This window comes from Oncorhynchus kisutch, linkage group LG3 (genome assembly GCF_002021735.2).
Source record: "Oncorhynchus kisutch isolate 150728-3 linkage group LG3, Okis_V2, whole genome shotgun sequence".
Classification (NCBI taxonomy): domain Eukaryota; kingdom Metazoa; phylum Chordata; class Actinopteri; order Salmoniformes; family Salmonidae; genus Oncorhynchus; species Oncorhynchus kisutch.
In genome coordinates this window covers 55,116,734-55,389,263 of record NC_034176.2, presented here as the reverse complement: position 1 = coordinate 55,389,263, position 272,530 = coordinate 55,116,734, and the positions used below count along the sequence as shown (strand labels likewise).

General features: G+C 41.9%; 5 protein-coding genes and 1 pseudogene across 42 annotated transcripts; 4 read left to right on the top strand and 2 right to left on the bottom strand.

Moving 5' to 3' along the window:
- Nucleotides 1–52,411: 52,411 nt before the first annotated feature.
- LOC109885105 (fin bud initiation factor-like) lies at nt 52,412–54,357 on the top strand. Its single transcript, XM_020476962.2, has one exon. The coding sequence runs from the start codon at nt 52,828–52,830 to the stop codon at nt 53,455–53,457; it is 630 nt and encodes a 209-aa protein (XP_020332551.1). The 5' UTR covers nt 52,412–52,827; the 3' UTR covers nt 53,458–54,357.
- Nucleotides 54,358–62,778: 8,421 nt separating this feature from the next.
- Nucleotides 62,779–84,448, top strand: LOC109885080 (gamma-butyrobetaine dioxygenase). 3 transcript variants are annotated; one of them, XM_020476952.2, is made up of 8 exons: nt 62,779–62,897; nt 64,292–64,751; nt 66,539–66,653; nt 77,963–78,161; nt 80,948–81,053; nt 81,286–81,482; nt 83,167–83,333; nt 83,620–84,448. In XM_020476952.2, the coding sequence occupies exons 2-8, from the start codon at nt 64,317–64,319 to the stop codon at nt 83,778–83,780; spliced, it is 1,380 nt and encodes a 459-aa protein (XP_020332541.1). In that variant the 5' UTR covers nt 62,779–62,897; nt 64,292–64,316; the 3' UTR covers nt 83,781–84,448. The 3 variants fall into 3 exon arrangements, with proteins under 3 accessions (XP_020332541.1, XP_020332536.1, XP_020332546.1); XM_020476947.2 differs by having other exon boundaries at nt 64,289–64,751; XM_020476957.2 differs by having other exon boundaries at nt 62,789–62,897; nt 64,286–64,751.
- Nucleotides 84,449–89,339: 4,891 nt separating this feature from the next.
- On the bottom strand, nt 89,340–176,169 carry LOC109885065 (MAP kinase-activating death domain protein). 24 transcript variants are annotated; one of them, XM_031808487.1, is made up of 38 exons: nt 175,835–176,169; nt 149,230–149,446; nt 148,431–149,069; nt 146,027–146,330; nt 139,720–139,851; nt 139,148–139,261; nt 138,447–138,527; nt 134,320–134,376; nt 133,197–133,369; nt 131,903–132,138; nt 129,181–129,340; nt 128,543–128,646; nt 127,970–128,187; nt 127,492–127,745; nt 127,104–127,243; nt 126,643–126,756; nt 124,169–124,228; nt 122,263–122,377; nt 120,747–120,933; nt 120,479–120,629; nt 118,478–118,687; nt 116,916–116,972; nt 115,142–115,245; nt 114,718–114,801; nt 113,995–114,153; nt 113,635–113,767; nt 111,470–111,532; nt 110,809–110,929; nt 110,599–110,704; nt 110,346–110,456; nt 109,009–109,116; nt 108,619–108,783; nt 108,362–108,434; nt 107,540–107,646; nt 104,872–104,880; nt 104,210–104,279; nt 93,018–93,064; nt 89,340–92,713 (listed from the first exon to the last, which is right to left on the bottom strand). In XM_031808487.1, the coding sequence occupies exons 2-38, from the start codon at nt 149,286–149,288 to the stop codon at nt 92,600–92,602; spliced, it is 5,139 nt and encodes a 1,712-aa protein (XP_031664347.1). In that variant the 5' UTR covers nt 149,289–149,446; nt 175,835–176,169; the 3' UTR covers nt 89,340–92,599. The 24 variants fall into 24 exon arrangements, 23 of the variants coding, with proteins under 23 accessions (XP_031664347.1, XP_031664362.1, XP_031664353.1 ...); XM_031808502.1 differs by lacking the exon at nt 134,320–134,376 and adding an exon at nt 138,060–138,068 and having other exon boundaries at nt 175,835–176,143; XM_031808493.1 differs by having other exon boundaries at nt 114,721–114,801; nt 175,835–176,143.
- Nucleotides 176,170–180,298: 4,129 nt separating this feature from the next.
- On the bottom strand, nt 180,299–211,258 carry LOC109885055 (oxysterols receptor LXR-alpha-like). Of its 13 annotated transcripts, none has more exons than XM_031808429.1 (11): nt 211,162–211,258; nt 198,794–199,013; nt 195,449–195,532; nt 194,328–194,567; nt 191,126–191,392; nt 190,599–190,864; nt 190,069–190,248; nt 189,673–189,772; nt 186,691–186,819; nt 185,369–185,463; nt 180,299–183,141 (listed from the first exon to the last, which is right to left on the bottom strand). In XM_031808429.1, the coding sequence occupies exons 3-11, from the start codon at nt 195,489–195,491 to the stop codon at nt 182,995–182,997; spliced, it is 1,467 nt and encodes a 488-aa protein (XP_031664289.1). In that variant the 5' UTR covers nt 195,492–195,532; nt 198,794–199,013; nt 211,162–211,258; the 3' UTR covers nt 180,299–182,994. The 13 variants fall into 13 exon arrangements, with proteins under 13 accessions (XP_031664289.1, XP_031664307.1, XP_031664316.1 ...); XM_031808447.1 differs by lacking the exon at nt 211,162–211,258 and adding an exon at nt 210,217–210,523 and having other exon boundaries at nt 190,662–190,864; XM_031808456.1 differs by lacking the exon at nt 211,162–211,258 and adding an exon at nt 210,194–210,521 and having other exon boundaries at nt 186,706–186,819; nt 190,662–190,864.
- Nucleotides 211,259–211,584: 326 nt separating this feature from the next.
- LOC109885045 (ARL14 effector protein-like) lies at nt 211,585–216,075 on the top strand (annotated as a pseudogene).
- Nucleotides 216,076–240,696: 24,621 nt separating this feature from the next.
- On the top strand, nt 240,697–272,223 carry LOC109872714 (potassium voltage-gated channel subfamily A member 1-like). Its single transcript, XM_031808420.1, has 2 exons — nt 240,697–244,366; nt 266,076–272,223. The coding sequence occupies exon 1, from the start codon at nt 241,243–241,245 to the stop codon at nt 243,199–243,201; it is 1,959 nt and encodes a 652-aa protein (XP_031664280.1). The 5' UTR covers nt 240,697–241,242; the 3' UTR covers nt 243,202–244,366; nt 266,076–272,223.
- The last annotated feature ends 307 nt before the right edge of the window (nt 272,224–272,530 follow it).

Here is a 272,530-nt window from a genome sequence, read left to right as displayed (position 1 = left end):
GCAAAAATAAGCAGGCCACATGGCTGGGTTTCAAAAGACACTCAACAACTCCATTGTGTGTCTGAATTGCACTTTTAAAGGACACGGTTTGGTCTGCAATTACAACCTATTTGCAGGTGTTGGGATTCAAGGATCATGGAGGGATGGCTACCACAGGGCGAGTATCCTAACTTGCAAACCTATTGAAGAATAAAACAGTAACAGAATGTGAAATGGCTCTTCTTTTATGTGACTTGAAATGATTAACATATGAATTCAGTTGTCATTCACCAAGCCTTTAACATTAGTCTATTTGTGGAAAGACATGACTGCTTTCATCCGATTGCATGCCACATGATTGGCATTGCAATTTCCTGAGGGTTGTCATGAAATTGGGAACAGCACAGTAAAATTAGAGGACAATGTGTGTCGTATGTTACATTCTGTAGATGCAATAACTGTTTCAAGGATTGTTTGTATTTAGGTGCTATTATCAATAAGTGCCACTATCAGTGTGTGCCATCTCCCATCCTTAAACTGAGACTCTACAATATGACGATGCCAACAGAGCAGCAGGATATTGCAGATGAGAGTGATGCAAGACGTTGCACTTGCAAAACAAATATACTGTATGTGCATGTGTACAGATGTTCACACTGCTGCAATGTGATAGCTATGGGACCAAAACGGCAGAGAAGTTTAGTCACGTGACTCATACTCTTAGTTATTGTGGAAATCGGCCCAATGGAGGAACTGCATTTCACTCTCAATTTGATGCTTGTTTGTAATGTGATGCTTTCTGTGCCTTAGATTCAACATTGTTAACAATAGGACACCCATTGATACCCATTGACCATAAATTCCTTAGGTTTTTGAAAGGAGTTGTTAACACTGTTCTTTTTTTTTAATAGCAAATCCCTATAGCGTCAAAAAAATATATATGTTTATTTAACTAGGCAAGTCAGTTAAGAACAAATTCTTATTTACAATGACAGGCTACACTGGCCACACCCAGACAACGCTGTGCCAATTGTGCACCGCCCTATGGGACTCCCAATCACGGCCGGTTGTGATATAATGTAGCCTAGATTTGAACCAGGGTGTCTGTAGTGATGCCTCTAGCACTGAGATGCAATGCCTTAGAGCTCTGCACCACACGGGAGCTCGAGTCATTCACACCTGATGTTTACAATGAATCTCCCTCAACCACCTGGACATACATTCTGATCTAGAAACATCTACTTCAAACCTAATACCAAGAGGAGGTAAATTGCAAAACTGACCTTAGGTCAGTTCACAAGGGCAACAATCCTCAACACACGGTGTCCTACATCAAGCTGTAACAGTATGACTTGAAAAATAGCACCGCCTGTTTTTTGGAACAGACATGCACCATCTGCGACCGTTTCCCAAGGCGGAGTGTTCTCATGTAATTACACGTTGTGGACCTCTCTGCCACAGCAATAAAAGCATAAGTTTCATTAAAGGCAGTCATGGGTCTTTCGAGGACTTTCAACACTGACTTCATTTCTTGTTTTCCTTCCTTCCCGCTAGTTTTGCCCAGTCTCCCTTGACTGAATCCAAAGTGGCACACACTTTACACCCATTTAATCCCCACTCTAACAAATGCTATGTAACATGAGTTACTCCACTGAGTTCACAAATCTGCCAGGTCCAATAATAAAAAAATATTACTTAACCTTTATTTCACTAGGCAAGTCAGTTAAGAACAAGAACTAATTCTTATTTACAACCAAGACAATGCTGGACCAATTGTGCGCCGCCTTACGGGACTCCCAATCACAGCCTGGTTGTGATACAGCCTGGAATTTCAAACCAGGGTTTGTAGTGACACCTCTAGCATTGCCTTAGACCACTGCGCCACTTAGGAGCCCCAATATGCCATGGAAAGTAGAGATGTCACAAATGTAAAAAATAAAAAAAAGTAGACATTGGTGGAGACACGTGTTCAGTTTGAGGCTGAGTTACATTTGCTAGAATTCCTCTGATTCATTCCTTAGCTTGTTCCATGATTGAATTCATCACCCTACTTGTCTGTCTGATTCTGTGGGTTACCTTGATCTATCCCTCACCTTGTCAGACTGATTCTTGAGGGCGAATGTTCGATTCGCTCCACAGTTTTGTCTGATTGTCAACCGTATCTGATTCAGCCCTTTATCTGTGATCCTGGCAGTCATCTGGGTCTCACCTGACTGTTTGGCTTACTTGGTTCCTGGTGAAGGGGAATCAGACTGGCTCATGTTGTTACCCCAATCTTTTAAAATCTGGAATTCTTAATTGTGAATCAACCACATCCGTTTGCAATATTACAACTATAAAAAAAAGTTACTGCAAACAATGAACACAGTTTTTTCACTCTTGAACATCATTGCATGCGTGATAGAAGAGCAGTTTTGTTTTACCATGATGTGCGATGCTCCTCAGCTCAGCAACAAAAACAATGGTCAGTGGCACTGTTTCCCCCTTCTGTGAATTCCATCTATACATTAAGCTTGGGATCATCCTGTCTTTTCCTTTTTTTCTCTTTAGTTCATTCTCTTGGTTATTGGTGCATTGGGGGGGGGGGGGGGGGGGGGGGGGTTCTGTGGGAGGCATCTCGAATGGTTGAGGGACAGCTATTGGGGAACTGTGGGGGATCTTGGAGAGTTCGGGTTTCACAAGATTGTGATCATGAGAAAGGAAACTATGACATACAGTATATTTTATATCACTATCATGCACACGCACCCTCACACATAAGGTTGGCTTTGTTGCAGAAAGACGGATACATGTTTGATAGTGTCTTGATGCTGTATTGTTTGTCCTTCATGTTCTAATACTTTAATGTTACCCCTTCCTTGTGTTTTTTTGTAATAAATAATTATTAAAATAAATAAATAAATAAATATAAGCTTGTGATCATCCTCAATGTTTGTTTCTTTACAAATGTATGTAGCTTTTCGGGGGGCAATAAGACATCAACCGAGATTACATTCTACCCATGTTTTACTAGATGAATACCATTACACTGTTATGTTCCGTTAGTCGATTGGAAACATCTCTAACCTCTGTTCTCCATTAGTCATCCCTTTGTGCCAGCAGGCAACTGGTTTGATTTACAACTTTCAATATGAAAGCAAAGCAGAACATCCAAGTTCTCCTTACAACATCCCCGGGGATTAGTCATCTATTCGTTTTGTTCCATAGACTTGGGGCAAGTAGTGGTCGTTTCAACCTGGTTTGTTGAAGTCTTTCGTATTGTGACTTTCTTAAGTTGGTTTCGAAAACAGCTGCTCCTGCCAATGGCAGCAATGCTCAGCAGAAGGGTAGGATGTGCAGAAGGATTTCTGTGTACCTCTATATTGTACAATATGGATCATTTAAAAATTATTGAAGCAAACATGATGGGATTTTTGGGGGGGACATTTCCTAATATACACTGAAATGATTGTCACCCTTGATAAAGGTGAGCAAAAATGACAGTATAAAAGAGTTTTATTCTCATGTCATCTAACAGATTACATGAAGATAGAGCTCTTTGGCCAAGCACACCATTGGTGGGTTTGGCGTCGAATTTAGAATGCATAAACAGAAAAGAACCCCATACCTACTGTAAAATATAGTGGTGGATATTTAATGTTATGGGGATATTTTTCTTCCACTGGTCTTGGGGCCCTTGTTAAAGTCAACGGTATCATGAACTTTACCCAGTACCAGGAAATTTAAGCCAAAAACCTTGTTGCCTCTGCTAAGAGGCTGAATCTTGGCCACAAGTGGATCTTCCAGCAAGACAATAGCCCCAAGCACACATCAACATCCACAAATTAATGGTTAATTGGCTACAAAATCAACATTTTGTAATGCCCATCTTGGTCTCCGGGCTTGAAACCCATTGTAAGTATGTGGTTTGATGAACAGACGAACAATATCAAGTATCTGGAAGGATTTTGTTTGGAGGAATGGTCTAAGATCCCTTACAATGTGTTCTCCAAAGGCGAGGTATTGAAAGGTATTGAAAACAGGGCTGTCAATAACTTTGACCCCTACCTTTTTAAGAAAAAAAGCATTACTTGTAAAAAAACAAATCTCTTTCTCTGAGCAATTGTATTAGTATAAAATAGAATTTCCCAATTCTTTTGGTTACAATATATCTCAGTATTTGAATTATTTATTTTATACAGTCATTTTCGTTCATCTTTATCAAGGGGGTCAATAATTTCAGACCCCACTGTATTGATCATCACATGCACTCATTTAGTTCTCATTCATCAATTGGGACTTTTAAGGAAAGGGTATTGATGTTGCTGTAGAATAAGTGTTTAAACATGCTATAAGTTAAACATGTCAAATTCTATGTCCTTAGGGAGCTTAAGTAGAAATATGTCCCTCTTGATCATGGGAGAGACAAAGTCATTAATAGCTTTTTTATAGCGTTGTTGATTTCCACTTGATGTCTGCTTTCATTTAAATGAAAGATCAGAAGAAGGGAAATCAGGTGCACCATTGAGCCAGTATCCACAAGTCAGAACAAATTGTTCTCGTGATTAATCCGTCCCCTCGGTTAACTAGTGATGAATGGGCAAGAAAGATTCTTCTCAGCCTCAGTCGGGATGTAAAATGTGCTTCTTCTAAGGAGATCATATTCTGCTTCTCTAGCTACTCCAACAATTCAGTTCATAAAAAAAGATGGATGCCTTGTTTTTCTGGTTGCTCTTTCCATTCTGAAATGTGCTGGCTCCCTGTCTGCTGTGTCTAGAGTCATTATAAACATCAATCGGCGTCTGATAATTCACTCTCTCCCTCTCTAGCCACATTGTGTGGTTGGTGGTGCTCGTCCAAAGGAAACGCTCCTTGTTAAAGGGTCTGACAATCTTTTCTGAAGTCAGTTTTTCCTCTCTTTACCTCTCAAAGAGGGAGATATGGCGTCTCCCCTAAATATTGAATGGCATGTTGGAGGCTAAAACTGGATATTGGGCTCGGGTTCTCGCCATGGCAGCCCCAGAGGTTCATAAAACACCAACAGGCTGTTAAAAGGAACTCTTAAAAGCATGTGGATACTTGTTGGAGGACATTCAATAGAAACGTGAACTGGTATGACCCATTCATTCACTGCTATTATATAATATTACGTTGTGTACGGGGAACGGTTGTCTTTTCATCGACAGACAGATGTCCTAGTAGTATCTGTAGTTGATATGGGCTAATAAAAGAGTGGACTTTGTGCACAGATTTGAACACATCAGTGACCAGTCAACCTTTTCTGTGAATTACTCAAAAGCAAATGCACTAATACTTTAGTTTGGCACAACAACAACACCTGGCTGCACGATTAATGTCTCTAATCTCAAGAGATCTATGTAAAAAATATATATAATAGACTATAAAAGATTCATAAAAATACCATCAAATGTTCTCCTTTTCTCCTGCTGTGAATGAATGAAGTCATTGTGTCTTTATTAGCTTTTTAACTCCTTTGCAACAAACGCTTGTTCGCTTGTCATCGTCATCGAAGGACTGTGAAAAGGTCACATCGCAGAGCGATGCCATCATTTAATGACAGCCATATGCAAACCATTATATTTTTATGATTATGGCTCTCCTAAAGAAACAGCATGTTTACTAGTCTCACTAATGAGGTAATCTTTTGGGGGCAAAGTGGTAAAACTAAGGTTCTCCATTTCTCTCCGTCTCTCTCGTCCTCTCAGCAATGTCAAACTCACTTTCAAACTTTCAAAGAGTAAGAGAGGTAATCATACTCCCTCCACGTCCATTTAGGATAATGATATTGTAATTGTGTTGTGCCCTTTCTGTTCCTGCAGTGTAATGGTAGTGTAATTGCTTCAGTACTGCTTTGCTTGAAAGTGGCCCTACATGAGAAACATTCTGTTCAGCTTGAAATGTAAAACTTTCTTCCTATGTTTCCATAATGGCAGTGAGTCATATTTCCCGAAGCAGAATTCTTAGATCTGTGCAACCAGTGACAAACCCAAGTCATGCATACAGTATGTCACTGTAAATGTGTGTGTGTGTGTGTGTGTGTGTGTGTGTGTGTGTGTGTGTGTGTGTGTGTGTGTGTGTGTGTGTGTGTGTGTGTGTGTGTGTGTGTGTGTGTGTGTGTGTGTGTGTGTGTGTGTGTGTGTGTGTGTGTGTGTGTGTGTGTGTAAGGAAGGAGTTCAAGTAGATAAGGCAAAGATGAAGGTGGGTCCTTGTATTTACTAAAGTGATTGCTAAGCAAGAAAAAGGAGCAACCCTTTCTCAACCCAATCTTTCATTTGTTCTATTGTAGCTGTTCCCCAGCTACCAATTAATCTTTGTGACGCCTAAGTAAAATAACGATGTGCACTTGGTGCTGATCTGAGGATACTTCAAAAACCAGGGATGGGACACTAATACATAAGTCTTGTGTGGAATTGGAGCAAGTCACCTAAACCAAACAATGGACAGAGGTAAAAGAAAATGTTCAAAGAATTACAATTATCGAGAACAAACAGCATAATTCATCGACAGAACAAAACAAGAAAAAGAATGCCTGGACTACCATTTGTAATGAATTCAACTCAAATTAAAAAGTAAACAAAAGGACGCTACAACAACTGGCGGCAGGGTAGCCTAGTGGTTAGAGCGTTGGACTAGTAACCGGAAGGTTGCAAGTTCAAACCCCCGAGCTGACAAGGTACAAATCTGTCGTTCTGCCCCCGAACAGGCAGTTAACCCACTGTTCCTAGGCCGTCATTGAAAATAAGAATTTGTTCTTAACTGACTTGCCTGGTTAAATAAAGGTAAAATAAAAAAAAATAAAAAAAGGTAAGATACTGTATTTATTGTTAGCCCACATTTACAAATCAGAGTCACTTTGAAATGTTTGTTTTCTTGTATAACACTACACAGTGGGGCCTAAATGTATTTGTGTAACAGAAATGTAACACAAACAATATAATTCCTATATTGTCTTGTTTTTCTAAGGTCCTGTGGAAAAACATGCAAATCTACTTAACCTTTAGGATCCACCCCTTTTTCAAATTTCCACCTAAAATGACATACCCAAATGTAACTGTCTGTAGCTCAGGCCCTGAAGCAAGGATATGCATATTATTGGTACCATTTGAAAGGAAACACTTTGATGTTTGTGGAAATGTGAAAGGAATGTAGGAGAATATAACACAATAGATCTGGTAAAAGATAATCCAAAGAAAAAAATGTAAAGTAAATGTATTTTTTTTGTACCATCATCTTTGAAATGCAAGAGAAAGGCCATAATGTATTAATCCAGCCCAGGTGCAACTTAGATTTTGGCCACTTGATGGCAGCAGTGTATGTGCAAAGTTTTAGACTGATCAAATGAACCATTGTATTTCTATTTAAAATTTTGCATCAAGACTGCCCAAATGTGCCTTATTTGTTCAAAATTGTGCAATCTCCTCAAACAATAGCATGATATTATTTCACTGTAATAGCTACTGTAATTGGACAGTGCAGTTAGATTAACAAGAATTTAAGCTTTCTGCCAATATCAGATATGTCTACATCCTGGGAAATGTTATTTTTACTAACAACCTCATGCTAATCGCATAAGCCTACATTAGCTCAACTATCCCGTGGACGGGACATCGATCTCGAACAAGTTAAAGAAGACAAATGCTGTTGCACACAGGGAGTTTTTCAAGACTGGTGGTGGACCCCCAGTAAGACCAGAGACAGATGAGCGGGGAGACTTGTTGATTGGGATCATTGATAGCCAGAAACTCCTGGAAGGTATCCTCGATGATGATCATTTGGACAGTTCATATGAGGCACCATTCCAATCCTCATTTGGTAGGACACATACATTCAACATGTGCCATCCCCGGACTGCCGGGAATATGTAATGTTGTCAGTCATCTCTTGCACTCCCATAATATACATTTCGTAATGAACTCAACTCTTGAAGAAACAATGTTCTCTAATGCAGCAATGTCATCATTTTCTAGAGACAGATGATCACCGTGGCTCGGAGGGCATAAGACAGGATGAAGGTCAGCCCGCTACATCTGCAGCAGCCAGGAGGGAAGATTGTGTCACTAAGAGGCTGAGCAGGCATGAGAAACTAACCATTGGAATTTTATGAGCACCAACTAATGTATTTACAAGAGGAGCATGATATGAAGATGCACATCCTTCGTGTTGAGTTGAAGGAGGAGGAGAGCAACATGAAGCAACAGCAGTACCAACGTTCTCAAACCAGCACTATTTCTGGGTACCGATATTTCCATTTGTGAATTAAAAACCTTTCATTCATGGCTGTTGTTTGCTTCAACCACTTGAGCTCTCTCTGTTGTGAGAAGTGGTGCCTAGTAAAAGCATCTCTGCAGGCTAGTCCATTACTGTCATTGTCTGCCTCAACCATGGGAACATCTGGGTCATCCTCATCTTCAATGAGAGGACCTGGGCAGCCATGCTGTTTGAGGTAATTGTGAAGCACTGCTGTTGGAATTATGACAATGCAGCATCTTCTTGGTTGAAAGTGCAATGTGTTTCTGAGACACTGGAAACAATTCTTCCATACACCTAACATGCACTCCACAACACCTCTGGTGCAGATATGAGATTGGTTATGCCATTGTTGCTCAGGTCTTATTGCATGAAGATAGGGGGTGAACAAGTAGTTGGTCTGTGCATAACTACTGTCACCAAGTATGATTCCACTATGTTGTCGTCCTTCAAGCTGGGCATACAAAGAGGAGTTTTGGAAAATCCTTGAGTCACGAGTTGCACCTTCCCAGCATGCATCAATGTTAGAGAACGGAAAATTGGGAGCGCACACACTTTGTACATTTATTGAGAACCAGTTTTACGGTTCCTGTATTCCTCAGCATCTGCTGTAGAGGGACAGTTGATGGGAAAACGACATCCGTCTATATAGCCAATGACTCCAGGGAAGTTCCCATATTCATAGAAATCTACCTTGTAGGTGGCTTGGGCAGCTGCATCTGAGAAGTTGATGTAATTGTCTTTCAGTTCACATATAGCATTTCAGACTTTGTGGACTATTCTGCATACAGTCAGTTCACTTACATCACACAAATCTCCTGTTTCGCAATGGAAGCTTCCAGATGCCAAAAACCTCAAGGGATCACTACTTGCAGGGAAGAAGGGATGGGCCTTCCCCTAAGAGAGTCAGATAGCCTTGGCTCATGCAAACAAATGATGTCAGCTGAATTTTCTTTGTACATACGGAAACAGTCATTCAGTGGGTTGGTCCTGTTTATAACCACCCTTCTGTCTGGCCTTGGTGGTGCTCTTTGATCATCATTTAAATAGTCCAGGTAATCCATTTTCCTCTATTGCAAAGATCAACCTGGGGGCCAACATCCATTAATCTCAACATCCATTAATTAGAGTTCATCTAGATCTAAGTGAAGGCTTAAATTAAACCTGGCCAGAGGCCTGTCCTTCTGGAAAACATACTTTTTAAATCTAGACTAGGGCAAGTCTGAGACTATTATAAACCATGTCTGAGATTTCAATTAGTCCAGTTTAAAAGTACATTTTAGTCTAGGATGAGGTGTAATCTGACAGCGAAACCGCCCCTATGAGGTTGGAATAATACTGTGAAATAATGATAATGCCCTTTTAGTGTAAGAGCTGTTTGAAAATAGACTGAAAAATCTGCCTATTTTGGTGGGATTAAAGTTTTGGCCTGTCTGGTGACATCACCAGCGCAGTAAATGAGTTAACAGACAAATAAGAAACAGTTCCAAACCACTCTGACAAAAACAATAGAAGCTAGTTTTGGGTTTTCCCCTCACCACTCAGACCACTCCCAGGCAGTCCTAGCAAAATTCTTGCTTGAGAAATTGCTCTTGCTAAGAAGCTATTTTTGTTTCTTTTTGACTATTTTATTTGAAAATAATCACAGTAAAGTACTTAATTGTTGCCCAGAAATGATTTGATATTGAGATAAAAATGGCTACATTGAACTTTTTTAAGTTTATATCCCATCCAATAATAAAATTGAGATCACATTTTTTGATGCTGGTGTCAACAACGAGCATCTAATGATCCATCAACAGCCGTTTCTGATTTCTGTACAGTCTGACTCTAGACAAGGAGACATCTCACAACAATTTAAGGTGAATGGATGTTTATCTGTCTGTTTGAGATCCTTGACCTACAGTCTGTATCATAAGTAAAAGCACTACAATACTCTTCCTAATAACTCAAGGTATTCCTGGTGGATGGCTGTCAGCAGAACATACTGTACATGTTATACTAACTATAGAGGAGACAGAAACATGCCAATCTTTCCAGAATTAACAGGGGTGTTCTATACCTTATCTTCTTTTGCGATAGTAGTTCTGACTCCAACCTAAATAACTCACATATCGAATGTGTAAATGTTTCTGAAGGTGACTGTATTACAAACAACAGTTATGTTGTATTGTCATGACAAAATGAATGAATCACTTCTGCATTCTGATAGCCGCAAAATGGCTGCCGTTGCACCACTTAGGTGGGCGCTTCAAATTACAGGTTGATGAGGGGAATACCCCCTACCTGTATAAATCGTTTTAAGGCCTATGGTAGTGACACACACCATATAAATGCAATCCCTTAAGACTAGCACACTCCTAAATAATAACAAAAACATCACTTCATTTTCATGGAGGAATATATATATACACAGTTGAAGTCGGAAGTTTACATATACTTAGGTTGGAGTCATTAAAACTCGTTTTTACCACTCCACAAACTTCTTGTTAACAAACTATAGTTTTGGAAAGTCGGTTAGGACATCTACTTAGTGCATGACACAACTAATATTTCCAACAAATGTTTACAGACAGATTATTTCACTTATCATTCACTGTATCACAATTCCAGTTGGTCAGAAGTTTACGTACACTAAGTTGACTGTGCTTTTACACAGCTTGAAAAATGTCATGGCTTTAGAAGCTTCTGATAGGCTAATTGACTGATAGGCTAATTGACATAATTTGAGTCAATTGGAGGTGTACCTGTGGATGTATTTCAAGGCCTACCTTCAAACTCTTTGCTTTGAGGACAATACAGTGCCAGTGACACGGCCCGCAACCAAAACCTGCGGACTCTCCTTCACTGCAGCCGACGTGAGTAAAACATTTAAACGTGTTAACCCTCGCAAGGCTGCAGGCCCAGACGGCATCCCCAGCCGCGCCCTCAGAGCATGCGCAGACCAGCTGGCTGGTGTTTACGGACATAATCAATCAATCCTTATCCCAGTCTGCTGTTCCCACATGCTTCAAGATGGCCACCATTGTCCCTGTTCCCAAGAAAGCTAAGGTAACTAGCTAAACGACTACCGCCCCGTAGCACTCACTTCCGTCATCATGAAGTGCTTTGAGAGACTAGTCAAGGACCATATCACCCCCACCCTACCTGACACCCTAGACCCACTCCAATTTGCTTACCACCCAAATAGGGCCACAGACGATGCAATCTCGACAACACTGCACACTGCCCTAACCCATCTGGACAAGAGGAAAACCTAAGTGAGAATGCTGTTCATCAACTACAGCTCAGTATTTAACACCATAGTACCCTCCAAAGTCGTCATCAAGCTCGAGACCCTGGGTCTCGACCCCGCCCTGTGCAACTGGGTACTGGACTTCCTAACGGGTCGCCCCCAGGTGGTGAGGGTAGGTAACAACATCTCCACCCCGCTGATCCTCAACACTGGGGCCCCACAAGGGTGCGTTCTGAGCCTTCTCCTGTACTCCATGTTCACCCACGACTGCGTGGCCATGCACGCCTCCAACTCAATCATCAAGTTTGAGGACGACACTACAGTGGTAGGCTTGATTACCAACAACAACGAGATGGCCTACAGGGAGGAGGTGAGGGCCCTCGAAGTGTGGTGTCGGGAAAATAACCTCACACTCAACGTCAACAAAACAAAGGAGATGATTGTGGACTTCAGGAAACAGCAGAGGGAGCACCCCCCTATCCACATTGATGGGACAGTAGTGGAGAGGGTAGTACGTTTTAAGTTCCTCGGCGTACACATCACGGACAAACTGAATTGGTCCACCCACACAGACAGTGTCGTGAAGAAGGCGCAGCAGGGCCTCTTCAACCTCAGGAGTCTGAAGAAATTCGGCTTGTCACCAAAAGCACTCACAAACTTCTACAGATGCACAATCGAGAGCATCCTGTCGGGTTGTATCACCGCCTGGTACGGCAACTGCTCCGCCCACAACTGTAAGGCTCTCCAGAGGGCAGTGAGGTCTGCACAACGCATCACAGGGGGCAAACAACCTGCCCTCCAGGACACCTACACCACCCGATGTCACAGGAAGGCCATAAAGATCATCAAGGACAACAACCACCCGAGCCACTGCCTGTTCACCCCGCTATCATCCAGAAGGCGAGGATGATAGGTGCATCAAAGCAGGGACCGAGAGACTGAAAAACAGCTTCTATCTCAGACTGTTAAACAGCCACCACTAACATTGAGTGGCTGCTGCCAACATACTGACTCAACTCCAGCCACTTTAATAATGGGAATTGATGGATAATATATCACTAGCCACTTTAAACAATGCTACTTAATATAATGTTTACATACCCTACATTACTCATCTCATCTCATATGTATATGTATATACTGTACTCTATATCATCTACTGCATCTTTATGTAATACATATCACTAGCCACTTTAAACCATGCCACTTTTATTTACATACCCTACATTACTCATCTCATATGTATATACTGTACTCGATACCATCTACTGCATCTTGCCTATGCCATTCTGTACCATCACTCATTCATATATCTTTATGTACATATTCTTTATCCCTTTACACTTGTGTGTATAAGGTAGTAGTTTTGGAATTGTTAGGTTAGATTACTCGTTGGTTAATACTGCATTGTCGGAACTAGAAGCACAAGCATTTCGCTACACTCGCATTAACATCTGCTAACCATGTGTATGTGACAAATACATTTGATTTGATTTGGACATCATGGGAAAATCAAAAGAAATCAGCCAAGACCTCAGAAAACTTTTTTGTAGACCTCCACAAGTCTGGTTGATCCTTGGGAGCAATTTCCAAACGCCTGAAGGTACCACGTTCATCTGTACAAACAATAGTACGCAAGTATAAACACCATGGGACCAAACAGCCGTCATATCGCTCAGGAAGGAGACGGGTTCTGTCTTTTAGAGATTAACGTACTTTGGTGCAAAAAGTGCAATTCAATTCCAGAAAAACAGCAAAGGACCTTGTGAAGATGCTGGAGGAAACAGGAACAAAAGTATCTATATCCACAGTAAAACGAGTCCTATATCGACATAACCTGAAAGGCTGCTCAGCAAGGAAGAAGCTACTGCTAAAAAAACGCCATAAAAAAGCCAGACTATGGTTTGCAACTGCACACGGGGACAAAGATCGTACTTTTTGGGAAATGTCCTCTGGTCTGATGAAACAAAAATAGAACTGTTTGGCCATAATGACCATTGTTATGTTTGGAGGGAAAAGGGGGAGGCTGCAAGCTGACGAACACCATCCCAACTGTGAAGCACGGGGGTGGCAGCATCATGTTGTGGGGATGCTTTGCTGCAGGAGAGACTGGTGCACTTCACAAAATAGATGGCATCATGAGGCAGGACAATTATGTGGATATATTGAAGCAACATCTCAAGACATCAGTCAGGAAGTTAAAGCTTGGTCGCAAATGGGTCTTCCAAATGGACAATGACCCCAAGCATACTTCCAAAGTTGTGGCAAAATGGCTTAAGGTATTGGAGTGGCCATCACAAAGCCCTGATCACAATCCTATAGAAGATTTGTGGGCAGAACTGAAAAAAAAGGCGAGCAAGGAGGCCTACAAATCTGACTCAGTTACACCAGCTCTGTCAAGAGGAATGAGCCAAAATTTGCCCAACTTATTGTGGGAAGTTTGTGGAAGGCTACCCGAATAAATCATTCTCTCTACTATTATTCTGACATTTCACATTCTTAAATTAAAGTGGTGATCCTAACTGACCTAAAACAGGGAATTTTTACCAGGATTAAATGTCAGTAATTGTAAAAAGTAAAAATAAATTTTAAATGTAGTTTAAATGTATTTGGCTAAGGTGTATATAAACTTCCAACTTCAACTGTACCTTAAAAAAAGGCAGAAAACTAGTCCGTATTTCTGTGCGTTCATATTGCCATCGATAAAATGCAATCGTGTTCATTTTCCATAGCTTTTGCCTGCCCATACCATAACTCCACCACCACCATAGGGCACTCTGTAGGCAAAACGCTCGCCCAAATGACACCATACACACTATCTGCCATCTACCCGGTACAGTTGAAAGCAGAATTCATCCGTGAAGAGCACACTTCTCTAGCGAGCCAGTGGACATCGAAGGTGAGCATGTGCTCACTGAAGTCGGTTACGATGCTTAACTGCAGTCAGACCCTAGACCCGGTTGGCTGGTCTCAGATGATCCCGCAGGTGAAGAAGCTGGATGTGGAGATCCTGGGCTGGCATGGTAACATGTGGTCTGCGGTAGTGAGACCGGTTGGACGTTCTGCCAAAATCTCTAAAACGATGATGGAGGTGGCTTATGGTAGATAAATGAAACATTAAATTCTCTGGCAACAGGTCTGGTAGACATTCCTGCAGTCAGCATGCCAATCGCACACTCCCTCAAAACTTGAGACGTGGCATTGTGTTGTATGACAAAACTGCACATTTATTGTCCCCAGCACAAGGTGCACCTGTGCAATTACCATGCTGTTTAACCAGCTTCTTGATATGCCACACCTGTCAGTTGGCAAAGGAGAAATGCTCAGGGATGTAAACTAATTTGTGCCAAACATTTTTGATAAATAAGCTTTTTGTGTGTGTGTATTTCTGGGATCTTTTATTTCAGCTCATGAAAAATGGGACCAACACTTTACATGTTGCATTTTATATTTTTTTGTTCAGTGTAAACTTAAGTTTACAAAAAACTAATTTGGTTCTGCAATGTTGTCTGCAATGTTGACAATCCAATGTCAATTTGTGGGGAATTTCTATTTGAATTTGTTTTAGGAGAAATAGGGAATTATTCAAGAAAAGTGCAAGGGTGCCAATATATATTAAAACATTAAAACATCTAAATGTATTGTGGTATGGTGTAATAAATGTACTGTATAATAAGAATTAAGGGTGTGTCCCGCTGTGTGCCACTGTAAGGTAATGGCAAAACCCCTTATAAGCCTGGAGAAGAACAACAACTTCCACCCAAAAGGCTTAGTCTGACAAAGGAATTCCAGTCTGGTGTCTGTCAAGATGAAATCCTGACAGGAAAATGAGAAAAGTGAGTCATAAGGGTGTGTCTGCTTAATTTCGTTAGAACCATGTTGTGGCACACAACATATTGTACATGACGCATTCAGGATTGACTCCTCCACCTACAATAGTTGCGTAAGATAATCAGTCTCATAAAAATCCTACAAAGTGGCTCATGACCTCACTGTCATTATACTGCAGAGACTGGAAAAGAGGTTTGGTGTGTATATGTGTTGTCCGTGATTAGTTCTGCAGTCAGCCAGAGTGGCCTCCTCCAGAGACTCTTTGAACTTTTATGACAGAGCTAAACACAAGATACCCCTTGGCCTCTTTACATCCCTTTAGGTCCAGGTCCCTCCTGAGATGTCCCTGTATCTGTTTAAAGAGGAGGTCCTGGCCACACTTTACATTATATAGGCCCTAGACCAGAGTAACCACCAAGTTAGAGCGTTCATGCAGGTAAGGAATACTTAAAAAAATATAACACAAATATAACATTACTGTAGTCTGTAATTGCCTGTAGGCCCTACTGCCTGTACATACCTTACCTTTCTTGGGTAAATACATTTTGAGAACCGTCAACATATCCTAAATTCTTGACTATAGTTACAGTACTGGATGAAGGGACATTTCCAATGTTTCTACTTCTCCAAGCGTTCTTCTCAGAAAAATGTCACTGACTGATGATTTATAAAATTCTGTCATGCATTGATATCTCTTTTCAGAGCCCTCTGTGAGGTGTGTGGTGAGGCTGTAAAGCCAGCCTTATGCAACATCAATGTGAAAGGAACCAACTTTGATTTCCTTCCCTTGCAGATTGCCATGAAGCTCTATTTTGGCATTAATCTACTGCCCCTAGTCTCAAGCTCACCTCACCACATCCTTGTTTGTCACCTCCTCTATAAAATATTAAAGACCATACAACTAATTAAACTTTGTTCAATGCATCAGAGGCTGGACTAATCTCACACAAGTTACAACATAGCATCCCAGGAGAAGTAGGCAACAATTCATAAACCCACGAACCTCACGTGAACCTGTACCTATGCCAGTTGAACTGATCTGGACTACATTTATTGTGCGGTTGTTGTTTCATCGTTATTATTGTGGAACCCGATAAAACATTGCTGTTTTGGGCTCGCAGCATTTTCGGTGAAATAAAAGTTTCATTATTTGCAGCTCCCTTTTTAAGCACCATGGCATTAGACAGCAATGAACTCCTTACAGCCTCTCTGGCATCTCACTGGAAATAAAAGGCCAATGAAACACAGCAGGACCTCTTTGGACTTTATTTACTTTGCCTTTACAAGATATGATGTAGATTAAAGTAGTAGTAGGTTTTATTGGTTTCTCGTAGTCATAAACCAATTTCAATTACAATTCTTGCAATTGTACACCAATTTACAATCATAAATAATGATCAAATAGTAAAAACCTAAACTACCAAAACACTTTTAATATAATACAATGCTAATATATATATATATATGCAATAATAAAAAACAACAATACGAGGTGGCAGCTTTAGACAAGACAAGACAAGGTTTGGGGTGGCAGCTTTAGAAAATACATCTTTAGAGTTCTTAGGAAGGCATTCTAAGGCCCCTGGGCTATATGGTGTGCTCATTGATCAGTTTACTGAAGAATGGAATGGGAGAGTTTGTCACACCCTGATCTGTTTCACCTGTCTTTGTGCTTGTCTCCACCCCCCTCCAGGTGTCGCCCAACTTCCCATTATCTCCAGGGAATTTATACCTGTAATCTCTGTTTGTCAGTTGCCAGTTTGGCAAGCCTACCAGGGATTTTCCCGTACTCCTGTATTTTCCTAGTTCCTGATTTTCCATTTTTTCCTGCTTTTCTGTACCTTTTGGATTACTGCCTGCCCTTGACCTGTCATTTGCCTGCCCCCCCCCCCTGTTTCTGTAATAAACTGTTGTTACTTTGAAACTGTCTGCATCTGGGTCTTCTCCTGAGTTGTGACAGCGTTCTGATAGTGGCCTGTGTGTGTCATGGGAGTGTTCCGTTTGTGACTGTTGCGGATTGCCCGTCCAGGAATAGCCAGTCTGCAAACTGGGAGTTCTGCAGGGATTTAGCAAATGTCAGGCAGATCTGTTCCCGTCTGCTCTCCAAGGATATGATTCTGAGGGTTTCGATTGCTTCCTGGTAGCTAGTGTACAACCCGCCCATAATATTTTATTTTTTTACCTTTATTTAACTAGGCAAGTCAGTTAAGAACAAATTCTTATTTTCAATGACGGCCTAGGAACAGTGGGTTAACTGCCTGTTCAGGGGCAGAATGACAGATTTGTACCTTGTCAGCTCGGGGGTTTGAACTTGCAACCTTCCGGTTACTAGTCCAACGTTCTAACCACTAGGCTACCCTGCCGCCCCAAAGACCATTATTCTGCAGGCTCTCTTCTGCACACCTCCAGTTGAGCAGTCAGGGTTTGAGTGAAGCCATAGTGTCAGGCATTGGCAGCATACTCCAGAACTCGTCTTACCTATCCAATGTACACTGAGTATACAAAACATCTTTCAATTTCCAAGGGCTGACCATGTGAATCCAGGAGAAAGCTATGATCCCATATTTATGTCACTTGTTAAATCCACTTCAATCAGTGTAGATGAAGGGGAGGAGACAGGTTAAATAAGGATTTTTAAGCCTTGAGACAATTGAGACATGGATTGTGTATGTGTGCCATTCAGAGGATGAAGGGACAAGACAAACATAAGTGCCTTTGAACGGGGTATGGTAGTAGATGCCAGGCGCACCGGTATGTGTCAAGAACTGCAACGCTGCTGAGTTTTTCCATGCTCAACAGTTTCCCCTGATGATCAAGAATGGTCCAGCACCCAAAGGACATCCAGCCAACTTGACACAACTGTGGGAAGGATTGGAGTCAACATGGGCCAGCATCCCTGTGGAACGCTTTTGACACCTTGTAGAGGCCATGCCCTAACGAATTGAGGCTGTTCTGAGGGCAAAGGGTGGGGGTGCAACTCAATATTAGGTAGGTGTTCCTAATGTTTGTTATGCTCAGTGTAGATGGACAGTAGGTCTGCTGTGGTTACAGAGAAGCACTTAATGCGCTTGAGGAGGAACAGCTTCCTGCTGGTACTTGTGTTCATGGTGTCAACCTGGCTGCTCTGGCGCAGGTCCTGCTGAACAGTGAGACCCAGCACCCTGACCTTTGATGTCTCTGGCAGGGGGACACCATTGATGAAGAGGGTTGATGCAGAGGGCGGGATTTTATAGATGGTGATATGCATCACTAAACAATTATTTTCATTGACGAGCATGTCATTGGTAGCAGTCCAGGTGCTGAGCTCGTCCATACTTCTGCATTGATGATGGTGGTTACAGTTTCCTGGTTTCAAGCAGATTCATGTCATCACACAGGGTTGGCAGCTGCGTGTGCAGCATCATTGATGGGGGGTTAAAAAGGGCAGGTCCAAGGAGGGTCCCCTGAGCCACCCCACATGTGAGGGACTCTCGTTTAGATAGGGCACCACTATTGCGCACCCACCCATTGCCTCCTGTCAGAGATAAAGTCACAAATCCATGGACTATTTCAGGCCTCACCCCATTGATAGGATATTTTCTATGACAGTAGGCTAGATACACATTTACATATTAAACACACGCTTAGACACACACACACACACAGGCTACACGACATGCACACATTCAACAGCCATACAAGCAGACATGCATGTACACATGGATAAATGCAAACCAATTTTACAAATCACATGGTAGAAACATAATTGCTATGTCTGAGCAATTAGAAAGTGGAGACCATTAAAGGGGTTAAGTCAGACAGTGAGCTTGTACAAAACAAGTTATAGTAGTTTGTTTGCTTGCCTATCCGTTGGTTACCTGGAAGATTCAGACAGGCAGCCATTATGAGTGCAAATGTGTTGATGTACAAAGAGAAGAAGCATGATCCATCCCTACTGTACCTGTTCCCTTTTGCAAAGAATGCATAGCACCAATATTAATGTCTGCAAAAAAAAATCGAAATTGTGTATGCTTAAAATGTCAGGATACTTTTTTCTTCATGCACTCTATTCCACATTTCAGCAAGCAAACATTGGTTCACAGTGAAAGTGTGTCATAAACTGTACATGGGGACAGATGTGCACAGAGACTATGGGATCAATATCATGTCAAATGAATTTGCAAATGTAAATCACCAATCCACAAATATAAATCACTTTCCACAAATGTAAATCAGTTTCCACAAATGTAAATCACCAATCAATCCATATTTGGAAGCGCTTAGGTCACCTGACTTTTGGCATGGATTTGACGACAAGAAAAAGACAAGAAGTTCTCACACATTGAAAAAAAGTTATCACGGCAGAAAGTGATTTGTAGTCGTAGAAAAAAATAGTTTGTACCCATAGAAAGCGATTTCTATAAATCGCTGGCAGGCTCTCGTTCGGCCATGTTGATGCCTGCCTTTCAAGGCTGCAGAAAGTATAGTATGGTAACCATAATATATTAACCATATGTGTAACCATAGTATGTCCAACGTAAATAATCGAAACCCTAGCCCTAGATTCATTTATGTTTGCAACACTATGGCGCTGTACACCCGTTCATCACCCAAATAGTTGAATTAGCTGGCCAGTGTGATAGCGTAAGTAAGTGATTATAATCCGTCCGCTGTCTCATGTTACACAAACAATGAGCATTAAGGAGGCATAAGTATTCCTGAGGCCTCTAACCGTTTTCCCAGGAGAGGCATGCAAAATTTATAGGGGAGGTGTAGGATATGTGATCAGACTTTGTAACAGTACTACTTCTGTCTCTATCCTCACTCCATTCTGGGCTTGAACCAAGGACCCTCTGCACACATCGACAAGTCACCCTCGATGCATCGTCGCTCCACAAAAGCCGCGGTCTTTGCAGCGCAAGGGAAACACCTACTTCAAGGTCTCAGAGAGAGTGACGTCACCGATTGAAACGCTATTAGCGCACACCGCTAATAGCATCCTGGTCAACAGCATCAATGGGATCAACTTTTTTTTCTACAACTACAACTCGCTTTCTACCGTGATAACTTTTTTTCTGTGTGAGAACTTCTTGTCTACTCGTAAGAACTTGTCTTTTTCTTGTTGTGAAATCCCTGTCAAAAGTCAGGTGAACTTAAACGCTTCTTAAACGCTTTACTGAAGACCCTCGATTTACAAATACAAATCAAAAAGGTGTTTGTTTGTGGATAGTGAATTACATTTGTGGTTAGCGATTTACATTTATGGAAAGTGATTTACATTTGTGGATTGGTGATTTATGTAGCAATATTGATGTTACATATTGGAACATGGTGGCAGTGGTACTCAAAAGAACCTGGATCTCATCGATGTAAATGAAGAATGCATCCCAGGCGGCAGTTTGAGAAAGTGACGCATTTACAGGCCAGTCATCGCGCCGATGACGTCTAAGTTAGCTGGCTATCGCGAGTGACTCTATGCTAAAAGATAGCTGGCTATTGTATACAAGCAGATTTGAGAGTGGCTAACATTCCATTTTACAAATAAATCGCCATGGAAAACACACTGAAACCTCTGGGAAAAATAGACTTTGGTGATTGTAATTTAGCACTGACCTGGAAAAGATGGAAAGATGAATTCAATTTGTACATGGCTCTTACAATGAGAGAATAACCTGAGGACTACAAAGTGAAGCTACTGTATTATCTCATTGGGGGGAAAGGCAGAGAGATTTGTGAGACCCTATGAGTGAGCAGTACAAAAGACAATCTCTGTTGAGGAAGTAATTGCAGTACTGGATGCATTTTGTGATCCAAAGAAAAATGGAACAATTGAGAGATATATTTTTTTCATGTGAAGTCAGGGCCAAGATGAGAGTTTAGAGAAATATCTCACTGAATTGAGGACTCTAGTGGCCACCTGCAACTTGAGTAATCACAGACTCTTATCAGGGACAGGATTATGTGTGGCACGTGTGACCCACACTTAAGAGAGCGCTTACTCAGAGAGACTGATTTCAGTTTAGAGAAATGCATACAGATTGGAAGAGCTGCAGAACTGTCCAGACAGAGAGCTAAAGTCATAAATGTACAGGGCCCTGTAGCAGTGCATGCAGTAACATAGAAAGAGAGACCGAGAGGGAGAGGAGACCCTACAGAGGGACAGAGCATTATACAATGCAGATACTATGGACGGACACATGAGAGAATAAAGGAAAAATGCCCTGCATATGGACAAAAATGTCAATCCTGTGGAAAAAACAATCACTTTTCTACGGTTTGCAAACATGCAGGGACCAGCAAGAGAAACAGAGTTCTGGCAATGGAAAATGCGTCAGTGGACTCAGAGAGCAGTAAGGATGTTCTGTGCATCACACTAGGGCCAAAGTCAGAAAGCATCAACGTGGTGCAGGAGAAATCCACAGACCCCAATGCAGCTCTCTTTGTAAACATGCTGGTCAACAAAAAGTCAGTCAGATTTCAGCTAGATTGTGGTGCTAGATGTAATGTTAACCCTGCAAACCTCATAAAAGCCAGTCACCTAGAGCCCTGCAGTCAGGTATTGGTGATGTATAACAAGAGTACTCTGACGGCACTGGGGAAGTGCACACTTCAAGTGTGCAATTAAATCCGAGCAATAAGAAAACCTACCGAGTTGAGGTCCTCGTAGCCAACAAGAATGTGCACAGGTCCATTCTAGGCAGTAAGACATCACAACATCCTGGCCATTGAGAAAACAACAGGATCCTGGACTAAAGAGCAAATTAAACCAGAGTACTCTGATGTATTCCAGGGAGATGGATGCTTACCTGGCAAACTGAAGCTGGAAGTGGATGAGCAAGTGGAGCCCGTCCAGCTGCCAGAGAAGAGTGCCAGTAGCACTATATAAACCACTCAAATAGGAGCTCAGTGGTCTAAAGAAAAGAAGGATGATAAAAGCAGTTGAAAAAAAGCACAGATTGGATTAGCAGCCTGATCGTAGTGAAGAAACCGTCTGGAAAACTAAGAGTGTGTATTTATTCGAAACCTCTCAACAAGGCGCTCAAGAGGAGCCATTACCCACTTCCCACTATTGAAGACGTTCTGCCAGATCTTAACAGAGCACGCATGTTCTCTGTTTGTGATGTAAAAAATGTATTTTGGCATGTGGAACTGGAGGAGGAATCCAGCTATCTCACCACGTTCTCTACTCCCATGGGACGCTACAGGTGGCTGCTCATGCCAATGGGAATCAGTCCAGCCCCAGAGGTCTTTCAGAGGAAATTGAACCAGGCAATGGATGGTCCAGGAGTCAAATTGTGGGAGAAGGAAACAATGATGAAGCGGTGACTCTGGACCATGACAAAAACCTGAAAATGCTCCTGGACAGATGCAGGAAGCTCAATATCAAGCTGAATCCGGAGAAGAGATGATGCAGAGAATCCATTCCTCACACATAGGACCAGAGGGATGTCTGAGAAGAGCTCGCGATTGTGTCTACTGGCCAGGCATGAATGCACAGCTGAGAACATACATGGCACAATGTAGCACCTGCACTGCATTGGGGTATGAAGCAGCAGAAAGAAACGTTGAGGCCACACGAAGCACCAAAGTGTCCCTGGGTAAAAAATAGGGACTGACCGGTTCCAGTTCAACGACAGAGACTACATGGTCACAGTAGATTATCTCTCCAACCTCTGGGAAGTGGACAATTTGGAGAACACACAGTCGAAAACCGTCATTCAAAAAACTGAAGACACACTTTGCACGCTACGAGATACCTGACATCCTTTACTCAAGACAATGGTCCCTCGTACTCTTCAGACAAGTTCCCGAAGTTTCAGCAAGGCTTGAGACTTTACACACAAAACATCATCTCCAGGATACCCGCACAGTAATGGGAAAGTGGAATTGGCAGTGAAAACAGCCAAAGTCTGATGGCAAAAGCAAAGAGAGCAGGTGCTGACCCATACCTGGCTAAGCTGGATCACAGAAATACCCCGTCACAAGGAGCAGACAGCAGCCCTGCAATGCTGCTCATGGGAAGACTTACAAAGACATTACTTATAATGAGTAGAAAATCTTCTGAGACCGGGGATGGCAAACTGTCAGCTGGAGAAGTTCAAAGAAAGACAGCAGAAACAGGCAAAGTACTATGACACCTCTGATAAGGACCTCACAGAGCTGCAACGAGATGACAGCGTGAGAGTTCAGCCACTCACAGGACAGAAACAGTGGTGGCAGAGGGCTACAGTAGTCCGACCTGTGGAGCAAAGGTCCTATGAGGTGAAGATAGAACAGGGACAAGTCTTCAGGAGGACACCCGAGGAAGAGCAGAAAGATAGAGGAGGATTTCCCCACTGTTGAGGAGCCTGGCACAGAGCCAGTAAACAGAGGACCAGCTGATGCCCAGCAGGGTGGTGAACACAACCTAGAGGTGAACGCTGCACCTCAACAAGAAGATCCAAACATCTCAAGTCAAGCACCTCCTGATGTAATCAACACTCCCCACACAAGGTCTGGTAAGGCCATCCGAAAACATATACACCTGAAAGAATTTGTGCGAAGATATAAAATTATAATAATTAATGGACAGTCAGAGACAGTAAACAAACATTCAGTTCACATTCCAGTTTATTGCAGACATGGACTTCAAGCCAAAGTTAGGTGGAGTCTGCCTTTGTTGTGGAAAAAAAAAAAATGAAAAAAAAAAGAGAGAGAACATGTAGCAATATTGATGTTACTCATATTGTTGTTACACAGGAAACAGAAACCAATTGTTATTTACTTTATTATTTTGCTGGTTGACAACATGCCTTGTAAAGTTTGCTTAACTTTATATATTTGTCTGTCATGACAACAACACAAAGCATATTGAAACAATATACAAAGTGATACAAAGTGATTTATATATGTGGATTGGGGATTTACATTTGCGAATACATTTGGCATTTGGCATCCCATAAGACACAGCAGGATTGTGCCAAAAAAAAGGAGCACATTTATTACAGGACAAAAAAATGCCTTTTCGTTGGGGGAGTTGAACAGAAAATGGAAGCCGGGTGATTACTCTGGTCAAATTTGGCGAGAAAAGCTGTCAGACAGCATGCCAATCTCTTATATAAATTGATCCATGGCGCACAGAACGCAGGCATTACTGCAAACGAGGCACGACAAAAACCTCTTTATGGGAGCTTCTAAGAAGCCTGGTACAAGTTAAATGAAGTCTACGTCACCCTGCCGTTGTTTTCTTTGAATGATCAGACACATGTGCTCCCTTTTTTAATATGCGTGAGAACTATTTATCGCCTTCTACCGTGAGAACTTTTTTCTATGTGTGAGAACTTCTTGTCTACTCGTAAGAACTTGTCTTTTTCTTGTCGTTCATCCCTGCCAAAAGTCATGTGACCTTAAAGCGCTTCCAAATATGGAGTTGCAGCGTTTTCCGCATCTGTCATGTTTGCGCATATCGCTCCAATGTGCATATCTTTATGGCAGTCATTTTACTTAAGACCCTCAATTTACAAATACAAATCAAAAGGTGTTTGTTTGTGGATAGCGATTTACATTTGTGGATTGGTGATTTACATTTGTGGATTGGTGATTTACATTTGTGGATTGGTGATTTACATTTGTGGAAAGGGATTTATATTTGTGGAAAGTGATCTACATTTGTGGATTGGTGATCTACATTTGTGGATTGGTGATTTACATTTGTGGATTGGTGATTTACATTTGTGGATTGGTGATTTACATTTGTGGATTGGTGATTTACATTTGTGGATTGGTGATTTACATTTGTGGAAAGTGATTTACATTTGTGGATTGGTGATTTACATTAGTGGAAAGTGATTTACATTTGTAGAAAGGGATTTACATTTGTAGAAAGGGATTTATATTTGTGGAAAGTGATTTACATTTGTAGAAAGGGATTTACATTTGTAGAAAGGGATTTATATTTGTGGAAAGTGATTTACATTTGTAGAAAGTGATCTACATTTGTGGATTGGTGATCTACATTTGTGGAAAGTGATTTACATTTGTAGAAAGGGATTTACATTTGTGGAAAGTGATTTACATTTGTAGAAAGTGATCTACATTTGTGGATTGGTGATCTACATTTGTGGATTGGTGATTTACATTTGTGGAAAGTGATTTACATTTTTTGAAAGGGATTTACATTTGTAGAAAGTGATCTACATTTGTGGATTGGTGATTTACATTTGTGGAAAGGGATTTATATTTGTTGAAAGTGATCTACATTTGTGGATTGGTGATTTACATTTGTGGATTGGTGATTTACATTTGTGGATTGGTGATTTACATTTGTGGTTTGGTGATTTACATTTGTGGAAAGTGATTTACATTTGTGGATTGGTGATTTACATTTGTGGATTGGGGATTTACATTTGTAGAAAGGGATTTACATTTGTAGAAAGGGATTTATATTTGTAGAAAGGGATTTATATTTGTGGAAAGGGATTTATATTTGTGGAAAGGGATTTCAATTTGTAGAAAGGGATTTACATTTGTAGAAAGGGATTTACATTTGTAGAAAGGGATTTACATTTGTGGAAAGGGATTTACATTTGTAGGAAGTGATCTACATTTGTGGATTGGTGATCTACATTTGTGGAAAGTGATTTACATTTGTAGAAAGGGATTTACATTTGTGGAAAGTGATTTACATTTGTAGAAAGTGATCTACATTTGTGGATTGGTGATCTACATTTGTGGAAAGTGATTTACATTTGTAGAAATGGATTTATATTTGTGGAAAGTGATTTACATTTGTAGAAAGTGATCTACATTTGTGGATTGGTGATCTACATTTGTGGAAAGTGATTTACATTTGTAGAAAGGGATTTACATTTGTGGAAAGTGATTTACATTTGTAGAAAGTGATCTACATTTGTGGATTGGTGATCTACATTTGTGGAAAGTGATTTACATTTGTGGATTGGTGATTTACATTTGTGGAAAGTGATTTACATTTGTAGAAAGGGATTTACATTTGTAGAAATGGATTTATATTTGTAGAAAGGGATTTACATTTGTGGAAAGTGATTTACATTTGTAGAAAGTGATCTACATTTGTGGATTGGTGATCTACATTTGTGGAAAGTGATTTACATTTGTAGAAATGGATTTATATTTGTGGAAAGTGATTTACATTTGTAGAAAGTGATCTACATTTGTGGATTGGTGATCTACATTTGTGGAAAGTGATTTACATTTGTAGAAAGGGATTTACATTTGTGGAAAGTGATTTACATTTGTAGAAAGTGATCTACATTTGTGGATTGGTGATCTACATTTGTGGAAAGTGATTTACATTTGTGGATTGGTGATTTACATTTGTGGATTGGTGATTTACATTTGTGGAAAGTGATTTACATTTGTAGAAAGGGATTTACATTTGTGGAAAGTGATTTACATTTGTAGAAAGTGATCTACATTTGTGGATTGGTGATCTACATTTGTGGAAAGTGATTTACATTTGTGGATTGGTGATTTACATTTGTGGATTGGTGATTTACATTTGTGGAAAGTGATTTACATTTGTAGAAAGGGATTTACATTTGTAGAAATGGATTTATATGTGTGGAAAGTGATTTACATTTGTAGAAAGTGATCTACATTTGTGGATTGGTGATCTACATTTGTGGAAAGTTATTTACATTTGTGGATTGGTGATTTACATTTGTGGATTGGTGATTTACATTTGTGGATTGGGGATTTACATTTGTAGAAAGGGATTTACATTTGTTGAAAGGGATTTACATTTGTAGAAAGGGATTTACATTTGTGGAAAGGGAATTTACATTTGTAGGAAGTGATCTACATTTGTGGATTGGTGATTTACATTTGCGAATACATTTGGCATGATACTGATCCCATATGAGACAGCATGAGCGTGGCAAAAAAAAGGAGCACATTTATTACAGGACAATAAAAAGCCTTTTTGTTGGGGGAGTTGAATGGAAAATGGAAGCCGGGTGATTACTCTGATAACATTTGGCTGGAAAAGCTGTCAGACAGCATGCCAAGCTGTAAATTTTATAAATATGTGTTTTTTAACAGTGCCAGATCTCTTATATAAATTGATCCATGGCACAGAACGCAGGCATTACGGCAAAAGAAGCCCGACAAAACACTCTTTATGGGAGCTTCTAAGAAGCTTGGTACAAGTTAAATTAAGTCTACGTCACCCTGCCGTTGGTTTCTTCTAATGATCAGACACGTGCTCCATATGCACTGTCCATGCACTGACCTCAGCAGTCTTTGCTATCAGATATGACGGCCATTATAAAACGTTACCAGATGGACTTTTACTAGAAACACATTGTTAGATAGTGCAATGACTTTGGGATTAAACGGAGGTGTTTTTATATACAATTGAAGTCAGAAGTTTACATACACCTTAGCCAAGTACATTTAAACTCAGTTTTTCACAATTCGTGACATTTAATCCTTGTAAAAATTCCCTGTCTTAGGTCAGTTAGGATCACCACTTCATTTAAAAAATGTGAAATGTCAGAATAATAGTAGAGAATGATTTATTTCAGCTTTTATTTCCTTCATAACATTCCCAGTGGGTCAGAAGTTTTCATGCACTCAATTAGTATTTAGTAGCATTGCCTTTAAATTGCTTAACTTGGGTCAAACGTTTCGGGTAGCCTTCCACAAGCTTCCCACAATAAATTGGGCAAATTTTGGCCCATTCCTGCTGTCAGAGTTGGTGTAACTGAGTCAAGTTTGTTGGCCTCCTTGCTCGCACATGCTTTTTCTGTTCTGCCCACAGATTTTCTATAGGATTGAGGTCAGGGTTTTGTGATGCCACTCCAATACCTTGACTTTCTTGTCCTTAAGCCATTTTGCCACAACTTTGGAAGTATGCTTGGGGTCATTATTCATTTGGAAGACCCATTTGCGACCAAGCTTTAACTTCCTGACTGATGTCTTGAGATGTTGCTTCAATATATCCACATAATTGTCCTACCTCATGATGCCATCTATTTTGTGAAGTGCACCAGTTCCTCCTGCAGCAAAGCATCCCCATAACATGATGCTGGCACCCCCGTGCTTCATGGTTGGGATGGTGTTTTGTCAGCTTGCAAGCATCCTCTTTTTCGTCCAAACATAACGATGGTCATTATGGCCAAACAGTTCAATTTTGTTTCATCAGACCAGAGGACATTTCTCCAAAAAGTACAATCTTTGGGGCGGCAGGGTAGCCTAGTGGTTAGAGCGTTGGACTAGTAACCGGAAGGTTGCGAGTTCAAACCCCCGAGCTGACAAGGTACAAATCTGTCGTTCTGCCCCTGAACAGGCAGTTAACCCACTGTTCCTAGGCCGTCATTGAAAATAAGAATTTGTTCTTAACTGACTTGCCTGGTAAAATAAAAATGTGCAGTTGCAAACTGTAGTCTGGCTTTTTTTATGGCGGTTTTGGAGCTTCCTTGCTGAGCGGCCTTTCAGGTTATGTTGATATAGGACTCGTTTTACTGTGGATATAGATACTTTTGTACTTGTTTCCTCCAGCATCTTCACAATGTCCTTTGCTGTTGTTCTGGGATTTATTTGCACTTTTCGCACCAAAGTATGTTAATCTTTAGGAGACAGAACACCGTGGTCCCATGGTGTTTATACTTGCGTACTAATGTTTGTACAGATGAACGTGGTATCTTCGGGCGTTTTGAAATTGCTCCCAACGATGAACCAGACTTGTGGAGGTCAAAAAAAAAATATTCTGAGGTCTTAGTTGATTTCTTTAGATTTTCCCCTGATGTCAAGCAAAAAGGCACTGAGTTTGAAGGTAGGACTTGAAATACATCCACAGGTACACCTCCAATTGACTCAAATTATGTCAATTAGCCTATCAGAAGCTTCTAAAGCCATGACATCATTTTCTGGAGTTTTCCAAGCTGTTTAAAGGCACAGTTAACTTAGTGTATGTTAATTTCTGACCCACTGGAATTGTGATACAGCGAATGATAAGTGAAATAATCTGTCTGAAAACAATTGTTGGAAAAATTACTTGTGTCATGCACAAAGTAAATGTCCTAACCGACTTGCCAAAACTATGGTTTGTTAACAAGAAATTTGTGGAGTGGTTGAAAAACTAGTTTTAATGACTCCAACCTAGGTGTATGTAAACTTCCGACTTCAACTGTATCTGTGACCAACAGATCCATGACTGTGTTCCCAGTCATGTGAAATCCATAGATTAGGGTTTAATGAATGTATGTCAATTGACTGATTTCCTTATATGAACTGTGTCTTAGTAAAATCTTTGTAATTGTTGCATGATGCGCTTATATCTTTGTTAAGTATATACATTTTAACAAGAAACTTGCATTGTTGATGGTAGCCTACATGCAGGTATACAGCACAGTACAAGAAAAAGTAATGATTTGTGATTTGATGGTGACGACATCTGCAGAAGGGGTTATGGAAAAACTGAGTAAAATCCATGTATTGTCGAATAAAATGTTCACAGCCAATACCAGTTTATGGTTTCTGACAAACTGGGGAAAGTATTTCTGTTGATAAGTTTTCTTCAAGAAAATAAGAAATGCCAAAAGTGCCTGTAATTTCAAAATCACCCATAAACTATGTTCGTCAGAAAGTTTTAATATAAATACCCATTTGTGTGAGAATAATACATCTGCCTCTATCATTGTGCAGCAGTGGCAGCCTCAAACACCTTTTAAAGTCCGTGATTTGGACAGGAGACAAACTTCACGCTAAACAGTATTTGCTGGAATATATGACTTCACTTTTTTGGCGACCCCATCCTAGTTGATTTATTGAACATTTTTCTTGTGGAGGATGTAAAGTGAGAGGCCATAGCAAAGACGTGGTGATGTAAATGCAGGATCAGGGTCTGTTCAGACTCAGTTCCTGGGGGTCATGACCTCCAAGTCATCACTCAACAGGCCTGTCTAGAATATCATCAGGTGGAGGGTTTGGACTGCACAGGGATATAAACGTTTAAAACAGAAGGACTTCTTCAGTATAAAGGGATGGGGTTGAACAGAAAATGGTGGTATGTCTGATGTTTCCATTGCAGAACTGTGCACATATTCAGGACAGGAGACGCATGGGAGTTAGGTAGCACTAAATACTATGGGACCCTATTCAATCAAATCAAAATCAAATCAAATGGTCACATACTGTACACATGGTTAGCAGATGTTATTGTGAATGTAGCAAAATGCTTGTGCTTCCATTTCTGTCAATGCAGCAATATCTAACATGTAATCTAACATTTCCACAACAACTACCTAACACACACACACATCTAAGTAAAGGAATGGAATAAGAATATATACATATAAATATATGGATGAGCAATGACAAAGCAGCATAGGCAAGATGCAATAAATTATATAAAATACAGTATATACATATGAGATGAGTAACACAAGATATTATGCAAAATATTATGCAAGTGGCATTGTTTAAAGTGACTAGTGATCCATTTATTAAAGTTGCCAATGATTTCAAGTCTGTATGTAGGCAGCAGCCTCTCTGTGTTAGTGATGACTGTTTAACAGTCTGATGGTCTTAAGATAGAAGCTATTTTTCACTCTCTCAGTCCCAGCTTTGATGCACCTGTACTGACCTCGCCTTCTGGATGGTAGCGGGGTGAACAGGCAGTGGCTCGGGTGGTTGTGTCCACCCGAGCTTTTTGGCCTTCCTGTGACATCGGATGCTGTAGGTGTCCTGGAGGGCAGGTAGTTTGCCCCTGGTGATGCGTTGTGCAGACCTCACTACCCTCTGGAGAGCCTTGCGTGCAGGTGCCGTACCAGGCGGTGGTACAGCCCGACAGGATGCTCTCAATGGTGCACCGATAAAAGACGGTGAGGGTTTTAGGTGATACGCCAAATTTCTCCAGCCTCCTGAGGTTGAAGAGGCGTTGTTGCGCCTTCTTCACCATATGGTCTGTGTGGGTGGACTATTTCAGTTTGTCCATAATGTGTATGCCGAGGAACTTAAAAATGGCCACCTTCACTGCTGTCCCGTCAATGTGGATAGGGGGGTGCTCCCTCTGCTGTTTCCTGAAGTCCAAGATCATCTCCTTTGTTTTGTTGACGTTGAGTGAGAGGTTGTTTTCCTGACACCACACTCCGAGTGCCCTGTAGGCTGTCTCGTTGTTGTTGGTAATCAAGCCTACTACTGTTGTGTCATCTGCAAACGTGATAATTGAGTTGGAGGCATGCATGGCCACCCAGTCATGGGTGAACAGGGAGTACAGGAGGGGGCTGAGCACACACCCTTGTGGGGCCCCAGTGTTGAGGATCAGTGAAATGGAGATGTTGTTTCCTACCTTCAGCACCTGGGGGCGGCACATCAGAAAGTCCAGGACCCAGTTGCACAGGGCGGGGTTGAGACCCCGGGCTTCAAGCCTAATGATGAGCTTGGAGGGTACTATGGTGTTGAATGCTGAGCTATAGTCAATGAACAACATTCTTACATAGGTATTCCTCTTGTCCAGATGGGATAGGGCAGTGAGCAGGGAGATGGCGATTGCGTCTGTGGACCTATTTGGGCGGTAAGCAAATTGAAGTGAGTCTAGGGTGACAGGTAAGGTGGAGGTGATTTGATCCTATTTTTATTTTTTTATTTTGTAATTTAAAAAAAATATTGTTTTTAATTCATATGTTTTTTGGGTTTATTTATTATATTTTTTTTCTCCGCAATTTCGTGGTATCCAAAGGTACAGTAGTTACAGTCTTGTCCCATTGCTGCAACTCAATATGGACACGAAGGAGATGCTAAGGTCGAGAGCCGTGCGTCCCCCGATACACAACCCAGCCAAGCCGCACTGCTTCTTGACACAATGTCCACTTAACCCGGAAGCCAGCTGCACCAATGTGTCAGAGGAAACGCAGTACACCTGGCGACCGTGTTTAGTGTGCATTGCGCCCGGCCCGCCACAGGAGTCGTTAGAGGGCGATGGGACAAGAACATCCCTGCCGGCCAAACTCTCCACTACCCCGGATGACGCTGGGCCAATTGTGCGCCACCCAATGGGTCTCCCGGTCGGCCGGCTGCGACAGAGCCTGGACTCTGAACTAGGATCTATAGTGGCACAGCGGTGATATGATCATTGACTAGTCTCTCAAAGATCTTCATGATGACAGAAGTGAGTGCTATGGTGCGATAGTCATTTGCCTTCTTGGGTACAGGAATAATCGTGGCCATCTTGAAGCATGTGGGGAAAGCAGACTGGGATAGGGAGAGATTGAATATGTCCGTAACCACACCAGCCAGCTGGTCTGCGCATGCTCTGAGGACGCGGCTAGGGATGCCGTCTTGGCCGGCAGCCTTGCGAGGGTTAACACGTTTAAATGTCTTACTCACGTCAGCCACCAAGAAGGAGAGTCCACAGTCCTTGGTAGCGGGCCACGTCTTTGGCACTGTATAATCCTCAAAGCAGGCAAGGAAGGTGTTTAGTTTGTCTGGAAGCAAGATGTCGGTGTCCGTGATGTGGCTGGTTTTCCTTTTGTAGTCCGTGATTGTCTGTAGACCCTGCCACATACACCTCGTGTCTGAGCAGTTGATTGCGACTCCACTTTGTCTCTAACCTGACATTTTGCTTGTTTGATGGCCTTGCGGAAGGAATAACTACACTGTTTGTGTTCGGCAATATTCCCAGTCACCTTTTCATTGTTAAATACGGTGGTTCGTGCTTTCAGTTTTGCGCGAATGCCGCCATCTATCCACGGTTTCTGGTTAGGGTAGGTTTTAATAGTCACAGTGGGTACAACATCTCCTATACATTTCCTTAGAAACTCACTCACCGAATCAGCATATACGTCGATATTATTCTCTAAGGCTACCCGGAACATATCCCAGTCCACGTGATCAAAACAATCTTGAAGTGTGGATTCCAATTGGTCAGACCAGCATTGCATAGTCCTTACCACAGGTACATCCTGTTTGAGTTTCTGCCTATAGGAAGGGAGGAGCAAAATTGAGTCATGGTCAGATTCTCCGAAAGGAGGGCGGGGGAGGACCTTGTATGCATCGTGAAAGTTAAGACCATTCACTAAGTTTAGCACCACCTCTTGGATTCCTTTTGGGGCCCAAATGGTGCTACATGTACAGTTGAAGTCGGAAGTTTACATACACCTAGGTTTGAGTCATTAAAACTCATTTTTCAACCACTCCACACACTTCTTATTAACAAACTATGGTTTTGGCAAGTCAGTTAGGACATCTACTTTGTGCATGACACAAGTCATTTTTCCAACAATTGTTTTCAGATTATTTCACTTTATTCACTGTATCACAATTCCAGTACGTCAAAAGTTTACATACACTACGTTGACTGTGCCTTTAAACAGCTTGGAAAATTCCAGATAATGATGTCATGGCTTTAGAAGCTTCCAATAGGCTAATTGACATCATTTGAGTCAATTGGAGGTGTACCTATGGAAGAATTTCAAGGCCTACCTTCAAACGCAGTGCCTATTTGCTTGACATTATGGGAAAATCAAAACAAATCAGCCAAGACCTCAGAAAAAACATTGTAGACCTCCACAAGTCTGGTTCATCCTTGGGAGCAATTTCCAAAAGCCCGAAGATACCACGTTCATCTGTACAAACAATAGTACGCAAGTATAAACACCATGGGACCGTGCAGCCATCATACCGCTCAGGAAGGAGACGCGTTCTGTCGCCTAAAGATGAACGTACTTTGGTGTGAAAAGTGCAAATCAATCCCAGAACAACAGCAAAGGACCCTGTGAAGATGCTGGAGGAAACGGGAACAAAAGTATCTATATCCACAGTAAAACGAGTCCTATATCGACATAACCTGAAAGGCCGCTCATCAAGGAAGAAGCCACTGCTCCAAAACAGCCATAAAAAAGCCAGACTACGGTTTGCAACTGCACACGGGACAAAGATCGTACTTTTTGGAGAAATGTCCTCTGGTCTGATGAAACAGAAATATAACTGTTTGGCCATAATGACCATTGTTATGTTTGGAGGAAAAAGGGGGAGACTTGCAAGCCGACGAGCACCATCCCAACCGTGAAGCACAGGGCTGGCAGCATCATGTTGTGGAGATGCTTTGCTGCAGGACAGACTGGTGCACTTCACAAAATAGATGGCATCATGCGGAAGGAAAATGATGTGGATATATTGAAGCAACATCTCAAGACATCAGTCAAGTTAAAGCTTGGTCGCAAATGGGTCTTCCAAATGGACAATGACCCCAAGCATACTTCCAAAGTTGTGGCAAAATGGCTTATGGACAACAAAGTCAAGGTATTGGAGTGGCCATCACAAAGCCCTGACCTCAATCCTATAGAAAATGTGTGGGCAGAACAGAAAAAGTGTGTGCAAGCAAGGAGGCCTACAAACCTGACTCAGTTACACCAGCTCTGTCAGGAGGAATGGCCAAAATTTGGAAGGCTACCCGAAACGTTTGACCCAAGTTAAACAATTTAAAGGCAACTCTACCAAATACTAATTGAGTGTATGTAAACTTCTGACCCACTGGGAATGTGATGAAAGAAATAAAAGCTGAAATAAATCATTCTCTCTAATATTATTCTGCCATTTCATATTCTTAAAACGATGTGGTGATGCTAACTGACCTAAAACAGGAAAACTTTACTTGGATTAAATGTCAGGAATTGTGAAAAACTGAGATTAAATGTATTTGGCTAAGGAGTATGTAAACTTCTGACTTCAACTGTATAGTAATTTCCTGCTTTATAAAAGCAATAAGCAGTCATCATTTCCTTAAATACCATGTCTCCATGTGTTGGACATATGGGTTCAAGTTCCGTGACCAACTTTAGCCATTGTTCAAGGTTTTATAGCCATCTCGACAATGCTACTTTCAGGGAATGACACCGTGGTACAAAAATGTTGAATGAAAATGTTCCAATTTTTTTTTTTATGTGGTTCACCACTTTTCTACTGGACATTACTGACTAGAATCTGCACAGTCTAATATGGTACATATTTATCGTAAAAAATTGTATCAATATAATATCGACATAAGAAGAAAATAAAGCCATGCTGCAATCGGTCTGTTCACCCTCTGTAGAAATGTAACTAAAACAATACTACCATAAATACGAAATTGATAGAAGTACAGTATATTGTTGACGATAACTGTCTTCAATATAGATTAGTTGCCATCAAATGTTGAGCTGTGTGGCGACAAAAACTTTTCATATACTACTCAACGTTCAAAATGTTCACAATTATTTTCAGATGTACTCTTTATGTAACACATGTATTAGAGACATAAGCTAAACTGTTTTGTCTTATTTCACTCACTCAAAAATAGGAACCAGTCATGCCCATTTTAGGCTCCATGTGCAGTACTGACAGGGGATGGAAATGACAGGTGGCATGTAGTTCTTGGGAATTACTTTTGGCGAGGGTGGGCTTTGTAAATGTGGATACTTGAGTCTAAGCTTACTAGTGCTGAGCGATTAACCAACAGTTTGGGTAATTCATCAATTATGCTACTGATTACAATTTTGGGCAGGTAACTAGTAACTAATGGATTACATTTAGAAAGTAACCTACATATCTCTGGGGCCAAACATGGAGAGGGAATGGAGAGACTGCACAGTCGAGAGGGATAGAGAGCAGCTGCTTAGCTCGGTATCGCTACCTGATTGATTGATGGTTGGTATTCAGCAGTTATAAAAGTAGGCCTTATTTACTTTGAAGAACTCATAAAATAGTGATTTTGTCAGACAGCATAGACAGCAGCTCTATAGAGATGAGATGAGAGGATGACTTGGAATGAAATAATAGTCATCAAATAAAGCATGTAATATGTACAACAACTGAAATATTTCATTAAAGTAAATGTAAATAAATTATGGTTAATAATTGATAAGAGTTAATGAGTAGTCACTACCATCATGGGACTTGTATTAATTGTTTTTTTTCTCTTGTTACAGCATTCAACCCACATAATACATAGTGCATCTAATGTTGTAAAAAAATATAATTGAAATCGAAAACTGTGACTATCCGAAACTGAACCATCATCAAAAAGCACTAATCGCTCAGCACTAAAGCTTACATTTGTGTAAAAGTTTTAATGTAAGCCTATTTATTATTTAACTTTGTGTGGTATAACACTATTATATTATTGTTGCCATTTCAGTCTATCCCTCATAAAAATTACACCCAAGCCTATTTGTTTTCAAATTAGACTGGAACAATCAATGTTCCACTTCAAGATACACACATTGCGAAATAGTTCCCAACAAAATCATGTAGGCTAAAATAGTCTGAAACACAACCAAAACAAACATCAAATGCATCCAAACAAGTTTGTAGAGTCACAAGCTTGATGTAATCATTGTGTGCTAGGAATATGGGACCAAATACTAAACGTGTGACTACTTTAATACACATATAAGTGAATTTGTCTGAATAATTTTGGTCCCCTAAAATGGCGGGACTATCTACAAAAAGTGCAGTCATTTCTAAACCGTTCACTCGATATGGATAAAAAATATCCTCAGATTAAAGCTGACAGTCTGCACTTTAACCTCATAGTTATTGTATTATTTCAAAGTACTGGAGCCAAAACAACAAAAAATGTGTCACTGTCACAATACTTTGAGCTCACTGTATATAATGGGGAATTTATATTAAAAAAAAACAAAGGGCAAACAACTCACACAATAAAACAATTAATGTACAAGAATTGGCGGGAGGCAGCTGAACACATTCTGAAAAGCTGAGTGCATTCTGGAGAGAGATATTCCAAAGACACATTATCTTCACACGTATTTATTTTTTCACTGAAAAGCAACTCAATAATCAACTAGGCCTATTGCCACATGTGCTGCCCAAACTGTGGACTTCCCAACTAGGCATAGGCCTACTCGCTTGTGATTTGACACAATCCATACCTATTTTCTAATGATCCTCTGTGGCTGTCATGCTTTGTGTTGGGGGTATTTTGAATAATTTCATTTACCTCTGTAAAGACAGGAGTAATTATATAACTTTGGCAAATTTATTTAAATTTACTTTGGTGACAGATCGAAATTTACTGAAGAGGCCAAACTTTTGGGTGTATAATTTTTGGGAGGGAACAGGGGAGGGTACTGCATTTTTTCCCTGGTTTACATTTGCTCTTCTGCTTGTATTTTCCCTATAAACAATGGCTGGACTTACTTTTGATATCACCATAATAAAGTTTATAAATATTTGTGAAGGTTTGGTATGGTGTGGCTGTAGCTATGGTGTGGCTAAGCTTTAGCTACTGCAGGCCTATGATATGAAGACAGTGCACCCTGGCGCTCCAACTGACTCTGACAATTGAACTTGAGATGAGGAAGACTGTTTCAGGCATACCATAGTTGCTTTCCCAACTTCTGCCGAAGTCGTTGCCTCTCCTTGTTCGGGCGGTGGTCAATGTCACCGGTCTTCTAGCCATCATTGATCCATTTTTTATTTTCCATTGGTTTTTGTCTTGTCTTCCCACACACCTGTTTTCAATCCCATTCATTACCTGTTGTGTATTTAACCCTCTGTTTCCCCTCATGTCTTTGTCAGAGATTGTTTATTGTCAGTGTTGTGTTTGTTGTATAGGTGCGCGACGGGTCCTTGTACCCATGTTTGTTTATATTCTGTTCTTATTAGTTATGGAGCATGTTACGTGGACATTCATTAAAAGATTCCATTTTACACTGCGTTTGACTCTCCTGCGCCTGACTTCCCTGCCACCAATACACACGATTCTGACAGCTACTCCTATAATCTAACAATATAATGCTTATCTTTATACAAAATATTCAGATTGAATATTTACAAATTACCCTCCTTATGCACTCTATATCTGTACAGCAGACGCAGTAGCCATCTGACATAAAGAAATGCATGTTGGTGTCGTAGCATGGCACCGGCACATCTCTATCTCTCTGGGGTTACGCCTAAGCTTCACTTACTTTATACATACACTACCATTCAAAGGTTTGGGGTCACTTAGAAATGTCCTTGTTTTTGAAAGATAAGCACATTTTTGTCCATTAAACTGACATCAAATTGATCAGAAATACAGTGTAGACATTGTTCATGTTGTAAATGACTTTTGTTGCTGGAAACGGCTGATTTTTATGGAATATCTACATAGGCGTACAGAGGCCCATTATCAGCAACCATCACTCCTGTGTTCCAATGGCCCGTTGTGTTAGCTAATTGATATTTAGAAAACCCATTTGCAATTATGTTAGCACAGCTGAAAACTGTTGTTCCGATTAAAGAAGCAATAAAACTGGCCTCCTTTAGACTTGTTGAGTATCTGGAGCGTCAACATTGGTGGGTTTGATTACAGGATCAAAATGGCCAGAAACAAAGTACTTTCTTCTGAAACTTGTTCATCTATTCTTGTTCTGAGAAATGAAGGCTATTCCATGCGAGAAATTGCCAAGAAACTAAAGATCTCGTACAATGCTGTGTACTACTCCCTTCACAGAACAGCGCAAACTGGCTCTAACAAGAATAGAAAGAGGAGTGGGAGGCTCCAGTGCACAACTGAGCAAGAGGACAAGTACATTAGAGTGTCTGGTTTGAGAAACAGACACCTCACAAGTTCTCAACTGTCAGCTTCTTTAAATAGTACCCGCAAAACAACGTCAATAGTGAAGAGGCGACTCCGGGATGCTGGCCTTATAGGCAGAGTTGCAAAGAAAAAGCCATATCTCAGACTGGCCGATTAAAAAGATAAGATTAAGATGGGCCAAAGAACACAGAAACTGGAGAGAGGAGTGGCCAGCACATTCATCAGATCTCAAGCCTATTGAGCTGTTATGGAAGCAGTTTGACCGTAAGAAGTGCCCATCACGTCAATCCAACTTGTGGGAGGTCCTTCAGGAAGCATTGGGTGAAATCTCTTCAGATTACCTCAACAAATTGACAACTAGAATGCCAAAGGTCTGCGAGGCTGTAATTGCTGCAAATGGAGGATTCTTTGACGAAAGCAAAAGTTTGATAGGACACAATTATTATTTCAATAACAAATCATTATTTATAACCTTGTCCACATCTAGACTATATTTCCTATTCATTTTGCAACTATTTCCATGTATGTTTTCATGAAAAACAAGGATATTTCTAAGTGACCCCAAACTTTTGAACGGTAGTATACACACACTAGATTATCAAAAGTATGTGGACACCTGCTCATCAAACATCTCATTCCTAAATCAAGGGCATTATTATGGAGTTGGTCCCCCCTTTGCTGTTATAACAGCCTCCACTCTTCTGGGAATGCTGTCCACTAGGTGTTGGAACATTGCTGCGGGGACTTGCTTCCATTCAGCCACGAGAGGCATTAGTGAGGTCGGGCACTGATGTTGGGCGATTAGGCCTGGCTCGCAGTCAGCATTCCAATTCATCCTAAAGGTGTTCGATGGGGTTGAGGTCAGGGCTCTGTGCAGGCCAGTCAAGTTCATCCACACTCATCTTAAAGCGAGGTCCAAACCATTTCTGTATGGACCTCGTTTTGTGCACGGGGGCATTGTCACACTGAAACAGGAAAGGGCCTTCTCCAAACGGTTGCCATAAAGTTGGAAGCCCAGAATCATCTAGAATGCTATTGTATGTTGCAGTGTTAAGATTTCCCTTCACTGGAACTAAGGGGCCTAGCCCAAACCATGAAAAACAGCCCTAGACCATTATTCCTCCTCTACCAAACTTTACAGTTGGCACTACGCATTCGCACAAGTAGAGGTTTCCTGGTATCCACCAAAAATTTGATTTGCCCATCGAACTGCCAGATGGTGAAGTGTGATTCATCACTCCAGAGAACACATTTCCACTGCTCCAGAGTCCAATGGCAGCAAGCTATCAATCATTCCAGCTGATGCTTGCCATTGCACATGGTGATCTTAGGCTTGTGTGCGGATGCTTGGCTATGGAAACCCATTTCATAAAGCTCTCGACGAACAGTTATTGTGCTGACGTTGCTTCCAGAGACAGTTTGGAACTTGGTAGTGAGTGTTGACACCAAGGACGGACGATTTTTACGAGCTATGTGCTTCAGCACTCGGCGGTCCCGTTCTGTGAGCTTGTGTGGCCTACCACTTCGCAGCTGAGCCGTTGTTGCTCCTAGACATTTACACTTCACAATAACAGCATTTATAGTTGACCAGGGAAGCTCTAGCAGGGCAGATATTTGGTGAATTGACTTGTTGGAAAGGTGGCACCTATGACGGTGCCACGTTGAAAATCGCTGAGCTTTTCAGTAAGGCAATTCTACTGCCAATGTTTGTCTTTGGAGATTGCATGGCTGTGTGTTTCAAAGAAATTCCACAAATTAACTTTTAACAAGGCACACCTGTTAATTGAAATGCAGTCCAGGTGACAACCTCATGAAGCTGGTTGAGGGAATGCCAAGAGTGTGCAAAGCTGCCATCAAGGCAAAGGGTGGCTACTTTGAAGAATCTCAAATATCAAATATATTTTGATTTGTTTAACACTTTTGTGGTTACTACATGATTCCATATGTGTTATTTCATAGTTTTGATGTCTTCACTATTATTCTACAATGTAGAAAATACAAAAAATATACAGCCAGAAAGGTATATACATATTTTGTTTTGTTATGTTTTGACATCTCCTTTTGTCTCAGTATTCAGCCCAACTAAGAAGCTTCAATTGCTGGAGAAAACAAATACCTATTTGAGTATCAACCATTCATCAATTCTTGAGTAAGAAATATCCTCACTATATAATGATGAATAGTATTGTTGATCCATTTCAATGTTAAACTAATTACTTTTAACATTAACACTACAATTAAAATGGCTGCTGTAGTTGTGGCTATTTCCAGCGATGCAAAGACATGGAGACCTGGAACAAGGTTGTGAGACGAAATGTCCCGAAAGGACACTGTTTTACCAATTTTTATCATGGATTTAGTCATTCTGACAAAGGAGGAGGCCATAGCCAACCTCATTGAGGAGGAGCTCTACCACAGTCTCATACATAAAAATCATCCAAACCACTTGAGGTCAGTACAGAGTACGTACACTCTGGCATATATATCTTCTTAGTAAGGAAGCAAGGGCAAAGCTTCTGATCAGAGGAAAACATGTTCAAAGAGAATAATGCTTTCAGTTTGAAGTCACGCATGGCTGACCCGAACTCAATTCACATTATAATTAAAGAACTACCTGAATCAACAGATGATAGTGTTGTGACTGAGTTTCTGGCAAAAGCTGTATGTAAGGTGGTGGCGAGTGTGAGACACAATCTCACGCTAGAGGGGGTTAGGGGATGGTAGAGTACAGTCGTACTACACTGGGCAATGTAAGGTGCATAGACAACTTTTTCACACTATATAGGACAACAATCCTTTCCCCATGAAAGACTATCACATATCTCAGCTGAAATGACAGAAAGTGAGACAGGTTGAAGAGCATAATTTCTCAGCTCCCAAGGACAAAGACAGAGTGAATGAAACATTGGAGTTGGTACCTGGTGAGCCAGAGTCTACAACAATGACTTCTCATTCCAAGAAGAATAAGAGGAAACATGCTAAAAATGAAGCTGGGAAAGTGGCTACTGAGACCAGTGACAATTATAATCCAATAGAAAACTCTGAGGATAGTAAAGGACCCCAAAGGCGGTGCAACTCTCTGCGGAACACAAAACAAGGCAGCCAAACATAAATGGTGGCCTTCATTAAAACAATCCGCATTCAACAAACACCCAAGCAGCCCAGGGTTCCAAGCTCCCCATTAGAGTCTGTAATTAGGTCACCTGCAGAAAAAAAGGCTGATATGGAGGATGTAATTCTGGGAGAAGTGGAGAAAAGTCCCCCTAATTAGCCATCCAGACCGAAATCATTGATGAATGGTGGAAATTATATATATTTTGGTTTATTATTCATTATTTGTATGTTTTTTAATCTATTTTTTATTTTAATATATATATATATATATATATATAATATATATTTTAACTAGGCAAGTTGGTTAAGAACAAATTCTTATTTACAATGACGACCTACCAAAAGCCCTCCTGCGGGGACGGGGGCTGGGAATAAAAAAATAATAATAATACAGTATATATATATTTATAGGACAAAACACACATCACGACAAGAGACACCACAACACTACATAAAGAAAGACCTAAGACAGCAACATAGCATGGCAGCAACACATGAAAACACAGCATGGTAGCAACACAACATGACAACAACATGGTAGCAGCACAACATGGTAGCAGCACAAAACATGGTACAAACATTATTGGGCACAGACAACAGCAAGAAGGTAGAGACAACAATACATCACGCAAAGCAGTGAGTGTCCATGATTGAGTCTTTGAATGAAGAGATGGAATAAATGGTCCAGTTTGAGTGTTTTTTGCAGCTCATGCCAGGCGCTAGCTGCAGCGTACTGAAAAGAGGAGCGACCCAGGGATGTGTGTGCTTTGGGGAACTTTAACAGAATGTGACTGGCAGAATGGGTGCTGTATGTGGAGGATGAGGGATGCAGTAGGTATCTCAGATGGAGGGGTGGGGGTGAGGCCTACAGAGATAACCCGTTTGCAGAGTAATATAGAGTGCAGGGATGTGTCCTATAAGGAGCATTGGTGGCAAATCTGATGGTCGAATGGAAAATAACATCGAGCCGTTCGAGAGCACCCTAACCTGCCAGCCAATCTGTAAATTACATCTCTGTAATCTAGCATGGGTAGGATGGTAATCTGAATCAGGGTTAGTTTGGCAGCTGGGGTGAAAGAGGAACAATTACGATAGAGGAAACCAAGTCTAGATTTATCCTTAGCTTGCAGCTTTGATACGTGCTGAGAGAAGGACAGTGTACCGTCTAGCCATACTCCCAAGTACTTGTATGAGGTGACTACCTCAAGCTCTAAACCCTTAAGAGGTAGTATTCACACCTTAAAGAAGAAAGGGTCTAAACCATCTGACCCAGATGTTTTTGGGGGGTCAAGATTAAGGAGCTCCATTAACACCTCGGACTCAGTGATCGCCTGCAGGGAGAAACTTTGTAGCGGGGCAGGGGAAAAAAAGAGGGTGGTGCATCGGGGATAGTCGCATTAGAAAGGGTGAGAGATGAGGAAATATGCCATGTGCTCCTTATCAGTAACAACCACATCATCAACATTAAGGGACATGGGCAGCTGTGAGGAGGAGGGTTTATTCTTTAACTGTTTTCCAGAACTTCTTGGGGTTAGACCCACAGAGAGAGAACTACTTCTTAAAGTAACTAACTTTGGCCTTCCAAACTTTGACCTTTCACTTTATTCTTAAAAGGATGTGGAACTCAAAGTATGCTGCGCCTTGGTCCGATCATTATTACGAACGACGTGACAGAATATCCCATCACAACGGGACCAAGCAGCGTGCTAGGGAGGAGATGGCATCCTGGTTTTTGGAGGAGATCAGGGAGAGAATATCCTGGACTTGGGAAGAAATAATGGCAGGCGACAAGAGCCTGCCCTGGAAGCAGGCGGAAGCAGCGAAGGAGGGACAGCGACGAGGTCGGGGAGGAAGGCCACAGAAACCCCAATATTTGGGGGGGAGGCACATGGAGCAGTCGGCAGAGCCGAGGAGTGAACCAGAGCCAGTCTGGGAGAAGAGGGAGAATTTGGAGGAGAGAGAAATGGGAGAGTTGTTGAGTTGGTGGAGGATGCACGGTATTTGCCCTAAGGAACGTGTTGTCAGTTTGGTGCTACCTGAGTCAGCTCCCCGTACTAGTCCTGAGAAGTGTGTTAAAGTTCCTGAACAATTGATGCTGGCTATACACACCAGGTCTCCAGTGCACCTTCACCACCCAGTACGTCCTGTGCCAGCTCCTCGCACTCTCTCTCAAGTGTGCTTTCCCAGTCAGGTACGTCCTGTGTCTGCTCCTCGCACTCTCCCTCAAGTGCGTCTTCCCAGTCAGGTACGTCCTGTGCCTGCTCCTTGCACTTTCCCTGAAGTGCGTGCCCCCAGTCCAGTACGTCCTGTGCCTCCTCCCTGCTTTCACCCTGAAGTGCGCTTTCCCTGTCAGGTGCGTCCTGTTCCTGCTCCTCGCACTATCCCTCAAGTGCGTCTTCCCAGTCAAGTACGTCCTGTGCCTGCTCCTTGTGCTCGCTCTGAGGTGCGTGCCACCAGCCCGGTACCACTAGTGCCGCCCCCACGCACCAGGCTTCCTGCGACGATCCCCAGTCCAGAGCTTCCGGCGACAGTTCCCAGTCCAGAGCTTCCTGCGACAGTTCCCAGTCCAGAGCTTCCAACGACAGTTCCCAGTCCAGAGCTTCCGGCGACAGTTCCCAGTCCAGAGCTTCCGGCGACGGTCCACAGTCCGGAACCTCTAACGACAGTCCACAGTTCGGAACCTCCTGATACAGTCTACAGTCTGAAACCTCCTGAGACGGTCCGCGGCCCGGAACCTCCTGAGATGGTCCGGAGTCCCCGGCGACGATCTGCGGTCTGGTTCCTCCGGCGATCCCCGCACCAGAGCCGCTATTGAGGATGACATATCCACGAGCGGAGTGGGTACTTCGCCCCACACCGCAGCTGCCCCCAACGGTAGATGCCCACCCAGACCCTCCCGTATTGAGCCAGGTTTTGCGGTCAGAGTCCGGACCTTTGGGGGAGGTACTGTCACGCCCTGACCATAGAGAGCTTTTTATTCTCTATGTTGGTTAGGTCGGGGTGTGACTAAGGTGGGACATCTAGGTGATTATATTTCTATGTTGGCCTTGTATGGTTCTCAATCAGAGGCAGCTGTTTATCGTTGTCTCTGATTGGGGATCATATTTAGGCTGCCATTTCCCCTTTGTGCTTTGTGGGATCTTGACTATGTATAGTTGCCTGAGAGCACTATAGCAGCTTCACCTTTCGCTTTGCATTTATTGTTTTCTTTGAGTTTCACTTCAAAGTAAAGAGGAGGGAACCATACTACGCTGCATCTTGGTCCACTCATTGTAACGATCGTGACACTTATTTCTAATTTGCCTGAACAAGACCCAGTCAGCCTGAGTATGCATGTGCAGAGCGATTGGCCAATGAATTCTTGAGGAGTAACTCTGCCAGATCACTGTCGAACCAGTGGTTGAACCTGTATTTAATTCACATTTTCTTTGTGGGCTCGTATTTGTTACTGATACCACTGAAATTATTAAAAAGAAGGTCCAAGCGTTTTCGACAGAGGGGATCAAGCTGATTCTATTCCAATTTACAGAGGCCAGATCATTAAAGTTTTTTAGCAAGTGTCTATGACAAATCAGGACAGGTCGTTTCACTATATATATCCTAAGGAGATGGCAGATGGGGTGGACTGCTTAAGTAAATGAAAGAAAGCTTTAAATGCAATTGTATTATCATCTGGAAACATGCCAATGACCTTGAATGTATGGGGCTGAATCTCTTCCTCTCCCCTCATGTGTCTCACTGTTATTGGATTATATCGACCACCAACATCTATCTCATTTTATGACCATCTAAATGCTATGCTTAAAGAATGTGAACATAAGTAGATCATCTTCATGGGCGATTTCAATATAAACTAGGAAAACAAAACTTGCAGACCCCAGACCATACAAGGACCAACCAGCGCAACACAGACATCCCAGACTCAAATTGATCTGGTGTTTACTAACAGACCTGATCAAATAACTAAGTCCATTACCTTACCAACTGGCATATCTGACCACAATGTTACATTGGTGATTAGAAAGCTAACTAAAAAGAGATTTAAGAACCATATTAATGTGCAACAGTGCAATAAAAAAAATCCAGAAAGGTGAGCAGAGTAACTACGATGTAGCTATAAGTCAAATTGACTGGTCTGATCTGTTAAAACCTCTACAGGATCGGTGTCCCTCCCGGCGGGACGGTTGAGCTAATCTAGGCTGATGTGATTAGCATGAGGTTGCAAGTAACAAGAACATTTCCCAGGACATAGACATATCTGATATGGGCAAAACGCATTAATTATTGTTAATCTAACTGTACTGTCCAATTTACAGTAGCTATTACAGTGAAAGAATACCATGCTATTGTTTGAGGAGAGTGCACAGTTATGAACTTGAAAATGTATCAATAAACCAATTAGGTACATTTGGGCAGTCTTGAGACAACATTTTGAACAGAAATGCAATGGTTCATTGGATCAGTCTACAACTTTGCACACACACACACTGTTGCCATCTAGTGGACAAAATCAAAATGGTGCCTAACCTGGAATAATACATTGTGACTTTTCTCTTGCATTTCAAAGATGGAGAAAAAAACACGTTTTTTTCTTTGTATTATCTTTCACCAGATCTAATGTGTTATTTCTCCTACATTAATTTCACATTTCCACAAACTTCAAAGTGTTTCCTTTCAAATGGTATCAAGAATATACATATCCTTGCTTCAGGTCCTGAGCTACAGGCAGTTAGTTAGATTTGACTTTGGGCTTTTTTCAAGGAAAGATCCCATTCTCTCATCTACCTCCAGAGGTCCTCGTTGAGCCATGGTAGAGAGGTTGTCCGTCTTGGCTTACATTGAAATGTCCTGGTAAAAGAGGCATCCACTTTGTCAATAGCTGATAGCAATGTTCTGTATCCAGACTGGGTCTTCATTGCTTAAATCTAAACTGGACATAGGTGGTGAAGTCAGCGCAGTCTTTTTGGATCTTAAAAAGGCCTTTAATACTGTGAATCATGAGGTTCTCCTATCCAAACTATCCTCCCTTAATCTGTCCACCGAAGCCACTTATTCCTATCTGATGAACAGAAGTCAAAGGGTTCGTCTGGGGGACACTCAGTCGGATTCTCTTTACTGTAACATTGGGGTCCCATAAGGGTCAATATTAGGCCCCCTTCTGTTTACCATCTATATAAATGATCTTCCACTTGTTTGCCCACAAATTAACATACAGATGAATGCAGACGATACAGTCCTGTATGTACACTCAAAAAATAGACAAGTTGTTAACTAGTTAACTGAAGCTATGGTATACGTTTCTAAATGGATGACTGATTCTTGCCTGCATTTAAATATCAACAACACTGTTTGTATGTACTTCTCTAAGAAATTAATAGATTTTTCCCAACAAGCTGTTCTTGATAATGGGAAGAATCTGAACGTTCAAATCAAATCAAATCAAATGTTATTTGTCACATACACATGGTTAGCAGATGTTAATGCGAGTGTAGCGAAATGCTTGTGCTTCTAGTTCCGACAATGCAGTAATAACCAACAAGTAATCTAACCTAACAATTCCACAACTACTACCTAATACACACAAGTGTAAAGGGATAAAGAATATGTATATAAAGATATATGAATGAGTGATGGTACAGAATGGCATAGGCAAGATGCAGTAGATGGTATAGAGTACAGTATATACATATGAGATGAGTAATGTAGGGTATATAAACATAAAGTGGCATAGCTTAAAGTGGCTAGTGATACATGTATTACATAAAGATGGCAAGATGCAGTAGATGATATAGAGTACAGTATATACATATACATATGAGATGAGTAATGTAGGGTATGTAAACATTATATTAAGTGGCATTGTTTAAAGTGGCTAGTGATAAAAAAAATTACATCAATTTTTCCATTATTAAAGTGGCTGGAGTTGAGTCAGTATGTTGGCAGCAGCCACTCAATATTAGTGGTGGCAGTTTAACAGTCTGATGGCCTTGAGATAGAAGCTGTTTTTCAGTCTCTCTGTCCCTGCTTTGATGCACCTGTACTGTCCTCGCCTTCTGGATGATAGCGGGGTGAACAGGCAGTGGCTCGGGTGGTTGTTGTCCTTGATGATCATTATGGCCTTCCTGTGACATCGGGTGGTGTAGGTGTCCTGGAGGGCAGGTTGTTTGCCCCCTGTGATGCGTTGTGAAGACCTCACTACCCTCTGGAGAGCCTTACGCTTGTGGGCGGAGCAGTTGCCGTCCCAGGCGGTGATACAGCCCGACAGGATGCTCTCGATTGTGCATCTGTAGAAGTTTGTGAGTGCTTTTGGTGACAAGCCGAATTTCTTCAGCCTCCTGAGGTTAAAGGCGCTGCTGCGCCTTCTTCACAACGCTGTCTGTGTGGGTGGACCAATTCAGTTTGTCCGTGATGTGTACACCGAGGAACTTAAAACTTACTACCCTTGTAGTAGTGGATGTAGTGGATGTTGGTAATCAAGCCTACCACTGTAGTGTCGTCCCCAAACTTGATGATTAAGTTGGAGGCGTGCATGGCCACGCAGTCGTGGGTGAACAGGGAGTACAGGAGAGGGCTCAGAACGCACCCTTGTGGGGCCCCAGTGTTGAGGATCAGCGGGGTGGAGATGTTGTTACCTACCCTCACCACCTGGGGGAGGCCCGTCAGGAAGTTCAGTACCCAGTTGCACAGGGCGGGGTTGAGACCCAGGATCTCGAGCTAGATGACGAGTTTGGAGGGTACTATGGTGTTAAATACTGAGCTGTAGTCGATGAACAGCATTCTCACATAGCTATTCCTCTTGTCCAGATGGGTTAGGGCAGTGTGCAGTGTGGTTGCGATTGCGTCGTCTGTGGACCTATTGGGTGGTAAGCAAATTGGAGTGGGTCTAGGGTGTCAGGTAGGGTGGAGGTGATATGGTCCTTGACTAGTCTCTCAAAGCACTTCATGATGACGGAAGTGAGTGCTACGGGGCGGTAGTCGTTTAGCTCAGTTACCTTAGCTTTCTTGGGAACAGGAACAATGGTGACCCTCTTGAAGCATGTGGGAACAGCAGACTGGGATAAGGATTATTGAATATGTCCGTAAACACACCAGCCAGCTGGTCTGCGCATGCTGGGGATGCCGTCTGGGCCTGCAGCCTTGAGAGGGTTAACACGTTTAAATGTTTCACTCACTTCGGCTGCAGTGAAGGAGAGCCAGCAGATTTTGGTAGCGGGCCGTGTCAGTGGCACTGTATTGTCCTCAAAGCGAGCAAAAAAGTTATTTATTCTGTCTGGGAGCAAGACATCCTGGTCCGTGACGGGGCTGGTTTTCTTTTTGTAATCTGTGATTGACTGTAGACCCTGCCACATACCTCTTGTGTCTGAGCCGTTGAATTGCGACTCTACTTTGTCTCTATACGGACACTTAGCTTGTTTGATTGCCTTGCGGAGGGAATAGCTACACTGTTTGTATTCAGTCATGTTTCCGGTCACCTTGCCCTGGTTAAAAGCAGTGGTTCTCACTTTCAGTTTTGCGTGAATGCTGCCATCAATCCACGGTTTCTGGTTTGGGAATGTTTTAATCGTTGCTGTGGGTATAACATCGCCGATACACTTTCTAATGAACTCGCTCACCGAATCAGCGTATTCGTCAATGTTGTTGTTGGACGCAATGCGGAACATATCCCAATCCACGTGATTGAAGCAGTCTTGAAGCGTGGAATCAGATGGAACTAAATGGAGTCGTGGTCAGCTTTTCCGAAAGGAGGGCGGGGGAGGGCCTTATATGCGTTGTGGGAGTTAGAATAACAATGATCCAGGGTTTTACCAGCCCTGGTAGCACAATCGATATGCTGATAGAATTTAGGGAGTCTTGTGAATGCAGCCTCAATGAATGCAGCCTCAGGATATGTGGTTTCCAGTTTACATAGAGTAAAATAAAGTTAGTTCAGGGCCATCGATGTGTCTGCTTGGGGGGGAATATATATGGCTGTGATTATAATCGAAGAGAATTCACTTGGTAGATAATGCGGTCGACATTTGATTGTGAGGAATTCTAAGTCAGGTGAACAGAAAGACTTGAGTTCCTGTATGTTGTTATGATCACACCACGTCTCGTTAATCATAAGGCATACCCCCCCGCCCCTCTTCTTACCAGAAAGATGCTTGTTTCTGTCGGCGGATGTGTGAAGAAACCAGCTGGCTGCACCGACTCCGTTAGCGTCTCTCGAGTGAGCTATGTATCCGTGAAGCAAAGAACGTTACAGTCTCTGATGTCTCTCTGGAATACCACCCTTGCTCGGATTTCATCCACCTTGTTGTCAAGAGACTGGACATTGGCGAGTAGTATGCTAGGGAGTGGTGCGCGATGTGCCTGTCTCCGGCGCCTGACTAGAAGACCGCTTTGTTTGCCCCTTTTACGGCATGTTTTTTTGGGTCGCCGGCTGGGATCCGATCCATTGTCCTGGGTGGAAGGTAAAACACAGGATCTGCTTCGGGAGAGTCATATTCCTGGTCGTAATGATGGTGAGTTGACGTTGGTCTTATATTCAGTAGTTCCTCCCGACTGTATGTAATGAAACCTAAGATTACCTGGGGTACCAATGTAAGAAATAACACGTAAAAAAAAAATACTGCATAGTTTCCTAGGAACGCGAAGCGAGGCGACCATCTCTGTCGGCGCCAGCTCTGTTGGACTCCAACTTGACATTTAAGAAACATGTGAAGAAGGTGCTTAACACGGTCAAGTTTGGATTATCCAACATTAGGTTTATAAGACCTTACCTTCCTCTGGAGGCCACCAAACGATATATGCATGCTATGATCTTCACATCTGCAATATTGCCTCACATGCTGGTCACAATCTGGAGCTACTTTTCTGAAACCAATTGAATCTACAAATAAACACTTAAGATTTCTGATAACCAAACAGTTACCACCATTGTCACATCATTCACAAACATATTTTCTTTCAGTCTGGATAGCTTTAAGCAGATGCAAGCTTTGTCTTTAAGTTCCTGCATGGTCTTGCCCCTCCACCCCCTTTAATTTGAAATTAAAATCTAAAACATGGCTCAAATCTATCCAAACTTGTACACATGAGTTATTTATGGTTCCTCATACACTACCGGTCAAAAGTTTTAGAACACCTACTTATTCAAGGGTTTTTCTTTATTTTTACTATTTTCTACATTGTAAAATTATAGTGAATACATCAAAACTATGAAATAACACATGGAATCATGTAGTAACCAAAAAAGTGTTAAACAAATCAAAATATATTTTATATTTGAGATTCTTCAAATAGCCACCCTCCTGGAATGCTTTTCCAACAGTCTTGAATGAGTTCCCACATATGCTGAGCACGTGCTGGCTGCTTTTCTCTGCAGTCCGACTCATCCCAAACCATCTCAATTTGGTTGAGGTCAGGGGATTGTGGAGGCCAGGTCATCTGATGCAGCACTCCATCACTCTCCTTCTTGGTAAAATAGCCCTTACACAGCCTGGAGGTGTGTTGGGTCATTGTCCTGTTGAACAATAAATTATAGTCCCACTAAGCCCAAACCAGAAGGGAGGGCGTATCGCTGCAGAATGCTGTGGTAGCCATGTTGGTTAAGTGCGCCTTGAATTCTAAATAAATCAGTGTCCCACCGTGAGCATTTTTCCTTTGCCAAGATAATTCATCGACCTGACAGGTGTGGCATATCAAGAAGTTCATTAAACAGCCTGGTCATTACACAGGTGCACCTTGTGCTGGTGATAAGAAAAGCCCACTCTAGTGCAGTTTTGTCACAACACAATGTCAGAGATGCCTCAAGTTCTGAGGGAGTGTGCAATTGGCATGCTGACTGCAGGAATATCCAACAGAACTGTTGCCAGAGAATGTAATGTTCTTTTCTCTACTATAAGCTACTAATGTCATTTTATAGAATTTGGCAGTACATCCAAGTGGCCTAACAACCGCAGACTACGTGTAACCACACCAGCCCATGATCTCAGCATCTGGCTTCTTCACCTGCGGGATAATCTGAGGAGGGGAGGAGGGGGGGTTTGTTGAATAGTATTTCTGCCTGTAATTAAATCCCTTTGTAGGGACAAACTGATTCTGATTCGGTGCCCCTGCCCAGTAATGTGAAAGGGCCTAATGAATTTATCAAATGACTGATTTCCTTCTATAAACTGTAACTCAGTAAAATCTTTGAAATTGTTGCATGTTGCATTTCATTTTTGTTCAGTATAATTAGTCTCGAGTCTGTCAGGTATCACAACTATAAAGCCAATGTATAACTGCCTGTTTTACAAAAGTAGGCTACCACATGGATATGCGTTCATTAAACTTTAATGTGTATTGTGGGCCGAGACTGTATTCTATTTATCGGCATATAGGCCAGGACCGGGCCTGCAGTCAAATGAGACTGCGCTTCCTTTTAAGTGACGGAGCGGGGATGTAATTTGAGAGTTGAGAGGGGGTAGGCTATCATCAGTCAAAACCAAGCGCGGTGCTTGAGAAATCCAGATGTTGAGCTTGAAATTGAGGCACAAACCTACGTCGGGCACTCTCACATTTATTTCAGTTGGATGCGTTTGGTATATTACTCCTGCGTGACGTCTTTGGGGTTTCTCTTTGTAAAGTTTAGGGAAAGTATTCCAAACTTTCACCTGACTGTTTGTGGCTGAACCAACAGCTACTTTCCTTGAAAAATAGTTGGCAACACTTGCTGCATAGGCTACACGAGGAGCGACCTTAAAGAAGACTTACAAATATCACCTAGCTACTTTCGGTCTTTTAACTCTTGGATACCACATGCACTGCACGTTTGGAAATGTTGTGATTGGTGAGGGAATTAAATAAAAAAATTCTTGCGCTATAAAGGAAAGCCTCTTCTATTTCTCACGTATTGCCAGAAGTGGATAGGATGGCTTTTCTCCACTTACTCGCTATTGGGATGTTTTCATTGCCGCTCTGCGATGCGTTTTTTAATGGACCTCTGTATCCCGAGATGTCTAACGGCACGTTCCATCACTACTTTGTGCCAGACGGCGACTATGAGAATAACGATGATCCGGAAAAATGTCAAATGCTTTTTAAAATGACAGACGACCGAAAATGCGTTCTTGACGAGGACCAAGATTCGGTCATCCGAGACGATTTCACGATCATCAAGAGACACATCGAAGACGCGGCCAGAATGCTGGAGGGGATCGGGAAAAGTATTTATTTTGATTTGGACGGAGAGGACAGCTATGGAAAATATTTGAGAAGGGAGACGACTCAGATTGGCGAGGCTTTTACAAACTCTGAAAAGGCTCTGTTAGAACTGGAGGTGAAATTCAAACAGAGTCAGCAAAACGAGCTGAAGGAGGAGCACCGCATAAACGACGACTTTCTGAACATGGTTGTCCACACAAGGGACGTGCTAAAGGGAACACTGGACATATCTGTGGGGTTGAAGGATAAACACGAGCTTCTCTCTCTCATAATTCGAAGTCACGGGACCAGATTAGGCCGACTGAAAAATGAATACATGAAGGTTAAACTTGGGTAAATCGGTTAAACCTAGTTGTAAAAGTAGACTATGAGGAAAATAATATTGGCATGTCGAATTTCATTGCATATTTATATTAACGTAGAGATAAAACATGCAGAGACAGATATGATACCAGTGTTTTATTTATTCAAAAAATACAATAGACCTAGTAAAATGTAATCAATTGACAATGTTGTCAGTTCATTTTGTGTAGATAGGTTTACTTGTGGCAACATTATCTGGGCATTTGCAATATGGCGTTGCGTTAAAATGCCTTTGCAATTGATAATTGTCGATGCCTTGCTCTGATGGAGATTTCAAAGATGACTATTCATTCATAGCGGTGACGTTGTCTAACAGTTGCAACAGGTGTTATTTATACAGTATGTGACATAGGCCAACAGAATCTACTTGGCAGCATATTTCTCTCATAAATCTTGCCTTCAATTGAGTGAATTTTTCAGGAAAATATTGAAATGTTTACAATGCATCACAATTTGCATTTTTCTTTTTACAGTAAGGCCAATTAACAGGAGCTTTAAATAATACTTTGAACAATTCTTGACTTTGTTAAACATATAAGGTTGTGACTTATTATTTGTATATCCCTTTGCCATTTTGTGAATGCAATATAATTTGGGGAAATGTTCAGAGCATGTTATTGGAATAAATGCTGTGTGTGTCAATATCTATGTGACGGAAGAGCTTAATTGTATTCTTTATTTTGGGCTAATATGTTTCAATATCTGCAATATATATTGTTTTTCTTTAAAAAATTATATATATGGCAACAAGTATGATAAATACTTAAGACTGCAGGCAGCACTCATGGACTTCAAATACTGATGTCTGTGGCAACATTCCTAAAAGGTTTTGTGTGTTCCGTTATTAATTAAAGATTTTGTGTTTGAAGTTCTACTCAGGTGTTGGGACAACTCGTTATTATAGACAAGACTGAACTACAGCTGGTGAAACCAATGATTTGCACAGCTTTCTAGGTCAATTGGTAGTTAGCCTCTTTACAGGTTCATCTCTTGTATGACCTAAATTGATATTGTTGTATGATGAAACCATCTATTTTTTAATATTTGTGCAAATCTTTCTAAAACAGAAAATGGACATCAATCAACAAACAGGTAAGAATATGTACTGAATACTATGAGAATATGTTGAAGGCTAGCTGTATTGGGTGCAGATGACTGAACTGCTCACTTTTGTGTCTGTGTCTGCAGGTATCTGAACAAAATCCAAGGTATGAATACTGTCATGTGCTATTTTGTGGATTCACAGACTTCACCCTCGTACATCTCTGATGAATATAACAGGAAACCTGTTTGATCACCATGCACTGCAAAATCATTCTGGCTATGGATACTGAGAACATCAACGCATTAACATCAACACATCAGAGGATATACCCATTGGACTTGGGGCTCTGCTGGGAGTTTAACTCATATTTGGATATTTTTATTCTGCTTTGCCATTTAAATCATAATAAATACTGACAACTAAAATAGCACTCTTCATGACATTGTTCATATCCTTCTTGTTGGTGGAAAGAATTTATCATTACTAAAGCAAATATTCTTGCAATTCTATACATTTGATATTATTTGAGTGACCAAAAATTACAACAGAATCTGTGCTAAAAAAACGAAATAAAAACGTTAGTTGGCTTGGGCTAGTTGATCTGTATATTTCTGACAAGTTATAAATAGCTCTAAGGTATGCAATGACTAACATGACAAAAGGAACTGATGATGCACTACCCAATTTCAAAATTGCACCTTGTGAATTCTACTGTTACAACTTTCAAGAGTAAGTTTAAAGTCGGACTGAGTTCCTTAAAAACATTTTATTTGCGTATAATTTTTTGGGGAAGCACTGCTCTAGACTTATGGTGACACAATAAAAAGTAGATATGTAACGCTCAATGTGTTACATAAAGTAGGCTACGTGTAGACATCTAAATGTCACATCTTGATTGACAAGATTTGAAAAACCCTGATTCGTGGCTTGATGTGTAATAATGCAGTTGATTTCCAACTCAATACATTTCTTTTTTTTCATTTCCTGAAATGACTGAGTTAAAATGGAATTTATCCCAACCCTGGTGGTAGCCTGACAGAAGTCAAGGGCTGTGCGTGCAATAGCGATATGAGCAATTAGGCCAGTGAGAACACAATGTTCAAAGATTTACTCTTGGCATTGCTCTAGTTGATTTATTAGAAACAGTATGTACTTTATTGTTTATTATGCTGGTATTTATGATCCCTCTGTATTTATGATCATGGAAACAGAATAAAAATCTCTTGCTGTTTCTACACCTTGAAAGATTCCAATGCATGTACTTCAGATGCAGGCCAGTATCCTGTTATAGGAAGGATACATGTTTTAAACAGAGCACAGACAACTTGTTTGTCATATGATTTAAAGTATCTGATAAAGTTAATTGTTGAACATCCTGGGCTAACTTACCATCACCAATGGAACTGCACGACATTTAAAAAATATTGTGGAGTTCATGTAGGCTACTATTTATGCAGGCTACATTAAATTGTTTGTACCTTCATCACATTGTTTGCGTTCAACACTATAATGCCCACAAAGGTCATCACTAAGCTAAGGACCCTGGGACTAAACACCGCCCTCTGCAACTGGATCCTGGACTGGGCGCCCATAGGTGGTAAGGGTAGGCAACAACACATCTACCACGCTGATCTTCGACACAAGGGCCCCTCAGGGGTGAGTTCTTAGTCCCCTCCTGTACTCCCTGTTCACCCACGACTGTGTAGCCAAGCACGACTCCAACACCATCATTAAGTTTGCTGACGACACAACAGTCGTAGACAACGCCTGATCACAGACAAAGATGAAACAGCCTATAGGGAGGTCAGAGATATGGCAGTGTGGTGCCAGGACAACCTCTCCCTCAATGTGAGCAAGACAAAAGAGCTGATTGTGGACTACAGGAAAAGGAGGACCAAACACGCTCCCATTCACATCGATGGGGATGTAGTGGAGTGGGTCGAGAGTTTCAAGTTCCTTGGTGTCCACATCACCGTCCAAACACACCAATGCAGTCGTGAAGGGGGCACAACAACACCTCAGGAGACTGAAAAAATTTAGCATGGGTCCCCAGATCCTCAAAAAGTTCTACAGCTGCACCATCGAGAGCATCCTGACCAGTTGCATCCCCGCCTGATATGGCAACTGCTCGGCATACAACTAAGAAACTACAGAGGGTAGTGCGTACGGCTCAGTACATCACTGGGGCCAAGCTTCCTGCCATCCAGGACCTACAGTGCCTTCAGAAAGTAGTCAGACCCCTTGACTTTGTCCACATTTTGTTACATTACAGCCTTAGTCTAAAATGGATCAAATACAAATCCTCAGCAATCTACACACAATACCCCCATAATGACAAAGCAAAAACAGCTTTTTTATATTTTTTGCAAATTAAAAACAAAACAAAAAAACAGATACCTTATTTACGTAAGTATTTGAACTGTTTGCTATGAGACTCGAAATTGAGCTCAGGTGCATCCTCTTTCCATTGATCATCCTTGCTGTTTCTACAACTTGATTGGAGTCCACCTGTGGTAAATTCAATTGTTTGGACATGATTTGGAAAGGCACACACTTGTTTATATAAGGTCCCACAGTTCACAGTGCGTGTCAGAGCAAAAACCAAGCCATGAGGTCGAAGGAATTGTCCGTAGAGCTCCGAGACAGGATAAAATAAAAAATAAAAAATGTATTTTACCTTTATTTAACTAGGCAAGTCAGTTAAGAACAAATTCTTATTTTCAATGACGGCCTAGGAACAGTGGGTTAACTGCCTGTTCAGGGGCAGAAGGACAGATTTGTACCTTGTCAGCTTGGGGATTTGAACTTGCAACCTTCCGGTTACTAGTCCAACGCCCTAACCACTATGCTCCCCATCCATCCTGATAGAACTTGAGAGAATCTGCAAAAAAGAATGGGAGAAACTCCCCAAATACAGGTGTGCCAAAGTTGTAGTGTCATAACCAAGAAGACTCGATGCTGTAATCGCGACTAGGGTTGCAAAGGGTCGGGAAACTTTCCGGTAAATTTCTGTAAATTTTCCATGGGAAGTTAAGCCCTGGAATTTGGGTAATTTTTGCTTAAATTCATCAAAATGCTAGCTTATAACAGTTAACCTTTTTGTGGGATACACATAAGAAAATTCTAGGTCTTGTGGCATATTTTGGTTAAACTATCCCCAATTTAATGGAATTGCAACCCTCTGTATGCACAGTGTATTCTTCCATCACATCTTCCATTCTGTGCAGCTGAATCTCAAGATCTTGCACACTAATGAGATGCTATTGAGCCCACACTGCTACACTGTCTGAGCCAAGGATTACATGCTTTCTGGTAAGTTTTGATTACAACAACTGGGTAGGGTGAATATATTTCATACGACATACATTATTTTTTGTTAACTAGTAAATAGTAGCCTACAGCCAAATGTGTTTAAATCATTTCTAACTTGTTAACAATTTCTGCTAGTTAGTTTTTGCTACTATGTGGGTTTTAGCTAGCTTGAGCCTGCTAACTGAGTGTTAATTCACCTGTTTCCATACATGTTTAATTTTAAAACATGTATCTTACAAAGGATTTGTTTAATCTAACTGCTTAACTATTTATCTGTATATGGAATTGTATTTGAGTTTTTTTTACTCATTTTCTTTCAAATCTTTACAGGAAATTGCCAGGGGCACTATCTGATGTGTGGAGACATTTTACTGCAGCTAATGTAGAAGGAAAAGCTATGTACATTTGTAAATACAGTGCCAAATCATATGTGAAGAATGGAATAAAGAATCATCTGGCCAAGTGCATAAAGTTCCCTCAGTGCTCACAACAAGCAACCTCTGACAAAAGTCCCTCTACTTCTATTCGAGGTGAAAATAATGAACCGGACACCTTATCGAAAGCAACAGTTCATGGTCCTCCTGGAATCAGAAGTTTTTTTGCCTCAATGGAGGAACATAGTCAGAGAAATGCTGATGAATGTCTTGCTCGAGCTGTGTCTGCAACTGGTTCACCTCTGATTTTCACAGGCAATGTGTATTGGAAGAGATTTCTGAATGTTCTTCGCCCAGCATACACCCCTTCAACCAGACATGCTTTATCTACTCATTTGCTGGATGCAGTGTTCCACAGAGTTCAAGTGAAGGTCAAGCAAATCATAGAGAAAGTAGACTGTATTGCAATCATCTCTGATGGGTGGTCGATTGTTCGTGGGCAAGGAATAATTAACTACTTCTCCACTCTTCAACCAGTATTCTACAAGAGCACAGACACAAGGATCAACAGACACAACGGTCTCTACATTGCAGATGAGCTGAAAGCAGTCATCAATGACCTTGGACCACAGAAGGTATTCTCACTGGTGACAGACAATGCTGCAAACATGAAGGCTGCTTGGTCTAAAGTGGAGGAGTCCTAAACTCACATCACACCCATTGGCTGTGCTGCTCATGCATTGAATCTGCTTTTCAAGGACATCATGGCACTGAAAACAATGGATACACTCTACAAGAGAGCCAAGGAAATGGTTAGGTATGTAAAGGGTCATCAAGTTATAGCAGCAATCTACATCACCAAGCAAAGTGAGAAGAATAAGAGCACCACATTGAAGCTGCCCAGTAACACCTGTTCGGGTAGTGTTGTCATCATGTTTGACAGTCTCCTGGAGGGGAAGGAGTTTCTCCACGAAATGGCCATATCACAGTCTGCCGATATGGACAGCCCCATCAAGAGGATCCTCCTGGATGATGTATTTTGGGAGAGAGTGGTAAGCAGCCTGAAAACTATAGCAGTAGCCATTGCATAGATTGAGGAAGACAATGCCATCCGGTCTGATGCTCAGACTCTGCTTTCAGATGTAAGAAAATAAATCCGTACTGCCCTGCCCACTTCACTGTTGCTCCAAGCAGAGGAAACTGCAGTTGTGAAATACATCAAAAAGAGTGAAGACTTCAGTCTGAAGCCCATTCATGCCGCAGCGTACATGTTGGACCCCAAGTATGCTGTCAAGAGCATTCTGTCTGGTGCAGAGATCAACAAGGCCTATGTTGTCGTCACTACCGTGTCTCGCCACCTTGGCCTGGATGAGGGCAAGGTTCTCGGCAGTCTGGCAAAGAACACTTCCAAGCAAGGGCTTTGGGATGGAGATGCAATATGACAGTCGTGCCAACATATCTCATCAGCCACCTGGTGGAAGGGACTTTGTGGATCTGAGGCTCTTACCCCTGTTGCCTCCATCATCCTCCAAATCCCACCAACATCAGCTGCCTCAGAGCGTAACTGGTCCTTGTTTGGGAACACACACACCAAAGCACGCAACAGGCTGACCAATACAAGTGTTGAAAAATTGGTGGCCATCCAGGAAAATTTGAGGCTTTTTGAGCCTGACAACGAGCCATCCTCAACAAGGTTGGAAAGTGACAGTGAAGATGAGGCCTCAGAGTCTGATGTTCAAGAGGTTGACATTGAGGAGGTCCAGGGAGAAGCTTTCGTTTCTAGACTATCATTGTACAGATGTATGTTGAAAACATTTTAGGGAGATGCGATGGATCATTGGAGATCATTCAATATTCCCTTTCTTTTGTTGTTCAGTGAAATCATCCCATGTGAAGAGTCAACTCATTTATTTAAAGTTTTTATTTCTATTGGAATCATTTGCAAATATGTCTACTTATGATAAGGTAAAAGGTTTGTTTCTGTCTCCATATGATATGGTAAATATATCCAATGCAAAAAACATCTACATTTAAATGGTATTAATATTAATTTGCATATATTTGAGTTCATTCCCACAGAAAGTGTCCACCTCTGAATATTCCCCAAAATGTGCAACCCTAATTGCTGCCGAAGGTGCTTCAACCAAGTACTGAGTACTTATGTAAATGGGATTTAATTATTTTTTATTATAAAGTTAAAAAAAAAAAAAAAATTGCTTTGTCATTATGTGGTATTGTGCGTAGATTGATGAGGGGAAAAATGTAATACATTTTAGAATAAGGCTTTAACGTAACAAAATGTGGGGAAAGTAAAGGGGTCTGAATACTTTCTGAAGGCACTGTATATACTAGACGGTGTCAGAGGAAGGCCCAAAAAATGGTCAAGACTCCAGTCACCCAAGTCATAGACTGTTATCTCTGCTACCACAGGGCAAGTGGTACCACAGTGCCAAGGCTCCTTAACAGATTCTACCCCCAAGCTTAAGACTGCTGAACAATTAATCAAATGGCCACTCGGACTATCTACATTGACCAGCTGCTACTCGCTGTTTATTATAGTGGGGTGTATAGTGCTGGGTACAGGTTAGTTGGTCAAAAGTTTTAGAACACCGACTCATTCAAGGGTTTTTCTTTATTTGTACTATTTTCCACATTGTAGAATAATAGTGAAGAATGAAATAACACATATGGAATCATGTGGTAACCAAAAGTGTTAAACAAATCAAAATATATTTTATATTTGAGATTCTTCAAATAGCCACCCTTTGTCTTGATGACAGCTTTTTACACTCTTGGCATTCTCTCAACCAGCTTCACCTGGAATGCTTTTTCAACAGTCTTGATGGCGTTCCCACGTATGCTGAGCACTTGTTGGCTGCTTTTCCTTCACTCTGCGGTCCGACTCATCCTAAACCATCTCAATTTGGTTGAGGTCGGGGGATTGTGGAGGCCAGGTCATCTGATGCAGCAATCCATCACTGTCCTTCTTGGTAAAATAGCCCTTACACAGCCAGGAGGTGTGTTGGGTAATTGTCTTGTTGAAAAACAAATGATAGTCCCACTAAGCCCAAAGTAGATGGGATGGCGTATCGCTGCAGAATGCTGTGGTAGCCATGCTGGTTAGGTATGCCTTGAATTCTAAATAAATCCATTGCTCGTGTTTCTGGGTCCAAGCAAGTCTCTTCTTCTTATTGGTGTCCTTTAGTAGTGGTTTCTTTGCAGCAATTCGACCATGAAGGTCTGTCTCCTCTAAACAGATGATGTTTCTGTACTTGCTTCTCGTCTCCCAGAGTCTGGCCTCATAGAATCACATTGTCTCCTCTGAAAGTTGATGTTAAGATGTGTCTGTTACTTGAACTCTGTGAAGCATTTATTTGGGCTGCAATCTGAGGCTGGTAACTCAAATGAACTTATCCTCTGCAGCAGAGGTAACTCTGGGTCTTCCATTCCTGTGGCGTTCCTCATGAGAGCCAGTTTCATCATAGCGCTTGATGGTTTTTGTGACTGCACTTGAAGTAACTTTCAAAGTTCTTGAAATGTTCCGTATTGACTGGCCTTCATGTCTTAAAGTAATGATGGACTGTCATTTCTCTTTGCTTATTTGAGCTGTTCTTGCCATAATATGGACATGGTCTTTTACCATTATAGGGCTATCTTCGGTATACCTCTTACCTTGTCACAACACAATTGATTGGCTCAAACACATTAAGGAAATAAATTCCATAAATTAATTTTTAAGAAGGCACACCTGTTAATTGAAATGCATACCAGGTGCCTCGTGAATCTGGTTGAGAGAATGCCAAGTGTGCAAAGCTGTTATCAAGGCAAAGGGTGGCTATTTGAAGAATCACAAATATATTTTGATTTGTTTAACACTTTTGGTTACTACATGATTACATGTGTTATTTCATAGTTTTGATGTCTTCACTATTATTCTACAATGTAAAAAATTAAGAAAAACCCTTGAATGAGTAAGTGTTCTAAAACTTTTGACCAACTAACCTGTACCTCAGCACATTGACTCAGTACCGTTACCCCCTGTATATAGCCTAGTTATTTTGTAAATGTTCTTATTAACTATATTTTCTTAACTGCATTGTTGGTTAAGGACTTGTAAGTAAGAATTTCACGGTAATGTCTACACCTGCTGTATTCGGCGCATTTGACAAATAAAATGTGATTTTACCTTATTAGGATATCATTTGAACACTGTAACTCTCCACTAACAGGGTTCTGAGTGATGTAAATATAGTTTTAAGCAGTTTTTGTACCCAGGCTGGTTTAATTCAACCTGTTACTGACAAACTACACTGGACAAGTCCAAACTGTCTCACTGACACAACTGAAGAGCTGAGAGGTAAGAGATTGCTCTGCCATATTCTGTAATATGGAAACCAATTGGGAGAATGATATGGATTTTCTTTAATGATTAATTAAGCTATTCTAATTGTAATCGACTTCCTGAGTTCCCAACCTTGATATTGGGACACTATAACACTGGTCTGTGGCTATCAATAAATGTGCATTGGCCTTGATGTCATCTAAGCAAAATCCACTGACTCACCATCTCTGATGCCACGACAGTGGTTGTCACTCACTTACGTGCTCACCTAACCTGCGCTGTTGATAGACGCTTCCTTGACAAAACACATTCAAAAGTTAAAAAGCCTACCAAAATAACAGGTAAATCCATTTTTCATACTTTTTTAGGTACTACATATTGTAATGTTGCGGGTAAATATAGCATGTGTTGTCACTGGAATGTCTTGTTGCGTAGTGAAAGCTAGGTAAATAATTTGTTACCTGTCTCCACATAAATGAATGGGATATTTGCTAACGATAGCTAATACTAGCTAGCTCGCTACAAACACTGTTTTTTTGTAAATCCTCCAATTAATGTCAGCAAGCGAGCGTCTAATGGCAACTATTTTGTCATTGGAGGCTAAATTAAATGGTAATACTAGTAGGTAACTATTAGAAGCTAGCCTAGCAGTTCAGATTCGCATAAGTACACATAGTTAAAAATATATAGTTTGTAAGGTTTCAAAATAATACAATTTGGCTATCTATTACATATACATATATACATATATATTAGCACATTTTGTAAATCTCTAGCGCGAGCTGCTTTCGACGCTTGCTCATTGTTTTGACCTTTCATCATTGTTTTGACCTTTCACCTAGATTCCAAAGCGGAAACATCCGCAAATAAAATACTTTGATAAAAATGTTCTATTATATCGCGAGATATTGTGGTTTCCACTAGATAGTCAATTTTGACCTGGCTGTGCTATAGTTTTTGTTGTCGCTTTTATCTTAATTTAAGATTCGGGTTAGCAGTGTGTTTAAGGTTAGGATTATGTGTAAAATCAGATTTAGAAGATACATTTAAAAAAATAGGCGGGGTTTATGACTTTGTGGCTGTGGTAACTAGTGACGACCCAATGTTTTCGCGCTTGTAATAACAAGTGAAAGCAATTTTGGATACCAAAAGTTGCAAGGTCCTATTTTCATCAGTGTGGTAGCAAGGTGCATTTAGTATTATAACACATTTTGCCTATATATCTAGCTTATTTTAAATCAAAACTATTTCAATGAAAGTGCATTTTTAAAACATCTCAGTTCCATTTATGGTGAGATATGCCTAGATAATACAAAACATTAAAACAATCATTCTAAATAAATTCTAAATAAAAGTAAAAAACAAGAAATACAGGTCTACATGTGTCCTGACCTGTAACCTTATTAACCTTTGGAATATTTATGTTGACTTTATGTTGACAGAACCCAGAGTGTACTGTTCTGGTGCGTGTCGTGGCATAAAAAAGTATTTAGTCTTCGGAACATCAGATAAACCTAATGATGTGTCTTAGTTTCCATGGCTGTGACTGTGAAGCACACATGCACTTGCCTGGCTGTATTCTTTCCTCATGTTTTATTAGGCCATTTATAAGAAGGTGGCGTAAGGTCTAATAAACCAATGCAGCAATAATCACCCTTTGAAACTTTAAACCCTTCCATAAACTCCTTCTTATTCCCCCACTTCTTCTGACACCCCTTCTCTTCTGGAGAAGCAGCTCATCCGGAGGTCCTGGTTCGAGGATGTGGACGACCGCTATAGCACGATGCACCCTGCCGAGCATGCGCAAGCGAAGCTCTGTTTTGGCCTGCCATGCCTTGAGGGCTGAGGGTAGGCCTAGATGGGCAGTTGCCACAGCTGCCACCTCTCCATCTCCTTCTCTTCACCTGATCTGGAGGCAGCTCCGTGGGTATGGGACCCAGGCACCCACCCCGCTCCCCTCCACTGCTCTGGGGAACAGCCCTGGGGTGAGGCAGGTCCGTGCCCTGGAGCAGGAAAGGCAACTGGAGGTAGAGTGGGAGGACAGCAGGCAAAGCATGTACCCGTACACCTGGCTGAGAGACAACTGTCAATGCCCGCTGTGTACCCTGCAGTCAGCCCAGGCCCGCAGCCTGCTGCTCTCCCAACTGGACATCCACACTGGGGTCGACCGGGTCCAAGTCACTGACAACAACAAGGTAACAGATCTTGGATCAACTTATCTTTCCCCAATTCTAAATGTAACCATAAGGAGGAAAATGTAAAACTTACCTTAAATCAAGTGTCAATCTAATGGCACTCATCTTACTCCACTTAAGTTAATTTTGTACAGAACAAAAATATAAACACAACATGCAACAATTTCCTTAGATTTACAGTTCATATAAGGAAATCAGTCAATTGAAATACATGTATTAGGCCTTAATCTATGGATTTTACATGACTGGGAATACAGATATGCATCTGTTGGTTACAGATACCCGAAAAAATAAAGCAGGGGTGTGGATCAGAAAACTAGTCAGTATCTGGCCACCATTTGCCTCATTTAGCGCTACACATCTCCTTAACATAGAGTTGATATAGGCTGTTGATTGTGGCCTGTGGAATATTGTCCCACTCCTCTTCAATGGCTGTGCTGAAAACCGCTGTCATAACATGTCGATCCAGAGCATCCCAAACATGCTCAATGGGTGACATGTCTGTTGAATATGCAGGCCATGAAAGAACTGGGACATTTTCAGCTTCCAGGAATTGTGTACAGATCCTTGCGACATGGGGCAGTGCATTATCATGCTGAAACGAGGTGATGGCGGCAGATGAATGACACAACAATGGGCCTCAGGGTCTTGTCACGGTATCTCTGTGCATTCAAATTGCCATTGATAAAATGCAATCGGGTTCATTATCCATAGCTTATCCCTGCCCATACCATAACCCCACCGCCACCATGGGGCACATGGTTCACAACGTTGACATCAGCAAACCGCTCGCCCACATGGCGCCATACAACTTGTCTACATTTGAGAGGCCGGTTAGACATACTGCCAAATTCTCTAAAATGACATTGGAGGTGGCTTATGATAGAGAAATTAACATTCACTTCTCTGGCAACAGCTCTGGTGGACATTCCTGCAGTCAGCATACCAATTGCATGTTCCCTCAACTTGATACATCTGTGACATTGTGTTGTGTGACAAAACTGCACATTTTAGAGTGTCCTTTTATGGTCCCAAGCACAAGATGCACCTGTGTAATGATCATGCTGTTTAATCAGCTTCTTGATATGCCACACCTGTCAGGTGGATGGATTATCTTGGCAAAGGAGAAATGCTCACTAAAGGCATGAAAACAAATTTGTGTACAACATTTGAGAGAAATACGTTTTTTGTGCGCATGGAAAATTTTGGGGCACTTTTTATTTCAGTTCATGAAAAGTGGGACCAAAACTTTACCGGTTGCGTTTATATTTTTGTTCAGTGTAGATGGCAATATTGTTGCTAGTGTAAAGGATTTCATGCTGCTTACCAGTTGGTGCAACACGAGAAGCTAGCTATTCACTGGCGCAAGTGGGGACACTTTAGGCTGAGGAGAAAGTTTCACACATCCACATGTGCTACATTCACTCCTCAAACTTACTCAACACCGACCCCAGTGTTGAGCTGAGCGCAACTGTAGATCAGTCACTAGGCACCACTGAGTCACTAGGCACCACTGTAAAGGACATCACGCTGCTTGCATAGCGAGTACCACTTCCTCGGCTCATACCCGGTGCGAACCTCATACCCGGTGGGACCTCTGCCTTGCTAGCACACGTGACCGCCTTCTTGACGCGTCTCACCAGTTGGCACCACACAAAAAGCTAGCTATGCGCTGGTGCAAATGGGGACAATTCAGGCTGAGGAGCAAGTTTTACACATCCCCATGTGCTACACTAGTGTGAGCTGCCTTTAAGGAAGGCTTAACCAACCTCTGTGGTTGTCCTCAGGTGTCCATAGTGTGGCCGGACCAGCACACCAGCGAGTTTGACCCAGAATGGCTGAGGAAACGGTGCTTCTCTCCTGCTGCCAGACAAGCTCTACAAGAGGAGCTCTTCCTCAACAGTAAGACTATTACGCCTAGGGACTGCTATATGGCAATTTCCCCACTGTTGCTGAAAGTAGATATTCTGGAATAAATCAGGATACATCTTTTGTTTATTTCATTATTGATTGTGGTCCAATCCCAAACTGGTAGGGCCTATATAGTTTCATAGCTGTTAGTTTGGGTTTAGCATGTGTCTCTGTCTATTGAAATTCACTGCTACAGTACAGTACATGCATACACACATTGCCAATTCAGTCATGCTGACAGTGTCCGTTCTAGTCTGGTGTAGCAGTAGCTGACTCCTGCGTAACTTTGAAGACCCATGAGATAAAGGATTTTCGTTTTTGAAAATATCCCTGAAGAGTTTCTCTGAAAAAGATAATAAGGGTCTGTGCCCTCATACAGTACTTAAAGCAAGAATCCTGCAAATTCCAATGTTACTTTTTGATTGGCATTTTCTTTGTGCAATACAAACTGAATTTTCAGTTGTTTAAAAAACATATGCTACAAGTAATTTAGAAAACCATTATTGATATTAAGGGTTTTTACTGTTTTTAGGGTTTTTACAAGTTATCTAAATGGTCAGCTGGTTAGCTAAGGGTTGAGCACAGACTGTTAATCTTGAATATGTGTAACATCCAAGATAAAATTTCTGTAATATCTGTTGCATATCCAATAGGTTTCATGCCCCCCCCCCCCACACACACACACACACAGTTCTAAACTAAGTTTAACATCATTGACCTTATTAACATTGTTGATAATCTGTTCTCTCTAAAACTGAGCAGGATGAATCTAATCACACGCCGTAAAAAAAAACGTAAATACACTTCAATGCACCCGAGTGTACAAAACATTAGAAACACCTTGCTATTATTGAGTTGCACCCACCAGGCTCACTTCGTCAGGGCATGGACTCTACAAGATGTCGAAAGCATTCCACGGGGATGCTGACCCATGTGGACTCCAATGGTTCCCACAGGTGTGTCAAGTTGGCTGGATGTCCTTTGGGTGGTGGGCCAGGAAACCTTTGAGCGTGAAAAACCCAGCAGCATTGCAGTTCTTGAGCACTCAAACCGGTGCGCCTGGCACCTACTACCATACCCTGTTCAAAGGCACTTAAATATTTTGTTGTCCATTCACCCTTTGAGTGGCACACATAGACAATCCATGTTTTAATTGTCTCAAGCTTAAAAATCCTTCTTTAAACTGTCTCCTCCCCTTCATCTACATTGATTGAAATGGATGTAACAAGTGACATCAATAAGGGATCATAGTTTTCACCTGGATTCACCTGGTCAGTCTGTAAAAAAATTTAAAAGCTGTGTAAAAGTGAAATGAAAGCTGTAGCTGCATTTCAAATGAGGAGAGACTATGGTATGTCCACACGTGGTCCTGAAGGACCCACAGGTTTGAGTGGCTCCTGCTTTGTCTCCACTCGAGTGATTTAAAGGCAGTGTGTCGATAGCAACCCCCCCCTTCTCCACTCTCTCCTTTAGTACAAGTGTAAGAGGTCCCCTTCCCCACACACACACACACACACTTACACGCACACTTTGTCAGTGCAGGGTTTCTGTTCTTCCACGGTTGCTAGCTCGACACCAGGAGTGCTCCTACCAGACAGAGTTTAGCTCATGTTCTGTCTGGCTCTGTGCGCTTTCTTTTTCTCTCTTTCTCTCACACATGCACCCTCACACACCCTCACAAACACACACACACACACCAGCCCCCCTGTCTCTGGGTTTAATTATATCCTCCTGAGGTCTGGTCTGAAATTCCTCCTGCCGAAAAACCCTGGAAAAGTTTACATTTTTAGATGGATGGATGGTGAAATAATGTTCACATGTGGAAGTTTTGTTACTCAAGTTTAGTTCACATCCCTACCTAGCTCCCTATAGCTCTCTCTCTCTCTCTCTTTCTCTTTCCACGCACATATATGGGCCTAGTTTTGAACATCTGTATGTTTTCCCAGAAGACGGGTAAGATTGTGAAAGTGTAGCACCCGCCGAGGTCAATATGTTAATATGAGGTGTTTCTCAGACTGAATCACAACTCACTTGTTTTTTGTCATTTAGTGTCAGTAGGAATTAGGAGTTTCCCCCTAACCATTTACTTAAATTAAACATATCTATATTTAGACAGCATAGAAATTAGATTTGGAGAATGGACAGTATAGAAGCTGGATTTGAACCCCCACAGTTGGGGGAACATGTAGTCCGGAGGCGGCTGTGTTGACCAACCTCCGGGTCCACATGCCCCAATCATTTCCAAGGATATGGTGTTCCGCAGACACGGCTGCTTCTGTCAAAGTGTGCAGCCTGTCAATCTCTAGCCCAGAGGATGCCGCTTTCACACGTAGACCAGACTACATCGCTGAGGTATGCAGCGGCTGTATGTGAAATAGCTTAATAACCTGAGACCTTCGGCAAGGGATAAAGTCTGTGTGCAGTCCTGTTCAACTCCCCTCTTCTGCCTCTGCCATATGGAATACTGATTATAGGGAGGCTTAGTGGAAGTGGATGCTTAGAGACACCATTTTGAAAGCCAAACTCAACTCTCTCTGCAACTGAGGGGACCTTGTTCTGACCAGTCTAGCTATTCAAATAGTAGGCTATTTGGCATTTTTGAGCTTGCCTGGAGTGCCAGGCGAGTGGGGTTTGCACTTTTGAGACTATTCCATTGGTTATATTATGCAATGCAAGCTCAGTCGAGCACAGCATTAGTATTTTAATTATTTCAAGTAATATTTTAAACCCAGGTCTGGTTCTGACCTCACTCAATCATCTAGGCTAGAGCTTGAAGCCATAGTGTGTGTATAGTATACAAACAAACACTCAAAGACTTTGTGCACAGGGAGATTGGAATCTACAAGCGGTGTTTGTCATCATTATATTTGTTAGTGTTTACACTTCCTGTTTATTTTACCGAGGGCCTTAGCAACCGCACGTTGTTTTGCCTTCTTATTCCAAAGGCATTCTAGGAATGGTACCATAGTCATTTTCGGTTTCCGAAACCCTTGTCTTGGAGATGTGGCTTTGGGGGCTGTGGATCTGATTCAATCATTTTATGGATCTGTTTTAATCACCCCTCCATGGGAAATATTGGATAGCGCTCTTATATTGAAGTACAGTGGTAAGAAAAAGTATGTGAACCCTTTGGAATTACCTGGATTTCTGCATAAATTGGTCGTAAGTCAAAACAGACAGTCTGCTTAAGCTAATAACACACAAACAAAATGTTTTCATGTCTTTATTGAACACACCGTGTAAACATTGTGAACCCTTGGATTTAATAACTGGTTGACCCTCCTTTGGCAGCAACAACCTCAACCAAACGTTTTCTGTAGTTGCGTATCAGACCTGCACAACGGTCAGGAGGAATTTTGGACCACTGTTTCAGTTCAGCAATATTCTTGGGATGTCTGGTGTGAACTGCTCTCTTGAGGTCATGCCACAGCATCTCAATCGGGTTGAGGTCTGGAATTTGACTGGGCCACTCAGTATTTTCTTATGCTGAAGCCATTCTGTTTGTGTTTTGGGTCGTTGTCCTGTTGCATCACCTTACTTCTGTTGGGCTTCAATTGGCGGACAGATAGCCTTACATTCTCCCGCAAAATGTCTTGATAAACTTGCAAATTCATTTTTCCGTAGTTGATAGCAAGCTGTCCAGGCCCTGAGGTAGCAAAACAGCCCCAAACCATGACGCTCCCTCCACCATACTTTACAGTTGGGATGAGGTTTTGATGTTGGTGTGCTGTGCTTTTTTTCTCCACACAGTGTTGTGTGTTCCTTCCAAACAACTCAACTGTAGTTTCATCTGTCCACAGAATATTTTGAACTTCAGACGTGCAGAAAAGTTTTTTTTTGGACAGCAGTGGCTTCTTCCGTGGTGTCCTCCCATGAACACCATTCTTGTTTAGTGTTTTACGTATCGTAGACTGTTAGCATGTTCCAGAGATTTATGTAAGTCTTTAGTTGATTTTTCTCAACCTCATTGAGCATTCTGCGCTGTGCTCTTGCAGTCATTTTGCAGGACAGCCACTCCTAAGGAGAGTAGCAACAGTGCTGAACTTGATCCATTTATAGACAATTTGTCTTACCGTGGACTTTTAGAGATACTTTTGTAACCCCTTCCAGCTTTATGCAAGTCAACAATTCTTAATCTTAGGTCTTCTGAGATCTCGTTTGTTGGAGGCATGGTTCACATCAGGCAATACTTCTTGTGAATAGCATACTTACATTTTGTGAGTTTTTATAGGGCAAGGCAGCTCTAACCAACATCTCCAATCTCGTCTCATTCATTGGACTCCAGGTTAGCTGACTCCTGACTCCAGTTAGCTTTTGGTGAAGTCATTAGCCTTAAGGGTTCATATACTTTTTTTTTGTGTTATTAGATGAAGCAGACGGTGTTTGTCTATTGCTGTGACTTAAAATATGATCTGATCTTCATCTATGACCAATTTATGCAAAAGTCTAGGTATTTCCAAAGGGTTCACATACTTTTTCTTGACACTGCAGTTCCAACAGTAGTGTAGTTATTATTACCATTATTATTAGGCATTATCTATCTAGGCTGACAGAGATGGCTGCCTCGCTTCGCGTTCCTAGGAAACTATGCAGTTTTTTGTTTTTTTTATGTGTTATTTCTTACATTGGTACCCCAGGTCATCTTAGGTTTCATTACATACAGTCGAGAAGAACTACTGAACATAAGAGCAGCGTCAACTCACCATCAGTACGACCAAGAATAGGTCCACAGACGATGCAATCTCAACCACACTGCACACTGCCCTAACCCATCTGGACAAGAGGAATACCTATGTGAGAATGCTGTTCATCGACTACAGCTCGGCATTTAACACCATAGTGCCCTCCAAGCTCGTCATCAAGCTCGAGACTCTGGGTGTCGACCCCGCCCTGTGCAATTGGGTACTGGACTTCCTGACCGGCCACCCCCAGGTGGTGAGGGTAGGCAACAACATCTCCACCCCGCTGATCCTCAACACTGGGGCCCCACAAGGGTGCGTTCTGAGCCCTCTCCTGTACTCCCTGTTCACCCACGACTGCGTGGCCACGCACGCCTCCAACTCAATCATCAAGTTTGCGGACGACACAACAGTGGTAGGCTTGATTACCAACAACGACGAGCCGGCCTAGAGGGAGGAGGTGAGGGCCCTCGGAGTGTGGTGTCAGGAAAATAACCTCACACTCAACGTCAACAAAACTAAGGAGATGATTGTGGACTTCAGGAAACAGCAGAGTGAACACCCCCCTATCCACATCGATGGAACAGTAGTGGAGAGTGTAGTAAGTTTAAAGTTCCTCGGCGTACACATCACAGACAAACTAATGGTTACATACCCTACATTATTCATCTCATATGTATATGTATATACTGTACTCTATATCATCTACTGCATCTTTATGCAATACATGTATCACTCGCCACTTTAACTATGCCACTTTGTTTACATACTCATCTCATATGTATATACTGCACTCAATACCATCTACTGTATCTTGCCTATGCCGCTCTGTACCATCACTCATTCATATATCTTTATGTACATATTCTTTATCCCCTTAAACTTGTGTCTATAAGGTAGTAGTTTTGGAATTGTTAGCTAGATTACTTGTTGGTTATTACTGCATTGTCGGAACTAGAAGCACAAGCATTTCGCTACACTCGCATTAACATCTGCTAACCATGTGTATGTGACAAATACAATTTGATTTGATTTGATAACATTATCAGTACACTCTTAGAAAAAAGGGTTCCAAAAGGGTACTTTGGCTGTCCCCATAGGATAACCCTTTTTGGTTCCAGGGAGAACCCTTTTTTAGTTCCACGCAGAACCTTTTGGGTTCCATGTAGAAACCTCCAGGGAAAGGGTCCTACATGGAACCCAGAAGGGTTCAACCTGGTACCAAAAATGGTTTTTCAAAGGGTTTTCTAATGGGGACAGCCGAAAACCCCTTTTAGGTTCCAGATAGCACCTTTTATTTTGAGAGTGTAGTAGTCATTACCTTCTGTGTGTTTATCAAATGTTCCATCTTGCCGCCTCCTGTGAACAGTAATAAAGCCTGTAAACTGGCACTATTGTGTCCTTAAGGCCTCTTTGAACGCTTAAGGAGGATAATGATTATCCTCGGTGAGTGATGTGGTGTTCTCTCACTTTCTGGCTAGTGTACTTTGAGCATTTTACCTACCGTGAGGTGACGAAGCAGTGTTGGCTGGCTTACCCAAGAGGCCACAGTCTTTTCTCACACATCTTCCTCTGGACTCTTCTCCACCGACTGCTGCCAGTAAATGTGTCAACACCTTTACTCACTGTCTGCTTGGTCACGACCATAGTGCCTACTGAGTCACTCTCTTCCCTGCAGTGCAGATTTTGGAGTGCATCTGTTTAAAGCATCCCTTCATGAGATAAACAGGCCTAATCTGACTCTGGGCCAGTTGTTAGTGGTATAACGAGAGATCCTTAAGACTGTCCTTAAAAAACTCCTTGTTTGGCCACCAAGAAATGGAACATTCTGCTCTGATGTAGTTTTAGCAAGCAAGCCATGTTTGTAAATGGTAATAAAATAGAATAGAATTGTTTATCACTTTTTAATGAGACAGTGATAACTAGCTTGGCTTAGAGATGAACACAAGTATGATTTTTTTTTAAATAGTTACTTAACGGCATACATATTGCATTCACTGGGTTCACTGTCTACAGTGGCTTGCGAAAGTGTTCACCCCCTTGGCAATTTTTCCTATTTTGTTGCCTTACAACCTGGAATTAAAATAGATTTTTGGGGGGATTTGTATCATTTGATTTACACAACATGCCTACCTTTTTGAAGATGCAAAATATTTTTTTATTGTGAAACAAACAAGAAATAATAAGAAAACTGTCTTGGTCCGTGAGTTTTGGTGGGTGGCCATCTCTTGGCAGGTTTGTTGTGGTGCCATATTCTTTCCATTTTTTAATAATGGATTTAATGGTGCTCCGTGGGATGTTCAAAGTTTCTGATATTTATTTATAACTCAATCCTGATCTGTACTTCTCCACAACTTTGTCCCTGACCTGTTTGGAGAGCTCCTTGGTCTTCATGGTGCCGCTTGCTTGGTAGTGCCCCTTGCTTAGTGGGGCCTTTCAGAACAGGTGTGTATATATACTGAGGTCATGTGACACTTAGATTGCACACAGGTGGATCTTAACTAATTATGTGACTTCTGAAGGTAATTGGTTCCACCAGATCTTATTTAGGGTCTTCATAGCAAAGGGGGTGAATACATATGTAGCACCACTTTTCAGTTTTGAATTTCTTTTAACAAGTCATTTTTTTCATTTCACTTTCACTACTTTGTGTATGTCCATTACATGAAATACAAATACAAATCAATTTAAATTACAGGTTGTAATGCAACAAATTAGGAAAAATACCAAGGGGGATGAATACTTTTGCAAGGCACTGTATAATACTCTCATCAGCTCTAATAGCAAACTGTCTGAATGTGATGATAATCTGCACGACTGGTCCTCAGTTAGTCCTAATGGAACTTGATTGGTTCGTCCTCATCCAAACAGCAGCTGATATGTCTTTCCTTTGACTTAATGGGAGTCTGGCTCTTCCTTGACTCATGAATGTAGAATCCATCTGGACCTATGTGCTCTTGTGGCGATGCGTGAGAACACATCAGTTTTTAAAAAACAAGGCCCCTGAAAACATAGCTGTAGTGGTGCATCAATGGAAAAACACGCATCTTTCCCCAAACCTCACCATTTCCATATACACACACACTGATTGTCTATCAAGAAGATGAATCTCCCCGCTGAGCACATGCGCGCGCACACACACACACACACACACAGTTGGATGCGTGTGGTATCCTAAAGTGGATGTGTAACCAGGCCAGCGCAGCACAGTACAGCTCAGCTCAGTTCAGCTTTACTGCTCAGGAGATTGAAAATGATATTAAAGATCTGGAAGGACTGAATAGGTGTAAGCAACATGGGGAAATTCCATCCAGCCCACCTGAGGGCTAGGTCAAGCTATAATCAGAGGGGCAAGCTATTATTGCTGACTCCTATCCAAGTCTTCCAGATCTATAAAAAGTACCATGGGGCAGAGGTAGGAATTAGGGGTTGGTTTGGATTTGGTCATCAGAGTCCTTGAGCATTCCAGTAAGAACACTGTATACACTGTGTTATTAAAGCTGAGAAGGCAGAGGTGGCACTGTGGTGCAGGTCTCTCCATTAAACAGAGAAAGGTTAGTTTGTTGTATTGGACGGAGGGTGGGAAGCGTTCTCCAGAGAAGGACTAGCTGTGCCACGTCAGTTTAAGACAGACTCTTTGTAAATAGGACCATAACAGCTACAATGTGATACACTGCAGGTGACGTGTGTGTGTGTGTGTGTGTGTGTGTGTGTGTGTGTGTGTGTGTGTGTGTGTGTGTGTGTGTGTGTGTGTGTGTGTGTGTGTGTGTGTGTGTGTGTGTGTGTGTGTGTGTGTGTGTGTGTGTGTGTGTGTGTGTGTGTGTGTGTGTGTGTGTGTGTGACTGTGTGTTTATGTGACTTCACTTCTCATATGATTGGATGCAGGATTGTAGTTGTTTTGAGGAAACCTCCATATTCCACTAGATGTTAACATTCCTCTGGCTGATATACCACACAATTCCATTCATCTAAAATGTCAGTACAGCTGCAAGCTTGTCCTGATAATTATAGTGGGCACACTCACTGGCCTCAGCCCCCTTTGCAATGAAAGCACTGATGAATGCCACCATGTTTGTGAAGTCCTTTACAACACATACAATACGGCGTCTAATTCCTCCAGTCGAAACCAAGGGGCGTCAGAAGGACTGAACTCCACAATTTGACCCTCTGAGGAAGTTGATCTAGTGGATTAGAATTGTGAAAGACCCTGCTTACACACAAAACAGCCTTTTGGAGAACCACGACTCAAGTAGAACGTTGAGAGAACTTCCAGCTCGAGAGGAGAGCAGACAGAGAGAGGGCGGGGGATGGAGGAGAGAGAGCGGGTGGTGGGGGAGATGGGGAGAGAGAGAAAATAAGAGGGAGAGAGACTGCCGTCAGCAACAGGAACCGCAGCTTCAGGTTTCCTCGTCTGGAAAAGCCACAGCAGCAGACCAAGACCAACGGAAGGGAGGAAAGGCATTATGCACACATGAATACACTCACATAAATGTGTGTCCATACACACACTTCCGTCAAACAGAAAGATAACACATAATACGTACACAAGCATAATAGTGTCACATAAAAACTCCTGGGTTCTAATACACATACATACTAGGACCGACACAGGAACTAGCTCTCTCAAAACACACAATCTCAGGCTTTGTGTGTGTGTATCTCAGCTAACCCTGGCTGGAAACTATGCAAGAGTCAGGGAGACTAATCGCTAATTGGCTTGGTGGACCAACGCTACACGTTCCAGGAAATCAGAGCAGCGATTTTGCGCTTGGTGAGAATTTGAGTGTCAAGCATTACACGGCAATAACCGGGCAGAACGCTCTGGGCCCTGCACCATCTGAACCCTCCCAGCCCGGGCCCACTGCCCAGCCAGCCGCTCTCTTACCCCATCCATCATCCACTAAAGGGCCTACCTGGGTTTAGCTCTCTCTGCTCCTTTCCACTCTCCACTTTCTCTCGCTCTCTTCCCTCTCCATTTGTCTCTCTCTTCCTCTCATTTCCTCTCTCCTTCCTCTCTTCTCTTCATTTTTCTTGTCTCTTAAGAATTGAAAATCGATTTGTTCAAAACGTAACAGTGAAGGTAGTGAGTACTGGTCTTGAGTCAAATCAGGAGATAACCAGTGATGTTAGCCACGTTTACCAGACAAGAAAATGTCCACTTACAGGGGGGGAAGGCAAGTTCAGCCAAAACTCCTAATTCGATATGACATGCTTTTACCTCCGCTGTTATGGCTTACTCCGTCATGTGTGATATCCAAAACCTCAGGGCTGTCCCTGAATCACCGTTCTGCCTCTAGCCAAGAACTTTATGTCCTCCTTTGTGTGGATACATACTAGCTGGTCAAATGGTATCTATGGGCTAGTCTGATTTCATGGGAGTACTTGTAACATTTTATATAATATTGGAAGGAACTAGCCTATATTCTAGAAGTCCCCCATACTTCAACCTTCTCTTCATCGGTGACCCTCAACATCAGCCAGCCTTTAATAAAGAGTTATTTTACTTTTTGACCTATGCTACAGTTTTTTTGGGAGATGACAGCGTGAAGGGAGATGTAAAAACCTGCTGTGGGTTAAGTCATCAGTATCAGTGAAGGGTATCATTGTATCTCGATGACTCATTGTTTCAGCTGAAAAGGGTCAGGATCATTTCCCAGGGGTGGCAATCAAGCTGCAGCTTCTTCCTGCATAAGCCCCTACACACACAGAGACTCCATGCGTTACCGTAGCTGTACTCACGGAGCAAAATCCATTGACTACGCCACACAAATATTTACGTCAACTGAGTTGATGCAAAGTCAAGCTTTCTAACATCTGACTTGGATTTGTACTCCACTTAATCGAGATTAATTGCCACTGAAGAGGTTTGTTGTACCCCCTTGGTTTGTTTTTGAATAATTAATTAACACTAACTTTGTACCCCCCCCCCCACACACACACACACACACTAAATGTGCTCGGCAGCTGTGTCTGCAATGCAGGAGCCACTGGAGAGAGCCTCTATGGAAAAAGGGCTGAAGCCAGCTGGGTGCGAAGCGAAGCAGTGGGAGGCTTTTTCCACTGCTGTCAGTTGAGACATGCAGACTCTTCTCACCCCTCTCTCCCCTTCCCCTTCTTCCTCACAGAGTATTCCAACCATAGCGAGCTGGCTTCCCTCCCTCCCTCCTATCCCTTGGAGGAAACGTTTCATGGACACAGACACATTATGTACAGACAGTACAGACTGTGTCCAGGAGCATTACACATATTGCCGTTAGAGTCCATGGTCCATTGACATGCTGTGGTTTCTGTTCATGTGTCCATATGGTTGTGACAACCTGAGCTGTCCTATACCAAGGCAAACAAGCATTGGTAGAAAATGGCCAAAATGTTGTATTGCAAAATGCTGACGTTGAAAAAGGTTTTCTGAAATCCTGCTTCAAGGATTTTCAGTTGAAGGATTCCCTCCCTACTCATTCCCTCCTGATTCTGGGGAACCTCCAACTGGAATTTCTGAAAAACCTGGGAACTTTGACAAACAATGATACGATACAGGACGGTATAATACAGACTATACGATACAGACTATACAGGATGACACAATACTTTAATGAAGTGCATCTATCTCCTTGGCTCACTCAGAGCATATGTACTGGGACTCAGAGCTACAGATCCCCACGGCCAACTTCGAAGAGGTCCTCCACGATGACAAGGCCGCCCTGGCCTGGCTGCTGGCTCTACGCCGCGTGGGAATCGTCTACCTGAAGGGGGCGCCGGTGGAGCAGGGTCAGGTGGCCCGCCTCAGCCAGAGGATCGGATATCTAAGACTGACGTTCTATGGGTGAGAAACCATGCCCTCTGACTGTATTAGCTTCATACAATCTTAAGCCAAACCACGGGCATACAATTTCTAAAAGCTCTGCATTTTCCACACAGCTTTATATTTCCACTGCAGCAGATTCACTAGGGTGCGTTTGAACTTTGCCATCATGTCTCATTTTCCTAAATATCCTAATTCTAGAAACCCATTGCTACTCTCAACTATCCGCTCCTTTTGTATACTGAGGATAACATGGACAGCGTGGTTAAACCAGACTGAACGCTACGCTCACTATTGTTGCCGTCAGTCTGGATTATCCAGAAGTTTTATGGACATGCAACCTAATTGAGTTTTGGTAGGTAGGCCTCAGTCCAAAATTCATCCAGGGGATGTTAAGCCCGGGGTATTACCCAATACATTCAATCAAATCAAATAAAAAAAATCACATGCGCCGAATACAACCTTACCGTGAAATGTTTCTTTACAAGCCCTTAACCAACAATGCAGTTCAAGAAATAAAGTTAAGAAAATATTTACTAAATAAACAAAAGTTTAAAAAAAATCTAATCAAATGAAAAAAGAATGACATAACAATAACAAGGCTATGTACAGGAGGTACCGGTACCAAGTCAATGTGCAGGGGTACAGGTTAGTTGAGGTAGTTTGTAAATTGACTATACATTTATAATAAACAGCGAGTAGCTAAAAATAAAGGGGGGCGGTCAATGTAAATTGTCCGGGTAGCCATTTGATTCATTGTTCAGCAGTCTTATTGTTTGGGGGTAGAAGCTGTTAATGAGCCTTTTGGTCCTAGACGTGGCGCTCCAGTACCACTTGCCGTGCGGTAGCACGGAGAGAACAGTCTATGACTTGGGTGACTGGTGTCTTTGGCAATTCTTTGGACCTTCCTCTGACACCGCCTAGTATATAGGTCCTGGATGTCAGGAAGCTTGGCCCCAGTGATGTACTGGGCCGTACACACTACCCTCTGTAGCGCCTTACTGTCAGATGCCAAGCAGTTGCCGCTGATGCAACCGGTCGCGATGCTCTCATTGGTGCAGTTGTAGAACTTTTTGAGGATTTTGATGACCCATGCCAAATCTTTTCAGTCTCCTGAGGGGGAAAAGCTGTTGTCATGCCCTATTCTGACTTACAGGGCGGTAATCATTTAGGGAGATAACCTTCACTTTCTTGGGCACAGGGACTATGGTGGTCTGTTTGAAACATGTACGTATAACAGACTTGGTCAGGGAGAGTTTGAAAATGTCAGCAAAGACACTTACCAGTTGGTCCGCGCATGCTTTGAGTACACGTCCTGGTAATTCGTCTGGCCCCGCAGCTTTGTGAATGTTGACTTGTTTAAAGGTCTTGTTGATCTGTGATCACACAGTCGTCCGGAACAGCTGGTGCTCTCATGCATGCTTCAGTGTTGCTTGCCTTGAAGCGAGCATAACAGGCATTTAACTCGTCTGGTAGGCTCGCGTCACTGGGCAGCTCGTGGCTTGGTTTCCCTTTGTAGTCTGTAATATTTTTCGAGCCCTGCCACATCCGACGAGCGTCAGAGCCGGTGTAGTAAGAGCGGTTACTGAAGTGGTATATCCCTCAATACCATTGGATGAATCCCGGACATATTCCAGTCTGTGCTAGCAAAACAGTCCTGTAGCGTAGCATCCACATCATCTGACCACTTACGTATTGATCTACTCACTGGTATTTCCTGCTTTAGTTTTTGCTTATAAGCAGGAATCAGGAGAATAGAATTATGGTCAGATTTGTAAAATGGATGGCTAAGGAGAGCTTTGTATGCGTCTCTGTGTGTGGAGTAAAGGTGGTCTAGAGTTTATTTTTCCATCCATCATGTGACATGCTGGTAGAACGGATTTAAGGTTGCCTGCATTGAAGTCCCCAGCCACTAGGAGCACCGCTTCTGGATGAGCGTTTTCTTGTTTGCTTATGGCCTTATACAGCTCATGAGTGCGGTCTTAGTGCCAACATCAGTTTGTGGTGGTAAATAGATGGCTACGAATAATATAGATGGTGTGGTCTACAGCTTATCATAAGGTATTCTACCTCAGATGAGCAATACCTCAAGACTTCTTTAATATTAGACATTGTGCACTAGCAGTTATTGACAAATAGGCACACACTCCCCTCCTCGTCTTACCAGATGTAGCTGCTCTGTCCTACCCATACACAGAGAAGCCAGCCAGCTCTATATTATCCGTGTCATCGTTCAGCCACGTCTCGGTGAAACATAAGAGATTACAGTTTATAATGTCCCGTTGGTAGGATAGTCTTACTCGTAAATCATCCAGTTTGTTTGCCAATGATTGCACGTGGGCCAATAAAGCTGAGGTTGGAACAACAAGCATCCCATAGCCAGCAGTTTATCCCAGGTCAGAGGAAGCTAACAGCTGCGAACCAAAGCAAGAGACATGTCATTAAAGAAGCTGCAGTTTTTATTTATTGTAAAGAAAAAAAAAGAATTATTCCGCAATCAACAACCCAAGAGACACAACATAAAACCAGGGCACATATTTGCATATATTTGAGCACAGCGACTCCATGCCAAGAGCAAAGAAGACACCTAGTATAATTGGCATACTATTTTAACAGCATCCATTTAACAAATGCTAGAAATGTAGGACGACGAATAACTTTTTCCACGTCCTGTTGCTCTTGAACCTTTTTAATGTTTCCAAAGACAATTCCTTGGTCCTTAGTTCTCAACACCTTTTGTGATTAGATAATTAGTTAATAATCATTAATAATAGACCTTTCTTAAATTTTTCTCATTCCTTCCTCAGGCACACATGGCAGGTGCAGGACAAATCCCAGGCTAACAACGTGGCCTACACAGCTGGCAAACTCAGTCTCCACACTGACTATCCAGCACTGCACTATCCACCTGGAGTGAGTAGACAGGATCCACCGTCATCTTTGTGAAATCTACATTAATCCTCTACTTTCCCACTATCAGTCAGACAGCTGAGTCACATCTGGATAAAACACTCTTGCGCACGCACACGCATATATTTAAGCCGTTTACTGCACACAGTCCCCACCCCCCATATTTTAAGATGTATGTATCCTGTATGGGATGGCTGTTAGCAACAGTACTAATATCCTGTATGGCTGGTTGCAGGTGCAGTTCCTGCATTGCCTGAGCCAGGCTGGTGAGGGTGGGGAGAGTGAAGCGGTGGACGGCTTCCACATGGCAGAAAAACTGAGAAGAGAAGACCCAGAGGCTTTCAGGACCCTCACCTCCCTGCAGGTGGACTTCACCGACACAGGGTCCGACTACTGTGACTTCATGGTGCAGTCCAAGAACCACATCATAGAGTGAGTGAGCGCCACACCATTAAAATACATAAGACATGGATGCATTGGCCTGTTTTTTGCACACATAAGAGCCATCATTCAGCTTACATATTAATGTGACTTGACAGGAGGTCAGTCTAGAACTGCTCCAGGTTGCACACCGACCAAAATACACACGGATATGGACACTCACTCACTTACATTCTCAAGATTATCTCAAAGCTACATGGATGTGATTTAGGAGCATGATGGATATGTGTCGCCATCTGCTGCTCAGAATGTAAACCGCAGAATCAATGTATAATACACAACCTGCAACCAATGTTCACTCTAAGGAGCTGTGCGCAGAATAAATATCAGCCCGTGCAGAGAAGCATGAGACTAAAATTCACACAACTTTCTAGAGTTTTCCCCTTTAGTTAAAACTAACAACATTTCACTCTACTGTGGAAATTGTGCTCGAATCAACCAATATTAGCCACTTTCAATGTAACATACAGAAACAAAACGAACTATGCAAGACTTAATATGCTAAACTAACTGTGCAAGAGATGTTCTTGTAGGAAGAGCGCATTGGAGTAGGATTCAATTGCATTGACAGGCACGACTCAGGCCCATACTCTAGATAGACCAGTGCACCATAAACAATCAGAGCTGCAGTAGGCCTATATGCAAAAACATTGCCATATGGATCTGTGCCATTTACTTTGAACTGGACTGTGTTTACAGCGTGAGCAGTCGTGAGTAGATGCGCTTGTTTTTACATCAAAGTGAGAGTTTATGTAGCCACTTGTGCACATTTGTTCATATTCTTTGCTAGTTAGTGAGTTATTATCCCAGTTATAGCAACTTTTTTGTCAGCAATGGGGGACTGGTTGCTTCATACAAGAACACAAAATGTGCGCATTTCTAGACATCTTTGAAAAGCAAGTCAAGTAAAGAGCTTGTTTATGTCTTAAAGGGGCAGTGTTATATTTTGAGATGGTCTTGAATAAGCCAAGTAGCCAATAGGTAGAGGGTAGCATACTTTTTCTGGTTATCTGTAAAGTGGAATGGGAATAATAATACATTTTATTTTTGGTTTCTTGCATCAAACCACACAACATTTTCAGTCACCTCCTTGTCTGAAGAACAAGTGGATAAACAGGTTAATGTCAAGTCTTGCATGTTTTTTTTTCTCCAAAAGTCTCATGGAATGTAGACCTACTTTGTACACCACACATTTGCTGCTACTGTAGGCTGAATGATAGACCAACTATTTACATATTAAAATGTTATGGGATAAAAAAAATTCTCCATGGTTTTTGATGGTAGGCCACTCTAATAGGCCTACATTATGATCAAATACCCACAGTAACCAACTTGGCCACTGTTAAAACTGTAACTTAAAGCGTTAAAGCCTCAGTGTTCACAGTAAACGTGCCCCGGAAGTTGCACAGAATTTTGCTCAGTGCCCAATTTTTTTTGAGGGAACATTGCCTTCAACTGAGAAGGTGATTTTAAGTGAGCAAGCAAGGTCACTGTGGGAATTTCTAATTATGGACACTGATCATTCTTATATGATTGTATCAGATATGAGCATCTGACACTTTTCAACTTATTATGCAACAAGACCTAGATGTCTATCATGCAGTCATTTTCATAGTTTCTAAAGGTTGACACACACCCACACATTAACATTGGCACCCCTCCTCTCTCTGAGCAGTGTTGACAGTGATGGGCGGGTGGTACGGATCAACTACAACAATGCCACCAGGGACTCTGTGCTGGACCTCCCCCTGCACCAGGTCCAGGCCTTCTACAGCTCCCTCAAGGCCTACATCCAGCTGATGACGCGACCAGAAAACATGCTCACCTACAAGATGGAGCCTGGTTAGTGTGTGTGTGCATGAGTGTGCCCCTTCAAGATTAGCAGTTCAATTGAAGCTTCCCTGGATAAAAGTTGGCAATAGGAATTGTATTGTAAGATTTTGCATGAATTGTAGTTACAAATGTTGTAGAGGTGGTAGACTTACCGTCTATGATGATTGGTTATCTTTTATATGGCATACTGAAGAGGCACTTGAGAGGTAGCCTATTCGTTTTAACTTTCATCTTGAAATATCTGTATATCATGGGTGAGTACTGAGTGGGCATATCCCTCCACCTCCTCCTGCAGGCGACCTGGTCACCTTTGACAACTGGCGCCTGCTCCATGGGCGGAAGAGCTATCTGAGCCACCCAGACCAGGTGAGACACCTGGAGGGAGCCTACCTGGACTGGGACGAAGTCATGTCTCGCCTGCGAATACTCTGCAAGTCTGTCAACGGAGAGAGCTAGACCCACCAAGCACCCAGAGTGAAGCCTCCTCCAACTATATAGAACAGCATTGATCTACAGCAGGGCTCTCCAACCCTGTTCCGGGAGAGTTACTGTACTGTAGGTTTTCACTCCAACCCTAATCTAGTGCACCTGATTCTAATAATTAGTTGGGGTTGGAATTAAAACCTTACAGGAGGGTATCTCTCCAGGAACAGGTTTGGAGAGTCCTGATCTACAGGATTTCTGAGCGTGGAAAAGAGGCTAATATTCTAGTAGGCTACGGCTACCCCTCTGTGGGTCAAGATGGCTGCCAGTCTTTTGAACAGAGTGACAAGTGGGCAAAGTGCAAGAAGATGGGGAAAAATTTGAGGGAAAAGGGTTTAGCACTTCCGTAAATGATAAACACTCCTCTTCATAAGTGCTAACAGATGCATAGAAACTGTATATGTAGCATACTTATGAAAAATCTGTAATTTACTGTATGAAGCAGGTAGACAATAATGCCTTTGCTCCTAGGGTCGCTTTGCTCTAATCTATTTTTCTATTGGCCTGTGTTCTGCTGGTCAAAATTTGGTAGCACTTTACTACATCTACTTCTCAATGTCTTAAGTTTGTGACATGTTCTACCTCTCTGCTTCCTGTGCTTGGCCCTCCTATGTTGAACATAATAAACGGCTCTCTATCCACCGGATGTGTACCAAACTCACTAAAAGTGGCAGTAATAAAGCCTCTCTTGAAAAAGCCAAACCTTGATTCAGAAAATATAAAAAACTATCGGCCTATATCGAATCTTCCATTCCTCCCCAAAAAATTTGAAAAGGCTGTTGCGCAGCAACTTACTGCCTTCCTGAAGACAAACAATGCATACGAAATGCTTCAGTCTGGTTTTAGACCCCATCATAGCACTGAGACGGCACTTGTGAAGGTGGTAAATGACATTTTAATGGCATCGGACCGAGGCTCTGCATATGTCCTCGTGCTCCTAGACCTTAGTGCTGCTTTTGATACCATCGATCACCACATTCTTTTGGAGATTGGAAACCCAAATTGGTCTACACGGACAAGTTCTGGCCTGGTTTAGATCTTATCTGTCGGAAAGATATCAGTTTGTCTCTGTGAATGGTTTGTCCTCTGACAAATCAACTGTAAATTTCGGGGTTCCTCAAGGTTCCGTTTTAGGACCACTATTGTTTTCACTATATATTTTACCTCTTGGGGATGTTATTCGAAAACATAATGTTAACTTTCACTGCTATGCGGATGACACACAGCTGTACATTTCAATGAAACATGGTGAAGCCCCAAAATTGTGTGTTTCAGACATAAGGAAGTGGATGGCTGCAAACTTTCTACTTTTAAACTCGGACAAAACAGAGATGCTTGTTCTAGGTCCCAAGAAACAAAGAGATCTTCTGTTGAATCTGACAATTAATCTTAATGGTTGTACAGTCGTCTCAAATAAAACTGTGAAGGACCTCGGCATTACTCTGGACCCTGATCTCTCTTTTGAAGAACATATCAAGACCATTTCAAGGACAGCTTTTTTCCATCTACGTAACATTGCAAAAATCAGAAACTTTCTGTCCAAAAATGATGCAGAAAAATGAATCCATGCTTTTGTCACTTCTAGATTAGACTACTGCAATGCTCTACTTTCCGGCTACCCGGATAAAGCACTAAATAAACTTCAGTTGGTGCTAAATACGGCTGCTAGAATCCTGACTAGAACCAAAAAATTTGATCATATTACTCCAGTGCTAGCCTCTCTACACTGGCTTCCTGTCAAAGCAAGGGCTGATTTCAAGGTTTTACTGCTAACCTACAAAGCATTACATGGGCTTGCTCCTACCTATCTCTCTGATTTGGTCCTGCCGTACATACCTGTCCTCCTAATTGTCCCTAGAATTTCTAAGCAAACAGCTGGAGGCAGGGCTTTCTCCTATAGAGCTCCATTTTTATGGAACGGTCTGCCTACCCATGTCAGAGACGCAAACTCGGTCTCAACCTTTAAGTCTTTACTGAAGACTCATCTCTTCAGTGGGTCATATGATTGAGTGTAGTCTGGCCCAGGAGTGGGAAGGTGAACGGAAAGGCTCTGGAGCAACGAACCGCCCTTGCTGTCTCTGCCTGGCCGGTTCCCCTCTTTCCACTGGGATTCTCTGCCTCTAACCCTATTACAGGGGCTGAGTCACAGGCTTACTGGGGCTCTCTCATGCCGTCCCTGGAAGGGGTGCGTCACCTGAGTGGGTTGATTCACTGATGTGGTCATCCTGTCTGGGTTGGCGCCCCCCTTGGGTTGTGCCATGGCGGAGATCTTTGTGGGCTTTACTCGGCCCTGTCTCAGGATGGTAAGTTGGTGGTTGAAGATATCCCTCTAGTGGTGTGGGGGCTGTGCTTTGGCAAAGTGGGTGGGGTTATATCCTTCCTGTTTGGCCCTGTCCGGGGGTGTCCTCGGATGGGTCCACAGTGTCTCCTGACCCCTCCTGTCTCAGCCTCCAGTATTTATGCTGCAGTAGTTTATGTGTCTGGGGGCTAGGGTCAGTTTGTTATATCTGGAGTACTTCTCCTGTCCTATTCGGTGTCCTGTGTGAATCTAAGTGTGCGTTCTCTAATTCTCTCCTCTCTTTCTTTCTCTCTCTCGGAGGACCTGAGCCCTAGGACCATGCCCCAGGATTACCTGACATGATGACTCCTTGCTGTCCCCAGTCCACCTGGCCGTGCTGCTGCTCCAGTTTCAACTGTTCTGCCTTATTATACGACCATGCTGGTCATTTATGAACATTTGAACATCTTGGCCATGTTCTGTTATAATCTCCACCCGGCACAGCCAGAAGAGGACTGGCCACCCCACATATGCTCTCTCTAATTCTCTCTTTTTTTCTCTCTCTCGGAGGACCTGAGCCCTAGGACCATGCCCCAGGACTACCTGACATGATGACTCCTTGCTGTCCCCAGTCCATCTGACCGTGCTGCTGCTCCAGTTTCAACTGTTCTGCCTTATTATTATACGACCATGCTGGTCATTTATGAACATTTTAACATCTTGGCCATGTTCTGTTATAATCTCCACCCGGCACAGCCAGAAGAGGACTGGCCACCCCACATAGCCTGGTTCCTCTCTAGGTTTCTTCCTAGGTTTTGACCTTTCTAGGGAGTTTTTCCTAGCCACCGTGCTTCTACACCTGCATTGCTTGCTGTTTGGGGTTTTAGGCTGGGTTTCTGTACAGCACTTTGAGATATCAGCTGAAGGGCTATATAAATACATTTGATTTAATTTGTCACAATATAATATTGTGTCTAGTTCAGTTCCAGCCATCTAACCTTAAGAAAAAAGTGCATAGCAATAGTATTAGCCCCCCAAATCAATACGTTTTTAATAACTCTCTATACGTAAAATGTATGCACACGCAAAGTTTGGATAAAAGCATCTGCTAAGGGATTAATCAAAATGTACAGAATGGTTGGTTACCTGGAGGAAATTGAGGGAGGGTCATGCTTTTTCAATTTCAGTCAAGGGGAGGGTTTAGTATATTTTTTTTGTAATCTAGTCCAGGAGAGGGTCATGTAATTGATAAAATGTCAATATTTATCAATGTTTTAGAATTAGTTGCTTATTAGGCAAGATATCGATATGTGCCTGATGCCGCTCCTCATCTCTGATTCTCCGCTGGATGCGGAATACCAAGTGGCATATAGACTATTAAGTGTGGTCTCAATCAAATGATCCATAACCTATAGGCTACGAAGTGCATGCTCGGAGAAGCACAGAGCAAAGTGGTATTTCTAAGATGGCTGCTGATGATGTAAATACAACTAGGCTCCATTACACACTGCAATGGATATTCCAAACCGGAGCTCCTGCCTGCTCTGCTCTTGCTGATCAAAAACTTTGTTTTTTGTGTGCTGTCTAACCAATGGCTGTGCTGTGTAGGTCTACAGTGGCAGTTCAGGAGAGTCAAAGGCTTCTACAAATGTTTTTTTATTTATTAGGCCTAGTTCAAAAAATCTTGCTCATGGACTAGCCTATGTTCTGTTCAGTTTGAGGAGAGCGCGACGATGAGGAGGACCCGAGGTCAGCTTTGATAGCTTGCTACTAATATAATTGATTTAATTAAAAACAATGGTTTCTTGACCATTTATGTATTTATCAGAGTTATTGACCTCACAAGAATCCAGATTCATGGAGGTGGGCTATTTAAAGAGTGGGTAGAAACATGACAGCTGGATGGACAGCTCATGTTGCTTAAAGTAGGCATAATTAACTTCAGTAGTCTTCATTTGAATGAGACTTTGCTAACAACAAGAAGGTTGTGTTGGAAACCGATTTCTTCCTGTTTAAGAAATAAGAGGTGGACCTACCTGTTTGACAGATGAAATTAGGTTATAGAATGCTATAGCCATAGATGTGTCGCTCAATTCCTCTACCCACTCTTTAAATAGCCCACCTCCATGTCACTGAAGGGCTGTTAAGTTACAATCAAGACTCGAATTGTGGGGGTACGTTTTATTAAAGAATTTTATTAAAGAAAATGGCAAAAAGCAGACCTACCTCTAGTTCGCATAAGATATGGAAGAAAATAAAACTGATCCGATTATATAAAGTGATCGAAAGCAGCGCCTTGACCTGCGATGTTTTATGCTAGAAACAAGGTGTAAAATACACAAGGTGTAAAATACCCGGGAAAGACATTACTTAATGCATATGGGAATACCATTGTTTCATTTCTTTGACATTCAGAGGCTGAGATAATCTCAGAAACCTTCTATATAGCTGAGAAGACATAAAATAACTTAGTTTGGGAAGAAATCTAATTCCGTCACTATAAATTGATTACGCTATTCACTTTCTGTTGGCTAAAAATATGTTTAAACAGCTTGTAGGGAAACACTTTTGGAAGTACCATGTTTAGATTCCTAATGACGTCTCAGATTGAATTACTTGCAAACAAGACACTGATTTGGCATTGGATAAATATAGGATGTACTCTCTGTCAATGTTTAGAATGTTGAATATTGATATGTGAAATGACGTAGAATTGAATGACATTTTTAAAGACTTTTTAAAAACCTGCAAATATGAATTTCGACCCCTAGGTTACTCTTGTCCGTGGTTGAAAATTCATGGACAATATATTTTGCTGAAGGAAGGGCCCTCCATTTTCATTTCAAAGGTGCTTGATTTTCTCCATGTAACCCGTATTGTAATTAACATTCACTCCCTAAATGGCATATATTATTTACATTGTTTTGTCAATGAATAGATCTGCCATTTGTCTTCAATGGAGGACAACTTGTCCTCTACAGTACATGTGCATGTTGAAAGTCACAAATATTGTGCAACTTGGCATTGTTCCAGTAGCAACAAATATTTGTTATTGTTCTTTACAATCATCGGTGTCAATTGTCTATTCTATATTACATATATAGTTCATGCTAACAGCGCTCATTGTAATAATTTGTGATGTGTTAATTAAAAAAAAGGGTATTGCATTAAATCTTCACAAATGTTACTCTAGATTTCATTCTTGATATGTTTTCCAAATATATGTATGCACATAATAATGACTTGAGACAAAATGGAGGGCTTTAGTTTTGACAACTTTTATTTTGATATTGCCAAAGCTGTACATGTTCTATAAATACTTTTTTTCACACCCATTTCAATTATTCCATCACTTTCACCACAGCAGCAGGCTAGCTACCACAATAATAGGGTTGGTTGGTTTCAAATACTCCCATTTCTTAAGGTTCTCATATGTAACTAGTCTAAGAAACTATACTGAGTCTTCAAACTGTTTTGAGACCCTCATATTTACACCAGTGTTTTTATTGTCAATAATGAAATGCCTTAAATAATTGCCTCATGGAATTTGTAACTATGTTCCTTACACAAGCATTTCCTCTCTAAAAAATAAAAGCCACTTAAACATTAAAAACAAAATCCTGATCACATAGCTGTATTATTCATATATTGCTGATCTGGCAAAACAATACACTGCATGTACACACTCAAACTGTGGGATTTACAGTTGGGCTGAAATGGGGCTAGAATGTATTTATTTCCCTTACCACAGTACTGACACAACATGAAGACTTAACGGACAAAACCATAACAGCAGGGCTTGATAGCGCAGCAGTAGGTTTAGAATCTCCAAATAGTGATTTTGCACTTATAAACAAGAGGTCATCATTTATTCACTTCAATAAATATGTAAGACAATGAAGTCCTTTTTTTTTCTTTTACATTCTTTGCACTTTGAAAGCCAGAATAGCCGAGATGTTTTATCAGAACAATGATCTGGCTCTGGCTAACTATGTAAAGTATTGCACATCTAGTGAATAAACCACACATTGTAAAACATTTTATGGTGAAATGTACAGCATTCTGCTTCTCTTCAAATATTTTTTTCTCCATAGTAACATGCAATTCAATAAAGAGGACCACCGACCAGAAATTTGACAGTAGAACTACAGTAGTTTAGCCTCACTGGGCAAGCTAAAGAGATACGCGCATCTTGGACCACACAATATATTTTGTGATCAAAAGGAATGAAACCTTTAAAAAGCTTTTACATGCAGTGTTTGATGCACCATACAGTAGTAGTATTTAACAGTAGTAGTATTTAACAAAGTGACACCCGTCAGTACTAGAGTGCTTTTTAAACATTTCACTGGTTTGGACTTGGGACAGACTGGAGTTTTACAGTAATACCACGTAGCACATAGAATATTCATCACACAGTCGCAGAGTGAACAGGGAGGTTTGGTTGCTTTCTTATCGACTTGCAGGGCTGTGCCTCACATATGCCTCCCCCTCTCTGTCTCATCCCATTAAAAACAACCAATGAGACCTTGGCAGCAGGCCAGGATGAGAGGACAGTCACAAAGAGGGGACAGAGATGGGGGACGGACGGACCAAGTCTCCCCTTGAAGAACAAGCACGTTTATGGCCAAGGCCTCAGGCTGGGCCTGTATGGGAGGAGTCTAGAGGACGTGACCTGGGTTGGGAAATTTTACGCACGATGCCACAGACCAGGGTTCACATATACATACATACATACATGCATATATAAACTCAGCAAAAAGAGAAACGTTCCTTTTTCAGGACCCTGTCTTTCAAAGATAATTCGTAAAAATCCAAATAACTTCACAGATCTTCATTGTAAAGGGCTTAACACTGTTTCCCATGCTTGTTCAATGAACCATAAACAATGAACATGCACCTGTGGAACGGTTGTTAAGACACTAACAGCTTACAAACGGTGGGCAATTAAGGTCCCAGTTCTGAAAACTTAGGACACGAAAGAGGCCTTTCTACGGACTCTGAAAAACACCAAAAGAAAGATGCCCAGAGTCTCTGCTTATCTGAGTGAATGTGCCTTAGGCATGCTGCAAGGAGGCATGAGGACTGCAGATGTGGCCAGGGCAATAAATTGCAATGTCTGTACTGTGAGACGCCTAAGACAGCGCTACAGGGAGTGAAGACACACAGCTGATTGTCCTTGCAGTGGCAGACCACGTGTAACACCTACACAGGCTCGGTACATCTGAACATCACACCTGCGGGACAGGTACAGCATGGCAACAACTGCCCGAGTTACACCAGGAACGCACAATCCCTCCATCAGTGCTCAGACTGTCCGCAATAGGCTGAGAGAGGCTGGACTGAGGGCTTGTAGGCCTGTTGTAAGGCTGGTCCTCACCACACATCACCGGCAACAACGTCGCCTATGGGCACAAACCCACCGTCGCTGGACCAGACAGGACTGGCAAAAAGTGCTCTTCACTGAGGAGTCGCGGTTTTGTCTCACCAGGGGTGATGGTCGGATTCGCATTTATCGTCGAAGGATTGAGCGTTACACCGAGGCCTGTACTCTGGAGCAGGATCGATTTGGAGGTGGAGGGTCCGTCATGGTCTGGGGCGGTGTGTCACAGCATCATCGGACTGAGCTTGTCATTGCAGGCAATCTCAACGCTGTGCGTTACAGGGAAGACATCCTTCTCCCTCATGTGGTACCCCCTTCCAGCAGGCTCATCCTGACATGACCCTCCAGCATGACAATGCCACCAGCCATACTGCTCATTCTGTGTGGGATTTCCTGCAAGACAGGAATGTCGGTGTTCTGCCAAAGCCAGCGAAGAGCCAGGATCTCAATCCCATTGAGCACGTCTAGGACCTGTTTGGATCGGAGGGTGAGGGCTAGGGCCATTCCCCCTAGAAATGTCCGGGAACTTGCAGGTGCCTTGGTGGAAGAGTGGGGTAACATCTCACAGCAAGAACTGGCAAATCTGGCTCAGTACATGAGGAGGAGATGCACTGCAGTACTTAATGCAGCTGGGGACCACACCAGATACTGACTGTTACTTTTGATTTTGACCCCCCCTTTGTGCAGGGACACTTCACTTCCACTTCTGTTATTCAAATGTCTGTGAAACTTGTTCAGTTTATGTCTCAGTTGATGAATCTTGTTAAGTTCATACAAATATTTACACGTTAAGTTTGCTGAAAATAAACGCAGTTGACAGTGAGAGGACGTTTCTTTTTTTGCTTAGTTTATGCACACACACACAGGATTTTACTTACAGGGCCATGCACAAAGAGTAGAGGGTATTTCTTGTAGATGTACTTACAGGGTGCAAAGAGGAGTAGAGGCGTGTGCTTAAGTAGGTCAAGGATTGTCAGAACTCAATGTCATAGTAGGACCGAGATTCCACTTTGTTGCAGAGTGAGAGGCACAGGGGGTTTTGTGTGTGTGTGTGTGTGTGTGTGTGTGTGTGTGTGTGTGTGTGTGTGTGTGTGGGGGGGGGGGGGGGGGGTAGATTGGATGGGTAGTAGACTAGCTGGGCAGGGGTCTTGGAGATAGGAGCTTGGACTTGCCTTCTGCTTCCTTCCCCTTCACCGCAGCCACGTAGGAGAAAAGGCAAAGGACGGAGTAACAGATCTGGTGTGCCTGTTTGAGAGCAAGAAAAAAAAGAGCGAGAGCATGAGGGAAGCGTAGTCATACTACTTGTGCCTCCTTACTCTTTATTATTTGGTTTCATGGCTCTGTAGAACTTACACTAATCGTTTTATGAACAAAAAGAGGATTATATTATAAAAAAATATATAGTACATGCATTTTAGAAATTAAAAAGGTATTACTCTTCAAAATTGTGTCAGGACATATATGCTATGCAGTACTGTTAAAACAGATCTGGTGGCTATTGAATGGCAAGAGTATGGCGTTAGCTACGACAGCGGAAAGTTCAACTCACCATGGGTGTCTTGTACTTGTGGATCACCACTTCTTTAGTTTCAGGAACTACAAGTGCAGGTGCAAGAGACAAAACAAAGGATTCAAGAGGTTGAAACCTCCTTTTAAGAAAAAGTGAGAGCTGGGGGTAGCAGGGGGTGTAGCATGTGACCAATGTTTTCAGACTATGAGAGGGTGCGCAAAAGAGGCTGTGGGCCAAGAGAGTCCACAAGTACTGAACAGGTTCAGAGTTGACACTTATCTCAAAAATGATGCTACCCGATTTGCTTTGGGTATATGCTAGATTGGACCAAATCAAAACACCGACACGTTTTATTTGGGCATGATAAAAACCTGAAGTCCAAGACGGTGGATACTTTCATATACTATCTGAAAAAGTGTGGTATTGTCAACATTACATTTCTGCTACTGCTAGGTCTAGCAAATATATTTTATATTTAAGGGGGAGGGACAGTAGAATCGAATTTCAACTTTGGGTGGTTCTTGCAGACATAAAATATGTTCTTCATAAACCCTCTCAAATTATAGTGTTTGCGAAGCGAAGTTCAATAATGCACTAAGAAAGCCACTGTAGGTAGCTAGCCAGCTAATAACTAGCTAGCTAGGTGAAGAATCCCCTTCTACCTCAGTGACGTGCAGGGTTGGATAGGTTACTTTGTAAATGTAATCCGCTACAATTACTACCAGTCCAAAATTGTCATCAGTAACGTAACTTTTGGATTACCCAAACTCAGTAACATAATCTGATTACTTTCAGTTACTTTTGGATTACTTACCCCTTACGGGGCATTTGAAGCAGTGGTGTGTATTCATGGATGCCAAGGTAAGCCAGGCTTCCCTGAAAAATTGACCAAAAATATATCTATCTTTAGTCTTTTCATAATTTTCCATCAATTTGCAAGAGGCTGAATGTAGAAAGCACCCGAGAGAGCAACACAGTGCCCCTCTGTCTCTGTATGTGTAGGACATCTACAGTGGAGAGAACAAGTATTTGATACACTGCCGATTTTGCAGGTTTTCCTACTTACAAAGCATGTAGAGGTCTGTAATTTTTATCATAGGTACAACTTCAAATTACAGAAAATCACATTGTATGATTTAAGTAATTCATTTGCATTTTTTTTTCTTTATTAAATTCAAGATGACGGTCAATCACCCTCGGTCTGGGGCTACATGCAAGATTTCACCTCGTGGGGCATTAATGATCACGAGGAAGGTGTGGGATCAGCCCAGAACTACACGGCAGGACCTGGTCAATGACCTGAAGAGAGCTGCGACCACAGTCTCAAAGAAAACCATTAGTAACACACTACGCCGTCATGGATTAAAATCCTGCAGCTCACGCAAGGTCCCCCTGGTCAAGCCAGCGCATGTCCAGGCCCGTCTGAAGTTTGCCAATGACCATCTGGATGATCCAGAGGAGGAATGGGAGAAGGTCATGTGGTCTGATGAGACAAAAATAGAGCTTTTTGGTCTAAACTCCACATATTAAGTTCTGCTTTTCTGATGTATCAAATACTTATGTCATGCAATAAAATGCAAATTATTTACTTAAAAATCATACAATGTGATTTTCTGGATTGTTGTTTTAGATTCCATCTCTCACAGTTGAAGTGTACCTATGATAAAAATTACAGATCTCTACATGCTTTGTAAGTAGGAAAACCTGAAAAATCGGTAGTGTATCAAATACTTGTTCTCCCCACTGTATCTGATGCTGTCTGGTCTTAGAGTATGACATTGTTGCCACCCGTAGCATTGAATGCAAGGGAAGCCAGCGAGCATTTGACCTCCCTTGATATTTTGTAAATAAAATAATAGCCAATCAGTGTGGCGCTGAACTGAGTGAGCTCAACTTTGAAAGCTCCTGGGCGAATCAAGAAAATTACGTAATTGATAGAAACAACTTGAATTGATGTAGAGATGGCGCCGGAGGAGATGGCTGCCGTTTTTACGGGATCCTAATCAATTGTGTGTTTTTTTGCGTTATTTGTAACTTATTTTGTACATAATGTTTCTGCCACTGTCTCTTATGATGGAAAAGAGCTTCTGGATATCAGGACTGCGATTACTCACCTCGTACTGGATGAAGATTTTTTCTTTAACTAGTCGGACGCAAAGGATTTTCTTCAGACACCCGACAAGGCTCAAATCCCCGGAATTTGCATGAAGAAGAGACAGAGATATCGGGGACGTAGGTCGGGGTGCCTTGTTAGGATCCGACTGCGAGTGAGTAATCCCCCTCTACCATACTATTAGCCAACGTGCATGGATGAGCCCAGATCAAGACTATCCTAACAACGGGACATTAAAAACTGTAATATCTTATGTTTCACCGAGTCGTGGCTGAAAGACGACATGGATAACATACAGCTGGCGGGGATTTCAGTCCATCGGCAAAATAGAACAGCTGCCTCTGGCAAGACAAGGGGTGGCAGTCTGTGTCTATTTGTAAATAACAACTAATGCACAAAATCTAATATTAAGGCAGTCTCAAGGTTTTGCTTGCCTGAGGTAGAGCATCTCATGATAAGCTGTAGACAAGACTATTTGAGTGTTAATCATCTATATTTTTCGTAGCTGTCTATTTACCACCACAAACCGATGCTGGCACTAAGGCAGCACTCAAAGAGCTGCATAAGGACATAAGCAAACAAGAAAATGATAATCCAGAGGCGGCGCTTCTAGTGGCCAGGGACTTTAATGCAGGTAAACTTAAATCCGTTTTACATAATTTCTACCAGCATATTAAATGTGCAACCAGAGAGAAAAAAAACAACCCTAGACCACTTTTACTCCACACACAGAGACGTGTACAAGCTCTCCCTCACCCTCCATTTGGCAAATATGACCATTACTCTATCCTCCTGATTCCTGCTTATAAGAAAAAACTAAAGCAGGAAGTACAAGTGACTCACTCAATAAGGAAGTGGTCAGATGATGCAGATGCTAAGCTACAGGACTATTTTGCTAGCACAGACTGGAATATGTTCCGGGATTCTTCCGATGGCATTGAGTACACCACATCAGTCACTAGCTTCATCAATAAGTGCATCGATGACGTCGTCCCCACAGTGACTCTACATACATACCCCAACCAGAAGCCATGGATTACAGGCAACATCCGCACTGAGCTAAATGGTAGAGCTGCCACTTTCAAGGAGAGTGACTCTAACCTGGACGCTTGTAGGAAAACAATCTATGCCCTCCGACGAAACATCAAACAGGCAAAGCATCAATAGAGGACTAAGATTGAATCGTACTAAACCCGCTCCGTCGCTCGTTGGATGTAGCAGGGCTTGTAAACTATTACAGACTACAAAGGGGAGCACAGCCGCGAACTGCCCAGTGACAGAAGCCTACCAGACGAGCTAAATAACTTCCATGCTCACTACGAGACAAGCAACACTGAAGCATGCATGAGAGCTTCAGCTGTTCCGGACGACTGTGTAATCACACTCTCCATAGCCTTAAACCTCTTGAAGCTAGGGGGCACTATTTTTATGTTTGGAAAAATAACGTTCCCAAAGTAAACGGCCTATTTCTCAGGACCAGATGCAAGAATATGCATATAATTAACATATTAGGATAGAAAACACTAAAGTTTCCAAAACTATCAAAATATTGTCTGTGAGTATAACAGAACTGATATTGCAGGCGAAACCCTGAGAAAAATCAAACCAGGAAGTGGCTTCTATTTTGAAAACTCAGTGTTCCATAGCCTTCCATTGCTCCATTTAAAGGGATATATCAACTAGATTCCTTTTCCTATCGCTTCCTCAAGGTGTCAACAGTCTTCAGACATAGTTTCAGGCTTCTATTTAGAAAAATTAGCCAGAATGATAACATCGCGCCAAGTGGTCACATGAGTTTTGCTCGCTCAACAGAATTTGGACAGCTATTGTTTTTTCCTCTCCTACTGTGAAAGACATTTGCGGTTGATATTTTATCGATTATATATTTTTAAAACAACCTGAGGATTTATTATAAAAAACGTTTGACATGTTTCTGTGGACATTACGGATATTATTTGGAATTTGTCTGCGATGTCGTGACCGCTCTTTCCTGTGGATTTCTGAACATAATGCGCCAAACAAACTGAGGTATTTTGGATATAAAAATAATCTTTATGGAACAAAAGGAACATTTGTTGTATAACCTGATGCTAAGTGTACTTAATGTTTTGTCATGCGATCGATAAACTTAAACGCTTGGATTGCTTTCCCTGTAAAAGCATAATTTCAAAATCTGAGACGACAGATCGATTAACAAAAGGCTAAACTGTGTTTTGCAATATTGCACTTGTGATTTCATGAATATGAATATTTTCAGTAATATTATTTGACTGAGGCGCTATGCTATTCAGCGGTTGCTGATGACAATTATCCCGCTTAAGGGATGGGTAGCGTTAAGAAGTTTTAAACAGGTGAACATTCACAAGGCCACAGGGCCAGACGGATTACCAGGCCGTGTACTCCGAGCATGCGCTGACCAACTGGCAAGTGTCTTCACTGACATTTTAAACCTCTCCCTGACATGTTTCAAGCAGACCACCATAATCCCTGTGCCCAAGAACACCAAGGTAACCTGCCTAAATGACTACCGACCCATAGCACTCACATCTGTAGCCATGTAGTGCTTTCAAAGGCTCACATCAACACCATTATCCCAGAAACCCTAGACCCACTCCAATTTGCATACCGCCCCAACAGATCCACAGATGATGCAATCTCTATTACACTCCACACTGCCCTTTCCCACCTGGAGAAAAGGAACACCTATGTGAGAATGCTATTCATTGACTACAGCTCAGCATTCAACACCATAGTGCACTCAAACCTCATCACTAAGCTAAGGACCCTGGGACTCAACAACTCCCTCTGCAACTGGATCCTGGATTTCCTGATGGGCCACCCCCAGGTGGTAAGGGTAGGTAACACCACATCCATCACGCTGATCCTCAACACGGGGGCCCCCCAGGGGTGCGTGCTCAGTCCCCTCCTGTACTACCTGTTCACCCATGACTGCACGGCCAAGCACGACTCCAACACCATCATTAAGTTTGCCGACGACACAACAGTGGTAGGCCTGATCACCGACAACGATGAGACAGCCTATAGGGAGGAGGTCAGAAACCTGGCAGTGTGGTGCCAGGATAACAACCTCTCCCTAAACATGATCAAGACAAAGGAGATGTTTGTGGACAACAGAAAAAAGGAGGACCGAAAACACCCCCATTCTCATCGACAGGGCTGTAGTGGAGCAGGTTGAGTTCCTTGGCGTCCACATCAACAAACTATCATGGTCCAAACACACCAAGACAGTTGTGAAGGGGGCACGACAACACCTATTCCCCCTCAGGAGACTGAAAAGATTTGGCATGGGTCCTCAGGAAAAAAAAAGAGAAGAAAAAGAGTTCTACAGCTGCACCATCGAGAGCATCCTGAATGGTTGCGTCACTGCCTGGTATGGCAACTGCTCGGCCTCCAACCGCAAGGCACTAGAGGGTAGTGTGTACGGCCCAGTACATCACTGGCGCCAACCTTCCTGCCATCCAGGACCTCTATACTAAGCGGTATCAGAGGAAGGCCCAACAAATTGCCAAAGACACCGGAGAGACAAGTCCAGGTCCAAAATGCTTCTTAACAGCTTCTATCCCCAAGCCATAAGACTCCTGAACAGCTAATCAAATGGCTACCCAGACTATTTGCATTGTCCCCACCCCCCATTTTAACACTGCTGCTACTCTCTGTATTATCCACGCATAGCCACTTTACCTCTACCTACATTCCTCAATTACCCCGCACATCAACTCTGTACCGGTACCCCCTGTATATAGCCTCACTGTTATTTTATTGTTGCTCCTTAATTATTTGTTATTTTTTAAATTCAGTTTATTTTAGTCAATACTTCAACACTTTTTTTTCCTAACTGCATTTTTGGTTAAGGGCTTGTAAATAAGCATTTCACTGTATTCACCTGTTGTATTCGTGACAAATAAAATGTGATGATTTGAATTGTTGCATCTCGAGTTGTTGTCCTCCAGTGGCTAGCTTGCTAAAATTAGCCCTTTCCTTGTCATGGATGGAGATAGGGATTTGGACTTTGTTTTTTATTTAATTCTCCGTACTAGGCAATAATTATAAAGGCAATTCTGATCCAACCATAAATTCATACATTGTTACCCTGGACTGAGAGGATGATAGTTCAAGAGCTATGTAGCTATACGGAGAAGGCTAATGTTAACTAGCTAACGTTTCCCACGAAAGGAAGTTAGGCTAGCGAGCAAGCATTTTAGCTAGGTAGCCTAGGATAAGAACAAATAAAAGCTGTTTTTTCAACATGAGAGGATGTCATTGACGTTTCAAATTTTATTGGTCACATACACATATTTAGCAGATGTTATTGCGGGTGTAGTGAAATGCTTGTAGTAGGTTGAGTCAACATGTTTTTTCTGCATTCTCACACACACAAATAAAACCATGGACAGCCACATATTTAGCTTACGTTGATTGGACTAAATTGTTTTTGGTATCTTTTAGTTGTCACTGTATTAGACTAAGCATAGTAAATTTAGTAAACATCAACTTGCTTGACCATGCTGTAGGTCATGTGACTGTTTGTTACATGCAGTATGCTTTGTGGACTTCAACAGACAGAGGTTACTCTCCGGTTTTGTGATGAAACAAAAGTGGTTGAATTCAGGGGCACAACTTTTAGAAGTGAAGGGGACACATTTTTAATCATTTCGGATAAATAATCCAAACAGCCTACCCGACCGTTCGGAGGCATCCACATGGTTCTAAAGCACCCCGTTGCCTCGTTTTGTTTCACATTCCAATGATAAAAGTGGGTGGGACAAAAATGCTATTTCAGAATGTGTGTGTGTGTGTGTGTGTGTGGGGGGGGGGTGGGGGTGGGGGGGTTACAGAGCAAACAATGCAAATATCACAACACATAGGTTGTAATATGGCTTTTTTTCCTGGCTTGGCTTCCCCAGTGATATTACCCATGCACCGCTACAGAGTAGAAGACAAAAAGTATCCAAACGCATTTGGTGCATCATTATAGTGGTCTCTGACTTGTGGTCAGACTCACTCAGGTGGAACAAACTTAAACGCGTCTTTTGTCCAATGCTGAATTGAATGTGATTGAGAAAACAAAGTGGTGTTAAACATTTTTTATTTTTTATCGCTATGCCTGTAATCTGATTAGATTTTTTTTGCTATGCCTGTTGTACAATCACCACAGATAAACCAAGTTATAACTCCTGAAACATTCTACTGCATCATTGCTATCTTGCCTTGCTAACTTATGCTGGTTAGCCTATGTTAGTTCCCAGTTAATGTAGCCTTGCTACTCATTTTTATATATTGTCTATTACAAATTAATATATCAGTATTGGGTTACGACGTATAGTTCACGTTCCTTGTTAAGCTGTATATTATGTAGGCTTCCAATTAAGGTTCCTCTAACTGGTCTATTCACTGTTGCGGTAAGCCGTGGTCAGACAACAGTATCTTGTACAGGTTTATATTCCATATAATATTACTTCTATCCCTTTTGCTACTTCTATCCATTTTACCATGTATGCATGTTATTTGTACCTGTAAATTCCTATTCTACAGTGTTGTATGTAACTGCAGGCCATTTAGGCAGTTCGCCATTTATGCCTGTTATTCTCTATGGGGAAATACGGCACCCACTAGGCTGCAGTCCAAACACGTTATTTTTTACCCACTCAGCCCTTGGTCTAGCAATTTTCCCTCTGGGAATCCCCAGTGAAACTGGATGCAGTTTGACTGCCATCTGAGTGAGTGAAGAACTTTGGTCACTTGCAGGGTATCAGGATATCACCCACAATTCAATCTGTAGTCACATGTCAAACTCTGGTGGCCACAAAGTTTTACATTTAAATCAACAAGACTGCATTTTCAGCATGTTAGAAAACATGATGAACCTAGCTTGCTAAAAAATATATAAACGACATTGATTTTAGCATTGGAAAATTGGCGTAGTCTCGTAGTGAGGAGCCTATAAAACGTAGCTAGACTCATAAACATATGTTTTGGAATTCAGAAATGCATTAGAGTAAGTTACCAAACTATAAAACTAGCTAGCCAGCTATGGGTAAACGCAGCCGTTAAGAGTTGTCGTTCTCTAGCGCCGCCCTTTCCGGAATCTTCCCGGATGTCAGTCAGCCTTTGCAATTAGAGCTATTACAGGGCTCGTCTGCAGCCTAGTGGCACAGTTTATTATTGCAACCAATATATGCATATTGTTTACGTGTATCACCTATTATGTAATACATCACAGCCACTTATTATGTATGTCTATTTCTTACGTATTATTGCCATTATGTTTATGTATACATTCCTTTTGACTATTTATGCATATTATTTTCTGTTTATGCATATTACCTATTCTATACTTATGTCAATGTCTTTTCTAGTGAATGCATATACATTACTAATATTGTATTATTATGAATTTTCTCTAGTAGAAACCACACACATCTTTACTACTATATATATATTCACCATTATTCTGGTTGCTGTGGAATTGAGGTGTTCACAGTGAATCAACGGCTTGCATGTCTTTTTGACCAAAGACACAGGAGCTAGCGTCGCACTATCCCAGGGCAAAAAACATCGTTTTCTACAAGCTATGCTGACTGGCAAACAGCCACAGCTAAGTTACGTAGCTAGCTATCATCTTTAAAGCTAACTATGGAAAACTGCTTGTGTGTGAATAAAACTTGGGGACAGTTTGGTTATGTTTCCACCATGTCTGCATACCGGACTACCATCTTCATGACTGTCTGCATAGTTCACCAGAGATGAGTTCACAAAGTTAGAGAATTTCATCTGCCCAGTCCACAGCGAGTGGCAAACAGCTCTGACAAAAAGCTGGCTAGTTAGTTTATTTTGCTTCGTTTGCGAGAACCACCCAAACTTCAACCTCGCTTCTAGCTTGCCGCCAGCTTTATCCTTGTGGTACATGTCAAACAGTATACCTGTATGAGTTGGCTCAGTTTCTCACCTGATAAAAAAAATATACAGTTTGGTTGTTTCCTAAAAAAGTGTTTTTTTCCTGCCCCCCTTACTTACTGTTCCTAGATTTGTTTTGGTGAATAGATTAAACTGTTTGTAGTAGCAAACCATTTGAATACAGGCATCAAAATTATTGTGTAAAGAAGGACATACATGGCCCACGGAAAAAGGAAAGAACTCACACGAATGGCTTGAAAATACCAAAAATCTGAGACTGTGCATGAGTCACAGTGCGAACAAATGTGTACAGCAACAACAATAACAATGTAAAACAATGTGGAGAATGGAAAAGAAACTAAGCAGGACATTATAGGGGAAAAACAAAGTGTGTTAACCAAGAAACTGAACACTTAAAGATGTCACAAACACATAAACTGTTAAAGGGATACTTTGGCATTTTGGCATTGAGGCCCTTTATCTACTTCCCCATTGTCAGATTAACTCATGGATACTATTTTAATGTCTCTGCATGCAGTTTGAAGGAAGTTGCTAAAACAATTGCTAAATAGCGTTAGCGTAATGACAGCGTTTATGGGCTCACGAAACTACATCTAACTTCCTTTATACTAGACATAGAGACATAAAAATGGTATCCACGAGTTTATCTGACTGGGGAAGTAGATTGCTAAAGTCCCGAAGTGTCCTTTTAATGAGGCCCAACTCCCTAGACCAAGTTCAAAGCCAGTGTCGGAGGACAGACTTTTCATTAGTAACTGAACCTACGAAAGAGATGTAGGGGTCGGAAAAAATGGGGAGGGGAAGGGGGCAGTTCAAAACCCTCAGCTCCCCACATTGTCAAGTCGCCAGGTTTCTTCGTCTCAAAACATTGAGGGAAAAACAATGCTAGAGGGGTTTGCTTTTTTTCAAGTGATGGGAGAGGAGCAGAAAGTTTCATAAACTGTCAGAAGGACAGGCAGAAACTCAGGCAAGGGTACAAGAAAGGAATGAGGGGGATTCTGCATAAAGAATGAGCGGCATGAGAGAAGGTGGGAACGGAGAGGAGGAATGCTCTTAAGTGAGGAAAGGAGAAGAGAAATTTGACAGCACTTTACCTGCTGGAGAATGAAGGTTTTCATAGCGGCAAAGATGAGGGTAACGTATTACAAAAGCAGCACAGAGACACGGCAGTAACCCAGTCCAGCGCTGATATTAATGGGGGCTATAACCTCACAGATCTAGGCCTCTCCTAACAATCTAACTGGTTATCGATTTCAAATATGGCAGTATAATAAGCCATGACAAACCATCAAGAAGGAAATGCTCTAAATATATAAATAGTAGCCCTGGTCTCAGGAAAGGAATCACTAATCGCATTTAGTAGGCACCATTGAGCAAAAAGGTTTTGAAATGGCTGAGATACTACCTGAACATGCCTAAGAAAGCACATTTTCCTTTTCTTAATGTTTTTTTTTTGTGCCGACTCAACGCAACCCAGATGTGGCCATTTCCAACAAGTTAGCATCCTTCTATCCTGAAGATCAAGCAAGCAGATCAAGTAACCCCTAGGAATCTAAATTGAAACAATTTTTCAAGATAATTCAGCTTCAACTGAGAGCTGAGAATATAAAATCAACGTATGTGTCCTTTATTCTTAATGAGCGTTTTTTTTTTTACCGTTAAAACAAGATCTGTGGCTCTGCTTCCCTTTGCTCTGGGCTTTGAGGAATTTTCCTCTCATGCACATACCATCTTATTTGGTCGAGTGAACCCTAAAACGATTTCCTTACGAAAGTCTGATGCAGAAACAAGCTGTGCATCAAGTCTTCCGTCATAATACGACAGATCTGACTCCTAAGATCTCATGGTTAAAAACAAAAAATAGTTTGACAAAATGAAATGACAGTAAATAAAAACAGAAATCTCACAAATAGGGTTGTTTTGTCTTATTTTATAAATCAGCAATAAATATGAAATTAGCAAACATTCCTATTTGTGAGGGCTGGACTTCTCAATTGACAAATGAAACTAGCTAATTCTAACACGGACTATATTTGCCCCGAGGTAAGCAAGAGCTGTTGTGAATCCACTGAACCCCGAGTCGTTACAGTTGCTATCTCTCTGTGTCAGCATTGCGTTTGTCGTGAAGCTGAGTTACTGCCGTGTCGAGTACAGACCTAGAATCAATAGATGGGGTAATTACCAAATTCCTCCAGGACAAAGACTCCCTTCACAGTATTGCACTTTTTAATGTGATTCAGCTCTATGAAAACCTAAAACAAAAAACAAACAAAAACAGCAAGACAGAACATTAGCAACTCAATGACAACAGGCTGAAATTAAACATTTCAGATAGAAAATGAACAACGTTAAATTCTCATCTAGTCAATACTAAAAGGGAAAAATGGATGGTATTTGCAAGCTTTTAAACGCTACCAAAAAGAAATAGGAAAGCACAAAACAGAAGTTTCCATGATTGAATGCTTACATGGGCTGGGGATAGGTGAGTAGAAATGCATTGTGGGAAGGTCTATGATGAAGTGAGTGCTATTAATGATTACTTGCTGAATGAAACTATAATATTGCAATTTGTTCGCACTATAGTGCCTTAGTGTGCATCAGCAAAGCTATTGTGAAGCAACAGTGAAGCAATGGTGACTGCTATTAAATCCGGTTTTCCCGACTAATGCAAATGCACTGTGGCCCATGTAATGCTTAGAATACATGGAAATTCCATATGAAAACAGAGATGAGAACACATAAAATAAAGTTTGCCAAAACACAGCTAAAACAATTGTGGAAAAATAACCCAACCAAAAAAAATGGCATAACCGCTAACAAATAAACACAGCAGAGGTTGTGTACCTTCCGCTCCTTGCAGGGGGAGAGAGCATGGAAGAGAAACGGATTGAATTATTATCGGACAGAAGAGCACAAACACTGGACGGCGCTCAAAGAGGGCGCTGCACTATCCCCCAAAAAACAATCAACCTAATGGACAGGACTTGGACGTATTAACAGCTATCAATGCCAATATAATATACCCATCACAGACATTTCTACTGGAATGATAAAGTGCTAAACTACGAAAGGTGGAAAAATAATAACTACTGAAAGTTGGTCGAGTCTATACTTTTAACAGCTGGTCTTTTTTTGGTTTGTTCCTGGGCCTAACCCAGAAAATGACAGTTACTACCAGCTTAAAAAACCAATAATAATACACAATGTAATTACATTATTTCAACCCGTTTTGACTGCTGGGAACACACTCCCACCCCCAATGCCCTCCATGCCCCCTCCTCCAGCAACAAGGGCTGGCACCAACAGCTCAGTAGCACAGGTACAAGAGGGCACTCTGCCACATCGCCTCCCCAACAAAACAGGCTGTCACCTATAACAACCTCACCCCTCTGTAACATGCCAACGTATTTAACCCTACGTTGATCCATGTCTGACACTGGAAGCTTGGGTGGGCCTGCACTGGGAAAATGTAATGGGTTGGTGTTAACTATTATATGAAAAAGTTCTTTACAACAAGATTGTTAAGTGTTTGTTATTGCGTGAATGATGTCTATGAATATGACATTTACTACTGGTGCTTAAGCTCCTGCAGAGCTGACGGTGGAAAAAGAGGTGGTTTGAATTTGCCAAGCAGCATCTCAATGAGAGCCATGACCATTATCGTACAATTAGGTTGCACAAACTGGGTGTGCACAAATGTGTTGTTCCTTAAAAGGCAAGTTAGGTGTCTGTAGTAGGGAAAGGGTTTTTACAAACTTATGACTCTTGTAGCCTTGTTAAATTCTAAATGATGATGACAATGATGTAACTGTTCTTCAACCATAGCAACGTGTTCTAACCTGTTAGGTGGCTCAAATTAGACCAACGTGTTGAAGTGTTGCATCAAAAAGAAGGCACAATCAAATACACTCTCGATTGGCCGCTGCAATGTCTAGCCTCAACTTTCAATTAGGTGCGCTGTGTGATCTAAAGAAATCAAGAAGGCAGTTCAAAGAGATAGGACCTTTCATAAAGAATGTAGTGGTCAGAAACATTATTTTCTATTCTACTACAATTGAGTATTACCTTATGAGTAGGCATTCTGTGTTGATTCAATGCGTTTTTGCCCCAATCCTACAGTGTGATATGTCCAGTGTGTTTCGTCACTTTGCTTATATTAAATGAGTGCCCACTCCTATGACCCTCAATCATTGGCGGAGCAATTGTATAATTGTTATTTCAGATCCAAGCATTTCCTTTCAGTCCAAAAATATCTACTTGTGACAGTGGTGAGGACTGAGGTCAATTATATTCTTACTCAAGTTGATTAAGGAAATGGAATTGCCCCACCCCCAAAAGATGTGAATACTTGAAGATGTATTTTTCATCCAACTTTCATATGCAGGTCAAGGGAATTTAAGGGGACAAAACTTTAAAAGAACAGTAAAATAAAATGGCAATTATTAATGAAAAGTCTTTGCACAAGGTCATCCGTCTTATCTCTGACCTCTGAAATCTCTCTAACACAAACAGAACACTCGCCTTCCCCCACACACACGAACAGACGACAAGGTTTGGGCACCACAAGTAAGAATGCTAAGTATTTACATAATATTTTTGTATTTTATATATATTTTTGAAATGTCCAATTATTATATTTTTTAACCCCTTTTTTCCTCCCCAATTTCGTGATATCCAATTGGTATTGGTTACAGTCTTGTCCCATCACTGCAACTCTCGTACGGACTCGAAAGAGGCGAAGGTCGAGAGCCATGCATCTTCGAAAACACGACCTGCCAAGCCGCACTGCTTCTTGACACACTGCTCGCTTAACCCGGAAGCCAGCCGCACCTGTGTCATACAGCTGGCAACCTGAAGTCAGCGTGCATGCCCCCGGACGCCACAAGGAGTCGCTAGGGCGCGATGGGGACAAGGACATTCCAGCCGGTCAAACTCTCCCCTAACCCGGACGACGCTGGGCCAATTGTGCGCCGTCTCATGGGTCTCCCGGTTACAGCCAGCTGCGACACAGCCCGGGATTGAACCAGAATCTGTAGTGACGCCTCTAGCACTGCGCCACTCGGGAGGCCTTTAACAGAAATGTTTAAGTGGATATGCGTTTTCTTCTTGAAACACACATCTTAGTGACTGCACAAATAAAACATAACATCTTTTTTCATAAATCATAGGAAGACAAAGCACAAAAATTGTTCTTCCTCTAAGGTCATGATCAAAACAGTGACTGAAAGTACCTTCAAAATGTACTCTGCTTTTGCACTCAATTCAGTAGGCTATAAAATATTTATCAATGTCAACCATAAACAACCCTAAATGCCGTCTATTCTCTCTCTTTTTTTAAAGGGACCTTAGAGGAAGTGAGCCACAGTTGTGTGTGTGTGAGAGAGAGAGAGAAAGAAATAAAATAGAAAAAGAGAACAATTGAGGTGGGTGGAAAGAGGTTAAGTGGTTTTGCGTGTGTGTATGTGTGTGTATATATTGTATATGTGTGTATGTGGTAATACAGGCCTCCTACCTGGCTGTGCATGAATTTGAGGTTGATGCCTTCCAGGGTGACTTGCAGCAGTCCTCCCTCGCCCGTCTTCATGTCCTGCACAGGGAACTCTCCACCCAGCTCTGGACCTATGGAGAGAGGGGCAGATCGCTTAAACCAAAGGATCCCTCCCCTATCCATTCTGCTGTACATCTCTTTTGAAAAGTGTTAGTGATGACAGATAGTAAACTCTTTACTTGGCCAACTGAGCTGCTTGACTCAAAAGGTTATAGAATTTATTGGATGATAAAGCAGTAACCTAGAGCTCACCTTTACTCAGAGTTATTCCTACACCCTAAAGTTATACTTTTCCATAGACTATGAACTATTACTAACTGCTATTAGCCCTTAGGGCAGTGGTATACAAACCGTTTCATTGGGGACCCCATTTGTTTGCCAGCATTTCTGGGGACACCATTTTTTTGGGACAAATGCAATGACCCAATCTTAAAACTGGAAAATGTCAATTTTTACATTAACAAATAACCTTCAATTCATTACATTTTCATCTCTCTTATCAAAATGAAAAGAATCCAATACATTCATTTTTAAAATGATCTTTCTCATAAACGTTTGTATATTGTCCCATACAATAATCTGTACTCTCAAAAAAAAAATCTCCAAATGTTTTATATATTTAAAAAAATATATATTTAGGCAATCCCACTGCTATTCCTCTGCAACTCCACTAGGGGTCCCGACCCAGACTTTGAATACCATTGCCCTAGGGCTATACATTTTCAAAACGCAGAGCAATCATACATTGGTGCTGCCTCAAAGGGTCTAGCCAACATGCACACATACCTGGTTTAATGCTCTGCTGTCGTGCAGCAGCCCTTTCCATGCTGTCCTTCACACAGTAATACAACTCACGACACTAGACAAGAAAACATTTGAATTCAGATTATGCACTATGGAATAGGAAAAGTGTCTATACAAAGTCTGACATGAAAGTCACCACATTTACAGTCACCTTAATCAGAGGTTCCACTAACACGGATATCATGGTGTTCATAATTGCTAGCCGCATTTCAGTATGCGAGCGGACAGTAGAGGCTCACCTTTTTGGTGTAGAACTTGTTGAGTTGAGTTTCCTGGCCATTGCGTCTCCACAGACACAGCACCTTGGTCTTGGGACAGTAGGTCATGTTAATGAGCTTCTCGTACCACCAGCGCTCATACACTGTGCCGATGTTGCTGCGCAGGACTATGCAGTCGTCACACACCTGAATGGGGGAAAAGGACGCAATTATTTGATATCTACTGGTAGAGCTAAACGCTTGATCTACTGAAACTACAAATTGCAGCATTTTGACAGTTCTTGACAATGATTGGTAAATTTGATCTATTCAGATACTCTTGTCTGGCTTTCATGCATCTCTTGGGCACAATAAAAAAAAACATGAACAAGGCCTAAGTACAAGGAAGGTCCGGGAAAGTGAATCTCATACCTCCATGAAGAAGATGTCCCCCGTGGTGTCTGTCCCAGCATGCACCACGAAGGTCTGCTTCTTGATGTGACGGCTTCCGCTAGGTCTGATGGACAGCTCGCGGCCATTCTGAAATGTGAGTGAACAAGACTAACCCTTCTCCTACAATTTTTGAGGCCCCATGGAAATATAATTAACACAAATAAATCTGAGTCAAAATACATCTGTTTAAGCTAGAGATATGTTTTTTGTTGTTGCATGGGCTGCATCTCAATCTACCGCATCCGCCGAGATCGCCCTACCACATCTGTGGTGAAAGGTGGCAGAATTAGAAGAACGGTGTTTGTCAGACTACGAGATACCCAGAAAACTGGCCTTCTCACAAAAACGTTTGTAGCGTCTGAACAGTTTAGCCTATAAGACTATTATGACCCCTCTGTGGAAATATGACTCTCACAAACCAAAGTTGTAACAGACCCATCAGCCAACTTCTGTCTGTAGCATCCAAACAGTTTGAGCTACACAGTAATATGACCCCTCTGTAGAAAGGTGAGTCTCTCACGAACACATCAAAAGTTTGGACACACCTTCCAGGGTTTTTCTTTATTTTTGAAAAAGAGAAGGGAATGCCAAGTGTGCAAAGCTGTCATCAAGGCAAAGGGTGGCTACTTAGAAGAATCTCAAATATAAAATATATTTAGATTTTTTTAACACATTTTTGGTTACTACATGATTCCATATGTGTTATTTAATAGTTCTGATGTCTTCACTATTATTCTACAATGTAGAAAATAGTACAAATAAAGAAAATCCTTGAATGAGTATGTGTGTCCAAAGTTGACTGGTACTGTACATGTCGGTTGTTTTGCTCTAGGAAGCCCACAAGCCTCATCTGAAGGTCCCAAGTACCAGTTTTAAAATAATCTATGGAAGTATATATGGAGACTGTTTAGTGAGTAAAATGAGGGGTTAAATACATGTCAAATTATAATACACATTTCCTGATCTTTCTTATATCTCTCAGATATAAGAAAAAACTTCCTTTAGATTTTTCTAGGGGATTGTTGTTCCATGTAGTGAATCTGTTATTCAATGCTTTTCTATGAGTAATAAAATGAATGCCAAATCAAATGTTTCATTCCTGGCTTAGACAGGGCTTAGACTCTAGCGGGTTAAACAGAGATACTGTATCAGCAACACTGATAATCTCACATACACTAAAAACATGTGTTGCATAAAATTATCTGGCTTGAAGGACCATATAAAACTTTTAATCTATATGCCACTTGGTAGAACAGTTGACCCGCCTTAGTGGCTCCTATTTTATTGAAGAGAGAGAACCCTTGGTTCGTTCTTACCAAATTAGCCAGTTTGTCCAGACACTCATTGATCTCCTGGCTGTGGCTGAGGCCGATGTGAGACTTCCCCATCAGACGCCTCACCTTCTTCCTGATGTCATTCTTGCTCACCTGGACAGACAGAAACAGACAGACAAACAAATTTAGCAAGACACATTGGGAAATATATGATGCCTACCTATCTTAACATTTGTAGTTGCTGCAGTTGACATACGGGGGTTACGGAGTCAAACATTGTGTGTGATAGACCCACCTTAACCATTAGCATGTAGGCGATCATATTGTGCAGTAGAGTAGCTAGCAGCCTGTCCTCGTCGTCCTCCAGACGCTTACGGTCGTGGTCCCCGAGTGACAAGTATCTGTGTAAACAGTGGTAACCATCAGACTCGAAACAGGAAACACAGCTATAGAAGGATGGCTGACATTTCAAAAATACAGATCCACTCTAATAGGCAACCTGTACCTGTCAATCATCTCTTGAGGTCCCTGGTCCATACCCATCCCCTCCCTCTCCAACATGACAGCATCCAAGTAAGCATCCTCCCAGAACTGGACCTGGTCCCACAGTGTAGAGCGCTCCTTACCTACACAAATATAACACACATTGGCTTATCTGTGTCCAAAGGTCACACACATCATGACCACAATCACAAGGACACACAAAAACACAAAACTAGTGTTACTGTACAAAATCATCACTAGGTCAAAATCACCTTCACACTGACAACGACATGTCACCCCACACTCGCCAGTAGACATGCATTAACAGACACATGATCCCACAGAACCTTACATAACTGCACACACACACACACACAAACGAACGAACGAACAAACACCCATACAAACACACATCCATATGAACACAACACACCTGACCATGTGATTGTTGAAAAGTTTGTTTTTCAACCAAGAGACATTTCCTCTTGTTTACTTATTCATAGGAGCCTTGCGACATTGTTTACAATACAAACCCCTCAGTGTGATGGGCAATCCAGTGGCGGTAAAGATCAAAGCACCACATCAAAGCACCAGACAATACACAAGTGAGCACCAGAACCCAGGTGGGCATTGCATCCAAGCATAAACATAGAAGGTCAAAAGATGAAAGATGTCAGCCCTACTCAGAGAGAAGGTTTCCATGGCAGCATCCTCCAGCTGGTCCCACACGGAGCTCTTGTCACGCCCTGCAAGGTGTTCCCGGGACACGCAGCAGGGAGGAAGAGGAGCAGCAGAGCAAAGAGGGTTAAGCTCAGAGCTGAGTGGGTTAATGGCAAGCCAAAAGCAGAGAGAGAAGGGGTGAAAGGACAAATAAATTGACCCAACCTCATTCACTTCAGACCTACCTTCACGCATTATAGTACAGTTCATGCAGTGTTAGTCAAATAGTGAGAAAGAGTTTTAGGTAAAGAGTTTGACAAATCACACACACACATACATATACATGTAGCTGGAAACGGCAGATTTATGGAATATCTACATATCCGTACAGAGGCCCATTATCAGCAAACATCACTCCTGTGTTCCAATGGCACGTTGTGTTAGCTAATCCATGTTTATCATTTTAAAAGGCTAATTGATCATTAGAAAACCCTTTTGCAATTATGTTAGCACAGCAGAAAACTGTTGTCCTGATTAAAGAAGCAATAACACTGGCCTTCTTTAGACTAGTTGAGTATCTGGAGCAACAGCATTTGTGGGTTCGATTACAGGCTTAAAATGGCCAGAAACAAATACCTTTCTTCTGAAACTCGTCAGTCTATTCTTGTTCTGAGAAATGAAGGCTATTCCATGCGAGAAATTGCCAAGAAACTGAAGATCTCATACAACTCTGTGTAATACTCCCTTCACAGAACAGGACAAAATGGCTCCAAACCAGAATAGAAAGAGTGGGAGGCCCCCGGTGCACAACTGAGCAAGAGGACAAGTACATTAGAGTGTCTACAGTAGTTTGAGAAACAGACTCCTCACAAGTCTCTCAACTGGCAGCTTCATTAAATAGTACCCACAAAACACCAGTCTCAACGTCAACAGCGAATATGTGACTCCGGGATGCTGGCTGAGTTCCTCTGTCCAGTGTCTGTATTCTTTTGCCCATCTTAATATTTAAATTCTATTGGCCAATCTGAGATATGGCTTTTTCTTTGCAACTCTGCCTAGAAGGCCAGCATCCCGGAGTCCCCTCTTCACTGTTGACGTTAAGACTGGTGTTTTCCATTTAAAATGATAAACTTGGATTAGCTAACACAACGTGCCATTGGTACACAGGAGTGATGGTTGCTGATAATGGGCCTCTGTACGCCTATGTAGATATTCCATAAAAAATCAGCCGTTTCCAGTTACAATAGTAATTTATAACATAAAATGTATAAAAAATACAGTGTATGTTAATTTAAAAAATCGACAAAATGTGGTTTTATTTAAAAAACAAGAACATTTCTAAGTGACCCCCAACCTTTGAAAGGTAGTGTATACGCGCACACGCACACACACACACTACCAGTCAAAAAGTTTGGACACACCTACTCATTCAAATTGTATTAGTCACATACGCCGAATATAACAGGTGTTGCAGCGAAATGCTTAAAAATACCGCTAATAAGAAATAAAAGGTAACAAGTAATTCTTCTTTATTTTTACTATTTTCTACATTGTAGAATAATAGTGAAGACATCAACACTATAAAATAACACATATGGAATCACGTACCAACCAAAAAAAAGTGTTAAACAAATCAAAATATATTTCACTTTTAACAAGACACAACTGTTAATTGAAATGCATTAATTGAAAAGCTGGTTGAGAATGCCAAGAGTATTTTGATTTGTTTAACACCTTTTTGGTTACTACATGATTCCATGTGTTACTTCATAGTTTTGATGTCTTCACTATTATTCTACAATGTATAAAATAGTAAAAATAAAGAAAAATCCTGGAATGAGTAGGCGTGTCCAAACTTTTGACTGGTTGTGTATATCTGTTTTGCCTTATAGGAAGGATTCACTTTTAACAAAGGTAGACTTCGCGAGATGACGTTAGAACGAGCAGCACCGCAGATATGAGATGAGCACGATGCAAGACAGCAGAGACGTTTAGCCTCGCGCTTCAACGCTCTTAGATGTGGAAATTGACCTAATATTTTGTTTCTTTGTGCATGCAACATCTTGCTGAGTCTACTACATATTTACTGTAACTTTTTACCACAAAGTTGAACAGAGGGAGACTAAAGAAGACACGAGTAGATATTAAACCACAGCCTTTCTAAAACATCAGCCATCTTGGAACATACCCAGCAGGCCATCACACAGGTAAATCCTCATGCTTATGTCCTCCAAGGGCTGGGCGGGAGGCCCCTTAGCCTGGACAGGCACAAGTTTAGCGTTCGCCTCCTTCACACCAGGCTTCATCTTTTGGGTCTTACCCTGAGCAAACACCACGAAACATATATCATGGGGTAATTTCATCTTGCCAAAGACATTCAAAAATTGGAATCACCCCTCAATCCTGCATTTACAAGTTTGACATCCACAGGCAGACTTCATGTCCTGCAGGGAATGCATTTGCACATCTAGAAAACGCCCCAAAAAACAAAACAATTGCACTAATATTAACTGGTGAATCAAGCAGCCAGGTAGGATTTTCCACTCACAAACACTGAGCTGGTGGCCGGGTTGGTCTCAATCTCGCTGTCGGACAGTGTTCCCCTGGAAAGGTTGAGGTGGGGGGCTTGCCTGCCACCCAAGCCCTCTCCAGCGGTGCTACTCAAGTCACTGTCAGCTCCCAGCGTCTCCCCTGAGCTGTTACTTATCTGGAAGGGTCAGGGGTCAAAGTGTCAGGAGACTAGTCAATATCAGGCATACTGAGACAGAGAACTCACACTGAGTAAGGCTAAGGCTAAAAGACACACAGGATGTGTTCGACTGAGGCCAAAAGAGACTAGAGTTAGATCAGTACTCCTCAACCCTGCTCTTGGAGAGCTGCAGTACTACAGGTTTTTTTTGAGGATCACTGAGTTACACTAAGGCTAAGAAACACTGGGGATGAGGTAGATTAGTATGACACGTACAGTTTTGGCAAGAGCCATTGTGCCAGGCTGAGACAAAGCAAGACAAGAGATGAGTAGGACCAAAGTTAGCAAAGACTAGAAATGAATCAAGCTCAGAATATAGTAAGATTGGGAAGCAACCTGGTTTGCGATGAGTGTTACTGGGGATGTATGGCTTGAGCTTGAGTGTAAACCTTGTAAGACTAGACTAAGGATAAAAATCACATTTTGGGAGTAAGCGGTCCTTGGGATGAGTTACAAGGAGGTAAGGTTGAGAGGGGTTTAAGATTGGGGTGAGATTGCTTATCTGTGTTGGCTATGCCCTACCACTGTGCTGGCCTCTGAGTCCTGGCTGGTGCTTCGGGTAAGGACTGGCGGTTCAGTGCTGGTCACAGACTCTGTGTCACTCTTCTGCAAAGCAAGACCGAGAAAGACTGAGAAAGAGAGAGGTGAGCAGACAGAGGCATATAGAAACATTGGAAATGAACTTCTTCTCAAGGGCCGTAGTGACTCCTGTTTTTTGTCATCTCCTTAATACTAATTCATGAGTCCATGTCATCAAAATCAAAACACTCAGTCTACAACCCTGGTTGCCCATGTCTATATCAGACTCAGATTAAAAGTCAAGAATGAGAACCAGCAGACATTGTGGCCCCCAAGCGCCAGAGTTGGGAGATAACCGATGTGAAAAATGTCAGATTCCACTTGTGGTTTGCTTAGTTACAAGAGCTGGATTTGGATAAGAACAGACCTGGGATCCGGAGGTGATGCTGAGGCCACTGTCAGCACTGATCTGGGACTTCTTCTCCTCCATGTCGGTCAGCTCAGGGTGCTGTTTCTTAGCCCCCTCCGCTCCTGCAGGATACATGTTGAGGTCAGCACGGGTGCCATGCGCACTTCCACACTGCCCCCTTACTAAGTGTCACATGATTGGCAACTGGCAGAGAGGTGGGGGGGATGGTGACCTAACTGCTATTGAAAGGCTCGCACACGTCGCACTGAATGTGGATTTAGTGTTCGTCTTCCGATCTGACTGACGACACTTTTCACACGATTCTCCATGTGAAATTGGTGCGAAATCGGTTTGCAAATTACATTCAGAGGTGCAAGGTACTCTCTGCCAGCAAATGCTATTGGTGTGTGTCTGACCTCGAACACCATAACTTTGGGATTGACCGGAAATACTGGCACTAAAATAGGGACACTTCCATTCAGCCGGAGGATCTTGTCTTTCTTTTTTTGTTGTGGAATTCAATGAACAACAGCAACAACAGCTATGTTGTTTTTTTTATATTCAGGAAGCATTAAAAAAATATCAATAAAATAAATAAGTAACAATAGCTCATGTTCAGTAGGTCAAAACAGAAGTAAATAGCCCAAAACAGAGAGATACTATCTCATTTGTTTTCGGTTACAAAACATTGGTACGTGTGCCCTAATGAACATGATCCAGTGGTCAGCTTTCAAAGGACCAAGCATGTGACTATTTAGAGGCAAGTGGAGAGTGCAAAATTAGTAGGAATATTGATTGAAGTAGATCAAACTGTAATTGACAAAGTCAGATACCAATATAAAAGAGGTCAAAGTTGACATACAGACTCAGGCAGTTAGGCATGCAGACAAACTGAGGGACAGTCAAAATAGAGGACCATTTTCTGCACGAGTTTGCTTTTAGACAAGCATTGAACAACAGCGCTGTTGTTAATATATCAGTCAGTTGTTGCAGAAACACCTTGTTATGACTCACATAATGCACCTCTAGGAACATTTTACTACAATGAAACAAATGCTGGCCTGCAATCTGTACATTTCGAAGTCCAGGATATCAAACCTTGACATTGGAAGAAAGTACAGTCAATTACAATAGTTCAATGCAAATGTAACCATGACTTCTGTGATACATTTGGTCATGCAGCCAACAAACCTGCAAGCAATGTTTGTATTCTATTGTGTATTCATTCATGGCTCAGTTATCAGATTTTTTTTTTTTTAAGTACTACGGTATGTACAATTTACCTTCTGGCCGCATAGTGATTTTCCAGAAAAGGACATTTGCTAAATGAAATGCCACAACTGTCTTAACCTTGATAGAACCTCAAGAGCCCAGGAAAAACAGGGAACGATTGGGTATGTGTCCAATGACTTCTTCACAACTCAGGAAATAGGAATGGAACAAGTTGTTGGCAAACGTATGACAGAGTATCTCTATGGAGAGTAAGAGACTCACTATGTTCTGACTCCTGATTTGAGATATGCAAGCATAACTCGGTTATTCCACCGATATCAAAACTTGATTCACCCAAAATGTACACAAAAAAAACATTACGAACACACCTCATATCAAGATTATAGACCTAGTCCTAGAATCATTATCCATGTCAACATGATCACTTATATTAACTATTTAAATAATTTGTGACTAATAAACATAAGTTGGGGAAAGGTGGAGAGAAGGGCGTGGAAATGTTAAGAGCTGGCAGTTATGCAATACCCCAGTCTGTTTTGTGTGTGAAAAAATATCTTACGCTGTTGTTTTTCCATAGATTTTTGCTTATCCTTTTCATGGTGCCTGCTCCACAATTCTACCCAAGATGCATTGCAAGCAAGGAGAGAAAGACAGAGAGAGTGTCAGAGAGCTGGTTGAGTAGGCAGGTATGGAGGATGAGCATTAGATAAACCATAACATAAAACAAAATTAGGCATTAAAAAAATTCTGTTATTTTAACAATAGAGGGTGTTTTGTAATGTCTGAGAGTAGTCACATTTCAGCTTGGCAATATGGAACACTATGACATAAGTTTGATCAAAGTTTGATCCATTGCCAGATACTGCTACTGAGGTGTAACATTACAACACACCCAACACTCCTGGACCATGGTCCTGGAGAACCACACAAGGTGGAATACTGGGGTTCCTTTAAAATGTTCTGTGACCGAGGCGCTAACTTATTGGCTAGCAATGTGTGGCTCTCCAGAACCAGGGTGACAGAGGCAGCAGGGCTTTGTGAAGGGCATGGGATGGGGGTGGAGTGGCCAGCCAGCTAGCCAGCAGGTTGAATGGAGCTGTTGCAGAAGCAGGGGTGCAAGTCTCAAAAAGACATTCCGTAGAATTGAAGCTGCATCTTCCCAAAGAGAAAAAAGGGGCTGGTGAAGTGAGCTTAGGTTGGGAGATTGAGGGAGTTGGGTGAATCTGTCCCCTGTATACAGACCCAAAGTAACATTTGAGGTAGAAAGGTGGTCGAAAGGAGACGCAATGCGGCGCTCCTTTTCCACGATGTTCAGTGTTAATTAGCCCTATCCCTAAGCTAAACTCCAACCGTGGCTTGCTAACGGTGAGCATGAAATTAGTCTCTTCCTTGGGCCTGTTTACTGGGGAGTGACGCTCCACCCTCCATGCTAGAGCTGAGAGAGCTGCTACTTGTACAGAGGGCTTTAAGGAAACCTGCAGTAAAGGCAGAGACAGGTCTTCAGACTCCTTAGCACAGTACTGCAGATTTGGAGTTTCGAGAAGACAACGGAAAACGAAGACATGCAGTCAAGGTGCTAGAAGGCAAACAAAGGAGGACTCCACGAGAGGTGGCAGCAAACAGGGGCACTCAACATTCAGAGAAGGGTGGGGGGGGACACAACACATCCAGGCCGTGGGTGGTGGGCTCAATGCAATATTTCACACACACCTACACCGCTCAAGGCTGTTCCAATCTCGCACACATAGCAACATATTATCCAAGGCCAGATCTGGAATTCAAATGTGGTTATTTGTCAAATTGAATTAGAGTTGCATGATGTGCAAATATGCAACCTGTGTCCAAATATTATGGCAAACCAGCATACCGTATTTACGTTCTAAATATATTTCAGAGTTTTACAGCTTTAAATGCTGACCATTGGGCGCACATCACTGGTGTGGGTCAAAGTGAATGGAATATCATAAGGAGCTCTTTTTCTAAGGAAGGGGACAACATGCCCCTTGTTGCCTGGTTGGAGAGAGGTGGGTCAAGGGGTAGGGCAGGGTTTAGACTGGTGAGCAGGGGGGCAAGGGGTGCTCTCAGAGTGCATGCAAGGGGGGATGGGGTGGGTTTACACACCAATGGAGGCAATAAAATTCTCCTCGTTCAGACTCCGGGTGTCAAAGTGGCGGGTGCCTTTGCCCCCGGAGGTGGGGTGCGGCAGTTGGATACGGGGAACCGGAAGGAGCCCCGGGGGCTTGGTGCCCTCCATGCGGGGAGACGGGCTCCCCTTGCTGCCCGGGCTGCTTGCAGAGTCACTGGGGCTCCGCTTGCGCTTCTCTGGGTCTACTGGGGCCACCAAGAAGGAAAAAGGGAGAAGAATAGGGAAGAAGGGGAAGAGATAGTAACGAGAGAAGAAAAAGTATAGAGTTGCAGTGGGAGGTTTGAAGGTTAGAATAGACAGTTGTTTGTAGGGGTGTGAACGTTTAAACGCTAAAATGAAATTGGGTTCCTTAACATTAAAAAAAATCCCAAACCGAAATAAAATAGCAGTGCAGTGATCACAAAACATATTATTTTCCGTGTTATAGCCTAACTAGAAAAGTTGTGTAATTTAATTTAAATATAACTTTAGTCTACATTGGTGAATTTGCGAGGCATGCAAAACAGATTACCAAGACATATAGATGGGTTAGCTGACACGAAAACGATGCGCATATGTCCGTGAGTTGTGACAAGAAACTGCCATGTGGGGAATTGTAAGTAACTCATTTCAGCTAGTTCTTGTTCGAGGTATTTTGACTGATTTCATGTCAATGCAAATATGGCAAAAAAAATGCACTAGCTAGCTAATCGTCAACTGCAAAGATGTATTTGAGAGACACCAAGTGCTCATTGTGCAAATGTATTTATATTTTCAATAAACATTGGATACTATAGTTTACAAGTCAACAATCTAAGCCAACCCAGTCTGTTTTGCCCCATAGTTGCACACATTTGTTTTTCTGCCTGCCCCCTCCTCGCTCTCCATCACGCTGGCTCGCCTGTAACTATTTGGACTAATGATTACACACGCCTTTGCGGTTTCTCTTCGCTAGTGATGCGAGTGTGTTCAGTCTTCGGTCTGTTGCGTGTAGAATATCCTAGCTTATTTATTGTTGATAAACCCTGCTTTACTCAAGTTGCGAGACTTTGTAAGCCAAGAAATACAGCTTTTGATTGCTGATGGCACTAGACCTATCTGCCTAGTGACCGACCTGCCTATACTGTGCCCCTCCCCTCTCTCTCCATCCCTTGCTAGCTATCTATGAAAGATGCAAGGATTTGTGTTCTCGGAAGTACGGCAACTAATCAGTTACTTCCATTCCAAAAATACTGAATCTTAGGAGTCGAATCTTAACACTAAGAAATGTGACTCGACATGCATGGAGTCGAGGAATCAATTATTTTGTATTCGACTCCACCACTACTCCATCGTTGTTAACAGTTGGAAAAAAGGCAGAGAAAGGCAAGGAACAGCAGCGAAGTCCTGTATTGCAATACTTTAAGAAGTTAGATGAGGAAGGAAATGTAAAATTTGCAAGGTGGGAGGTACAGTAATGGTGGAAGAGGTGCAATGCTTAAACATATGAAAGGGACGCACTGAGACCCAACCCGTTGCTGGCAGCAGCGAAGCTGCACTGTGAACTTGAGTGGAATTTTATTAAATGTTATCGTTTGTCATATCCCTAGTTGTTTTGTCTTCTGCTCTCATGAGCCAAATTTGCTCTGTGAATGCTTAAACAAACTGCAAAAGTCACCTAAAAATGAGGCATGCATTGGCGGTACTGACTCAGAGAGATTAAACCAGAACTCACTGCTGTAGAAACATATTGCTTACTTTTCAAATGAGTTGCTAGAAGAAATTCTCCAGATTGTACTCCTTTTCCTATCCAATACTTACGTTGCCTTTAAATAAGTGGAGTATATGAAACGCTGACAAGCACTTTCAAACAAGAATCAAGCATCAGTACCTTTCATTTTTTTCAGAGAAAATAGTTACGTCATAGTTTTGGGAGGGGGCATGACATGCTGACTGAATGTGTCCTTTGAGAGAAAATGTTCACACTTTCAGTCGAGTATAGGTTTTCTGAACGTTACCTTTGGTTTGGTAGTGGGTGCGTGCTATTTCCAGTAGAACGAAGACGCTGGCCATGCCTCCAAGCCCGGCATTGGTGTACGAGTGTTCCAGACTAGAAACGGTGCACTTCAGTATGTCTAACATGCCCTTGTACACCTTCCTGCTAATCTCCTGAAGAGTAGAACACACACACAGTTTAATTGTAAGGTATTATTTAATTAAAATGTTCTTTCTCCCCCTCTCTTGCCCCATTCCTTTCTCCCCACCTGGGTGGGTGGAGCCACTCACCACATCACGGATGACCTCCTGCCTGACATCCTCCTCTGACTGGACGGCCCGGTTCAGCTTGCTCAGCACGAAGACACGTAGCTGCTCGTTCTCCAGCAGGCGGCGCACCTTCTTCATGTTGAGCCAGCCCACACCTTGGCCCTCCAACACGCTCTGCACCACCTCCTTCAGGAACTGCTGGTTCTCACTGGGACACACATAGCTCTGGTTCAGTCACTCTGTTCACACTCCCCCTTTTTGTACGTCACCATTGGCTCTTAACTCTTGAAACTAGGGGGCAGTATTTTTATTTTTAGAAAAATAACGTTCCCAGAGTAAACCACCTATTTCTCAGGACCAGATGCTAGAATATGCATATAATTGACAGCTTAGGATAGAAACACTCCAAAGTTTCCAAAACTGTAAAACTATTGTCTGTGAGTATAACAGAACTGATATTGCAGGCGAAAATGAGGAAAATCCAATCAGGAAGTGCCTCTTATTTTGAAACCGTTGTGTTCCTATGCACCCCTATTGGTCATTGAAAGGGATATCAACCAGATTCCTTTTTCTACGTATTCCCTAAGGTGTCTACGGCATTTTGACCTAGTTTTGCGCCTTTATGTTGAAGAATGAGCGTAAACGACTACATTGCGTCAGTGGCCAGCTGCGGGCTCTCAGAGTGATTCTTGCGTAAAAGACAGAGGTAGTCATTTTTCCTCTCGCTCTGACTGAAAAGCCAATTGTCCCAGTTGATATATTATCGAATAGATATTTGAAAAACACCTTGAGGATTGATTATAAAAAACGTTTGCCATGTTTCTGTCGATATTATGGACATAATTTGGAATTCTTTTCAGCGTTGTCATGACCGCGATTTCCGGTGGATTTCTCAACATAACGTGACCAACAAACGGGGGTATTTTGGGTATAAAAATTATCTTTATGGAACAAAAGTAACATTTGCTGTCTAACTGGGAGTTTTGTCAGTGAAAACATCTGAAGCTCATCAAAGGTAAACAAATAATTTGATTGCTTTTCTGATTTGTGTGACCAAGCTTCCTGCTGCTAGCTGGACATAATGCTATGCTAGGCTATCGATAAACTTACACAAACGCTTGTCTTGCTTTGGCTGTACAGCATCATTTCAAAATCTGAGATGACAGGGTGATTAACAAAAGGCTAAGCTGTGTTTCACTATATTTCACTTGTGAGTTCATGAATATCAATATTTTCTAGTAATATTTTTTAGCCATTGCGCTTTGCTAATTAGTGTAGTTGACAACAATTCTCCCGGATCCGGGATGGGTAGTTCCAAGAGTTAAGTTAGACAACCCTTCTCCTAAAGGGGATTGATATATTACCTATCCAGGTCTGTAATTTGACATTATATGACAACCAGCTTTTGTTTTTGATGGCCAACATTATACCATGAAGACTTTATGCCATGAAGGTGGTAAACTAATTTAAATAAATGTCAGTCAGCATTAGTCAGTCAGCAATGTCCTGGTAGTACAGTCTCATAGTGGTCTGTTACCTGGTATTGTTGGCACGACCCTGGGGAGAGGGGGACTCTCTCTTGACCGTGGGACTGTGCTTAATGACCGACGACTTCTGGTCAACGAGGGCCCTGGGGGGACCGCGGGCGCCTCCTGCGGGAGCCATATAGAACAGTGAGGTATCTAGTAAATACCATGGAAAGCACAAAGCCATAACAAACGACAAGTCAGAGACATACAAACAGAAATACTAGCTGTCTTGATACAGGATGAGCTTATACACTTCACTACAAAGCCCCCAAATCACACTACGATGTACTAATTAGATAACCACATCAAAGACTAATAGACAAAGAAGATGGGACACATCCTGCATATATGAAAGGACACACACATTTTCAGGGGCAGGGACACTAGCTAATGACTAGCTGAGCTACAGGTTTCATATTCAAACACTAAAAGGTGAGGGACAGATCAAGGAGGAGTCAAAATGGCGCCGTGTTTGGGCATCACACATTAGCAGATGTCAGATTGGAGCGGAATCTGCATGGCAACAAGACCGACAAGTTGTGTCATGCAGAAAAATAACTAAAAATAAAGATGGGTCGACAATCACACACAGGGCTAACGGGAAGATACATATTGTAGTGTTCACACTGTTAGTCACCTTGTACAGTTAGACAGACACACACTCACATGAACGCACAGTGCCATGTTATACAAAGGTATGGTGGATCACTTGCAGAGATTGGGCCTGTGAACAATATTATTATCAAACTGATTATAATATTGTTGCGCCTACATAGCTTACCCACTAGGCAGACCTCAGTTCAACGTCTTTTTTTGGTTTACATTTGGTTGAGTTGTCACATTTTGATTCCCTTACGTTGATGAATTTTTGCAAATCCAATCAGTTTTCCACGTTGATTCAACATCACACTTTTTTTTTTTTATGACTTGGAAACAATGTTTTCGCCCAGGGAGGGGTGTCACCTGTTTGACACTTAACATTTAGGCTAAAGGTAATGCCTTGAAAGTGAGGATAGAAATAAAAAACACCCACCAAAAATGTATTGGTTCCTTGTCATAACGAGACGTCATCTGTTACCGGTATATCCGATTTTGTCATGGCATTACTTACGCATTATTGTAGGCTTTATGACCGCATGTTACCAAAGACCTCACCTGACAATGATGACATTTTGCCCCACATTTTCCGAAGTATCGTCCATAAGTTGTACAACATGCATCACAGGACTTCAAATAATTCCATTCCATTTGATCACTGTGGTACTTGTACAGATGCTCATTAACCACAAAGCCAACTAAGTGTCCAATGACAACTCCAATCAAAACCGGTGACTCTGAGTTCAGGAAGTAAGACAGAACAGCACTCTTGGTGCTGCGAAACTGCACCGCTTAATTAAATTATCAATTAAAACACTGAATAAAACTAACTCACAGCATTGGAAGAATGATGTCATGCCTTACCTACAGGGTGGCAGTTTTGATTGGCTAAGGCCTGCCTCCACTGGCAAGGTGATGGGAGGTCTAGGTGTGTATGTGAGAGACCAAAGAGGTGGCCAAACATGCAAATATAACTTCTTGTTTGGCTTGGAGAATAATGGGAAAGCTGATGTTGACCAACTCGAATCAACATCTTGTCAGGTCCCATACAATACTGTGGAATGCAGACTTAGATTGGCACAAAGACGTGTAGATGGGTGGAGTGACTCTGCAAAGGTTAGTGATTGGGGCAACAGTCACTGTGGATGGTGAAAGACAACAGAACAGACTCGATGATGTATGACGATGAATGATCTCTCGATGGTGCATGTCAGGTGACAGAGGATTGAGGGGGTGGGTGAGGAGGATGCTGGGAGACGTAGTTGACTGGCTAGGAGAAGCATGCAGCCCACACAGTTTTTAAAGGGCGGAACCCACCTTCTCCGCTCCCCGGGCCGGCCTCTGTAATTATCTCCATTAGAGAATTTAGTCCAAATACTGGACACAAAACCCAGAATTAGTGCAGAGAAGTGGAAAGAGGGACAGAGAGGGACACCGGACCGGACCAGTCTGAACATCAACCCACAACACACATGCACCGCAACACACTGACAGAGTACACAAAGAAAGCAGGAAAGAGGGAGAAAAAGAAAGTGCGAGGGAGACAGACCAAGGAAGGGGGCAGCACATTTTTAACAAAAAATAAATAAATAAATGCGTGACATAACCTAAAAAGGTTATAGCCATTAAATTTCATGACCAATCAGATTTAGGTTACTTCTGTTAGGATCCCAACATATTTAGGGGTGGGAGAAAGCATTTGCCAATTTTAAGGGTCTATGTCCAGAGGAGCGCGAGTTTATGGACTCTCTGACCATAGAGAACTCAGACGGAGAACACACAAGAATGATGGAGAGCCACTGAACAGGCCAGCAAGCAAGGCAACAGACTGCAAGGAGATCATGTCAGTTTAATTTCAATTCCAGTCCACTTGGGTAATCAATTGTACTTCAATGGATGAAATGAAAATTGCTCATCGAAAGCGATGGGTAATTTGCCATTCAGGAACTGAATTCATCTTCAAATATTGAGTGGAGGGAAACCAAGAGAAAAACACAAACTTCCAGTGAAAATGCCACATAAAGGGGATAATATGTATGCAAATTAAGAGATCTGTCATCTATAAAATGTGTGCATCATCGCGCATCAGACTCCCACCAAACAGAGAGGAATAACAAGGAAACAGAGGGAAGGATATGGATATACATGAATGAAAATACAGGTATATCTCCTAGTATGCAACCTGAGTAATATGGACTCCGGTAGGTAGGATCGAATAAGGGTCAAAGATGGAGCTAGTTGTAGGGCAAAACAAACTACCACACCAGACAATAACATACCCGGACTGTCTGGGCTACTAGTCGGGCTGTCATCTGAACAGTCAATTCAAAACAAATCACCATCAAAGGAAAAAAGAAACAAACGTTGGTTTGCTATGGCAGCTGTCAAACACAGTGTGGGGCTATTGTGTTTAACACATGCATTTCTTTTTTATCTCTCACAAATTGGGAACATAGAAAACGGGGTGCTTGAGAGAAAATTTGAACTTTTGTCACGTCCTCAATATCCACCTAATGCCATACATCAACATGGCAGTCCAGAGGGGGACAAATACAAATGTAGAATGAAAGTCTTCATTCAAAAAAAAGATACAAATATATAATAAAAATAAAGATTTCTACAAACCTTCCTCAATGTCGACCTCTACGTCAAAATTAAAATATTCTATATTTTTGTAAAATAAAAATTTAAGAATTAGAGGGGAAAGGCAAATGGAAAGAAGGTAAAAATCTACAATATAAAGTTGCATAAATGCCATACTGTGTAGCCTAAACTGGCTTAACAGACATTTCAGCATGAGCACTGAATGCTTACTTGACATACTGTCAATACTACTCCTGGCTACTCTACTTAGTGCAAACAAAGCAGCAGCTTCTGAAGAAGAAATTAACGAAGTTCAACATGTCAGTCAGAGTTACACATTATGGTCATCTCTACTCTCCTTCCTTCTCCACACCATTGAAAGTAGGCCTAAACGTCAAGAGAAAATCTTACTTTTAAAATAAAATATATGTTGTTAACTCATAAGCAAATAATATTAACTCATCCCATACTTGTATTTGTGGCCAAAGCATAAATTGGAGAAAAAAACACTTCGTTTTTCAAAAATGCTTGCCATTTCCTCATAGAATATGACATCATGTTGGCTCATAGGCTGAGCTGGCCAATCAGCGGTTTTAAATGACTGGTATATGCTGACACCATTCTGTTGTTGGGGTATGCCCACATAATTCAAACACAGAAAAGCTACTTTTGAACATACTTAAATAGAAAATTAGAATTAAAAATATTATAATTAATTATAGGTAATATTTCAAAGAAATCTGGAAACACTGGACAGTTACTTTAAATGATTAAGATGACTTCACATGGGAATAGCTTATGCTCAATGTGTCTTGTCATGATACGGTGTATACAATATTGTAGAAATGTGCACTCTGGTGATATTTGCACTCCAAATATTATTATTTTTAATGCCCATGACAAAACAAAAACATTTATACTTTGTAACCACTGCAAGAGCTGTATGAAAATCATTTGAACTTAGAAAGGGCAAGGTTTTAGTAGACAGCCTGCCTCTACTGCCTTCAACTGACAAACCTGACCGCAATCTGCTGTAGGGCACAACAATTGTACAGAAAACAGATAAGAGGGGAACACAGCCACAGAGAGTGAAATTGAGAAGGAGATGAGATGGATAAAAGGTCAAAAAAAGGGAAAAAAAGAAGGGTGAGTGAAGATAACATGAAAGGTGGACAAAACAGGGAAACGGGCTCCATTTAGTAATGTACCTTTGAGATTGGGGAAGGGCCCAGCCCCAGCGGCCTTCTCCCTCAGCCCCCCCTTATTGGGTACAGACAGGTTGGAGAGGCTGAAGCTGGTGCCGTGGTTCTTGTACAGATTACCTGCAGTGATGGAGAGAGAGTCGCTGATGACCGATGAAGTCTCACAAAGAAACCAACATTTGACCATGTCTCACCATCCTATAGTATACCCATGATGACTTGCAGCCTAACGTCAAGTTCCATTTCAATCCCTACCTAGCAAATATTGTAAATTTCTGGTTGTAAACTGTACATTTCTGGTTGTCTTCCTGGTTGAGAAGACCAGCAACCAGTATTACCCGCTGAGTAACCCTTACACATGTCCCCCTTCAGTGTTTTGGAGGACAAAGTGTATCTGTCACCAATCCAGCCCTTTCAGGTCTGTGATTATCATACAACTAAAATAGGCCCTGGTTGAGGAGACTCACTAGCAAAGGACATGAGGCCCCCAAAGCCATCGCTGCTGTTGTTGGAGATTGTGGAATTTGGAGAACTGTTGCGGGAGTCGCCCTCTCCGTCCGACTCTCCGGGCAGCTTTAGGCTGCTGGGCCTCAGGAGGCGTTGGGCTCTGTGGAGCAGAACATGTGTTAGAGGTCCGGAGGGAGTGTCATGTTTTGTTAGCGTAGTTTTTCGACTGCTATACCAGAGGCATATCATAGATGCAGAATTTTGAAGCGGAGAGACTTAATTAGGTGTGTATGTTTAAGAGATGTATACATCACTGTTTTGTTTTTTTAAACTACGGTTTTCAGAATGTGTGGCTTATGATGCTTGTTTGTGTGTACAGTGTTATGGCGTAGGGGTGTTGTAACATACTTGTTGCCGTTGAGGTTCTGGTTGAACCGGGGCGTGTACATCTCCTCTTGGTCTTCTGCCTCAGGGTCCTCCTCAGCAGGGAAGCCATACTGAGGCTCAAAGTAGGGGTTGTCGTACTCTCCCTTCTTATTGGCTGGTCCCACAGGGGCAGCGTCTGGAGGAGGTCTGGAGAAGGGCGGAACGCCCAATCCCGGGACAGGGTTCTGTAGAGCTGCACTGGCCAACGCCTCCATTTCCACTGGTTCTGCCTGCTCCTGGACACAATGAACATCAAATGGTTACTAAAGGTTGATACTAAATACACTTAAATTGCCACTTTATAAAGGAAGGAAAACAACTCAAGAAAATATATAATTATTGTGTTCTCATGGTCAAGAGTTATGAACGATTTCAAACGTCACTCGCCAAAAATGTCAGTTGTTAAAAACAGTGTTAACTGCATCATTTTATACTGGTGTAAATTGAGCGGTTCACTGACATTGTTGACTCCCTGGATGATTGTGCTGGGGCTGGAGCTGGCGGTTGTGCTGGAGCTCGAGCGGAGGGCTTGTCCATCAGAAGGTTCAGGAGGTCCATCGCCCCCCTCGGGCAGTGCCTTCTCTTGAGGGAGGGGACCCTCTCCCTTGAACTCCTGGAAGTCCTGGAACTCCACTTCGCTGGCATCTCCCAGTGCAGCGTGGGTAGGGGGATCCAGGTCTACGACACCAGAAGACAGATATTAGTTGCTATTGATGGCCAAAGGGTCACAAAATAAAATGTTTAGCTAGTGACTATCTGAAAGGAATTGATCATTTTAGGTTGCCATTTTTCCAAGATGAAAACAACTGTCAGTTATTATAATAAGGGGGAATTGACCGTTTATTTTGTCATAACAGTAAGTATGTGTAAGATGGGTGGTTCTTGGGCTGCAATTACACAGGCAGATCAATTCTGATCTTTTGTTCATGAATTTCACTGATTCAGATCAGCTCTTCTGCCAATAATTAGGCAAAATATTTGAATTTGGTTTCCTATGTAAATGCAGCCTTGGTGAAATAGCACAGAAACTTACTTGGCGTGTCCCCTTGGATGTCACATTTGATCATTTCGTTCACCAAGTCTCCAAGTGACGAGTAGGAAGAGCTGGAGTCGTCGTAGCCAGCCTCGCTGTCGCTGCCACAGAAACAAAACAGAGTGGCATTACCCTGGACGCCATCTTGGTGACACCTTACACGTCTACAGAAGGCTAACCAAAAAACGCTAGCTAAACCTTTATCTCAGACTCAAATGAACCTCAACTGATATTATACATCATGTCTAGCAAGACTAGCAAGCTAACTATTGAGCCAACTAGAGAATCTACCAGTTAATGTTTAGAGTTTGCCATCTAGTGGCTAATGTGTTGTCTATCAACATTCTATAGCCTGCCATGCCGCTGCTTCTGCATTGTCTCCGTCGGCCGCACTTGCACACACACACACAGAGAACTCACAGATCAGACACAGGAAAGGACCTCCCTTCAGATCTAGTTTTTATATGCTAAATGGCTCACTAACATGCTTTCCACATTGCAAAATTGCTTTTAGACCTTTGGCAGTACCTGGCACTGAAACAATCATTTCATTTAACATTTTGTCAATTATGTTATCACAGTAGTAATCAAATAATCGTTATGCCTTCCAAACGTGGAGGGGTCAGTGTTTTTTTTACCTGTCGTCTGTGGGGTCCGAGTCATTAGCCTCATCCTCTAGGGGTCCGCTCATGGCCTCGGCCAGCTGGGAGCTGCCGTCGTACACGCGGTAGAACACCGGCTGCAGCTGGTGGGCGTACCACTTGCCCTTGTCTCCGATCAAAGATGGGTCATACACGTCTGCAGAACACAGAGGTACGCTCAGAAACACTACGAAATCTTCAAACTTCCTGTATTGCTCAGAGAAATATACCAGAGTGCACAAAACATTAGGAACACCTGTTCTTTCCATGACAGACTGACCAGTTGAATCCAGGTGAAAGCTATGATCCCTTATAGATGTCACCTGTTACATCCACTTCAAATCAGTGCAGATGAAGTGGAGGAGACAGGTTAATTAAAGAAGGATTTTTAAGCCTTGAGACAATTGAGACATGGATTGTGTATGTGCGCCATTCAGAGAGCGAGCGGACAAGACAAAATATTTAAGTGCCTTTGAACGGGGCATGGTAGTAGGTGGCAGGCACACCGGTTTGTGGCAACAACTGCAAAGCTGCTGGGTTTTTGATGCTCAATAGTTTCCTGTGTGTATCAAGGATGGTCCACCACCCAACAACTGTGGGAAGCATTCGAGTCAACATGGGCCAGCATCCCTGTGGAACGCTTGAACACCTTGTAGAGTCCATGCCCCGACGAATTGAGGTTGTTCTGAGGGCAAAAGGGAGTGCAACTCAATATTAGGCAGGTGTTCCTAATATTTTGTACAACTGAGTGTATATTCCCATTTGACCTAAGGAAAGTGCAATAATTGATAGCATAATTAACTTTTTACGTAACCCTTTACACATGTGGAAATTGGCCTATATGGATAGGGCTAAATTGAAATGTTTCTTAGAGAAGAAATATGAAATGGATATACATAACAGGCGAATAATTACAATTTTGCAGATTAACACTGGAGTGATACATGATCAGATGGTCATGTACAGGTAGAGATATTGGTGTGCAAAAGAGCAGAAAAGTAAATAAATAAAAACAGTATGGGGATGAGGTAGGTAAAAATGGGTGGGCTATTTACCAAGACTATGTACAGCTGCAGCGATCGGTTAGCTGCTCAGATAGCAGATGTTTGAAGTTGGTGAGGGAGATAAAAGTCTCCAACTTCAGCGATTTTTGCAATTCGTTCCAGTCACAGGCAGCAGAGTACTGGAACGAAAGGCGTCCAAATGAGGTGTTGGCTTTAGGGATGATCAGTGAGATACACCTGCTGGAGCGCGTGCTACGGATGGGTGTTGCCATCGTGACCAGTGAACTGAGATAAGGCGGAGCTTTACCTAGCATGGACTTGTAGATGACCTGGAGCCAGTGGGTCTGGCGACGAATATGTAGCGAAGGTGCTTTAGTGACAAAACGGATGGCACTGTGATAAACTGCATCCAGTTTGCTGAGTAGAGTGTTGGAAGCAATTTTGTAGATGACATCGCCAAAGTCAAGGATCAGTAGGATAGTCAGTTTTACTAGGGTAAGTTTGGCGGCGTGAGTGAAGGAGGCTTTGTTGCGGAATAGAAAGCCGACTCTTGATTTGATTTTCGATTGGAGATGTTTGATATGAGTCTGGAAGGAGAGTTTACAGTCTAGCCAGACACCTAGGTACTTATAGATGTCCACATATTCAAGGTCGGAACCATCCAGGGTGGTGATGCTGGTCAGGCGTGCGGGTGCAGGCAGCGAACGGTTGAAAAGCATGCATTTGGTTTTACTAGCGTTTAAGAGCAGTTGGAGGCCACGGAAGGAGTGTTGTATGGCATTGAAGCTCGTTTGGAGGTTAGATAGCACAGTGTCCAAGGACGGGCCGGAAGTATATAGAATGGTGTCGTCTGCGTAGAGGTGGATCAGGGAATCGCCCGCAGCAAGAGCAACATCATTGATATATACAGAGAAAAGAGTCGGCCCGAGAATTGAACCCTGTGGCACCCCCATAGAGACTGCCAGAGGACCGGACAGCATGCCCTCCGATTTGACACACTGAACTCTGTCTGCAAAGTAATTGGTGAACCAGGCAAGGCAGTCATCTGAAAAACCTGAACAGTAGCCCTTTACACAATACACAATAAACAAACATAGGCTCATTCTGATCAGAAACAACCCAGGGTATGACGCCATGTAATCGTGTAACTGTCCATCAAACATAGTGACCATAAACATTGACACCGTAGATGATAAGTTTTAGAATTTGGAAATGTTAAGTGCACATTTGGACTGTTTGGCTTACTTTTATGACATCAAAGCGGGATTTATTATAATCCTCAATGTCTCATCTTCCAAAATACATCGAGTCATCTTAAAGTTACACCATCTCCCTCACTCAGACAACAAAAAATGTGCTAAAGTTGCCCAATTACCAGGAGGGATGGGGGCAACTTCTAGTCGCTTGGTGCTCAAGTTCAGAACGTCTGTCAGTCAAAACCCATACAACGCTGTGAAGTGCAGAGCCAGAGCTTCATGTATAGCATGTTACTGCACAGCCACTATGTTCCAATTTAGACAATTAGTGCACAAATCTGCCGTTTTCAACTCGTATATTGGTACGAGTGTAAAGGGCTACACTTCACTTCACACTATAAATATCCCAAGCTAGCAGGAGTATGGTTCGTGTCAGCTCCAAACACAAACACACCAATTGTCAGTCAGTGCAGGGTATATGCAGTACAGCAGGTGTGTAGGCTAGGGTAAGGGACTTACTGTTGTGGATCCTCTGAAAGGCCAGGTTGGTGGGGTTGAGAGCCCACTCGCCGTAGTACTCCACAGCCTGGGTGTGCGACAGCTTCTCAGCGAAGCCTGAGCGGCGGGGCCGCGAGGCCAGGAAGGACGTGGCCTGGAAAGCCACCACAGGCCGGGGAAAAAGGCGCAGCGTGCGTGTGTGCATCTGGAAACCCTGGAGCACGTTGGGGGAGTTGAAGAACCGCACCATGGCAACCCTGTTGGAGAAAGAAGGAAAGTTGGGTGTGTTAACGCTTCAAATAGTTGTGTTTAAATTCAAAAAGCTTTCTTGTTTGTCAAATTTACGTACGAGAGACATTGGTTATTGGTATGCGGCTCAAATGAAACATTGTTTCACATGACATTATGACTGTTGAGTCATATACAACATTGATACAACAGTTGCTCGGATCGGGAGAATAAAGCGCTGCTTTGCATTCTTAACAGCACTATCAAAAGGCACCTGGCCTACTGTTCAGTCATGTGGTCAGGTGCCACAAAGAGGTACTTAGGAAAATTGCAATTGGCTCAGAACAGGGCAGCACGGCTGGCCCTTGGATGTATACAGAGAGCTAACAATAATATGCATGTCAATCTTTCCTGGGTCAAAGTGGAGGAGAGATTGGCTTCATCACTATGTTCAACACATGTTGAATGCACCGAGCTGTCTGTTTGAACTACTGGCACACAGCTCAGACATCCATACATACCCCACAAGACATGCCACCAGAGGTCTCTTCCCAGTCCCCATGTCCAGAACAGACTATGGGAGGCAACCAGGACTACATGGAACTCTAATCCACATCAAGTAACTCATGGAAGCAGTAAAATTTGATTTAAAAAACGATAAAATACACCTTATGGAACAGAGGGGACTGTGAAGCAACACAAACATAGACACACGCATAGGCACTATACACACATGTACACATTGATTTTGTGTTATAGATATGGGGTAGTGGAGTAGAGGCCTGAGGGCACACAATGTTATGAAATCGGTTATGAATATACTGGAACGTTTTTCAAATGTATAACTGCCTTAATTTTGCAGGACCCCGCACGCACTTCAGATTTTAAGAATTCAAGTGGGAACAGGGGTCAATCCATAAATTGCGCATATGCAAATAGCTCTTCATATCTATAAAATATCTACAGTATTCAGGGACTAAATCAAATGGAGTGTAAGAATTGAAATTCAACCAACCCCACACATTGCCTTGCATGGATAATATGAGATCTACTTAAAAAAGGATAGAGAAACTTTGTTAAGCCTTGCCTGGTGGCCACATCCACAGAGTCCACGTCGTTGCCGTAGATGAGGGGGTTGAACTCGGTGGAGGAGGGCGACGCCTTGTTCTGGCCGGGTGGGAGCAGGGGTAACTCCTGGCCCTCCTGGAACTTCTCCAGGTTCAGAATGGGTTGGGTGTTGAGACTCATGCTGGCCAGGGCCTGGAGCGGGTAGGGGTGAGGAAGGTTTTAATCAACACACTGTCGTGGAGAGATGACGGGGTCACTCGGCCCCACTAGGGTGCACTCTCACCTCAGGCATCAGCTGAAGGGTGGGGCAACAGAATGGTCTCACTAGGACCAGTGTGGAAAAGTCTGTTTGGGGTTCAAAACGGTGCAAGAGAGGAGTACAGGGGTCCGGCGACCTCAAAATTGGATAAAAATGAGTCCCAACTATTATAATTGATTATTTTTGGTTACCCCTTTTTTTGTTAATACTTTTTAATTTAGTATTTCGTTTATTTTTTTATGTAGTGCTGCTTCATAATTTTTTGTCTGATTGATGTAAATTCTCATTTGAGAATAAAACATTCATAAAACACAAGGACTAAGCTAGGAGGACTCACAATGTGACCGTTATAAGCTGACAGGTGAGAGTGCGGGACAAAATGAGGAAGCCCGTTTCCCAGCAAATGAATCTGAAGAGTGCATGTTTCTGCAGATGCCTGAAATGGGAGCGTCATTTGGGAGAGGTCGGGGGAAGAAGTAACAGCAGGGGGAATTCACTAGCACTCTGGGATTTCTGCAGACTCATTCAGGGTTTTGCACGATGTTAGCACAGTGGATCGTTTGATGGCTAGGTCAGTCCTGGACGCAACCTATGTGTTAGAGCAAAAATACTGCGTTTGCTTACAGGAACACTCACTGATGAAAAGATAGATGTGCATACATTCCAGCATGCTCAAGCCAAAACTAAGCAGCCAGTAGTGGGTCTTCAAAAATGACCCATTACGAAATCTCTCTATGCCACCAGTCTGTTACAACATCTCAACTATAGTGTATGACACTTCAGAAAAAATAATAACAAGCAACAACAAAAATATTGAAGTTTGGTGAGGAAGAATATCCGTGCAAGGAGCATGGCACATTCCGCAGAAGGAGAAATTAGGAACCTTATTGTCAGAGGAGAAGATCTGCTTTTGGGTGATCACGGTCAACCTAACCAGACACTAGGGAAGGGAAAGGGAGGAGGGAGGGGGACAAGAGAGATGCCAGGAAGAGGATCACATGAAAAGGCTGAGCTGACCAATTGCTGAGCAGAATTTAAACGACACATGACAAAAAAAGGTCAAGATTGGAGGCTGTGTGTCCAATTCCCTTTAAATGGATTCCTTTCCTAATCTCCTCTCAAGCCTGACTACAAAACTGCTGAAAGGACGGGGTGCTGGAAAGCAACGTGGAAACCTGGACTAGCCAATAAGTGGGCTAGTGGGGAGAAGGAGATGCCTCCATGTTGCTTTCACATACAGTCCTTTCAGCTAAATGGTTGCCAAAGAAGGGAGAAAAGGAAAGGTGCCGATTTAAAGAATTGGGACATAGCCAAAGAACAAGAAAAAAAAATGAAGTAGAAAAGTAGAGAGAGAAGAGGTGGTGCATGAGTGAAAGAGAACAAACACATTTACAGAGATCAAACCATGACAGAGACACACAAACAAACATGAGTGAGACAAAACAACACACAAAAAGGAATAGTAATGCACCATACCACACCCAACACAAGTTAGCCACGGTTAGCCTGAAGAGGCTATCAATGGTTACCAACTGGGAGGATAACCGGTGGCTACAATGGAGAGGTGATACTTAGACACAGAAGGGAGCAGATCTCTTGACAATAACGAAAAATAATTAAAAACCTTTTGGCTCTTTGTTTACTGTCCATACACCCCCCAACTCAAATGATCCCCTCTCTTAACCTGTGAGATGCTGACATACAATGAGTGTAAAAAATATTACAAACACCTGCTCTTTCCATGACATACAGTCGAAGTCAGAAGTTTACATACACCTTAGCCAACTACATTTAAACTCAGTTTCACAATTCCTGACATTTAATCATAGTAAAAACTCCCTGTCTTAGGTCAGTTAGGATCACCACTTTATTTTAAGAACTTGAAATGTCAGAATAATAGCAGAGAGAATTATTTATTTAAGCTTTTATGTCTTTCATCACATTCCCAGTGGTTCAGAAGCTTACATACACTCAATTAGTATTTGGTAGCATTGCCTTTAAATTGTTTAACTTGGGTCAAACGTTTTGGGTAGCCTTCCACAAGCTTCCTACAAAAAGTTGGGTAAATGTTGGCCCATTCCTCCTGACAGAGCTGGTGTAACTAAGTCAGCTTTGTAGGCCTCCTTGCTCGCATATGCTTTTTCAGTTCTGCCCACAAACTTTCTATAGGATTGAGGTCAGAGCTTTGTGAGTCCAATACCTTGACTTTGTTGTCCTTAAGCCATTTTGCCACAACTTTCGAAGTATGCTTGCTTGAGATCATTGTCCATTTGGTAGACCCATTTGCAACCAAGCTTTAACTTCCTGACTGATGTCTTGAGATGTTGCTTCAATATATCCAATATATCCACATTATGAAGCCATCTACTTTGTGAAGTGCACCAGTCCCTCCTGCAGCAAAGCGCCCCGATAACATGATACGGCCACCCCTGTGCTTCACGGTTGGGATGGTGTTCGTCGGCTTGCAAGCCTCCCCCTTTTTCCTCCAAGAAAACCATGGTTATTATGGCCAAACAGTTCTATTTTTGTTTCATCAGACCAGAGGACATTTTGCACATGGGGACAATGGTGGTTTTGGAGCAGTGTCTTCTTCCTTGCTTAGCATCCTTTCAGGTTATGTCGATATAGAACTTGTTTTACTGTGGACATAGATACTTTTGTACCGGTTTCGTCCAGCATCTTCACAAGGTCCTTTGCTGTTGTTCTAGGATTGATTTGCACTTATCGCACTAAAGTACGTTCATCACTAGGAGACAGAACGCCTCCTTCCTGAGCGGTATGACTGCTGCGCGGTCCCATGGTGTTTATACTTGCGTACTATTGTTTGTACAGATGAACGTGGTACCCTCAGGCATTTGGAAATTGCTCACAAGGATGAACCAGACTTGTGGAGGTCTACAATTTTTTTCTGAGGTCTTGGCTGATTTCTTTTGATTTCCCTGTGATGTCAAGCAAAGAGGAACTGAGTTTGAAGGTAGGCCTTGAAATACATCCAAAGGTACACCTCCAATTGACTCAAATGATGTCAATTATCCTGTCAGAAGCCATGGCATCATTTTCCAATCTGTTTAAAGGCACAGTCAACATAATGTATGTAAACTTCTGACCCACTGGAATTGTGACACAGTGAATGTGAAATAAAAGGTCAGTAAATAATTGTTAGAAAAAATACTTGTGTCATGCACAAAATAGATGTCCTAACCGACTTGCCAAAACTATAGTTTGTTAACAAGAAATTTGTGGAGTGGTTGAAAAACGAGTTTTAATGACACCAACCTAAGTGTATGTAAACTTCCAACTTCAACTGTGGACTGACCAGGTGAATCCAGGTGAAAACTATGATCCTTTATTGATGTCACTTGTTAAATCCACTTGAAATCAGTGTAGATGAAGGGGAGGAGACAGGTTAAAGAATCATTTTTAAGCATTGAGACAATTGAGACATGGATTGTGTATGTGTGCCATTCAGAGGGTGAATGGGCGAGATAAAAGATTTAAGAGTCTTTGAACAGGGTATGGTAGTAGGTGCCAGGCGCACAGGTTTGTGTGTCAAGAGCTGTAAAGCTACTAGGTTTTTCCACAAATGGTCCACCACCCAAACGACAACCAGCCAACCTGACACAACTGTGGGAAGCATTGGAGTCAACATGGCCCAGCATCCCTGTGGAACGCTTTCGACACCTTGTAGAGTCCATGCCCCAATGAATCGAAGCTGTTCTGAGGGCAAAAGAGGGTGCAACTCAATATTAGAATGTTGATGTTCTATACACTCAGTGCATACTAACCCATTCTCTGTGCGGGACTGCAAGGACCTACCAGCTACCACTTGTTTGTTACTGTTTTGGAGAGCTGAGGACTGCTTTAATCCTCAAATCAATAGAACCTATGAAAACTCACCTTTACCCATATCTTTTCACTCAAATGGCATGTTGCCATATCCGATTTTTGGCTCTGCCAACACACAGGTCTATCTTAAATCAATCGCACGCACACTCTGGGATAGGGCCAAGTGTATCACACACAAATACTGCACTGATTCTGATTCAAAGCATATCAACAAACTATGATATGCAGGGATTTTCAACATGATGAGGTATGATTAGGGATTCAAATTGGGGTTAGTGGGTTTGGATGTTGAAAAACAACAACTGAATGACATTTGGTGACGAGTTGTGATGCATTTTAACGGTGATGATGAATTATGCCTCGAACGTTCAAATGTGACATTTGGCGGATTTTATACATTTTGTTTTTCTTTTCATTGAACTTTTCTTCATAAAGCATCTTGTGCTTAATATGCTCTTTAAAATCAAATAAACTCGAAAAACAGACGATGACAATGTTGGGTAGGAATAGTTACTGGCAAAATATGCTAATGATAGGCGGGGGTTACTAGATGTTCACTGATAATTCAAGGTGGTTTTAGTTACAATGCTACTAAACTGATGTGGTACTACAGTGGAATGTTTGATTGGCATTTCACAACATGTGAAAGAGAGGTTTATGAATCAGAACCAGCTTCTAATCTACATATTGTTATTTGGGCTTAGAGGATTTGGTTAGTTCTACTGCTACAGCTGTTACTGAGGTCTCAGGGAGTAAGACCTCAGTATCTGCTTTTACCTCCAAGAGCTAGCGCATGCAAAGAAAAGAGAGAGAAAAACAACAAAAACTTGTTTTCATTAGGACATTGCAACGCTTAACTCAACAATGCTCCCACGCTATATGCATAGTTAGTACATACAACACGGTGAGAGAACAAGGACACCGATGTGCCTGGAGCAATTCATCAAACCTCTTTTGAAACATATCTAAAACTGAAAGAAGAGAAGTTGATCACTTGAAAACAAATAGTTAACACATATGGTAATATTGCAGGTTTTCTTATGTTATGTAATAAAACAAGGGTTGATATAAACAGAGTTAACTGTCGGCAGTGCTAACATACATGCGTCGTGAACGACCACTGAAAATAGTGCTATCGGGTATGTTGCGACAGGCTATATTTACCTGTTTCAGGTGTTTCTTGAGTTCTGTGGATTCTGGCTCGGGAAGAGGGGGTAGGTGCTCTGCATTGGTGGGTGCTTTGACCTGATGAGCAACAAAGCATGCTTCAATTGTAACATTTTTGCAAAACAACCATGTACACTACACACAAGTACACTACTTCACAAGTGTACACAAATACCCCTTCAAATGTTCAAAGCATACATCAGTCACCATTACCTACTAAAGAGTAGATGAAAGGGAAGGAGTTTGCCCCTAGAAATACAGTCTGGGCTGTGGGTGTGTGTTTTAGCACTGGATGCTCTCTGTCTCACAGAGTGGGAGGACTTTTATGTTGAAGTCAGTTTCTGCACAGGTTTGAAATGAGGATGACAAGAGCTAGGTTTTTCCCTCCTGCATAAAGTCAATATCTAGCCTAACACAATAACGGTCGCAATGAGAGAACTGAACCCCAAATGGGATTTAGCAGTGAAAATAAATACATCTCAAGCAAGTGTCTAGACTCGTCTCCCAATCAGAGAGAATGCCGTATGGAACTCAAATAGACCTGCAAACGAATAGCATAGACCTGCGAACGAATAGCATAGACCTGCGAACGAATAGCATAGACCTGCGAACGAATAGCATAGACCTGCGAACGAATAGCATAGATCTGCAGACCGTGGCAGGGATACTGAAGCGCACCTCCATTTTGGGGCACTTACCTTGTTACAGTCCAGGTCCACGAGCCAAATGTCGTCGGGCATTTTGAAATCGGATTTGTAGAGGAAGAAGCTGGCAGGCACACCTATGATGTAAGGGGTGGGGGCAAGGAGAAGCTACAAAGGAGAGTAGAAAGAACATTGTATGACGTCACGATCAGACAAAATCAAAATCAGCACACAAGCAAGAATAGCTCCAATAGGAGGAGCCTCACACCATAGACTAAAGCTAGTGGGCTAGAACTCCACTAGGCATGCATTCAAATCCCAGGTACAACTCCCAACATAATACAGGGACTAATCTCTTCTTCAACAGCAACAATCACAAATCACAAAAAAAGCAATGGATGATAAAATTGGCAAATCGAATCATATAAAAATTGTGAAACGTTCAAAGGCAATCAATTAGGGTGCAGGAATTCCCCCCCAAAATACAACATTGTGCAGAAGTGTATCCCTTAAAAATATATATATTTTTTTTAAACTCTGGTTCCAGCTATTAAAAAGCCCTCTATTTGTTCTCCCTAATAGTACTACAATTACCAGTACTGCAGTCATTGGTTTGATTGACGTACCTGTTCAGCGGAGGCCATACAGGTGGGCAGTAGGGGAATGACAGGGAACATGTACTCCAGGGGGTAGATCATGGCTACAAACGCCATGACACTCATGGTCAGGGCATTGTAGTCCCGCGACTGGAGGACCACCTGGAAGACACAAATCAAAACAAACTATTTGAAGTGCATTTAAACATCTCAATTGTAAATTGATACTTCATAAGACTGTTGGCCATAGGTGATCACGTGCAGCTTGTTCCATACAAGATACTCAATTACATTCAATGACCATCCTAGTTTTATTCCTTCACAATAAGAGATGTTGCATTGACTAGTTGATTCAACAGCCACATACAGACCAAAATATGCTGTTTTCAATATACAACAGTGACATGTTAAAGCTTGAACAGCGAAAGGAGGTGCTTCAAGGGTAACCTGACACAGTTTAGAGTATAGAGTAGTATACAATATATCCTGGACCTCTGGACCTGGAAGCCAGTTCCACTGCTTTCCCCCCCCCCCATTGTTCCCCTCTAATCAGACACTGATTTAGACCTGGGACACCAGGTCGGTGCAATTAAATATCAGGTAGAACAGAAAAAACAGCAGGCTCCGCACCTTGTAGGTTAAGAGTTGAATCCGAGCTGACAAGGTACAAATCTGTCGTTCTGCCCCTGAACAGGCAGTTAACCTACTGTTCCTAGGCCGTCATTGAAAATAAGAATTTGTTCTTAACTGACTTGCCTAGTTAAAGGTAAAAAAATATATATATATATATATATATTATAGAATTAAATACACCTGCTATATATAAAATCAGTATATGGGTAGTGTGGGACTATGTCTTCAATAATCCAGTGAGATTGTGAACAACATTTTTGAGTTGGCCATTTAAATCAATATCAAGAGTTGGACATATAATAGGGGTGAGAACGTTTAAATATTTAAACAATATTGGGATCCTTAACGTAAAGAAAAAACCCTAACGGCAATATAATTATTTATATTTTTCTTGATTTTTTCTACAAAATTAAAATCACAGTGCAGCTGGCTCGCCTGGTATTTTGTTAATGATGCGAGTGTGTGTTCAGTCTGTTGCATGTAGAATATCCTAGCCTATTCATTAATGATAGGCCCTGCTTTACTGAAGTTGCGAGACATTGCAAGCTAAGAAATTACGAAATACAGCGTTCCATAGCGAGATACAGCGTTGACTGCTGATAGACAGGCCTAGTGCACAGATCTGACAGTCTGGTTGGTAGCCGACCTGCCAATACTGTGCCCCTCCTCTCCCTCTCTGTCCCTCTCTAGCTAACTATGAAAGATGCGAGTGTTTGTGTTCTTGAAACTATGCCAACTAATCAGCCTCCTTCGTTCCAAGGATACTGGATCTTAGGAGTCGATTCCTAGATGAAAATGTGTTCTCTTTCTACTAAATGTCTTGGCAATTCACATTATTTAACAACCTATAAAAGTACTTTTTTAGGAGAGTGGTTTGCGCACAGATTGCAGGCAGGCAGGCTGCACACAGGCAGTTTAAGATTATTTGATTGACAGTTCCATAGTGTACCCTTACAGACAAACAAACATGCCGTAGCCGAGACGCTTTCAAGGGTATTTGACTGCGGTCCGTTGGGAAAATATTCCGCCGGACAAGTGACCCTGAAGATTCAAATTTGAGCACTAAATGCACCAGGGCCTTGCATGAATAGGCCAAGGCGTCCACTGTATGATATTTATACATACATACATACAGTTTAAGTCAGAAGTTTACAGAAGCTTCTAATAGGCTAATTGACATCATTTGAGTCAATTGGAGGTGAACCTGTGGATGTACTTTAAGGCCTACCTTCAAACTCAGTGCCTCTTTGCTTGACATCACGGGAAAACAAAATAAATCAAGACCTCAGAAAAAAATTGTGGACCTCCACAAGTCTGGTTCATCCTTGGGAGCAATTTACAAAACGCCTGAAGGTACCACGATCATCTGTACAAACAATAGTACGCAAGTATAAACACCATGGGACCACACAGCCGCAATACCGCTCAGGAAGGAGACTTTCTGTCTCCTAGAGATGAATGTACTTTAGTGCGATAAGTGCAAATCAATCCCAGAACAACAGTAAAGGACCTTGTGAAGATGCTGGACGAAACCGGTACAAAAGTATCTATATCAACTGTAAAACGAGTCCTATATCGACTTAACCTGAAAGGCCGCTCAGCAAGGAAGAAGCCACTGCTCCAAAACCGCCATAAAAAGCCAGACTACGGTTTGCAACTGCATATGGAGACAAAGATCATACTTTTTGGAGAAATGTCCTCTGGTCTGATGAAACAAAAATAGAACTGTTTGGCCATAATGACCATCGTTATGTTTGGAGGAAAAAGGGGGAGGCTTGCAAGCTGAAGAACACCATCCCAACCGTGAAGCATGGGGGTGGCAGCATCACGTTGTGTGGGTGCTTTGCTGCAGGAGGGGCTTGGTGCACTTCACAAAATAGATGGCATCATGAGCTAGGAAAATTATGTGGATATATTGAAGCAACATCTTAAGACATCTGTCAGGAAGTTAAAACTTGTTCTCAAATGGATCTTCCAAATGGACAATGACCCCAAGCATACTTGTGGAAAAATGGCTTAAGGACAACAAAGTCAAGGTATTGGCCATCACAAAGCCCTGACCTCAATCCCATAGAAAATGTGTGGGCAGAACTGAAAAAGTGTGCGCGAGCAAGGAGGCCTACAAACCTGACTTAGTTACACCAGCTCTGTCAGGAGGAATGGGCCAAAATTCACCCAACTTATTGTGGGAAACTTGTGGAAGGTTACCCGAAACGTTTGACCCAAGATAAACAATTTAAAGGCAATGCTACCAAATACTAATTGAGCGTATCTAAACTTCTGACCCACTGGGAATGTGATGCAAGCAATAAAAGCTGAAATAAATCATTCTCTCTACTATTATGCTGACATTTCACATTCTTAAAATAAAGTGGTGATCCTAACTGACCGAAGACAATTTTTACTAGGATCAAATGTCAAGAATTGTGAAAAACTGAGTTTAAATGTATTTGGCTAAGGTGTATGTAAACTTCCGACATCAACTGTACATATGGAATCACATAGTAACCAAAAGTGATAAATCAATATATATATTACTTATCAAGACACACCTGTTAATTGAAATGCATTCCAGGTGACTACCTCATGAAGCTGGTTGAGAATGCCAAGAGTTTTTTTTATTTGTTAAACAGTTTTTTGGTTACTACATGATTCCATGTGTGTTGTTTCATAGTTTTGATGTCTCCACTATTATTCTACAAAGTAGAAAATAGTAAAAATAAAGAAAAACCCTGGAATGAGTTGGTGTGTCCAAACGTTTGACTGGTACTGTAGATCTGTGTTTTGCCTAATAGGAAGGATTCACTTTAAGGGAGACTTAGCGAGATTACCTTACAATAAGCAGATGAGATGAGCACGATGCAAGACAGCAGAGACGTTTAGCCTCGCGCTTCAACGCGTTGCGGAAATTGACCCAAATAAATGCTTCACAGAGTTCAAGTAACAGACATCTGAACATCAACTGTTCAGAGGAGAGTGGAATCAGGCCGTCATGGTCGAATTGCTGCAAAGAAACCACTACTAAAAGGTCACCAATAAGAAGAAGAGATGCAGAGTACGTGAACGGGTGATCTCCACATGTGTAGTTCCCACAGTGAAGCATGTGATGTGAGGGTGCTTTGCTGGTGACACTGTCAATGATTTATTTAGAAATCAAGGCACTCTTAACCAGCATGGCTACCACAGCATTCTGAAGAAATACGCCTAGTGGGACTATCATTTGTTTTTCAACAGGACAACAATCCAATACATCTCCAGGCTGTGTAAGGGCTATTTAACCAAGAAGGAGTGTGAAGAGTGCTGCATCAGATGACCTGGCCTCCACAATCACCCGACCTCAACCCAACTGAGATGGTTTGGGATGAGTTGGACCGCAGAGTGAAGGAAAAGCAGCAAACAAGTGCTCAGTATTTGTGGGAACTCCTTCAAGACATTTGGAAAAGCATTCCAAGTGAAGCTGGTTCAAAATAATTTCATAGTTGTGATGTCTTCACTATTATTCTACAATGTGATTCCATGTGTTATTTCATAGTTTATGACCACTATTATTCTACAATGTAGAAAATAGCTAAAATAAAAACCCTTGACTGAGTAGGTGTCCAAACTTTGGATTTTATAACAAAGTAAGAGAAGCTTAGGCCTATCCCCAGCGAGAGATCGAGATTAAAGAAATTGTAAACAAGAGGGCGTGCTAAACAGCTTTTTTTGCACGGCTGTGCTGCGGCCATACATATGAGGCGGATCAGAGTACCGTAGATCAGCACAGCCATGCTAAAAAAAGAGTCATTTTGCACAACCTCGAGTGCACAATTGCTTCTCTATATAACAGGTTACTGATTAAATAAAAAAAAATGTAAATGTATTTTGATAAATGTATTCATAGGCTACTATTTCATCCCTCAGTGAAAATATAGGCCTAGTATCGACATCTACGGCCAGCTGGCCTTTCAATCTATCGGTTAGGTTATCCGAGACACGACCCAGTCGCTAAGTCTTTTTGTTCTATATCTATGGACACGACCCAGTCACTCATTCTAAATGATGCGCTCTTAGTCCTTGCTTGTAGCTGCATTTGCCTAAGAGATTCAGTTGAGTAAAATCACAACGTTGCTAAAACTATCCTAAAACTACCCAGACCAGAACACTTCAAACGGCAGGCCTATCCCTACCAAAACTGTGATTCAGCAGGCCTATCTCTACCAAAAATGTGATTCAGAAGGCCTATCCCTACCACAAATGTGATTCAGCAGGGCTATCCCTACCAAAAATGTGATTCAGCAGGCCTATCCCTACCAAAAATGTGATTCAGCAGGCCTTATCCCTACCACAAATGTGATTCAAAAGGTATGTGGCTAATTCGTTAATTTTCTATTACATTTTTTTTTTATAAAGATAAGCATTGTATTGTATGATTATAGGAGTAACTCTGGTAGGCCTAAAACATTCTTCCTCACAAATTCAACTGTTGGAGTCAATTAGAGCATCGGTGCGCACTGCCTTCATATCATTGGCCTGCAGTATAGCAGGCTAATAGCCACAACAAACCTTCACAAAAGTTCCTAAACTTCATTAGTGCAATACAGTATCAAAAGTAAGTTAAACTTTTATATGGAAAATACGAGCAGGATAGTATATTGGAGCAAACATTACAGTTGGAATTTAAATTTGGCCAAAATAATTACTCAGAATGAAAGTTTTGAACAGCCTGTATTGCTGCATTCACCAAGAAAGGCTAGTGCCTACCGTACCCAACTAATGACAGCAATAGGCTAACTATATTTATTTTACAATAGGCCTACTTTGAACGCATCTTAAACGAAATACAGAGCACACAATTAAAAAGACAGATCGAACTTAATTCAGCCAATGAAAATGTCTCAACAGTATAAAATAAAAAATAAAAACGTTTTGCATATTTAAAGAACTAGTTTAGATAAATATGCATTACAATAACAATGATATACAGTAATGATAATGCTAAAAAAAGTATTATAAATACAAAAAATAAAAAAAACGTACATAATTGCATCCTACCTGAATAGAGTTGAACAGTAGCTTGCATTTGGCCGCGCCAACTTTCTTCCCATACTTGTCTACTACTACATACGTAATGGGAATATTATTCTGCATTGTGAATTGACATCGAACTTTATGATTTAAAAAAAGATAGTTAACGGGGAAAAAATGGCAGTTTAAACATTAAGCAAAATTGTCCATCGTTCACATCCCTAACATATAGCTGTTGAGGGCAGGAACACACAACAGTACTCATTCCACTGACACACCTAGAAGGCAATGGGTTGATTTGTGACTGGGCAATAGCCATATTTAAAGGCAGAGGCCGTGTTCAAGAGTATCAAAACCTTGATATATCATGGGTTAATTGTGACTGACTTATTCACAAATAATATTGAGTACTTATTTATGATGCAAGGTCATTTGTAGATCAGTCAGTCTTGACTTGCCTTTAAAGTCGGCTGCAATGTTGAACACGCCCAAAGCTGTTTGAGAAAATAAATGATTCTGAGTCTCTGATCACCGACTACACCAACTGACTGATCGACAAATCACTTTGTATCCTAAATAACTACTTATTATGATTTGTAGATCAGTCTGCTCAGTTGCAGATTTGAAGCTCTCAAACACAGCTACAAAGTAGTTCTCAGGGTAAACTCCTTTCAAAACGTCAGCCCTTTCCCCTAACCTTGTGCTCCAGCAGGATGCAGCTGAGCACCATGAGGCAGGCATCCACACCCAGCAACTCCAGGGGCAGGTGCAGGGGAAAGTCCACCATGGAGAAGCGAGAGTTGTCGGGCAGGGCAAAGGTGAGTGACGGCTGCATCTCGTGGGGCAGCACTTCCACATCTACGCGCCGTTGGCCCGCCACGGGCACCGGGGAGCGCAGGAGGCGGTAGACCCAGGACTCGATCTCCCGCAGGTCAGCCAGCAGCTGGCTGCCCTTCTCCTCAACCAACAGGGCCCCCGTGAACACGCGCCACATGGTGTCCCTGAAGGGAGAATGACAAGTCAGTCAACAAACTAACAACAGACAGTTTAGATACAGATGGAGAGGGAAATGGTGTCCCTGACAGGAGACAGTCAACAAATCATATCACAATCATATTTCTCAACAGGTGATAAAAGTAAGCACATCCTGGGAGATAATTCACCCAATCAAACCGTACCACAACTCCACCTGTTTACATAAATTATTCTAATATTGGGCAAGCGCTACATCATCAAAACCTTATAACTACATTTACAGACAAAGCACCATTCCCTGTGCATTCTACTGTAAGTTGTCATTGTGTAATGAGCAAACATGCCGATATAGGCCGCCGATATGTCGACAGCCCTCCAACTCTGAACGTACACACCCTTACACACAACCTGGCGGCATTAAACCCTCTTTGCAGTTGCCTGGCATCTGTTGGCGAAGGAGGGAGATTAATCATTAGCTCGTCAGAGCTCGCCCTGGGCCACCGCCCATTGCAGCTACTCCCTGAAGGCAGTCAGAGACCTCAATCTGTCAGCCGAGCACTGTGTGTGTGTGTGTGTGTGTATGTGTGTGTGTGTGTGGGGGGGGGGGGGGGGTGTATTGGTGCATGTCATAGACTTAAAGGAGTGTGGAAGTGTGACTGTGTGAGCGTTTGTATGTGCGTGTGTGTCTGTGCGCCTGTGTGTATGTGTGTGTGTGTGTGTTGCAGCAGCAACCTGCAACGCAGTAGACTGACACAGTGTCATGTAAGCCAGCACAGCCAGGGCTCTAAAGTGCTCACCAATTTGGACGCATATACGACTTAATATTTTGCAGTACTACCTGGGGTTTTATTATGGGAGCACCAGTGGATCTAAAATAAATAAATGTCTAATAGTGTTTCACCGCAACGCTCTTCTCCACACTGCTCAAACAAGACAGGCTGCCTAGAGCAAATAAATAAGTTAAAATTATTAAAATAATAAGTTCCAATTGCAGCCTTATTTTCAATATAATCTCTAAGGAAACATAATAGAACTTGTGTTCTATAATAACATTAACATTTTGCTTATTGAATGTAAACCGAAATGCTTTTGCATGGGAATGTCTCATATCCTGTGTGCGTAAAGGTGCACGCACACAATGTTCTCGGATTTTCATCAATTGCCTTGCATGAACACCAGCTGATAGCAGCATGATAGGCCATGTGCCAGTGTGTATGTGTGTCTTCGAGAGCAGGGGAAGCATGCATTTCCTACAGCTTTTGTTAGGAGACCCCACAATAGGGGACAAGGCAAGGCCATGCTGACTCACTGACACTCCATCCAAGAATTGAAGGGAGACCATAGTGTTGTTTAAAAATGTAATGAGTGAGGCTATTCCATCAAATGTCATGAGTGGGGGTTGAAAGGCCATAAGAAATTGGTACATTGTCAATTACCGTATTTTCAATAGGTTTTTATTCCCAATTCATTAACTCAATTTCAACTAATTCCTGGATTTCAAAACAATAACTTTTATTTAAAAAAAACAAGTAGTTGCGTATTGGAATGTATTTGAAAAAACACAAATACATTCCCACGCATAATAATTGTTTTAATGAATACTTCCAAATACAATTTGGTTGACTGTTTTTTTAATAAAAATAATCAGTCAAATACTCAAATAAAAATGTTGTTTTGGGCTGTGTATATTACAACCCGATCAGACTGAATCTGTTGATCTGGATGTTGATATGGATTTAAAATGTATCATACTGTGACCAGATCCCAAATATCAGCTCTGGATTTATAAACATAGGAATTTAGAAGGTTTTGCAAACAAATCTTCCAAAATAAGTGCTTACGACTAATACTAAACTCATCTTTTCTTGCTTTCAAAAAGAGGTAGACAACCACTTGTGGTTGCAACTGAGCTGGGTGGTTTAAAATAAAAACAGCCCAAATAAAAAACGATTGACCACATACCTTAGAATCACATTTTTGGTAGGCATAGGCCTACGGTTGGAAGTGTTCTAGTCTGGGTAGTTTTAGCAACGTTGTGATTTTACTCAACTGAATCTCCTGAAAGAAATTATGGAAACCAGGGGGATGCATTGTTTGATAAGCCTGGCACTATGCATAGGTCTAACCTCTGAGTTCCGCGTGGCAGGCCGGCGCGCTGGGTCAACCTGTGGCTGCAGCAGTCCACCATTCTCTTGAGGATGTACAGGCACTCCCTAAAGGTGGAGAAGAAGGGGTAGTGGCTGATCATGCACAGCGAGGTCAGCGTGCTGTCGCGGTTCCGATTGACCATTTTGGCAGTGCTGCGTTTGTGCCGAGGGGACCTGCCGGCATTTGGCTCACCACCGGGCGGTCCCGGCTCCGTGCCTGGCGTGGACGTGGCTGTTGTGTCGGCACTGGCAGGTGTCGGCAAGGTGGAGGCAGTGGGGCAGCCACTGCTGCCATCGGAACCCTCGCTGGTCGCTTCCGCTGTCTGTGCCGCCGTTCCACCACTACCTGCCTTGTCACGGCGGTGCCCCCCACGCTGGAAGGAGCGGTAGAAGTTGACGCAGATGCCGTAGCGCGTGATGCCCGAGTCTTTATCAGTGAGTGCGAAGACGAAGGAGGCGTCGTCACGCAGGCTGACCCGGCGCTGCCGGATGCTCTGGCATCCCTCAGGCTGACAGAAGAAGACCACATCTGGGGACAGGGGGAAGTCCGGGTGGTCCTCCAGCGGGTAGCGACGAAGGAGCTGGGGGGTCTGGGACCCGGTATCAGTGCTGGGCTGCCTGGAAGGTAGGATGGAGGGAGAATTGGCATAGAAACAGTATTGTATTAAAAAAATATGCAAAAATCACAAAAACAAAGGCCTAACAATATAATGTGAGGTAGTAGGAATCAGTTTGGGATTGGACTGTTATCTCCCAACCATCCCTACAAAGTCCTCACCTGGCTCCGACCACCACCAGGTAGTCCAGCAGACGGGGGCACATTTTCTTTTTCTCCATTTTGATTGATGACGTCTTTAAGTCATGGCCACACAGACATATATCACCTCTCTGGTCAGTCAGCAGCTGTTCAATCACGAAGAGGCAGGGCTAGGTGTGGGAGGAGCATGCAGGACCTTAGTGGTCATTGTGGACATCTGAGAAAAGAATGGGGAAACCTGTAAAACAAGAAAATGTAGTGTGTTAAGTCTAAGGTTATGGTTTTCAGCTTTATTCGGTCACTAAAACCTTGTTCACACTGGCAGTTTGAAGTGACTCAAATCCAATTTTTGGCACACACATTTTTCCTGCAGTTAAAAAAAAAAAAATCCACCTTTATTTAACCAGGTAGGTCAGTTGAGAACGAGTTCTCATTTACAACTGGGACCTGGCCAAGAAAGCAAAGCAGTGCGACACAAGCGACAACACAGAGTTACACATGGCATAAACAAACGTACAGTCAATAACACAATAGAGAGAAAAATAAATATGAAAAACTCCTGCAGTCTGAACAGCCCAAAAGCACATGGAATGGGATATTTCAAGCCACATACAAATCTGATTCCTGGCCATGCGATTTATCATGCATATTTTTTTGCTTTCTAGCTACTCTGTTGACAGTTTGACGAGAACATGCGGTAGCTAACTAGCTTGTTAATTGTTACCAAACAAATTAGAGAAAGTGCTAGAAAGCTGAAAAACTACCTAGATAGCTAGTTGACTGCTGTGGTCAGCCTAAAAAGACTAGTTTTGATAGAAAGCACGAGCACCGCCAATCAACCTACACCACTGCGAGCACACCCGTCATTACTATGAAAACTAGCATAGCCATGTCAGCAAATGACCGCGGTCTGAATACACACAAATGCAATTTGATCAATTGTAACTTACTGTTTGAAAAGTCAGTATTTCAAAACGGATTTGAGCATTAAGGCCTGCTGTGTGAACAAGGCTAAAGTAGCTAGGGTAATTGTACATTTTTTTAATGGAAATCTATTGCCTAAAAAAATTGTCGGTAAATTGAAAAAGCAGCTAACCACACAAGGCTTATTTGTTTAACACTGTTTTGTAATTCAAGCGTGTCTAGCTAATACTGCTATGAACAAACAAGTTTGTTAAAAAATTACTAATTTGAGGTAGTGTGTGCCGTGCACATGCACAGTTTTACGGACTCTACAGAAAGGAGAGTTCCCAGGAGTGTGAAGGTGAACGGAAAGGCTCTGGAGCAACGAACCGCCCTTGCTGTCTCTGCCTAGCCGGTTCCCCTCTTTCCACTGGGATTTTCTGCCTCTAACCCAATTACAGGGGCTGAGTCACTGGCTTACTAGGGCTCTTTCATAGCGTCCCTAGGAGGGGTGCGTCACTTGAGTGGGTTGAGTCACTGATGTGATCTTCCTGTCTGGGTTGGCGCCCCCCCTTGGGTTGTGCCGTGGCGCAGATGTTTGTGGGCTATACTCGGCCTTGTCTCAGGATGGTAAGCTGGTGGTTGAAGATATCCCTCTAGTGGTGTGGGGGCTGTGCTTTGGCAAAGTGGGTGGGGTTATATCCTTCCTGTTTAACCCTGTCCGGGGGTGTCATCAAATGGGGCCACAGTGTCTCCTGACCCCTCCAGTCTCAGCCTCCAGTATTTATGCTGCAGTAGTTTATGTGTCGGGGGGCTAGGGTCAGTTTGTTATATCTGGAGTACTTCTCCTGTCCTATCCGGTGTCCTGTGTGAATTTAAGTATGCTCTCTCTAATTCTCTCTTTTTCTCTTTCTTTCTCTCTCTCTCAGAGGACCTGAGCCCTAGGACCATGCCTCAGGACTACCTGACATGATGACTCCTTGCTGTCCCCAGTCCAACTGGCCGTGCTGCTGCTCCACTTTCAACTGTTCTGCCTGTGATTATTATTATTTGACCATGCTGGTCATTTATGAACATTTGAACATCTTGGCCATGTTCTGTTATTACCTCCACCCGGCACAGCCAGAAGAGGACTGGCCACCCCACATAGCCTGGTTCCTCTCTAGGTTTCTTCCTAGGTTTTGGCCTTTCTATGGAGTTTTTCCTAGCCACCGTGCTTCTACACCTGCATTGCTTGCTGTTTGGGGTTTTAGGCTGGGTTTCTGTACAACACTTTGAGTTATCAGCTGATGTACGAAGGGCTATAAAAATCAATTTGATTTGATTCCCACCCCACCACAAACAGTGCGGACAATTACCATTGGAAACATGTCCACTCCGGGAAAATATCTTAAGAATCTACGATCAGTTCTCTTTTATGTGACCAACTTTTCAGTTAGTTAGCCTTTATGCATCATTATGATTACACTTTTAGTTTTGTTTGGGGGTGATGAAAATGCAGCCAGTTAATACAAATGGCTCTCTATTCTATGCGAGTCCTTTTGAACCAGGTGTATTTCTTGGAGCATTGCTATATCAACATGGTTTCTTGCTAGGACATCAAGACAGCTGGAACATTTCATAGGACCGTTTAAGCCTTTCAGATTCCAAGAGAGAATAGCTAGCATTACCATTGTTTAAAAAATAGATATATATTATTAATGATGTAATCGTTATCTTTAGTGTTAATAAACACCCCCCCCCGAACCACTTCCCTCCCCAACCCTCCATTCCCTGGTTCACCACCCAAAGGACATCCAGTCAACTTGACACACTGTGGCAAGCATTGGAGTCAACATGGGCCAGCATCCCTGTGGAATGCTTTCAACACCTTGTAGAGTCCCATGCCCTGACAAAATGAGTCTGTTCTGAGAGTAAAAGGGGGTGTAACTCAACATTAGGAAGGTGTTCCTAATGTTTGGTATACTCAGTGCATGTGCTCTATGTATAAAAATAGAAACATATTCTATAATCTAGATCTTCACAATAATTAAATCATGGCCTTTAGGCTAAGTCCTAATAATGATCAGTTGACTCTGTATCTAGGTTAGCAACTACTGTTGCTAGTCAATTAACACTATTGGTAATCACTGTAGAAAGCTAGATGTACTCGCCTTTTTATCTAATTTGATTAGTATTAGCTATCAACACTGCACTTTCAAATGGTGAATGCATGACGTTTAGCGCTTATAGACAGCTAGTTAATACAGCAAGAAAGAAATCACATTTCGTTGTGTGAAAAAATATGCAGCCAAGGCTATATTACATGAGTGTGCTGATGCTAGCTAATGAAAGTGCTAACTAGTGCTTGATAACTACGTCACACATGGAAGTATGAATACAAGGAAAAACGCACAAACACCAACAGTGGCATTTCTGTGTTGAATCTACACCTCTACTTGACATCTACTGCAAAATGTGACAATAAGCTCTCCTTCAGGCAATTTCTATACTGAGCCTCCTTTCTATTGGAGGCACTTGTAGGACTTAGGGAGACTTTTCAATAGCGGGTCTCAAAGTAAGCAGCTTAGGGGGTAAAGGGGTCCTGTGCGAGAGATCTTCCGGGAATGTAAGCTCCCTCAGAGCTTGCACTATAGTCCAGCCATCACTCTAACAGGTACTGGCAGCAGGCTCAGCAAACAGGAGTAACCATGACCTTCCCCCACTGCTGAACCACTTGGATAAGAACCAAATATACCCACAATGGTATATTTTATGATAAAATGGTACATTAATACTAGATACCGTTACATTTTGCATTTGACATTTTAGTAATTTAGCAGATGCTCTTATCCAGACCGACTTACAGGAGCAATTATGGTTCAGTGCTTTGCTCATGGGCACGTAGACAGATTTTTCACCTCTTAACCGCTAGGCTACCTGCCGCCCACTTAAGGAACTTTTTAAAGATTGGAGGCAGTCGGGGAAGCGTGTCAGTCAACAAGGGTGGTCATTTGAATCAAATGGCTGCCATTTGGATTTCCCTGTACTTAGAATGTTGAAAATGGAACAGTACAACTCTACCTTTTTGGATGGGATGTATGGTACACAATACTAAGGCTACCATTACTTATTATGCAAGCACTGTTTTGGAACATGTCATATATCACTCTAATCCACAGATACAGTATCACACAATATTTTGAAATCATTAGGAGCACGCTGAAATGTTATCCTATCAATTGAGAGATCAAAATATCAACAGAAATCTGATTTGGACAGCATTTTGGGCACATTTCTGGACATGTTTTCAAAGGCATCTCAAAAAACACAATCCATTTGATTCTATTAGCATACCACTTACTAATGAAGTTATGGCCAATTCAAATTACAGAACAGTAGGTTTGGGCAGTTTTCCAGATTTCCATACAATTTCTGTACCACACTGTATTACCAAATGTGCACACAAGGGCAGTTATTTGAAAAAACAGGGTTCTTGGTCCAGAAGGGGATTGAATGTGCCTGCGTAACCAATAAACTTAATCATGACATCTAGCAAGTTAGCAAACCAAATGCATATCTGTAGACCTGAGCTGGATACAATTTGACACATCTTAGACTTCTTATAGTTATAAGCAGTGGCGTATACCAGGGTATCGCCCAAGCCTATGGAACAGTAATTTAAGGGGCACATTTACACCACATTTCTGCATAAAGTTAAGGACACATATACACTGAGTGTATAAAACATTAGGTACACCTGCTCTTTCCATGACAGACTGACCAGTTGAAAGCTATGATCCCTTATTGATGTCACTTGTTAACCTCTTGAAACTAGGGGGCATTTTTTTTATTTTTGGAAAAATAACGTTCCCAAAGTAAACCGCCTATTCTCAGGACCACATGCTAGAATATGTATATAATTGACAGCTTAGGATAGAAAACACTAAAGTTTCCAAAACTGTAAAAAATATTGCCTGTGATTATAACAGAACTGATATTGCAGGCGAAATCCTGAGAAAAAAATCCAATCAGGAAGTGACTCTTATTTTGAAACCCCTGTCTTTCTATACATCCCTATTGCCCATTGAAAGGGATATCAACCAGATTCCTTTTTCTGTGGCTTCCCTAAGGTGTCTACAGCCTTTAGACTTAGTTTTAGGCCTTTATTTTGAAGAATGAGCGTAAACGACTACAATGCGTCAGTGGCCAGCTGAGGGTTCTCAGAGTGATTCTTGCGTAAAAGACAGAGGTAGTCATTTTTGCTCTCGCTCCTACTGAAAAGCCAATTGTCCCAGTTGATATATTATCAAATAGATATTTGAAAAACACCTTGAGGATTGATTCTAAAAAACGTTTGCCATATTTCTGTCGATATTATGGACATAATTTGGAAACATTTTCGGCGTCGTCGTGACTGCTATTTCCAGTGGATTTCTCAACATAACGTGACCAACAAAAGGAGGTATTTTAGGTATAAAAAAATATCTTTAAGGAACAAAAGGAACATTTGCTGTCTAACTGGGAGTCTCGTCAGTGAAAACATCCGAAGATCAAAGGTAAACGGTTAATTTAATTACTTTTCTGATTTTCGTGACCAAGCTTTCTGCTGCTAGCTGGACATAATGCTATGCTAGGCTATCGATAAACTTAAACAAACACTTGTCTTGCTTTGGCTGTAAAGCATAATTTCAAAATCTGAGATGACAGGGTGATTAACAAAAGGCTAAGCTGTGTTACACTATATTCACTTGTGATTTCATGAACATTAATATTTTCTAGTAATATTTTTTGACCATTGCGCTATGCTAATTAGTGTAGTTGATGACAATTCTCCCAGATCCGGGATGGGTAGTTCCAAGAGGAATTTCTTGGGGCTAGGGGACAGAATTTTCACTTTTGGATAAATAGCGTGCCCAATTTCAACTTCCTGCTACTCATGCCAAGAATATAAGATATGCATATTATTCATAGATTTGGATAGAAAACACTCTGAAGTTTCTAAAACTGTTTGAATCATGTCTGTGAGTATAACAGAACTTATGTAGCAGGCAAAACCCAGAGGACTAACTGTTCAGATTCTTTTTTTGCCCCTCTCTGTTCCCTGAGGTGTTATTGCCAAGGGATATTTCTTAGGAACCTGTTTTCAGTTCCTACCGCTTTCACTGGATGTCACCAGTCTTTGGAATTTGGTTGAGGTTATTCCTTTGTGCAATGAAGAAGTAGGCCAACTAGGAACTGGGTACACTTTTGTGAGTTGCGCAAGACGTGAAAAGTGGCACTGGTTTGTTTTCATTCCTGTATTGAACACAGATTGCCCCGTCTACAATTTGATTGATTATTAACATTTAAAAATACCTAAAGTTGTATTACAAAAGTAGTTTGAAATATTTTGGCAAAGTTTATAGGCAACTTTTGAAATATTTTGTAGTGACGTTGCGTTATTTGTAAGATGTTTTGTTCTGGATCAAACTCGCTTTATAAATGGACATTTTGGATATATATGGACGGAATTATTCGAACAAAAGGACCAATTGTGATGTTTATGGGACATATTGGAGTGGCAACAAAAGAAGCTCAAAAAGGTAATACATGTTTTATATTTTATTTCAGTGTTTTGTGTAGCGCCTGCAAGGTTGAAATATGTGAACTCCTTTGTTTACTGCTGGTGCAGATGGTGCAGGCTATCAGATAATAGCTTCTTATGCTTTCGCCGAAAATCATTTTTTTAAATCTGACATGTTGGCTGGATTCACAACGGGTGTAATTTTTATTGAGTATCTTACATGTGTGATTTAATGAAAGTTTGAATTTTATAGTATTTTATTTGAATCTGGCGCTCTGCATTTTCCCTAGCAATTGGCCAGTTGAGACATTTGCGTCCCGCCTATCCCTAACTAGTTTTAAATCCACTTCAATCAGTGTACTGTAGATGAAGTGGAGGAGACAGGTTAAAGAAAGCCTTGAGACAATTGAGACATGGATTGTGTATTTGTGGAATTCAGAGGGTGAATGGGAAAGACAACATATTTAAGTGCCTTTGAACGGGGTATAGTAGTAGGAGCAATTTTCAAATGCCTGAAGGTACCACGTTCATCTGTACAAACAATAGTACGCATGTATAAACACCATGGGACCACGCAGCCGTCATACTGCTCAGGAAGGAGACGTGTTCTGTCTCCTAGAGATAAGCGTACTTTGGTGCAAAAAGTGCAAATCAATCCCAGTACAACAGCAAAGGACCTTGTGAAGATGCTGGAGGAAACAGGTACAATAGTATCTATATCCACTGTAAAAAGAGTCCTATATCGACATAACCTGAAAGGCCGCTTATCAAGGAAGAAGCCACTGATCCAAAACCACCATAAAAAAAGCCAGACTATGGTTTGCAACTGCAAAGATCGTAGAGAAATGTCCTCTTGTCTGATGAAACAAAAATATAACTGCTTGGCCATAATGACCATCATTATGTTTGGAGGAAAAAGGGGGAGGCTTGCTAGCCGAAGAACACCATCCCAACCTTGAAGCACGGGGGTGGCAGCATCATGTTGTGGGGATGCTTTGCTGCAGGAGGGACTGGTGTACTTCACAAAATAGATAGCATCATGAGGAGGAAAATTATGTGGATAATATATTGAAGCAACATCTCAAGACATCGGTCAGGAAGTTAAAGCTTGGTCGCAAATGGGTCTTCCAAATGGACAATGACCTCAAGCAAGCATACTTCCAAAGTTGTGGCAAAATGGCAAAAGGACAACAGAGTCAAGGTATTGGAGTGGCCATCACAAAGCCCTGACCTCAATCCTATAGAACATTTGTGGGCAGAACTGAAAAAGTGTGTGTGTGCGCAAGGAGGCCTACAAACCTGACTCAGTTACACCAGCCCATTCAGGAAGAATGGGCTAAAATTCACCCAACTTATTGTGGGAAGCTTGTGGAAGGCTATCCGAAACGTTTGACCCAAGTTAAATCATTTAAAGGCAATGCTACCAAATACTAATTGAGTGTATGTAAATTTCTGACCCACTGGGAATGTGATGAAAGAAATAAAAGCTGAAATAAATCATCCTCTATTATTCTGACATTACACATTCTTAAAATAAAGTGGTGATCCTAACTGACCTAAGACAGGGAATGTTTACTAGGATTAAATGTCAGGAATTGTGAAAACTGAGTTTAAATGTCTTTGGCTAAGGTGTATGTAAACTTCCGACTTCAACGGTATATAGCCTTGGCTACATACTTTTATCACACAACAAAAATGTGATTTCTTTCTTGCTGTATTAGCTAGCTTTCTATAAGCACCAAACGTCATGCATTCACCATTTGAAAGTGCAGTGTTGATAGCTAATACTAATCAAATTAGATAAAAAGGCAAGTATATAGTTTTCAATAGTCAGGATCGAGGGCAAAATGAACGGAGCAAAGTACTGAGAGATCCTTGATGAAAACCTGCGCGAGAGAGCTCAAGACTGGGGTGAAGGTTCACCTTCCAACAGGACAATGACCCTAAGCACACAGCCAAGACAACGCAGGAATAGCTTTGGGACAAGTCTGTGAATGTCCTTGAGTGGCCCAGCCAGTGCCCAGACTTGAACCCGATCAAACATCTCTGGAGAGACCTGAAAATAGCTGTACCTCAACGCTCTCCATCCAACCTGACAGAGCTTCAGAGGATCTACAGAAAAGAATGCAAAAAACTCCACAAATACAGGTGTGCCAAACGTGTAGTTCCTACCCAGGAAGACTCAAGGCTGTAATCACTGCCAAAGGTGCTATAACAAAGAACTGAGTAAAGGGTCTGAATACTTGTGTAAATGTGATGTCAGTTTTTTTATTTGATAAATTAGCAAAGATTTCAACAAAACTGTTTTTGCTTTGTCATTATGGGGTATTGTGTGTAGATTGATGAGGGGGGAAAAGGATTTAATACATGTCAGAATAAGGCTGTAACCTAACAAAATGTGGAAAAAGTCAAGGGGTCTGAATACTTTACGAATGACTGATGCATCGTGGAGGCCATAGGGATGGCACAGTCCATCAGTCAGATGTGCTACTGAAATTTTAGACGGTTATATTAAGTAAGAACAATGATGGAACACTAATAAAAATATGATTATTTTATAACAAATGCGCTTTCTCCAGCATTGGATAGTAGTCGCAGTCCACGGTTCAAACACACATCAGTGCGCTGTTGAATTGGCGCCTTTTCCTAGACCACGTTGCTATGTTCATAATAGCAAAGTTAACCAGCATATTGGTGTTGAGTACAATGCAGCGGAGGCAGTAGCAGAATGAGGAGATGACAAAACAGACCGTGCCTTATTGTCTAAGAAAAGTGAGGAGAGAGGAAACCAACTTAATTAGGTCTATAATCAGTAGCCTAACTGTTAAATGTGCCTGGCTTTATCAACAATATATCTACAGAAATAAGACAGATCCTGCTTCTGTTGCCTGTTTGAGTGTTTGACTGTTTGTTTAATAGCCTGCTGATTCCGTGAGCACCAAGCCTCATGCAATGAATGACATGTCAAGTAAACAACTTCCCAAATTTGGCTGTTTTTAATCTTTGCTTTGCTGTAAGAAAGGCTTTAAACTTTTTTCATTAGTACAGCCTCTCTGGTATTATTTATAAATTGATTTAGTGTGGTTTACACTTCCAAATTGTCCGAAAAATGTCATGTATATGTTATTTTTACTATTATTATGATCATAAGTAACGTCATTGTCATTAGTACCCTTAGGATAGCAGCCTTGTATAACCACCATTGAGCTGTTGGCCTAAGAGCTCATCCTGTTTAGTCTGAATACCGTAACTTACTTCAGTCTACATTTCAATACTTATCTAGCCTACTGTATCAATCATTCATTCATGTCATCACATAGCATACAAGTCATTCATGATTTGAAATGCAATCAAACATTTTCGTTTTAAAATAGAATAAAGCCAGCCTTGAATAATTAGTTTAAACAATAAACAAACCGTTCCATTACGGAAATTGCAATCACGAATGAATGCTCCTGTTTTGAGTTTGCTGTAATAAAGGTTTAACAAAAACACAATTTTACAGAGACTCTGGTAGGCTTATAATTTATTTAGTGTTGTTTACATTGTTCCAAAGGGTCAGAAAAATCATATTGTTTTCTATACAGCACCTGTTTGGCACAGATATGGAGCAAGAGCTGGGTGCATGTTATCTTATCTTTCTTGTTCTCTAGTATTTTCCACAACTAGTCAAATGTATTCCACCCATCTGACTTTCCATTTACCTCCTGAGCAACCAGTAAACATTCCCCCATTCCCAGTTTATTTTTCACGTCCTCTGCATCTATTTTGCTGTCACATGTGTTATAGTCGGTATTCAGTTTGTTATAACCAATTTATTTATGTTATGATATTCTATAAGTCAGGCCCCATATTCGGACGGGATAGGTTTTACTGGGGGAGGTCTGGAAATGTGATTATGTGCACAAGTATACAACACCATATCTGTCATTTTAGTTCTGTCCGAATCTGTCATGTCAGTATTTGTTTTACATGGCATGAGAGTAACAACTCCAGGCAGGATAACCTACTGTTTTTTGGCGAACTCCAATGTCCTCTGACAATACTAGCCCCGTGCGAATCGACATCCCTGTGTTTTGAGAGAAATGTCTGCGTTTGACAGCTCGCGGTTCGTGCAACAATAAATTATTAGAAAAATGTAACTGTGCTACGCATAAGCTTTATATATGAATGGCCTACATGTAGCCTATCAACTTTCACAGTGAATGCTTTTGTTTATATAATTGAATACTGCCAAATGCATCAGTAAAAACTATTGAGCCTATTAAATGCACACCTTGCTGTTAGATAGGAAAGCAGCATAGCTGAACTAAACGTTTGGAAATGACAACTTCAGTGCTTCATTTGTTTTAAAAAAGTGAGAGCAAAGGGGGGGGGGGGGGGGGGGGGGGTGACATGAGGAGTTCTGAGGTAACGAATGCATAAACAAATGTATAAATAAACTTTATAATAAAGCATTGCATGTATATCATTGCATTTGCATAGTAGCATAGAGCATTAGAGTAGAGGCGTGCGCTATCGTGCATACATTTATTTTGCCACCCCACACCAAACACGGTCACGACACGCAGGTTAAAATATCAAAACAAACTCTGAACCAATGACATTAATTTGGGGACAGGCCGAAAAGCATTAAACATGTATGGCAATTTGCTAGCTAACGTTAATTTGTCCAATTTAGCTAGCTTGCTGTTGCTAGCTAATTTGTCCTGGAATATAAACATTGAGTTGTTATTTTACCTGAAATGCACAAGGACCTCTATCCCGACAATTTATCCACACATAAAACGGCCAACCGAATCGTTTCTAGTCATCTCCTCCTTCTAGGCTTTTTCATCGTTTAATTTATATGGTGATCGCATGTAAACTTTCATTGTATTACCACGACTACCGGCAAAACAGTTAGTCTTTCAATCACCCAAGTTGGTAGAAGGCACGTGGTTACCTGCTTCTATAAACCAATGAGGAGATGGGAGAGGCAGGACTTGCCGCGTGATCTGCGTCAGAAATAGGAACGAGTTTTATTTTAGCCCTTGGCGTCGCAGACGCTCATTGGCACGCGCGCGCAGTGTGGGTGCAATAATTGAATAACGTGGATTTCTACATTTATTTTCCGACGCTCGCGCACGCGACGTGTACAGTCTGGTCAGCATATTACAGAAGTTGCACACATGGGGAGATTTTTTTTGTAGCCTAGGATCGGGGAAAATGTTGGCATTTTATAAACTCATTTCATGCAGTTTTACATAATTTTACATGACTGGAGACTTTGGCATAATCTTTTTTTAATACTGCGAAAATTATCGAAATGGCAGGCTACTCTGACACTGAGAATCTGAGATCAATAAAAAACGACCTTGTCTTGAATCCATCAATAGCCTAGGTCTAGGTGTGTGGAGCCACATTGTAGGCTACAATATGAGGAAATTAGTCCTAAAAATGCTTTCCAGTTTCACAGACTCACCCAATGATGCGCAACTCACTCGCTCTCTCTCTCTTTTGTAAAACAAAATAATTTGATAAATATATTTTGGTAGTCTACAGCATAGTCATCTCTTTTCAGCAGGAGGCATTTGCTTTCCCTCGATTGTATTTGAAATATTGCTTAGGCCCGTTTTGTCTGCAGCTGTTTGTTCACTGAGATTTGCCACACGTTCCCGACTGTAGGCTATTCCTTGTTATTGGGCTACAATCCACAGCGCAGCAATTTAAATAAGATATTGAACCTCTGTGGCTAAATTATAGGCTTTATCATGATGTAGTAGGCTATTCTGAATGATTTCATTTATTTCTGAACAGACAGCAGTAATTCTATAACTTTGGCAAATGTATTTCCATTTTTAAGGGGTGCTGCAGTCTGTGCAGAACCCATCAGGCAGCTATGAATTGATAAGAGAATAAATTATTAAGTGCAACGCTGGAGAGATGAGAGTTGCAGGCTCATGTCTATCAGAGCAGAGAGATGATAGAAAGTGAATCTCATTCTAGTTATGTGAGAGATACTGGCGCGCTTCTCACACAGCCACGCGTTGGTCTCAAACATAGGTTACAATGTTGTGCAAACCATAAACCCAGGCCCGCCCAACCCAAATTGATTCTTAGAATATTAGGCCCGGGCTTAAAATCTACTTTTTCACATAACAATTTTTGTGGGGTCAGGAGAATTAACGAAGAGGCAATTCGAATATACATGGAAGGCTTTTATTCAAATTTTTTCATTGCAAAAAGTGACAATTATTTTTCATGCCAGGAGAGGTACCGGATCCGGCCAAATAGGTTCCGGAACAAAACGGAGAGGTGCCACATCCTGTTCCGGTAGGATCCGGCTCAAAGTAGGCACGAGTTAACTTTCTCATCCATAGCTTTAAAACACACTGCTTAGCTCACATCTGAAGGCTGGGGGGCATTTAAGACGTACTGCGGATCGCTAAAATATCCTAATGATTATGATCACACTTCCTCAATTCAAATATTATGGCGACACTATACCAAAGACGGTTCGGTGGGGTTTAGAATCTTGGGAACCAAGCTTGAATTATCAGTATGGCCCCATCACCTGGACATATACTGTAATTCTGTATCTATATCGTTCTCTAGTAATAATAGTCCTTTGCGAATAGGTCTTTAGCAGTGGTGTAAAGTACTTATGTAGTACTTAAGTAGTACTTTACTAATTATATTTTTGATTACTTTTACTTTACTTTATTCCAAAAGACAATAATGTACTTTTTACTCCATACATTTTCCCTGACACCCAAAAGTACTCGTTAAATTTGTAATGCTTAGCAGGACAGGAAAATGGTCCAATTCACACACTTATCAAGAGAACATGCCTGGTCATCTCTACCGGCTCTGATCTGGCGAACTCACTAAACACAAATGCTTCGTTTGTAAATTATGTCAGAGTGTGTCCCTTGCAATCTGTTTTTAAAAAAACTTTAATTGTGCTGTCTGGTTTTGCTTAATATAAGGAACATGAAATGATTTATGTAAAAGTATTTGATACTTAAGTATATTTTAGCAATTACAGTTACTTTTGATACTTAAGTTAATTTCAAACCAAATACTTTTAGACTTTTACTCAAGTAGTATTTTACTGGGTCACTTACACTTGAGTCATTTTCTCTTAAGGTATCTTTACTTTTACTTAAGTATGATAATTGGGTACTTTTCCCCACCACTGGTCTTTGGTCATACCTGTCACTTAAAGAGAGCAATGGTTGAGGGAATAGGGAATGTTTTTCCTAAACAAATTTCGGTAACATTTCGGATTTCGGTAACAGAACAGACAACTCTTGGTCAACCAAGAGTTTATTATTTTATTCGGGGACAGCCTAAACTCGCATTAAATATTTTCTATGACCACACCATTGTTGCGGTACGCCCTCACCATTCCAACACAGGAAAGCTGCTTTTTAACAAAAACATTTTTGAAATGGAAGGAAAACTATTTCACTCATATTGTATATTTCATAGAAATCTGGAAACCCTGGACAGTTACTTAAAGGGAGCTAAGTTCATTGTGCATGACACCACAAAGTAATGCTTGCAAGGCCTGTGGCATTCTGGTATGCCTAACAGGTATCTGATATTCCCAGAAAAGCTGTGCTGATGTTGAATTATAAGCCCATCTGATGAGGCACTTTCCTAACGCTAGAGAGAGGGCATTTGCTGAGCTATAGTACTGCATTATCTCACAGACGACAGATCAGGTCTGTCAAATAATTTGTAGTGAGGACTGCAAACTCAAGTGTTTGAGAACTTGAGAAGTAATCCAGCTAAGCATTTATGGAGATGTAGCCCAAAGGACAGGGGATTTGAAACGTGGAAATAAGCTTTCTACACATCCAACCTTTACAACCTCACCAACCCATGACTAAGACGTAGGAATTCAAAACACACGTTGCAAATTCAACATAATCAGGAAAAGTGACCAGTGAGTTTGTGTATCATAGGCTATAGGTCTCATTGTGCCACATTCAAAGACCTTAGTACTCCTCTTCCAAAAAAATACATTTTGATAAGACGTATACTACGATCATAATGAAATACTCTGATTAGGAAGTGCTTGTGGAGAATCGCTTGGGCTGCAAGTCTGTCGCAGCCTCCGACCCAGCAAAACTATCAATCTGCCTCGATGGCAATGGGTGGAAATTAAGGCATGATTTAGTGATTAGAGCAGACACTTCTGCTCAGAAAGCAGTTTTTTGCTAAGAATCAAAATATCTCCCAAATCAGCCTGTGGACAGAGATTTGAGATTGATAGCTGGGCTGACATTGTAAGTTAACAGGAAATGGGCCATTTGGATAGTAAATATGGCAAGACATAAACATGTATCCAAGTACCGTTTAGGCTACAGAACAGATTAACATACTAGAAGAGCCTGAAGCGACTTAATGGAGGCATGTGTCTGACATGTGAATTTGAAAACACACATATACATATATATATATATATATATATATTTCACCTTTATTTAATAAGGCCTATGACAAACTCATCTACACATACAGTTAGGCAAAAAAGTATTTAGTCAGCCACCAATTGTGCAAGTTCTCCCACTTAAAAAGATGAGAGAGGCCTGTAATTTCAACTATGAAAGACAAAATGAGAAAAAGAAATCCAGAAAATCACATTGTAGGATTTTTTATGAATTTATTTGCAAATTATGGTGGAAAATAAATATTTGGTCACCTACAAACAAGCAAGATTTCTGGCTCTCACAGACCTGTAACTTCTTATTTAAGAGGCTCCTCTGTCCTCCACTCGTTACCTGTATTAATGGCACCTGTTTGAACTTGTTATCAGTATAAAAGACACCTGTCCACAACCTCAAACAGTCACACTCCAAACTCCACTATGGCCAAGACCAAAGAGCTGTCAAAGGACACCAGAAACAAAATTGTAGACCTGCGCCAAGCTGGGAAGACTGAATCTGCAATAGGTAAGCAGCTTGGTTTGAAGAAATCAACTGTGGAAGCAATTATTAGGAAATGGAAGACATACAAGACCACTGATAATCTCCCTCGATCTGGGGCTCCACGCAAGATCTCACCCTGTGGGGTCAAAATGATGACAAGAACGGTGAGCAAAAATCCCAGAACCACACAGGGGGACCTAGTGAATGACCTGCAGAGAACTGGGACCAAAGTAACAAAGCCTGCCATCAGTAACACACTACGCCGCCAGGGACTCAAATCCTGCAGTGCCAGACGTGTGTCCCTGCTTAAGCCAGTACATGTCCAGGCCCGTCTGAAGTTTGCTAGAGAGCATTTGGATGATCCAGAAGAAGATTGGGAGAATGTCATATGGTCAGATGAAACCAAAATATAACTTTTTGGTAAAAACTAAACTCGTCGTGTTTGGAGGACAAAAAAATGCTGAGTTGCATCCAAAGTACACCATACCTACTGTGAAGCATGAGGGTGGAAACATCATGCTCTGGGGCTGTTTTTCTGCAAAGGGACCAGGACGACTGATCCGTGTAAAGGAAAGAATGAATGGGGCCATGTATCGTGAGATTTTGAGTGAAAACCTCCTTCCATCAGCAAGGGCATTGAAGATGAAACGTGGCTGGGTCTTTCAGCATGACAATGATCCCAAACACACCGCCCGGGCAACGAGGGAGTGGCTTCGTAAGAAGCATTTCAAGGTCCTGGAGTGGCCTAGCCAGTCTCCAGATCTCAACCCCATAGAAAAACTTTGGAGGGAGTTGAAAGTCCGTGTTGCCCAGTAACAGCCCCAAAACATCACTGCTCTAGAGGAGATCTGCATGGAGGAACGGGCAAAAATACCAGCAACAGTGTGTGAAAACCTTGTGAAGACTTACAGAAAACGTTTGACCTCTGACATTGCCAACAAAGAGTACATAACAAAGTATTGAGATAAACTTTTGTTATTGACCAAATACTTATTTTCCAACATAATTTGCAAATAAATTCATTAAAAATCCTACAATGTAATTTTCTGGATTTTTTTTCTCATTTCATCTGTCATAGTTGAAGTGTACATATGATGAAAATTACAGGCCTCTCATCTTTTTAAGTGGGAGAACTTGCACAATTGGTGGCTGACTAAATACTTTTTTTGCCCCACTGTATTGGATAGCCATCTTGCCTTCCCATCTAAAACAATTAAGGCTGGTTTATACCTTACGTACGCAACACAAAAACAGTACGCTGAATGAGAGCCTGCATTCTTGTGCAAAATTTGGAATTGTTGGGCTGCACATATCTGTGTAGGTTTGCTACGCAACACCATTTTAAATAGCTACTTGTAGTCAGTACATAGGATATAAACTAGGCTTAAGGCACAATTCATAAAGGAAATATCAGCATACAGCATACCGAGTCTGTAAAACATGTTGACCAATCCAAGATGGCGTAGCAGTAAGTCGTCCTGTCGTGTCCCCTTGTATATATCGTTTCTTTTTCGTTGTTTACATATTTTTCTTCGCATATCTCTTTAAAAACATTTTGATAAACCTAAGCTTCCAAATACTATCCTGCAACCCGCCTCACCCAATGTAGCTATTTTCCTAAAGTATTTATATTTACTTCGGAACCCCTCAACTGAAGCTAGCCAGCTAACCACCAGCTATGCTAGCGGCCTTCAGCTAACCGGTCATCAGCTAACCTTTAGCTCGGAAAGTTCTCGCCAGTTCGAACAACGCGACTCTAACCAGAGCATAACGGACCTATTTATTTTTCATCCCCGGATTCATCCCCGGATTCCCACCGCAAACGGAACATTTTTCAGCTGGATCTTCACAACTAGCTATCTAGCTAAACCGCAACCCCGGATGATTACTCCTGGCTAGCGTTTCCACCCACTTAGCTTGAAGCTAGCCCGGCCAGCGCACCTGTGCTACCACCGTAGCATACTCCTGGGCTACAATACCCGGGCCCACGACCAGTCTATCGATGTCACCGCATGAAGAGGAACAAACAGACTCACCCCATTGCGACGTCCCCCAAAGGCTAACTCTCTAGCCCTCGCTATCTCCCTGCTTGCTAATTCGGCCTGCTAACTGCTAGCTTGTCCAGCTCCGGTCCGCTAACTGCTACCTTGTTTAGCCCGGGCCTACAAACCGTTAGCTTGTTAGCACAGGCCTGCTAACCGTCTGAATCGCCGCGTCCCAAACACCCACTGGACCCATATTTACTTTCTATCCCTTTTTGATTTTTAATTTGTTTATACCTTCCGGAAACCTGCCTCACCCAATGTGATACGGAATCGCTATTATTTTTAATTTTTAGAACACACTCAAGAACCTCCAGAAGCTAACCAGCTAACTAGCTACAAGCTATTTAGACATTGTTCGTTTTTTTTTACCTGGATAACACTCGCCAGTCCAGCTTCCCTGCCCCATCCACCGCTGCCCCCTGGACACTGATCTCTTGGCTACATAGCTGATGCACGCTGGACTGTCCATTAATCACGGTACTCCATTCTGCTTGTTTGTTTTATCTGTTGGCCCCGTTGCCTAGTCTACACCATTTTACCTGCTGTTGTTGTGCTAGCTGATTAGCTGTTGTCTCACCTACTGTTTTAGCTAGCTTTCCCAATTCAACACCTGTGATTACTGTATGCCTCGCTGTATGTCTCTCTCAAATGTCAATATGCTTTGTATACTGTTGTTCAGGTTAGTTATCATTGTTTTAGTTCACAATGGAGCCCCTAGTTCCACTCTTCATACCCCTGATAACTCCTTTGTCCCACCTCCCACACATGCAGTGACCTCACCCATTACAACCAGCATGTCCAGAGATACAACCTCTCTCATCATCACCCAGTGCCTGGGCTTACCTCCGCTGTACCCGCACCCCACCATACCCCTGTCTGCGCATTATGCCCTGAATATATTCTACCATGCCCAGAAACCTGCTCCTCTTATTCTCAGTCCCCAACGCTCTAGGCGACCAGTTTTGATAGCCTTTAGCCGCACCCTCATACTACTCCTTCTCTGTTCCGCGGGTGATGTGGAGGTAAACCCAGGCCCTGCATGTCCCCAGGCACCCTCATTTGTTGACTTCTGTGATCGAAAAAGCCTTGGTTTCATGCATGTCAACATCAGAAGCCTCCTCCCTAAGTTTGTTTTACTCACTGCTTTAGCACACTCTGCTAACCCTGATGTCCTTGCTGTGTCTGAATCCTGGCTCAGGAAGGCCACCAAAAATTCAGAGATTTCCATACCCAACTATAACATCTTCCGTCAAGATAGAACTGCCAAAGGGGGAGGAGTTGCAGTCTACTGCAGAGATAGCCTGCAAAGTAATGTCATACTTTCCAGGTCCATACCCAAACAGTTCGAACTACTAATTTTGAAAATTACTCTCTCCAGAAATAAGTCTCTCACTGTTGCCGCCTGCTACCGACCCCCCTCAGCTCCCAGCTGCGCCCTGGACACCATTTGTGAATTGATCGCCCCCCATCTAGCTTCAGAGTTTGTTCTGTTAGGTGACCTAAACTGGGATATGTTTAACACCCCGCCAGTCCTACAATCTAAGCTAGATGCCCTCAATCTCACACAAATCATCAAGGAACCCACCAGGTACAACCCTAACTCTGTAAACAAGGGCACCCTCATAGATGTCATCCTGACCAACTGGCCCTCCAAATACACCTCCGCTGTCTTCAACCAGGATCTCAGCGATCACTGCCTCATTGCCTGTATCCGCTACGGAGCCGCAGTCAAACGACCACCCCTCATCACTGTCAAACGCTCCCTTAAACACTTCTGTGAGCAGGCCTTTCTAATCGACCTGGCCCGGGTATCCTGGAAGGACATTGACCTCATCCCGTCAGTTGAGGATGCCTGGTCATTCTTTAAAAGTAACTTCCTCACCATTTTAGATAAGCATGCTCCGTTCAAAAAATGCAGAACTAAGAACAGATACAGCCCTGACTGCCCTCGACCAGCACAAAAACATCCTGTGGCGGACTGCAATAGCATCGAATAGTCCCCGTGATATGCAACTGTTCAGGGAAGTCCGGAACCAATACACGCAGTCAGTCAGGAAAGCTAAGGCCAGCTTCTTCAGGCAGAAGTTTGCATCCTGTAGCTCCAACTCCAAAAAGTTCTGGGACACTGTGAAGTCCATGGAGAACAAGAGCACCTCCTCCCAGCTGCCCACTGCACTGAGGCTAGGTAACACGGTCACCACCGATAAATCCATGATTATCGAAAACTTCAATAAGCATTTCTCAACGGCTGGCCATGCCTTCCGCCTGGCTACTTCAACCTCGGCCAACAGCTCCGCCCCCCCCGCAGTTCCTCGCTCAAGCCTCTCCAGGTTCTCCTTTACCCAAATCCAGATAGCAGATGTTCTGAAAGAGCTGCAAAACCTGGACCCGTACAAATCAGCTGGGCTTGACAATCTGGACCCTCTATTTCTGAAACGATTTGCCACCATTGTCGCAACCCCTATTACCAGCCTGTTCAACCTCTCTTTCATATCGTCTGAGATCCCCAAGGATTGGAAGGCTGCCGCAGTCATCCCCCTCTTCAAAGGGGGAGACACCCTGGACCCAAACTGTTACAGACCTATATCCATCCTGCCCTGCCTATCTAAGGTCTTCGAAAGCCAAGTCAACAAACAGGTCACTGACCATCTCGAATCCCACCGTACCTTCTCCGCTGTGCAATCTGGTTTCCGAGCCGGTCACGGGTGCACCTCAGCCACACTCAAGGTTCTAAACGATATCATAACCGCCATCGATAAAAGACAGTACTGTGCAGCCGTCTTCATCGACCTTGCCAAGGCTTTCGACTCTGTCAATCACCATATTCTTATCGGCAGACTCAGTAGCCTCGGTTTTTCGGATGACTGTCTTGCCTGGTTCACCAATTACTTTGCAGACAGAGTTCAGTGTGTCAAATCGGAGGGCATGCTGTCCGGTCCTCTGGCAGTCTCTATGGGGGTGCCACAGGGTTCAATTCTCGGGCCGACTCTTTTCTCTGTGTATATCAATGATGTTGCTCTTGCTGCGGGCGATTCCCTGATCCACCTCTACGCAGACGACACCATTCTATATACTTTCGGGCCTTCATTGGACACTGTGCTATCTAACCTCCAAACAAGCTTCAATGCCATACAACACTCCTTCCGTGGCCTCCAACTGCTCTTAAACGCTAGGAAAACCAAATGCATGCTTTTCAACCGATCGCTGCCTGCACCCGCATGCCCGACTAGCATCACCACCCTGGATGGTTCCGACCTAGAATGTGTGGACATCTATAAGTACCTAGGTGTCTAGCTAGACTGCAAACTCTCCTTCCAGACTCATATCAAACATCTCCAATCGAAAATCAAATCAAGAGTCGGCTTTCTATTCCGCAACAAAGCCTCCTTCACTCACGCCGCCAAGCTTACCCTAGTAAAACTGACTATCCTACCGATCCTCGACTTCGGCGATGTCATCTACAAAATGGCTTCCAACACTCTACTCAGCAAACTGGATGCAGTTTATCACAGTGCCATCCGTTTTGTCACTAAAGCACCTTATACCACCCACCACTGCGACTTGTATGCTCTAGTCGGCTGGCCCTCGCTACATATTCGTCGCCAGACCCACTGGCTCCAGGTCATCTACAATTCCATGCTAGGTAAAGCTCCGCCTTATCTCAGCTCACTGGTCACGATGGCAACACCCATCCGTAGCACGCGCTCCAGCAGGTGTATCTCACTGATCATCCCTAAAGCAAACACCTCATTTGGCCGCCTTTCATTCCAGTACTCTGCTGCCTGTGACTGGAACGAATTGCAAAAATCGACGAAGTTGGAGATTTTTATCTCCCTCACCAACTTCAAACATCAGCTATCTGAGCAGCTAACCGATCGCTGCAGCTGTACATAGTCTATTGGTAAATAGCCCACCCATTTTCACCTACCTCATCCACATACTGTTTTTATTTATTTACTTTTCTGCTCTTTTGCACACCAATATCTCTACCTGTACATGACCATCTGATCATTTATCACTCCAGTGTTAATCTGCAAAATTTTTATTATTCGCCTACCTCCTCATGCCTTTTGCACACATTGTATATAGACTCCCCCCTTTGTTTTCTACTGTGTTATTGACTTGTAAATTGTTTACTCCCTGTGTAACTCTGTGTTGTCTGCTCACACTGCTCTGCTTTATCTTGGCCAGGTCGCAGTTGCAAATGAGAACTTGTTCTCAACTAGCCTACCTGGTTAAATAAAGGTGAAATAAAAAAAATGCTGGATCTGAGAGAAAATTTTCTGGAAAGAAAGAGAATGGAAGTCTAACATCCTTGCTCAACTGGTCATGTGACCTGCTTGCTACACAGTCTATCATCTTTTATTCCGCCTACAGCCCTAGCATCAGCCCTGAGGTAATAACAATCAGCATAGTCGTCATAGCAACCCAACCCTGCTTCCTTCTTGCTCAGCTGTGTGTCGGCTATTCTTAAAATCAGAGAATGTTAGTGGACAGGGCACCATGTTATCAGTGGCACCAACGTTTTTATTATCTAGGCTAAGGGGCCATTTTACAAAATACGATGAGGTCAAATGAGGAAATTAACCATGGCAGCTACAAAGCAAAAACCAGGAAGAATGTGGCCTATATATGGCTCTGGACTAGGCCTGACCAAACTTAGCACAGAACGAGAAGAGGACAAGTACCTTGAGTAGACTCAAAGAATAATGTGAATGGGTTCATTAAAAAAAATGAGGCTGCAATCAAAAATAGGCATGAATCCGGATGAGTTTCTCTGGCAGAATCTGTACATAACTGGCCTTTCACCGAAATGTAGCCGAATGTTTGATTACAGCAGCTCTAGTTCATTCAATTTCCTCAATGACGCCTGCAGCTCATTTGTTTAGTTGCTCCTTTCACAATAAAGCCTAATTACCTACCCACAGGCCTCGGATATGGATAATGCTTAATTGTGTGCTCAACTTCAGGTCATGCCCTTACAATATTAAGCAGACGTCAAAGGCTGGTACAAACAAATGTCCATGGAAGGTTATTCTCAGGTGTCAAAAAAGGCCCACTCCTATGAATGGTCAACAAAGCAACTAGGCCTATAAACGGTCTAGAATCACCACTTAACAAGCCACCGCATGTACACCGACCTAGCTTTTTTTCTATCAATAACACAGAGGAAATATTGCCTATATTTCTTCACTGGTTTGTTTACCTTCCTTCTTGGAGTAGCATAATTAATTTTCAAATGTGTGGGCGCTAATGCACTAGGGACCTCAGCAGTGAAGTGGCAGCAAATAACAAATCTATGTGGCAATGTAAAAACTGTGCACGCTTGTATCTTGTTCCCATTAGCCTAACTTAGTTTTTTTTATTTAACCAGGCAAGTCAGACTCATTGTGTGTCATTCAACGGCTAAATTTAAATGCCTCAAGGATCTAGACAACCATTACAAAATAATTCAAACCTGTCCAAGTAACAAACAAAGTTTGGTGAAGGAAGAATAATGGTCTGGGGCTGTTTTTCATGGTTCAGGTTAGGCCCCTTAGTTCCAGTGAAGGGAAATCTTAATGCTACGGTATACAACGACATTCTAGGCGATTCTGTGCTTCCAACTTTGGGGCAACAGTTTGGGGAAGCCCTTTCCTGTTTCAGACCCTGTGCACAAAGCGAGGTCCATACGGAAATGGTTTGTTGAGATAGGTGTGGAAGAACCTGACTGGCCTGCACAGAGCCCTGACCTCAAGCCCATCGAACACCTTTGGGAGGAATTGGAACACCGACTGCGAACCAGGCCTAAATGTATACAGTTAAGGCCTAGCTAGGAAGTTAATTTCGGTCTAATATATAGCAAAACATTTAACTGCCACCTTCATTATGCCACATTAATGACAACACCAGAGTTTTAATATCTGGCCTGGAATTGAAGGCCCCCAGCATCAACATACAGGGCTGACAACATACACAATTTCCTCACCAAAACCAATAACCCTACTTCATTATAACGTCACTGTGTACACTATGCATAGCGTACGTCACTGTGTACACTATGCGTTGCATGTCGGGTTCGACAGCGGGAGGAAATATTAATAAACACTGACATAATATTGAAATAGGGTTATTGAAAATACAAATTTTAAAGTAGGGCTGACAGAGCTAGAGCTCCTGGTCAAGTTTCCCAATCCAACAGCAACACTGACAAAATACAAGATACACTGTAAACCATCTGACAAGAGGTGAGCTCTGGGTCAATCAATCAAAGCCTTCCTATCCCAGAGAGCAGAAAATCAGAGTAGGCTAGCATAATGACTGAACCATGTGAGAGAAAGCAGGTCCCCGCCAATCAAATGATCTTCACAGGCTAAATAATGGCCCAGGTTAAGGCAACAGCTGAATCTGGTCAGAGTGGTCGACTCTGCAGGTGGTACTGACTGGTTATGTAAGCATTGAGGGGAGATATGATTCACACAACATGCAAACCAACTCTAACACTGAATTGCAACAAAAATGGAAAGGATGTAGCCTATTGCAGTGGCCTCACATTTTTAAATAGCCAGATTGTCCCTTTATTGGACAAGACAATGTCTTGTTAGTTTTGCTGCGAACAAAACTAAAACTGCGGAGAGACACCTAGAAACATTGAAACATAAGAGTGTTAGAGTACATAAGAGTACAACAAAAGTGCTGTACAGTCGGAAATATTCTGAAATACTGCAGTTTAAAATACTGCAGTTTCACCATTCACTGGAAATTGGTGCTCTTGATGGTGTTTCAAAACATGAAAATGACTCCATCACACCAGCTGGCTGGCCATGGTCTTATAGTAAATAAACAAATGTGGCTATTTCTTCACCTCTCTTTTGGGCTGCCTAAAGGAACGGATCTTGATGTTGTGGCTAGTGTGTCTGCAATCAGACATAGGCCTAATATAATATATTAATTCTGCCTATATGTTATGCTTTCTATCAAATGAAGAAGACACTGACTATTACAAGCAAAACTGCTTGAATAGTACTCACGCAAGTATTTAAGCTATAGGCTTGAGATTCTCTCATTCTTGCAATGTCATCATAATTTGCCTGACGTGCAACTGCAGCTAGACAGTGCAAGACTCTTCTGCATGGGTGACAATATACATAATTGGTGACAATGGGTCTAAACGCCCTTGACCCCAAGATCCAAGGTAGCCTTTACCTTAACTAAAAATAGGGACTTTAGAAAGGTTTTCCCTCAAAGACCTCTGCGTAGCATCCACATCGTGTCTTGCTAGAAGCAGGCTAACTCAGTTTGTGATTGCGGCCTACATGAGCGCCCCCCTCCTCGAGCATCTCATTGTTCCTGCATGAACGCCCCACTAAGCACGCCATCTTCATGCTTGAGTGACACTTTTGATATTCTGGATATTCTGATTGTCTATGGATTCAAATGTGGGTCAAAAGGGAAATAAGTATTATCTGAGTTTGAAGGACACTGTCTACATGCGTCTTAGCTAGCTGGCGATGTTGCACCTGCCTACCGCCAGCTGTGTACCAGGGGTCCGCCTAGCTAGCTAGCTTACTAGCTAGCACACCGTGTCCTTTGCTCCCTGCCTAACACCTGGCCTCGCCGTCGTTAACAGATCTGTGGGAAAGCAGTGTCCGACAGGCGGGGGCGAAGTACACTGTCCACTGGTGTCCTAGCTATTGTTAGCTACCTATTCCGCCAGCCAGCTAGCACCCAGTGTCCTTCACTAACACCTGCCCTCGCCTTCATTAACAGAACTGCGGGAAAACAGTGCCCGACAGGCGTGAGCGAAGTGCAGTCTACTGGTGTGCTAGCTAGCTACCTATCCCGCTTGCTGTGTACAGGAGTCCTAGCTAGCTAGATAGCTAACACAGTATCCTTCGCTCCCACCTGCCCGAACAACTGCCTCGCCATCGTTAACAAAACTGCGGGAAAGCAGTGCCTGATAGCCAGGGCGAAGGACACCGTCTACCTGGTGATGGTACGTTTGATCCCGGAGCTCTGAGGCACGTGTCAAAATAGCTAAGCAGTGTACTTCAAAGCAGTGTGCCAATCCCTGTATCAATTTATCAGAGCATGTGATCAATGACATCCGAAGCTCCGTTGCACCACCACCTGGTTGGTTTGGTATTGGTTTGGTAGAAGACAAAAAGGCTAGTTGCGCACGTGCTAGGGATGTGGGACATCATCTCTAACAATTTGGCAGCTCTAAATTATCTTGACCAGCAGGTGCCAATAGTAACTGTGTTTGTTGGTCAAAGCCTAGAGTAACTAACATATTTTCGACAGAATTGGGTGGAAAACCTCAAAGCGTAGTTTCCCCATCACTAGGGGTGGTAGGTAGCCTAGTGATTAGAGCGTTGGGCCAGTAACCAAAAGGTGGAATGGAGATGGAATCTCCGAGCTGGCAAGGTAAAAATCTGTCGTTCTTCCCCTGAACAAGGCATTTAACCCACTGTTCCCCGGTAGGCCGTAATTGTAAATAAGAATTTGTTCTTAACTGACTTTCCTAGTTAAATTTTAAAAAATAAAATACGGAGGTTTTATCAGCGGTTGGCGTCCAATATTACAGTGCATTTCCGCCACCTACTGTACTGGAGCGACTAACTCCAGCTTTTGTACCAGAGTCCTAGTTTAAAAATGGATCAATCGAAGTATAAAGAGGGGTGCAGGAACGCCCTGAATTGCGGGCCGCAATGGCACCCTTCTCGGATAGCTACATAGCCTGGGTTGCTGGCTAGATAGAGCATAGTTATGATACACTGTCTTGACGGAATAATGACGAAGACCGTGGTGATGGTGATTTAATTATGTTTAACGGAAAAGCTACCGGCAAATGGTTAACAAGTACCATGCAATGTTTAATTACAATTTCAATAAGGACGTGGATATTCTATCTACAACGACCTGCATTTAATTGTTGTTCCAGTATTTAGCTGATTATTACCATCTATAAATAATCATCATCCTCCAGAACACAGTTACAGAGCAAACCAACTCCATCACTCATACGTACGTCACGAGTGCATTAGCTAACAGCTATCGTAAGTAGCTAACCTTAGACAGCCAGCTACTTATGATAGCTACTTATGATAGCTATCTTCAAGTTTGTTTACCATGGCAAGTAACATTTTATCGTCAGTACTAATTGACGTTGTCGCATTTGTGAAATTTGCTACCAAGAAAGATGCGAATAGAAAAATGCAAGAACATCTTACCAGTATGTTAGCTAGGTGGCTAGGAATACCCGCTAGCTAGTTAGCAGTCGTCGTCGGCCTGGTATGTTATTGATGGTAGAATGAAAGCCAGTGAGTGAGATTAATTGAGACGTATTTCAAACAGCGAGATGTAATAAGTATCCTGGATCCATTTTCCAGAGATGGTGATTCAACAGCTCTTCAATGTGTGCTTTAAATCCACACCTAATTGTAGACTGTGAAATGCTTGCTCGCGTATGATTATTGGCTTAAAACCTGTCTTCATAACATTTCCACCAGATCATCTGCAGGGACTGGATTTCCGCGGATGGGGGCAGACTGTACCATTGTGACACCTATGTGACTCTAGCCACAATAACGATTAGCCACAAAAGTGGAAATTGCTGTTCGTCTTCAAACTAAAAGTCCCTCGTTGAAAGTGATGCAAATATTTCGGTCATGTCATATTTTGACGACATAATGTTTAACAAGGTGGGACTGTTATACACATTTAACAATCAGTTGAAATCGCACTGTAGATGTATAAGACTTCCTAATTGCATTGGGCATACTTATTTAACTGTAAAGCCTTACCTATGGCTTGTGGATCAATGAAATAGCGTATCAGTCTTATTTATTTTTTACCTTTTATTTAACTAGACAAGTCAATTTAAAAAATATATATTATTTACAAATGACAGCCTACCAAAAGGTCCTATGGGTACGGGGGCTGGGATTAAAAAAAAATATATATATATATATCTCTATATATATATATATATATATATATATATATATATATATATATGACAAAACACGGCAAGAGACAACACAACACTACATAAAGAGAGACCCAAGACAACAACATAGCATGGCAGCAACACATGACAACACAGCATGGCATCAGCACAACATGGTAGCAGCAGAGAACAGGGTACAAACATTATTGGGCACTGACAACAGCACAAAGGGCAAGAAGGTAGAGACAATAATACATCACACAAAGCAGCCACAACTGTCAGTAAGAGTATCCATGATTGAGTATTTGAATGAAGAGATTGAGACAATACTGTCCAGTTTGAGTGTTCGTTGCAGCTCGTTCCAGTCGCTAGCTGCAGCAAACTGAAAAGACGAGCGACCCAGGATGTGTGTGCTTTGGGGACTTTTAATAGAATGTGACTGGCAGAATGGGTGTTGCATGTGGAGGATGAGGGCTGCAGTAGATATCTCAGATAGGCCTCACTCCCCCCTAAGAGGGTTTTGCAATGGGTATACAGAGATGACCAGTTTACAGAAGAGTATAGAGTGAGTGCAGTGATATGTCCTATAAGGAGCAAATCTGTCCTATTGGTGGCAAATCTGATGGCTGAATGGTAAAGAACATCTAGCCACTCGAGAGCATCCTTACCTGCCGATCTATAAATTACATCTCTAATCTTGCATGGGTAGGATGGTCATCTTAGTCAGGGTTAGTTTGGCAGCTGGGGTGAAAGAGGGACAATTACGATAGAGGAAACCAAGTCTAAATTTAACTTCAGCCTGCAGCTTTGATATGTTTATTTATTTTTATTTAACTAGGCATATGTGCTGAGAGAAGTAGTGTACCGTCTAGCCAATCTCGAAACCCTCAGATGTAGTAAACACACATGTGGGGAGAGGGGTATTCTTCTTACCAAACCACATGACCTTTGTTGTGGAGGTGTTCAGAACCAGATTAAGGGCAGAGAAAGCTTTGTTGTAGAGCGTTTAACACAAAATCCGGGGAGGCCCCAGCTCAGTCTACTCAGTGACACCCACAGAACAACATCGAATAGTTACACAAATATTAGCACCATAGCTCTTATTGTAGGACTTTGACTGTGGGCCTATTGTGCATATTTATATTCATATTGCACTGAATAGCCTTACCTATGGATTGTGCATACATTAAATGGTGTATCAGTCTACTCAGTGACACCTAGGGCCACAGATATGAGCGGTGTAGCTCTTATTGCAGGACATTGACTGTGGGAAATCACTTGTACAGTACAATATGAATGTCAATATGCACAAGAGACTGACGGGGAGGTGATTTCCCACAGTCAAAGTCCCGCAATATGAGCTACGACACTAATATTTGTGAAATCCTTCAGTTGTGTTCTGTGGGTGTCAAAGAGTAGACTGATACCCCATTTTATTGATCCAGGATCCATAGGTAAGGCTGTACTGTGCAAAATGAATGTCCAATACACATAGTGGCTTAATTGGTAAGCTTAATGTGGCTCATTTCACAGTGGTTTCAAATAAAATCTAATCACATTTATTTGTCACATGCACTGAATACAACAGAAATGCTTACTTACAAGCCCCTAACCAACAATGCAGTTTAGAAAATAGGAATAAGAAACAAGTAACAAGTAGTTAAAGAGCAGCAGTAAAATAACAATAGCGAGACTATATACAGGGGGTACTGGTACAGAGTCAATGTGCCGGGGCACCGGTTAGTCGAGGTAATATGTACTGTACATGTAGGTAGAGTTATTAAAGTGACTATGCATAGATAAGAGAGTAGTAGCAGCGTAAAAGAGGGGGAGGGGGGGGCAATGCAAATAGTCTGGGTAGCCATTTGACAAGATGTTCAGGAGTCTTATGGCTTGGGGTAGAAGCTGTTTAGAAGCCTCTTGGACCTAGAGTTGGCGCTTCAGAGTCCCGCAATATGAGCTACGATGCTAATATGTGTAAACTCTTCACTGTTCTGTAGGTGTCACTGAGTAGACTGACACCCCATTTCATTGATCCCCAATCCATAGGTAAGGCTGTAAAGGGAATTACAAGTATGCCCCAAATGCAATTCTGAAGTCTATTTGTATCCATTTGCATCACTTTCAATGAGGGACTTTTTTTGTGGGTAATCCTTACTATGGCTAGCGTCACATAGGTCATTGGGAAAACGGGACAGGGAGCTTGAAAGTCTCTTTGCTGCCACTACAGCAGCACACACCATTTATTTTTTAACATGTATTTGTCAAATGATTGCATTGTGTAACATTGGGTGGATGTGTTAGGGCCTACTTCATTGAAATTAGTTAATGGTCAAAAAGGGTCTCCTAAATGGCCAGAAATATTGTAAGGATTGTGTAGTTTAAGGAGAAAACAGTCAACACTGAATTCATTAGCAACTAAAACTTGATTAGTGTACTTTATCATCATTACAATGTATACTGAACAAAAATATAAACACAACATAAAACAATTTAAGATTTTACTGAGTTATAGTTCATATAAGGAAATCAGTCAATTGAAATAAATGAAGTAGGCCCTAATCTATGGATTTCACATGACTGGGCAAAGGTGCAGCCATGGGTGGGTGTGGAAGGGCATCATAGGCCCAGCCACTGGAGGGCCTGGAAGGGCATAGGCCCAGCCACTGGAGGGCCTGGAAGGGCATAGGCCCAGCCACTGGAGGGCCTGGAAGGGCATAGGCCCAGCCACTGGAGGGCCTGGGAGGGCATAGGTCCAGCCACTGGGGGGGCCAGGCCCAGCCAATCAGAAATAGTTTTTCCCCACAGAAGGGCTTTATTACAGAGAGAAATACTCCTGTTTCATCAGCCTCACAACCGCCAACCACGTGTAACCACACCATCCTAGGACCTCCATCCGGACGGTGGCTAGTCTCAGACACAGGTGAAGAAGCCGGATGGAGGTCCTAGGATGGTGTGGTTACACGTGGTCGGCGGTTGTGAGGCCGGTTGGATATACTGCAAAATTCTCTAAAACAACTTGAGGTGGCTTATGGTAGAGAAATTAACATTCCGTTCTGGTGGACATTCCTGCAGTCAGCATGCCAATTGCACACTCCCTCAAAACATCTGTGGCATTGTGTTGTAACAAAACTGCATATTTTAGTGTAATTTTGTCTCCAGCACAAGATGCACCTGTGTAATGATCATGCTATTTAATCAGCTTGTTGATGCTTCACCTGTCAGGTGGATGGATTATCTTGGCAAAGGAGAAATGCGCCATAACAAGGACGTAAACAAATTTGTGCACAACATTTGAGTGAAACATTTTGTGCATATGGAACATTTCTGGGATTGTTTATTTCAGCTCATGAAAGATGTGACCAACACTTTACGTGTTGTGTTTGTATTTTTGTTCAGTATATTTGGGAGCTGTCACTAAGCATAATTTAAATGACAAGAATAGACCCCAAACGGACTAGAACTATACTTGCATGAAGCCTACTGTGCAATACAGTAAAATGCCATGGTAGTTTCCAACTTAACCAAATTCATTCTGTATTTATAAGCTCTTCTGATTTAAAAAATGTATAAATAGAGCAGTCAACAGTTCTGTTGCTATTTGACCACAGAACACCAAACACACAAGTGTGGGTGAATAAATTCTCAGCACTGGTTTACTGGCCGTGCTACATTTAAGAGAACTAACTAAATTTCTTTCACCTAGTGTTGAAATATTTATAAAAGCAGGATATTGAAAAAAAAATAGGAACAATTACAATTTATTAATGTTGTATGAGCTTAAATCACTTTGAAATTGTAATAACAAAAATCTGGAAAATATTTGTTTCGGAAACATTATCTGGCAAAAGTTTAATTTATACATATAAAAGAATATAGAAGGTCCTAAAGTGTTAAAAAAAACATTGAAATAAGTTTGCATTTATGACAATATTGTTTACAGCTTCACCCTTTTAAGATGTAGAGAAGGGAATTAAAATGAGTTCTGCACACCAGAATGTTGTAAATTCTATTACAATCAACTTTCAGTTACCAACAGTATTAACAATAATTTCAAGGAACATTGTGTATTCCAAACAACTGAAAACATAATTTAGACCCAAGACTCCATACCATTAAATCGCATTCCTTGTGTTAATGCCTAGTTTTCTATTAATATTGAAAATACTGAAATGTAATTTCAATGCAGACAATCATTCACTGGTATGAGTCACATATTGAAGGGAAAAATAAGAAAAACTGATTGGTTGACATTTGAGTCTCAAGAGTAATTGAAAATAGATGGCTCCACACACACGCCCAGGGAAGAGCAAACCCTTTGAATAGTGTAGAAGTGTGTGAAAACCTTATGCCCCAATGTATCTTACCTCCTTTATCGCAGTGCTACTTTGACATATTGTGCAACTTATGATAAATCGTCCCATTTTGTCTCGGAGTCCTCAACTCTCCTCTCTCTATTTCACTGATTTGAGTTGTAAGGTAAAGGAATGGACAAAACTGTCACTCAGAAATCGCAACAAAAAAAAAAGCTTTCCTTCTCTAATTCATTCTGAACGTTTGTTTAATAAAAGTGTCACATTAGAGAAGTCGTCATCATACAAAGGACTGTGATAGACACATGAAGGGAAAAAAAGATGAATAACAGAGCTTAGTCGAGTGAAACGTTATAATGGCCTTATTAGTAATCAAATGGGTAAGACTAATAACATTCACGAATAACCATTTATAAATAGTTTAAAACTATTAACTATTTCATTATTAGTAGACATTCATAGATGTATATAAGCGTTTAAAACATTTACAATGGTTTATTCATTGAAGTTATAAAGTGTAACCCACAAATGTTACCGTTGAAGAAAGTACTGCCCACACAAGGAGCACAATTTTACTTATTTTGATATTCCAACTATTGTGGGATGCAAAGCACATTTTAGACAAAGTTTCCACTCAGATGTCTTGAATCATGCTGATTTGGTGGAGGGGAGGACAGTACATATGACTGGACCAGGGATGGGGTCTCAACTTACAGTTGTGAGTTACAATAAAAGACAAAGTGCATCAGCAGTCAATTAGCCCAGGTCAGCTTAATTACCAAACTTATAGAAAGCATGGTCGAATGACCGACCGGTTGATAATCAGTTACCATATTAAAAACTCCAAACATTTGCCTCCGCCCTATGGCAAAAAGTGTAGAATTGCAGGAAATTAACTTTAAAACTAAAATGTGTTCTCTTCACTGTCATGAGGGAGGAGCACTAAAATGTTTTGCTCGCAAGGTAGGGGGGGCAGATTGTGGGTAAGCAGACCCACTGCATGATGAGTTCAGTTTTTTGTGCCCCCACCTATAGCCTAAGCTTAGCGTAGCATTGAAGTTGTTCCAGTGTATAAGGTCTCAGCTTGTCTGTGACATACCCAGTCATGCTTAAAAATAAAATCACTGCTAGCTTGTGCGTTAGAGTGTTGATTGTACAGTCGTTTTGTATGGATGTCTTCACTTGTGGGCATACTAAATATATATATTTTGTCATGGTAATATATACTTTGTACATGTAAATCAATGTTTGAGTGCATTTACAAACGGTTGGTGGGGGCCCTGCGCTTGAAAGTGGTAGACGATACCAACACTTCCAATCACTTTACCTTAATTCAATCAGAATTGCTTTCCTGTTCCTTCCCCGAGAGGAGATCAAATCAGATGGCTGAATATTAAACTGCTAAAATCGCAACAGTATCAAGCAGGCGACCTACCATTCTAATATACATCTGGACAGTAGACACCAATAAGACATTTCTTAACATTGGGCAGCAGTTAAAATACCTCTATCCTATCCCATTGCAACAAGGGCTATAACATGTATTTTTCCATTTATTTTCACTATGGGGTTATCAACGATGATGTGGATCTGAGAGTGGCGCTTCTTGGCAATTGAAGCTTCATGGCAATTGTCATTAAAGATATGTCTATCACGAGACTGACTATCAACAGATAATAGATTTAAATGGTTAACACTGGCTAGCAAGTCTGAGTCAAACTGACCATGGCAGCACAATCTCACCACAAGCAGTCTCACCTTTAATACAACGGAATGGGCGAGGGACAGAAATCAGGTGTGCACAATCCTCAACCCATAGAAATACCAATTATATTCATTCTATTTCTGTGCCCCAACCTCCCCCATGAGATTAGTGTCCCAGTCTGCAGGACAGAGGGCCATCAATATCCTGCCAAACCGCACAGAAGACATAAAAAAAATAGAATAAAAAAAAAAAGTTCCTCCAATCTGGCAACCAATCTGTAGGTTTGATTCGTCGTGTTTGGGTAGCCTTGGAGGCATCGCTTCATTCTCAAGTCTTTTTTTCGACATTTGAAACAGATCCAATGTCCATCCAAGTACACACATTTGCGAAGCGCAGCAGAGTTCCGTGAGGGCGTCAGCGGAGTCACTCGTGGACGTCCCAGATTTCAGACAGCAGCGGCGGGAGCTTCTTGTCCTGGAGGCGCAGGGCGAAGACCTGCTCAGAGTGGACGCTGCTGAGGGTGCGGAGGCTGACCAGCTTCATGAGCATGCGTGGAAACATCAGGTGATCCTAGACAGAAGAGAAATAATTGTTTTTTTACCCAATTTCTTAATATCCAATTGTTTTTAGTAGTTCCTCTCTTGTCTCATCGCTACAACTCCCGTACGGGCTCGGGAGAGACGAAGGTCGAGAGTCATGCTTCCTCCCAAACACAACCCAACCAAGCCACACTGCTTCTTAACACAGTGCGCATCCAACCCGGAAGCCAGCCTCACCAATGTGTCGGAGGAAACACTGTGCCCCTAGCGACCTGGTCAGCGTGCACTGCGCCTGGCCCGCCACAGGAGTCGCTAGTGCACGATGAGACAAGGATATCCCTACCGGCCAAACCCTCCCTAACCCGGACGATGCTAATTGTGCGTCGCCCCATGGACCTCCCGGTCGTGGCCAGCTGCGACGGAGCCTGGGCTCAAACCCAGAGTCTCTGGTGGCATAATTCAGTTGTGGGGATCAATACATTTTGTATTTTTTAACCTAACATTTTCATTTCACTTTCTATTTGGATTTTCCCACTCATGACCTACATTTCAATACATTTCCTGTACCGACTGGAATTGAAAACGGAATTCAACTCAATGTGGACTCAAGGGTGCATGTGACAACTGAATCCTCAAAACCTACACATGGCGGCTTGTACAAGGGAAATCATTTACACTGCTCAAAAAAACAAGGGGAACACTAAAATAACACATCCTAGATCTGAATGAATGAAATATTCTTATTAAATACTTAGTTGAATGTGCTGACAACAAAATCACACAAATGATCAATGGAAATCAAATTTATCAACACATGGAGGTCTGGATTTGGAGTCACACTCAAAATTAAAGTGGAAAACCACACTACAGGCTGATCCAAACTTTGATGTAATGTCCTTAAAACAAGTCAAAATGAGGCTCAGTAGTGTGTGTGGCCTCCACGTGCCTGTAGGACTTCCCTACAACGCCTGGGCATGCTCCTGATGAGATGGCGGATGGTCTCTCCTGAGGGATCTCCTCCCAGACCTGGACTAAAGCATCCGCCAACTCCTGGACAGGCTGTGGTGCAACGTGGCATTGGTGGATGGAGCGAGACATGATGTCCCAGATGTGCTCAATTGGATTCTGGTCTGGGGAACGGGCGGGCAAGTCCATAGCATCAATGCCTTCCTCTTGCAGGAACTGCTAACACACTCCAGCCACATGAGGTCTAGCATTGTCTTGCATTGTGAGGAACCCAGGGCCAACCGCACCAGCATATGGTCTCACAAGGGGTCTGAGGATCTCATCTCGGTACCTAATGGCAGTCAGGCTACCTCTGGCGAGCACATGGAGTGCGGCCCCCGTGCGGCCCCCCAAAGAAATGCCACCCCACACCATGACTGACCCACCGCCAAACCGGTCATGCTGGAGGATGTTGCAGGCAGCAGACAGTTCTCCACGGCGTCTCCAGACTCTGTCACGTCTGTCACATGTGCTCAGTGTGAACCTGCTTTCATCTGTGAAGAGCACAGGGCGCCAGTGGAGAATTTGTCAATCTTGGTGTTCTCTGGCAAATGCCAAACGTCCTGCACGGTGTTGGGCTGTAAGCACAACCCCCACCTGTGGACGTCGGGCCCTCATACCACCCTCATGGAGTCTGTTTCTGACCGTTTGAGCAGACACATGCACATTTGTGGCCTGCTGGAGGTCATTTTGCAGGGCTCTGGCAGTGCTTCTCCTGTTCCTCCTTGCACAAAGGCGGAGGTAGCGGTCTGCTGCTGGGTTGTTGCCCTCCTACGGCCTCCTCCACGTCTCCTGATGTACTGGCCTGTCTCCTGGTAGCGCCTCCATGCTCTGGACACTATGCTGACAGACACAGAAAACCTTCTTGCCACAGCTCGCATTGATGTGCCATCCTGGATGAGCTGCACTACCTGAGCCACTTGTGTGGGTTGTAGACTCCATCTCATGCTACCACTAGAGTGAAAGCACCGCCAGCATTCAAGTGACCAAAACATCAGCTAGGAAGCATAGGAACTGAGAAGTGGTCACCACCTGCAGAACCACTCCTTTATTGGGGGTGTCTTGCTAATTGCCTAGAATTTCCACCTGTTGTCTATTCCATTTGCACAACAGCATGTGAAATGTATTGTCAATCAGTGTTGCTTCCTAAGTGGACAGTTTGATTTCACAGAAGTGTGATTGACTTGGAGTTACATTGTGTTGTTTAAGTGTTCCCTTTTTCTTTGAGCAGTGTATATAACTAGGGCACTCACGTTTGGTCTCTTTATCATGATGTAAGAACGAAGTGCGTCCACATACGGCTGCTGCAGTCGCTCCACCAGTTCATGGTCCTGCACATTGGGCCGGTCTGGGAAACATACATATACAGCTGAATGTTTTATACCCAATACAATGCATAGATATGTTGAATATTACTTCCTACATATGGGGAAGGTCTTTGTAGTACCAAGGTCAAGACATTAATATTTTGATATCCCAAACTCTTTGTTTAGAATTCTTCCGCTTTTAGACAAAGAGACCAGCGAGGCGAGTTAAAATAACTTTGATGGTGAACTTTCCGTGCCGCTACCATTCACTCAAAGTGGAAAATAGACATACGTAGTGAACTCCTCAGCAAACGCATGCAGTGCCTTCAGAAGGTGTTCACACCTTTTTAGGATAAAAAGAAACAGAACAGAGCTAAGCACAGGCAAAATCCTACAGGAAAACCTGGTTCAGCCTGCTTTCCAACAGATACTGGCAGACAAATACACCTTTCAGCAGGACAATAACCTAACACACAATGCCACATATACACTGGAGTTGCTTACCAAGATGACTGAATATTTCTGAGTGGCCTAGTTACAGTTTTGACTTAAATAGGCCTACAATTCTATGGCAAAACTTGAAAATGGCTGTCTAGCAATGATCGAACAACAAACTTGACAGAGCTTGAAGAATTATTGTAATAATGTGCAAATATTGTACAATCCAGGTGTGCAAAGCTCGTAGAGACTTACCCAGACACTCACAGCTGTAAATCGCTGCCGAAGGTGATTCTAACATGTATTGTAAATAGTTATGCAAATTAGATGTTTTTAATTTTTCAAAAAATTTGCTAAATTTTCTAAACTTGTTTTCACTTAGTCATTATGTGGGTATTATATGTAGATAACATATTCAGTCCATTTTAAATAGGTCATGGGGTATGAATACATTCTGAAGGCACTGCATCATTAACTGTCATTCTATTTATTGAAAAGTTTTTCAAAATATCTACAGCCACCTTATTACTTAATTTCCTGACCCCTGGTCATATTTTCACCTGAAACCCTGTAGAATCTTTAAAAACAGCGCTGTGCCCATGAATTTGTTCTTTTTCGGGACGCTTCCGCATATGATTACTAGGGATGCACAATATGTCAGTGACAATATTGGTATCGGCCGATAACTTAAATCGATATTGCAAAGAAACTATTTTATATTGGTATCGGCCCAGAATATCCACATACGTGAGTCCCTAATGATTACGACAATGTCCAGACCTTTGTAATAAAGGGACCTTGCATATGGGCTCTGTTCCACACTAGCATACCACTTGACCTCTGACCTGCAGAGAAGATGTTAATGGCGATGAGCAAAGCATACTCCGCCTCGTCCAGGTGCAGGTCGTTCATGCCCTTGGAAAACTCAAATATGGGGTTGATAAACTCCAACTGCAGCCCTGAGGGGGATGAGAGGAGAGGGAAATACAGACAGAGGGAAACAAATATGGGTTAAGGGTAACATGTCAATGTCTCTACAGAGTATGGCAGGGGTGGCGCCAAAGTTTCCTTGGGGGGGGGGGGGGGGGGGGGGGCGGGATCTTCCTTGATTTGAGGGAGGTGTGTATACACCTGTTAAAAAGTTTGGGGTCACTTAGAAATGCCCTTGTTTTTGAAAAAAGCTAATTTTTTGGTCCATTACAAAACATCAAATCGGAAATACAGTCTAGTCATTGTTAATGTTGTAAACGACTATTGTAGCTGGAAACAGCTGATTTATGTAATATCTACATAGGCGTACAGAGGCCCATTATCAGCAACCATCACTCCTGTGTGCCAATGGCATGTTGTGTTAGCTAATCCAAGTTTAACATTTTAAAAGGCTAATTGATCATTAGAGTTGCAAAGAAAAAGCCATATCTCACGGGCCAATAAATAGAAAAGATTAAGATGGGCAAAAGAACAGACACTGGACAGAGGAACTCTGCCAAGAAGGCCAGCATCCCGGAGTAGCCTCCTCGCGGTTGACGTTGAGACTGGTGTTTGCAGGTACTATTTAATGAAGCTGCCAGTTGAGACTTGTGAGGAGTCTGTTTATCAAACTAGACACTAATGTACTTGTCCTCTTGCTCAGTTGTGCACCGGGGCCACCCACTTCTTTCTATTCTGGTTAGAGACAGTTTCTGTGAAGGGAGTAGTACACAGCATTGTACGAGATCTTCAGTTTCTTGGCAATTCCTCGTATGGAATAGCATTCATTTCTCAGAACAAGAATAGACTACCGAATTTGAGAAGGTCTTTGTTTTTGGCCATTTTGAGCTGTAATCGAACCCACAAATGCTGATTCTCAACTAGTCTAAAGGCCAGTTTTATTGCTTCTTTAAAATCAGGACAACAGTTTTCAGCTGTGCTAACATAATTGCAAAAGGGTTCTCTCATGATCAAGTAGTTTTAAAATTATAAACTTGGATTAGCTAACAACGTGCTATTGGAACACAGGAGTGATGGTTGCTAATAATGGGCCTCTGTACGCCTATGTAGATATTCCATAAATTTAAATAAAAATCCGCTGTTTCCAGCTACAATAGTCATTTACAAAATTAACAATGTCTACACTGTATTTCTGATCAATTTTACATTATTTTAAATGGGGGGGGGAAAGCTTTTCAAAAACTAGGACTTTTCTACGTGACCAAACTTAACGGTAGTGTATATACACACAGTACCAGTTAAAAGTTTGGACACACCCACTTATTCAAGGGTGTTTCATGTTTTACTATTTTCTACATTGTAGAATAATAGTGAAGACATCAAAACTATGAAATCATGTACTAACCAAAGTGTTAAAGCTAAATATATTTTACATTTGAGATTCTTCAAAGTTGCCACCCTTTACCTTGACAGCTTTGCACACAACGCATTCTCTCAACCAGCTTCATGAGGTGGAATGCATTTCAATTAACAGGTGTGCCTTGTTAAGTTAAATTGAGGAATTTTTCCTTCTTAATGCATTTGAGCCTATCAGTTGTGTTGTGACAAGGTAGGGATGGTATACAGAAGATATCTCTGTTTGGTAAAATACCAAGTCCATATTATGGCAAGAACAGCTCAAATAAGCAAAGAAAAACAGTCCGTCTATACTTTAAGACATGGTCAGTCAATCCAGAAAATTAAGAACTTTGAAAGTTTCTTCAAGTGCAGTCACAAACCATCACACACTATGAAACTGGCTCCCATGAGGACCACCACTGCTTCACTGAGTTCAAGTAACAGGCACATCTCAACATCAACTGTTCAGAGGAGACTGCGTGAATCAGGCCTTCATGGTCAAATTTCTGAAACCACTACTAAAGGACACCAATAATAAGAAGACTTGCTTGGGCCAAGAAACACGATCAATGGACATTAGACCAGTGGAAATCTGTCCTTTGGTCTGGAGTCCAAATTTGACCGCCATGTCTTTGTGAGAAGCAGAGTAGGTGAACGGGTGATATCCGCATGTGTGGTTCCCACCGTGAAGCATGGAGGTGGTGTGATGATCCTTTGCTGGTGACACTACCTGTGATTTACTTAGATTTCAAAGCACACTTAACCAGCATGGCTACCACAGCATTCTGTAGCAATACGCCATTCCATCTGGTTTGTGGGACTATCATTTGTTTTTCAAGAAGACAATGACCCAACACACCTCCAGGCTATGTAAGGGCTATTTGCTAAGGAGAGTGATGACCTGATGAAAAAACCTTGAATGAGTAGGTGTCCAAACTTTTGACTGGTATATAAAAATAAAAAAAATGATAAAGTGGTAAAATGTCAGATAAAGACACGACTGATGCACATGGGGATATATTTGCTTTGTCTCCATGACAATCAGAAGCTGAGCTACGACCTAAAGTAAAGTCAAAGAAATTGGACTTTACTTGAGAAGTAATCTTGTGTGTGACTGTTGCTTTCAATTGATCTATTCACCTTTTTTTTTTTAAGATTGCGGGTTCATAAATTATAATAAAAACATTTAAGCGGAATAACATTTTTTGGGAAGACGGGTATAGACTTAATTTTCCTTATCCATTATTATCCTCATCAAATAGCCTACCTAAAATATGTCATGAATCTTCTTAAACTACATGGAATTGCAGGAAATGACCTTCAAAAAAATAAAAGTAATTTATGTTAAAAAGGAGACCCTGGGGGAAAAAGGGAGTATGGGGTACAGAACAAGAGGGAGTTGAAGGTGAGCAGCTTGTTTTTGACTGATTGCAGCTTGAATGTGGACCATGAACATCTCAGACAAACAAAATATGATGCTGTACCTGCTTTGGCAAAATCCTCCTTGTTATAACTGAAGTCCTTCAGGAACGTGATGCTCTCAATGGCAGGGTTGTATCTCCGCGATGTCTCCAGCAGCATGATCTGCCAAAAAACAAGGCACATCTCAGTGACTGGGGATCAAGTGTGAAACATCCTGAAAAGTAGATAATCTACTTGACATATTGAGACATGTGATCCTGAAAACCAACATAATGCTATTGAGCCAGACATGATTCCCCCCTCCCAGTGGTCTTGACTACAAGTGTTTTTTTTGTGGGGGTTTTTAATAGGCGAAAGACAATATCAAGCCGGCATTTGGTATTACTGTATTTACCACTTTAACAAACCTGTGAGAATGTGAGGGGAAAGAGCAATACACTAGAAAAACAATGACTCACCTCAATGGTTGAGGTCTTCAGCAGGGCAATCTGGTCCTCTCTGGTGAGCTCTAGGAAGCCAGGCAACTGCTTGGCAAAGTCCACTATCTCCTGGACCGACATGATGGCCAGCTCAGTGAAGTGGGCAAAGCGCTGCTGCCGCACCTCCCTGTTCTGAGGGTCCTGACTCTGGGGCCACGGCTGGAAATTAGATGAGAAAAAGACATCAATAGATTAATGAACAAATTATTCAATTCAATATTTTTTATATATTTTTTTTATAAAAACACCTAATAGAAATTTCACCATGTGCTCAGAGCTGCTGAACTACCAAAAATTGTCTGGATGACAGTTAATTTGTCCAAAATTCAACAGTAAGAATATATTTGCAGTATTCTTGGCTAACATGTCTTTGAACATGCGGAGGTGGTGTATAAATATTGTGGAATGCAGAAATGTTGTATTCCACCTCCACATCAAGATGACGATTTCATACCAATTATTACATTAGTGCAACTGTCAATCAATCAAAACTGTTTAAGATATCTAACCATGCCATATGTTGGTAGTTTGCCCTGTGGCGTCAAAGGATTGGGACACTCAGAGACAATCACCGTGACTTTGGGCCGGTCGATGAACGAGCGCTTGTTGCACTGCTTCTGCATGGCCACCAGCTTCTCGATCATCTCCAACTGCTCGGGCGCCAGCGGGACCACCTCTGGCACCGGGGTGGGGGTCACCACGGCAGACGTGCGTGCAGTCTCTTCCTCGTTCTTCTTCATCTTTTTCACTCGGATCTGCTCCTCTGAGAGAACGCCTGTGGGTGCCAGGAACACAATCAGCACAGAAATGAAAAGTAGGAAAAATAAGTACTACCATAGTTTGGGAGGTAAATTTCAATGATGTACTTGAGCTTTTTATAGAAAGCATCTTCTGTTTGTTTTTTTGAAAAACCCCTACATTTCCCGACAGATCTAAGGAAAAGGTCCCAAAAAAAGCACAGGTATTTCTGAAGCTAAAGGTGTATATATATATTTAAAAAATTGTAAAAAAGGGAACAGTGGCAACCACAACTCACATTGCTCCAGCATGCCCGCTTCACGGCACTTGCGCAGCCGGCACTGCTGGCACTTGCGGCGCATGTACATGTCCATCTCACAGCGGCCGTTGTTCTTGCACGAATACTGGGCACTCTTGATGACGCTGCGGCGGAAGAAGCCCTTGCAGCCCTCGCAGCTCAGCACATTGTAGTGGAAGCCTGAGGCCTTGTCCCCGCACACGCTGCACACCTCGTTTCCCAGCATCTTGGGGGCTGGACCCTTCTTCCTCTTCACCGGCTGGCCCTCTGTGGAAATACATAAAACATATGTACTATCAATAGATGATATGCAAATATCAGAGAAAACAGTAAATGCATGTACTGTCAACACCTCTGCAGTCTTCAACCAAGATCTCAGCGATCACTGCCTCATTGCCTGCATCCGTAATGGGTCAGCGGTCAAACGACCTCCACTCATCACTGTAAAACGCTCCCTGAAACACTTCTGCGAGCAGGCCTTTCTAATCGACCTGGCCGGGGTATCCTGGAAGGATATTGATCTCATCCCGTCAGTAGAGGATGCCTGGATATTTTTTTTAAATGCCTTCCTAACCATCTTAAATAAACATGCCCCATTCAAGAAATTTAGAACCAGGAACAGATATAGCCCTTGGTTCTCCCCAGACCTGACTGCCCTTAACCAACAGAAAAACATCCTATTGCGTTCTGCATTAGCATCGAACAGCCCCCGTGATATGCAGCTGTTCAGGGAAGCTAGAAACCATTATACACAGGCAGTTAGAAAAGCCAAGGCTAGCTTTTTCAAGCAGAAATTTGCTTCCTGCAACACTAACTCAAAAAAGTTCTGGGACACTGTAAAGTCCATGGAGAATAAGAACACCTCCTCCCAGCTGCCCACTGCACTGAAGATAGGAAACACTGTCACCACTGATAAATCCACCATAATTGAGAATTTCAATAAGCATTTTTCTACAGCTGGCCATGCTTTCCACCTGGCTACTCCTACCCCGGACAACAGCAACTCGCCCAAGCCTTCCCCATTTCTCCTTCTCCCAAATCCATTCAGCTGATGTTCTGAAAGAGCTGCAAAATCTGGACCCCTACAAATCAGCCGGGCTAGACAATCTGGACCCTTTCTTTCTAAAATTATCTGCCGAAATTGTTGCCACCCCTATTACTAGCCTGTTCAACCTCTTTCGTGTCGTCTGAGATTCCCAAAGATTGGAAAGCAGCTGCGGTCATCCCCCTCTTCAAAGGGGGGGACACTCTTGACCCAAACTGCTACAGACCTATATCTATCCTACCGTGCCTTTCTAAGGTCTTCGAAAGCAAAGTCAACAAACAGATTACCGACCATTTCGAATCTCACCATACCTTCTCTGCTATGCAATCTGGTTTCAGAGCTGGTCATGGGTGCACCTCAGCCACGCTCAAGGTCCTAAACGATATCTTAACTGCCATCGATAAGAAACATTACTGTGCAGCCGTATTCATTGATCTGGCCAAGGCTTTCGACTCTGTCAATCACCATATCCTCATCGGCAGACTCGACAGCCTTGGTTTCTCAAATGATTGCCTCGCCTGGTTCACCAACTACTTCTCTGATAGAGTTCAGTGTGTCAAATCGGAGGGTCTGCTGTCCAGACCTCTGGCAGTCTCTATGGGGGTGCCACAGGGTTCAATTCTTGGACCGACTCTCTTCTCTGTATACATCAATGAGGTCGCTCTTGCTGCTGGTGAGTCCCTGATCCACCTCTACGCAGACGACACCATTCTGTATACTTCCGGCCCTTCTTTGGACACTGTGTTAACAACCCTCCAGGCAAGCTTCAATGCCATACAACTCTCCTTCCGTGGCCTCCAATTGCTCTTAAATACAAGTAAAACTAAATGCATGCTCTTCAACCGATCGCTACCTGCACCTACCCGCCTGTCCAACATCACTACTCTGGACGGCTCTGACTTAGAATACGTGGACAACTACAAATACTTAGGTGTCTGGTTAGACTGTAAACTCTCCTTCCAGACCCATATCAAACATCTCCAATCCAAAGTTAAATCTAGAATTGGCTTCCTATTTCGCAACAAAGCATCCTTCACTCATGCTGCCAAAACATACCCTTGTAAAACTGACCATCCTACCAATCCTCGACTTTGGCGATGTCATTTACAAAATAGCCTCCAATACCCTACTCAACAAATTGGATGCAGTCTATCACAGTGCAATCCGTTTTATCACCAAAGCCCCATATACTACCCACCATTGCGACCTGTACGCTCTCGTTGGCTGGCCCTCGCTTCATACTCGTCGCCAAACCCACTGGCTCCATGTCATCTACAAGACCCTGCTAGGTAAAGTCCCCCCTTATCTCAGCTCGCTGGTCACCATAGCATCTCCCACCTGTAGCACACGCTCCAGCAGGTATATCTCTCTAGTCACCCCCAAAACCAAATCTTTCTTTGGCCGCCTCTCCTTCCAGTTCTCTGCTGCCAATGACTGGAACGAACTACAAAAATCTCTGAAACTGGAAACACTTATCTCCCTCACTAGCTTTAAGCACCAACTGTCAGAGCAGCTCACAGATTACTGCACCTGTACATAGACCACCTATAATTTAGCCCAAACAACTACCTCTTTCCCAACTGTATTTAATTTTAATTTATTTATTTATTTTGCTCCTTTGCACCCCATTATTTTTATTTCTACTTTGCACATTCTTCCACTGCAAAACTACCATTCCAGTATTTTACTTGCTATATTGTATTTACTTTGCCATCATGGCCTTTTTTGCCTTTACCTCCCTTCTCACCTCATTTGCTCACATTGTATATAGACTTGTTTATACTGCATTATTGACTGTATGTTTGTTTTTACTCCATGTGTAACTCTGTGTCGTTTTATCTGTCGAACTGCTTTGCTTTATCTTGGCCAGGTCGCAATTGTAAATGAGAACTTGTTCTCAACTTGCCTACCTGGTTAAATAAAGGTAAAATAAAAATAAAAAATTAATAAATATACTATATGGAACTATAGGCAGGTATTCTAAATATATAAGATGAGAGAGATTAGCCTGATGCTTGGACCAGTCTGACTGGTTTGATGACATTACTGAACACACAAGTGTCAGGTCTCCCTCACAAAATAGGTCTCTTGAACTCAAATGGGAATTTATAGATAAACAAAAGGTTAAATCAAACAAAAAATACAAAACATGCTCACCTGTGTTGGCAGGCATGCTGCCGGCGGAGTCGGCCTTGATGTCACTGGGCTCCATGGGCAATGGGCTGCTCTCCTCAGCTAGTGAGGAAGGCCTTTTCTCGGGGGAGCTGGAAAACCCTGCATGGTCAGGTGGTTCCAGGGGGAGGAGGTTGCCCTCATGCTTCATTTCTGCACTGCAGCGGTCGTCACCACTGCAGAGGCAGTCCAGCTGCAGCTCTGGGTCCCCGTCAAACACCTCACCTGTGATACGGGGCGGCCGATAGCCTAGTGGTTAGAGCGTTGGACTAGGAACCGAAAGGTTGCAAGATCGAATCCCCGAGCCGACAAGTTAAAAATCTGTCGCTCTGCCCCTGAAAAAGGCAGTTAACCCACTTCTCCTAGTCCGTCATTGAAAATAAGAATTTGTTCTTAACTGACTTGCCTAGTTAAATAAAAAGGTAAAGCAAATACATAGAAACACACATTGTAGGGTGTCCAATCAAAATCGCATCTTTTGACCAATGGGTAAAATAATGTTAATTGTGTAGATCAGTGGTTGTCAACTGGTTTTGCCTCAGGACCCAAATTGAACCAGGGTGTCTCAGAAGCAACCCAATATTCACATCACAAAAAAAAGAGTCACCAGAATACAATCTGGAAAACAATTTTTTTTATGCTATATTGATAGCAAATGTATGACAAGAGCTCATCCCTTTCGACCTCTTTCAATGTCAATAACAAAATGCCCATATTCTTGATGACCTCACTGGTTTGAGACCACAGATCTACCAGTAAATAGCACTAATAGCGCTACATTGAAAACGACTTACAGTAGTGAGTTCATACATCAGAACAACAAGTGTGAAAATGTAAGTACATTAACATTCCACATACCTGGTTTAAGTTCAGACTGGAGTATTATTGTATTTTACCCACGACCCATTCAAAACGTTCAGTTGAGAATCGCTGGTGTAAATAATCTTCAAAACTCCAATAAATGTTTTACCCTTGTAGGATGGGCAGAATAATGGTGACTGAATAAGAAGACTGAGAACCCAGCTGATGAATGGGAGATGATGTGAATTTACATTAACAGTTCAAGGACTCAGTCAGATCATGACTAAAACATGGGGCTCTCTTACCATGACCAACATCTGTGATATCAGTCGCAGACAGTGTGGACATCTTCTGCACAGCAGCTTGTCATTACGAAATCAAATCTGCACCTGGGGGTAATAAAATAATATCATATAACTAATATAAAAGAGCCAATAGACACAAAAGACCACTTTATGTAAAGGAAAATGCCATAAAGAAGTGAAAAAGTAGAAAGTGTGCCAGATAAAGTGCGCCTCTACGTGTGGTCTCAATTAAATAGCCTGTAGACTAGGCTATATAGGATGCAGAAGCACAGCACTCGTCTTTAACTTCCTAAATAGGATAGGCTATAGTTTAAATTGACTCCAACACCGAGTGGAAATAGATTTTACACTGCTTGAAAATCATCCGGTTCACATTTAGTAGATGCTCTTATCAAGGGCACAGACAGGTTCACCTTGAAGGCTCGGGGATTCGAACCAACAACCTTTCGGTTACTGGCCCAACTCTAACCACTAGGGTACCTGCCGCCACAACTTATGCAAAATGTAGCTTAAGTCAAGAAAGTGTCCTCTCCTTTATTTCGCCCCAACTCCTCTTTCAAACTACGTCTACCCGGGTTGGCTTATATAGCCCAATAATACCACCAGCCTAATATAAAATGGGCCATGTAAGAATCTCTGGTATTTTAAACTATTTATTTGGCTATTTTTTTGCATTATAATTTTGACTAGATTTTCTCCTGTCAAAGCCATTCAACGCTTTTAAAGTCACAATTGGCCTCATGGTGAAATCCCTGAGCAGTTTACTTCCTCTCTGGCAATGGAGTTAAGTATCTTTGTAGTGACAGGGTGTATTGATATACCATCCAAAGTGGAATTAATAACTTAACCATGCTCAAAGGGATATTCAATGTCTGCTTTTTACATTTTTTGCCATCAACCAAATAGGTGCCCTTCTTCGCAAGGCATTAGAAAACCTTCCTGGTCTTTGTGGTTGAGTGTTTGAAATTCACTGCTCGACTGAAGAACTAACAGATAATTGTATGTGTGGGGTACAGAGATCAGTCAATCAAACACTATGTTAAACACTATTATTGCACACAGAGTCCATGCAACTTAAGCAATTTTGTACTCGTGTCAAAAGGAGTTGAATAGTTGACAAGACATTTCAGCTTTTCATTCATTTGTTCAACTGTAGTTGAAATTGTCGGTCCATCTGGCATTAATTTCAACATCCACAAATGTTGTTTGGTCCTTAATTGGACTTTAATTTGGCCCAAATCTAGACGTCCAGGTTTCAAAAGTTTGAACAGTACAATAGGAGTATAGTACACTAAAGAAAAGTACAGTACTTTACTGTACTACAGAGTATAGTTCAGAACAGTACAATAGAATGGAGTAGAGTTTAGTACAGTACACAGTAGAGCACTAGAGTTGAGCAGGGGTTGCATTAGAGTTCAGAAATCTACATTTTCAAAACGACCTTAAAAAAAAATCTGCGTTTTAAACCATTTAACCTGGGTTATATATTGAAAGTATATATAGAGTGATCAGGGGCGTGCAACTATCGTGTTCCTTCACAGAAAATACATTAGTGCAACACATTCGGCATAAAATAGCTTAATTTTCATCAGATAACAGAAGTGCAACGCTATTTATAGCAGCCACAAGTAAATGAGCTTACAATGAAAAAATTACTTTTGTAAAAACTGTTCACTGCCATCATATTTCTAATGTTCGTCATAGAAACAATGTAGCTAGCTACATTTTGTAATGTTTTGTTTAAAGTTCATCTTGCATATTACCGGAGAAAAGTAGCTACACATCAGTCAGAGCGTTGTACTATATTGTAATTACTGAGCTAAATTGTGCTGTACTTTGATGTCCAAACTTGCGCAACAGATGTCTATAATTGGTTCGGATTTGGTCCGGTCCAAAACCAACAAATTTGGTCTTGTATGGTGCCAGAGCTCATTAAAATAAATAGACAAGAGTGTAGAATAATACCCAAATATGCAAAGGAGGATATTGCATATTTTTACCTTTGTGTAGCTATTAAGGATACATCACCATGAAGAGAATGACATTCATATCTAGAATTATGCAATTCTGTGTCGTACAGATCAGGGACCCATGATGAAATACCATTAGCATAATTCTGTTACCGGGTGTAAATCCACTTCACTTACTGTAGTTCAATAACCAACAGATGTTCAACATGTCATGTCAGTTGTCACCCCATTCTTTCAGCAGACATCTTTGAATCTTAAATTTGGAGCAGTTATTTAACATTTTTAGGAAAATGTGATGACTTTTGTTACTGAAATTCTGCTACCAAACTTTGCATCTGCACAGTTCGAGTAAAAGTGTTTTTATAAAATGTTCTGGGTCAATTCTTAAAAGTAGTCCTTGTGCATAGTGTTTGAGATTCAAATGTTTTTTTGATTGGTATCCATTTTAAGGGTCTCAGCGCAATTCCATTACTGTGGAACTGCCCATAACTAGGGCTTTAGTGATGTTGAAAATTTATGAGACATTGAGGTTAAGTGGGTTGAAATCTTCCTAGAAGTCTGAAAAACATTACAAAAATGCTGTCTTTATTCATAAAAATATATATTTTGAATGTTCCATGTGGTCTATATTAAAGGGCGCTTCATTTAATCTAACAGGCATTAAAATATCAAAGGGATGCGAATTGTACTCTATTTGTAGAACAATTGATACCAACTGATTCTTTAAGAACATATAAATGCCTCATGAGTTTAGTTCAACTGTCCCCATCAGAACCCAAAGCTGACGTTATTTACAAACATTAGAGTAAAGTAAGTGTAAACAAACTGTATAGCCCCAAAACTAATGATGGTCAAAATTATACAATGTCGCAAATTTAATTTTGCACTAGTTGGCTGTACCTGCAACAAAAACGCCAGTATTTTTCCTTCATCAGCATTGTTCAAACATGATCAACTAAGAAAAAAGCAGGACGGCAGGTGGCCTAGATTAAGAGCGTTGGGCAAGTAACCGAAAGTTTGCTGGTTTGAATCCCCGAGCCGATTAGGCGCTATCTGTTGATGTGCCCTTGAGCAAGGCACTTAACCGTAATTGCTCCTGTAAATCACTATGGATAAGAGCGTCTGCTAAATGACTATCATTTTGAACACTTTTAGCTGATAGCAGTCTGCCCTATCTTCAGATATGAGTATTGACATTGATTCAATTAAACATTTTGGCAAATGTAGGCATAATAAAAAATAAAATAAATAAATTAAAAAACAGACGTAGCATAGAGCTGTTACTCGTTTGAGCGGCACAAGTGTATTGTGCGTCAGTGTGTTTAGGAGATTTACCAGAGAGACCGCTGAATTGGACATCTGGTGTTCAACATACCTTTGAAGTAATTGTTATGATCGGTCCATCTTGCCCATGTGAGACTGAAACCTCATTCAATGTGGCTGCTACCCTGGCATTGACAGATGAACAGCTTTAAAAAGGACAGGCCTGTGTGTTCCACTCAACAACAAAAATACTAAATCCCTCTGTCCTCGGTCACGTGGAAGTTTTACGACAATAATATCTTCAGAGAAACAAACCCTTCTGCTTGTCAACACTGTGGGAGTCAGAGAGAAACAGAAAAGGGGAGTGAGGGGAGGCAGGGTGAAAACGGGAACACAGGAGAGGTAACTATCGGTCATTTGCATGGCTCTGAAATCCCCATAGGGCCTTGTGTTGCTCAAGTCTTTTCCTCTTGGAGTGTGTCTAACCAGCCACTTCTCACAAAAACAACAAAAAAGGGGCCTAAAGTAGGCTAGTTAACAGAGAACTAACAAATCACAAATTAGGGTGTAACAGTAGACTATTTGTACAGAAACGTTTGGTACGGGGACTGCAGGTCTACCCTCATTGTGAACCCAAATTAATATAAAAATATATATATTTACACATTTTAAAAAAAACACTAGGCCTATAGGCTATGCCGGGTTGCAGGCCTATGCCGCGAGTAAATCTGAGCTGAAAAACACATTTCAGGCTATTCCGTTAAAACAAAGCATTTTGTAATCAAAATTCTAATCTTAATTGGCGAATTTGAAACACTGCTTTTGTGAGACGCAGCCAGGAACTAGTTTAAACCTCCAGTTTGGGAACATTGCGTCTTCCCAGTTTACAACAGCGAAGGACAGGGAGTTGATAAAACGTTAACAGTATGTCGCCACGCTCAACGAGAATAGCCTTCGCAGCTGCCAACACCTCAAATATGTCTACACAATTCAGGGCTCTCGCCACCGCCTGGGATCGAACCCGGGTCTGTATCGCAGCCGGTCGCGACCAGGAGACCCACAAGGTGGCGCAAAATTGGCCCAGCGTCGTCCGGGTTAGGGGAGGGTTTGGCAGGCTGGGATGTCCTTGTCCCATCGCGCTCTAGCGACTCCTTGTGATTGGCCGGGCACATGCACACCGACTTCGTCGCCAGCTGTACAGTGTTTCCTCTGACATATTGGTGCGGCTGGCTTCCGGGTTTAGCGGACATTGTGTCAAGAAGCAGTGCAGCTTGGCAGGTCGTGTTTCGGAGGATGCACGGCTCTTGACCTTTACTTAGTCCGTACGGGAGTTGCAGCGACAGGACAAGACTGACTACCAATTGGATATCACCAAATTACATAAAGTACAGATAACGCCAAAGAACTAATGAAGTAGTATTTTCCCACCACTGCTTTTTACAAATTGATTGGGACAAACATTATTGAAATAGTTACATATCTACACCCCCCCCCCCCCCATCACTACTGACAACCCCAAATAGGCTATAGTTGTTTTAATCCATTGTTTTTAAAACAAGTTTCAAAATAAGTTTAAAACTAGCTTTTTGATATCATGGACGGTCAGTTGTATCCATGTGTGAGTGATTAGGCCTATACTTCTCCCAGACCATTTCTAAAGAGTTACGGCAAGAGAGGCTGGGCTGCCATTGAGATGAAAAACTAAGGAAGGATTGTTACATTAAAGACTTTTTGCCTATTAAAATGTACTGTGTCCTAGGCTAACAATTTCCACTTTGGAGGACAGGAAAGCTGCAGCTGGTTTGAAAGCTCAAGTTGACTGGGTTAATGAGGTTCTTTGGGCTGTGGGCCACTGACCTAAAGTCACCTCACTCAAGTCCAATGCTCTGTTGAGCTTGTCAGGTACCTTTGTCCAGGGAATGAGTGCTACTGTTCTCAAAGACATGTAGAATTCATATCATAGGAGGCATTCACAATACATTTTAAAATCTTAAGGGGAAATCTGCATTAACTACATCCATTTTTATTAATGATATACACCCACTGATTCCTGAAGAGGCCTAATTCAAAAACCTGAAAGATATCCTTTTGGTCATAATAGATTATGAATGTATTCCCATGGCTTGAGGGAGTGGACATTGAGGTAGGAAGTAAGGAATATGCCCTTTAACCTATTTTATTCTGTACTTTATTCTAAGCCTGTCATGAGAACTATATGGAATGATCCCCTCACTTGTAAACATGGGATTGTTACTGAACAATGGTGATACCATTCAAAGCATTAATAAAAATACAAAATGTTGCTAATGCCCAAGTTTCAGTACCTCCTTTGATGGGGAGCATGCATGTGAGCACGTACAATCTCACAGTAAAAGGCAGCAGAAGACCGAGCTCCATCACAGTAGAACATCTAGTGCCAGTAAGCAAATTGGGTGTAACTTTTATTTTTCGCCTGAACGTCACATCAGCAGATGTAACTCTACTGGTTAAGCAAAAGTACTCCATACTCAGCACCGCAACAGTGTGTGAAAGGAAGATACAGTAACGTTAGCAGATTGACTATCCAAAAATCACATTTTAGGGAATTTAAGGTAGAGAACTAGTCATTCTATTCCTATGAGTTTAGCCTCCGTTGACCCACTGAGGAAAGAAAAGTAACATGAAATTAAATTTCCCACACACACACACAGGTAGAATTGGACACGGACACAATCACTAGCTTTGCTAGCTAGTAAAGGGATAATGTGATGCTCAATTAGCAGTTACCGTATAGGTACTGTTTGGAGTAGCACAGAGAACCTTTGACCAACCATAACGATACTATCCTCATTCTCAAGTTGGCCAAACATATACAGTGCATTGTGAAAATATTCAGAACACTTCCCTTTTTCCAACATTTTGCTACGTTACAGCCTTATTCTAAAATGGATTAAATAAATAATGTGCAATCTACACACAATACCCCATAATGACAAAGAAAAAACAGATGACATTTTTACAAAAGTATTATGTAAATAAGGTATTTCTGTTTTAAGTATTCAGACCTATTTCCACAAGACAGGTCCATGCTGTTTCCATTGATCATCCTTCAGATGTTTCTACAACTTCATTGGAGTCCACCTGTGGTAAATTCCTGCAACACTAACTCAAAAAAGTTCTGGGACACTAAAGTCCATGGAGAATAAGAACACCTCCTCCCAGCTGCCCACTGCACTGAAGATAGGAAACACTGTCACCACTGATAAATCCACCATAATTGAGAATTTCAATAAGCATTTTTCTACGGCTGGCCATGCTTTCCACCTGGCTACTCCTACCCCGGGCAACAGCACTGCACCCCCAACAGCAACTCGCCCAAGCCTTCCCCATTTCTCCTTCTCCCAAATCCATTCAGCTGATGTTCTGAAAGAGCTGCAAAATCTGGACCCCTACAAATCAGCCGGGCTAGACAATCTGGACCCTTTCTTTCTAAAATTATCTGCCGAAATTGTTGCCACCCCTATTACTAGCCTGTTCAACCTCTCTTTCCTGTCGTCTGAGATTCCCAAAGATTGGAAAGCAGCTGCGGTCATCCCCCTCTTCAAAGGGGGGGACACTCTTGACCCAAACTGCTACAGACCTATATCTATCCTACCGTGCCTTTCTAAGGTCTTCGAAAGCCAAGTCAACAAACAGATTACCGACCATTTAGAATCTCACCATACCTTCTCTGCTATGCAATCTGGTTTCAGAGCTGGTCATGGGTGCACCTCAGCCACGCTCAAGGTCCTAAACGATATCTTAACCGCCATCGATAAGAAACATTACTGTGCAGCCGTATTCATTGATCTGGCCAAGGCTTTCGACTCTGTCAATCACCATATCCTCATCGGCAGACTCGACACTCTTGGTTTCTCAAATGATTGCCTCGCCTGGTTCACCAACTACTTCTCTGATAGAGTTCAGTGTGTCAAATCGGAGGGTCTGCTGTCCGGACCTCTGGCAGTCTCTATGGGGGTGCCACAGGGTTCAATTCTTGGACCGACTCTCTTCTCTGTATACATCAATGAGGTCGCTCTTGCTGCTGGTGAGTCCCTGATCCACCTCTACGCAGACGACACCATTCTGTATACTTCCGGCCCTTCTTTGGACACTGTGTTAACAACCCTCCAGGCAAGCTTCAATGCCATACAACTCTCCTTCCGTGGCCTCCAATTGCTCTTAAATACAAGTAAAACTAAATGCATGCTCTTCAACCGATCGCTACCTGCACCTACCCGCCTGTCCAACATCACTACTCTGGACGGCTCTGACTTAGAATACGTGGACAACTACAAATACTTAGGTGTCTGGTTAGACTGTAAACTCTCCTTCCAGACCCATATCAAACATCTCCAATCCAAAGTTAAATCTAGAATTGGCTTCCTATTTCGCAACAAAGCATCCTTCACTCATGCTGCCAAAACATACCCTTGTAAAACTGACCATCCTACCAATCCTCGACTTTGGCGATGTCATTTACAAAATAGCCTCCAATACCCTACTCAACAAATTGGATGCAGTCTATCACAGTGCAATCCGTTTTATCACCAAAGCCCCATATACTACCCACCATTGCGACCTGTACGCTCTCGTTGGCTGGCCCTCGCTTCATACTCGTCGCCAAACCCACTGGCTCCATGTCATCTACAAGACCCTGCTAGGTAAAGTCCCCCCTCATCTCAGCTCGCTGGTCACCATAGCATCTCCCACCTGTAGCACACGCTCCAGCAGGTATATCTCTCTAGTCACCCCCAAAACCAAATCTTTCTTTGGCCGCCTCTCCTTCCAGTTCTCTGCTGCCAATGACTGGAACGAACTACAAAAATCTCTGAAACTGGAAACACTTATCTCCCTCACTAGCTTTAAGCACCAACTGTCAGAGCAGCTCACAGATTACTGCACCTGTACATAGACCACCTATAATTTAGCCCAAACAACTACCTCTTTCCCAACTGTATTTAATTTTAATTTATTTATTTATTTAGCTCCTTTGCACCCCATTATTTTTATTTCTACTTTGCACATTCTTCCATTGCAAAACTACCATTCCAGTATTTTACTTGCTATATTGTATTTACTTTGCCATCATGGCCTTTTTTGCCTTTACCTCCCTTCTCACCTCATTTGCTCACATTGTATATAGACTTGTTTATACTGCATTATTGACTGTATGTTTGTTTTTACTCCATGTGTAACTCTGTCGTTTTATCTGTCGAACTGCTTTGCTTTATCTTGGCCAGGTCGCAATTGTAAATGAGAACTTGTTCTCAACTTGCCTACCTGGTTAAATAAAGGTAAAATAAATAAATAAAATTGACTGGACATTTGGAAAGGCACACCGATCTATATATAAAAGGTCCCGCAGTTGACAGTGCATGTCAGAGCAAAAACCAAGCTGTGAGGTCGAAGGAATCGTCTGTAGAGCTTCGAGACAGGATTGTGTCATGGCACAGATCTGGGGAAGGGTACCAAACCATTTCTGCAGCATTGAAGGTCACAAAGAAAACAGTGGCCTCCATTCTTAAAATGGAAGAAGTTAGGAACCACCAAGGCTCTTCCTGGAGCTGACCGCCCAGCCAAACTGAGCAATCAGGGGAGAAGGGCCTTGGTCAGGGAGGTGGCCAAGAACCCGATGGTCATGCTGACAGAGCTCCAGAGTTCTTTTGTGGAGATGGGAGAACCATCTCTGCAGCACTCCACCAAATCAGGACTTTATGGTAGAGTGGCCAGATGGAAGCTACTCAGTGAAAGGCACGACAGCCCACTTGGTTTGCCAAAAGGCACAAAGGGCTCTCAGACCATGAGAAACAAGATTTTATGGTCTGCTGAAACCAAGATTGACTCTTTACCCTGATTGCCAAACGTCACGTCTGGAGGAAACTTGCCACCATCATGCTGTGGGGATGTTTTTCAGCAACAGGGACTGGGAGACTAGTCAGGATCCTTGATGAAAATCTGCTCCAGGATGCTCAGGTCCTCAGACTGGAGTGAAGGTTCATCTTCCAACAGGAAAATGACCCTAAACACACAGCCAAGACAACACAAGAGTGCTTCGGGACAGGTTTCTGAATGTCCTTGAGTGGCCCAGGCAGAGCCCGGACTTGAACATGTGAGACCTGATAGAGCTTAAAGATCAGCAGAGAAGAATGAGAGAAACTCCCCAAAAAAAGGTGTGCCAAGCTTATAGCGTCATACCCAAGAAGCCTCGAGGCTGCAATCACTGCCAAAGGTGTTTCAATTAAGTACTGAGTAAAAGGTCTGAATAATCTTGTAAATGTGACACGTTTTTGCTTTGTCATTATGAAGTAGTGTGTAGATTGATGAGGGGGAAGAAAAATAAATTTTAGGCTGTTACTTAACAAAACGTGGAAAAGGTGAAGGGGCCTGAATACTTTCCGAATGCACACTTCTAAAAAAGTCAGTGTCCAGTTGCAAGTGGTTCGTTGGAGCATTTTCTAAATTCAGTTATTAAAAGAAATCCATGTTTTCCTTCATGAAGAAATCCAACGATGTGTACGTCGCCATCTTATCTAATTCAAATATTCTGTCATTGAGCGAGACAGGTGAGTGTCATAATGGCATACTGCACTTTTGGGTGGACCCACTGGAGTGTATTTTTTTATTTAACAAGGCAAGTCAGTTAACAAATTCTTATTTTCAATGAAGGCCTAGGAACAGTTAGTTAACTGCCTTGTTCAGGGGCAGAACGACAGATTTTTACCTTGCCAGCTCTGGGATTCGAGCCAGCAACCTTTTGTTTACTGACAACGCTCTAACCACTACGCTACCTGCCATGTGAAGCATGCGTTTATGTATTGTTCTATATACCAGTATGTGGAAGAGAGGGAAAGATTGACGTGTGTGGTAATTGAGGTTGGACAGGGATGGAAGGGATTTGGGGGATGGGGGAGGGTTTGTTAGCAGTTAGCTGGGCTCTTATTTTCTTAGTAGTACAGGATTAGGTAAGAGGGTTTAGTTTCTCTTAATGTTTCTTTATTAATTTAGTCTCTAAGCTGTGATTGACTACACTACAGTAGGTGGCGGATACTAGAGGTCGACAGATTATGATTTTTATGATTTTTTTATGCAGATACCAATTATTGGAGGACCAAAAAAAAGCTGATTCCGATTAACCAGACAATTTAACAATAATGACAATTACAACAATACTGAATGAACACTTATTTTAACTTAATATAATATATCAATAAAAGAAATTTAGCCTCAAATAAATGAAACATGTTCAATTTGGTTTAAATAATGCAAAAACAAAGTGTTGGAGAAGTAAACGTGCAATATGCGCCATTGTAAGAAAGCTAACGTTTCAGTTGCTTGCTCAGAACATGAGAACATATGAAAGCTGGTGGTTCCTCTTAACATGAGACTTCAATATCCCAAGGTAAGAGGTTTTAGGTTGTAGTTAATATAGTATTTATAGGACTATTTCTCTCTATACCATTTGTATTGCATATACCTTTGACTATTGGATGTTCTTATAGGCACTTTAGTATATTGCCAGTGTAACAGTATAGCTTCCGTCCCTCTCCTCTCCCCTACCTGGGCTCGAACCAGGAACACGTCGACAACAAACATCCTCGAAGCAGCGTTACCCATGCAGAGCAAGGGGAACAACCACTCCAAGTCTCAGAGCGAGTGACGTTTGAAACGCTATTAGCGCTCACCCCGCTAGCTAGATTGCAATTTCACATCGGTTACACCAGCCTAATCTCGGGAGTTGATAGGCTTGAAGTCATAAACAGCGCAATGCTTGAAGCGCAGGGAAGAGCTGCTGTCAACAGCACTTTCGTGCGTTTTGAATGAATGCTTACTAGCCTGCTTGTGCCTACCATCGCTCAGTCAGACTGCTCTATCAAATCATAGACTTAATTATAACATATTAACACACAGAAATACGAGCCTTAGGTCATTAATATGGTCGAATCCGGAAACTATCATTTCGAAAAAAAAACGTTTATTATTTCAGTGAAATACAGAACCTTTCGGTATTTTATCTGACGGGTGGCATCCCTAAGTCTAAATATTCTTGTTACATTATACAACCTTCAATGTTATGTCATAATTACGTAAAACTCTGGCAAATTAGTTCGCAACAAGCCAGGCGGCACAAACTATTGCATATACCCCGACTCTGCGTGCAATGAACGCAAGAGAAGTGACAATTTCACCTGGTTAATATTGCTTGCTAACCTGGATATCTTTTAGCTAAATATGCAGGTTTAAAAATATATACTTCTGTGTATTGATTTTAAGAAAGGCATTGGTGTTTATGGTTAGGTACAGTCGTGCAACAATTGTGCTTTTGTTAAATCATCCCCCAGCGTTGCATCGATTATATGCAACACAGGACATGCTAGATAAACTAGTAATATCAACCATGTGTAGTTAACTAGTGATTGATTGATTTTTATAAAAAGTTTAATGCTAGCTAGCAACTTACCTTGACGAGTCAAGGATCATAATCATCTTTAACTTACCCGCTACCCTAGACCCTCCTCAACTTCCTTACCGCCCCAATAGATACACAGATGATGCAATCGCCATTGCACTGCACACTTCCCTATCCCACCTGGACAAGAGGAAAACCTATGTAAGAATGCTGTTCATTGACTTTAGCTCTCTGATTCAGAGGGGTTAAATGCAGAAAACACATTTCAGTTGAATACTATCAGTTGGACAACTGACTAGGTATCCCCCTTCCCCCTAGCTCAGCCCCAAGCTCATCATCAAGCTCAGGACCCTGGGTCTGAACCCAACCCTGCACAACTAGGTCCTGAACTTCCTGACGTGTCACCCCCAGGTGGTGATGGTAGGAAACATCTCCACTTCACTGATCCTCAACATTGGTGCCCCACAAGGTTGCGTGCTCAGCCCCCTCCCATACTCCCTGTTCACCCATGACTGCGTGGCCATGCACGCCTCCAACTCAATCAAGTTTGCAGACAACCGTAGTAGGCTTGACTACCAACAACAAGACAGCCTACAGGGAGGTGGTGAGGGCCCTGGCAGAGTGGTGGCAGGAAAATAACCTCTCTCTCAAAACAAAGGAGCTGATTGTGGACTTCAGGAAAAAGTACAGGGAGGAGGCCCCTATCCACATTGACAGGACCGCAGCGGAAGGTGGAAAGCTTCAAGTTCCTCGGTGTACACGTCACTGACGATCTGAAATGGTCCACCCACACAGTGGTAAAAGCGGCACAACAGCACTTTGTCTTGGCCCCTAAGACCCTCAAACTTTAGAGATGCACAATTGAGAGCATCCTGCCGGGCTGTATCACCGCCTGGTACGGCAATTGCACAGCCCGCAACCGCAGGGCTCTCCAGAGGGTGATGCGGTCTGCCCAACGCATCACCAGGGGCACACTGCCCGCCCTCCAGGACACCTACAGTACCCAATGTCACAGGAAGGCCAAAAAGATCAACCACGCGAGCTACAGCTTGTTCACCCCGCTATCATCCAGAAGGTCAGTAGAAGTGCATCAAAGCCAGGACCAAGAGATTAAAAAAAAAAAAAAAAATGTTTCGGAGTGCAATCACTGTTAAATAGCCATCACGAGCCAGCTACCACCCCGTTACTCAACCCTGCACCTTAGAGGCTGCTGCCCTATATACATAGAACCAATGGTCACTTTAATAAATGTTTACATACTGCTTTACTCATTTCATATATGTAAACTGTCATCAACTCTACTGTATTTTAGTCAATGCCACTCCGACATTTCTCGTCCTAATATTTATATATTTCTGAATTCCCTTATTTAATTTGAGAAGTGTGTATTGTTGTTAATTGTTAGATATTACTGCACTGTTGGAGCTAGGAACACAAGCATGTCACTACACCCACAATAACATCTGCTAAATATGTGTATGTGACTAATAAAATTTGAGATTTTAAAATGGAAAAGATGGCAGCCTACACATTGTTGGATTACTTCATGGAGCAAAACATTTATTTTAATAACAGAGCATTTTCTAAATTCAAATGAACCACCTGCAACTAGACAGACATTTTACAAGATGCGTGTTTGGCCAAATCGAAAATGAAGATAGTGTCACCAAGTTACAGTTGATTAAAAACTTGGTTTAACTTTGTTAAACCAAACAGTACCTCTGCCCGGGCAACTCCAGAAGGTGTATTTCCTTCTGTTGAAGCCATTCTGTTGTTGATTTACTTCTGTGTTGCATCACCCAACTTCTGTTGAGCTTCAGATAGCCTAATAACCTAACATTATCCTGTAAAATGTCTTGATAAACTTGGGAATTCGTTTTTCGGTCAATGACAGCAAGCTGTCCAGGCCCTGAGGCAGCCCCAAACCATGATGCTCCCTCTACATACAATCCTTTACAGTTGGGTTGATGTTTTGATGTTTTGATGTTGGTGTGCTGTGCCTTTTTTTCCTCCACACAGGTAGCCTAGTGGTTAGAGCGTTGGACTAGTAACCAAAAGGTTTCAAGATCGAATCCCCGAACTGACAATGTAAAAATCTGTTGTTCCGCCCCTGAACACCGCATTTAACAAGGCACTGTTCCATGAAATTAATCATGTGCTTAACTAGTTAAATAAAGGGTAATGGAACATAACATTATTAGCCCGTTACAATCTGCTAGCTATGCAATCAATCACATTGAACAACCCATGTTCAAAAACAACTAATCTCATTTGTAAGAATTCTGTCTGAAAAGTTGAGCACGGGCTCCATTAGTCACCATCATCTTTGATGTCAAATTTAGCGGCAGGGTAGCCCAGCGATCAAGAACCTTGTTCGAATCCCCGAACCGACTAGGTGAACAATCCGCCGATGTGCCTTAATTGCTCTTGTAAATCGCTCTGGATAAGAGCGTCTAATGGCTAAAATGTACCTATGAAATTGTACCTCGCTAACTTATGTGACAACACTGTCCTGCTATTGAAGTTATGTTGCAATATGGCAAGATCCCAACGTACGATTTCGCAATCAAGTCATGACCATTGGGGGTAGTTAGATAACTAACGTTAGTTAACTAACCGCCAGCAAACTAGATTGTTTTCTGATGACATCAGTTATGTTGACGTTAGCTGGCTAAATAGGTAGCGTTAGCTAGGTAACTACTAGTAGCTAGCAAGTTGTTAACGCAACAAGCTAAGCACAACTCATTTAAACTTGACAAACACTTCCCATTTTAGCTGTTAGACGTCTTCTGTGGCTCGTCGTGCGTTGTTTTTCTATAGCTGGTTAATTAGAAAAGAGCTTACTAGCTAATGTTAGCTCGTTCGGTAAACTAATACAGACAGGCTTAGCACGCTAACGTTAACTAAGGCTCAAGGGCTAACTAAGGCTCAAGGGCTAACTCTGGCTGGTGGTTGGATTCTAGCTACCAAGTTCGTCAGCTAGCTATTCCAGTAGACCGAAAAAGACAACTGTATCATGTCTAAACTGGCATCTCAAGACAAACTATCCTAAGCAACACAAAAAGGTCAGAATTGGTGGCTTGCCTGAGTTTGTAACCGATAGTTACCCCGTTTCGTAGCGACTAGCCAGACAGATCCCACGAAGTCCTGCTGCACGGTTGGCGTATTCAATCATGTGACTTGAGCAGGAAATAGGTAGAGCTAGGCCTAAATAAATTTCACACGACGCAAAGATTTGTCAGAGTTGACACATAGCTAGACAACTAAAATACATTATTACGAATGTCACTTATTTAACTGCACCAGCCCCGGTCTTGTCCAAAACCTTTTGATCGATAGCACATGACGTCACAACGACAATTTATAAACTCGCTCCATTTAAGAGGGATCGCAATGTATGCTGCATTCAAAACAACTGTGAACTCGGAAAACTACGAGGTCAAATTATGACCTCGGTGATCTTCATGTGGAGATATAGAAAGAGGCCCGAGTTCTGGAGTTGGAATTCCAAATTGGAAGACTGTTCAAATTTCGGACCGTTCAAATCAAAGTTAGTTTTTTTCCGAGTTCAAAGCTGTTTTGAACGCACTGAAGTCGGTTATTTCCGAGTTCCAAGCTCCCAGTTGTTCTAAACGCGGCAGTATTTCTGGAATATGTGGGGACTTTAGCAAACGATATCATTCCTGCCATGGTTTTATTTAATTTGTTTAACCTTTATTTGATCAGGGAGTCATACTGAGACCAATGTCTCTTCTACAGATGAGCCCTGGGTGACAAATTACAGACAATACAAATCAAAATATAAATATGAAAAGCAGAGCAGAAAGAAAGAAAACACGGTCAAATAATGTATTTCCATGTTAGATCACAGAGGTCATGGTGGTCTGGAACCATGCTCATCCTCCAGGCGGCGAAAAGGAGCATTGCTTTGGTTACCGAATGCCATAGAAAAATATTATAGTTTAATATGTCGTTCTGCCCCCGAACAAGGCAGTTAACCCACTGTTCCCCGGTAGGCAGTCATTGTAAATAAGAATTTGTTCTTAACTTACTTGCCTGGTTAAATCAAAAGGAAACAATGGCTTCAGTCCAAACACTTAAAAGACAAACCCTCAAATTAATTGGACACTGCTGGTGCCGTCTGACGAGTACACACTTGCAAGGTGAGGAAGGAATGATTCGTGCTTTTAAACCCACATGTACTTCCTGTATTGATTTGTTGAAAAATTTAATGGCTCGCCCTTACACGCGTTCATCCCGCGAGGATTGTGTTTTCAGCCACCGGTAGCTACAGTAAATTGTGATGGCATGTATATAATTATTAATATATGCTTACTGTGTGGTCTAAGGCGCTGGATCTCAGTGCTTGAGGCATCACCACAGACACCCAGGTTCGATTCCAGGCTGTATCACAAAAAGTGGTGAATGGGACTCCCATAGTGCGGCGCACAATTGGCCCAGCATTTTCGTGGTTTGGCCGGTGTAGGTCGTCATTGTAAATAAGAATTAGTTCTCAACTGACTTGCCTAGTTAAACAAAGGTTCAATGAATACAAGTATTGGGGCTTCCCTATATACTGAGGATGGAGCTATTTGGAAGAGGGGAAGGAATATCTCTCATGTGACCAAATCTATTCAACAAGCTATGATGAATGTTGAAAGATGGTTCAGTTTTAAAATGTCAGCGGTGAAATCTTGCTGTATGTTCTTCTCGAAGAAGAAAGTTGCTGATAATATACCGTTGTTTCTGTATGGACAGCTTATGGGGAGGGTTTTTAAGTACAAATATTTAGGTCTATGGTTCAATGAGCGATATACATGGGAAGAGCATGTCATACATTTTGAAACAATGTGTAAGAAGGTGGTGAATCTTATGCGTTCGGTGTATGGTTATGAGTAGGGTGCAAACAATCGTTGATGGATTTTTTATAGAGCTCTGATCAGGACGACAATTGATTACTGATGTATAGTTTATGAAACAGCGGCGAAAACTTGGCTTCAGAGGCTGGACAGAATCCAGTACATAGTTTTATACATGTTTTTAAGGATACGTAATGGTGCATTTTAAATCAATATCCTTATGTTTCTTACTTCTGGAGGCAGGTGAGATGCCTTTGGAAAAACAGCGGAAAAAATAGTTATTAGCTTATTGGGTTAGGCTGTGAGGTTGACCATCCCACTGCTACTGTTCTAGATGACTGTTAGGAATATACTAATAGACAAGGCAGTGGTTTTGGTTGGACAGTTGGAAATGCTTGCTGATGAGAGTGGTTTGAGGTTGGCCCTTCTGTGGTGATAGAGAATGTTCCTCCATGGTTACTCCCAGATCCTGTTGTTGATCCAACCTTGGTAGAGAAAAGGAAAGATTGGTCAGAAGTCAATGAGGTAGTGAAACTGATTGACAAGTACATTGGTAGAAGATTTTATGAATTTTCTTTCCACTTTTCACAGATGGATCCAAGGATCCAGATAGTGGGTCGCTCAGGAGCGGGTGTTTACGTTCCTGAATTTGATGTGCAGATATGTTGAAGACTAATAGACAAATTGTCAGCATACTCAGTTGAACTGTTGGCGATAGTAGTTGCCCTCTAGTGGGTGGAGGACATACAACTTGTCAGAATTATGGTGGGCTCAGATTTCCTGTCTGTATTGAATTGTTTATCATCTGGAAAATCTAATAGGAGTGACCTACTATTGGAAGTAATAAGGTTACTATGCAGAATTGAGAGACTAGGTGTGGTAGTGAGATTCTGCTGTGTCCCAGCTCTTTCGGGTGTGGAAGAGAATGAAATTGTAGACCAGCCAAAAGTGCTTTAAAACAATATATAATTGATACTAATGTTCCACTGGTTAGAGGTGAGGCGAAATGTAAGATTAGAGCCATTTTGATAGATGTGTGGCAGAAGTGATAGGACTCTGAGCCCAAGAGCCGGCATTTATAGAATATGCCCTCCAAAGAAAGGTCGGTGGACCAAGATTCATAGGTCTGATTAGGAAGGAAGAGGAGGTGTTTGCTCCAGGACATTGCACTCGTCATTACAGCTGGTTGGCAAGCATGTGAATGGTTTGTCTCAGGAGTGTATGGTCATGAAATAGTGGAGCATGTGTTACATTGTTGTAAGTATGTTGACGAGAGGGAAAGATTGAAGTGTAGGGTCATTGAGGTTGGTGGGGTTTGGAAGGAATTTTGGTGATTGGGAAGGGTCTATTGGAAGTTCGTAGGGCTCTTTTTTATTTTATCAGAAGTACTGAGTTAGGTAAGAGGATTTAGACTTGTGGCGCTAATGTTGTAAACCGTGATTGACTACACACTCCAGCACAGTAGGTGGCGGCAAATGTTTGTTTGCAGACCGCTATTATATAATATAAGAAGAATCACAGGAGTTGTGGAAGCGCGCTTCTAAAAGTTTTTGTTACTAAATAAATTGGCATCAGACCATACGAGCAGGAGGTTCATCATGCCTGTCACCTGTGCAGTAAACGGCTGCACCAACAAGTTTATCAAAGGGTCAGAAATAAGATTTTACAGGTAAGGAGTAAAGGACTTCAAACTATCGTTAGCAAACGCTTTCTTAAAATGTTGTTGTCGCTAGTTGTTAGCCAGCTAACTAGATAGTCGCTGTTGAGTCTAGTTAGCAAGCTAGCTAAATTAGGTGTGTTTATACGTGCGAGAGAGAGGGAATGCATGTATGCATGTGTCAGCTGCGCTTGCTTGTGTTAAGCAGTGTTTCTTGTCCTGTTGTTCTTAGGTTCCCCATCAGTAAACCTCAGCTTGCCAACCATTGGGTACAAAGTTCATCCCTACACCTAACACTTGCCTCTGCTCAGAGCATTTTAACCCAGATTGTTTTCGAGACTACAATGGCAAACAGTTTCTTAGGGAAGATGCAGTGCCCACCATTTTCGGTGCTGATTCATCGAAGGTAATAAGTGGTTTCATAGTTGCTCCATCGAGCTTTGCCTACTGTCCTTTATTTTTTATTAAACTAGACTATAAGATGCATGTTAAAAAAAATTGCAGCCTGAATTACGAAAAAGGGGGATAATGACCAAAGACACAAATGCGGCTAATCGCTTCGGGGCACCATCAGACCGGGAGAGGGCTAAGGCGCTGGAGAAGAGCAAGGCCAGAGTACCCGGGATACTGGCAAGGTGTGTCTCATGTTTTCTCAGCTCGCGTACATTTCATACTTTACTTTTTTTGGTAAATCACCCCTCAATGATGTTTAAATGAATGTTCGTGTAAATCCTGTTGCTGTATATAGGGAGTTTGCGAATTTTTGCACAGTTAAGTGCTGTTTTTCAGGGGCTTTTTTCACATGCACAAGAGCATACTTCCCCCTGTCATCAACATTCACTCAGTTCTTTTTTTTGTTTTTGCAGGGAAGAGGTGATGGCAGAAGACAACGAGGAGGCGTCTCCTCAAACACTGACAGGTAAGAGTGGACACATGTTTCCAGAATCCATCACTGCATTGGTGCACTGCTCTGCTACTTTCCTCAAAGGCTGCAATGTATGTTTGTTTTCATTATTGCGTTTCAAATTGTTGCCTTTTTTACTGGAGAGACTAGTCAGTGAAAATGAGTGTAAGGGAGAAGGTAATCCAGCAGAAAGTAGTGTCATTCTGTAAATGGTGCAGACGCAGAATTTAGTTACTTGCAGGAGGCAGGTCAGAGAAAACGGACAGGGCTGTCATACGTTCCCGTTTTTGTGTATTTGCAGACAGACTATAGGGGCGAAGAGCAAAGTGTATGACAACAAAGGGCACCTGCTCTCCTGTGGCAAGGACATGTGTGACTGCCTGGACGCGGACTGCATGGGCTGCTTCCACCCCTGCCCCGAGTGCAGCTCTCGCAGGTGTGGTGTGGAGTGCCGCTGTGACCGCAAGTGGCTCTACGAGCAGGTTGAGGCGGGGGCGAGATCATCCGCAACAAGTACGCTGGCTAGTCTCCCCCACACTTAGACCTTCAACTATGACTGTTGTTGAGATCAATAATATATTTATTTATTTTTTCTGTAGAGTGAGAATAAGAATTGGTCTGAAGTTGCCAAAAGAGAAACTTGATTTGATTATGTATCAAGAGTAAATAAGAAATAATACTCCCACAATGGTTTCAACCAGGTGTTATAGACACTGCATATGTAGTTTAATTCCTGTACAGAGGTTCAATTCAAGAAAGTCTATGCACATACACTTCACCGGTGTCTCGCTACGAGAACTCATGCAAGGGGGAAAAAAGGTATATGACGGAGATTTGTTTGGACCTTTTTCGAAAGTATGCATGCGTGAGGAATTTTCTATGTTTTGTTTTCTGACATTCTGCATTATGGTTTTTGCAATTGTCCACTTGTTTTGATTAGTGATTTACATATTTGTTTTGTGCCCACAGCTGTCAATTACATTGGTCTTAAATCATTAATAATAATCGGTGTATAATAATAATTATCGGTGATGTGACTGGTGGCTTCTTCAGTATTGTATGTGTGGTTTTGCATCAATTTCTTCAAATGTCCACGAGGTGTTAAGCGGCTAAAACTAGTGTGCTGCTTTACCACAGATGAGCTCCAATAAAGGGTGTTTTGTGCAATTTCACAATTATTTTCTGTGACATATTAGGTCTATTTATGGGTAGTGATAAATGGTGTGTAGTCACAGTGGTGTAAAAATACTGGGAAGTACTGCTTTAGTTTTCTTTTGTTCTCTACTTTACTATATCTTGACTACTTTTACTTCACTACATTGCTAAATAAAATAATGTACTTTTTACTCGACACCCAAAAGTACTTGTTACTTTTTGAATGTGTAACAGGAAAGAAAATGGTCTAATTCACACATTTATCATGAGAACATCCCTACTGCCTCTGATATGGCGGACTCACTAAGCACATGCTTCATTTGTAAATTATATCTTCGTGTTGGACTGTGCCCCTGGGTATCAATAAATTAAAAAAGAACATGCTGCTCTGGTTTGTTTAATATAATTGTCTTATTTATACTGTTACTTGATACTTAAGTGTATTGTAGCAATTACATTTACTTTTGATACTTGATTATTTAAAAGCAAATACTTTGACTTAAGTGTTTTATTGTGTGAGCACATCAATGATGGCAACAGTATCATAAATTAGTCCAACTGTTGCTTTACATAGGGTGTTGGAGCAGCCACAGTTCAACTCTACGGTATTACGCTTCTAGTGGGTTAACTACACAGCTGGGTGTTGCCATGCTTATGTGATCATAGTTGGAGTTGCCTGTCTTGCATTTGATGCAGTCAGCTTTTGGCAACAGGTATGATGTAGGGGATGGCCCCAGATGGTCAGCCTTTCAGGTCGACCTCGTAGGACCACTCCTTGAAGTTATACACCCCCTGGGAGCGTGGCAAACATTTGCTCTGATAGTTCAGATCCTGTCTGACCGCATTCATACCAGTAAGTTGAAACACTGGCCTGGTCCCAGATCTGTTGTGATGTATAGTCAACTAATGGCGTGGCAATAACCATAGGACTTGGCAAGACAGCTCAAACCGGTCTGCAATTCGGTTAATGAAAACCATTTTTTTTATTGCATGATTCATTGTGCTACTCTTCTGTCATTGTGAGCTACACAGAACACAAATATAAACACAACTTGTAAAGTGTTGGTTTCATGAGCTGAAATTAAAAAATCCAGAAATGTTCCATACACACACAAAAAGCTTATTTTGCTCTAATTTTAAGCACACTTTTTTTTTGCATCCCTGTTAGTAAGCATTTCTCCTTTCCCGAGATAAATGCACCTGATCGGTGTGGCATATCAAGAAGCTGATTAAATAGCATGATCATTACACAGGTACACCTTGTGCTGGGGGCATTAAGGCCACTTTAAAATATGCAGTTTTGTCAACACAATGCCACAGATGTCTCAAGTTATGAGGGAGTGTGCAATTGGCATGCTGACTGCAGGATTGTTGCCAGAGAACTAAATGTTAATTTCTCTACCATAAGCCGCCTCCATCGTTTTAGAGAATTTGGCAGTACGTCTAACCGGCCTCACAACAGCAGACCATGTGTAACCATGCCAGCTCAGGATCTCCACATCCTGCTTCTTCACCTGCAGGATCATCTGTTTGGGTGGGAGGCACAGGAGTATTTCAAATCAAATTTTACTGATCAAATACACGTGTTTAGCAGGTGTTATTGCGGGTGTAGTGAAATGCTTGTGCTCCTAGCTCCGACAGTGCAGTAATATCTAACAAGTGATATCTAACAGTTTCACAACAAACAGTTGAAGTTGGAAGTTCACATACATTTAGGTTGGAGTCATTCAAACTAGTTTTTCAACCACTCCACAAATTTCTTGTAAACAAACTATAGTTTTGGCAAGTCAGGACATCTACATTGTGCATGACACAAGTAATTTTTCCAACAATTGTTTACAGATTATTTTACTTATAATTCACTGTATCGCAATTCTAGTGGGTCAGAAATGAGCATACACTAAGTTGACTATGCCTTTGAAACAGCTTGGAAAATTCCAGAAAATTATGTCATGGCTTTAGAAGCTTCTGATAGGCTAATTGACATAATTTGAGTCAATTGGAGGTGTACCTACGGATGTATTTCAAGGCCTACCTTCAAACTCAGTGCCTCGTTGCTTTGACATCATGGGAAAATCAAAAGAAATCAGCCAAGGTATGAGGTAGGACAATTATGTGGATATATTGAATCAACCTCTCAAAACATCAGTCAGGAAGTTAAGGCTTGGTCGCAAATGGGTCTTCCAAATGGACAATGACCCCAAGCATACTTCTAAAGTTGTGGCAAAATGGCTTAAGGACAACAAGGTCAAGGTATTGGAGTAGCCATCACAAAGCCCTGACCTCAATCCTATTGAACATTTGTGGGCAGAACAGAAAAAGCATGTGCGAGAAAGGAGGCCTTACAAACCGGACTCCGTTACATCAGCTCTGTCAGCAGGAATGGGCCAAAATTCACCCAACTTATTGACCCAAGATAAACAATATAAAGGCAATGCTACCAAATACTAATTGAGTGTATGTAAACTTCTGACCCACTGGGAATGTGATGAAAGAAATAAAAGCTGAAATTAATCATTCTCTCTACTATTATTCTGCCATTTCACATTCTTAAAATTATGTGGTAATCCTAACTGACCTAAGAAATGGAATTTTTAATAGGATTAAATGTCAGGAATTGTGAGAAACTGAGTTTAAATGTATTTGGCTAAGGTGTATGTAAACTTCTGACTTCAACTGTATACCCAAAATACACGTACATCTAATTAAGGAATGGATTAAGAATATACATACAGTGCCTTGCGAAAGTATTCGGCCCCCTTGAACTTTGCGACCTTTTGCCACATTTCAGGCTTCAAACATAAAGATATAAAACTGTATTTTTTTGTGAAGAATCAACAACAAGTGGGACACAATCATGAAGTGGAACGACATTTATTGGATATTTCAAACTTTTTTAACAAATCAAAAACTGAAAAATTGGGCGCGCAAAATTATTCAGCCCTCTTAAGTTAATACTTTGTAGCGCAACCTTTTGCTGCGATTACAGCTGTAAGTCGCTTGGGGTATGTCTCTATCAGTTTTGCACATCGAGAGACTGAATTTTTTTCCCATTCCTCCTTGCAAAACAGCTCGAGCTCGAGGTTGGATGGAGAGCATTTGTGAACAGCAGTTTTCAGTTCTTTCCACAGATTCTCGATTGGATTCAGGTCTGGACTTTGACTTGGCCATTCTAACACCTGGATATGTTTATTTTTTAACCATTCCATTATAGATTTTGCTTAATGTTTTGGATCATTGTCTTGTTGGAAGACAAATCTCCGTCCCAGTCTCAGGTCTTTTGCAGACTCCATCAGGTTTTCTTCCAGAATGGTCCTGTATTTGGCTCCATCCATCTTCCCATCAATTTGAACCATCTTCCCTGTCCCTGCTGAAGAAAAGCAGGCTCAAACCATGATGCTGCCACCACCATGTTTGACAGTGGGGATGGTGTGTTCAGGGTGATGAGCTGTGTTGCTTTTACGCCAAACATAACGTTTTGCATTGTTGCCAAAAAGTTCAATTTTGGTTTCATCTGACCAGAGCACCTTCTTCCACATGTTTGGTGTGTCTCCCAGGTGGCATGTGGCAAACTTTAAACAACACTTTTTATGGATATCTTTAAGAAATGGCTTTCTTCTTGCCACTCTTCCATAAAGGCCAGATTTGTGCAATATACGACTGATTGTTGTCCTATGGACAGAGTCTCCCACCTCAGCTGTAGATCTATGCAGTTCATCCAGAGTGATCATGGGCCTCTTGGCTGCATCTCTGATCAGTCTTCTCCTTGTATGAGCTGAAAGTTTAGAGGGACGGCCAGGTCTTGGTAGATTTGCAGTGGTCTGATACTCCTTCCATTTCAATATTATCGCTTGCACAGTGCTCCTTGGGATGTTTAAAGCTTGGGAAATCTTTTTGTATCCAAATCCAGCTTTAAAGTTCTTCACAACAGTATCTCGGACCTGCCTGGTGTGTTCCTTGTTCTTCATGATGCTCTCTGCGCTTTTAACGGACCTCTGAGACTATCACAGTGCAGGTGCATTTATACGGAGACTTGATTACACACAGGTGGATTGTATTTATCATCATTAGTCATTTAGGTCAACATTGGATCATTCAGAGATCCTCACTGAACTTCTGGAGAGAGTTTGCTGCACTGAAAGTAAAGGGGCTGAATAATTTTGCACGCCCAATTTTTCAGTTTTTGATTTGTTAAAAAAGTTTGAAATATCCAATAAATGTCATTCCACTTCATGATTGTGTCCCACTTGTTGTTGATTCTTCACAAAAAAATACAGTTTTATATCTTTATGTTTGAAGCCTGAAATGTGGCAAAAGGTCGCAAAGTTCAAGGGGGCCGAATACTTTCGCAAGGCACTGTACATATGTCAGAGCGGCATTTGACTAAGACACAGTGGCATAGTATAGAGTACAATATATATACATATGAGATAGGTGATGCAATATTCCAAAACAATGAAAGTGACTAAGATACCGTGGAATAGTATAGAGTACAGTTTACACATATGAGATGAGAAATGCAAGATACAGAGAAATTATTAAAGTGACCAGTGTTTAATTTCCTTAAAATGGCCATTGAATCCTAATCTATGTCTATAGGTAGCCGGTAGTGATTGCTGTTTAGCAGTCTGATGGCCTTGAGATCGAAGCTGTTTTTCAGTTTCTCGGTTCCAGCTTTGATGCACCTGTACTGACCTCGCCTTCTGGCTCGGGTGGTTGATGTCCTTGATGATCTTTTTGGCCTTTCAAAATGTGTGTGTTGTAGATGTCCAGGAGGGCGGGAATTTTGCCCCTGGTAGTGCGTTAGGCACCCTCTGGAGAGATTTGCGGTTGTGGGCGGTGCAGTTGCCGTACCAGGCTGTGGTACAGCCCGAGAGGATCCTCTCAATTGTGCATCTGTAAAAGTTTGTGAGGGTTTTAGTTGTTAAGCCACATTTCTTTAGCCTCCTGAGGTTAAAGAGGCACTGTTGCGCCTTCTTCAACACACTGTCTGTGTGGGTGGACCATTTCAGTTTGTCAGTGATGTGTACGCTAAGGAACTTGAAGCTTTCCACCTTCTCCACGGCAGTCCCATCGATGTGGATGGGGGATGCTCCCTCTGCGGTTTCCTGAAGTCCACTACAATCTCCTTAGTTTTGTTGATGTTGAGTGAGAGGTTATTTTCCTGGCACCACACTCCCAGAGCCCTTACCTCCTCCCTGTAAGCTGTCTCATCGTTGTTGGTAATCAAGCCTACTACTGTTGTGTTATCTGCACACTTGATGATTGAGTTGGCGTGCTTGGCCACGCAGTCATGGGTGAACAGGGAATACTGGAGGGGGCTGAGCATGCACCCTTGTGGAGCCCCAGTGTTGAGGATCAATGAAGAGGAGGTGTTGTTTCCTACCTTCACCACCTGGGGGTGACCCATCAGGAAGTCCAGGACCCAGTTGCACAGGGCGGGGTTCAGGCCCAGGGCCTCGACCTTGATTATGAGCTTGGAGGGTACTATGGTGTTGAATTCTGAGCTATAGTCAATGAACAGAATTTTTACATAGGTATGCCTCTTGTCCAGATGGGACAGGGCAGTGTGGTGGCGATTTGCATCGTCTGTGGATCTTTTTGGGCGGTAAGTAAATTGAAGAGGGTCTAGGGTGGCAGGTAAGGTGAAGGTGATATGATACTTAAATAGTCTCTCAAAGCACTTCATGATGACAGAGGTGAGTGATATGGGGCGATAGTCATTTAGTTAAATTACCTTTGCTTTCTTAGCCACCATTGTCCCTATCTCGTAGCATGTGGGGACAACAGACTGGGATAGGGAGAGATTTGAATATATCTGTGAACACACCAGCCAGCTGGTCTGTGCATGCTCTTAGGACACGGCTAGGGATACCATCTGGGCTGTCAGCCATGCAAGGGTTAACACTCTTTAATGTCTTACACGGAACCCAAACCTGCTGCGCGAGTGCGCCATCGTGCATAAATGTATTTTGTTCCCCCACTACCAAACGCGATCACAACATGCAGGTTAAAATATCAAAACAAACTCTGAACCAATTATATTAATTTGGGGACAGGTCGAAAAGCATTAAACATTTATGGCATTTAGCTAGCTAGCTGGCACTTGCTAGCTAATTTGTCCTATTTAGCTAGCTTGCTGTTGCTAGCTGATTTGTCCTGGGATACAAGCATTGAGTTGTTATTTTACCTGAAATGCACAAGGTCCTCTACTCCGCCAATTAATCCACACATAAAACGGTCAACCGAATCGTTTCTAGTAATTTCTCTTCCTTCCAGGCTTTTTCTTCTCTTTATATTGCGATTGGCAACTTTCATAAATTAGGTGCATTACCACCACTGACCTCGTTCGTCTTTCAGTCACCCACGTGGGTATAACCAATGAGGAGATGGGACGTGGGTACCTCCTTCTACAAACCAATGAGATGGGAGAGGCAGGATTTGCAGCGCGATCTGTGTCTATTTTAGCCCTTGGCAATGCAGACGCTCGTTGTGTTACAATTCCTGGTGTCCCTCTGAAAAGCAACTCTCGCCTTGAGCTCATCAATTTTATTATCCAGTAAAATACTCGGGAGCGGTGGGTGGTGTGCACGCTTCCTGAGTCGGACCAGAAAACCGCCTCTAGTACCTCTCCTTCGCCGGCGTTGTTTTGGGTCAGCCTCTGGAATAAGTGTGACTGCTCTCGGGAGAGCAAACAAAGGATCCGCTCCAGGGAAGTCGTAATCCTGGTTGTGATGCTGGATGTTCTGTTGAGTTGCCGCTGCTCTAATATCCAATAGTTCTTCCCGGCTGTATGTAATGACACAAAACAATTCCTGAGCTAATAATGTTTTAAAAAAATAGTACATAAACAAACTAAATACTGCAGAGTTGCAAGCTAGTCACGATGCTGCCATCTCCGTTGGCGCCATTGTGTGACAGCATATTTCTGTTTGTTATAAGGCCCTTTTGTGAGGAAAATCTCATTCTGATTGGCTGGGTCTGGCTCCCCAGTGGGTGGGCCTATGCCCTGCCCATGCATGTGAAATCCATAGATTAGGTTCCTATTGAATGTATTTCAATTGACTGATTTCCTCATTTGAACTGTAACTCAGTAAAACCTTAGAAAATGTTGCATGTTGTGTTTATATTTTTGTTCAGTATTTATCAAACGGTGCTAGTGCAACATCAAATAGTATAATTAATGATTTAGCTCAATTAGCACATAGTCCTAGACAATTAAATTAAACAGCAGACACTGTAGCATGGCTGCACTACAATATATTACACAACAGCTCACATGCAACATAATATAACTCAATGTAATGAAAAACAATTGTAACCTTCTTTGATAAACAACAGTGTTGTGTTCATTAGGGCACTCAAACAGAAATCTTTTTGTATCAGAAAATAAAAATATGTCCAGGTAGGCCCTTCCTGTTTCAGTTAGTCTTGTCCAGTTTGGTACCTAATAAACACACAACCCTAAATAAGTACTGTCTATCCCTATTTCGCTACCGTTGTTTCGCACAGGCCGGCGCAGATGGTGATGTTGATGGTTCCGTGACTCATGTTGTTTAGTCGGCTGCCACATCTGCAGTCTGTCCCCGCCCTCACTGGTGTCATCCACAGTGTTGCCATGATGGCCAGCTGCAGCTTCCTTAAGTGGGTGCAGTACATAATGCTTCCACAATGTGGTTGGTTCAGAGTTCGTTTTGATATTTCAACCTGCATGTCCTGATCGCATCTGGTGTGGGTGGACAAAATCAACATGCGTGCAATGGTGCATGCGGATGTGCCCAAGCGGTCTGGTCAGCATGTTAAGTCACACTTTAAACAACGTTTATCTTATAAGGCCTTCAGACTCCCTTTATAAGGGCACCCCAAATCATTAAGGAAATGTCATCCTATATGAAGGGTGGCATATATGGTTATGTGTGCCACATTTGCCATAGCACCAGACAAACGTATTTCACCTGTTGTATCACTTCTATTATAACCTGAATATGATTATGGCCATAGTGGCAGGTTTCCTAAATTAGATTTTCTCAGACCACATAACATTCCCTCTTGGTCTCCCAAATGGACATCTAAAATGATGGCCTTTATCTACCATTTCAATCAGTGATTCACAACTGCTCGGAGGACATTGCTGTGGCTCTGTTAAAGATGTTTGTCAGAGATAATGCCATCAAAATCTGAGATCTTCAGATGCGCAAAGAGAGATTCTAATCAAATCACATAAAGAATACAGACAAAGTCAGATGAGTCATTTTCTGTTTGGTCATGAGCCAAAACCAATAGTAGGTTTGGGAGGACAAAGATAGTATACCGTTGGATGCTACTTCACTCATTAAGAGAATAGATTATTCTACATCAACATAGCCCTCTTAGATGTTTGTGGCCAGGATGAAAGGTGCAAAGAGTGACAGCTTAAGGCTATTGTTACTGTGCGGTGGACAAGATAAGATCATCTATAAAAAGTAATTTGATGTAAGTCAATGCAGGCATCCAGGGGAGGGAAGAAGGGAGGACAAATGTATCACCAAAATGATGTTGAATTAGATTACATGAAATGTTCAGATTAAATCGTCAATTAGTTGATCAAATAATCTGTGCTACACCGAGTCTTTTGAAATGAGGAAAAATGTGTTGTTGTTATTGTATTATTATATTATTGCATTATAAAACGCTACAGTCAGGGTACCCAAGCAAATTAGAAGGTGAAAAGGGGAGACAATTAAGAGATTACATTTGTACAGTACATCTCAAAATCAAATCTCATGAAAGTCTTTCAACTTTTCAGTTTAGTCACATTGGGGCGGCAGGGTAGCCTAGTGGTTAGAGCGTTGGACTAGTTCAAACCCCCGAGCTGACAAGGTACAAATCTGTCGTTCTGCCCCTGAACAGGCAGTTAACCCACTGTTCCTAGGCCGTCATTGAAAATAAGAATTTGTTCTTAACTGACTTGCCTAGTTAAATAAAGGTAAAATAAAAAATAAAATAAACATTGAAAGATCACACTGCCTTGGAACCCTTCCAGATCAAGTTCTACCTCGCCACAAGTTGTATCATTTATTTTGAGCATGACAAATACAAAAATTACAGTCAAACATAAATATTCAGGGGTAACACACATGCCATTCAGATATACACTAGTTTACACACACACACACACACACACACACACACACACACACACACACACACACACACTAAGGAATGAAATTTAGAGGCAGAGATAGTCAATGAAATCAGCAATGAACACAAGAGTCTGCAAAGTCAACATGCTCACCTGTTCTCCCTTTTGATTTAGTGACCAAGAAGGGTTGCCCCAGCTCTGTTATCCTCTGCACGTATAGATATTATCATAAGGGTATTGCTCCATATATGATTGCTTTAATCCGACAAGGACCTTTCTTATACCTTGCACAGGGGTGGACTCAAATCTTTTAAGCTCTGTTGCCTTGGAATAGTGAGATTTGTCTTACCTGTCTGTCTAAGTGTAAATATAGTGGTTTAGCTCCTTTGGTACGTGGACAGGCTCAGGTCTGTAACTCAAGGTCAATTCACCCACACAAGGGGAGCAAGCTCACACCTTTAGACTATCTGTGTCAAAACACAAGGCAGAATGGCTTAAATGCATCAGCGATGTGTGTGCTCCCACTAGAAACAACACTGCCAACTGCTGTAACACTGCCAACGCATGGGAAACACATATAATGCCTCCATCTCTTATAACGTAGGTGCCTGTCAGCCCCCTCTCAGAAAGAGGACAGCACACTAAATCCTCTGTCATTTCAGACTCGAAACAGTGTTGTCCGCACTATAGATATTCCTTGGATACATTAATATGTAACAGAGATGGTTGTGTGACTACACTTGTAGAGGTTCTGTCTATTTGACCAATGAAGGCACTCGGTTGACAATCCCATTCTGTGGTGTATCAAAATTATTGCATTCCTTCTGAACCATTGGCTGCCTTTATATGTTGCCGATGCATAAGAATGGCTAAATCGAGGCTTATCTCTAAAGAATCTTATTTGGCATAGGTTAATTTTCATGAAAGTGCAATCATTTGACTAAGCCATTATTCAGTTTAATATTAATCCTTTTATAGGGGAATATGCTAAGTAAGTGACTCTAGTATTTTATCATTTCTGACACCTTCACCAACCATGCTCATACTTGAAGATAAATCCAGTGTTGGGAAAAGTATCCAATTGTCATACTTGAGTAAAAGTTAACACCTTAATAGAAAATGAAAGTCACCCAGCAAAATTCTACTTGAGAAAAAGTATAGAAGTATTTGGTTTTAAATACACTTATCTATCAAAAGTAAAAGTATAAATCATTTCACATTACTTATATTAAGCAAACCATTTTCTTGTTTTCTTTTTCATTTACAGATAGCCAGGACCAGGGGCACACTCCATCACTCAGACATCATTTAGTAACAAAGCATTTGTGTTTAGTGAGTCTGCCAGATCAGAGGCAGTAGGGTTGACCAGGGGTGGTCTCCTTATAAGTCTGTGAATTGGTTCTGCCCTGCTAAGCATGTAATGAGTACTTTTGGGTGTCAGGGAAAATGTATGTAGTAAAACTTACTTTCATTAGGAATGTAGTGGAGTAAAACTTGTCAAAAATATAAAAGTAAAAGTATAGATAACCCAAATAACTACTTAAGTAGTACTTTTACGTAAGTGCTTTACACCACTGGTTGGACCAAACCAAGAAGGGTGGTGGCTCGTGTCTGTAGGTCTCTTGATGGACAATAACTAAACACGTTGTTAACCAGACTGTCAAATAAATTGTTACTAAAATGTACACTTTGCACTGGAGCAAAGAGATCTGGAGCTTATGTTACCAATGAAGCAATGGTTGGGAAAGTTAGCCATGTCCCTAGCTGGCCAGGCTCTGCTGCATTCAGTAAAGTCAGTCCTGCAGGTTTCAACCGAGAAAAATGCACCATAGTCTAGTGACCATGCGGTGACATTAACTATTTCTGCGGCAGCCATGGTTTGTTAAACTGCTGGTCAGTCTCCCCTCCCCTCCACCACGGGAGAGGCCACTTCCGGTGCAGGGGGCTGCCTTAATCGACGTCTGGAAAATAGTTGTTGTTGGGGGTTAAAGTGGCATTATTTAGAGTGCATAGTATAAAGTGACTAGTGATCCATTTATTAAATTGGCCAGTGATTGGGGTCTCAATGTAGGCAGCAGCTTCTCTGAGTTAGTGATTGCTGTTTAGCAGTCTGATGGCCTTGAGATAGAAGCTGTTTTTCATTCTCTCGGTCCCAGCTTTGATCCAGCTGTACTGACCTCGCCTTCTGGATGGTAGCGGTTTGAACAGGCAGAGGCTTGGGTGGTTGATGTCCTTGATGATCTTTTTGGCCTTCCTATGACATCGGGTGCTGTAAGGTGTCATGGAGGGCAGGCAGTTTGCCCTCTGTGATCCGTTGTGCAAGACCACATCATCCTCTGGAGAGCCTTGCGGTTGAGGGCGGTGCAGTTTCTGTACCAGGCTGTGATACAGCCCGACAGGATGCTCTTGATTGTGCATCTATAAAAGTTTGTCAGGGTTTTGGGTGACAAGCCAAATTTCTTCAGCCTCCTGAGGTTGAAGAGGCTCTGTTGTGCCGCCTTCACCACATTGTCTGTGTGAGTGGACCATTTCAGTTTGTATGTGATGTGTACACCGAGGAACTTAAAACTTTCCACCTTCTCCACAAATATGTTTTGTGTGAAGAGGGACCTATGTACTAATCTTTTGGACGCTAGCTAACACGTGGTGAGAGGTGTGACGTTTGCATGTTAAAGTAGTCAACATCATTGAAAATGGTCCAAAATACACCCAACGCACATTATTCTGCATGATCAGTTTGATTTTGAGTTCTGATATTTGGCAAGCATTGTCAACCATAACTCGTCCTAGGGCCAATTTTTTTTCTGACGGTGGTACAGTTTACCATAGCTGAACACCGGCATCGGACTGAGCTTGTTGTCATTGCAGGCAATCTCAATGCTGTGCGTTACAGGGAAGACATCCTCCTCCCTCATGTGGTACCCTTCCTGGAGGCTCATCCTGACATGACCCTCCAGCATGACAATGCCACCAGCCATACTTCTCGTTCTGTGCGATATTTCCTGCAAGACAGGAATGTCAGTGTTCTGCCATGGCTAGCGAAGAGCCCGGATCTCAATCCCATTGAGCACGTCTGGGACCTGTTGGATCAGAGGGTGAGGGCTAGGGCCATTCCCCCCAGAAATGTCCGGGAACTTGCAGGTGCCTTGGTGGAAGAATATTTACACGTGAAGTTTGCTGAAAATAAACGCAGTTGACAGTGAGAGGACGTTTATTTTTTTGCTGAGTTTATAATGGGTTAACATCTCACAGCAAATCTGGTGCAGTCCAATATAGTTTGCTGGCCATGGCAGAACACTGACATTCCTGTCTTGCAGGAACTCACACACAAAACGAGCAGTATGGCATTGTCATGCAGGTGGGTCAAGTCAGGATGAGCCTGCAGGAAGGGTACCACATGAGGGAGGAGCATGTCTTCCCTGTAATGCACAGCGTTAAGATTACCTGCAAAGACAACAAGCTCAGTCCGATGATGCTGTAACACACTGCCCCAGACCATGACGGACCCTCCGCCTCCAAATCGATCCCGCTCCAGAGTACAGACCTCGGTGTAACGCTCCTTCCTTCAACAATAAATGCAAATCCGACCATCACCCCAGTTGAGACAAAACCGTGACTCGTCAGTGAAGAGCACTTTTTGCCAGTCCTGTCTGGTCCAGCGACGGTGGGTTTGTGCCCATAGGCGACGTTGTTGCTGGTGATTACAGCCCTCAGTCCAGCCTCTCTCAGCCTATTGCGGACAGTCTTGAGCACTGATAGAGGGATTGTGCGTTCCTGGTGTAACTCGGGCAGTTGTTGTTGCCATCCTGTACCTGTCCCGCAGGTCTGATGTTCGGCTGTACCGATCCTGTGTAGGTATTGCTACATGTCAGCTGTCCATCCTGTCTCCCTGTAGCACTATCTTTGGCGTCTCACAGTACGGACATTGCATTTTATTGCTCTGGCCACACATGCCTCCTTGCAGCATGCCTAAGGCACATTCACGCAAATGAGCAGGGACCCTAGGCATCTTTCTTTTGGTGTTTTTCAGAGTGAGTACAAAGTTTCACTCGTTTTGTGTTTACTCTTTCTTACAGACCAGGCTCCCAGAATGTTGAGGCAGACACATTGTCTCGGCTGTATGACACAGAGGAGCGATCCATGGATCCCACTCCCATACTCCCAGCTTCGTGTCTGGTGGCGCCTGTAGTGTGGGAGCTGGACGCGGACATTGAGCGGGCGTCACGTGCAGAGCCCTCTCCCCCTGAGTGTCCAGCTGGTCGTCTGTACGTTCCGTCTGCTGTCCGCGACCGATTGATCTATTGGGCTCACACGTCACCCTCCTCTGGTCATCCTGGGATAGGTCGGACGATGCGCTGTCTTGATGGGAGGTACTGGTGGCCCACTTTAGCTAAGGACGTGAGGATTTATGTTTCTTCCTGCTCGGTGTGCGCCCAGTGCAAGGCTCCTAGACACCTGCCCAGAGGTAAGCTACAACCTCTACCCGTTCCTCAACGGCCGTGGTCGCACCTGTCGGTGGATTTTTTGACTGATATTCCACCTTCACAGGGTTACACCACGATCCTGGTCGTTGTGGATTGGTTTTCGAAGACCTGTCGTCTCCTCCCACATCCTCCTCCCTTAGTCTTACCTCAGGTTTTCACCCCGAGAGTAATGGGCAGGTGGAGAGAGTTAACCAGGATGTGGGTAGGTTTCTGCGGTCTTATTGCCAGGATCGGCCGGGGGAGTGGGCGAAGTTCGTGCCCTGGGCAGAGATGGCTCAGAACTCGCTATGTCACTCCTCCACTAACCTTACTCCTTTTCAATGTGTATTAGGGTATCAGCCGGTTCTGGCTCCTTGGCATCATAGCCAGACCGAGGCTCCTGCGGTGGACAATTGGTTTCGGCACGCTGAGGAAACCTGGGAGGCAGCCCACGTCCACCTTCAGCGTGCCATAAGGCGCCAGAAAATGGGCGCAGACCGTCGCCGCAGTGAGGCCCCAGTGTTCGCACCAGGGGACAGGGTCTGGCTCTCGACCCGAAACCTGCCCCTCCGCCTGCTCTGCGTCGGGGGGGGGGGTACTGTCACGACTTCTTGTCTTCCCACACACCTGTTTTAAATCCCATTCATTACCTGTTGTGTATTTAACCCTCTGTTTCCCCTCATGTCTTTGTCAGAGATTGTTTATTGTCAGTGTTGTGTTTTTTGTATAGGTGCGCGACGGGTCTTCGAACCCATATTTGTTATTATTCATTTTTCTATTTAGTGTTATGGAGCATGTTACTTGGACATATATTTAAAGACTCCATTTTACACTCCGTTTGACTCTCCTGCGCCTGACTTCCCTGCCACCTATACACATCTCTGACAGACTTAAAAACAAATACTACAAACTGGCAGCCGCTTCCTGCTTTATATCTAAAGGGGTGCTTATTCTACATGAAGACCATCTACCCTTTACAATTGAAAAAAAGTTAAAATGATAAATAGGACAGATTTACTTACACATGTTCCACTCTGTATGAAAGGAAAACAGAATTTGTGTCTATTTATGCTCCTAACTCAATTGACAAAGATTTTATCCCTTCTGTAACCAGAAGCCTGCTCAATTTATCGGAATATACGCTTAATATTGGAACTAACATGAATGCCATTATTGATTCTAAGCTATATAGATCTGAACCTTCTCATAGCTCATCACAAGTGAATGCTTCCAATGCACTTAAGATTGAGATCTTTAAAAACTTCTTATTGCTAGGGTCCCGCTAGCGGGACAGCTTCCGGTCAAACTGGAGGGTGCGCAATTCAAACCAATAATCATAAATATTGTGGATTTTAAACATTTATGTACATGTAAGTGTCTTATATTGGCTGAAAGCTTAAATTCTTGTTAATCTAACTGAAGTGTCTGATTTACAGTAGATATTACAGCAAAACCATGCCATGTGATTGTTTGAGGACGGCGCCCCACATCAAAATATTTTTCCACTGGCACAGGTTTCATAAATTCACAAATAGCGATTAAATATTCACTTTTTGAAAATATTTATTTGATTTGTCATCCAAAGGGTCCCAGCTATAGCATGTAGTGTCGTTTTGTTAGATTAAATCCTTCTTTATATCCCAAAAAGTCTGTTTAGTTGGCGGCACCGATTTGAGTAATTCACTCATTCAACATGCAGAGAAAATAATCCGAACATCTACCGCTAAACTTTAAAACAAGTCCAAATATGTTTCTATTGACTCCTCAGATACCCTAAAATGTAATCAAACTATTATATTTCATACAGAAAGAAGTATGTTAAATAGGAAACCGGTATTAGCAGGTGCATCATGTCTTCATCGCGCGCACTAACACTAATTTCCAAGAGTGTGTCCCTGTACTAAATCTCATATTTCTTACTCATTTTGGAAGTTACAAGCCTGAAACCTTGAACATAGACTGCTGACACTCTGTGGAAGCCATAAGAATTACATCCTGGGAGCTAAAATTAATTATTTTCTGAACTTTCCATTGTAAGAGCATGGGCTCTCAAAAAATAAAAATTCCAGTTGTTTTTTCTTTGGATTTTCTCCTACCATAACTATTGTGTTATAGTCTCCTACATTATTTTAACATACAAACTTCAAAGTGTTTTCTTTCCAATGGTAAGAAAATTATATGCATATCCTGTCTTCAGGGCCTGAGCAACTGCTGGAGATTTTATTATCCCACAACTAAGGACTATACATGCCTTTTCTGCTAGATTTAAGACTTTCTCGAGAATTTACTGTGTTTTAACATCTACTGATATTACAAGTAACATGGAACATATAAAAACATTACCAGCCATTTTATCTGATCATAATCCCATTCTTTGTATATTTCAATTCTTCCCAATGAAAACGTGTGCGCTGAGATTGAGGTTTAATAACAATTTACTACACACCTCTTGACATAATTTTTCAGTTTAGATCCAATTTAAAATAATTTAAAAAATGTATTACCACTCTGTGGAGGACTCAACTATGGTATGATTAATTGTAAAAGGTGTAATATGAGGAAACACTACACATCCTCTAATTATCCTCTAATTTACAGAAATTAAGGTTTCAGAAAATCAGTGAATTGGAAAATCCTTGTAAAATCCTGGAAGACTCTCTTAAAAACAACTATTCAACAGAGAGAGAAATTGAGCTAAAAACAAGTACTGGAACTAACTGACCTCCCTGTTTTAGGTCAGTTAGGATCACCACTTTATTTTAAGAATGTGAAATGCAAGAATAATAGTAGAGAGAATTATTTATTTCAGCTTTTATTTATTTCATCAAATTCCCAGTGGGTCAGAAGTTTACGTACACTCAATTAGTATTTGGTAGCATTTCCTTTAAATTGTTTAACTTGGGTCAAACGTTTCGGGTAGCCTTCCACAAGCTTCCCACAATAAGTTGGGTGAATTTTGGCCCATTCCTCCTGACAGAGCTGGTATAACTGAGTCAGGTTTGTAAGCCTCCATGCTCGCACACACTTTTTCAGTTATGCCCACAAATGTTCTATAGGATTTGAGGTCAGGGTTTTGTGATGGCCACTCCAATACCTTGACTTTGTTGTCCTTAAGCCATTTTGCCACAACTTTGTAAGTATGCGTTGGAAGACCCATTTGCGATCAAGCTTTAACTTTCTGACTGATGTCTTGAAATGTTGCTTCAATATATCCACATAATTTTCCGACTTCGTGATGCCATCTATTTTGTGAAGTACACCAGTCCTTCCTGCAGCAAAGCACCCCCACAACATGATGCTGCAACCCCCGTGCTTCACGGTTGGGATGGTATTCTTCGGCTTGCAAGCCTCCCCCTTTTTCCTCCAAACATAACGATGGTCATTATGGCCAAACAGTTCTATTATTGTTTCATCAGACCAGAGGACATTTCCCCAAAAAGTACGATCTTTGTCCCCATGTGCAGTTGCACACCGTAGTCTGGCTTTTTTTATGGTGGTTTTGGAGCAGTGGCTTCTTCCCTGCTGAGAGGCTTTCAGGTTATGTCAATATAGGACTCATTTTACTTTGGATATAGACACTTTGTACCTGTTTCCTCCAGCATCTTCACAAGGTCCTTTGCTGTTGTTTTGGGATTGATTTTCACTTTCGCACCAAAGTACATTAATCTCTAGGAGACAGAACGCGTCTCCTTCCTGAGCGGTATGTCGAATGCGTGGTCCCATGGTGTTTATACCTGCGTACTATTGTTTCAATATATCCAAATTCATTTTCCTCCCTCATGATGCCATCTATTTTGTGAAGTGCACCATTCCCTCCTGCAGCAAAGCAACCCCACAACATGATGCTCCCACCTCCATGCTTCATGGTTGGGATGGTGTTCTTCGGCTTGCAAGCCTCCCCCTTGCGTACCATTGCTTGTACAGATGAACTTGGTACCTTCAGGCGTTTGGAAATTGCTCCCAAGGATGAAAAGACTTGTGGAGGTGTAAAAAAACTATTCTGAGGTCTTGGCTGATTTCTTTTGATTTCCCCATGATGTCAAGCAAATAGGCACTGAATTTGAAGGTAGGGCCTTGAAATACATCCCCTGTTACACCTCCAATTCACTCAAATTATGTCAATTAGCCTATCAGAAGCTTCTAAAGCCATGCCATCATTTTCTGTAATTTTCCAAGCTGTTTAAAAGGCACAGTCAACTTAGTGTATGTAAACTTCTGACCCACTGGAATTGTGATACAGTGAATTATAAGTGAAATAATCTGTCTGTAAACAATTGTTGGAAAAACTACTTGTGTCATGCATAAAGTAGACGTCCTAACCGAATGAGTTTTAATGACTCCAACCTAAGTGTATGTAAACTTCCGACTTCAACTGGAGAAGACGTAGACCTGTTGCTACGTAGAGCAGAATTCATTATGCAGAGGGTGCGACAAAAATACTATTTTCAAAGGAGTAGGCCTAGCCACTTACTGGCGCTGCAGCCTAAACATGCTGAAACTAGATCATCAATACAGCTGATCAGATCCCCTACTAAGGGACTGATATCGGATCCTACAAAAATATATGCAACTTTTAGAGCGCAGATTTATACAATTCCTCACATAGCTTTGATACTTCTGCTTGTCGGCAGTTCTTGGAGATCCTTACGTTGCCCAAACTCTCTCACTTTATCTGAACTGAAAGCTGGTCTTTTAAATATGAAGAAAGATCCTGGTATTGATGGAATACCTCCCGAACTCATTCTCAACTCGCTTAACATTGTTATTGAAAAAGGACAATTCCACAGAGACAGCTATTATATCCCTAATCTCTAAGAAAGGAAAAGACCTCACAAATTGTGCTAATTTTCTGCCAATCAGTCTAATCTGAAAAGAAATGAAGATGTATGCCAAAAGTTCTAGCCATGCGCCTAGAGAAAGTTATTAACAAGCTCATACATCCTGACCAAACAGGGTTTATTAAGGGTCGTCAGGCAAACGATAATATGCACCGCCTGTTTCATGTGGTTGCTGAGGCTTCCAATCTGGATACCCAGTGTGCTGTGTAATCATTTTGTAGCCAGGTGGTAAAAGAGCATAGCTGTATTAATTTATATACACTAGATGGCACTGTCCCTTTAAGAGATCCATAAATGAGGTGTGCAAGCGCTTATGGGATTGCGCATGCGCAGTGTGTAAGAGTGAGTGCAAGCAATTACACTGGATAGCTGATGAAATCCATCGTGGGTCCAAATTACTTTAGATGGAGTGACATGAGGATGTTAGCTTCTTGCTAGCTGAATACCAGTGCTCTCAGAACCACATTGTGGCGTTGATGATAATATTATTTGAAGCTGGTGGATGGGTGAGATGAGGATATACTGTTCCATGTGGGGTTATGGTATCACGTGGACAGTGCATTTGTACTTATTGCACTCAGATAGTTTTTATGCACTTTACTAACAGATTTATTTCACTTGATTGTGATTTAGACTGAATTTTACTTCATGGTGACTTCGTCTTGTGATGATTTATCCTATTTTAAATGTAAGCTTCGACGGAATAAACAACCCCAAATTAGTTTGTGTCCTGTGCTGGGTTTACTTTCGCCAGGCCACAATTAGATGCAGGGAAAGCCTTTGACTGCTTAGTGTGGGAATATTTATGGCTTGTTCTCTAACATTTTGGTTTAGGGGCTAGATTTATGCATGTGATTAGCACCATGTATGTGAATCCTTCTATTATATCTACAGGCACTACGCATTCTATTCCATTTATCATACAACAAGGATGTAAACAAAGTTGTCCCGTCTCCCCTATGCTATTTACTCTTTCTCTTGAACCGCTGGCACAAAGCATACGTCAACATTTCTCTGTATGCAGATGACATACTGCTCTACATCGCAAACGCTCAGAAATCCCTCCAGCCAATAATGTCTATTTTCACAGCATTCAGCTCATGGTCTGGGTACTTAGCCATTACCATATCCCACTCTATTCACACTACTTGCAGGAAGAACGACTTAGAAACCTTTCAAAAGATCCAAAAATACAAAAGATGGTCCGCTATGGCCACTTGGCAGGCTAGAATCTCAATTTGTCATGCCTGCTCCAGGCAACACCGTGCCCCTAGCGACCTGGTCAGCCTGCACTGCGCCCGGCCCGCCACAGGAGTCGCTAGTGCACGATGAGACAAGGATATCCCTACCAGCCAAACCCTCCCTAACCTGGACGACGCTAGGCCAATTGTGCATCGCCCCATGGACCTGCCGGTCGAGGCCGGCTGAGACAGAGCCTGGGCTCAAACCCAGAGTCTCTGGTGGCACAGTTAGCACTGTGATGCAGTGCCCGAGACCACTGCGCCACCCGGGAGGCCTTGGCTGCTCACATTTAAGGAAATTGTACTTAACTCTCCACGACAAGAATCCACAGGGCCAAGGTGTCCACTCTGGACACATTGAAAAAAGCAGCAGCGGACATTTCTGAACCCTTAACCAATGGGCCTTAACATCCATGAATGTGTATTAATTTTACACTATCTCTGAGGCTATATGATGACAGATTTACTAAGTAATATTATTGGTTTTATCGCATGATTTATTTTACATGCCATCAGATTGCCAGTGGGGTTAAAAAATATATGTATATATGTTTAAATGTATTGTATGAATCCTATGACTTGAAATAATAAAAACTTGATGTAAAAAAAATCATAATCTAGTAACCCATTATACTATTAATTTCTCTTAATACCTTTTACACCACTTACGGACGTCTGCATGTATGTGTGCAAGTTGTATATTATATATATTTTTATTTTGTAACTTAATCAAATCTCTAGGAACCCATTATACTCTTCATATGTTACTTTATCTCTGGTAACAGCATATTCGGGAATAGTACTTTCTCCTTTCATATTTCCACATACATAATAACCTCATACCATCAAACTCCGCTGATGAGACATGTTACTGTCTGAGACATGTTATCCTCGTTACTAATGACACGTGTTATTATGTTATCCTCTAATGAGACATGTTATGTTATTCTCATTACTAATGAGTCATGTTATCCTCTGAGAAATATTACCCTCGATTTGAGATCCTGAGACATGTTACCCTCTACCTGTAGATCCAACGAGCGGTGGTGGACTTAGGAATTTACAAACAAAAAACATCCAGTCAGTGGCAGTCCTTTGGGCGAAAACAGCTTGTTGAAGAGAGGTAGAAGGAAAATGGCAAATAATGGCGCAGAACAAAAGCGGGGTGCAGAATGGGCTCTTCGAACTCACAACTAGTTGGTCCTTGTCACAAATGGGCTATTGCAGCAGACGACCAAAACAGGTTCCACTCCTACACTCTAAGAAAAAAATGTACTATCTAGAACCTAAAAGGGTTCTTCCGCTGTCCCCATAGGAGAAGCCTTTGAAGAACCCTTTTGGTTCCAGATAGAACCCTATTGGGTTCCATGTAGAACCCTTTCCCCAGAGAGTTCTACCTGGAACCAAAAAGGGTTCTACCTGGAACCAAAATGGGTTCTCCTATGGGGACAGCCGAAGAACCCTTCTGGAACCCTTTTTTTCTAAGAGTGTATCAGCTAAAAACAAGAAGAAGGGGCTCCAGTGTGCACGTAATCACCAACACTGGACAATTGAAAAGTGGGAAAATATTGCCTGCTCCGACGAATCCCGGTTCCTGTTGCATCATGCTGATGGCAGAGTTAGGATTTTGGTGTACGCAGCATGAGTCCATAACCTCATCCTGCCTGGTGTCAATGGTACAGGCTGGTGGCTGTGGTGGAATGATGTGGGGAATGTTTTCCTGGCACACGTTAGGTCCCTTGATACCAATTGAGCAATGTTTCCATGCCCCAAAGAAATCAGGCTCTTCTGGAGGCAAAGGGGGGTTCGACCCGGTGCTAGATGGGTGTACCCAATAATCTGGCCAGTGAGTGTATTTACGCACACACACTGAGTGTACAAAACATTAAGAACACCAGCTCTTTCCATGACATAGACTGCCCAGGAGAATCCAGGTGAATCTGTGATCCCTTATTGATGTCACCTGTTAAATCCACTTCAATCAGTGTAGATGAAGGGAAGGAGACAGGTTAAAGAATTATTTTTAAGCCTTGAGACAATTGAGACATGAATTGTGTATGTGTGCCATTCAGAGGGTGAATGGACAAGACAAAATTATTAAGTGCCTTTGAATGGGGTAGTAGGTGCCAGGCCCACCGGGGGAGTGTATTTACGCACACACACTGAGTGTACAAAACATTAAGAACACCAGCTCTTTCCATGACATAGACTGCCCAGGAGAATCCAGGTGAATCTGTGATCACTTATTGATGTCACCTGTTAAATCCACTTCAATCAGTGTAGATGAAGGGAAGGAGACAGGTTAAATAATTAGAGGGTGAATGGACAAGACAAAATTATTAAGTGCCTTTGAACGGGGTAGTAGGTGCCAGGCCCACCGGGGAAAGTATTCAGTCTCCTTGACTTTTTCCACATTTTGTTACGTTACAGCCTTAATCTAAAATGTATTAAATGTTGTTTTTTCTCTCCTCAACCTACACACAATACCCCATTTGTGGATTTTCTCCCATTCTTCTCTGTAGGTCCTCTCAAGCTGTGTGAGGTTGGATGGGGAGCGTCGCTGCACAGCTAATTTCAGGTCTCTCCAGAGATGTTAGATCGGGTTCAGGTTCGGGCTCTGACTTGGACACTCAAGGACATTCAGAGACTTGTCCCAAAGCTACTCCTGCATTGTCTTGGCTGTGTGCTTAGGGTTGTTGTCCTGTTGGAAGGTGAACCTTTGCCCCAGTCTGAGTGCTCTGGAGCAGGTTTCATCAAGGATCTCTCGGTACTTTGCTCCGTTCACCTTTCCCTCATCCTGACTGGTCTCCCAGTTCCTGCCACTGAAAAATATCCCCACAGCATGATGCTGCCACCACCATGCTTCACCGTAGGGTGGTGCCAGGTTGCCTCCAGACATGAGGCTTGATATTCAGGCTAAAGAGTTCAATCTTGGTTTCATCAGACCAGAGAATCTTGTTTCTCATGGTCTGAGTCCTTTAGGTGCCTTTTGGCAAACTCCAAGTGGGCTGTCATGTGCCTTTTACTGAGGAGTGGCTTCTGTCTGGCCACTCTACCATAAAGGCCTGATTGGTGGAGTGCTGCAGAGTTGGTTGTCCTTCTGGAAGGATCTCCCATCTCCACAGAGGAACTCTGAAGCTCTGTCAGCGTGACCATTGGGTTCTTGGTCACCTCCCTGACCAAGGCCCTTCTCCCTTGATTTCTCAGTTTGGCTGGACAGGAAGAGGAAGAGTCTTGGTGGTTCCAAACTTCTTCAATTTAAGAACGATTGAGGCCACTGTGTTCTTGGGGACATTCAATGCTGCAGCAATGTTTTGGTACCCTTCCCCAGATCTGTGCCTCGACACAATCCTGTCTCGGCTCTCTACAGACAATTCCTTTGACCTCATGGCTTGGTTTTTGCTCTGACATGCACTGTCAACTGTGGGACCTCATATAGACAGGTGTGTGCCTTTCCAAATCATGCCCAATCAATTGAGTTTACCACAGGTGGTCACCAATCAAGTTGTAGAAACATCTCAAGGACGATCAATGGAAACAGGATGCACCTCAGCTCAATTTCGAGTCTCATAGCAAAGGGTCTGAATACCTATGTAAATAAGGTATTTTTGTTTTTTATCTTTAATTAATTTGCAAAAATGTCTAAACTTGTTTTCGCTTTGTCATTTTGGGGTATTGTGTGTAGATTGCTGAGGATTGTTATTTATTTAATCCATTTTAGAACAAGGCTGTAACGCAACAAAATGTGGAAAAAGTCAAGGGGTTTGAATATTTTCAGAAGGCACTGTGTGTATATATATATATATATATATATATATATATATATATATATATATATATATATATAAAATAGTGCATTAGAATATCAGTATACAGCTACCATAACATCAGGCTGACTTTGGCCTTAGAGGTTGCTGGCACAACTGACATTTGCTCTCCATTCAGGCGCACTGTACGAAGGCTGACCACTTGTCTCTCTAGCATGTTTCTGGGTGTGTTGGGAAAAAGGCAGACATTTCCGTTCTAACCAAATGAACAATAAAATATCTATTCTATACTATGCTATTTGATGATGGAATTCTGTAAATGTAGGCATAAGTGAATTGCAACTAGTCCATTAGGTCAATACTTTGAAGACAGATCAAAAACTGTCTCCACTTCTGTCTGAAGCTGACTAGCGACACAGATATGCTATCCATTTTTTTTAATCATTTGATGTGCATGTTTTATATATATTTTAGTTTTGCATTCGCTTCGAGATGTTATTAGATGAGGTGCTCATCAGGTGCAGGATGCATGTGCTCCATGTGTCTTTCGATCTGGTTGCATAGTAAACGGTCAAATTGTATCAATAGCACTTTGGAGGGTTACCTTTGATAGGTGACAACAGTTGCATTTTACTATCCCAGTATTAGAAGTGGTGGTGGCTGAGGTGCGTAGTGACCCGCTCTATCCACTGGGGGATGATCGAGCTCTGCATGCGCTGCGGCACATGCTCGATTTGGACGAGGCACAACTCCTCAATAACACGCACAATGGGAAATAGGGGAGGTAGAGGCAACGGACAGATGTGTGATGCGCTAACTTAACCGTGGGTTATTTCACTTGTGAACATAAACTTTCATTTGCCCTCTCTCCGACGCAGCTTCTTTGAATAGGCTGAGCTATTGATACTCGCTAGACCTGCGTTTTATATTGTTTCGCTTCCAGCACTGATGCAGCGGTGGATCTTTTTTCGGGAATGGGGGTGATACTCAATAGATAGATCCTGTTGAATTGAGACAAGACAACGTCGAGACGCGTCAAAAAAGTGTCATCCCCCGAGTGCAATCGAACACAGATGTATAGGTGATATGTTCGCCGGTTGGATACGTCGAGGGATTGTAATATTCCCAAAACAAGATGCGAAATTAGGCAAACCAAGGAATTGCATCCTCACCTACAGCACATTTTGTAAGGTGCTGAAACGATTTCGTTCGGCCTTTATCAAATGTAAGGAGAATGTCTAAATGAATGAAGGTGGGGTATTTTTTTAACAGAGTGAACACAATTTCGTGCGTAATTGAAGGAATGTTTATGATTAACTACAAAGACTAATGTTGCAGTTATCATGCGTTGTCTGTCTCTTGTTGCCATGCTAGTTATTGTTATTATTACGATTAATGATTAATTCGTGTTGTAAATATTGTCATTATAATTATTAGTATTATTAGACTTGTCGTGTTTTGTTGGTCTTAAGTTGGTGATGCGTAGGCTTTAGTGCATGCATCGCCCAAACACGGGACATGCATTTGAATACATACATTTGTAGGTTGTCTAATCGAACTGCTCTTTCTCCCTTGCAGCTGCTGAAGACGTCAGCAGAATAAAGTCATTCAGAATCACTGAAGGTGTACAGGATAAAAGGGCCGGTTTTCTCATCACCTAAGATGGCAACCAGGAGGGACCACGAAAATGCAAAAATGCCGTATTTCTGCAAGTACTCACACTGGAGTTAACCACCTGAGGGACACATGAGGTGGTTTTGTGAAGATATTGTCCAATAACTGGTGATTTAATAGGCCGTACATTTGAAAATAATTTAAGGCCTACACATTCACAGCCTATATTTTCTTGGCTGTAATAATGATGTCATAAAATATGAGTTCGTTTTTACAAAAATATAGCAATGTGTTTTATGTCAACGACAACGTGAACTGTGTTCAAAAATGGACCTTTAATTACGCATTCTTAACTCACCTACGCCTCACTGAATAACAGGTGCCTGCTATCTGTCAAAGCAGGATCAACCAACCTGTGTGCCCTTTGCTACAACTTGTTACTTTCCATTGGCCTACACGAGTCGCTAAAGGGATCACATCATTCACTGGGAACTGAATTTACACCCTCCTCAAAATGGAGTTTGCCATGATAGGTTCAGATAATGGATGCAAAACTCGACTGCCTTACGGGTATGCTCGCGCACGGGAAAGGGAGCACGAAAGGGAGAGACAGGTACAACAGGCAACAGCCGCTGCTGAAGGTGCAGCAATTGGAGAGGGAGGGGAGTCCTCTGGCCATCTCCTTAACAACCACCAGCAGCATCAGTCTCGCACCGCCTCCTCATCAAATGCCAACAACAGTAGCGGCAGTACCGTCTCGCGCCCCTCCTCCTCGCAACAGCCACAGCAGCACCACCATGAGTCTGAGCAGCAGGTTCTCAGAGAAAGGAAAAAGCAACGCGGCGTAGGACGTTGGAGAAGGAGTCGCCAGACTCTCGGTGGGGACTTGCGCCACTCGGAGTTGGCGCTACTTGGATCCGAGGAGGATATGATAGAGGAGGACGAGGCGGAAGGCGGAGAAGAGGAGGACGGGGGAAGCAAGAGTTCCAGTTTTCTCTGTAATATGGATGATGAAGAGACTGTCTCACTCACAGATAGACGTCCCCAATCAGGATACGAACATGTTTACAGTGAATATGGGTGCTGTGAAAGAGTTGTTATTAATGTGTCCGGACTAAAGTTTGAAACTCAACTTAAGACTCTCACACAGTTTCCTGACACTCTTTTGGGAGACCCGGACAAACGAATCAGGTACTTCGACCCTCTAAGGAACGAATATTTTTTTGACAGGAACCGACCAAGCTTCGATGCCATTCTTTATTATTACCAGTCGGGGGGACGATTGAAGAGACCGCAAAATGTACCTTTTGACATCTTCTCTGAGGAGGTGAAATTCTATGAACTTGGGGAGGAGGCAATGCTGAAGTTTCGGGAGGATGAGGGTTTTGTCAAAGAGGAAGAGAAACCCTTACCAGAGGACGAGTTCAAACGCCAAGTTTGGCTTCTTTTTGAATACCCAGAGAGCTCACAACCTGCGAGAGGGATTGCAGTCGTGTCCGTTTTAGTCATTGTTATATCAATAGTCATTTTCTGTATGGAAACGTTGCCAGAGTTCAGGGACGAAAAAGAATACCTTAAACCACGAGATAATTCGACAGAACCCCATGGACAGACCCCTTTTAACGACCCATTTTTCATTGTGGAGACGGTATGCATTATTTGGTTTTCATTTGAGATTATTGTGCGCTTCTTTGCAAGTCCAAGTAAAACGGATTTCTTTAAAAACATTATGAATACTATAGACATCGTATCCATTTTGCCTTATTTCATCACGCTCGGCACAGATCTTGCTCAACAGCAAGGCAAAGGGGACCAGGCAATGAGTTTTGCAATCTTGAGAATAATCCGCCTTGTCAGAGTCTTTCGCATATTTAAACTCTCCAGGCACTCCAAAGGACTGCAGATCCTCGGACATACCCTCCGCGCCAGTATGAGGGAACTAGCGCTTCTGATTTTCTTCCTCGTTATTGGTGTCATTTTGTTCTCAAGTGCAGTGTACTTCGCCGAGGCAGACGAACCCGCGTCTCAATTCACAAGTATTCCCGACGCTTTTTGGTGGGCTGTCGTCACTATGACCACGGTCGGATATGGAGACATGAAACCAATAACTGTCGGTGGGAAGATAGTTGGCTCGCTCTGTGCCATAGCGGGTGTGTTAACCATAGCTCTTCCAGTGCCCGTCATTGTATCCAACTTCAATTACTTCTACCACAGGGAGACTGATAATGAAGCAGACTCGCCACCCGTTGTTGAAACCCCACCACCTGCCTGCCCCTATTTCCCCAACTTTCTAAAAAAATGTAAAGGTTCCCCCTCAGGCTCTTCGCTGGGTGATAAAGCGGAGTACATGGAGATGGAAGAGGGGGTAACGGAGTCGCTTTGTGGGGTGGACAAAAGCCCGAGTAAAGGAAATGGGACAGACATTGGCAGGAAAAACAGTACATGTTCAAGGTCACAACAGACTGATGTGTGATGACAAAAACAAATATTATTCCCGTGAAGAAAGATATGCTATCAAATCACACACACATAGGTGGTCAGACTCATACAAGTGCGCACTTGCACACAGACAGACAGACGCACACAGACAGACGCACACATACTTTATATTTAGCTAGATTTTGGGAAGTTCAAATATGGGTTTTTATTTTGCCATGTTAGAGGAATATAGGCCTACGGGAAAATATACGTCCAAATCAAAAGCTTTATAACTATTTTCACCAATGTAATCCGATGATATCAGATATAGGCTACCTATCTGGGCCTCGTAATCCTACAAAGGAAATCGAAAATATTGAATAGACAGGCTATGCATACGCACTTTATGAGTTTCATTTGTCAATAATGGAAGGGGAGATATAGATGTCGTTTTGCTGTTATGCGATAAAGGCAACGTTTATAGTAGGCCTAGTTTGCACTATTGTAAAAGCTTGTTTGAGTCGCTGACTTTCAAGAGAGATAGACTTGGAAGTTATGTTGAGAGACAGAAACTGTAGGCCATATGGCAACCTATACACCCTTCGTTTGACTAAAGAGTATTGAGATATTTTATTTTATTATGAACAATAATCCATTTTTATTGCGTTTCAGTGTAGGTCTAACCCATCTGTGTACACACAAAAAAATGAACATTCAATATCGATCGGAAACATTGAAATAGCTAAATCATGTGTGAGATTCTTGAGTAAATGAGCATGATACCTATTTCGGCAGCACACTGCGGTCAACAAGGGAGACGCTTGGCAAACAACATTCTCTGCAACGCTTAGGCCTAAATAAAGCCTTTTATTGACCAACCACCGAGGTGAAGCACAAGAATTACAATAGATACTCTGCAGACTGACATGAGAAATTGCTCCACACGGGCTGTCACGGGAGGTCCTGCACGGATATGTTGCGCGACTACAACCCCGTCCCTTTAAAACCACCTCAAACTAACTGACAATATCCCTTTACACGGACGTTGACTGAAACCAACATGGGAAACAAACGACTGTCATCATGGAAACTTTGGGTTTGTGAACTTTATCTCTTGTTCGCTGGACCTAGTGCACCGGTTCTCTAATATAAGAATGAAAGGAAGGTCTGTTGGTCATCCCAGAAAGCACCAAGATCTCCAGCAGGCGGTTATTTTCAAGGTATGTTCACCTTTTAAATACAATCACCATTCACAGATACACATTTTTGTGATGGGGTTTTCTGTATATGAGCATGACACACACACTGATGTTACGCACACTTTATGTGACGCACTTTGGAACCATTTGGAGACGTTCCAAATGAATTGTTGAAAGACTTGGTTGCTTGCTGAATGTTTTTGAATCAGGTCAGGTACTGCCATACTACACCCACATTTTATAGTAGGATATACATACATTTCGAACTATATTAAATAATGCAACATTATAAAAAGTAAGATATGCGCGTACATAAAGGGATAACTTCACGCACTTTTTCCATTGACGGTAGTAATCCCATTAAATATGAATAGACTAGGCCAACTATATCAAAACAAACGACAATGTGCTGCACAGGCCACTACTAGCCTGATGATTGCATTCATTTAATTAGTCACCCGAAACTACTTGGTTGTACAGCCCCAATACACACACACACAAACACACACTCTTGATGTTTGACAGCATTGATGCTTTTGGGGCCCTGACATTCTGCCTAATATAATAATTAAATATTTAATACTGAGTTGTACAAAGCAATATTTGTATACTCTTTGCACTCAGAGCTCTGGGTCTTTATCCAGAAGACCTGTCACTGCCTGTCAGCCAAAAACATTCACTGGCATTCACTGTTCTTTTGAAACAGTACATTCATATCCAGACTCATCAAAAATGTTACTCAACATCTGCTTGCCGTTTCCCCAGCATGGCATCAATGCCTTCAATTTGAACTTAAACATTTTTACTTACGCCTGTGTCAGCTACGGCTACTGCTTGCCATCAAGCTTGGTTAAAAAGAGGTTGGGGCATCACATGCCAATGTTAAGTCAGGCGTCATAAGTTTACATTATTATGAGTGTGTTTGACCTCTGATTTCATGTACGTGATGGTCTTTGCAGTGTCAATTGTTACCATGCACTCACCTCATATGAAGAGTAGGATAAATTAGTGTAACATTTTCAGATTTGCATGGGGTTTCTTCATCTCCAGGCATCAATTCAAAGGATACAGTGTTCATTTGGATGGCTGTTGCTATAGGTGACCTTTGGTGACCCTGGCAAGTCAATTTGTGTACACTGTATTTGGTCTAGTGCATTTTCCCATTGAGGCTGTATGTACAACCAGTCTGACTGAAGCTACGTACTGTATGTGTGGAATACTCTGTGAATCTACATAGTGGGTCAGATCTGATCGAAAAGATAAAAACAGTTCACTTAGCACAAAGTTGTCTCTCCCTTATGTTTTATTCCCTTGGGAGAATAATAGGTGCAAACTTTGCTCTGATGCAAAAACAGTACATTTCTGTTTGGAGCCTTCTCTAGTATAGTTTATGATATACAGTATAATATATGCCATTTAGCAGATGCTTTTATCCAAAGCAACTTACAGTGCCTTGCAAAAGTATTCAGACCCCTTGGATTTCATTGTGTTACAAAGTGGGATTAAAATGGATTTAGTTTTTTTTAAATCCTGAAGTAATTCAGGCTTGCCTAAACAAAGGGGCTGAATTCTTACTGTATGCAACAACTATTTTGAGTTATTTGACATTAGAGTATTTTGTGTATATTCTTGACAAAAAAAGTATATTTTAATCCATTTTAATCGCAGTTTGTAACACAATAAAATAATTCAGAGGGGTCTGAATACTTTAATTTGTGCATACATTTTACGTACGGGTGGTACCAGGAATCAAACCCACTATCCTGTCGTTGCAAACATCATGCTCTACCAGCTGAGCTACAGAGGACTCTTTGGACATGTGCAGTATGTCTGGGCCTCCCTCTGACATATTTATAGACTATGTTATGTCGTATTGCATTGCAATTCTAAGTTACACAAATATTGTGTGTGCATGGAAACTGAAAGGCTGATCTGTATGGAAACAATCCTACTGTAGTTCTCAATTGGGGAAGAGATTGACTAATGGACACGTGGGCGCTTAAGGAGACTAACCTCTGTGTAAATGAAACCCCCCCTTGGGGTTTCAATGTTGAAGTTACATAATATGCCTCCATTGAAAGATAGCAACCTGAGTCTTTGTTAACAACACAAAATCTCACCACGGATCTTTCCAATGAGCTGAATTAATCGGACGGTGCGCGCAGGAGTCGATTATGTTACGTCATTCTAGACGTGTAGATAATGTTGCTAGTTACACATATGCTTTAGTGTAGGGTTTCAGGGTTTCCTGACTCACATGTATGGAGACAACGGTTGTTGCGTGATGTTACGGTGTAAGGACAGTAGTTACACTCTTATTACAGAGTAATGAAAAAGCATGACTTATGGTGAGGTGACATAAATTGGCACAACAATGCTACCAAGTCTTTGTCTTTATGAGTCTTTGTAGTCTTAATGAGCGTAGCTAGGAAGTGTGTATATTGTCCTTAGAATAGACTCAAGTTTGGAGTCACACATGTAAACTGGGGCAGGAGGAAATTAAATCCTAGCACACCGCTGGACAGGTAAGCACTTCCCAGAGTTGTCACATGGAGTCTTACTCAGACTTGGTTGTCCCTAGGGGTGCAAGCGAAGGCCCTGCAGAGATGCAGTGGTAGTATATTAACAAGCTCGAGATTTAATGCAATGCAACAGCTGCTCAACCATCAAACTTTTTCTTCCTGACGATGCGGGCTGCTGGCTGGGAGGCTAGTGGCCTGCTGGTAAACTTTAGTGGCTCCAGATGTGTCATCAGCTTTGGGAGTCTTGAACGGAGCGTTGAGATAAGTAAGGGACGAGTAAGCAGGGCCTCGCTGGTTGTCGTAAACACCTAACAAACAACGTCACATGAGCTGTACAGTGTAAACTTTTCATGTAGTGTTCATATGCAAGATTGATTGCGCAATGTCGAACAATCAGGTAAAGCAACAAGGTTAAAAGGTAAAATAGATGGAGTTTTGAATAGCAGTTGATATAATGAAGGCCTAAAGTGTAAATGTTACACATTACAAATGTGGGTTGCTTCAAAAATAGATCCTAGACCTAGATAATGCAACCAGGTTATTTGTGTAATCCAACCACGAAATGACAATGTATGTGAAGAAGGTAAAACACATAATTAGTTTGTTTTCCCATGATTTCATCCTAAATCAAATCATGGTTTACAATTCGATTACGGTAACAAGCACACGTTTTACGTTGGATACCATATGTAATGAAATGCAATGAGCAACATGATCATGTTCCTAGTCAGGGATATATGTAATCAAGCATAGTCATTTTTCACTCATGACTAATCAAGGCCACTCCCAATGGACATTGAAACCATCAACCCTGGATGAGCCGTGATACGTGATCAGAGCCTCCCTCTGTATTGATCAGCTTATATAAACGTAAGCCTGTATTCCCAAAATCAAAGCGGTGGCATCTTTCGTCCAGGTGGAGCCAAAATGGCTGCCATAAATGGAGACCAAGTAGACCTAGTCTCCCACTCGCTCTCTGTGCTCTCCTGCTTTGGAGTGACTGGAAGCTTTTATGTGGAGTGACTAATGCTAGCTCTCCAGGGCCCGGGGTGTATCAGTGCATGTGTGAGTGCGTGTGTGAGTCCATGCGTGTGTACACAAGGAGCCAGCCTATAGGGGCCTCCACTCACTGTTGATGACTCAGAAGGCAACCCGGAGGACTACAAAGACCAAGATCCTCCGCATAAAGTGCATGGGAGTTGGTCTTTTGTAAAAAATTATGAACATTCTGATAAATGAAAGAGAACCCTTATTGTTATGGTGCTTGACAAACCACGTGGTTTTGTTCAAAGATATGCTTAGGTCAAGGGAAGCAAGCGGAATCATATTTTCTCAAAGTGAAATGATTCAAACCAGGTAACATTTTACATCATCAAGATATGCTTTGTAAAGGGTTTGTAAGTGGTTTATTGACTATGTATTATATGTTTATAGGTAATATAATAAACAGCTATACTCATTGAGATTTTGAATGACAAATTGTGAGACTAATATTAGTGATAAATGCTTATTATTAACCATAAATTATTAATGAACAGTCCATAAGCTACTTACAATCCCTTTATAAACCCTTTATAAAGGATGCTTCAATGTAGTGTTACCCAAAAATCAATTGGCCGTTTTAAAGAAAAAGTTGAAACGCATGGTTGTAATTGGTCTAGTACAGAGTCAAAGGGAGCTGTTTTTAAACCAACCGAGGTAAATAGTTACAGAAATACTGCTGAGAGGTGGAGAATGCTGTTGTTTACTTTATATTGCTGATGTCATAACATCCATAATTGAATGATTTATTGACTTATGGAGTCTCTCATGGCTTCGTCTGATAACATAGACATGTCGTTACCCCCGACCATAAATGTTTGGGATATATTTTCCTAAGGAGTCGTTGTGGAACCTTTGCTTTACTATTATCCTTGTCTTTGATTTTATAAAAACTCATGTTACAAAAATGTACCAGTAAGCACTTGAATGGTCAAATATGATTGGTTTTGGCTTCCTCACAGAGGTTTTGATGGAGACTTGCAGATATGCCCCTTGGCAAAACATGCTACTTCTCTTTACAAGTAACAGTCAGTGCTCAAGGGCTTTGTATGTCTTCAAATTTTATTTGGCCAGATCCACAGAATTATTTTGGGAAGGCGTTCACTTCTTTGGTGGATTACGCAGGAAACGACAAAGTTCTCTTTTAGAATTTTGCTTTACTTCTCGAGCCACTAACAGTAAGTCCTTTCTCCCTCAAGCCAAGTCTTGGTTTTTATACAGTCATGGTTTTCTGCTCATTCGTCAGAGGCCTTCTACAGCTGGCACGTTAAAACACTGCTCGTGTGATGGAAAATTCCATCTCCATTTTTATAAATAACAAATGGTTTATTTGTTATTTTCTTCTATAATCCTTTTTACCCATCCTTGAGAAACAACTCTGCTCCACCGGCAGGTGGAAAGAGAAAGATTAAAGATGGATCTCAAGAGTAAATGATTATACAGCAATTGTGTTTATCTAACAATTACTAGGTCACGTAAACATGATGAAAGACAAAGTACTATTTATTTCTTCTTTATTGGTGATTTATAAAGGGATCTTCCATCCTTAATTCCAATTAACATAGCAGCTTTTTATTTGTGTACTTGGTAGCTGGTTGTACTGTAGAGAGTTGCAGTGTAATGATGTTAATGGTTTTATCAACACGTTCTAACTATTTGACATCGATTAACAGATCACACAGCCAGTCTACTGTACTTTTCACTGCATGTCAAGAAATACTCAAGATGCACACAGCACTCTTTGGGTTGGTTTCCTGGACACAGATTTTTAGTCCAGAACTAAGCTTAATCTGTGTTCGGGGCAACTGCCACTCTATGTCCTATGTAGAATTAGGCCTACTCTTTCAATGTTCCAAAAGCAACGAAACACCTGCATTTAACAAAATGACCGAGCTGTAAAGAAATGATCAAATCTGCAATATCCTGAATGAAGTGGCTTAAATGCTGTTCATTAACATTTATCCCACTCTAAAAGGTCACAAAGAATTCTCCATTTTCCACATTTTCCACTTAAAAACGGTCCAATTTCCTCCCCGCTGCCATTTACGCATAGTCTACTAAACAACAATAATTTGTTGTGACTGCTATTGTTTAGGAGATTAATAATATTAAGGCCAAACACCTTTGTTGTACGACACATCTGCGAGGCTGTGGTACTTGCTGCCTTTTGAGATAAAATAAAATATTCTAGCTTGTATTTGAGCATCTGCCTTATCATTAGTAATCTCACTCTTTGCCTTGGTGAGTTTCCGGTGAGTTAATTGGGACTTTGTGCCCTCCCTTGAGTGCCGGCTGAAAAATTGCACGTTTGAGGCTATAAATAGCTGATAGCATTTCCTGCTGTGCTGGGGAGAGATTTTGTATTTTGAAAATAACCTGTCTTGATGCCATTTGTTGTTGCTTTGCCAGCTATCTTTATTCTGTATAGACACACCAAGGGGTGTCATCACAGAGAACAGAGAGAACCTTGTGGCACGAGATTACCTTTGTCTTAATTCATGTAAATTCAAAAGAGAAGGATAATGATCTGTAATACACTGTAAGAGCTCCTATTCAAGTCAATGAGAGTTCTGGTTTTCTCTCAATACATATGCCAACAAAAGCTCAAACACATGACCTTTTCATACTTTCATCATTGAGTGTTACGTCATTTCCAAATTGCTTTTTGAAATAATTGGGAATATTAACATCTGGAAGGTTTAACTGTATACCAGGCTCTCCGGTGTAGATTTGGAACACAAATTGGGCAATCAGAGTTGATCAATCAGTTGAGGCTTATGCTCTTCCACTGTTATGTTCCCAGGCCTAAAGTTAAAAACACTTTTCCCAAGGGGGCTGGGGGCCACGATAAGCTGCAGAGGAGAACATTTGTGGTGTAAGCATTGTCATAGCAACCGTGACTGGAATTTTCTGATGTATACTATGTCGGAGTAAAGTGTGTGTGCGTATGCCTGTGCGTGTGTGTGTACGCTCATCTGTATGTGTGTATTTTTAAGTGGTTTGAGAGTCTGTTTTTCCAACTCTCACCCTCTGTTTGGAAAATATGTGCAGTTTCCCCCCAAACAAACCACTGGCAGACTGCAACTTAATATACGAGAGATATATTTTGTGACTCCATCTAGCAGTTACAGCACCTGTGGGTTGGAGTCTGAAATCCAACTGCAGTTCAGCTAAACTGGGAAAACTCTTAATATCACTTTTCCGATCCTTTTTGATGTGTTACATGTTGTGCCCTTAAGTGGTTTCTGCCCTCTGACTGAGGAGTGTGGTTTAACTCTCAGTGTGGGGTTGCATTATTCATCACACTTTCAGAGTTGCAACGCCACGTGTCAAAATGTGGCACTTCGCTGTCATTTCTATGTCGCGCAGCAACATTTCACACAGCTATGGACGCACAGGAAGTGTGTGTTTGTTATTGTTTGGTTGTGTACCTGCATTTCTTTGCGTTTGTTCTGTTGTTGAGATGTATCCACCCCACAACGTTTGTGAATTGGAAGGTTCGAGTAACGGTGTAAAAACAGTGGAATAATAACCGTATTATCCTAGGCCTAGTGATACAGTACACCAGTGTAACGTGTGTTTTGCACTCTGGCTGATGGAACTATCCTATTCTAACTATCCTATAACTCCTGAACTTGGCACTGTCAACACCTATTGAACTCCTCCTTATACATGTCTGTCTGTGTTTTAGCTCCTGACTGGGAAAGCGTAAATACTGTTATCACCCACATTGAAATTTTGTATTTGGTTTTCAAAACGTCTTCGTGCACTCCTTTATCGACTTACCTTACCGCCCATCAATCAAGTAATGCTGCTCAGATTGGTTCCTTGGCATCCGGATAGCCACTGGAGACCTGTGGTTCTGACTAATATGATCACTTCTAGGAAGTTCTTGAGTATTACAACAAAAACATTTGGTTGTTACAAAGGGCTACATCTGTTAGATGCTATTATTGAGGGAAGGGTATTTATTCTGCCGCGGATTCATTTGAGTCATTTACCAGACCCTCTAAGCAACTTACAATTAGTGCATTCATCTTAAGATAGTTAGAAAATTCCAGAAAGTTCCTGTGTGAACAATCATTGTGTAGTCAATCACATTGGCTAATCACGCTCCTTTGTAGTTAACAAAAAAAAATAGCTAATCAATGGAATAAGCCAAGAAAGAGAGCAAAGCAACAATTTTATGTGTTTTTCTCAGCTGTTCTCATTCACAGCACCCCCTTAATCATCCCCCCACATCCACCTTCTCCTTCTCATTAATGAAGTCCAAATGTTTCAGTCAGGTCCAGACGCCTGGGCAGTGTTTCATGGCTTACTGGATTCCTGGCACAAGATAATTATGAAATGCGTTTTTTCACTATTCACGTCAAATGGACTGCACAATGCACTTTTCATTTGCATTTGACTTTATTTATGTGTGTCCTATGTCCTATGAGTTGCTTGCTTGACCCAAACTCTTTACTTAATGTGGGTAAGTGGGTCATTCCTACATTTCTTGCTTTATTTACTATAAGTTATGCTTAATGTACAGTGTGACCAACTGCCGTCGCTAACTCAAACGGTTGTTTATTGCATTGGCCTTCTGTGGTAGGCGAATGTGGGAGGTAAAGAGGACTAAGTTGTTCACAGGTGTTATTGTAAGATTAGGCAAAGGAGCTTCAGCAGTGCTGTGCGGTCAGGAAAGGCACTTGTGGCCAAGGGCGTTACAAAGAAAGCTGTGTCTAGTGACCCCAGCGTAATATGATCCAATAGGCAGACAGAGTTGTGATAATGAAGAGGAATGGAAAAGCAATAAGGATCATTCCACTCGTGTGAGCCAGATTCGATCTTGCGACTTCAGTAAGGCCATGGGCCTAATTGGTCATATAACATTCATGTAAAATACCTGACCACAGCCATCCATCCCACTTCTGACACCAGTGTAGCATATTTGTGTGGTTTGCTGACTAACTGTAACTGCGATAAAACCAGGGACCTACTGCACGCTAACTCAATACTTTACTGACATACACGCGCACACACACATAAACAACGGCATTCATGGACAGATCATTTGTATGAGCTGCAATCCATTGGAAACAAATGGCTTTATCATTCTTGTATAGATCAAGGTCATTGACAGTATAAATGAATTCGAAGAGGAGGGATGGAAGTCTGGGTAGAGATGACTGCTGATATAATTTTTGTTTCAGATGCATCTGTGTGATTTATTATGTGGGAAGTGAGGCTATAAATCAACCATTCTGGCATTTCTCCTCATCTAGGGAGTCACAGACATGTTACCGTTTCTGCTTTTGGCTGTAGAGGCTTCAGAATCAGACATGCTAGCTGAACTTTCCCATTTTGGCTGTGGTTTCACACGATGCCGGTTTGTCCTGCTCGTGCATTCGCAATCCTCTATCCTCACATTTTTATGTTTTGTTTCTAGTTTTTATGGAGGTATTTTAACCCCATCTGAGCAAATAGGTGTAAACTTTGTACTTGGTTGTCAACACTTTATAAATATGGCTCTTAATAGTAGTATATCCTTCCTAAGCTTATAAGGTAGACATGCACAGTAATTCTACTGTTTGCCCTTGTGAGTTGGTGCATAAATAAATATTAGTTATTCATGGTTGAACCTCTCACTCTGTGCCAGTAATGATGCCCTGGTCCTTTAAAAAATGTGTCTGAGACTTGTACAATGTGGCACAACCATGGTAGAATTGCACATGTATAACTGTGTATAGCTGCCATTAGTTGTTATTATTTCTATATCTTTGGCATATATTTGCTATGGACTTTTATTATACCAGCAATGACCTCCCTACATCCCATAAACACAGTGCATTTGGAGCGCTTGTCACTGCCTAGCAACCTGAGAACTGTAGCCAGGTTTGCTTTCCACTTGTACGCCAGTAGAATAGTGTCTAAACATAGTTTCTTCAACCTCACAGCAATGTTCTAACAAAAAAGCTATTGTAGGACTGAAGTTATTTGAGTTGCGGCTGTATAAGCTCCCTCAGTCGGCTTGTAGTGAATTCACTCGTAAACACCGTATTTCGTAGATCTGCTCTTGCCAGTCCTGCCATCCCATGTGCACAGAGCTTGTTTACATGGGACGAGGGCGTCTTTGCATTAATGATGTTTACTGACCGCCGCCACCCCGCCAGCGCCATGCCTTTAATTCGCCGTGATGGTCTGTCATGGTGTAATATGACTCACAGTGCATTGCACATGTGCTTTCCGAGTGCCCCCCCCCTTTGTCGCTTTGAATCAACTTGAGTCCCACAACCGTCACATACGCCACGCTTGTTTGCATGGGCTGCCTTGGCTAGCACAGCTGACCAACACAGCACAGCCAATGAGAAAAAGAAACAGCGTCTGTGTGGGCACTCAACCATGCCAGCAAAAGAGTACATTGCAGATAAATCTGCATTGATGAACCGTAGCAAAACGACGTCTGAATATTTTCTGCGGACAATTGGCGGCTGTGGGCTTAAAATGAGTTTGAGAATGGTGAACCCGAATGTTGATTATTTGTGTGCGTTTGCGTGTGTGTGGCCTGCATATTTATAGTCTGCTTTGTGTGACTGTGAATGTCAGGACTGATCTGAGAGCAGTGCCTGCAGGAGAATGAGGAAAGAATCCCCCAGCCTTTGGATTAGTGTCAGTGTGCAGGAAGCAAAGGCCCCCCCACTGAGCTACGTGTGTCTGTTGGGTCTCTAAAGCTGTCTGTTTTAATTCTCTCCATACTACAGTACATAGTGTTTCCATTATAGTCTCTCGATTGTCTTGAAGCCCTTCATGACAGCCATCATCCCCTCCATTAGTTCAGGTTTTCAGTCCTCTCCATATCGGTTTGTATCCACTTGAAATCCGTGCCACTTGAACATCAATAGAGAACGAATTCAAAGAATCTGAATGAGGCTGTTGAGAATTCTTAGCAGTCCAAGATAATTCAGCATTTCATCAGTCAGTCCGTGTCACTGGCTCAAGGGATTTGGTCCCTACGTTAGTCTATCAAATTATATCTGAGAAAGATGTGCCTTGGGTTTTGGTCATTATTAAGCTTTCCCTATGAGGTTGTCGTATCTATGAGTATTGGTACCAAGAAATCTTTAAGGCAGGGTAGGCAGCTTCTTCACAGGTAATTTAGATCAGTAAAGTTATGGTGAAACACACTGTATAGGCCTACCTCTTGTTCACTGCTTGGATATGCCTGTACTTGGCAAGGCCTAGATTCAATCAGATCAAGCGTTAGCCGGTGATAGCCGACACACACATAGCTGATGTTCAAGTTCAAGTTTTTACCAATATCCACATGGCAGTCAAATATACTGAATTACATGGATATTACAATACATACACAATAACACATTCAAGTTGGAATCACAAGTAAAATCCATGACAATATGTACATTAAGGAGACTCACAGGGTCGCTCCTTGCGAACATTAGAAAAAGTTTAAGTTTAACCTGGACATCAAAATGCTCATCAGCCAATTAAATTGTTGACTTATTTGCACGTGATCAAACGCTACGTTAGCTGTTCCAATTACACAACCTGACACATTTAGCCCTATGCTAACCTGAGCAGGTGGCAGTGATTATTTCCTGTAACAAATTCTGCATCAGCCCATCAGCCAAATATCTTAGACTTTATATCCAACAACCAATGGCATTTCTTAAAATAGGTCAACTGTGCATATTTCCTTTATGCATATTTTAGAATATTCGCATGAAAATCTGTCGCCAATTGGATGGAAACCTAGCTTGTGAAAAAATCCCACATTTTTGCTCATCCATTTCACACACATCCATCTGCTTTTATGGATAAAAAAATATGCAGTTATCAACAACATTTAAGTTTATAATTCATCCTAAAAACATTTTTGAAGAGCATTATGGACTTGTCAAATAGCTGTAATTTACTGTCTTCATCATTTCTGTCTGGTAGCACACACTGCTAAAGCGGTTGACACTGAAACAACAGTGCACATTAACATTGGATTAAAGCGCCCCTCGCATCAAGCATTTCTGTTAAGGATAACACTGTTCACTGCTGGTCCTCAATGCTTGATTCAGATAACACATACAGTGCCTTGCGAAAGTATTCGGCCCCCTTGAACTTTGCGACCTTTTGCCACATTTCAGGCTTCAAACATAAAGATATAAAACTGTATTTTTTTGTGAAGAATCAACAACAAGTGGGACACAATCATGAAGTGGAACGACATTTATTGGATATTTCAAACTTTTTTAACAAATCAAAAACTGAAAAATTGGGCGTGCAAAATTATTCAGCCCCTTTACTTTCAGTGCAGCAAACTCTATCCAGAAGTTCAGTGAGGATCTCTGAATGATCCAATGTTGACCTAAATGACTAATGATGATAAATACAATCCACCTGTGTGTAATCAAGTCTCCGTATAAATGCACCTGCACTGTGATAGTCTCAGAGGTCCGTTAAAAGCGCAGAGAGCATCATGAAGAACAAGGAACACACCAGGCAGGTCCGAGATACTGTTGTGAAGAAGTTTAAAGCCGGATTTGGATACAAAAAGATTTCCCAAGCTTTAAACATCCCAAGGAGCACTGTGCAAGCGATAATATTGAAATGGAAGGAGTATCAGACCACTGCAAATCTACCAAGACCTGGCCGTCCCTCTAAACTTTCAGCTCATACAAGGAGAAGACTGATCAGAGATGAAGCCAAGAGGCCCATGATCACTCTGGATGAACTGCAGAGATCTACAGCTGAGGTGGGAGACTCTGACCATAGGACAACAATCAGTCGTATATTGCACAAATCTGGCCTTTATGGAAGAGTGGCAAGAAGAAAGCCATTTCTTAAAGATATCCATAAAAAGTGTAGTTTAAAGTTTGCCAAATGCCACCTGGGAGACACACCAAACATGTGGAAGAAGATGCTCTGGTCAGATGAAACCAAAATTGAACTTTTTGGCAACAATGCAAAACGTTATGTTTGGCGTAAAAGCAACACAGCTCATCACCCTGAACACACCATCCCCACCGTCAAACATGGTGGTGGCAGCATCATGGTTTGGGCCTGCTTTTCTTCAGCAGGGACAGGGAAGATGGTTAAAATTGATGGGAAGATGGATGGAGCCAAATACAGGACCATTCTGGAAGAAAACCTGATGGAGTCTGCAAAAGACCTGAGACTGGGACGGAGATTTGTCTTCCAACAAGACAATGATCCAAAACATAAAGCAAAATCTACAATGGAATGGTTCAAAAATAAACATATCCAGGTGTTAGAATGGCCAAGTCAAAGTCCAGACCTGAATCCAATCGAGAATCTGTGGAAAGAACTGAAAACTGCTGTTCACAAATGCTCTCCATCCAACCTCACTGAGCTCGAGCTGTTTTGCAAGGAGGAATGGGAAAAAATGTCAGTCTCTCGATGTGCAAAACTGATAGAGACATACCCCAAGCGACTTACAGCTGTAATCGCAGCAAAAGGTGGCGCTACAAAGTATTAACTTAAGGGGGCTGAATAATTTTGCACGGCCAATTTTTCAGTTTTTGATTTGTTAAAAAAGTTTGAAATATTCAATAAATGTCGTTCCACTTCATGATTGTGTCCCACTTGTTGTGATTCTTCACAAAAAAATACAGTTTTATATCTTTATGTTTGAAGCCTGAAATGTGGCAAAAGGTCGCAAAGTTCAAGGGGGCCAAATACTTTCGCAAGGCACTGTATGTGACAAAGTCGATGATTATAATAACGCATAGAAATAGTACATGTAAGTGTAGTCTATGTAATATAGCCTATAGTAGCGATTATTATTTATGAAGATGTGCTATGTATGTAGTAGCCTATGTGACATCTGCAAGAGGTATTCCAACAAGAAATTCCTCATTAAAGGTATTCATAATCTTCATTTACAAGGTTTTCCTGACCTTCTCTTCTCAACACACTAACACAATAAATGTAATTCTATATTTTCAAAGGGGGAAAAAAAACTAACGTGAGATTCAAACCCTTGCCACAATCTGCGACAATTACGTGGAGTTAGGTACGTTAGGTGGAACGACCCAGCCACAGTAGCCGGCCTGCATGCAATTAGTGCTGTTGACTCGCTAGCGCCACTGCTTTAGCATCCCGCTAAGAACAGGTTTCCACTAGTTTTAGCAGCTTCTACTCAAGGTCTCTAACTCTACATTGGTTCCCACCGTTTAGAGTTAGCTCACTGAACTGTCGAGTGACCTATCGACATAGATAGCGAACGGCACCACACGTGTCAAAGCTAGCAACCTTTCATGCTAAGCCACCATTTGTTTTGTTTGGCTAACAGGAGTGCGGCTGTTTCTTCAAAGTTTGTTACCCCAACATTGAAGCACCATCCCCTTTTACATTCCCTTGTAAAAGATAGGCCTAGCAGTGCATTTTACCTCAAGTTACTTGGTTTAAACACAGTCGGCATATGGTATTAACACCCACTGGCGTGGCTAGCTGCCTATCGTCACTCAGGTGGTTATAGCCTGCTAATTAGCTAGCATCACTCTTAGAGCTACTTTCACTAACCTGAAAGTATATAGAATGACTTTATTTCCCACTCCCCTGGTGAATAAAGCTTTCTTTTTCTGCTTACCTAGCTTCCAGCTAATGTTACCTTTGTTGAATAGCAGCTTGTGGTGCGGGTATCCTTCGCTTCCCTCCCGGTCTAAACGAGATGGCGAAAGGTTTAACGAGCAAGTCATCAGGGAAGGGGGAGAGAAAGCAGTCCAAGGCTAACAAGGCTTGTCCTGGCAATTTCAGCAATTACATGGCCCATTCTGATTCCCATCTGTTATGTGCTGCCTGCCTTGGTGTGGACCATGCAATGGCAGGTTACGTGGACCATGCTACCAATAGCCCACCCATTTTCACCTACCTCATCCCCATACTGTTTTTATTTATTTACTTTTCTGCTCTTTTGCACACCAATATCTCTACCTGTACATGACCATCTGATCATTTATCACTCCAGTGTTAATCTGCAAAATTGTAATCATTCGCCTACCTCCTCATGCTTTTTGCACACAATGTATATAGACCCCCCCCCCCTTTTTCTTCTACTGCGTTATTGACTTGTTAATTGTTTACTCCATGTGTAACTGTGTGTTGTCTGTTCACACTGCTATGCTTTATCTTGGCCAGGTCACAGTTGCAAATGAGAACTTGTTCTCAACTAGCCTACCTGGTTAAATAAAGGTGAAATAAATAAATAAAATAAAATAGATGTGCGCATTGCGCCCAGATGGGCCCAGATGTCCTTAAACATAGAGCAAGGTACATGGAAAAGGGAACCTCCTACTAGGGGAGTGGCGACTTCATCCTGAAGTTGTCGAGGAGGTGTGGGGACATTACGGCAGAGCCCTGCCGCCGATCTGTACGCATCGCAGGACAATGCCAACTGTCGCTTGTTATTCGCGATGAGAGATCACAGCGCTCCTCTACAGTGCTTCTGTATGCCTTTCCTCCCTTGGACCTTTTTCTTGGTCTGTTAGTAAAAAGATGGAGAGTGTTTCATTTGTAACTCCCCAAATGTCACAGGTAACATACATTTGGCGGCAGAATTGTTATTGGGCCACTGTAGACTACATTTAGTGTTCTAAAATGTTTTAACAGTCCACTGGAAAACCCATGAGAGTTTTGCCTAAATTGCGACGCCTCATGCGGGGCCTCTCCAATCTATTAACCCATCAAAGCCCTCCCTCCTTCTCTTATTTCCTGAATCACATTCTATTTCTATGACAACAACTTCAAGCCCACTCCATGAAATCTAACAAGCCAATCAGCATTCATCACACATTTGACTCAGATGAAACACAGCTTGTAGCTGCATCCGAGAAGAATGTTGTTGGTATTGCAGATTCCCGAAGGTCAGAAGTAACGTTGTATATAAAATGTCACAGGGAAAACATTCTATTAAGCCATGTTTTGATTTTCCTCTGGCCAGGAAATGTTTTTTCCTTCTTTTTTTAAATGATTGTTATTTGGAGCAGTTTGTGTGATACCGCTGCTGTTCGACGAAAGCCCAAGCATGGCCTTTTCCACAGCAATTTAAAAAGGAGCTGCTACAGTGTTACTGCGGTTACGTTGTTCCTTGGGAAGCTATGTTTGGGAGTTAGCTGCATCACAAAACACACGTCAATCGTTTAAAATGTCTCATATTTAGAGTTAGAACCTCTGAAATGATTACTCCAATACCCGGATGGTATTTAATGTGGTTTATTATGAGATTATTATAATAGATTTAAGTGGGGTCATTGATGCTCATGACAACTGCTCATGAAAACTGCATATTCTTTTGTGAACAATTATCTTGTATTATATTGAGTATAAGGTAACGTAGAAGCAGTGCATACAAGCAGTACACAGGGGAGAAACATCAAAATAAAAGAGAAAAATAAATAAATAAAGTGAAGTGAAGAATCAAAAAGAAAGCACAAAACAAATAGTGTCACAGTTCATGTGTATTCTGTGGTGAATTATGGTAACTGCATCATAATGCATTATACCTGCAGGTTTTAAGTAAATTGTTACCGAAGTGGAATTTGTGGTATTGTGCTTAAGGAGAACTGTATGGCATCAGCTTTGGTTCTGAAGTCGTTGGGCACACAGATCCACTCCTCTTTGCACGCTAATAGGCTCCTGTTTGACTTTGGCAATATATTCATATCAATCTCTGTCAGGGTGAAGGGACTGACGAGAGGTATTTAAGCCCTGCACTTCCCTCGTTAGTCACCTTCAGTCCTGTACAAGTAAAGTGTTCCTTTTCAACAAAATGCAATTAGAACCCTTAAAGGGGAAGTCCAGTCAGAGATCTATGTTGCTCCTCACATTTATTGGTATATTTGATATAATTTATTTCATTATATAATTTACTTGGTATAATTAGTTTCAAAACAAATCAAATTGTATTTTTCAGATGCTTTTGTAAGTGAAATGCTTACTTACAGGCCCTACCCAACAACACAGAGAGAAAAATAAAAGACAAATATTAACACGAGGAATAAATATTCAATGAGTAACGATAACTTGGCTATATACACGGGGTGCCAGTACCGAGTCGATGTGCAGGGGTACAAGGTAATTGAGGCAGATATGTTTATTTATTTGATTTATTTCACCTTTATTTAACCAGGTAGGCAAGTTGAGAACAAGTTCTCATTTACAATTGCAACCTGGCCAAGATAAAGCAAAGCAGTTCGACACATACAACGACACAGAGTTACACATGGAGTAAAACAAACATACAGTCAATAATACAGCAGAAACAAGTCTATATACGATGTGAGCAAATGAGGTGAGATAAGGGAGGTAATGGCAAAAAAAGGCCATGGTGGCAAAGTAAATACAATATAGCAAGTAAAACACTGGAATGGTAGATTTGCAGTGGAAGAATGTGCAAAGTAGAAATAAAATAAACAAAATGAATAAATAAATAAAATGAAATAAAATAAATACAGTAGGGAAAGAGGTAGTTGTTTGGGCTAAATTATAGGTGGGCTATGTACAGGTGCAGTAATCTGTGAGCTGCTCTGACAGCTGGTGCTTAAAGCTAGTGAGGGAGATAAGTGTTTCCAGTTTCAGAGATTTTTGTAGTTCGTTCCAGTCATTGGCAGCAGAGAACTGGAAGGAGAGGCGGCCAAAGAAAGAATTGGTTTTGCGAGTGACCAGAGAGATATACCTGCTGGAGCGCGTGCTACAGGTGGGTGATGCTATGGTGACCAGCGAGCTGAGATAAGGGAGGACTTTACCTAGCAGGGTCTTGTATGACATGGAGCCAGTGGGTTTGGCGATGAGCATGAAGCGAGTGCCAGCCAACGAGAGCATACAGGTCACAATGGTGGGTAGTATATGGGGCTTTGTTGACAAAACGGATGGCACTGTGATAGACTGCATCCAATTTGTTGAGTAGGGTATTGGAGGCGATTTTGTAAATGACATTGCCGAAGTCGAGGATTGGTAGGATGGTCAGTTTTACAAGGGTATGTTTGGCAGCATGAGTGAAGGATGCTTTGTTGCGAAATAGGAAGCCAATTCTAGATTTAACTTTGGATTGGAGATGTTTGATGTGGGTCTGGAAGGAGAGTTTACAGTTTAACCAGACACCTAGGTATTTGTAGTTGTCCACGTATTCTGAGTCAGAGCCGTCCAGAGTAGTGATGTTGGACAGGCGGGCAGGTGCAGGTAGCGATCGGGTGAAGAGCATGCATTTAGTTTTACTTGTATTTAAGAGCAATTGGAGGCCACAGAAGGAGAGTTGTATGGTATTGAAGCTTGCCTGGAGGGTTGTTATCACAGTGTCCAAAGAAGGGCCAGAAGTATACAGAATGGTGTCGTCTGTGTAGAGGTGGATCAGAGACTCAACAGCAGCAAGAGCGACATCATTGATGTATACAGAGAAGAGAGTCGGTCCAAGAATTGAACCCTGTGGCACCCCCATAGAGACTGCCAGAGGTCCGGACAGCAGACCCTCCGATTTGACACACTGAACTCTATCAGAGAAGTAGTTGGTGAACCAGGCGAGGCAATCATTTGAGAAACCAAGGCTGTCGAGTCTGCCGATGAGGATGTGGTGATTGACAGAGTCGAAAGCCTTGGCCAGGTCAAATGTACATATAGATAGGGTAAATGACTAGGTAAGAGGATATATAATAAACAGTAACAGCAGCACATATGATGAGTCAAAATAGTTAGTGCAAAAAGTGTCTAAAAATGTCACTAAGCACACACACCCGAGGGGCCCCCGTGTTGAGGGTCAGCGTGGCGGATGTGTTGTCGGCCTGTCAGGAAGTCCAGGATCGTGTTGCAGAGGTAGGTGTTTAATCCCAGGGTCCTTAGCTTAGTGGTGAGCTTGGAGGGCACTATGGTGTTGAACGCTGAGATGTAGTCAGTGAACAGCATTCTCATGTTGGTGTTCCTTTTGTCCTTGTGGGAAAGGGCAGTGTGGAGTGCAATAGAGATTGCATTATTGTTGGATCTGTTGGGGCGGTATGCTAATTGGAGGGTGTCTGGGATGATGGTGTTGATGTGAGCAATGACCAGCCTTTCAAAGCATTTTCAAATCAAATCAAAGTGTATTTGTCACGTGCACTGAGTACAACAGTATTACAGTGAAATGCTTACTTACAGGCTCTAACCAATAGTGCAAAAAAGGTATTAGGTGAACAATAGGTAAGTAAAGAAATAAAACAACAGTAAAAAGGCTATATACAGTAGCGAGGATATAAAAGTAGCAAGTCTACATACAGACACCGGTTAGTCAGGCTGATTGAGGTAGTATGTACATGTAGATATGGTTCAAGTGACTTTGCATATATGATTAAACAGAGAGTAGCAGTAGCATAAAAGAGGGGTTGGCGGGTGGTGGGTTGTGGGTTGTGGGTTGTGGGTTGTGGGTGGCTGGACACAATGCAGATAGCCCGGTTAGCCAATGTGTGGCAGCACTGGTTGGTCGGCCCAATTGAGGTAGTATGTACATGAATGTATAGTTAAAATGACTATGCATATATGATAAACAGAGAGTAGTAGCAGCGTAAAAGGGGGGACATACAATGCAAATTGTTAGAGTAGACATTTTATGGCTACAGATGTGAGTGCTACGGGGTGATAGTCATTAAGACAGGTTACCTTGGCGTTCTTGGGCACTATGGTGGTCTGCTTGAAACATGTAGGTATTACAGACTGGGTCAGGGAGAGGTTAAACATTTAATTGAAGACACTTTCCAACTGGTCAGCACATGCTCTGAGTATGCATCCTGGTAATCCATCTGGCCCTGCGGCCTAGTGAATTTTATTTTGAAACAAGTTCTTTCTCACATCGGCTTTGGAGAGTGTGATCACACATTCCTCTGGAATAGCTGGTGCTCTCATGCATGGTTCAGTGTTGCAAGCCTCGAAGCGAGCATAGAATAATTTTAGCTCGTTGGTAGGCTCTCGTCACTGGACAGCTCTCAGCTGGGTTTCCATTTGTAATCCGTGATAGTTTGCAAGCCCTGTCACACTACAGCGCCAGAGCCGGTGTAGTAGGATACTATCTCGGGTCCTGTATTGATGGCTCGGGGATAGAAGCTGGCCTGTTGGATGGTTCGTTGGAGGGCGTAGTGGGATATCTTATAAGCGTCCGGATTAGTGTCCCGCTCCTTGAAAGCATTTGGTAAAACTAATTTTGGTTTCCCATGCATTAAAATCCCCGGCCACGAGAAGTACCGCCTCTGGATGTGCATTTTCTTGTTTGCTTAGGGCCCTATACAGCTCATTGAGTGCGCTTTGACACATATAACACTTATTAAAGGAGCACAGAGAAAAAGACAACTCTAGACAAAAGTAGTCTCTGAGGTCACAGGTTTACGTTCCCTCTCCTCTACCTATTCAGGGGAATAGTTTTAAATGTTGTCATCATCAATGATGGTATTTCATGGCAGGGGATACAGTAGCTGTACGACAGTATTGTGGCAGCACAATTAGCTCAATTGAGACTGGGATTTCCACTTTGAATTCATAAAGATGTATGTGGCCGTGTTGAAGAATTGAGACACATAAACAATAGTGATTACGCTCATGGAACTCATGAAAGTCTTTATAATGACATTGCATACATTTTGAAAGTAGTGCTTTCTTAGGTATAGACTGGGGAGCTACTGTATAATCCATTGTATAATTGTATAACTTACACTAGCTAGTGTGAAACCCGTGAAAAGCTAACACTTTTGCTTCTCCTAGACCTATGTTCTGGACTTTGCTACTAGTGTGTCAATTGTTTGACGAGGAATGTTTACACACTTGGTATGTTTACCCAAAAGTGGTTTAGGATAAACATAAGTGGCATTAACCAGTCATAAAATATCCATAAAGTCATCAGAAGAAACTCTACAACACTCTCTATAGCTTACTGTAAGTTTCACTTAATATATAACAGATGTGGATTGTTGCCACCTTAAACAAAATGTAGCAGGAGAATGTGAAGGAGTTTCATGTATTGTCTGTATGTGTCAATATGGGAGCCTATTTCTTGGTTCTGGCTTCAGTGCATGGAAACAATGTACAGTTTGTGTTGTAAAATGAGACAGCAGGACATGTCACATAGATGCAATGCTAATTCAGTTATTTCGGAGAGCAGCCTAAGGACAGACATGACTGTCCTTGAGCCTGACCATTCACAACACAACCACTCAGTAAGAAAGTAGTTGTCTAGTCTCTGGCATAGCTTGGAGTTAACACAGAACGTCTGGGTCTAGGCCTGAGACAGTGTGAGAAATCTGGGAATCCTGCAATTACTGATATACTGAAACACCAGATGTTTCATTCAAAGAAGAGGGCTGTCTTGAATTGATCATGTCTTTACTATTAAATAAATACACATGAAATTAGGTACATTTACATTACACAGAAAAAGAAGAGCAATGCTAAGGAATTGTATTGCTAATTCAATTAATGTCTCATATATAGATATTACGAGAAGTGGCAATTTTCCCGATATGCTCTAGGCAATAAAACATATATGTAATACATTTTATCTCTCCAAATGTTTAAATCTGGGTTTATTTTCCCAATGAGGCCCCAGCCGCAGAGGGAGCATGCAGTTCACCAGTAGTGGAATGACGCACCCCTCCATGTTGGCCTCCAGTTCCCACCCCTGACAATCCAGGTTAATGTTTTGGAACTACATGAGGCGTTTGGCTCCGAGCTGAACGGAGGACAAAAGGGTGTCAGGGACCCAATAACTCAGACTTAATGGCCGAGCTCGGGTGATTGTTATCTGATGTGGTACGCTGCAGATATTCCACTGGGCCATAATAAAAAAAGAGACTGCAGTGTATTGGCACCCATGAGATTCGAATATGGGAATGGTTTCATGTTCATAAACGCTGACACCAGTTACTAACCTGATAGATATTGTATATGCTGTATTGATAACCTGCTGTTAGATAACCTGGCATGATAAACTGGTATTTGTAGATAACTGGAATGATAATATCTGGTATTAGATAACCTGTAATGATAACCTGGCACCCATACATAACCTGTAACGACAACCTGTAATAATAAATTGGTCTTTGTAGATAACTGGAATGATAACCGGGAATGGTCTTTGATAACCTGGTATCTGTAGATAACCTGGAATGATAACCTGGTATTCATGTCCTGTTTATTTTTCGTTACAGTTCTATCAGTTGATGGCTTAGGAGAGGATGTGCTGGCTGGTACTCTTGGAATTGGCAGAGAAAGAGCAAATATTATGACTGGTCATCTGGGGTGAGACAACGGACATCGATAACCACAGATCTACTGCAAGAGTGAACCCAGCGATCGGACATCAGAAGTTTGAATGGACAAATTAGACATTGGGATATTATACGGAGCGCACAAGGAACAAAATATTTCCTAGAAAGCCTGGAGGCATGGAAATGAGTAAGTCATGGCCCAAATGATTGCCTTAATTATTACATATATACCCATATATGAAGTGATGAAACTAGAGACTTATCCGAGTTCAAATATGTTTTTCTTTATGTGTGAAACAGTGTCTTGTAAGGAACAGATGTGAATATTTTAATAAGATAGAGAAAAATTGTTTGGTTGTAATGTTGACAATGTTTTAGTTGGGTCTGCTTTGTAGTTGTCATTGATAACCAAATGGTGGAGTTTCTCTCTGCTTACGTGCAGCAAGCAGAATGAGTTGATCTATTTTTATCTTGTTTCGTATTGTCAACCAAAATAAGGCTGGCTTGAGGCGGAGCTGCTCGCTCAGCTACCAGCTACAATGTCTTTCAATTCACAACATCATGTTATGACAACTATATTACAATTCAGAAAGGAGTAGGGAGTCAAAAAACGAGACAAAATGACTCTACAATATACATGAAACATATCTGATTATTTTTGTCCTCTTTTTTTCACATACTGTAAGCATCTGTTCACACACTCTCAAACACAAAAGATGTCAGGTGCGCATACACACACACACACACACACACACAGAATGATCTACCGAAGGGACACAAAAGGGTTTTCCCTAAGATGCAAATTTTATTATGTTAGTGATATAATTGACCAGCTGCTTTGTTGACACAAACCTCGATCCATTTAAAGTTAACTGTATGCAAAGTAACATGGATGTGTGTTATATATTTTTTTAAACCTAGCCTTGACTATTACTTAACCAAAGTTTAAACCCTGATTTTATTGTACGTGGTGTACACTTCCTCTGGAGATGTTGTGAAAATAGATACACATTGAATAGAACATATGCCGATGTTTATATTTCTGTGTCCAACAATGTGTCGCAAATCATGACATTTGAGACAATTCTACTTAGTTTGACTGTTAAGAATGTTCATTTTTATTTACATGAACATTGAACATGTTGTGGATGCTGCTCCAACAAGATCTGTGATTTTGCCCTTCAATTTAGATTTGAGATTTTTCAATTGAGTTTCTTATTGTGCTGTTCTCATATAACTGCTCATAGAAAATCCGCCCGCTCTCTTTTGGTCTGCTTTCAAAGACACATAGTTGTATGCACTGCTTGCTTGTTGCAACTTTGTCAGACAAATCAAGTGTTTGCTTTTTTTAAAAACATAAATGCCAGCTTATGTTTAAGCCCATCCTTCTTACGTTCAGTCACCAGCCAAGAACTTAGTAATTCTCGCTCCTGGGCGTGCTGTCTATTATTGTGATGTCGGCCCATGATGACCGTGCTTCAGGGCACCAACAACACCAGAGTCCTTTATTCTTTTTATGTTATTGAAAGGGGTGGAACCTAATATTATGTACAGTATTATTGACATAGACAATGGACTGCATTTCTATTCTCTTCCTTAAAAAGAAAACATACATATTTCATTGTACTGTCTGAAAAGACATAGAACACTTGAATCTGGAGATGAAAAGTGCTCTCATATCAGTGTCTGTTCTTCATCTGCTTACATAAAAAAAATCCTAATTATACCCCCCCACCACCACTACTCCATATACATGTATATCCTTATTGGTTACGCTATATTCCTCTATTACAAAATAGTTGACGGTCTGTGGTCAAGATTTTCCTCAATGTTCAGAAAACCCTATCAAATATACCATGCTACCCTCTGCTAAAATGTACTTTGTTATCAAATTCTTTAAGCATCACTGGTTATTTACCAGTGATTGCAGAACAAGTATGTGCTGTTTATTCCCTGATCCCATAGTCCCATTGTTTTAAAATGTTGAAGCAAACACAACACCCATGCACATTCTGATAATCGATGTCTGTCAAAGTGTAATAGTTTAAGGCTAAATCCCTCAGCAGTTAATGGTATCATTTAGGTGTGTGCCTAGCAAGAAGTTGTTGTGTCTTACCATAGTTAAGCTAAAATACTCTGGATTCCCAAAATGTAGTTGAATAAGCAGTGACTTAAGGGAAAACAAAGAGAAAGAGGTATCTTTCAAAAATCAAGTTTTCTAGGATATTACAATGTTTCTATACTGTTAGATACTGTTAGCAAAGCTGACCTTCTCCCTAGTTATATACCCAATCCGTAGTATAACTCTGAAGGGATGGCTTCTTTTGACAATATCAATCAGTGTTATGTCCCGGCCTAAAGCACTACGCATAATGATGAGACTGTAAAAAAAATAATACAAAAAGCCATTCTAAGTCATCCGTATAGCCTGTGTAGCCTCAAGACCACAACAATGATATTTGACTACATTATGGTAACATATTATGGTGATGGATGGACTGTGATTGGACTGAACTGAAAAGACAAAGTCAATGAAAAGGCTTTTCACAATGCCCTAATATCAAAGATGGGGCTTAGCCCTGCCCACAGTATCTAGACGCATCTTTAGTATAGACATGAGGCCTGCTTCAAGGTGTGCCTAGTTACAGTGAAAAGGTCCAGAAAATTGACAACTATAGCTGGTCTGTCTTTGAACACTAACCTGTTGTTCACGCGAAGTGTCTCAAGAGTGCTGATCTAGGATCAGTTCCCCTGTCCAGTTTATCTTATTCATTGTTGATCTAAAAGGCAAAACCGATCCTTTATCGGCACTCCTACTCTGACATGCTTGATACATACGGCCCCAAATATAACAAACATATACAAATCAAATCAAGTTCACAACTTGAAAATCATTATAATGACATGTTTAACTATTGTGTACATTTTAAAGTTGTGCCTTCTTGGGAATAGATTGGGTAGCTACTAAGGGTCCATTGTATATATGAATATAACATACATAAACAAATCAAATCAAAAGTTTTGTCACACTCTTCGTAGACAACAGGTGTTGACTAACAGTGAAATGCTTACTTAGGCGTTCATTTCCAACAATGCAGTTAAAGATTTAAAAAAATGTAATACAACATTTAAATAGTGACACAAGGAATAAATACACAGTGAATAACAAATAAAAACAACATGGCTATATACAGGGAGTACCTGTACCGAGTCGATGTGCAGAGGTACAAGGTAATTGAGGTAGGTATGTGCTGTACATATAGGTAGGGTTAAAGTGATTAGGCAACAGGATAGATAATACACAGTAGCAGCAGTGTGTGTGTGTGTGTGTGTGTGTGTGTGTGTGTGTGTGTGTGTGTGTGTGTGTGTGTGTGTGTGTGTGTGTGTGTGTGTGTGTGTGTGTGTGTGTGTGTGTGTGTGTGTGTGTGTGTGTGTGTGTGTGTGTGTGTGTGTGTGTGTGTGTGTGTGTGTGTGTGTGTGTGTGTGTGTGTGTGTGTGTGTGTGTGTGTGTGTGTGTGTGTGTGTGTGTGTGTGTGTGAGTTGCGTCAATATACATGTGCGTACATGTTATGTGTTTGTGGGCGTACGTAGGGAGTGTGTGTGTGTGTGTGTGTATGTTTTTGGTTACAGTAATATGTTTCAGCCATGGAATCATTGTACCATCACGAAGTACGTTTGCCATGAACATCCACATGGAAATGACAATTTTCTGTTAAAATGTAACTAAATGTTAATGCTGTCCGAGTATGTGTGTGTATTTGAACCATTCATTTTCATGAACACTGGAGGGTCATTAAGGGAGCAAAATCAAAATAGAACTGTCTCTTAAAGTTGATATTAAAACAACTCCGTAGAAGTGTATTTCAGGATGTTATAATATTCCTACAGTCCAAATGTGATAAAATACCGATGTTTTGGTCAGCCTAGCTTTTTTTCTGCATGTTTCTTTGTTTTTGAAAAGTGCATCCTAATTGGAGATGTTTTGTATTTTTTTTCTTGCAGTTACTTCTTCTCTCTGTACTATCTTTTTGAGCTCGTCATTTCCTACCCTTATTTTTTTATTTTATTTGTTATTTTTATTTAGGTAAATCTTCAGACTTTTGGATTTTCTACATCAATATCATTTTTGTAGGCAGCAATATGAGATGTCATCGAACGGAGTATGTGCAATGTTGAATAAAGAAAAATATAATATATGAAATAACATCTTGCGAGAGTGACTTGAAGGGATTGCAACAACATGATCTATGAATGGTATTCATATGTCACCTCATAATTTACTGGTTATGCCCTTATGCAAGAAGCACCTGTTGGACATGTTTTGCAGGGTTCAAGATGTAGAATTTTACAGTAATAGGACCCATGTTGGCACCAAAAGTTCTAAAACAATGACATAGGATTCCAATGTGTACATCATTGAGGAGCACTTCATCATCAAGAGCATTGCTTGACCAGTACAACAATATTACAAATCCTAAAGACGCATATGGCAGTTACAATAAATAAGGACTTTCTGAATTCAATTTGGAATAAGATGTTCCCATAAAAAATGTTTATTGTTGCCGTAGGCATTCTGTGACTCATCACAGTTTTTCCAAATTTGGAAACGGAGCGTCACCCAGGGTCTTTTAGAATGTTCCAAGCTTTCTTACATCTGTCACCCAGTTGCCTCGATGGCTTCCCAATAACCAGACATATTCTGTATAAACTTCTCTTGACAATTTTCTTTTACTCTGAACTCATCATTTGAAAGACCTTGTACACCATTGCTAAAATGTGTTAGTCCACAACAATGTCCTCAAAAAAAATCTTAAGAGCTGCATGGATTTCTCGAGACTATAACCAGTGTAGCCTCGTTGCGAAACAGGCTTCCCGAAAACAGTAAACCTGGGGAAGTTCCATGGCAGAAATGAGCTAAAGAGGGGTCAAACTATGCCAAACCAATCAAATGCCTTGCTTGGGCTGAGCTCCAAAGGTGCACACCAGAATAGTACAGTGAGGACTAAAGATGTCTACTAAACAAGCAATGGTGACAAAACACTTTACAATGTTTGCAGCACGCTGGTTTTCACGGCATTTCTCTTTTATTTTGAGATGAGCCAAAGCTGCAGCAAGAGGGGAGAAATGATCTACAATGCCGACCATATCAATATATATATCAATTATGCTTCTGGAGTGATATTTGGCTGTGCAGGCTAGCATGAGGGACAGGAAGTAGCTAGCCACAAGGAAGTTCATTTTGAGAAAAGTCAGCTAACCTTGTAAGCTACCTAGGTGTAACTAGCTACCGTTAGCTACTAGCTAGTTCAATTTCTCTCACGTGTAGAAAGCCATTACATTTTTTTTAAACAGCATGTTACTGACCTAAAAGGTTATCTGTGAACCCAGTATCTAGCTTATCCAGGGTCAGTGATAGGACTACATAGAGCAACCATGTACTGTCTATCTCCCTCAAAACTCAACTCTGCAACCTGGAAGCCAGTTCCACTGCTTTTTTCTTTGTTCCCCTGCAATCAGGGACTGATTTAGACCTGGGACACCAGGTGGATGCAATTAATTATCAGGTGGAACAGAAAACCAGCAGACTCAGGACCTTGTAGGGTACGAGTTGAATGCCCCTGGTCTATCTACTATGGGAACAACGGCAACCCTTTTGCAACCAAAATGGTTAACATTTATAAAATTAAATGAAACCTCATAATATGTTACCTGTAATGACAATCTCCTGTAGCCAAATTGTCATCTCTTTATTTTCATACTGTACCTAAATTACAAGGGTTGGATTTGTACAAAACAATTGTATATGTCAGCACTTACAAGGCATGTGCAAAATCTGGTATATGGTTTGCCTCATATACAGTGTCTGCTGGTATCATTTTAAATTGAGAACATATAGCTCAACATGTAAAGTTGAGCTATTCTCTGTTTCAGATGACAGGTCCCCATGAGGCCAGTAACGCCACCATACTGTAGGCCTATGGCTGCATTGGCGATGCATGCCATATGATAAGCTGCTTGTAACGGCTCTCTTCTATCTCCTCCTCTGACGAAGAGGTAGAACAAGGATCGGACCAAAATGCAGCGTGATGATGATTCATGATATATTTTAATGAAAGAAAACCTATACATACAGAAACTACAAAACTAACTAAATGAAATAATGAAAACCGAACCAGCCCTATCTGGTGCAAACACAAAGACAGGAACAATCACCCACGAAAACACTCACAGAATATGGCTGCCTAAATATGGTTCCCAATCAGAGACAACGATAATCACCTGACTCCCGCCTCAGGCAGCCATAGACTACGTAGACACCCCACAAAACCCCTAAGACAAAAACACACCACAATAACCCATGTCACACCCTGGCCTGACCAAATAATTAAAGAAAA

Bases quoted from the DNA above. Each gene is read 5' to 3' on its own strand.
- LOC109885105 (XM_020476962.2), top strand. From the start codon at position 52,828: ATGGCTTTTCTCCACTTACTCGCTATTGGGATGTTTTCATTGCCGCTC.
- LOC109885080 (XM_020476952.2), top strand. From the start codon at position 64,317: ATGTGGACGACCGCTATAGCACGATGCACCCTGCCGAGCATGCGCAAG. The intron at 66,654-77,962 runs GTAAGACTATTA...TGGCTCACTCAG, and splicing joins AGAGGAGCTCTTCCTCAACA to AGCATATGTACTGGGACTCA. The intron at 81,483-83,166 runs GTGAGTGAGCGC...CTCTCTGAGCAG, and splicing joins TCCAAGAACCACATCATAGA to TGTTGACAGTGATGGGCGGG.
- LOC109885065 (XM_031808487.1), bottom strand. From the start codon at position 149,288: ATGGAGAAAAAGAAAATGTGCCCCCGTCTGCTGGACTACCTGGTGGTG. The intron at 128,188-128,542 runs GTAAGTTTCTGT...CTGGTGTCGTAG, and splicing joins CATCCAAGGGGACACGCCAA to ACCTGGATCCCCCTACCCAC. The intron at 122,378-124,168 runs GTGGGTTCCGCC...TGGCTCCCGCAG, and splicing joins CGGCCCGGGGAGCGGAGAAG to GAGGCGCCCGCGGTCCCCCC.
- LOC109885055 (XM_031808429.1), bottom strand. From the start codon at position 195,491: ATGTCCACACTGTCTGCGACTGATATCACAGATGTTGGTCATG. The intron at 191,393-194,327 runs GTGAGCATGTTT...GTATTTCCACAG, and splicing joins CAGCATGCCTGCCAACACAG to AGGGCCAGCCGGTGAAGAGG. The intron at 190,249-190,598 runs GTTAGATATCTT...TCTAATTTCCAG, and splicing joins AACTACCAACATATGGCATG to CCGTGGCCCCAGAGTCAGGA.
- LOC109872714 (XM_031808420.1), top strand. From the start codon at position 241,243: ATGGAGTTTGCCATGATAGGTTCAGATAATGGATGCAAAACTCGACTG.